This window comes from Diadema antillarum, unplaced genomic scaffold (assembly GCF_040938485.1).
Source record: "Diadema antillarum isolate AM-2024a unplaced genomic scaffold, OU_Dant_1.0 scf00000071, whole genome shotgun sequence".
Classification (NCBI taxonomy): domain Eukaryota; kingdom Metazoa; phylum Echinodermata; class Echinoidea; order Diadematoida; family Diadematidae; genus Diadema; species Diadema antillarum.
The window spans coordinates 7,227,436-7,515,793 of NW_027270960.1; the positions used below are offsets into that span (position 1 = coordinate 7,227,436).

At 38.3% G+C, this 288,358-nt stretch overlaps 3 protein-coding genes across 3 annotated transcripts; 1 reads left to right on the forward strand and 2 right to left on the reverse strand.

The window, feature by feature from the left end:
* Nucleotides 1–350: 350 nt before the first annotated feature.
* Nucleotides 351–29,632, reverse strand: LOC139717012 (nose resistant to fluoxetine protein 6-like). Its single transcript, XM_071628529.1, has 16 exons — nucleotides 29,584–29,632; nucleotides 27,434–27,673; nucleotides 23,480–23,619; nucleotides 21,306–21,387; nucleotides 20,868–20,955; nucleotides 20,048–20,235; nucleotides 18,396–18,575; nucleotides 16,448–16,544; nucleotides 10,882–10,974; nucleotides 8,691–8,862; nucleotides 7,759–7,838; nucleotides 6,117–6,227; nucleotides 5,064–5,196; nucleotides 4,205–4,406; nucleotides 2,749–2,891; nucleotides 351–644 (listed from the first exon to the last, which is right to left on the reverse strand). The coding sequence occupies exons 1-16, from the start codon at nucleotides 29,630–29,632 to the stop codon at nucleotides 534–536; spliced, it is 2,109 nt and encodes a 702-aa protein (XP_071484630.1). The 3' UTR covers nucleotides 351–533.
* A 24,379-nt stretch (nucleotides 29,633–54,011) lies between these two features.
* LOC139716911 (uncharacterized) lies at nucleotides 54,012–208,437 on the reverse strand. Its single transcript, XM_071628430.1, has 3 exons — nucleotides 206,892–208,437; nucleotides 57,622–57,864; nucleotides 54,012–55,853 (listed from the first exon to the last, which is right to left on the reverse strand). Exons 1-3 carry the CDS (start codon nucleotides 207,346–207,348, stop codon nucleotides 54,313–54,315), a joined length of 2,241 nt encoding a protein of 746 aa, XP_071484531.1. The 5' UTR covers nucleotides 207,349–208,437; the 3' UTR covers nucleotides 54,012–54,312.
* Nucleotides 208,438–232,900: 24,463 nt separating this feature from the next.
* On the forward strand, nucleotides 232,901–252,378 carry LOC139717013 (aqualysin-1-like). The gene is made up of 8 exons (XM_071628530.1): nucleotides 232,901–233,008; nucleotides 233,969–234,106; nucleotides 235,506–235,647; nucleotides 237,213–237,319; nucleotides 238,157–238,298; nucleotides 240,568–240,752; nucleotides 251,155–251,326; nucleotides 252,245–252,378. Exons 1-8 carry the CDS (start codon nucleotides 232,901–232,903, stop codon nucleotides 252,376–252,378), a joined length of 1,128 nt encoding a protein of 375 aa, XP_071484631.1.
* Nucleotides 252,379–288,358: the final 35,980 nt, after the last annotated feature.

Sequence of the window (288,358 nt, forward strand, 5' to 3'; positions counted from 1 at the left end):
ACAGTATTTCAGTAGCTTGTGACAGATGGTGAGAAAAAAAAGATATGTATGCCAAAATTCCTCATGAAAAACCACCTGATCAATCACTGATAAGTAGAGAGAGAGAGAGAGAGAGAGAGAGATAAAAGGCAAAAGACTGAACAACAGAGGGCGGCAAACAAAGAGCTAAGGGAAGAAGTGAATCACGACATAAGGATAGAATAATTTCCACGTAATCTAAGAAATCTACCTGTTTAGTGTAGCCCTAAACGCAAAAATGCAGTGGCGAAGAACGGACATGACACTGCACAAAATGTAGCAAGGACCTCGTAGTCTCAGCTTATTTTCCTGAATAAATCTACAACCTTGTTACCGGGTCTGTATGTACTGATGATCAAACACATATAATATTCCAAAGATGTTTAAACCCTTGTCAAAACAGAACATATCATGTCGTCCGGGACCCAGGAGTTTTTGTCTTTGTCGTAGTCGTCGTTGTTGTTGCTGCTGTTTTGTTGTTGTTTCACGGTGCAGGGTGAAAACTGTGACGTGTGTTAGCGACTCATCAACAACTTCTGAAGACTTGACACGGGCATTTCGATGAGAGTGCACATGATCAGCGCCGCTGAGTAGGACAATGTCACAAAGCCGGCGTACAGAACGCTCTGTTTATGAAGACAGTGCAAAAGGATAACGATGAAATCGCAAATCGGCATCATAGCGAAATGGATAGCTGCATCTCTGTTCTGTACAATTTTCTTTTCTGAAGGAACGATGCTCTGATGGTGCAATCTCAGAATTTATGATTATCCAGCTTCCTTACTTCTTACTACTACTACTACTAACTTCTACATCCAGATATCAAAAGAAAAACAAAAATATGAGCTCAAATTTTCCTTCTGCTACTGAATGATGTGTCTCATAGCCTAAGAGTGCACGCTCATAATATTATCGACAAAGTCACTCAAGTCAGATTAACACATGCAGTCACTGAAAAGTTTGCAAGTGTGTAGAGTCACACAGTCACTGAAAAGTTTGCAAGTGTGTAGAGTCACACAGTCACTGAAAAGTTTGCAAGTGTGTAGAGTCACACTCACTGAAAAGTTTGCAAGTGTGCACATAATTACATATTATTCAAACTTTCAAATTCGTAAGACCTGAAGGTGGATCGATGAACATGAAAGATTCAAGATTCAATATTATCCTAATTTCCAACAAACAAACAGAGAAGTTATGTACAATGTATATGCAGAGGATATTTGTAATAATAGCAAAATGCGATTTAACAAAATACATATAAAAATGAGTAAGAGATGAAGAAAATACAATTTAAAAAACAAAAATATATATACATATGCATAATACAAGTGAACTAAGGATGGGGATGGAAATGGAGGGTCCCACTAAGAAGCAAAGCTTGTACGATATGGGACCCTCAGAAAATACACAAGACAGCGACTAATGGATTAAGCTATACAAACCGATATAAAACAAAATAAAAGGAACCAATGTCGACTGACATGAAATCAAATTTGGAAGGAAAAAAAAGGAAGGAAAAAAAAAACTACAGCACGTGCCATCGTGGACGCAAGGAAACTGGATTCCACGATGTAAGAGTAATGATAAAATACAACCTGGATTGAATATAATGCAAAAAAAAAATATATGTGACCCTGCACCTCAAAACAAACAAAAAGTCGCCAGACATGAATTTTTAGTTAAGACCATATTCTGAAAGAGCAGACTTTAAGCTTTAAAATGATATATAACTCAAATAAAATGGACTCTCCTAACCTATCTAAATATTGGAAAGAAAGCACAAACTCGGGAAAAGTGTAAACTGAGAAAAGAGGCTGTGAAGTACAGTGTCTATTCAAGTGCTTAATCTTTACCAAACCGTGCTGGCTGTGCGATGAATGGGGCAAAAAACAGGAAGTAAACCACCGGAGTAACAACAATGAAGGGATTATTAGATTAAACTGAAATTAAGCATGCCTCATTAACACATTCTGTCCATAATTAATGCCAACTTTCAAATCAGTAGCCCTATCCTTTCAAAAGTTATTAGAGTTGAAAGTGAAGATTGTGGACAAGGTCTTTCAAAAATGTAAAAGGGATTCTAAAGACACACCTAATCACACTATTCTACCAAAAATGTTCGAGATAAACTGCTAAAAAAACACACTTTCCTGCCCGTTTAATGATACCAAATTCAAGCATAATGTAGAAGAAGATCCGCTCTTTCAGAAAATATGAAAAAGTCAAGTTCGGCTAGGTTGACCCATTTCACTTATTTTCAGTCCTCACGCAAAATCAGTGTGTGCGACTTTATGTTCGTTTTGAGGTGCACGGTCACATATATATATATACGTAATTATACCCCCGGTAAGAATGCAGAAGAGATAATAGACATATTGGTATATACGGAACAATAAGAGCAACATCTGAGGAGGACTTGTGTTTAACAGATTATTTTTCTTTCATAAAACAAAATGAATACATAATTGTTTGATGTTTGAAGAAATGATGACTTGACTGAGATGATAAAACGAACCTCACTCCCATTGGAACTCCCATTCTCCATTCCTGTGATTTTGCCACTTTGCGGAAAGTATTGTTTTGTTCTGTTTTTGTTACTGTTGTGGTTGTGTTGTGCCAATCATACAGTCATACATTTGAAAATGACTGGCCCTGACAAAACAAAAGAAAAACACACAAACTTACAAACTAACAGAGAGGAAAGACAATGTTTTCTTCATTATTACTCACCTGTTGAATCACTGCAGGGTAATAAACCGAAGTGACTTCTCCCGTGTAGAGGTAGATAACTGCTGGATGCAGCAGGTAGGCACAAAACGTCAATCTTGATAGAGGCGCCCAGAACTTCCAAGACAGAAAATGGTTTATCACACCTGTATTTCATAGTTTATAACGAAAAGGAGAGGACAGCTGCTCGTTACAAAGAACCGTTTACCTTCAAATTGCTTATGTCCCTGTCAAAACATTTTTATGACAAAAAAAAAAAATTCAAAAATCAATGGTTGTGTTATCATTAGCATGATAGAAATCATTTATTACAATCATTCGCATTTTGTCAGAGGGACCCTACATTTATGTATGGAAGTATCTGCGAATACCTATATTAAAATGTTAGACCGGTAGAGCGATAGATTCAGATTGGGTCTTGTTTTTTTTCCCTTTTGTCTCTTTCCTCCATGAATTCACTTTGTTTACACGCTTTTGTATTCCTAACTCTTTTTAAGCATTTAAAGATGATGATAATACGGTCCTATTTACCCTGTGTAGCCTCACCAATATTAGCACAGTTATCATTGGTATACACCAGTATCACCAGGTCCCCATTTCTACAACATGGTCAAGAGGGACATCATGGGTACAAAAAAAAAAATCCGTTCAAAGATGAAAGCACTTGGCAGGACTTGAATTCGGGACCTAGGTCTCAGAGTCAGGAGTCTAATTCACTATACCACAGTGCCATCATTGCTATGAACTGATGAAGGATTACTATTCTGCCCTACTTTGGCAAAAGGAAGCAAGTGACATTTTCATGGATATTGACTTTCTTTATTGATTTGGCATATCTCTATTAAACTGAAAATCCAAGTAAGAAGTTACAATTTTAGCCCATTTCTGAGATATTCAGGTGGTAAAAGGAAGCAAGTGCACAAAAATTGCAGGGGGAAAATGGCAAAAGGAGGCAAGTTACAACCTCATGATATGATTGTCATTTGCTTCCCTTTGCCAAATCATTCATATTTACACACAATCTAAAATACTTTGGCAAAGGGGAGCAAGTAACATCCTTATGATATGATTGTTACTTGCTTCCTTTTGCCAAGTTTTTATGTTTGTTACAAATCTATACTTTGACATGAGGAAGTAAGTTACATAATAATGAGTTTCTACGGAAATATCAAATTCTTCGAATTGTCATAAATGCGTCACCACATGACTTGCACGAATACCGACAATATTCCTCCTCACAAATTTCCATGTTGAAGGGCCTACCCAAAAATATAATTTTCTTAATTTGTAGCATTTGTACTCGATGTCACTTGCTTCCTTTTGCCAAAGTAGGGCAGTATTATATCTTAATATTCCAGGAATATTCTCCTCCACCTACTCCTCCTCTTCCTCCTCATTCTTTTCATCAATAAATACATTATTTCACTCTCAGCATTGCCACCATGCATCTTTTACTTACCGCCATAGCCAAAGTGACAAGCAAACACAACCCAGCACAAGGCGAGGGCCCATGCCGGCCGACGGAGGACGCCAAAGGCAGTACTTTCGGCCGTGGTCAGGGAGCCGACTTCGTACCCGGGCTTGTCGAAAAGTCCGTATAGTCCGTAAGTGATGGTCATTCCCAGAGCACTGGCTACTAGCCATCCAAGTAGTACAAGCGCCTGTAAAACAACAACGATAATGCGTCCTACTTCATCAATTGTGTACGTGCATATGCATGTGGGTCAGTATCTTTTCATAATGTTTACCCTTATGAACTTAAAAAGAAGTTCCTTGTGTTTGGCCTTTCTAAGAAGCAAAGATTGGGTACAGTTTCCATCTCCTTGTATATTTTTATATTTACACTTTTGTGTAAATGCCTAGAACGAATGAAATCTTCTGCTGCACAATTGCTTTTGAGTTAAAATAATGATCTACCACTGTCTCAAATATAATTGAATAATCATAATTGAAATAGAAAATATTTCCACCCGAACACCTTGGAAACTTATAACATTCATATATCGGTCTCATCGCTGGTATTGTGGCATTGGAAATTATACTCTATGTTTATTAAGTCAATAAATCTGATCTAATTCTCATAATTTTCACTATGGGTTTAAAACAATGCATTTTTGTGTGTGTGTGTGCTACTAATACTACAGACTCCTGATAAAACATGGATGTACATAATGGGAGGGAGCGTGTGTGAGGGGGTGGATGTAGAAGGGGTGGGAGGGACCAGGTTTGTCGCCGGATCTATTTTCCCTGAACGGCACAGCCTTGGAGCTTGCGGAACAATCACAGTGATTACTTCTAGAATGCGAACATGCACTTACTGGGTGGAGAGTCACATTCCGGCTTTGTCTCCGCCGATGAAGAAAGTACCCCATCGCGAGTCCCATCATATATGCCGGTGCGCATGCGTACGGTTTCACGGTGAATGAAAACAAGCCAGGCTTATGCTCAACCCTGCAGAAGAAAAGTAGGCGGAAAACACTGATATACTTATCAACAACCAGCAGTATGAACATAATCTGCATCATTCTTGAGATTGCAACCGCATGCGTGCTAACTTAATATCCTTTTCCCGGATTTATTTATTTTTTTTTTTGAAAGCGGATGCAATAATAATATAATATGCGCCTGAATAATGGCAATGACTAACGAGACCCAGATAAAGCACGTTTATTGTAATAACGAATATAGCTAAATGAAGAAAGAAAAACATGACACGAGACACACAGGTAACATACTAGATTATCATCATTCTATTAGATTTCGATTTCGATTTCGATTTCGATGTTCGATTTCGATTTATTCAACACTTTCAGTAAAAACACAGGAAAAATACAGAAAATAGACAACACCATACTATAACAAGGAAAAGAATGATCACAATAATCATCTGTATAACATTACGAATATACAATACATTTGAAAGTATTCGGAGACAGACCGAAAGGCTAGGCTTTACGTAAAAGTCCTGTCCCCATACTATTTCATTCATAAATTATCAAAATATTGATTGAAAACATTTCTTTAAGAATCAATACAAACATACATACGCACACACACACACATACACACACATACACACACAACACACACACTGGTGAGAATTATTACACAATTTCAGCATACTGATTTGTATCTTATAATTAAATTTTCTTTTAAACACACTCAGCGATAAACTCTGTTTTATTTCAACCGGAATGGCATTCCAAACTTTGGGTCCATAAAAAGATATAGAATATAAATGGCATGGTTCTGGCTTAAGGCAGTGTAAAATCATCTTTGATTCTCATATCATATCTTCCTTTATAATTAGTTAATCAAACATTTTGGAAGTATCTTCCTAAAAATTAACGTAGAACCGGTGTATACTCAACTGATTTAAGATCTGAATAGGTGGATAATCTCTGATAGCACATATTGCGGTTGACGTGGCCAGCGTCGCAGCTAGACAGATCGACAGCACTCCGCCTCCAATCTTGGGCATTCTGGGAGGAAAATCCACAAATGTTTGTATTTTTTAATAACTATAATCAAATCTGAAAAAAAAGAATCACTCAACTCACAAAAATGATTTATCACACATAAAAATCCATATCAATATCATACAAACATACACACGCATATATATGTATACATATAAATGTATATCAATTCGTGTGCTAAACATTGGCCTACTGTATTGATTATAAGATCACACTGTTGTTTTGAGGAATTTGTTACAGTATCCTGTAATTAGTGGGGGAAAAAAGAAAATAAAACCCGTAAAGCCAGGTTTACAGCAAGTGCGAATTTTGACACAAGTAAGTGTTGCCGGTGGTATATTGTAAGCAGTTGTGTGGATCACAGTTCATAACACACCCAGCACCAATTGAAATGTCACATTTCTGCGTTTGCACGTAGCAGATGCAGTAAGCGAACCACACTTTTTTGGACGACTCTCAAGATCGCCAATAATCGTAACGTAACAATTATATCATATAATATCAAGCTAATTTCTATTATTACTCTAGCAATATTAAAGTGCTACCTATTTTCATGTAAAAACTGTCTGTCAAATGAAATCCCCACCAAGTTACTAAAACGGGTAATGAAGTCTCCATAATTATGGGTATCGTTATCACTATACTGAAGTCTCACGAGACTGCATGGTGACCGATATCGTTTTTGCGGCATTCATTTTCACTGTATATTAGTACCAGGACGGCCGTACTGTATTTAGGCGGTACGTTTGAGATGCACTGAGGTGTGGCTACGTGTATCAGCCGCTTTTGAAAAGAGTATTATTATTCATGTTCCGGTTGGAGGGCTGCAGGTCCCTCGCAACCAGTTTGTGAGTGGACGAACAGAGCGTATTATGCAACCGCTTATAGCGCACACACGTGTATACTTCAGTAAGAGGTTGTGCGAAAGAACACCATAAAGTGTGAAACTGGGTAGGTTATGACAATTCAGGTTCTTGTATGAGGGCGTGGTATAAAAGAAAAGAATGATAAGTTGCGTGATTTGTAGATCGGCATTATGCTAGTAAAACGAGTACTGGCCTATTTGCACCAGGAAAGAAGAGTCGAGGAAATAACTCATTGTCTGCCATGTCTGGGTATTTCTGGGCACGTTTAACTTGCATAAGTTGTAGGTATATCTGGCACAACTCAGACGTAGGTTTAACATGAATACTTTGAATTGCATTAATCATGATGCATTTCTCTTAAAAGGAAATGGGACGCATTGTGGGCTTGCGTAGAATTCGAGTAGGTGTGATCTTTACCGTATACAACGTATTTTTTCCCACCTATTAAATATTACGGATAGACAATTACACTTTATTCAATAGTTGGAGTTAATGTCCTTTCATATTTTGCAAACAAAACTGAACCTGAAAAACACACTCACGCACACGCATGTACATCCTTAAATGAATAAAACAGTCATGATGCAGAAAAAAGATGCGTACGCCCTATATTTAAAAAACAAAAAGGACAACGAAAAAAATATTGCATTATTATAAAAGAAACTCACCTGAACAGAAGGATAAGGATCGGGATGCCGATAAGAAAGAACTGCATATCTGCTGCGAGGTACCAGGTCCACGAAACACACTGAGCGAATACACAGAGTAATATCATAAACACTTAGTATCTATAGCCGGCCTAAATCATTCTTAAACTAGGGCCCTGTTGCATAAAAAGATGAAATCAAGCATAAATAAAAACATAAATAAATTGTAAGTAAGGCATCAGCCAATCAGAGTTGAGTATTCAGAGGCGTACGTTTGATTTCTGACATAATTATGCTGGATTCAAACTTTTATGTAGCAGGGCAAAGGTGTATCAAGACAGCTATTTCAGGATGTAATCACCAAATGTATAAAAGGTTGGAACGTGGTCAGGATGCATCTCTGGTGTGAAACATGAGTAGCAAAGAATGCAGTCGGACAAAAATCAGGTCTATACTCCATTTGTAAACGTGCACGTTTACACTTGTCTTGTTTCATTGTATCTCACAAAATTCCACAGGTAGAAAGAATAAACCATCACTACATTCAGTACAACCGAAAGTCCCTTAACCCTCCAAAGCAGTGTAAAGAATAAAAACTATTTCATAGTTTGCTAATGATTTCAAGAACATTTTTTTTTAACAGCAATGCTCTATACTTCACTTTGAAGACACCATAAACATGAACAAACGAATAGAATAGAATTTCAAAATTTATGTCCTTTGACGACGGAAAAGGGGAGCTGATGTGCATGTTAGCTCTTTTGGTTTACGTTAATGTAACTTGAAGATATCGCAATAGATGATTTTAGCAAGCACAGGCGTACGAAGAAAGTAGCCCAATCTGTGAATTGATAAAGAGTTTATGAGTGGAGTCCCAGCTAATCTAGGGGAGCAAAAAGGGGGGGGGGGGGTGCCAAGAATCTATTCGAAGACGCAGAGTTTGAGGAGCTTACGCCATTTGATATATTGGAAGGCACGAAGTTATTAATGAAAAGAAGATTAGTCCACCACCACTGGCGACAGGACTCCGTATCTTTCACTCTGGAGGGCCAGCTAGGTCCTTCCCCCATGTACGGGTACAGGAATGTATAGAGAAGTATGGTCGCAACGACGCAAGGTGTTATCCTGGGCAATAGATCAAAGTTAAACAAAACAAAACCAAGACATTTACCACTCTGCCAGAGATACAAAAACAAACAAAAAAAAATCCAAAACAAACAAACAAACAAAACAAACAAAAACAAAACAAACACAAACAAGGCTATGATGACCACAAAATTATTATCAATCTCTGAAATATTTTTTTTCAAAGATTTTTGAAAAGTATTTTTCAAAATCCTTTTTTTCAAAAATGTTTTTTGGAGTAGTACTTAAAGGGGATGGCTATAGTAACTGATGAATGGGAATCAATGGGAATGCTGGGGGATTATTGTTCCAATTCTTGTGGGATGCATTTAAGAGTATATTATATATCTACTGTTGTGTGAAAATTATTTGCTTCAGAATGGTCTCATATTCAAGTATTGTGCAGTTGTGCAGTAGCATGCCCGTCACTGACAGGCATGCTACCCTGGAACCTTTAAAATGCACATTACTTAAATATAAGACCATTCTGAAGCAAATGAGTTTCACACAAAAATAAACATATAATGTACTCTTAAATGAATTCCACAAGAATTGGAACAATTATCCCCAGCATCCCCGCCACACTTATTCGGAATCAGCACGAATCAAGCAGAACCAGCCGGAATTAAAGATTTTCCACATTCGTGCCACATTCGGGAGAAAATTTCAAATTCTAACAGTTTGGTAGGGAATGCTGTTCGTATACAAATGTACATGTACTTAGAATGGACTTTGAATCCATTTCGAATCATTTTTGCACATTCCGAATGAATTAGCTCTCGAACGCCTCTCGAATGTACTTAGAACGCTGTAGGAATATTCAGAATATTGTTGGAATGGGGTCAGAATCTTTAGAAAGCACTTCGAATGCCGCACGAGCGCGGTTCGATTGCTGCCCGAGGTCTAATAGTCGGAAAGCGTCTCGCATGCAGTATAAACTCATTTCGAATGCGGTCAGAACGTTCCAGGAATGGCTACCAAATATACTTTGAATGTTCACGAATTCAAACAGAATGCATCCCAAAAATTTGGAATACACTTAGAATGTACTTAAAATGCAACACGAATGTCCCGTGTGTGTCAAAAAAGCCGCCAGAACGATCTCCGATAACGTATAAAATGGTGATTTTCACCAGTCTCAACCCAATCATCCTTGGACCATATTGCTTTGCTACAGATTGCTGTCCTCCAGCAAGACCTACTTGAAAGAGAGTGTCTAGACTAGTTACCCCCTGGGCAATTGCCCCAGACCCTTCCCGTGACCCTAAATCTACTCCTAATCCTGAACCTAATCCCAACCCTAACCCAAACTCTAACCCTAAAGCTAACCCTAATCGTTATCTTTACTCCAACCTTTTCATTAACCAGTATTTAACTGGGGGTAATTGTATGAGCATTAATTTTGAGCATTTTAGATATTTGGGCAGAATTTGAGGTGCAACACCGTTCCGATTCGCCCTCAAATGAGATCAAATTGTTTCAAATGCTGTTAGAATGCCGTCAGAATATTTAGAATGCCGTAGGAATATCTAGAATGCGATCAGAGTCCAGTTAGAATACCCTTCGAATAAAAATCTTCATTTCTCCACTTCGGATGCTCCTCGAATGTTTTAAGCATGCCTAAAATATTCGGGCTGGCCACAAGAATGGTCCGAATGTTTGGGACGCACAGAATGTCGTCAGAATTTTTAGAATGCACTTCGAATATGAAGGAAGGTAGGAAGAATTTTCATTCCAACGGCATTCCGGTTCATTCTGCCGAGGAGGTTGGTGTGACGGGGGTATAAGATGGCTAGCTCCAAGATGATTCTCTCTTTTTTCTAATTCTTGCATTATAGCGCCAAAATGATTCAGTTGTCGACGAGCACTCAAAACAATCATTATTTTATTATAGTTTAAATGACATTTCATTTCATTTCAAGTTTACTTCAATAAATAAAGGTGTAATATCGAAACAGCTGTCCAAGGGGGGGGGGGGGGGGGATAAAAAAAAAACCACACACAGCCATTGGATCATACCTCAAGTAGCGGTGTACTATCGCTGCAAGCCAGTTAACTCGACCAGCACGTCTATTCAGATACTTGAGACCGGTGTAGGACATCAGGAGACCACTGCAGATGATAACAAAGACAAGCATACGTACATGTCCACAAAATGATGATAGTCTAACACCCGTGCAATATTAATCTGCATAATACATTTGCATCATTTCACGACTATTCGTTAGCCCGATCGGCCAATAGTTACAGCAGAAAGCCATTTCTATCATGATTTTTTTCTCGAAACATCTCTTCTTGATAATGTGAATACATAGGGAAAATCCGGTACACACGCGTATAAGGAACCTGACTCGAATAGATTTCTTACTTCACACGTATAAATCTTTGTTAAAAGCATTCCAGTCTCCATCCAATCTCTATTAAATTAGGTAGCTAGGACAAAAATGAATCTGCATTGAGTCTAGCAACGTATACTCATCTTTTTGGATATCTAAGAGGAGTTAGATAGAAGAGAAGTGTAGAAAAGAATACTAGTATCGAAGAGGAAGAAAGCCACGGTTTGGATATCATGAAGTGATAACAATCCAAAATGACACAAAATCGCAAGGAAAAGATCAAAGTGATAAAACAACATTCGTATTAGCTTAATGGCCTTTACAATGCCGTGGACCTTGATATATGAATAAAATATGTTTCTATCACAATAATTTCAAAGTATTCGAATGTATGCTAGCGCATGTTTTACAGCTATTGGTATTGATCAGAAACAACAAGTTAAATTGAATGTTCGGAACCATGACAGTTGCTCCCCCGAAATATGTTGCTCCAAGACATAACCATGACAACCTTTACCAACAGACAATACTCTATCACAACCCTAACCCTGTAAGTCCGAAGAAAAGTAAGACGGGAGAAAAGTAAGACCGGAGCAAATGTCGTGACATCTGATCGTTCAAGGAGTCATGTTCTTTATATTAGGGAGCTTAGATTTTCGTGACGGGGACGTTCAGAGGGAAAAAAACCCTATTCTGAGCATGCGCAGAATCGCGGAGCGCCAGAGTTTTCACTACTTTTACGTCCGCTCAATTCACGACGTCATAGAGGGCTATTTTGCGCACCGATCATAATTATAGTAAGAGCAGTTATGCCCTCAAAATCATGAGAATTGTGCAAAATTTGACTAAAGCATGAAACTTTCACCAATGTTAGTACATACCATAAGACTCATTTTAAGATCGGGAGGTAAGTCTGATATGACCTCTGATGACCTCCAGAGGTCAATGAACTTTAAATATCAGTATATTGATGTTTGGAGGCACATGTGAATGATAGGCCTAGATCTTGGTTACGCTGCACTAAATATGCATTTGATTTTGTACTACAAATCTTCCGATTCTACAGGGCATTGACAGGTCTCTACCTTTGACCTCTGATGACCATTAGAGGTCAATAACCTCAAAATACCATAACACAGATCTGTGATATTATTAGTTAATGATAAACATGGTTAAGATGTGCAAAACAAGTATATCTGTTTTACAATTATGAAATTGTCTTCATATTCCAAAGAGCAAAGACAGATTTTTACCTCTGACCTCTGGTGACCTTTGGAGGTTAAATGACCTTAACATATAATAATATTGATCAGTGGTGTCATTAGTGAATGATAAACATGGTTACGATGTACAAAACAAGCATATCTGCTTTACAATAAAATTGTCTTCATGTTCCAAAGAGCACGGACAGTGCTCTACCTTTGACCTCTGGTGATCTTTAGAGGATGTACAAAACAAACGTATCTGTTTTACAATTGTAGCCCACATGGCTACTAGCACATAAAATAAAGAATAGAATAGAATAGAATAGAATAGAATAGAGGGTAAAAGAAAACAGAACACTGCATTCGTTTTCCTAATCACCCTGTGACGTCAATATGCTCAGTATTTTTCCCCTTCTTGAAGTTAATGAAAACGTTTATATTTCTTCCAGCTATTTCCTTTTTTTTTTGTCAAAACCCCCTCTCCAAAGAGGGGGTTTTGAAAACAAACAAAAAATATTCTATTGGTATTCTATGGTCATAGGAATTTATAAGTTAGCTATTGACTACTTTCCCCGCTAGTGATCAGTTCCAATGGCTCTCCATCCCCAAAGTCCCGCGCCAAATTACGGGGAATGACAAGATGGCGAGTTTTTACCCTTTGATCCCCAAACATAAATGATCTTCTGAGCTGGAAGGTCGCCCTCCTGCGAGAATTTATCCCTGCAATTTTATACTTGCAATTTTTTGCTTGGTCCCGCATATATATATATATATATATATATATATATGTATATGTATATATATATATATATATATATATATATATGTATATATATGTATATATATATATATATATATATATATAAACATATATATATATATATATAAACATATATATATATATATATATATATATATATATATATATATAATGACAATTGTCATTGTCGACCCTGAGGAAAACGAATGTATTCGTCGAAAATTTGGTCTGAATAAATAGCACTGTTGGACTGAAATGCATTACCACCCTACTTTGTCATCTTTTCAGTACTGGTACCAACACGCGGAATACAAGTATCATATATAAGAGAGAAATCGTTTAAGATGAATGAATTTAATTTACGTTTGAAGACATTTCAAGACATGTAGTCTGATTTGTTTAGGGGCAAATCATTCTACTGTTTGCAGACTTGTAAACATACTTGTATCTTTAACGAAAACTGCTCGATCGAGTACGTGGACGGTAATAAGTAGGCCCCTTTAATCAAATTATGTATGAACCAAATGGTTTCTGTTGAACATGTATTGTGTTGAAAAGTTCTTGGCAAAATTCCAGGGAACTTTTGTACATGAAAATTCCGATGTTAAATGCATGTGATGAAAAATGTAAACAGTATGTGCGAATGCTTCTATGTTTCTCGCTAAACTTATTTGTTAGTGAGGAAAAGAAAAGAAAAGAGAAGTCTCGTTCTATTGATCAAGTCTACACCACAACGCCTACGGATATCTAAGCTTGAGGTGGGTTGGAATGTCTTGTTTAGAGCACCAACCGAAGTACAGATTAATTGGCACGCTATCTTTTGAAGAGAACAATAGTTTGTTTCACATTGTTAGTGGGAAAAGAAAAGAGAAGTCTCTCTTCGTGAGAGATGTTCAGATCCCGCTCTATACCACAACGCCTACGGATGACTTTGCCATATACCTGTTCTTAAGCATCAACCCAAAATATGGTACTCCTCTCCCCACCTTCCATGTTTAAGCGTATAAATTTTGTCCAGTGCAAATTAGATAATGTTGCACATAATTTCATGCAAGCTAGGCTGCATTACTAACCCAAACATTATTGACGTCACTGCCATCACTGAAGACACGTAAGCTTCATTTCTGAAGTAATCGACCGCTCACATTCCTGAGACCTTTTACTATGAACCAATGCTCTGTGGAATATACGTACATGCTTTGATTATAATGTCAAGGCGTGATTTGTACATGATTAAACTTTTAGAATTAAACAAATCAAGCCAAACATAAATATTTGCAATCCTAAACAAATTTTGATGTTCTAAAAGTTTGACCTCACATTGTCCTTAGATGTCAAAGTTGGATATACACAGGGTAATGACCAATGTTCTGTGGATAAGCAGACACTTCTATTGTAGCATAAATGCTAATAGCATAATGCATGATTGCACACCAGGTATACGGTTAACCATTGAATATACGTCAATATCAATATCCTGATATTTTGAGGTCATTGACCTGTCACAGTCCTCGGAGGTCAAAGGCAGAGACATGTAAATAATTTCCCTAGATCTGACGGATAGGAAAACGATTCAGTTGTAACACAAATGAATTTTAAGACATCGTTATCATGTTTATTATCAACCAATTGCACCAAATATCAAAACCTGATAATTTGAGGTCATTGACCTCTGAAGATCATCAGAGGTCAAAGGTAGAAACCTGTCAAGGATCGGTGGAACATTGCGGCAATTCCACTGTAAAAACAAACAAACATGGTTTTAGTATACATCATTGCCGTGTTTATCATTAATCAATGAGAAAATATCAATATTCTGATATTTTGAGGTCATTGACCTCTGGAGGTCATCAGAGGTCAGAGGTAGAAACCTGTCAGGGTTCTATGGAACATGAAGACAATTCCACTATAACCAAAAATGAGTTTCTAGTACATCATTACCATATTTAACATTCATCAATGATGCAAAATATTTATTTTTATCAAATTTTGAGGTCATTGACCTTTGGAGGTCATCAGAGGTCAATTCAGACTTACCTCCCGATCTTAAAATTAATCCTATAACATATACTAACACTGGTGAAATGCTTTAGTCAAAATTTGCACAATTTTCGGCCTATCTGCTCTACTAATATCGCGGACGCCTATTTATCTTTTATAGGTTGCGTCTCAGCGTCTCTGCTACTTTTCAACACGACTCAGGGAAGAGGAGAACGTCCAGCTCAGCGTCGCCTCAAATGTCCGCGCCACAAATCTAAAACTCCCTATGAACAATTGATGTATGTCACACAAACACACACAAAATAAATCATTTTTAATGTTAAATATTAAAAGAAGGAAGTATCAAATCAGACGCAGTCTCTTTCTTGTGCTAAAAGTCGTCAAATAAAACGAAGGGTATTGGCAATACGGGACATTATGGTAAGATGCAATCCTAATAGGTAACCCAGGATAATAAAAGGGACCTTTAGATTTCCGCGAAGCGCACTTTTAGAGGAAAAAAAAAACTCCCCTGCTCTGTGCATGCGCAAAAGCGCTTATCAAAATCGACCTTATTATAGCTTGCGTAGTCTAGTTTTCACTGCGCGTTCTGGGCTGTTTTTACGTCCGCTCAATTCATGATGCAGAGAGCTAATAATTGAAGCAAGGATCATTTAGGGGCGCCATTTTATTTTTACAGATTACGTCCCAGTGTAATCTAAAACTAAAAGGGAGTTTCACTACACGACGGGAAGACCGAGAATACGCGGAAGCAATCACCTGTGACAGTCCCTGTACTCGGATTCCCGTCCCCATAGCTATGCAGTTTCGCTTCCCTGTACAGGAAGGAGGCGTGGGGACAAGATCGCTAATTGGCTGGGCTCATCCCCTGCCCAGCATCGGGACCGAACGCGATTTTGGCCGAGTACCGTACTTGTGTTCCCCAGGACGGGATGTTTCTCGGATTTGATCATGCGCAGAAGTAAATTTTGTACACAGCACGCTCAACTCCCGGCCGCGTCGTGCTTGCGAAAACTCCCTATTTTTGAGCACGACGCAGGGAGAAAGGAGAACGTCAAACGCAATCGTCCTCTCAAACGTCTGATTCATAAATCTAAAGCTCCCTATTACGGGCAAAAGGAGCAGAATTGAAATAGAGACAGCTGACGAGAGAAAGAGAGAGAGAGAGAGAGAGAGAGAGAGAGAGAGAGCTCAGGGAGGCAGTGAAATGCTCATCATGTTTATTTTTTTTTAATAAAACTTATTTTGTGAAAGCAGAAAACTGTCGTTCATAATTATCTTACCCGATGAAAAAGAAGGAATCGAGAGCGACGTAACCATTTAATACCACTTGAAAGGTGAACCTTTTGGCTTGAACGGTGATAAACCAAACCGAATTACCTGGAAGGGAACAAAAAAAAAATGATATCAGCTTTAGAGGACTTGAGAAGAAATTGTCAGCTCAAAGATGGATTTCCTTTCCTCTCGGAACTATTATACTCATGTTTGTTGGTTTTAGTCGTTTTGGTGGTTCATTTTTAATTTTGTTTATTTACTTATTTAGTAAATTGGTTAATCGTAATCTAGTTATTTGTTTATTCAGTAATGTTTATTAAATATATATCCTTAGTATAATACATGGATATCATATAAATATATAGTATATATTCTATATATATATATATATATATATATACATATATATTTATATATATATATATATATATATATATATATAACACTATTTTATTCACTCATTTGTTTATTAATTTATTCATTAACTTATTCATTTATCTATCTATCTATTCATTTAGTTATCTTGCTTGGTGTGACTGTCTCTGGGCTTCTACCTGAAACTCATAGGTTTTACTGCCATCTTAGTCTTCCAAGGTGACACATTATTCATGGACAACTTTATAAAGTGCAACTCCGTTTGATAGATTTGATTAACCCGTTGAGGGTGGGTTTAATTTGCTATAAAACGCATTTCCCGTTAAGACCTGCCAGATTATACTTGGACTAGTCTTCTCAGCAGTTTGAGAAAGTCAAACAAAGAGTAGAAAATTCTAGAAGTAAACCCCCCCCCCAAAAAAAAAACAAAACAAAACAAACAAACAAACAAACAAACAAACCAGTGCTTACCTTCAATGTTTCCCACTTTATAACAAGGTAGTGGTAAAGGTGGTAATCACAAATACAATTTGGGGTGATGATATCATGACTAACGTCTTGTCCAGTCTACTCAAAACCTGAACATTCACTTCACTTCCTTTTCCAGATAAGAAATTATAGAAAGAACAAGTTTCATCTCTTGAACCAATGCTATTGATGTCTTGTACTAAACTAGCTACAATTACTTTTTTTCCTTGTAATTATGAAATTGTATGAGATTTTTGAACAAAGCAGTCCGGGAATCGTGCGAAATTTGACAAAAGGCTCATTACATTATACTGTCAAAAAAAGGGGGAATTAGGAGCCTTGTCATCCATATTTTAATCTATGGAATTCAAAGCAAACTTGAATGGGAAGAAATTGGAAACTGGAATAATACATCTATAAAGTTATAGTCTCTTTCGGACATAAAATACATCATGAGATCAGCGCCCTCTTAGCTGAAATCGAGGTGTTTTTCAATGTTTGCACTTTCAGCTTTGCATTACATCTCACACAGGCCTTCCGCAGATTATTAGCTTTTGTCCTTGGATTTCGAGCTTATCTGTGTTTGTTTATTTGGCGTGTGTTAAAACAGAGTAAGGACAAAAATGCGTCCTTCCAAATCCACATTCAGGTTGGATATAGTTTTTCAAGGTTCGAAGGAAACTGTTATCACTTTTTGTGTGCACACACATAATAAAGGCTGTTCGATTGGGGTGAAACCGCTTTACGTGTTAATCTCTGTAATCCGATAGTCGTAACCTTGGTCAGAGAGGTGTACAACATGACAAATACAATGCGAGGATAGAAAGCTCAGATTAGTTCAGAATCCTGACTGAAGGCAAGGCTGCACACTAACCCATTTTTCTACTGGTTCGGCCCGTCCGTCGGATCAGTATAAATGCCCACTTTTTTTTTTTCATTTTTCTTTTTACTAGCCCATTCCTGAAAAAAAAAATTATCCCTGGTCCGAAAATGATTTTTACTTGTCAGGGACAGTCGGACAAGTGCCAGTGTGCAGCGTTGCTGAAGAACCAATGCCTATACACCTGTAGTTCTTCAAAGGGACAAAAGTTGGCCAAGCTGTATGTCTCTCACCTATTGCGTCACTCTTCTGCTGAAAGCTAAACGAGTGGCCCAGGATGATCCAGAACATGCTGATGACCCGTATCCCGTGGATACATCGAATGTCGTCTTTTGACCCGGAAGTGTTCATAAGAGAAGACATCGACTTCTTAAGTGAGAAGCAAAGGAAGATCCGCTTCCAAGTCGGTAGAACTGGAATGACAATAGTAATCATTTGTAAACTCTAAATAGCACATGGCTGACTCAAAGGGAGTATCTTTTTTTTTTCAAATAATTATGTTCACAAATACTTTGCCATTCTTCCTCGTTCTCAGTTTCACAATGAATCATGTGTCTAAATGCATGCTGGGCATAATGTGAGATATCTCATAGTATCATAATTCCAAGACGGTAGTAAATTCTCATGCAATGGACGAAATTCCAATTACGTCATAAATCCATGGCTCAATTTGCCGATGGGCAAAAACTACGTAGAGCCTATACGGGCAAGCACGAACTAAGCGTCACAAATCCCATCGCTTGCGATTCATCAAGCCAGTCAGAAAAGCATGCAGGCGGGTATTCGGGTATATACATACTGTATAAGTGATACGAGTAGCGCTAGCTAGCAATTGGCTAGCACGAACTGAAGTCCTGAAAAGGCGAAGCAGTGTGTGCTAAACATTGACTTGTTAACCATTTTCTGAAAGTTTCAAATACAGTGTATACATATTTACACATAGATGGTAAAGAGATGAGTCTGCGTTAACGATAAAAAAGTCAGATTTTATAGAATACCAAGTTACAACGATTAATTCTCCCAGACGCGAGCAGCTTGACTATCGGCCACGAAAATAAAAACAAACACGGGGTATGACATGATTGTCAGCAATAACACATAATCCCGAGCTGATTAAAGATTACATACAATGTCATTGCATGATTTCAAAACTTATATCTATAGTTGTTGCACGAGAGATCAACATGACAAAACAGGTGCTTTGTTTAATATCATAACATAATTATTGCTGGATAATTGTGGAAAAAAAACTGAACCAACCACAAGTAAATAGCACTGTATGGGAGGTTACAATTGTTGCATCGCATCTGAATCATTGCAAAGATTTTCACGTATTCAGACTGAGGCTGGTGATCATACAATGCAATTTGTTTTGCAATTGTAACAACACAATCTGTCCGAGATACACAGGTATTGCTGTACCATTTCCCTATGCAGGCGTTTGACACGTTTAACAATGGGAATGATAAGGGATACATTGTACATAGATCTTCAACCTGGATATGAGAATGGAATTTGAAGTAAAATTCAAATTTGGGGATATTCCAAGGAACAATGTTTCATCATAATACCTGCAGGAAAAAAGGTCTCAAATGTCAAAGCTTTACCACAACATAACAATCAATAGCACACCTATCATGCTTATAACATTTCACAAACTGACTGCTCAACTCGACAGACAATAGCGCTATCTTTTCCTCTTTTTTCTTTTTTTTTTCTTTTTTTTTTTGATAATGGGGGGGGGGACATGAAAGTTCATACATTTGGCGAAATAATGCTGGGTTTATCTATCAAGGCGAGTAAATAATATTGGAAACCCGGCAATGAATGTGAGTGTTACGAACCAGGGCCTGAACTATTGGACAGTCCTTCAGAGATACATTACCTAATTCAAGTTTGCTTCCATCAGTTGGGACATTACAAGACTTGCTGTGTTCGTGGATGTCGTCCTTGGTCTCAGCCACCCTGCTCTGGAGGATGGGAACCTCTTCCTCTTGGATAGCTCGCCTGCTCAGGTGGAAATCGATGGCAGTAGCGCACAGAGTCAACAGGCATATGAGCGAGATGACAATCCTGACAAGGTGGACAGCAAGAAAGACACTTTTATTCGATCCAGATGGCTACTAAAACCAGTTGGTGCCAGGGTAAGAATAATGTTTTTTCTTTATCCAGGGTAGCCTCTTGGCTCCTTAGGGCTGCTTCTACTCCTCTGTAATGCTCTATTCCGTAAATCCGTAAGAGCGAGCATTTTCTTTTTCCGTTATTGCTGGAGTTGTTATTTTATTGAGCAGCAAAATCACCGGCACGTAAAATATCACACATACGTCATACATATACGTTTGTATGTAAGTAAATATGACTGTGTGTATATATTGTTTGTTTGTTCATTGTCTTATACCTTCTGTGATGCTCTGTTGTAACGTGATATATTATGTAGCCTGTTCCAAAGCGCCATGAGTATCTTTTTGTAGTAGAATGAGCGCTTTGTAAGATTTCGTTCTATTATCATTACTATCATTATTATCATCATTATTATTATTATTATTATTATTATTATTATTATTATTATTATTGTTATTATTATTATTATCATTATTATCATCATTATCCTTATGATTATGATTATGATTATTATTATCATTATTATTATGGTTATTATCATTATCATGATATACACCGGGGTGGGATAATCTAATAACCCTTACAGAGTAACGATAAACCCAGCGTCTGTTGTGGGGTCTCCAGTATATTCACAAGTGACTTGAGCTCGTATGTCAGGGAAGACTTCCCTACCTGCAAGAAAAAAAGTAAAGAAAGAGATAAAAAGCAAACAAACAAGAATTGAATCTCCTTTATCCCCTAAACCTGGCCATAAATGTAGAGAACCCGATTATAATACACAGTTGAGGGAATTAACGCTGGAAAAATAATAATCAACTAAGAGGAAACAAATCGTCTTAAGATTGAGGAAATCTCTGAACAAGTCGATTGATCTAGTGACGGATTAGATTTTTATCGCAAGTACGAGAGACTGACTTCTTAAATAAATCAAGCGCGCAAGTACATTACCGAGATCAAAATATGGGACTACGTTCTTGGTTACATTATAAACATACATAAAGCAAACAAGCTTACAGACTTACCAACATGTAGTAGTATGTCTTTGATGTCTATCTCTGAACATTCCTCCGGCACGCATACTCCCCATTTTACAGAAAGGGATAGCTACAGTAAGTTAAAGAATGGGAAAAGAGAAAGCGAATTACTACTAAATGTGCTCCTTTGTGAATGCTACCCTATATTTCAAATGACTTTACATTGATAATATCCCCAAGTGGATATAACATTCTCCCTTTCAGTATAACGACCGTTCAGTGTAAGCTCCGTACAACAATGCAAAAGTCATGTTAGGAAATGATCGGTCATTTTCTTTTTCTCCTCCGATTGGATTTCATTCAAATTCAAGGTACTGTTAAAGGGAAATTCCACAACAGTAGGGAGTCTGAAAAAATGTAATAATTTATAATAATCAAGAAATAAGAATTTCATGAATTAGAAGAGTATGATAATATTTGACAAGCACGACAGTTTATACAATGTGATAAAAACGGATAAAAATTGAGGAAGTTATGAAACTTAAAATGATAACAGTAATTGTAACAGTATTGAATGGTAAAAGCGAAAACAGACATGAAAATGAGTGAGTTGATGATGTCATCACCTCCCAATGTTCCAAAGATCATAACCATTATACAAAAAAAACAACAACACAGAACTTACGAAATTCAATTCATTTGTTCTCTTAGTGTAAAACATCATGCTAAAACGAAAATTCGATTCATTTGTTTTCTTAGTGTAAAACATCATGCTATTCCTGGCTGAATGTATTTAGAATGATAATCGATAAGATATTAGAATTTGAGACTGGAGAATACTGTGTTTGATCAAAACAAAATGGAAATTTTAAGATATCGTCCATACTCTCTAAACAAGAGATCCGGGGGTCACGCGCTCACCTGAGTATCATTAGTTCACCTTCCATGCATTCTTGCAGCCTCTTACCTGAGAACATTGGAAACTTATGGTGGGGGTAGCTTTAAGAGTGGGGGCATGGTGTCCGTTTACATAATATTCCATCACACTGGTGAAAATACCTGCCGAATACACTGTACTTTATAGAATGTTGGATTATGAAGCTTGGGGGAAAAAGACTTAAAGCCCTATCACTTTTGATAAGAACTAGAGAAAAATATTATTGAATATTCATTAATTTAGGAGGTTTGGACCCCCTGAGCCCCCAAGGAAAGCACGGTGCCCAATCAAACACTTTGAGATCTTATCCCCGTGGGAATGCTACTTGCCAAGTTTGGTGAAAATCCATGATGTTATATTCAGCAAGAAGACGAACATTTAGGCCCGCATTTGGACCCCCCCCCCCCCCATCTCATCCCGCTTCCTTGGGTCCCACGGGGGTGGGGTGGGGGAGGGCACCAACAGTATACTGACTCATTGTATCAACTTAGCTCAATAATTTATGGTTCCAGAGAAAATCTGTAAAGATCCCTTACAGGAGGGGGGGGGGGGTGAGACCCCTGGGGGCCCCCAGGTGGGGCATGGTGCCCATTTGATGGAATTGTGATTCTATCTCACTAGGGATGCTACCTGCCAAGTTTAGTAAAAATTTGTGATAGGGTTTTCAAGAAAAAGATGCTACTGAAATCCTTGCAGCTGATTGGCTAAAAATTTGTCATAGAAATGTGACAGTTGTCACAGATGACAAGTTTTAAGACCCGGGCCCCTGAAGTTTATTGGTCAGTTTGTTCGTATGACATTGCTATTGCAACTTATTACGAAAAATCGACCGAAATTGTTACACTGGTTGCATTTATTTCTATTTTTTTTTTTTTTTTTTTGGTCTTATTTCTTTTCCTGCTGCAACTTAAAGAGTGCTACTATAAAGACCGATCGGACCTGGGCCTCTGTTTCATAAAGCTGTTCGTAAAGTCACGAAAAACTTACGAGCGACGGGTGATCAGTTGTGATATGCTTTACTTATCAGAATTTCAGTAATTCAGCACAAGAAATGATCACCAGTCGCTCGGAAGTCGTTCGTAACAGCTTTAAGAAGCACCCTACTGGCAGCAAAATCCGCCGTTTAGACGGTGTCCCATGCGCGCACGCATTACGCGCATGATGTTGCGACTGGCTCGCCCAGCCGCAATATATCATGCATTCAGCATACGCGCGCGCTCATCGGACACCGCAGTCAAATGGAGTATTTTCTATACGTTCCATGAAATTAAAATGAAACCCTTACCCGGCTGCTCCCACCCTCTTGTTTGATATCGGCGAGGCAGTAGTGTAGACTGCTAGCATCTTTACACTGCCTGAAGTCACCCAGCCAGGAGAGAGAGCCCAGAAGTACACCTGCGCTGGGTTTACCCGTTGCATCGAGAACTAGAACAAAAACAAACGATATGCACACCAAACAAATAATTACAAAGGTGCTTGACATGCTAAAATAGCGTTGCTGAAATTTCTTATATTGTGTTACCGCAACCAAAATGGTTGTGGATGCAAACATACCATTATATACCTATCATAACATCTCTTTTTTTTTTCTCTCTCTCTGATTTCTTCAGTTTCTCTGATAAAATGTATGCCAACTTAGCTTTACAAAGGCATTCCACAAATAGTAATTCGTATCGAACCTTCTCTACATTGACCAGACAGAAAAGAACTGATTTTATTCTGAATGGCGTAGATCGCCAGAGACGTATAGTTACAGATACGTATAATTTTAGCATTACGTCTCTTTTGGGAGATTTTTTTAATTTTTTTTAAAGCAAACTACACCGGGTAATGCGAGTGATAGCAAAGCAGGACGATGACAAGGTTATTTGAAAAGTTTTATCGCAGAAAGCGGTAACTTCATTCTAATTGAGTTGCGATATTTACAATTAAAGGAGAAAAATACAAAAATGGGACATATTATGTTACTTGAGGTATCACTAAGGGTTTTACTAATCTCAATCTGATGATGATCGACTTATCATAAGAATGTTTAAAAATGACGCTTAGCCCATTTTGCCATGAAACTCTTCGTTCTGAGTCGCATGCAGGACTAAGTACTCTATGTTGGATGGTTTGTCGTTTTTAACGTAGGCCACAAGTATAATAGAAGAAAGCGGTCTAAAACGGACTCAGCCGGCAAGACGAACCCATCCCATATCATCCTTACTCGCCTGCACTGTATCCAAATAGTACCACTGACTGTGATCGTGCATCACAAAACCAACAAAAGCGCACGCCTTGATTTTACTTGAGGACATCAAAATCTTGAGGTTTTTCTTATTTTTAGAATGAGCCGTTCTTTTTCTACATTACCGCTATTAAAGTTTGGGATCATAAAGTGAATGGGAAAGTGTGTTTTCACCAGTTTTTCTACAACTGTGCACTTGCAAATCTCAGAATTTGGGTGAAAGGATAACGTTTAAAACCTTTAAAAAGGTTTTAAAGATGTATTTTGCTTTAAAGCGAATAAGACAGTTCACTGATGAAAAGATAGCGTTAATACTTTACAAAACCTTAATCCAGCCTCACTTCACTTACTGCAGCACTATTTGGATGAATGGTCGACAAACTCGGTTAAAACAGCTGCAGACTTTACAAAATAGATGTTTAAGATCTGTACTTGGAGTGAATAGTAGATTTCACACTGAAGCTCTCTTTGAAACCCTCAAGATTGATCAGCTGAAAGAATACTGGGTCAAACAGGCTTTGGTTAATCTGTTTAACTTACTTCATAATCTCGGCCCACCTGTTTTATCTTCATTGATCGAATTCAATAGTGATGTTGGCTATGCCCTTCGTCATGCTAACTCACAAATTGCTCTTCCAAGACCTCACACAAATTTTCTTCAACTTAGCCCATTATATCATGCATCAAAGCTTTTTAATACATTGCCCAACAATCTCAGACTTACAACAGATTTGAAATTTTTTGGTAAAGAGATCTGTAAAATTGAAAATATCGGCTCTCTTCTTTCATCATGTAGATATTGAATATTAACCTATGTCCTCTTATGTCACTACATGGTTACTACGGTTTCTTTTTCTTGGTTTTTTTTTTCCTTGTATTTTTCTTCCTTTCAATACTGTAAATGTGTTCAATCTTGTTTATGTTTTGTTTAATTGTATTTCATTGTTTTTATCTATTGTTTTAATGTATATCACGGCCTCGCTGAAAAACAGCTATTAGCTGAATGCGGGCACACTCTGTATGTGTTTTTAACCGTGAATAAATAAAATAAACAAACAAACAAAAACGCTACTGCTTTGAAAGTGGGCATTAATCGTGGAAAAAATGTATTAATTAATAGAGCATGCTCTATTTCAGCTTAATCTGATGTTGTTCCGGTGGCTTACAGCCTGGATTTTGTCCCATTCATCACACAGCTGCACGATTTGGTACAGATGAAGTGCTCGAATAGACTTTATACTTCAGAGCCTCTTTTCTCAGCTCACACTTTTCCAGAGCGTGTGATTTCTTTCCAATATTTAGATAGGTTTTAGGAGAGTCCATTTGAATTTAGTCATACATCATTTTAAAGCTTAGAATCTGCCCCTAACTGAAAATCCATCTTTGGCGACTTTTTGTTGGTTTTGTGATGCAAGGTCACAACTAGTCTTTCAATGAAAGGGCAACAGCTATATTTTTATCCCTTCTGGCGACTAAATAAAACGCCATTTTCTACAGTGGCAATTACAAAATGAAGGATATTTCGTGTTAGAATACGCTTACTACATACTATCGGTATAGACCATGGGTAGACCATGGACCTACTACACTCAATAATGGACTGTGAACGAATGTCTTCTTATTTTTCCATCCTATCATCACCGTCGCCAGCTGATCAGATGTTTGGACAATGACGAATGTGTAAGAGTGTTTTTTTTCACTGACAAAAGAACTGTTTTCCAAATCCCTGTTTTATTTGGCTGAGGTGCGTTTTCAGACTAGCCTGCCCTTGTATGAACAGCAAAGATGGGGAGCAGCAAACCTCAAAATATGACAAAGTTTGTATCTCAATATATAAATGCACAATCATGCCGTCTACCGTTACTGTCCATGTTTACTCTGAAATGAAACGATGTGCGAAAATTGGGGCAAAATAGATCATAAATAACAATCAACCTATCAAAATATTTGCTTCATAGTGTTAGGGAGATACACGCATGTCGCATATCAAAATATCTGAGTGATGATTTCCCAGTATACATTACAACTACACCCCCACTCCTCCTCCCCCTCACCACTCACAATCTGATGGTCATCTGTACCGCATGCGCGTTCCCGATTTTTCGGGAAAGGGGCATAGTATCGGGGCTCAACTCGTGGGAAAAATCTACCAAATTCCTTAGAATAGGGGGTCTTTCATTATTTCCACCGAAATATTCATAATCAGGGGGTAGTTTACAAATATTTCCCAATATCGTTCAGACATGTCTATCTGTAGAAATCCAAGCCTGGACCCTGAGTGAAGGAAAAGTGCTGCAGGAAGTACATCTTCTCGGGTACATTCAGCATGAGAACGTCTCTAAATAATGTATTCCTGTCCATGCAGGTTCTGAAATTGTAGACACTATTTACCTCAGCACTCTTCCTTCATCTATAGGGAGTAATTTTCCCTTCCAAAAGCATGAGATAGGGGCAATTCTGCTGGCCTCCCTTCCAAAACCCTAAAATAGGGAGGTAATTTTTGATGGCTCCCCTTCTAAAAGCCTGTGATATGGGGTCAAAATCTTAACCCATTTTCCTCGGTCGGTAAAGGGGGTACTTCTAGAAACCAGCTTGAAGATTGTGGTTATACATCAGCTAAAGTGCACGCAACGATCACACCACTGTCTGTTTCCCACCTCCCTGCTTAAACTGAGAATGATCACGGTTCATGACGTAAGGAGAGAGAAAGAAAGAAAGAAAGCAAGAAAGAAGAAACAAAGAAGACAAAGAAAGAAAGACTTACAGACAGAGAAGAGATAATATTGACATTCAAAAAGGATCTATTGTATGTTTGGTCTGCAAATAATGTACTCTCATTCGTTGTGAACATTTAGGAAGCTGTAGTGTTAACGAATGAGTATTGTTTGCCGTAGGGGGAACACTCACCCTGAGCTTTCAAGGGAACAAGGAGATATGACTAATAGAAAATGAATGCATTGTAACCACACAGATACAATAATTTGCTTGCTACGGAATCTGCGTTCTTACTCGTATTTCTCTTCGCTCCCCCCTCGGCGAAGGCGCGTTCGAGCTCTTGTGTGCACGGGGTTGAATAATTGCTCAGCGCCGCTCTAAGTATGTCGCCCCCTTGCACCCCTTTCACCCCTTTCACCCCGCTGCTTTCGAGGAAGAAATCCCACTGACGGGAAACCAGCAAGAACGAATTGTCACTGATGATCTGAGAAGACGTCCCCACCAACACAGTGCACAGGAGGAACACGATGGCTCCTGCAATAGTGAATAAACAGGAGGCAAATGAGACCATGCATCATAAAAACAACAAGTCGCACACCCCGATTTCACGTGAGGACTCAAAATAGGTGCAATAGACCAGCCTATAACTTATTATAATTATAGTCAATCTCTAATTTTGTACATTTTCTGCAAGAGAAATACCTAATCTTCTATATAATTCAAAGATCAGGGTGTAAACAAATTCATTAATTCATTCAATCATCTTTATTGGTCTATGCCAGATATAGAAATTTTATTTCCATTGACGTTACACTATACCAAAATAATAATGACAATACAAACACATCTTGCATCACAATTACATAATTATCTCAATGAAAGGTACAGCGGACGCAAACAACACCCTACACAAATCTATTACACAGTTATACAATATCAAACAAAATCAAAATCAGAAATGGAAAATTGCAAAACGTGTTTTTATAACACTTTTATGTAGACTAATGTGATTACGTACGGTTCAGATGTCCCTTTTCATTTCTTACGAACCCTTTACGCACTCTTCAGTTTCATCTTTAATAACCTTTTAAAGGATGACGCTGTACTACTTTGGAAGTTCGCTTTATAGTCATGAACAGAATGTGCTGATGGAGTGTGCAAAATTTTTAGCTAAATCTGATAATCTCATCCCGTCATTATGATTGCTATGCTAGTTTGAAATCTTTTCCCATTCATTACACAGCACACAGCTTGGTGAAATTAAGCACTCGGATAGACCTTAAACTTGAAAACCTCTTTGTCATTTTATACTTTTTTGGAGTGTGAAAGCTCTGTTTCCAATTAAATTTTCCATTATAGGTTTGGAAGGTTCACTTGTACTGAGTTATACATTATTTGAAAGCTGAGAGGGTATTATGCCCGCTCATCAGGATTTGCCCTGAACTAAAAATGCCATGTCTGACGTGTTTTTTTTTTGTTTGTTTGTTTGTTTGTTTGTTTTTTTTTTTGTTTTTTTGTTTGGGGGGGGGGTGCACGATCACAGGTAGCCAAAGTCACTGACACAAATGAAGACAAAATGGAGAAAAGGAGTAGGAATAACGACACGTGCAGACAAAAAAACAAACAAACAAACAACCACAGTAGAATTGAAATATACATAGACGAGAAAACAAAACTATGTATATAATAGGTAAGAGTACAGTATCATAATAACTCTAATCCCATCATATACAATGCCAGCAACAACTGATCAGTTTTATCTTGTGTTAAAGATAATACTTATATGATAATATCGGATCTGATAAGATCGGATCTGATAAGATCGGATATCATTCCATAACTTCACATATGTAACACTCGCAGGATAAGAACACACATCAACAAGTTTATTTAACGTGCAGTCCACCCTATTGTCTCCATTGATTTTCTTTTTCTGGTCTGGAGATGAACCATGCTACATAGTTACTCAACTTACTGAGGATTTTATGACTTGCCCATCCCATAGGCCCTATTATGCATGTGAAGGGTAAGGAGCTGAAACCAGGAAGGTTTCAACCTCCGTGGTGAAACGGAAAGCAAGTTCTCTGCGTGGTGTCTGCTCTGTGGAGCGAACCCAGACTTTACAGGGCAATCCACTCTCCCCGCCGTGCTGATGTGAGGGTCTAGGGGCCGGTGATCGATAGTATTAAATCAGGTGCACAGTCAGTATAGGCTACATTCACAAAGGTATGTTACACACAGTTTATAGTATTCAGTTTCTATAATCTCTTTGCTGTACTTTCAGATCACGCTTTAAGAGGACCCAAGCTCTCTAAAAAAGACATCGTTTCAACTGACAAAATGCCTAATACACCGCATGCTACTCACACAGCACCAGGCCTCTACCCTAACAATCCCCCACGAGCATAATATCCCGCACTTCGAAATGAATCAGTGTAACCTACCTCCAACGGAGCGTCGGTACCCCAGTCCTCTACACGGCGGCATCACCATGGCTCACTGCTGTCTGCCAGTACGTGCGGGCGGGATGTCCACGTACAACATTGCTTTTCACGTCTGAGCGTCTAGCTCTTCCATTCTCATGGTGGTAGTTAGTCTGGCTTCCAGACCCTCTGCCCATACTATTTCGCTATTCATGATAGTGACGCCCTCAACGTCAAAAACTAGTATAGTTTAAGTTGATTTTGTCGCGCAGTTTGCCTTCGGCAGAGGCGGCGACTTCGTCGCGGGGCGGCGACTTCGTTGGCAGTTGGCAAAGGGTCTGGAAACCAGACTAGGTGGTAGTATACAATAGTTACGGAAGAGTGCCTTCGTGTGCGAGTCTAGCCGTGAGATTCGACGAGTGAATAACTCGAGGTCAATAGGGACAGGAGTCTTTTCGTGGTTTAGGGTCGAATAAAATCAAACAATAGCAACAACAGAAACAACGGCATTACGTGTAAACTGCGTGTGTATATTATCACTGATGTATATCTCATGCAGACGATACACGTTTTGGGAAGTACAACGAACATGTACCTTGAGCTATGGCTTGTCCAATCACATAACTCCTTGGTTATCCACTGGGAAGGTGAGAGAACTACTCTCACCTCCCTGGTTTGTCTGATCACTGCAGAATCGTCCAATTACGAGTGACAACACCTTCCTTCAAGAACGACATATCTGCAAAGCCATTATCATGTGTTTTCCTGTTGCATTATCATGATGTTTTTGAACGATATTATACAAGTGTATTCTATAAAGGGTCTCGATAGGGAAACATCCCCTGTTAGGTACCTCGGCGTTCCTTTCATAGTTGTAAAAAGGTGAACACTGACATCAATAATCCATTACTGGTGTCGAAATACGTGCGTTACATAAAATCCGAAATCCATTCGGGTTGTCTATTTGAAAGCTTGAGTGATGTTTGGATTACACTCGTGTAGTAGTGTTCTTAGATGTAGATATGATAATCACAAGTTTTCAAATTTATTGGTAGGTCTATAAAACTAGTATTCTATTCATGAGATTTTGTTGTTGGTTGTTTTTTTTTTCATTTTTGATTGTCGTCTTTGGTGTTTATGACTTGCACCATAAACTTACAGTAAAAATCTTTTTTCTTGTTGTTGTCAGACATTTGGAAACGTGTGACTTCATCTTTTCCCATGTGATCATCTTTCATTGTGTATTTTTGTATTGTATCGAAAACCCATGTGAGTGGTCACATTTTTACTTCGTATCTCGTTATAGAGACAATGACGCACACCTACATTCGTGAGTGCAATCTGTAAAAGTTGATTATTAGAGTGAAAACGATTATTCCTTATGATTATTTTAAACACTTGAGTTTTACAATGCTACTACAATCAAGCGTTTGCGTGCATTTCACAGACGTCAGTCAGATCAACAAATTAGTTCAGTAAAACAGAATTACATGATTATACATATAAATATATATACATATACATATAGTATATAGTATATATATATATATATATATATATATATATATATATATGTATATACATGATATATATTATAACCTACATACAGTGGCGGATACAGGCGGGGGAGCAGCGGGCGCCCCCCCCCCCCTTTTTTTTTTTTTTTTTTTGCTAAACCAAATGACATAAAAAGAAAAAAATGGAGGCCGGGGGACGCGTGCGCCTCTCACCCCACCCCCCCCCCCCCACCCCCTCCCCCTTTGTGGAATTCCTGGATTCGCCTCTTTCAAGTTATCATAGCACAGCGATTTTTAGGTTCAAGAGCGCTACTCCAAACATATTCAGTGAATAAAGCACTCTGAGGAAATATTACCACCATTTCAAAGTGTGAAGTCAACCATGCGAACGCGGTATTTTACGTGACATCTTATTATTCATAATGGGAAGTCAACCATGGTGGTCGATAGCCTCGCCGTATTCTTGCTCATAATAATTACCCTTGCTAATACTTCCTCTGTGACTTGCTATGGAACTCCATGGTGACACGACATTCGCCTCTGCGACAACTGCGCTGGTTTTATTTTCGTTGGGGTTCGGGTTGTGAAAGGATTTTATGTTTAGTTTGATGTGGTCATATCAAAGGATCAGGGATAGGGTTATGTTTGAGGGTAGAATTCATTTTTGGCTTAGCGTGCACATATTTTGTGGGAGCAATTATTGTCGCAGGAACAAATGTCATGAAACCAACTCCTGATTATGCTATGAAACGCCCTCTTCAGTTACTTCCTTCTTGAATATGGTATACATGCATGGAACGGTTCCTTCGAAAACATAGATATATATATGACTACCATCAAAGGGTGTTAGCATAATATCCCTACACATTCAGGATTTACCGTGTTCGTATGATACGGTAGGTCTAGATCGCAAACATGCAACAGAATAGTACTATACCTATATCGCAATACGTCAACGCATGTAGGAGCGTTGGTGGTAAATCATAAATAAAGTTCAATGGTGTATGGAGGAAGTTACTGCGCTGCCAGGAAGTTAGTTGTCCAAGGGCAAAATATTTCTGTGCCCCGTTGCTTAAAAGTTACTATTGTGGTAACTTCCCCATCCAATGGTAACTACCATGGTAACAATACTCAATAGCCAATCAAAATCGAGAATTCCATGGTAGTTACCATTGGATGGCAAAATTACCACAATAGTAACTTTTATGCAACGGGGCCCTGGACTTTAACGAATGAGTTGCAATAATCTCTTGCTCTTTGTATTTCCAAGTTTGATCTTTGCACTGATATTAACACTGCAAAATCAAGCAGGGATATTGGTAGATATTTCGTGAAAATCAACTTAAATATTCCGGATGTGGAAATTTACAGTCTCACGTGTTTGTTTTTTTCTCTGAAAACATTGATATAAGCAGAAACTACAGTATGTGTATATGAAATGACGTGATGGTACTAGCTGAAATGACCTCGGGGAGTTTCCGGTTGGCTTATCTTCTAATCTACACTAAAGTTCTCTTTAAGTTTTTGAAATGAAATCGAAAATTGAAATGCAATTTGTTCTTTGCATCAGAATTTTTGCTGTGTTGCGATAACCTTGCAACGATGATGAAAGTGTCAGTTTCGACCTTTAAAGGGTTGACGTTGCTGAATTATCCACGGAACATCATGAATTTCATTGTATTTTTTGTGCACAAAGCAATGAAAGTCCTCGTGATGACAGCACTACTAGCACGGAAACAGTGCAGAAGCATGATACTGGTTATACAATCCACCGTAGTATACTGTAGAAAAATGCCTGATGACCCGGTTATGATACATTGTATAGAAAAGTGCCTGATAACGCGCAGCTATTTCGATCTTCGGCTTCTATTCTAATCATTCAACTTCAATGATGCGAAAACTCCCTGCTATTGTGAAGAGAGGGGCCACCAACAGAATATCCAAATAATTATGCCTACCCAATGCGTGATAAGCAAAAGGACCCCACACTATAACCGTGATCAAGAATGAGCCATGCAGTGTATCACCTGTTGTATGGAGTACAAAAAAAAAAAAAATATGTTTCGCTTGCATCAGTCAGTAAGACCGACGGTCACCAACCCCCTGACTGCAGGGTGTAAGTAAAGCCGTAGATGTACCAAGCTCGCCTAGTAACTCCTTGTATGCTCGAATCTCATACCCACGACCAGTATAGGCCCACAGACATCAAAATACCTTAATTCCGGTCCTGCGTCCGTCACAATGATCCGAATAGGTATATCATTCAGGATTCCTTAATTTTACTTCTTTCCGTACCCACTGAGCTCCAGCGCTCAAAAAGTCTATCCTGCCTCGTAATGTTATTAATAGTGAAATCAGTTGAAATAGGTACAACGTGTATAACAACACCCTATTAATGTAGGCAACTTGTCTTGTAACAGATGCACCAGCTCACATACAGAATCACAGGCTACATACAATACCGTTTCACGGTTCTTTTCCTCCAGTGAAATTTAACCCGGACATGAGTTGTTTTTTTTTTTTCTCACATACGACTGTAGCATTGGGGGCCTTGCTACCATAATGTCTGAACCGTGATTCTTTAAGACTTGTTTATTATTTTGAATTTGTGCATTAGTCAAGGTAAATGCAAATCATAAGGTAAGTGATGCGTGTTTCAGCTGAAGTTTGATACTTGTTGAGGACATTATGTAAGGCATGAAATTTATTACAGTATATATCCATATTTTTTTTTTGGGGGGGGGGTAGGGGTGATGTAAGGAGTGGATCAGTGATTGCAGAAAACGCAAAAGAAAATAAAAAAAACAACAATTATAATGACAAGCCGCAAAAGATGTTTTGATTTAGCACTCGTATAATTTTGTGAACTGTTGCACATCAGCAGAATTCAATACACGGAATAATGACTATCCAAAAGAGACCGTTGGCTGAGCCATGGAGCTTTACTTTTCTAGTCGAGCGCCCTCAGTGGTTACTGCACGGAAAGCACATATTCATGCCTTATTCTCAGCAGTGCTGAGAGACGCACATCATGATCTGTCGTGGACGCAGAATTTTATCGCTCCATTGCAACAAAACAAAACAACAACAGCAACAACAACATGCAAATCATTTTGTAATTAAAGCGTCAATGAGATCAATAATCGGATTTTGCACTGTCTCATCTTATAACATCGTCTGTTGAGAATGAGAAGGGCGTTAACTTGTCTTGAACACTATGGGTTTAGCGACAACTTAACACCCTTATCATTCTCAACCGACGACATAATCCTATCAACATTCCACGACGAAATAACAACAGCAGTGTATCAGGTTTAGGGTGAAAGTTATGTTATAATACCCGAGTCATATCATTTTTCAACATTAATGACGGTGAATGGCTACAACCACGCTTGACATTTTTGTAAATGTTTTTAATCTCGGAAATAATAGTATTCGTGAGGTACAATTGTACAGGTGTACTTTAAGAGAGATTGATGTGATCGCAGAGTTAATGACATGGTGAATCATACAAAGAAAATAAAAGAGAAACTTTTGACACGAAAAAGGAAACAACACAAGTGATATTGGGTTCCATGAGTCGGCCTAATTATGAAACATGTTGTTTTCTATAGCTCGATCAAAGTTTAATCCTTTAGAAATAATGACGTCGTGAAGAACTCTTATTTAATATAGTTTAACTCCTTCCGAATCCTAATGTTACAATAATCATTCGTTAATCTTTATCCATTCTTTGTTTGCTTTTCCAGCCTTCATTGTTTGTATTCAGACAAACTAGACTGCGGAAATATTAGTGCTTTGTCAATGTAATTGCAATTTTTAGTCTAGATGTGTCTCCGTTGAGTGTCCTTTCCCTTTTTTCAGACAATTTCTGTGACTCGTCGTTCAAGATGATAGTTTCTTGACGTGAAAGCGGCCGCCGCAGCTGCAGCCGCCGAACCTCTCCGCATGGTCAGTGGCGAGCCGATGAGTTCCTGCTGGGCGTACACAGATGCGCTCCTTGTCTGTCGTGGCGAGGATTTCGGCGACGTCGAAGCATGTCTGCTGCTTGTCGCCGGAATTTGGAACGAAAACCTCCTGGAACTATCGGCCGGTGATGGCGGCGCTGTGTGATGCCTTTTTGTTGAGTTTGCTGCTCCCTTCATGCTCGTTGTCTGGCGGCTGTAGGCGTATAGGTTAGGTTGCGTTGAGCCACGCCTTAAAACAGGAGGATGCTTTCGACTCAAACTCACTCTGTACTCGGCTATTGACTCGAGAGCGAACTGCCTGGTATCCGTATCGTAACTACTGCTCCAGCGGAGAGATTCCGCGTCTATCATACCAGCCGAACCACGTCGTTTCGAATGGGGCACCTGTCCATGGTTTAAATGAGCGTAAGTTCCATCCATGTGGTGAACAAACGAGCGCGGACTCAAATCCTGGCTTTCGCTACTCTCCGTGCCAGCATAGTCCGTTTCAACATCGGTTTCACTGCTCATGTACGAACTATCGTCATGGTCGTCTTCGCGCATCGTGGCAAGCTTAGATCTTCGACCATGGACTGTGCCGGCGGCAGACGGACTGACGCGAAAGTCTCTGTCGAAGTGAATAGACGCGCGAGTTGGGCTGACGCGCTTTGCGTTGAAAACGGCGCGCTCTGGAGAGGGCGATCCAAACTGATAGCTCTGCCGACGCTGTAGGTACATGTGTCGGAATGTTTCATCCGGAGGCGGACTATCATATTCGTCATATTCACCAAAAATCATGTCATCATCAGACAGCGGCTCCAGCATGGGTATGTCGGTACACATTGCTTCCATATCGATGTTCTGGCTAAACTCTGTCGGTAATCTGATCATCTGATTGCAGTTGGACTGAAGATTGTGAGACTCGCGGCTTCTCTCGCCGTTGTTCTGGCTCCGACAGCTAACCACCAAGAGCCCCATCGCTCGTCGGATGCCTTTAATCTCCTTCTTGACGAGTCGGTGTGCATCCTTGATGTTTTCCTGGAGCAAAATACGAAATAAGATGTGACCTCTTTAAAATTTGGTTTTAGATATAAGCATCGTTAACTCTTTACGCGGCATGTTGCAAAGCACCTGTGTGCTACAATATTCTGAGACGGCAACGTATACATACTTTTGGAAAACAACCTCTTTTTTTTTAATCTGAGCATCTTTTTATGGATTTTTGTTACGCTTGACATGACAGTAATAGGCAAAGTTGTGGAGAAAATGCCAAGCTATGCTTTGATGAAAGGTTTGTTGTTGTTGTTTTTTTTTGACAAATCTATGATTATTTCTATTTAATTGAATTACCAGTAGTTACATTATTGTCCAGGCATGACTTTTGCACACAAAACAGTGACAGAAACTGAAAATTTACTCAAAAATCATAATCATATAGGTAACACCGCTTGGTATTCAATAACCACATAATGTAAGCTACATGTGAAAAGAATGGAATCGCAAGTGACGCTTTCATTGTACTGTGGCATTTAGCGATATATACATTGGATTGGGCGGGTTTGTGCGTTTTAGCGAAATATGCGAACTTGGCACGCCGTTGACTGAGTCGACCGTGGGAACATTGCACATGAAAAGGCATAATGAAACACTCTAAAATAAATCATGGAAAATTCCCCCGATAAAAGAAGAAGTCTTCGTTAATGAGAGCAATGAAATCTGAGTGACTCCTCGGAAAGAATTCAAGCGAAGTAGCAGAGAAATGCTGTGACTTTACATCTAATGAACTATGTAATTCAAAGCAATTCACCTGGCTGTAATCACCCTGCGTTGTACTACAAACTGATAATGTTGCATCCACTTCAGTTCATTTTTTTTTTCACTTGTTTCTAGAAAAATTATCATAAAATAATGTTCATGGCTCTATTCACAACCAGGTGAAATTTCATACCCTTAAAGACAGAAGACCAGTGATAGAATCTTATTTAAGTATACAAACTTTTTAAACAATCAGTGAAGAGGAATGAATTATAAGATTGGTTTATAGAATAACAATAGTATACTAGAAGTGGCGTTATTTTACAGCTAACTCTGCAGTACGCACTGTGCCAGAGCGTTACCGAAGTAGAAAAATAAACCCTCCCCATACCTAAATGACATTACCAGGATGAGGATACAACGGCCAGGAATCCTATGCTTGCTTCTGGAAGACCATGTATACCAATGTTTTACACAGACAACAGACAAAAAAAAAAGGATCTGCAGTACTACTTTATGCACATAATTATTTTATTTCTTCGCCAGGGTCTGAAAAGGAGGTTATGCGCGAGTAAGAATCGATATCTAATTAGGTGGTGTATGTCATGATAGCCTGATGTTTCAATTGTATTCCGTGCGCTTTTCATGCCTACATTACAAGGTGAAGCAATCATAGTATTATATCTAAGGAACCTTGTCTACTGGTATATACATTGTAGGAGCAATCACGTTGTCTTGGGTCCAAGATTTGGACTGACGAATTTGTGACTCTAAGATAATGATTATTGCTATAAGATCTTCATTATCATTGCCACCATAGTTTAAAAAGTCGTGACAACATGCCAGCAGTAAAGGATTGGACGTGAATTTCAACAGAGGTTTTCAAGTCCAGAATACATCTTTTCATAGTATGAGTGCTGTGCATTCTTAAACGGTTCCTCTGCATGCATGTTCTACATAAAGCTGGCATTTAGCCCATTGCTTCCGGGATTACTTGATTTCCCACTGCTTCGAAACAGGGGCACCCGTTTCTCGTAGACAACGGGTTAAGTTTAATCATCAGACTTTTATTGCTGTCATACGGCATATCATTTCAACCAAATTATCTCTCATTTAACAATAATATCACGTGCATGCCAAGTTCGTACTGGTAAGAAAAAAAAAGAGATCATGGTTTCTCTTACAACTTTTCTTCAAAACGATTTGTCGACATTTAATGAAGAACCCTAATTCTGTGTAAATATGAACAGGTTACAGGTATCCCTATACTTGGTAGAAAATTTGGCACAATGAAAAGGTTGCGGAGCATAAAGAGGACTAAGTTAATGAAATAAAGAAATAGATAAAGCTATTGCATGCGGAAATCACGTATATGTATTCATCATTCAATGTTATTGAATCAACTGAGCAGAAGCATGTCAAGCGCAAGTCGTGTTCTGTTTTGAGCTGAGTCGATGGAAACTTTCCATAATATGGCCTACGTATTATGCATCTATGTTTCTTTACATGTGATTGAGAAGCACCGGCAAGCACTATTTTCAGGTTCAAACTATTGACAGGTAAGGAAAATGACATACTCTGTGCAATTGTTACCGTGATCTTGAAGCACAGTGTGCCGCACGATGATATTGTGCGTTACAATAAAAAAAAAGAAAAGAAAAGTAAAACCTGACACTCCAGTCACTGGGGATATGAAAACGAAAAAAAAGAAGAAGAAAATTATTAAATTAGCATGAATTTGATTATAGGAATCTTCTTTGTTTTGTTCTGCTTTGTCTTGTCGCTTCAAGGATCATGTTTTGTTTAGTCTTTTTTTTTCATTCATAACAACACTAGCTCTTCTGAATAGATACATCACACATGTTTCATTCTTCAAAGTGTATTGATTTCAGCCATCGTGACCAACGTGTGAGGAAAATGGATCGATACAGGCTCTTTATTCAGCATCCATTGATTCTATGGTATGACCTCACATTCTATATACGAAAGGGCGGAGAAGACAGCATTTGAATGAAGACACTCCATAAGATGCTTGGCTGCGCAAATTCGGATTTTTATCATCGGCCAGATATAGACAAACATATGACATTTTGCTGGTTATTCATAATTATGTATCACTTTCGAAAACTATCATGAAATTAATGACAATGGAAAACAGCAAGACCAGAAACGCTTTTTCTTCCTTGTAAGAAAGTGTTTCTTGCTGGTTTCAATCAATCAATCAATCAATAAGTACATGAATGATCAAAAGTTGAAAAAAAATGATGGCAAAGATCGTAGCGTGTATACACTTAACAAGAACGTGATATTTTGAATGGTGGACGTAAGACTAGCAAAAAGAAGAAAGAATATGAAAATATACATACAAGAAAAACTAAAAAAGAAGAAAGGCTATCAAATGCCCAGAACCAACTGCGAATCAACAATTTATACATGTTTTTATTTCGTTAATTACCTGTAATTTCATCGTACAGGCAGCTATTGCATACTCAAGATCATTTTTAATTTTCTTACGTGATATGTTTTGTGGAAAGATGAAACAAATTTGTTTCTGTTATATCTAGTTAATAAGTAGCAGGTGCGCAATGACGAGCTGTGTCGAAAAAATAACAACAACACCCAAACACAACAATGAATAGGTAACGATTCATTGGTTTGATCTCTGTGAACTACTTATCTGTGAGCTACGGTATGACCGTTCTCTAGACATTAATGATACTATAAGATCGGCTAGATCGCGATGTGGTATCGGAAATTGATATTTGATTACAATGAAATATCAGAAGGAAAGTGATGAAAGCACACTTTGAGTCTTTTTCTCTCAGTCATGTTCTCCTTCTTCTACCTCTGTTTCTCAAACATCTTCTCTTGAGCTCTTTACTGGGTACTATTAGATAATCTTGTCTTTCGTAATCCTGTTTGCCAAATTCTTAACTGATAATTGCTGTCAATTCGAAATTCTCCACCAAGATATTGAAAAGTTACAAAGGAGTACGCCAAGGCGGAGCAATGATGAAATTTAACGTTTAACTTCCAGTTCTCCCGACAATGCACTCGTTGTGCATCAGTATTCGTTCTTTTTTGGCAGAAAGACTGAATCGATTTTTGAAGTCGTAAAAATCCTGTTATCCACCTGAACAGACAGAATAAGAAATCGAAGGCGCGTCATGAAATAATGGTACTTTACCAGTTGGATTGAGAGATATGATCGATAGATACCCATCCACCAAACCTGAGTCGATGGGGCTGGAGTGGGGAGAACATCATGCCATCGATTAGGATAATTACTCGGCGACAATATCGCAGCAGGGAGGAAAGATCTGGCAAAGAAAACTCGCTTGTTCGCGGAGGAGTCGCTCCATTACGTCGAGCGCGATATGATGGAGATTAATGTGTCCTCGATAGACTAACCAACCATGGAGATTGAAGGCGTCTCAACACGGTAGAGTATCGACCTAACGATATAACTCAGTCACTTTATGCCGTTGCATAGTAACATCGGCTACATCATATCTTCTCATAACCCCAACAGGATACAGACAGCTGATATTGCCTGCGTCATAAATGATAACTCATTCACCTGTTCACTGTCGTACTTTTAATCGGTGGCATTCGTAAGAGAACATGTTTATCGTAAAGCGACGAGTAATAGTAATAGTAATGCGTTACATTTGTAATGCGCTTAATACAGTGTTCTTCAGCGCAAAAAAAAAAAAAAAACCGAAAAGACGAAAGGAAAATGAAAAAAAAACCCGAGAGATAACAGACAAGTTAAAACACATGTAAGAATAACACGACATAAATCAAGTGTGTACCAGTGAATTAAAACAGAAGAAGCAAGGAATGTGATTGCAAGTGACGTTTCTTAATAAAAGAGCAGATATTTTCATAATACGATATTTCTTCCGGCGATGCTTATTCATGTACTTGTATTAGGTTTAATTTACAGTACATGAATCCGCTGTATGAAAGCAAACACACACTAAAGAAAGGTAAAATGCTCTGCTCTCCTCCATTGGATATAAAATAATTTGGATGTGCGTAACGCCGTCTGATTCAGCGTATTTATTAAGGTATAAAAATGTTTTAATATTTGATCATTTGACATAAAAGTTAAAAAAAAAGAAATAATAAACTATATCAATGTTGTCATCCAGAGTAAGCTTGCATAGCGTTCGAATCCAGTGATCAGTTTAATTTGTTGCTTGTGATTATATCAGATATACATGTAGAACACGCCTAGATTTCAATAGCAGTTGGCATGACTGGGCTTTAATTGAATCAAACTTAAGTTGTGAACAGTTAGTCGTTGCACTGATAAATCAAGTGACTGCAACTCACAATAAGTGTGAACATACACTGTACATAAGAACCACTCCGCATGATTGCTTTTGATATCTTTTCAAGGGTTGTTCGCCACGAAGAGGTTTGTATATTCTTCACACCACAGACAGAATTAGGCCCTATATAGACTCTCCTGACATTCTCAGAGCAATCTAGATTGCAGTGATACAACGTTTTAACTCTCTGTGATTCAATGAAATACATTGTACTTAATCAACTAGACATAAAGAACACTATAAGCCTAAACGAGTTTGTTTGTTTTTACGAATTAAGAAGTGAGTGATCATAGAAAAGGCCGTCTTGCCCTCGTGCAGCTGTTTATTTCAGTCTTTGCCCAAATAAACCACCAGCTATTCCTCCTTCCTAAAATAGGCCCTACTTTTCTAAAACATCAGTTTCCAGTGGATATCGACACGTCCTTTAAATTGTGCATGTCATTCAAGAAGAGCTATAGGTTTGTTGAGAAATGCCAAAATATATTGTGGACACTGAAAATCTTTAGGCTTTTTATGATGTATAATGGATGTCATTAGAAACTGACGTTATATTCTTCATGTCGTTTCAAAGAGCAGCGTTTTAAAAGAGGATGTTTGTAACATCCTGTGCAAATTGAAGCATGCAAAATGGCGTATTTATTATGAAAGTGATGTCAGAGAAACTCACTGACATTATTCCTTGTGGCATTGAAAATGGAAACGTCTCGGAATAAAAGGCTACGTTTTTGTGGAAACTGAATATGTAGATATCTTATACTGCGTTGATCGTTTTCCCGTACCTATAATTAGTTGCTCAATCTGACAAAGAATTGATCACTCAAATTTTGACTGGTGTCCCTGTTCTCAGCCCGTAATCATTCAAAAGGGCCTTCAAAGGATTAGTTCTTACAGTCCTTCCTTACCAGTTCTGAGCGAAGTTGGCCAGCTTCTCGGAAGATACTTTCGCGCCTCTCGTCCAGCCTCATCTTAGCCGCTGCAGACGCCGAGCGAACGGCGGAGACCATTATCTGTGGACAATGCATGAGGGTGGGTTGGGGGGGGGGGGGGGTGTCGAAAGCAAAAGAAGGGGCAAGTGTTTTGATAAGTGGACAAAAGGAGTTAATCGTCGACTATGTGAACGGAAAGCTTTTGTTCATCCTTATTAGAAAGTTTAATGGTGGTATTGTGAAGGAAGGTAAACGCTCATGTGCGAAACTGCACGCACGCACTGACATGCACAACAGCCCATCACCTTGAGAAAGCAAACAGGTCCGAATGCTGTTTACACGCATAGAATGTGTCAGGGATAGAGAAGGGGTACAGTGTCAAACGAATATAGGAGACGATGGACATGTAAGAATGGCGCTGTAAACATCGTGTAGTATAACTAGTATGCTGATATCTATACTCTTGTTCAAAGCAATAGTACAGCTGTAGTTTGACGAACAAAACAAATATCAACAATTACAAGAAAATAAAAGAAAACAATAGACTGCTGTGTCATTATTCATCTGATACAAAAATGATGAAAGATAGTGATGGAGATAAAGGGGTTTGATGAAGAGAACACTTTTTTATGTCATGGACCATGGTAAAGGGATATGATAAAGCAGCTACTGTATACACCCAATTACAAACGTTACACATGCAGAATATAATCAATAGGTCTTTAGGGATAAAGGTGTGGTGAATTTTTAGATAGGTAAATTAATTACATTATGTTTAATAATAATGATAATGAAATAATGATAATAATAATGATAATGATAATAATAATAATAATAATAATAATAATATTAATAATTGCATTTATATGGCGCTTTATACTGTTTACCCAATCAATATCAACAATAGCGGATTTACAGATTGTGCATGTACGATGTCCTTATTTCGATTGAATGAATCCGTCGTGTTTATTGATACAAAATATAAGATATTATTATACTTGAAATGGCTAATGTTGACTTCATTTCAATGCCTTGATAATGATACAAAATAAACAGGTTTATGATACAAAATAAACTTCATTTGATATCACATTGGGTTACGTCTGTGATAACTTTAAGTACAAAATGTAAGTAGTCAAGTCAAGTTTACCTGCGAGGACGGAGTACTCTGAGGAGGTGTAAGAATAATATCCTTGTCTTTCTGGTGACTCAGCAGCAGAACTCTCCAAAGTTCCAAAGGCGTCCATACATCTCAGCCTCATCAGCTCGTAGCGCATTGCGCTCCTGTTCCGACCAACTTTATAGAGCGTACTCCTCAAAGATTCAACACTCACTAGCCACTCTCGTCGACTATACAGAATGTAATTTGGTCTGTAATGAATGGGCGGAAATTCCCTCAATGACCTTTATTGAAAAAAAAACAACAGCAACTTAAAGTGAAGAAAGCACAAACTCTGGAGACGCAATCGTTCGTTCGATTCGAACTCCCGAGATATTATGAATTCTTTCCGCTGTCACCGTGGGTGATGATAGCTGGACATTGCACCTCGAAGTGATGGTCAAGACAAGCAGCTGTCCAGCCATTGGTTCAAGGGGTGTCATCCGCTGGTCGATTCGGTGCTTTGGGGCATTCTTCGTCGCACGCCGGAAAGAGGTGAAAAGTGGCGGAGAGTTGAAAGCCTGGCTTTCACTTTAGTATCGATTCCTGGTACCCTTTGTCTCTTCACTACATCCCGTATACCGGGGCATAATGCTCACTGTTCGAGACAACCTCAAGAAAGGGGTTCGTGACATGCTTGATTACATTTTGGTGCAGTGAGATTTATGTAGATCCTCGTCTTAACATCATTATCATTGCCGAAAAGAGTGGTTAGTGAGCATTTCGTTTTTGTCCGTATAACTCTACACCGGAAATGAACGTAACTTTCTCTCTGAATAAAATCTGAAAGTACGTAGCCTAGCGACAGATATGATGCAAGGCCAAAAACGAAATTCTCCAAAATAGATAAGAATTATACTAATGCAACATAATTATGATGTCATGATTATTTCAGTGGGGCAGGCATGTATGTAATGCCGAATATCAGGCCTAAGTGTAATTCAAAAATAAAATGGGCATGCTATTTGCAGGATTAATTTCATAATTGATTCGTCATTGTTGCGTTGATTTTTTTTTTTTTTTGCATTTTCGCCAGTGAGGCCATCAGAATAAAATATTATTTATAATATATTACAATCATAATCAGGCTATTGACGATGAAGGTCGTGGTCATTGTTGTTGTCGTCTCGTTCGGATCACCTTATCATACGGCCATGATTACGTAGGCGACGTCGAAATGTAGCCAGACGGCAAGATGACTCTAAGCGTGAAATGAAATGTGATTATCCCGTGGATTTATTTACAAAACGAACTCCTCATGCTTGTGCGTTACAGTTTGACATAGTGAAAGCTACCACAAACAAGAAAAAGAGTATGATGACAAACCAGGGAATAGAAAGGAAATGTTGGGGAGGAAGGTCACACCAAAGCAGTGGTTATTAGAACGTCATCTGCGATACATTACATATCTCAGTATAGTTTTGAATATACTGTACGAAATTATCTATATAATTACAAAACGTCATCATTGTCATCTCATCACATCATTAGCATTCCTAAGAGTTTTGATACTTGTAGAAGTTAAAGTCTTTGGAAAGTAAAGCAAACATCATTTCACACACACACACACACACACACACACACACACACACACACACTAGCACACAAATATGCCCAGTCTACTGCGATACTACTTTGTTTAGTTGACGTTGGGTTTGTTGTCAAAATAAAATCGTCAACAATGCCCAGTTGTACGTAAGTGACGATGATGAAAGGAGCGACCATTTCTTTATTCGTACTGGATGGCGAATTCGTAGGATATTCGTAGTTCATGCAGGCTGGACATGAGAATAACGTGTGAATGGAATGTATTGGCTTAGCTTACATTTCATGGCTCATCGAGGACAATTAGTGGAGTTTAGCCGCTAGCTCATGGTCTGGAGACAACTCATTCATGCGGTTTGGTTCGGGCGTCTGGAAATCGATGGACAGTGAAGTGCCTTCATTAGGAGGCGGACAACTTCTCTTTCTCTCTCTCTCTCTCTTTTCTCTCTTCTCTCTCCCTCTCTTCCCCTCCCTTCCCCATCTCTGTCTATTTTCTCTCTATCAATATATTCATATTTCTCTATTCTTCTTTTCCTTCTCTCTTTATATATCTCTCCTTTTCTCCCAGCTCATTCGTTCCTTCTTTGTCTTCTATTTCTTGTCATAATTATGCCAAAATGACGTATAACTCTTGTGTAAGTTTGTATAATATTATCGAAGTGTGAAATGGATGTACTTCAAATGATGCAGAAAGCAAGTTACAGATAACAATGTAGTCTCCTAGAAATCAATGCATGACATAACTTATTATTGTCCTGTGAGTACTGGCAAGGAAAACTTTCGTGGAAATACTGCAGGGGAAGAGGGTGAAGAAAATTGGAAATGTCTGAGTTGGTAGGCGTTGAAAAGAAGTATTCTATTGCTTGAATTTAGTTCTGAGTATACGTTCAGAATGTTCAATCTTCTGAACAGAATTAAACTGAGATATGAAGTTGTAGAACGTTCAAGTGAGGGAGAGTTTCAGCGCGTCTTTCACAATTTGCAAATCAAAAGCACAACACACAGCGATGCATTGACAGAATCTAAAGTGCGATTCCAATCTTCGTTGGCTTAAAAAAACAACAACAAGGAAGTAAAGTGAAACAAAGAAAGTGGAAAACGTTCCATTAAAATTACACATCGAAATAAGAAAATTATGGGACTTAACCCATTGAAGACTAGTCCCTGGTATACTTGGGCAGGTGTCTACGGAAAATGTGTGATATGGTAAAATCAGCTCGATCGACCCCATTGCCTTAAAAATAGTAATATTATAGGTACTTACAAAATGTTGCTGTCAAGATCGAATTGTCACTATGCAATACATATTACAGCATACCCAATGGTTTTTACCGGAAGATATTACACACTATTTAACTTTGAGAACCGCAACAACAGATGATGATGATGATGAAGTCTTGTATAGCGCCGGTATCCGCCAAGTCAGGTGCTCATGGCGCTTGCTCCAAAATAAATACATAATTCAGCTTAAATTTCATGGGTGCACCGCTTGTGATATGACAGTTAAAATAAAAAGAAATAGTTCCAGGAAGTAATTGCCTCCAAATGTGTAAACATACATTCTTACACATTCTTTACACATTCATTAGATGCAAATGATCATTTTGCAGTCAACAATGTGTTCGTATCATTTTTGATAGAGTAATCATGATTCAGTGTTGAAGACGAGATGCAAACCAACACAGCGATATTGTCAATCCTTTGTGTATTTCGAGTGTCAATTGGTACAGAAAACCCTATTACACATTGTCGAAGGGAGTCATCCCACTAGACCGACACCCACGAGTCATACAGCCCACGAGTTCGACATTGAAAACAGGTCTATGAGTCATACAGCTCACGAGTCATACAGCCCATGAGTTCAACACTGGGCGAATAAAGCCTATGACTTCGACACAGGTAAAAACAGCCCACGAGGCCAACAGATACAACACAGGGCTTAATGTGTCGGCCTAGTGGGCCTTGTTAGCTTAGTGTCGAACTAACGGGCTGTACGACTCGTGAGATGTATAACTCATGGGCTGTTTGACTTGTGAGCTGTATGACTCGTGGGTATCGGTCTCGTGACGTGCACCCGTTGAAAGTCCCTAATGGCACAGAAAGAGTTCACGTCTTCTGTGATGTAACACCGATAAAGAGAGGTTACCAAGAACATGGAGGACAGCAGCTCTTGCAGGATTCTATGACTAGGTCCCAACCATGTTTTGGTCAACCAAGAAGCTGTTATACGTTGACGTAACATTGACGTATACATTGACATTTTATACTGTTATACATATCCAAGCACTGGCTGTACCACTTGTTCTATGTTGTCGGAGGTCAGTCGCCGAATACGTGTTTCGTATATTAGGCACGACTTGGTCTGCAGGGGGAGCGAAATGACCGCGCTCGCTTGCGTAGAGAACCTCCATTGTGACCTGACCTCAAAAACTCAACGCTTTCATCATTATTATCTTTCTGGTGAACAGAATAGTGGCCTAGTATTCATCTGCTCTTGGATAACCGTAGCCGATCTACGCAAGAGCTTGTTTGTTTGGATTTTCCTTTTATTCAGACATAGAAAAGAATATGTGAATTTTCACACTCAAACTGAATGGGGATAATTCCAACGAGGATAAACGTTGCCAATTCCCGGACAGTCTATTCATGCCTTTGTAGAAAGGATTAAGGCCAGATCGCGGGGTCAACAATAACTGTAAGGTCCTCACCACTGGCGGTGCCAAAACGATTTGCGAGCTACAGTATAAAATGCATGGAGTGGGAGTGACAATTCATATTATATGAAGCAATCATGATGAATAAAAAAATGGCTAACGTAATAAGAACCATTTACTACGTCATGTCATATTGAACAGTTCTGCCGCATGGAATAATGTCCAATTTCGCAAGTACACAACATATTTGTGATGCATCTTTCTATGGCAGATCAGAATTAATTAAACAACAAAAAAAAAACCCATATATACATGTGAAGAGTTTGTTCGCAAAAACCGATAAGTCCATTTTTGAAGATTTTGAAGTACGGTCTCTGTCATAAAGTGCAAAATAATACCTTTTAAATGATATGTTGGTCACTACGTATAAAGGTATATTTTGAAGTAATGGTCAAAAGAAGCAAACATTTTCTTATTATTCTCTTTATTTTTCTTGACCTTTAATCGCAAATATCTCCATTTGGCAAATATGGACTTATTGGTTTTTGCGAACAAACTCTTCATGTACTTCTATAGCTTGTGTAATGAAGATGGGGTAATGTCTTGAAAACATTGCAAGAGTACAACTGCACGTACATTTGTTTCTTTTTTTCAGCTGTGTAGACATCGTGAAGTGCTTAGAAACGAGTTTCAAATAAATCCCCGGATGTGAGGTGAAGTGCTGGTCAAGACTGTGTTCAAGTTATTATTATTATCATTATTATTATTTCGTTTTATTTATACAGGTTGGCCCCAGAGTAATCGAATACTTTTTTCCAGGGGGCTCTGTAAACACATACAAGCAAGGTAACAATTACAACAAATGACATTTACATAACTAAATAGGTCCTACATGAAAAAGAAAAAAGAAAAATAAAATAAAATAAAATAAAAATAAAAACAAAACCTGTCACCACGACAACTCATACCATCCTACAACTACAAAAAGTGGGTCTGCACTCCCACATACCACAGTAATTACATGTGTGTAATTTCAGGTCAAACGCTCAAATAAAAGAGAAAACTACAGAGCAATCAAATGAGAACTTCACAGGGAATTGCTTTGACGAAAATGCTGGTTTGGATGAAATTAGTGGAAACATTTTGTTTTGTTTTATGATTTTCTTTAATTGAATTTCATTCGATTTTAGGCCCATATTTACAATGAACATTGTACACACACACACAAACACACACACACACACACACCACATATGTATATCTATATATGTATATATATATATATATATATATATATATATATATATATTTATATATAATAATGATAATAGTAGTATACACACAATGATGAAGTTATGTCATATTGCTGTTTCTGTTTGTGCTTACTAGTGCTTTACTATGATTTTGTTCAAGTCTGGTTGTAGTTGGTTGCTTTTCGTTATGGTGAATTCCAGGAGCACGGAAGAAGACCGTCAAAAGGTCGAAAGCTTGGCATTAAATACAGTAAATTAGTAATGATGTAAAAAACATGTACTGTCTCCATGAGGTGGCATCCAAATATGTGTCATCTTTTTTTGAGAAGAATATCATTTGTCCCATTGCCAAAAATAATATCACATATGTTTGGTAATCACCTCATCCTCCACCCATAATAGGTTATGTGGTTTCTACTAATGTCATTGCTCGAAAAAAAGGTAAAACTTTAGTGTTCCACAACTTTCTGACCTTTCCCGACATCTAATACGTTTTCTTTTAGATTAATTTTATTCTGTTTATCAAAACGGACCATGATGTGGAATTATAATTAATGGAACTCCAGTCAGTGTTCAAGTTGAATTTCATAAATAGATTGAGACTAAACAAGCACAATAGAGATACACGTAGATGCTTTAAAAATCGGACAGAAAATAAAAACATTATGACCATTTACATTAGATTGTCACACTGACATGTATCATGAAATTGAAAAAAATATATATATATAAATTTCCTGCTTTATAAATGCCCCATGATTGTACTTTCCAAAGTTCATTTTTGAAAAGAAGAAACTTATCCTTCGGAATCATTGAATTAACAATTATAATCATGTACAGTAGCTCTAATGGCAGGTGACACGACATCTACTCCTGCGACAAATGCTCCGGTCTCATTTTCTCCACTGACTTAAGGGTAGGGTTGTGATAAGGTTTTAGATTCAGTTTAATGCGAGGATTAGGATTAAGGCTAGGGATGTGTTTGTGGGTAGAATTTATAATTGGCTTAACATGTATAATATCATTGGAGAAACTGTCGAGGGAGCAAATGTCATGGAACCGTAAAGGCATAGAGAAAGTTACAGTTTCTTTCCTTTAGAAAAAAAAAGGAAATTTGAATCGATTTTTCATTCAGAAACGTAAAAAAAGATGGTGAGACGGTAACATTCTCACCTTATTTATAATTCGAGTCATGCAGTTTTGGCCGACATCAGCATTTCATGAAAACGTGTAAAAATTTAAGATTGCATAATATTTTCATCCTTTGGCAAAGTTTCACTAAAACTTGTATGTTCTGTGAACTTGAATTTACTCAAGTAAAGTAAATACGAAAATGGAATACTGTATATTATGACCTTAGTCATTCGGTCGGTATAACCTTCGGAGCAGATATTAAAGACGCGGTAGAGTGGGGATTCATGGGTTGCCCAATTAATTCGCTGCCCACCGGGGTATTTTGAAAAACCAAGAATAGCACAAGTCAACGATAACCCTCATCAGTAATGATCGGCTCCAGTCGATATTCTTCGGCTGTGTGTGTACTTACATAGAGATCAGTGGTAAAGCTATACACAATTCGTTACGGAGATTCTCGAATATTATCCGAACGGAGTCAGCCTTCCCACTCCATAAGTCCCCACGCTACCCGGTCTTTAATTTCCGGATAACACGCAAAAAAAAAAAAAAAAAAAAAAAAAAAAAAAACAGACAACACACATACAGTAGTTATATGTACAGAATGTACTAGCGAGTCATGGAATGTGTTTGCAGTAACAGTTTCTTATGAAATGTCATTTAATAAGTCACCATCACACATTCATATTCAATAAATGATACATCCACAAACAACAATTCGCGATAGTAAGAAATCATTTTAAATTCAAACTCCAACTTTTGGTGAAGCTGATTCTATTGCGATCATTATTTCTTCTGCATATCAACCGAATGAGATATAAAAACGAAACAAAGTCCTTGTACAATAGAATGATTTCTGCCTCTCAGTTGAGAGGAAATTTCCCTTGGCGGTTTCTTCCTTCGATGAATAAGAAGGGAATTGTTAGGGAAAATCAGTGGGGAAACATGTTTAGACGGATAGGATTTTTTTTTTTTTTAGCTCGGAAACAAACGAGGAGACCGATACAGAAAGACAAGGAAATTAGCGCGTTGTCAGGGAGAAAACATAGAGACAAAGACAAGTGAGAGAGATATAGAGAGACAGAAATATAAAATGGGTAGTGGTATACACATCGGGAAGTATCGCAGGTAGAGAATGCCGAGATATAACATCTCCAAGGAAAAATAACGAAAAGTTAGCTATGACTACAAAACTTTCAAAAGTTCATCGAAAGCAATCTACATGTATATAATTATGTTCGGTTTCGCATTAATCCTTTTCTTTACAATGTCTACACGAAGAAACTGCATAGCTTGGGATATAACATGATATTGGTTTATGCATATCAGTTTTCTTATATAATATATCAACTTTATCCTTTTGGAGTGTACATTTGCCATATACAACAATATCAAAATATAAAACATTAAAATAGCATATTATTCAGACTTCCAAAATAATACCTTAACTCTCTGTAGAACATGTTAATTCTCGCATATTTGAAAGATGAAATGAAATACCATTTTTACAGCTGAAAACCAGAGCGATGTTGACTCCGAGTAAAGCTTGCGGAGTTGACGTCCTTCTGGTTTTCGTGTGACAAAAATGCCATGTTCATAATCCAGATTTCGAGATCATTTGCAATAGAACTTGAAGACAGGACAGAACATCTTGTAAAACATTCTTGGAGTATTCGTGTAGTATTACCAAAAAAAAAGAAAAGAAAAAAGAATGACGTACGGGGAAAAGTTTGATACTGTGACTCTTAAGCCAGGTCTAAGTTCAATTTTTATCAATAAAAGATAATAGCAACAATTATGATATGATAATTATGACCAGTTGTCGATTCAAACATTATGACTTAAAGGTCATTCTTTCGAGTCTGTCCTTTGAGTTCTTTCGAACGTCCAATTACTGGAAATATTCCCCACAGTAATATAATAGTGTTTGACACCCTTCGGAGGGGACTTTGACAGTATTGTTCGAGTCGTCGGCCCGTCATGAGAGCTGGTGCTAGAGTGATGCCATTCATCAGTAATATTCGGCTGAAGTTATCTTGTTAATCAACAGCAACGAAAAGGAGAGCGCCAATATTGATCCCATTCGCATCCGTATTCGGCTGCAGTAATCTTGTTAATCAATAACGACGAAAGGAAGGGAAGCATCATTGATGCCATTATCCGTACTATTCGGCTGTTCTGGTTATAATAATATTAGTAATAAAATGAAAAGAAGAGCGTCAACATCGGTGATTGCGGATAAGGTGACATTGTCCAGTGAACAGCATTGACTCGAAGCCATTCATTTTCATGACAGGGCGTTCTGAATCCAATAATAAAGCTAAGTAACCATTAAATGTGATCATTATCCTGGATGTTTCAAGCTATAGCATTTGCTCTTGAATGCTTTGCTGATATAGTGTTTTATATTGAATTTAGAAGTCGTGTAGAATCATACGCACATGGAAGAAAAAAAAACAACAACCAAAATTCACTACTCATAATGTTGCTTATCGTTTTAGATACATCGTACCACAATTCGATTGTTCGAAGGCCGAATCTATGGATACTCAGTAGTACGTACCAATACAGACCCAATACAGACAAATGTGTCTAGCCTTTGTTGCTTTGCCAAAAGTGTTGACTCTTCGATGTGTTGTATTTTGTACATATAGCCTATGAGAAATGAATATAATGTATTTATGGAAAGCTCAAAAGAGTCAGATGTGATGTCAAGACATTATTATCATTACATATCAGTCTGGTAGAATAAGACGTATTTCTCTGTAATGGATACTAAGATAATTCATATATGCACGTATTCCATATCGGCTTTCTTCTTGTAAGCTGTAAGTGAATTATTGTTAATCTATTCAATACATTTACTTTGTACGCAAAGATTCACTGGAAAAGATTAAAGGAGATGAGAGTGAAAATTCTGGATTCAAATTTAAACAAAGTAGTGCCCTCGTCCTAAGAAACTTCAACCTTTACCATGTTTACGGACAAAATAATGACTGTCAATCGTCTGTTTCTCATTTGTGCGAATTCAAATCATTCACAGGGCACGCTAACAACACGTGCAAAAAAAAAAAAAAGAGCAAGCTCTTTTGAGTACATGAGTCGGATACGATACTGGTGGTAAGACAGGCACGATCTTATGTACGTGACAGGGAATGGAGAGTGGAATTCTATCATTTTGACTGTGTGCGCAGAAGTAAGCTTAGTACACCAGCTTTTGACGTGCTTAGATATTACAATTATCAGGCTTTACGCCGTTTTCATCAATGATGCTCCGAAGCAAAGCCTACCAGTTCCGTAAAATCCGTAAATCTACAATCCGGTAGAGCCAGAATATTTATTTTTTGTCACGTATCATAGCAAACGATACTGTCGAGAGCAATATCATAAATTATGTGATTGATCGCATTAGCATTACTATTGACTTCGTATCCGACTGTGAACACCGTAATGTAAATTTGTCCCTGGACATGACACATAATATTCCATCATCAGTGGATATAATTATGGAAAAGCAGCCTCTCGGCACATTGTAGAGTTATGCGTAACAATCGTAGCTACCCAGGACTGAAATAGTTACTGCTAAAGTCGTTGCATGCTTCGAGTGCCGATTGGGACAGAAAACTCAATAGCTTTGTATACACTGTCAAACGTTCCTGGCATAGAAATGGTTAATGAGCTGTATCAGCATTCAAGAGAGCGGTTTTGCTGCATTGTTTCATTGCGCCTTCAGAGTACACATATCTATAGAAGGAATATTTTGAATCACCGACTCCTGTTATTTTTATTGCACTAGCAATTACGGCGGATTTACCTGTTAAAGTTACGAATAATGACACCCTTTTTAAGTCAACATACCTTCCAACGTCATGTAAACAAAAGGTCTTGATACACCAGTATGATTTTAGGCAGTGTTTTGCACAATGTCCGGTTCAAGCACATAATCTTCTACCAATGAGGCAATCTGAGGAAGGAGAACGATGAAACTGATTTTTTTTTTTTTGTTCAAAAGATTGTCAAATAACAATAATCTTTCCCATTAAGACGATCTACTTCAGGTAAAAGTAGTTGTTTAAACATACAGCACGGCGTACCTTATCGATACTTAAAGCGAAAACCTCGGTGCTGTTTCAGACTCATGTTTTCACGCTCTTGTGCAAATTAAAGATAGACGTTTATGAGCTAGAATGTCCTATGATATTGTTATTAAGGGGGATAACTGAAAAAAAGGGGGACAACTGATAAAAGAAAACTTTTGCCTCATTCAATTGCTACAGTTGGTGTGATTCTTATGACATAAAATCATCGTTCAATAGAAATGAGCCACACGTCATGTACGTCTTTTTCTACAACTGATCTATTGAGGGGAGCGATTAAAGTGATTAGCTGTAACAGTGTGTAACGTATAGCTAAAGTGAACAAATTCAGTTATATCACGTGAAAAAAAAATGCAGCGTCCATGTTTAACTAGCTCTATTTAAGGCTAATTCTATTACGATGTACAGGGAATCCTAAACAAATTAATCGTCCTTTATAATGCCTATTTTTCGGCCAAAGTTTTTAACTGTCACCACGAATTTCTTCATAATGAGCGCAATACACATTGATGTCACTGCCATACCAATCATGGTATATATGCAGCAAGCGATGAGACTAATTAATGAGTTATCGGGTACTAAATCACCGAAGCCAATCGTCGTTAGCGTGATAAAACAAAAGTAGAAAGCGTCAAAGATGTTCCAGTTTGCTTCGATCAGATCGAACAAAATGGCGCCCGAGGTGATGTAGCCAAAGAGTAGGAGGAGAACGGGCCACATGGGAATTTCGGACACTTCGATATCGCCGCGCGCACGGCCTTCGCTCGCGTCCGACTCGCTCCCCTCGTAGATTGTCCCCAGTTCGTCATCGCCCGTCTCGCTCCTGCGCGCTTTCTTCTTCCGCCGCTTGCCCTTGCTTTTACGTAAGCGGTCACGTGATAGTTCCGATTCTGGCGGAGGAGGCGGCGGGCGAGGGTCGAAACCCTTCATGGCAATGTCATTGAGTAGCTTTGTATTTTCGCCGCACGACAGCTCAGGAAGCGCGAATGCGAGGTCCTCCCTACTGCTCCCAAGCATCTTGTCGTACGTGGCTAGGCGTATTGCGAGAGTAGAGTCTATCAACTTTAATTTTCTGTGATGATGTAGCGACTTTAATGTTGGAGGCCTCATCAACACCTTCTTACGCCCTCGAAATCTTCTGCGAGGGAAAGTATTGCTATATTTGTGATTGAGTCCCAGAGAGGTTCGGTCTATGGTTCCACCTCCATGTTCGCCGCGTCGCTTCGCTCGTAATTCCACGTTGGTACGTGGATAGGTGGAGGCCCCTGACGGGCTGTGGCGGGACGCCGAGGAGCCTTGCCTTGATATACTCTTCGGCTCGGACGACGAGCGGCTGGAGTCGCCTTCGCTTCCGTCCCCGTCTTTCCGCTCTCCAACCTCGTCGCCCTTATCGAACTGGCGGAATTCTATGCAAGACTGCTGCCTAGGGAAAGACGACGACGACTTGTTTTGTCGAGTGCCACCCAGCTCTATGTTCGAGCCCGCTCGGCTGGCAGAGGCGAAGGGCTGCGGCCCCGCCGAGTCATAACTCTCGCTCTTTGGTAGTGACGGAGATCGGTGGCTTGCTTCCGACGACGTCGCAAGCGACACGACGCTTCTAACATCATCGGCCGATCCCTCGCCTATCTCTTCGCTGATCGGCCTGGGCAGGTTGACGAGCGACTGCTGTTGGGACGAGCTGCTTATGCTGAGCCGCGAGCCCTGTGCGTCTCCGGCATCCTCGCGATCCTCCAACAACCGTTCGGCCATCTCGTTGGATTCGTCGTATGGGGGCGGTAGACGACTATCCGCTGCAGACACGAGCTCCATATTGAGTGACAGTGGCCTCGTATTGGTCACTTTAGTTTGGTTGTCCATATTCACAACTGTTTGACGAGGCTTTTGGGTCCCCTTCTTTGAACTCTTTTTGCTTCCTTTGCGAGCTTTTTTCTTGTTTTGTGTGCCCTTCGTGGACCTGGTACTTCCTGTAAGGTCAAGACAACACAGAAATGATAACGTCAGTGGGCTTAACTTTAAATTACAAGTATAATCAACTTAGAAAGTGAATAGACGGTATGCATGCTAAGCAGAAACATTTGATGTAAGTGGTAGATATCATAATGCGCATAGTATCTTCTAAGAACTGAACACTTCATACAAATACGAATGACTGCAACATCTTCAATTTCAAACACATATTGCTCTTAAAATTGACAATTTGACGTCAGTGGTTGTTGTTGGTTTTGTTCCATTCTACAGAGGTAGCAGTTGTATTGATTTGATTTTTTTCCCCTGCATCTCTCTGCAAGCGCAATTACATAACATAGATGCACCGAGAGAGAGATGGAGAGAAAGAGCGAGAGAGAGAGAGAGAGAGAGAGAGAGAAAGATAGAGAAAGAGAGAGAGAGAGAGAGTGAGAAAGATAAGCATGATATTAATCCTGTGTATTTGATTTGATTTATCCAATTTAAAGCAAAAGAAGACACACAATCACACACATGCATACAAAGTAACAGTCCCTCTTGATTGTAAAGGCAAAGATCAAGAATTTTATTTGTAGAACACTTAGGCCGACCATTTTTATAATCTGTTACGATTTATATTATTAAATTACGGATTAAACTTCGGAGGATCTATCTTCCTGCTTGCATAGACACTTTACAATTCATTTCTCGCTCCACCCCATCCCCCCCCCCCCTTCGGCGCATTATTGTCACTGAACATTACGTAGGCCCTACTTTCAGATTGTATCCAGTAAGTTTGTGTTTTTGCCTGCTGTAAAAATGATGATCTGTCTTTCTTTTTGCAATATCTATTTTACTAATATGTATTGAATAATTATGTACTTAATTATTGTATTTAACTATCCAATTATTACACTTTTATCTATTCAATATGTATTTTTTATCAACAGTATTGCCTCACATTTCAATGTATGTCAATGTCATGTTTTTACGTGAGAAGAGGAAAAAAGAATCTGAACATGTAAACAAAACGTGCGAGTTAGTGACAATATTTTGATATAGAAAGAATGATAATTGTTAAGAGGGGTGAAGGTTCAGATTCGAGTTTCTTCAGTTTGTCTCCCTCTACAAATTAAGTTCGTCAAGATCGCAACTGCAGATCTGTAAATCAACAAACATGTCGGAAAAAAGGAACCAGTGGGACTCGAACTTGTCATCTACTGCTTTCCGGGCAGCGACACATTACTACCACCAGGCTGTCCCTGGTTGCCGGCAGTGACACGATGAACATGTCACTGCCGGCAACCAGGGACAGCCTGGTGGTAGTGTCGCTGCCCGGAAAACAGTAGATGACAGGTTCGACTCCCACTGGTTCCTTTTTTCCGACATGTTTGTGAATTTACAGATCAGCAGTTGCGATCTTAACAAACTTAATTTGTAGAGGGAGACAAAGTGAAGAAACTCGAATCTGAATATTTTGATTGTTTCAAGATTGTTTATCTCTTCCTGTTTCTTCATCTTACTGTATCTTTGCCCTCTCATCTTTGAATGTGCCTTGAGTATTTCATTTCTTGAATTTGGCGTAATCTAGATGGCAACTATCATTCTCGTCATCACTATTATCATAATTATGTATGTTAATCGCTGGGGATTGATGATCGTGGTCATGTTCTCAATACCTTCGAATAGCTCATAACATCCAACATATCTGATATGTTTTGTCACATAAGAATGACAGCGAAAAAAAAAGAAAAGAAAAAGAAAAACATCATGTGTACCCCATCTTACCTTTTCGCTGTAAAGCATTCTTAGCTTGCTTCTTCTTTTTCTTCTTCTTGCTTTTCCCGCGCTTTCCGCACCGCACCCTCTTGCACAGGCGGCTGGTGTACATTCTGTAGAGAAGTCGGGCGGATGTCGCCATCACGCGGCCAACATTTGTCAGGACGAGCAACATCAGGGGAATTCCAACGAGGGCGTACAGCATACAGAAGAGCTGTCCGTACCACGTGAGTGGAGCGATGTGACCGTAACCTGCATAATGACCATGAAGGAACATTGTGCTGCCATTAGTCGACTAGAATGATGAGAACTACAATTCAATGTGTTTCACACTTCAAATACTTAAACGGAGGAAAAAAAAACCCAACGCCCGACCCCAACTAACCAATCTCCCGCCGCAACCGCTGCAACCGTGCCTGCCTGCACCTCATCGGACTCATCAGTCACTTACGAGCCTGCAGCAGACGTGGACTTCCTTTAAAGGAGACCTCCGGATGATTGTCAGACTTTTACATTTGAACAACTATAAATCAGTTATACTGAGTACAGACTTTCAGAATTTATAGTGATTGGGACGAGGAATAAGAATATTTTCAAAATTTATATCAAATTGCATCGAACAAGGATGATGACATGGCAGCCTCTTCATGAGAACACATGAGTGGGGGCTCAAGGAAGCAGAACAAAAGGCATGCATACATTCTACACAGGTGAACTTGTTAAGCAAGTGGTATTGTAATGGAATTGCACTGCTACATTTCTGAAATATGTGAGGCTCCTATGTCATCAACACTGTTCAGTGTAATTTGTTTAAGATTTTTCAGAGTATTGTTTCTCTGCTCAAGGACCACAATAAAATCCACAAATCTAGACATGGAGCTGTCGATTTATGTACTACATGATGTGAAATTATGAAAATCATCTGGAATGCCCCTTAAAATCTTCGTCCGCGAAGCAAAGCCATACATACATGCACATAATGTAGTTTAATGGAGTCGAATCTGCAGAGTCGGCACGCTGTGTTGTGGAATTGACGAGATTATTTGTAATTATATTTACAGTTTACGCTTGACTTGGATCAAAGGAATTTCCTTATCATTCTGAAAGCTTGTAAGCCTACCTCGCCCTACTTAATGACACTGATAGAATACAGTTAAGATCAAAAGCGGGTTTTTTTGTTGTTTTTTGTTTTTTACAGAAAAAGATTCACAGAAGGTACGATAAAGGTTTAGGAATTTCAAATTGCCCGATCCACCTGAAAGGACAATCCGTAGATATGAATACAATTTGAAACTCTCGTATGCTTATTGTCGTGTCACTTTCGATTATGGCGTTCACGAAATGGATACGTTTTAACACACATTCGCGATGTTTAACTGTTTTCTATGGTAGAATTGTAGAACACAGGAGTACGTGAGTTAAGTGATACAATCATGTGTTCGGAATAAAATAATGAACATTAATTTTTTGGTAGTCATTAAATGTGGACAAGTCATTTGGCACGATTACAGTTTGCTCGTCATGTGTATACATACTCATCTATGCACCTACGCTATCAGGACCTGTAAAGAACAACGTCAATGATAGTGTACACATTGATGACGCGCGCCAGGCTATGTTTCTATGCTTTTCAAATTCTAACGCAAGCACACATTGTCTATGTCATTACTATTTCTTCCATGTGTTTTGTTTGTTGTTATTTTTCATGGGGAGTGGAAGGGGAGGGGATCCACTTTGACATTCCACTTATTTCAAGTGATTAAAAAATCTTCCGTGCCTCATGGTAATAAGTATAGCCCTTATCTTTATTCATCTTATTCATGCTATTTTGATTGTTTGCTGTATAGTCTGACAATCAATATGTTAATGAGTGCACGGGTATTTTCTGAAAATATTAGTACACACAAAGCAATAATGGAAGTATATTGTAGATTCCAGGAATGCCCTCACCACATCAAAAGCCAAATACCGCCCCCATTAGTCTCGGTCCACTTGACTTCAACAATATCACTTCTTTGCAATTAAGAGAGAGAGAGAGAGAGAGAGAGAGAGAGAGAGAGAGAGAGAGAGAGCGAGAGAGAGAGAGAGAGAGAGAGAGACTTACCAAGTATCAGATATTTTCCATTTAACTGCCATAAATCATCGTAATGTTTTTTTTTTTTTCATTACAATAAGGGGAGCTAACAAGATAACAACATGAACAAGAATATTGCTTTTTTCTTATAGCAGACGATTTTTACAGATTACTGAAAATGCTCGATTCAGATGATGCGGACATGCAAAAAGACTGGCAATGAGCATACCATAATTACTAGTATTGACTTTGCATCCATTTTACCTTAAAATTCATTTCATGACTCAATTTCTGGCACGGAACGCAAGCTGAAATAGAAACAAATGCGTCTATTAAAAACTACATGTATGATATGTCTCTAAATTCGTATCAATTAAGTTAGTACATCTCAAAGAGATAGTTGCATTTACGAACAGTCTGACAAAATGTAGTGTGCGAGCTGCAAATCAAACTGAGAATATCGGCTAACATTTTAAAGAATAAACGCTGATGGCTCGGTCACTCATTAGGTCTTTTGGCTTTGCTTCATTTTTCACCACAACATAATGCAAATGACTATTCGTTTTCGGTAATTTTTAGGGAAGGTTTACATAATACTTCTTCGAGTTGATTGATACATATAAGCGAGTTTGAGTAACTTCTGTTATTTCAAATTACGAGCAGTTGCACCGGAACAAAGCTTCTTTGAGAACAAAAGAAAATTGTGACATGGCATTTATATATATATCAATTCAAGTTGTAGAATTGATGTTTTTGTCTATTCTGCTCAGACAGGACACAAGACAAAAGAGAATAAAGGGACCACGGCTTGTGGTTTTGTGTTCCTTCTTTCTTCATATCAATCTACTCTCCTAGCTGCTCATACTGACTCATAACGATGCGACTCTTTTGAGCGAGCGTGAAACTGTAACACTTCCCAGTGTTATATCGCCGTAGGGTGCCATCGCACAATCCCGGGAAAACAGAAAATCAATTTCTTTATCAAAAGAGTCGTTCGAGCGCATTCCACGAAGGATATACCACATGATAAACTCCTGGCTTCGCTTAATTTTTTTTCCTTCTTTTTCTTCCCCTACAGCGATAACAAGATCACTCTCAGTTAAATCGATCAGAAAGATTTCAAGGTCAAATATTGCTCGAGCGCCAAAACGAAATCCGCCTATTTGGACGCTACAGGCGATGACTTTGAAGAATTGCGTGATTACCCCATCGAGGCAATAACAGAGCTCGTCCGTGTTTCAGACGGCGCATAACAAATACACCGGCTAAAGATGTCAGGCAGCATTTCTTTGTGCGTCTTCACGCATACACACAGACACACAGACAAACAAACGCACACACACACACACACACACACACACACACATACACACAAACATTAACGTACATTTTACAGTGATTATTCAGTGTAGAATGTGTGTGTGTTCATAACTGATCGTGAAGTGCATATAGTTTTATGATTCACGTGACCACAATGAACAACAAAGAAACAGGAGGGAGGATGTCACGCTCTGAAAGTATGTCTATCCACTACTGCAGTGGTTGGAAAATTATTCACATCGACCTTATGCATAATTATGGAGAAATATTTTTTGTGATTTGAAATGATAGTTTTAATAATAATCATCAACATATGAAGGGTTTTATCGCAAAAGGAGCTAACTCCATTCTTGTTAAGTTGAAATATTTGTGATTAAAGCTGCTAAAAAAAAACAAAGAAAAAATGATAAGAAATATGAGATAAGTCTAATCATAACTTGTAGAATATTCCTTCTTGCAGTTTTTTTGCAAGTGAGGTATCACCGGAAAAGGTTTTATTTTTGCTCTATTAGACGATGGACATACCTTAAAATGTTTTAAAGATTGCGCTTAGCGCACTTTGCAATGAAACTCTTCAAATTGCAATCAACCCCTCTCTCATGAAAAACCGGTAATAATCATCACGATCACAATAAACACTAAAGATGCGTATAATCATGACACATGGAGGTTTGGTAAGTTCCACTTCAGTCATTTCATGTTGCAATGAAATATCTAATATTCTTGCAGTTATGCTTATACACTGGCAGCCAAATAATATGAACAAGGCGTTTCATCTTCATTTCAACAAGTTTTCCTCGTCAGAGACCAAAGCTGGCGATACAAGGACGAACTGGCTAATGGAGCCGACAGCACCCGGCTCGTGCAGGTACTAATGCTCGCCGTGCTAGTGCTTCCTTTTTTTAATATGTTTTGTACTATGATTACAATACGCATCACTCGACAGCGCAGCGTGAAATACGTATCCAGGGATGTACGGGAGAAGCTGTGGTGTTTTGATGGATATTTTAGAGTTTGTGATTCACAACTCATGTGTGATGCGCAGTAATTTATGTAGCAGTTTTCAGCCCTCCAGAGAAAAAAAACACAACACGTCATACCATAAAGCTAGTTCATACCTACGATCGCCGAGGCTAACGATCACACGGATGTAAACTTGAATAACTTACTTTATAAATAAACTACAGGAGCACTTTACGCCAAGCAGCCGTGATTAAAATATCGTCATTTCATGGGCAGTATCTTCTACACAAACATAGAGGTAAAGGGACATCTACGAAATACATTTGGTGAAAATTGAAACCATCCTTTCTTGAATTATTGTTATTATTGTTTTACGTTCTTCATAACCCCTGCGACGTTTTGACCGTTGACCTCGTGACTCCCCAAATTAAATCGTTTCTTTTAAACTTTATCATAAACACACCCTGCAAGTTTGGTGAAAATTTGATAATCCGTTCTCAAATTATTGGGAAATTAACCTTTATTTTATGTCATTTATGACCCCTATGACCTCTGATGTTTAACCTCCTGACCTGACCCAAAATTAAGTAGTTTCTTTCTTATTTCATTATGAATACACCCTGCAAGTTTTGATAATGATAAGTGTTCATCCATTCTCGGGTTATTTTGTGCACAGACAGACAGACAGACATACGGAACTGAAAAACAGCATCCGCCGGCCGTAGGCTTCACCTCTCTGGCGGAGGTATATATAGTCACGCGTTATGACCCATCACTTTATTTTCATTTTCATTTCTTTTTATCTCCATGTCCAAATGATACAAAATTATTGCAAAGTAGCATTAACAATTTGTACAAACTTCGGACGTTTGGTATAGATACAGGGAGCGCTCCCGTTACAACTAGCACACGGTTGTAAAGAAGTTTTCTTTACATCGAAGTAAAAATTCAGGTTCCAAAATTATTATTATCACTGAGGTTTGAGTTGTAAAATTTCCTTCGCTTAGAACAAAATTTTGATGTAACGAAGGAAAACTGCCGGACTTCCATTGTAATGGGAGTCACCTATGACACGTGTATGTGTGTTGTATGGGCGTGTATTTTAGTTCGTGTGTGATTAAGTTTGTGAAGTTTATGAAGTTTATTGACTCAACGATCCTAAAGGGGTATATGGGAGTATAAGACCAATTTGCAAATTATTGTATGCAAAATAAAATAATTTCAAACAAAATATTGAACATCATCATAAATTATATATGTGTAATACAATAAAGACATCAGCTAAAAAATTTGCATGAAAATATACTATGAATAATCATAGAGATATGAATCTATCTCTACAGGACTAATGCAAGCACTGTCTGATGTGGAAAATCATGCATAGGATACAAAGGATATAATTAAACAATTAAATTAATTGAAAAGAATTTATATAGTGTACAGTAACTAATGAAAAATGACATTATTTCTTTACAAAAACCTCTAGACATTCGACAATGTTTCTCTCTTTAATAGTGAAATTAACCAGTTGATCGTATTCATATAATGTGTTAGAGTATGTTAGGGTATTTCCAAAAATACTTCCTGAGATTTTGTAAGTTTCGTGTTTAAGAAAGGGCATTCAAACAAATAATGGAATTCATCACCAATATCACTTTTAGAACAATGAGTACATGATTGAGGCAACGAAAATGTGATAGAGATTGTGATTAAAAGATGAATCATGTACTTTCCAAACATAATTTCTGCTTTAGTATCCTATAAACAGTACATTGTCTAACTCAACAGCACTGTGCCACTCCTACTGACTCAAATCTTACATTTTTATATCTAATATATATATTTTTTAAATGTCGATAAAGTCAGATGACTGTCTTGACTTTTAAAGCTATGGAGAATATTCTTGATGAATGTGCGCGTGCGTGTGTCGCTGTTATGTGTTTATGCCAATTGAATTGTCTAAGACACGGACGATAAAGCAAAGGCACACACGCACACACAAACAAACACACGCACAATGGGATAAGTATACGACAAAGTGGAAGAATCCATAATACAGAGAATACTAATGGGAAAAGGAGCGAAGGCATTTCACGACCAGAATGATAGAAACGCTAACTTTTTTGTTCTTTTTGTTCTCTATGTTTTTTCCTTTTCTCTCTGGTCAGGAAATGGTCTCGCACATTGCCAGAGCTTATACCCTTTAGCAGATAAATGAAATAATGTGCTCGCTCTCGGTAACTCGTCCTGCTCCCAAATCCACCCCGCGGCTTTAAATTTCAAACACGCTCCACAGTCCCGACTATTTGGATTCGCCGCTCGCAGCGCGAGAGGAAAGGCATAAGATCTAACGGTTTGCAAGTTTGGTAATTGAACATGAAAACAGGCCTTAAAATAATAACACGTGTGGGACTAACAAGGAGCGCAGTGCGTCAGAAATCGGCTGAAAGTGTTTGGGAGTAACCCGATCCACTAATGCATTTCACGCATTCCACTTCGTTTAGGGCTCTGAAAGGAAACACCGGTGGCGTGGTGAAATGGTGAAGGGCAGGTCATACCAGTGTTCGCCTCCTTTCCCATATATACAAGATGTCGACTGGGCATTATTTGTCTGTATCCTATTTACGTGATACACTGTGATTGATAATCAGGACCCCCCCCCCCCCCCCCAAAAAAAAAAAAATAAATAAATAAAAATAAATAAATAAATAAATAAATAAAATAAAATAGAATAAAATAAAATTAAATTAAATTAAATTTTAAAAAAAATCGTCCCTTTGACGCAGACAGCCTTGACTGAATCTCCCTACCTAACATATCATGACTGTCACAGAGTGTAAAGAAGAGCTGTAACTGTCGCATTTTACTTTGAAGAAGTTTTCTGAAACACTTAAATATGCCGTGTGCAATGTGAGAAAGTGTAAGGAGCGTGAAATGTCGTGTTTGATTACCAGGTTTGTATTTCACTTCAAGGGGACTATTATAGGAAGCATGTTTTCCAAAGACTTGTCCAAAAGATTGATATTTCAAGTATTGAAATAAGAAAAAAAAATAGGGAGAGCTGCATTTTGTATTGTACTTTTCTAAATGTTCACAGTGAAAGGAAACCTCCCATTGCAAATTAAGGATCATGAGTGACAACAGTGACAACCTTTTATTATTTAATCCTTCACATCTTCTATTGTATTTTGCATTTTCTTAGGACATTATGCAGCTGTCATTTGTATGACGCACCTCTTGACCCCCGGGATAGGTGCGTCAAAGTACCAATGTGCGTCATACCTTTTAGGTACCATGACGTACCCTCCGTCACAAAAAGTGACACACCTTCATGAGACATTGACGCATTAACCATGAAAAATGGTGACGCACCTCTTCGTGAAAATGACTGACCCTTGACGCACATGTTATTCGCGGTACGTACCAGACTGGAAAAGTGTGCGCTCACGCAATTCGCCGCCTGCGAACTGTGTGCACCGAACGGAAATTCGCGCGCGTGAATCCCTGTCGCCTACGGACCCTCGGATGTTTACATGGATCGCCGTGGTATCCCCATGTGTGGGCGGCTGGGGAGCGTGAGTATAGTAGCTTAGCTGCACACACTGTAGCCAGCTGCCACTACACTACAGTCCCCTATTTCGTTTTGAGTAGGGGTAGAAGCGTTCCGTTGTGCAATGTCTGCTTGTATTTCTCTTCTTCTCCATCCACTTGTCCCTTTCCTCTCAAGTACGAAATGATTTTTAGAGTGTTGTGTGTGTTTTTTGTAACGTTATAGCATCATTTTTCTGCAAGGAAGAGGTGAGTTTCTGTTCGTGTATTGCGATGTGCACTGCAGTATGTGCAGATGAAAAGCGTTCGAACTTTCTTTCCCGAGGCCGAGTATCGTGGAAATTCGATGTAGCAAATCATAGGCCTATTTCTAGGCCTATCAAAAGAGATCTCATATAACAGAATACTTATAACAAACTATTTTCCGGTCAAAATGAATTGATTTCCTTTGTTTTGTATCGACTATCGTTTATTGACTTGATCCTAAGGATCTCGTCGCAATACCGAGTTTCCAATGTCTATACAGCTGTATTTATTTTCGCGTAGCTTTCGGTGCTGCCAACTTTTGCTAGGGCCTAATTAAATTTACTACACTAAAATTACCGTTCTCCACTGTCGTTTCTCACACCTTGTTTGGTACGATTTCTTCCATTTTATATCACTTTATCCGTTCCCTTTGTACTTTGAAGTATTTTACGTAATTCTTTCAAGTGTCTCGCACTGCTATTTTCGTAACGGCGATTTTTCCGCTTGCTGCAATCACTTTTTCGAACCGAAGCGACGAAGTTTGATACCAGCCGCTTCAGTGTGCTGTGAGTTGTCTTTCTAAATACATGTACCGGTATTTGTGTTGTTAGGAGGTGTTGATACTTTGTATTTGTTATTTATTTTCCTAGGTGTTTGTCTCGAGGGACTACATTGTATGCGTGTTTCTTAATGTTGATAGGAAAAGGCTAAAATTGTGTGAGTGATGTCTGATGGTGATGATGATAACTATGCTGGTGGAAAAAGACGGCTTACTGTGAATGCTGAGCGTACGGTGTGCCGTTTGTTTTATTTCACTTTCCCTCTTATTCTTCTTTCCCCCTTACTCTTCTTTTCCCTCCCAAGAATGATAAAAAAAAAAGAAATTACATACACCTCACAACAAAAAAGAACCACGTGCTACCAACCTTCGTAAAGTTAAATCTAAATGTTCAACATCAGCAAAGAATAAGGGGAAAGCACGAATGACAATAAATCAGAGCGAAGAGATTGTGTTACATGCAGTCTCTTCGTCTCGAAGAAACTTGACACCCCACCTCTCTCCCCTTGTGGAAATTTCCACAAAAGCAGGTGCCACACCCAGGTGCGTGCCAGACGAAAGAATGCGCGCACTGGAATAAACGGCGTGTAAATATCCTGGAAATATCGATCGAAGAACCAGCTCATTAGTAGAATTAAAGGAATCATTGCAAAGATATCGTGATTCTATAGCCTTTCTTTTGGCGCATAGTAGGAAACATCAAACAGTCGAATATAGTGTACTTGATCGAATATCTTATGTTCCCTGAACACTAAAAACAAAAAGGATCGATTAATCAGTCATTTAAAAATGCAATCACAGAAATAAAAAGGTCTCGTATGCCCAGAGAAATTCACTACGAGTAGGTTCAATGAGATGCAGTCATCACCTGGTTAGACAGCAAAATCATGACAATTAATTTCAGTTCACGCTCATCATAACTGCTTATTACTTATCAAAGTTTTGGCTATCAACATTCGTTCGTACGTGTTTTTTGTTTGTTTGTTTTGTATGTTTTTCCTCAAGTGAAAGACGTAATGATTTCTTCGTATCGAACGTAGACTGTATGTTTACCGTTTATCCAAACAGTAGGCGCCTAGGCGTACTTTCTGAATATATTCAGAAATTTCTATCAACATTTTAAATATATTACAAGACTCCCAAATACCAGTTGAAAAAAAATAAGAAATCGAATTTTTGAGATATGAACAACAACAAATAATACAGGTGTAACTAGATCTGTCGTCTTTGGGACACGATACATACATGGTATAAGTATGAACTTGATAGGCATAGCACTTTCTGAGCTAACCTCTGCACAACTTTTGGGGAGAAATAAAGAAAGAAAAAGAAGAAGAAGAAGAAGAAGAAGAAAGAAAGAAAGAAAGAAAGAAAGAAAGAATCCGTACAGATACAGAAGGTGATTCGAGAGGATACTCGGATCACCTAAAAATGCATAGGAAAAGACCACTTCAACTTCGAATGACTTCGAATTTCTCAAAACCGTTCCCTAGCTAGTTCATGGACATCCCATAGAAACGCGTGTTTTGATATATAGGCCTACACGTTGCTATGGCATGTCCTCGAACTCAATATCTAGTTTCGCGAAACTACGGCCTGGCATGGCCACAGTAATTTTTTTTTTTTTTTCCGTAACCTCCCGCCTCCCCTTCCCCGATTCGAAAACAGCTTGATTGAAGCCCCTGCCTATATTTAAACACGAACCTTATTAAACCGTAAGTTAGGTACATGGTTTATATGGCTAGTGTTTGAATAGAATTTACTATTTTAAGTTAATATAATAGACTGTCAGTATTGCAACTGATTGACAAATTGCCCAACATCGACGTAAATATTTTGTTCATAAATATGAATAAGACTCTCAGTAGTTCCATAATCGTTTGTGTGTCGATCGGCAGGTTAGGGTTACGGAAAAAATAATCGCGGCCTGGCCTCTGCTCTGCCATGCCTCGTCTTCTGTATACACGTGTATGTACGCCTGTACTGTATACATGTACAACACATCACGGTCCACATCACGCACGTGGTTTTGCAGCAGATATCACGGTCGACGGTCGGTCGATGCTACACTACAACAGTGAATGCGATTGAAGGATAGCGAGCTTCGCGATGCCGCGGGCTGTATGTGATGATTTTAATCACAATTCGTGTTTGGTAGTGTGGTTTTTTGAGCAAATTTGTGCTCAAACCTTCTGAAAAGACCTTTAGTCTGACATCAGATAGAAAAAGAAGACATACGAGAATGAAGTGAGTATCAGTATGTTATAATAAAACTGAATGAAAATTGTGTCATTTTCGCGTTTTCAGGAGCCGCTGAATTCGGCCGGCTCGCGATCGCGAGTTTGTTTTATTCTGTTACGGAGGGATACCATGCAAGAAGCCTCGCAAAATTACATGACGGTCCCATTAACGAACCTTTTGACACACTCTGGTTAAATGACCGACTATGACGCACATATTGGGTCAGTATTGTGACGGACATTTTGCTCCCATGACGGTACCACGCGTCATCAAATTGGTGGTACTTGACGCGACCATGACGCACCTTTCCCGGGGGTCAAGAGGTGCGTCATACAAATGACAGCTGCATTACGCACACATAGACACATCCAAACGATTCTATTTCTTATCCTATTTTGGAAGATGAAACATTTTTTATAGAATGTATGAGGTTATCGTCAGATGCAGAATTGTGAGCTAAAATCATTCTTATACATTAATCTACGAATGTGTTTAATTCTAACTCTACATTTGGTTTAATGAATATGATGTATCATCAGGAGCACTTGGATTTATACACGTATGACTATCATTGTGTAACCACACGTACGAACCATCCCAACCGCATTTTGATATTATACCGCCCTCTTTATGTCGTCATGACACAGGTACTCCCATGACATTCATAGCAATGTGTCAGCACCCATAAATGTCACGGCCAAAACACCGAGTGTGCCGAGTGTACACACGATGACCCGGATGATGGCTCGCCGCCCCTTTCATCCTGGACCAAGGTAAAATGTTCAAAAATAAATAATACGAAAGTCAATCAAGTCAAAGGAAGGAGAGAGTTTGACGTAGACAACACACTGTGTGAGGTATGTATTCGTACGGTACATTCCGCGCAGAGGAACCTGCTCCCCTATATCCCTCTCTCCCTCCCTTCCCTCCCCTCGCTATCTATCTATCTATCTATCTATCTATCTATCTATCTATCTATCTATCTATCTATCTATCTATCTATCTACCTACCTACCTATCTATTTATCTATCTACATATCTTTCATTTTATATGTCCCTCGCCATCTCTTCCTCTTTCATCTTCCCTTGCTCAAAGTATACTTCCATGTATGTTTCTAGGTATGTAGGTCCTATTTATCTATCTGTCTGTCTGTGTATGTGTGTATGTATGTATGTATGTATGTATGTATGTATCTATCTATCTATCTATCTATCTATCTATATATCTACCTATTATTGGTCTATCTATCTTTCCATATTAATGTATAAAGAAGTATACACGCGTGGGCGTATCAACGTATACAATAAATTAAGTAAGTATTCATTACTTTTTCATTCTATCTATGCGGATAAGTGCTTCAATAAGCTAAGTGGATCTACCAAACATGTTGACTGCAGTTTCATTGTTTTGCTTATTTTCTTTTTACTCTCAGTTGTAGCTTCCCTTTTAAGCTTCCCGGAGAGTATGAATAATGCAATGCTTTCAGCATAGTCCTGACGCATCACCCATATAGCCATAGTAATAGGCAATAAAACATTAGCTTAATGTGACGGCAAGTGGGCTCAAAATAATAAGTAAAAGATAGAAGCGTATTATCTGATCAATATGGCTGCAACAATTGTAATTTATTTAGTAAACTAGGACCCTGGGGTATACAGAAACTTCATGGAAGATCTGCAAGAAAATCTTTATCTTTTATGCCCTGCTTTTGTAGTTGTCATCGGCTGTAGTACATGGCATTAAGGGTGACTGTCCGTCAGCGCTGGCAACTGTGTAATGTGTCGCCGGTATTTGGCACCACCCGGCAGTACGTGCGTATCGAGGAATCCGAGGTCTTGTGGTGTCTACTGTCATGTCCACATCTTGACTAGATCAACGAAGCCCAAAGTCACGTGACGTGTGACGTCATTGCCTCTGTCGGCAGTTCACATCCAAAGCATGTTTTGTTTTGTTTTAGTTTTTGTTTTTTTTTTATCGCGCGCCCCCTTGTGCGATTGTATTATGGAGGATGGCCCTATTTTCCCTGCAAATCTACGGGCTCGTCAGCTATTTTACCCCATGGGTGTTAAAGGGCAAATGAAATGGCATAATATTTCGTGCATATTCCTGAGGTTGTAAATGGTTATTTCCCTTGTCATAGGAACTTCAAATTCCATGGCTACTGACGAAAGCGTATCAGTCTGACTATAGGGCTCCTGATCACAATGATCACAAAGAAAACACCGGACATTTTGTGACAATTCATTGTTTGTCGTGTGGATGCACGCCCATGCGGGATTGGAGACAAGTATTGCCAGAGGATAAGAATGAAATTTGGGTTCTTGCTCGTCATCTTATGAGCGTGGTATTAAGGGAACCTGGTAGGAGCGCCTCCTCCTCCTCCCACCTCCTCCTTGGCCTCGGATCTTGTTTATCGGTCGCCCAAAGGTCATCGCGGATGATAAATCTGAATTATCGCTGCCTTCCCTCTTTTTTTCTCGCCACACTGTGCTGAAAGAACGAAGGAGGCCCAGGATTATGTCGTCGTGATAAGCCGCAGATGTGCGATTAAACAGCTGTAAATTACGGCATGGCAAACAAGCAAGCTAAAGTGGGCATTACCGCCACCATGTTGTTATTCCGCTCAGCGCCGGAATAGGAGAGAAAGGAGGTGCCGCTGATGTGTACATTTTGATTAGACATCGATTAAGACAGAAAGCGAGGCGATATGTTAGGGCTGAGTGATACAGCTCACCACACATTCTAGGTACATTTGCCAGCGGCAGTATACCGAAAGACCCACACCCATTCACCTGACTATTCTGCACCATAAACCATTATTGTGTTGTCCACAGGTGGGTTGAAACATTTGAAAGAGCGATAGGCTATGAAAGTCAATCATAACAAAATTATAAGCACTTCCGTCATACTAATCGCGACAAACGACATAATGAATCTTTATCTTTATAGAAATTGCCCTTTCATAAGAAAGCTAAAAATTGAATTTGCCTAAAAATTGTGCCACATCGCTCTTAAATGGCAAAAAGAATGGTTATGCCATAGTCGAGAGTAACAAGGTATCGGGGCGCAAGGTGTCACGTCAGCTCATATTATGACATCTGAAAGCCTCATGCCTGTAGAAGAGGATATGGGATGTAGTACAGAACATTTCAAGCAATTGTTGGTCTCGTTCTTGACAGAACTGATCCTAGTACCAAACTATCGTAGGTCTAGCCCTTCGCGACTAATACTGTGTCGTGTTATACGTACTTTGATATTCGAGGCGTCATGCGTGAGTATCTTATAGCTAATTTGCCTTCCCCTGATGGTTTTTCGCTTATTTCGTCTCGATTTGTGATCATTATGAGAAAACAGAGGAAAACGTAGCACCAGAGAATGATATAGTAGCTACATTGTACATCCAACAGTGAGAAATGCAACAAGTAGTACATTATATCAAAGACGGACAACAGTAAACTGTTCGTATGTTTATGGCATATAACTATTAGATCTTAGTGTTCCTAAGTGGAAATCCTGAATGTAATTACCTTGCAGAACAGTTTATCGTACCAGGTCAAGAACCTGAAGTAGATGGGGGGGGGGGGGGGGAACGACACACGCATACATACATGTGTGTGTGTGTCTGTGTGTGTGAGTGAATGCGTGCATTGCATGGTTTAGAGTAGCATCACTAGCCGTCATAAGTCACCTACGCACGGAATGCTATATAACACAACGTGTTGATGTAAAGAAGGAATTTTATCAGTATATGTGGCTCCCATCACTCCCGATTTATCATCTACATTGTATTCTATCTCATCGTCTCTGTCCCATTTGACATAACTGTCTTATCTAGGTCTTCGGCATACAAATCTCTCTACTCAGTTGATGGTGTTTATCATGTGTAGTTTCATATAATATGATCGGTTGTAGCTGTTTCATAACAGCATACTGCGTATGTTTAAGTCCGCCAAAGTTCTATAACCCCCCGTCTGTTCTGACTCTAGTAGAAGGCGTGGAAGTTCCTTCTGTCCACTGATTCGTCGTTGTTTTCATTTTGTTATTTTCGCTGCTGACTTTATTGTTTGAGAACAAATATATGAAAAAGCACACAGGGTAGCACTTAATCATCATTTTACATCCGTAAGGTAACAGACCTTCGGGAAGGTTAAAATTACGTTAAAAAGTGCTCACATGTCACATGCTATAACAGCTACCCATTTATAGAGCATCATAGATCATGTTGAGAAATCATGTAGTCGTCACGTTTGATAATCGTCAGACAATGTCAGATCGCTATGGCTTCGTATTTTGTTGTCAGAAGCTGCCGTAAGTAGCAGATACTCTGTAATAGCACTACCTTGTGCTCCAAAGCATGCAACTGTCAACAATGTCTCTTCAATGCCGAACCTTAGAACCGTTCACAATTTCCATAATTCCTATCATTTCCTACCGATAATATTATTTCAAGCACATTTCGTTGCGTCAACACCGGCTTTAGCGACTTCATCTGCCCTTCCTTGTCGGTAAAACACAGACATCGAAAAAGAAAAGAAAAGAAAAGAGGCGGTTATCTGTATGTGGTAGAACAGTCATACATCCACATCGACAATCCGTCCATCATTTGTCAATATGATCAGCGCAATGTGCGATAACATTGATGAATACAGGGACGAAACTGGGACGAGAGACCCATCATTTTACTTTTACTGCCCCCCCCCCCTTCCGGCTCTTTTTCCGATTTCACTACACATAGCAAAGGAAATGAGCCCATCCCAGATTATGCTGACAGTCAACTTTGGTCAATAATACCCTGTCACAATGTACTGCATTAAACGGAACCTAATCAAGGAGAATTGAGGGCGCCACCAAGCGAGAAAGAAAGTGGCATCACACCGGTGAACCTGGTACACCGTTATGTGAAATGATATATAATGTACTATTAAAGTAATACACAGAAATGGATCTAGGAGATTCGGCAGCACGAACTCAGTGCTTTCAGAGGGACCACTACTGCATCACGGCGATTGCAATTCACTTCCGGCGAAAGGTGAATTACTCACGAACCATCCCATATTTGCACCATTTTGTGATTCTGCTCATAGTTTGTCTGTATTCAGAATATTGGGCAACAATCACTCCGCAATGCTTCATACTTCAGTGAGACACATGCGACACTTTCATTCAACACGTGCACTCCTGTCGCGTCATAATTATGATATATCTGTCGCCTCAGAGTATCGTCACAAGTTATGGCGACGACTGCGAGAGTTACGATGTTCATGACGTCATTATGTCAGTGCGGGATGCTCTCTGCAAGCGCGAAAATATATCATAATGATTTAAAACTCGTCGTACTTCACAGTTCGTTCGCATCGCATCTAAGTTGTCTTCAAGGATTCTTTGCAGAATATTAATGACGAGTGGAGGGTGTTAACTAACATGGAGCTTTATTTTTAAACTTTATTCAAACATGATATTATACATGGAGGGTATAATTGTGCACATTGATATCCGCCTTGGCTTATCAAGTTTCCCAGAAAATATTGAATAAAAAGCGTAATACAATGCATCAAACAAAATAAAAAGCCTTACAAGGAGCACTATATAATATTATAAAATGCTAATCTGCTCATTGAGTGAAGCTTCAAGAAAATAAAAAGGAGGACATAATACACTACCAGTAATACATCATATTGTAAAACCTGGGATGCACATGACATCTTGCCATCTTCGTTCTTCCCTCGTCGATCTTTGCTTTGAGACCGTCAAGCAACTACCTCCCGCTTTTAGGTACGGGGTCGCTGTCTACGTTCACTCAATGACACGATGATTTATTGCTGGATCGAAAGAAATAATCCTGATGATGAATAACAACCGATGCAGTCGGGACACTAACAAATGACGTCACGGGACGTCATTTTAAACAACCACGCGTATGTCACGACAAGGGCAGACAGAGGAGTAAATATGGGAATGTGGAGAGACAGCGAGACAGCGAGACGGGGCGGTGGGACTGAGACGCCATTACGCCTTGAGTTGCCATGATGGGAAGGCAAAATGCAGCTTTTGATGCGTGGGCAAGCAGGTGTTCCCGATCAGCGGATGAGGACGGAGAGTGGTCACTGCATTCCAGGGCCAGGTTAACCTACAAAGTCGGGCAGCAAATCATAACATTCTGTCGGGACTAGATACGCGTTCGTTATGGCTCAGATTTTGACGAATTGTTGACCGCATCGGCTCGCGCGGACGCCATTCCATGGATACTAAGGACAAATTTTGAGAGGAAAAAAAAATGTTCTCACACATGTGGTAGTTTGACATATGATTCAAAAGTTTGACAGTGTGAGTTTTCTTACGAGCTCTTTGGAGATATCAACATTTTCTCAGCGATTTGGTTGCTTACATAAATAGCTTTCAACATCTTGTTAATCAGATTTTTCGTTATGATTACAAACTGATTACTCTCTTCCATCCCGACTTAACGATTTGAGAAACAATCACTTCGTGTCCTGGGCACCGTTCCATGAAAGTTGTCAGCCCTGACAAAATGTTAGTCTCTGACAATTACCATACTTTAACGGTCAGTGACCAGTTCTTTTCAGCCAATTAAAACCAAGGGTTTTGTTGAAATTGTCAGAGACTAACATCTTGTCAGGGCTGACACAACTCTCATGAAATGGGTGACCTGGGGACCATTTCATGAAACCTTTTGTCGGTGATTTACACCGACAACTGTTAAAAGCTACTGAAATCCTTGCGTCTGATTGGCTGATAGCAAATTTGTCGGTGAAAACCTCCGACGAACTCGTTGATGAAACGCCCCCCTGGTGGTAAGTGCAAACTAAATCAGTTTCCAAAATTAAAGTAATGACGAAACGATGCCAAGTGCTCGCTTCTTACGCGCCTTTGTGTTACAGATCGTCCGACTAACTATAAAACTTGTCGTGTGGTGGCTACAAAGTGACAAGTGCTGAAACAAAAAAAAAAAATCTAAACATAACAAAAGAAAAAATCCAAAAAATTCAAAATCATCACGCGCGAAGGTGGCCACCCAGGGAAGTTCTGTGATAACTCCTTTGCCTGACTACCTGCGAATGTCCAATTATTTCGGTGCGAGTATAGACACAATTCACCACCCTTCTCGTCTGTAATTGCGGAGGTAGCAATGGCCTTGTCGCTGAGTAGCCTTCGTGCATGCCTGCCCCCGGGGCGTCGCGCGCCTTGGAAAGTCAGTCATCGCTGGCAACATGATTGCTTATCGACCGAGATAGACTCGTGAGGAAGGATATATTCCGTACAATCCTCTGCGAAGAGACATACAGAGAATCTTTAAACCGAGCTTGTTTTGCGAGGCATTTCTAACTTGTGATGTGTGTAATAACTGGCGTTAACAAACCACACATTTCTGAAAATTCACTGTTGAAAAAATACTAGTGACGTAGTTATCCAATGCAGCGATAGTACAGCAGGAGATTACGTGCTCTTCGTTCATGTCGTCAATAGTCATTCCTTTATCCGTTCATATTTTCTCTAAAGGAAGGTAGCCCCGTTTGATGCGCAATGCTGGTCTGCTTCACAAGGAACCTTATGCAGGAGAAATTATGTTCACCAATAGAATGCGATGCCAAAAATACAGGTTAAATGTGTGTGTGTGTGTGTGTGGGTGTGGGTGTGTGTGTGTGTGTATGTATGTGTGTGTATGAATACTTTGATGACAAAATGGGCTAAGAGTCATTTCTAAACATTTTGAAGTAAGTCCAGCGTCAGATCAAGCAACATAAAATCTTTTCAGTGATCGTTTTAAAGTTATGATTAAAAAAAGATACATTTTTAGTATTTTCTTTGTTTTTAGGAGCTATATAATCTATATATGATCTATACATATCATGTATATTTAAATACGTATTACGTATATATACATGTAATGTTTATGATGTATAGTACCATCAAGCAACCTTAAAAATCCGTACATCAAACAAAAGGAACAAATAGGAGTCTAACGATGAACAAATTGATTGTCTATGCTGTGCGTGGGAGTATGAAACCAGACACGTGTAGATTAATATTGCTGGAGTAGTTTTTGTCTTAAAAGGTTAAATTGTCCTCTTTATTCCGGCTAAATCAAAGAAAGGTAATAGTGGGGGTAGTCCAGGTCCTAATCAAGTGCACACTACAATGTTAAAAGCGTTTCATATGAGGCAGAGTGAGAGACTTCGAAGGTACACTAATTTACGATTAATGACAGCCGTAGATATGAAACTATTCGTACTATTGCCCAATTACATTTTGCACTTGTCATTTTCCTGATTCACAGATTGGCATAATGTTACCGACGCTGGTGAGGTGATCACTCGCTTGCTTCCGCCGGAGCATGCACGCCACATAGGTTTCCACAATGAGTTTGCCATTCTCACGTAGCATGTACAAAAAGCATGCATATCTGGTTTAGATGTGTACCTGTCACAGACAACGCATGCAGCTGGCATTGGTTTTACATTGAGTTGGTAATTCCCACAAAGCTACATTTCTTTTTCTCCCCGTACAAAATAAAAAAGTATGTCTGGCTTATCAATTTGAATGTGAACGATTGTGGATGGGGGGGGGGGATCCTGGTGGCACAACAACATGTCATACATTCTGACAACGAAACAAATCACCACCGTCAATAATATCAAACTTCAAATAACGCAAACTTTATTCTTCCCTCGCCTCAACTGGCATGGTCCTAGTCTCGATCCATCTTCTTCTTTATACTTTTTCTTTTGCAACGTAGGCCGAATAGGCCACACCCACTGTATACAAATGCATATGCATGACAGTACCAATAAAGGACAACAGATAAGCTCCCCCTTTAGAATTTCAAATTCAGAATCACCCAGCGCTTGCAAGAGATTTAGAGTTGTTGTTTTTTTATTTATTTTCCATTTCCAACCAGAAAACACATAGCTGCTAATCTTTACACCAAAGAAGTGTATATATAAATCAAATTACAATAATCAATAATCGAATTATATAAGTAGGCCTATGAAATGGATAGGGAAGGGGAAAAGCAAACATTTTGCCATGTATTACACCACAATTTGTAGGAGCCAAGTTTTTTATTTCGTGTTATTGCTTTTTGTGTAAATGGTACGAAGTTCCTATGAACTTAACCTAGATCCCACTTATCGCTTTATAATCCTTTGCATTCACCCTATTTTATCCTTTTTTCGTCCTTGAAAGATTATTATTGAGAGCATTAAATTAAGAGACACCTAGCGACATTTTACACATTTTGTATTTCTATTTCACAAAAGCTCATCTCAGGTATTCTCTGATGTATTCCTTGATCATCAACAGAGAGAAGGGTAACAGCTTTGGCACATGATGATATCAAATATGGGTATCTGAGTGTAGTTTGTTTGCTTTAAATACTGGGTAGGTTTGCAAGTTAATCATATCTATACTCGTTGAGGGCGGAGGCAGTTTTCTTCAGACACGCTGATGTGACGTAATCTAATTATGCAAGAAATATCCCAAAGATCATTAATCTTCGCGTTGTCGAAAGGAAATGACTGATATAGAAGCATTGTCAAATAGGGTAGTCCTTTCTTCGATACAGGAAAATATGAGTTCGATGCCCGTCCGGTTAGTCAATTTTCGGTCGGCGGGTTAAACTCACCGTGTCCCTCTTCACCCGCGTGAGCATCACACAGACAGTAATTAGCCTAATTGGAAGGTGTGGTTTATGCTGATGTCGTTGCTTTTAATGGCAGGCTATTCTTGGATTTAAAAAATGGTTAGTTATTAGGATATTGACAAGAATATCACCATTATTATCATCTTAAGATTAGCATCATTTCAATTGTGATGATGAATGTGAATAGTAGTTTTCATTATCATCATCATTGTCAATATTATTCCTGTTATGATAGATTATTACATGTGTTATTTTTGTTCTTGTTGTCACCATCGTATAACCATTATCGATATGTTTAATGCTTTTAATCCAGAGCTTTAACTTGAAACTATTTCCACTTTTCACACATAAGCAAGTATTTTCAACCTACCAACGCTGTGAATGCATGCGGTTGAGTTCAGTTTAGGCGAGTATTACTTCGTAAATGCAATTTTGTATGGATACGACATCGATATGATATGGACATTCCTTTCTGTATTATACGTAGGGCCTAGACCGACCATGGATGACAGAAACAGAAAGATTCCCCCACCTCGTTATGATCCTTTTATCACGTGACCTGGAGCATTTGTGGGAAAAAAAAACAACAAAGCATGATGGGACGCCTATATCGTCATTCGGCAATTTTCTTGATTGCTTCATAGCTTATCTTTAATACTTAATCACACCCACTATGCGTTCCGTTTAGCCAAAACGAAACCCAATGCACATCGTGTGAGGCGAGCCGGTGGAGCAGAAATGTCGTGCAAACTGCGACCGTTTCCGTGTCACGAGTCGCCAGACCCGAGGCATTCCAATCGTTCCATTTCGGCGAGATTCTGCAGCGTTTCCAGACAGAACATTTCCGCTTTTCATTTTCGTTTTTTTTTTCTTATCCTTTTGTAATGTGCCGAGACATTATGAGCCGAGCAAATTAGACGCATCAATGGAGCGTGTTTGCGTCTGCGACATATCGGCTCTCGTTTTCACATGGCCAGCAGATTGCCTAAAATAATCATGAAAATGGGAAATGCATGTGTTACATTACGATATTGGAATATTACACCAAACGATAGACACACCGAGTTCTTTTACCTTAAAAAGTATCACATTAGTTGTCAGTCACACTGTGTGAAAAGCTATTGTCGCGACTGAGCTCGTAGGTAATTGACATTGAACAACAATTAACAACACCGAACGTCAACGTGTACCCCCCCCCCACACACACATTATTAAATCCACACACATGCACACACACGCATACACACACTCATACATGCACACACAAAAAACCCACAAACAACACACGTTTACATGACCGCACATAAACGCGGGATCGTATTTCTCAAACTGCACCAAAGGAAATAAAAAGTTTCACAAGAGTTCCATATCTACCACTGTTTCTGTCCAAATAATAATGGATATCATCAGCCACTGGGGATGTATTGGCGCAATACTAGTATTCCCCGTGATCAAATCGACGATTGTCTGGTCTCATGATAAGGAAAACTAGTGATGATGCTACGATTAAAACCTGCCAAAAGCAAATCATTCAACCAGGTAATTTGCCTCTGGCTCAGCTAGCGTAGCGCTGGGCAACGCCAAATATGGTTCTTATTAACCAGCTGAATATGTGCAAACGACAGCGTCTAATCGTAATGTCACGTTTGTTCTTTTCTATGCAGTGACTTCCTTTTTATTCGGCAGCTATTTTACAGATCGATTGATTGGGTTTTGGAAATTTTCGAAACGTTTAAAAAGGGGGTTTTGACGATGATGTCTATCAAAATTTTATAGGGATAAGCAAACAATAACTATGAAACCTGTATGTTTAGCGTGAAATGCAATTGTCACAGTGCAGTTTGTACTGAGCTGATACTTATACGTGGCGTTTAATCTTTAGTCTCTCCTTACACAAGTGCCCGGGACCAACCATCATGTTCATCAACAAGCAGCGACACAATTCATAAACTTCTCTCTGACAGCGATCATGGGCCTAATATACATGGACTGTTCACTGCAGTCTTTCTTTGATGTAATGATCGTCGCCGACACCTGATTATGAGCATCTTAATGAGTACATTCAGGTGTCTGGACAATAATGATTGTGTGATCATGTATCGTCACCAACATAAGAATCTTTTCCCTCATATCAGTCTTGTTTCGCTGAAGTGCCTTTTTTCAGACGGAAATGTCTTTGAATAAATATAGATGATGAGGAGCAGCAACCCTGAGATCATTACAAATTTTGTGTCAAAAGATGGGTAATTGCTGATTCGCACATTTTCGCACACGCATAAGATCTTGCCTAATGGCAAGATATATCTGTTCTCTACCACTACCGTCCCTTTTTGCTCTGGAATAAGCTGGAGAAAAGTGACATATTGAGATCACAAATGACAATCATTCTGCCAAAATGTTAGTTTTCTTTTAAAACTGCCTGCTTCTCCCAAGCGAAATTGTTTGAGGTATGATTTCCTAACATACACCACAACTGCACATTCACTTTACTTGATTTTTGTGAGTTATATTCTCTTGCGCGTATAGTTTCAGATTTCTCGAATCTCCGTCTTGTTCTTCTCCCGGCTTGCTGGCGGTGACGATCATGGCATCAAAGCAGTGATGCATGCTAACAATGTCTTTGTGACGCTTTTGAGATGGACGGGTGCATGAATAGTAATCAACGATACGATGAATGTCGATGTGTATTAGGTCCATGTAGCGATACATCTATTTTCATACTGCCCGCATCTTCATTTCCTACATGGCGCCCTCTGTTAATTTTGCGTCAATCCGTAACTCTGAATGTATTCTTAACCGTTCCCTGCGTTATTCGAACATCTCCACAGACTTTGAATATGGATTGTAATTTCCCTATAGCATGTGTAAGCAGTTGGTTTATGGCTCGGTCACAAATACCATTAAGAACTGCTATGAACGCCGTACGAACGATTTTTAGACAATTTCGTAAGATCTCCTTAAGAAGGCCGTACGAAACCAGCGTTCGTAGACCGTTCTTAGACCTTCCGTATAAAAGTTCGTAGCCTGGTCGATGGTCTTGTCCAAGATTTTTTCTTTTTACTTCGTACGGAACCCTCTCTTCGTAAGGCGGCCGTACGAACTCCAGAATTCATACGAACAGTGGCATTCGTACGAACGCATCGTTCGTACGAACCATTGTGACCGTAGCTTTAGACAGCAGTTTACTTCCAAGAGGATTTTCGTGTAGGACACTATACAACGAAACATAGTCAGGGATGTGACCTCCCTGATTAGGTACAGGAAGCCAAAAACTGGATGAGTTGTTGGTTTTTTTTTTAACTTTTTTTTCTATCGGTATCTTCTTAATTCCATTACGAAAAAAAGGAAGAGGAACGAGGGGACATCAATAGTAAGACATGTTTCAACGCAATATGCCAGGAAAGAACGCCCCGGGCGTTTGTTATGAGTCCACGTTGGTGATTTTCTTTCATAGAGTTAATTCATTAAGTCTCGCGTTAGCTTGGCACGTCTATCAGTACTCCCTCATCTGGCCCACCTGAGTGACCCATCGGAGTAGTGAGGAAAGAGAAAGGGGGGAGGGGGGCGGGGAGTACCACTAGTTTCACACCCACAGACGAAACTGTTTGTAAACGTGATTAAGCGCACATTTTAAGCTAATTGAGTAGTTATTTTGAGGTCTGAAAGCAAGCTTGAATCACGTTCCTAAAAGCATGTTTGCCCAATACATGTAGTAGTTTGGAGGTGTTGTCTATTCTGAATACAGTCTGAAACTCTTGACCTCTGCAACACAATTGAGGCGATGGATCTTAACTTGACCTTGGCGTGTGCTTTTTATATACGACGTATTCTTGAATTAAATCTAAATTTAATTTCCCACGATCATTGCAAAACATTAAAGAAACAACAGGAAAAAATAGTTACAAGAAACAAAGATTAAAAAAAAATCAATATATAACATGATAAGTGGATGGATCACCCCAAAAGTGCAAAAAAAAAAAAGTTATTAGATGGTGATCCTGGAACAATTTCAGAGAAAATCATAGTAAGGTAGGATAAAAACAGACATAAAAATTAAGTGGTATGATTCTTATTGGTTACACTATTAGTAATAATTGCGACCCCATTACTCCTTTAAAGGCTCTCAAAGTTTGACACTGTTTAATATAAGTAGACAAACTGTGCCACAAAAGCGGTCCCTTGAATGAAAAATATAAACTTGAGACTTATGAAAAATCAGACATGACCGTCATCAGCTTTTCTAGCATTGTAGCTATGTACAATGTATTTGCCTATTGCACTTACAAATCGAATGATACAGGTAACATATTATGGTGAAAAGAGTACATAAGATACTCAACTGATAATTACGTATAAAGACGAATTGGTGTAATCTTCAGTTCTAACAACAACGTTTTTGTATAATATGGACATTTTTGCATTCTAGCGCATCAAGTAATTGGTTGTTTCACTGGCAGGCCTTGGAGTCTGTGCCTCAAACGTTGTGATTGCTCTGTGTGGAATGACGCCTGCGACAGTCTGACAGAATACTTATTTTAGTGTATGAACATTTCGTACTCTGGGTTCATTCAGAAAAACATAAAGAAACCCGTTGTATCAAATGAGTTCTATCATTAATCTGAACCCCCTCGGATTCTAATTTTTCTCCCCCACTATATCCCACTAATAGTCCCTTTCAGTGTGGGGGACTTTTCTTACCCGATGACAAATAGCAGCTAGTTACTGAAGAATGGCTGTGAATGCGTATTATATTCTTCCAGCGCTGAATTCCCTTATTTCAAAAATTGCTCTTCCACATTAACTAAACTGATGTGGGAGCAACGGTGAGGTAATGGTAGAGAGTATGTGTATTCAAGTTCATTGTGTGGAATGTGCAATGAGCTTTGTATTAATGGAGCGTGAAACATGATTTCCTGCAGGGATATTTTCTCATTCCTGGCTCCGTAATTCAGACTTGAGGGTGGGGTGGGTGGTGGTAGTGGTGGTGGGGGGAGGGGAGGGGGGATGTGTGTCGTCTCTTGAACCCTCGTACGTACTGTGGAGCGTACCTAGTTCGTACCAGGGCAGTACAAATTCCAAATTCGCAGTATCCTGAGTTTTGAATTTCTGCTCATAACTGATTGCCTAAATATTGGGTTCTTCTCTACGGAAGCCGCATAAGCTCGGATTTTTTAAAGCAAAGATTCCAAATATGATTTTACCTTTTATATTTCAAACTCGATGTGATTTTTTTTTTCTTCCAGGTGAGAGGCGATGAATGGATTCTTAGTTCCTAAGCTTTCATCGCATTTTCGCCGCGAAGAAACCAAATACGATATTCTTCATTGTTTCATGTGCATGATAGAAGTAGATTTTTACCCTCACTCAGATCATCGACTTTTATTGTTGAATTTGGGGAGAAGAAAAAAAAATACGCATGCGCAATATAAAAATTGATACGTTTGGCAGCGAAAAGTCGTAAATAAGAGGACTAAGGAAGACTTTTGCTGTTTGTTTTTGTTTCTGTTTTTTTGGTCTCGTGCCGTTTTTGTCTATAGGCCCTATTTCCTTTTTGTTGTTTTTGTTTTTTCTTTGGAAAACAGGAAAAGAAAAAGAAACGAAAACCCAAGAAATCATCAATGACGTTACCGGCATTTTTCCCCCATACTTTCTTGTGATTGCGTTTTTTTTTAATGACACGCGTATTACGTTCAACTGTCATTTCTTCTAAGATATCGGGTCCATATTTTGTCGATAATTCTGTATAATTGCATCAACCGCACAAACGCACGCACAGCATGTAGAGAATGGCTACATGCGTTATTATCACACATGAAGTGGCTGCGACTTTGTGCATGTAGGAGACAGCGTTATTTCACTCTACGCTACATCGATTGCATCTGACGATGTGTCATGAGGGAACGTCAACCTGGCACAAAATTGAACAAAATGTTGTCCTGCTATGAAATGGCAGGAAGTTTTTTGAAAATCTGAATTAGTTGTGATAACGTTTATGGGTGGTGTAGTTGTCACATAGCAAAAATATGGTCCTTGGTCTGCTGTACCCCTTGAGCTGCCCATTGGGCCAACCGAGAAGTTGAAAAGGCCCATGTTGTTCAAAGCCTTACCTATATCTCAAATTTACATGCAAGAAGGGCTTAAAGTCCCCAACATGCCCAATGTCACTCCTCTCCAGCGACAATGATACCCTCAAACTGAGTGGACACATTCACAAACATCGAACTCATGAGGGCGCGAGCAGGAATCCAAACTTAATGCGCTGTTGGACATTTTGATTCGAGTGTTTGCATTGTAATTACCCATCCTCTGCGTCTGACAGCGGCTAATGAAGTAGGAAGACGGTGTATGCACGTTGTTTGACTTCGATCTTGAACTGGCACGATGTAACTGATCATTTTGGAGAGTCTCCTTCGATTAACACGACCCTCTTCAGCACTTCTTGCCCGCCAAGATGCCAAACATCGAGGCAAGAATCTCGCCAAACACTGTTCGCGCCGGCTGATCAGATTTGATCACGTGTAAGAGTATGTTCGTCTCCCGACACTCGCGCTTAAAGGGCTATGTAGAATTCATTTACACATTCGGAAATGTCTATAAAATTAATAGTCTATTTTACACATCGAACAGAGACAATATCTCAATACTGGTAACATTAAATAGAAATAAAAGAAAACGAGCAGGTGAGGTATATCTGAAAGGAGTACTATAGATAAATCCGAAAGGAAAATGTTTGAAAATAAATAGGCTCTATGAATATATTCCAGTAAGTCATACTAGTCCTGTTATGATGTACTAGTCAGTATTCGGAGCTGCAGCTTTCTACGAGGTGGGTGAACACTGCTTTCACATGTTCACATAGGCGGAATTTCATTTGATGTGAATTACATGACAAGAAAGGTTCCTAATGGATGCATGTTTGTCTTCATATGTTTTGGCGTTACTTGACCGTAGCACAGGCTGGAAATTGTAAAACAAATGTAAAAATGAATAAAGCGCAAGTACAGTTTAACTCCTTGACAGACACACATGATCAAACACACAGACTGACGGACATACATACATCCAGACATCCAGACAGACATGCCCCCATACACACACACACGAGAGCATAATCAACGATTAGATATTCCAGTGCATGGGCGTCTTTAACTCCGGCCCCTGAACAACGTGTGGCGTCGAGTTTACACGGATGTCGTGTTCGTCCCAATGCCTCATCAAGTCGCCTAATGACGTAAGTAAATAATTCATCACAACTGATTGTCGACGTATCCCAGCTCAGCTAGATGGGCAGTGTGAAAAAAATCATAAGGGAAAGAAAGAGAGAGTGAGAAGAAGAGGGGGATCTGTAAAGAGAGGGGTAAAGACAATTCGAAAGAAAAAGAAATAGTGATTGAGTAAAAGGGTATAGATCGGAAGACAAAGAAGATGCGAGAGAGAGCCTGGAGAGAGCAGAGGAGAAGCTATATCATGTATGAATCTAACTGTTCCCAGCGGGAAAGTAATTGTCAGAACTGAGTTCAGAATGTAACAATTTAATAGTCTACCGGAAAGTTTTCACTTTCAGACCTTAAATGAAGGAAAGAAGAATAGAAACTAGAAAGAGGAAAATTTTTGTGGTTGTCATAGAGAAAGGACGACAGTCTGATAACTGTGGACAAAAGAAACTGGTAAGAGACTGGTACAACTAACCAAAAGAACAGACCGTGGAGCTACACCATTGACAGACTAACAGACAAAATAATAGAAGGCATGTCAACTCGCCGGTCAGACGCTCCTATTAACATAATCCTTTTATTACTATGATTATTTGATTCGGCCGGGCTTTCAGTCACCCTACCCCTTATCAAACCAATCAGTACTAGGCAGTTCGTGTACTAAAATATTCCCTGGTAAAATCGCCGCGTTGCTGCTAATTTATGACATAATCAACTCCCTACGTTTCCTTTTTTTTTTCTGTCGAGTTGTTACCTTTTATTCACTTTTACTCATAAAGAGCTAATTTCCCTTTACTGATTAAAAGATGGCCATCAAGTAAATGAACACAATTACAAAACAGGTAAACACGTAGAAACGTAACGAAAAAAAAAAATAGACAAAAGAACAAAACCATGATAACCCCCCCCCCCCGTAAGTACTCAGAAAAAAAAAAAATCTTTACCGCCCGCTGTGTGCGTTACTCAATTAACCCACTTATGGTGCGAAAGAAAAACAGGCATGTCAAACGATAGCGCTCTCATCTAGATAATTGAACCCTGACACGAATTGTGGCGGCACTTGTTTTTTTGCCCGTTCATCCATGCAAATCACGCCCTCTGTGAAAATCCCGAAGAGTGTGGCGGTAACGGTCATTTAATAAAACGGTATCGAAAAGCGGGTAAGCTGTTATTATAATACATCTGATGGTCTGGTCTTTTTTTTTTTTTTTCGTTAGTGTGTAACTAGAAATAATAGCTGGACAGAAAGACAGATGGTTGAAGACATAGCATTTTGATACCGTTTGGATGATTTGGAAATTGTTTATGCGTTGATTATTCTGTCATAAAATCATCTATGCATGTATATAGATATAAATTACATTCAAATGTGCAAGCGTCTTTTTTATACTTGCTGGAAAGTGCAGAAAAGGAGCTGATTAATTTCGTGTAAGTCGGGCTTTTTTAATCAGTTTTAATCGAATACAGGGAAGCCAGAATTTTCTCTATTTAAGTGGCCTTCAGAGGTAGCGATGGTGCGACTTCTCCATGAGTGATACGAAGTGACGACTTTGGATGCATCGCGGAGGTTGTGGAGAGGGATATCCAATGAAACGAAGTGTTGATGAATCCCAGACGGGTATTCCGGCAGCCCAGCCCCTTTCAATGACTCTCATTGAGTTCTTGACCTCCATATAAAGCCGACACACCCACCTAATAGCGACGATAATACCATTGTTACGGGTAGTTTTTGAATTAAGTTGCTGCATTTTAATCTCTCTGTTTGTGACAATCATCACGCGAATTGCAATTATTATGCGTGAGGTATACATAAGCAGATTACTGGAAAGATATAACGCAGTAACTTGATGTTTGGGTAAATTGCAGTTATATTTCTGGATATAGGAAAACATTGTACAAATTGGGCAACTAAGAGAAAAAGAGGGGTTGTAGAACACAATGGGATATGATTGAGACGTAGCATTAATGAAGACTATCAAATACGCCGTTGGCAAATGAAATGAGACAAGACAGTAAGAAAATTACAGAGGACAAGAAGAGAGAAAATAGATAGGCCTATGTAAAGAAAATTATCAAAATAAAGAGTAATGTAAGTTCATCATCCAACACAAGAGTGAGGGAGAAAATTAAAGGGAAGAAAATAGCAGAAAACATAAACGATGAAGTAAAAAAAAAAAACGGATTGGGATCTATACATCGTCTTCTGGAAGAGACAAATAAAGCGACTAGAGTACATACTTTTGTTTCAACTGATTTATGAAGAAGGAATGTACGACACAGATATTTGAAAGGTGTGGCAAAATCACATGAAAAATGAGACAAACAGGTAATCAAATGAAGAAAATGGAGATGGGAAAAGCAAAACCAAGATGACGGGAATTAAGAAATGCACAAATCTACATGGACATTAAAAGTCTTGAAATTTTGAGAGGAAGATTTTAAAAACCCGGAATGCTCGTTATCTGAGTCATTCCGAATTAAGCAAAGTGAGGTGAATAACTTTTTCCGTTTCTTGCCGGTGCAGTGGTAATGAATCGGAACGAAATGTCGGGCGTATTATCATTCCCTGCAGACGATGCAACGCTGATAGCGGTCTATATTTAGAACATAATCTTACCAGGATTAAGGACATAGAGTAATGAGAGTGGCTTTAAGATACCGGCCGGTGGCTTTCTATTTGGTTTACAGACGAGTGTAATAACCTCGCCAATGAGTACGGTATGTAACGGTAAGAGTTCTACCATGAAATTATTATGAGTTTGGTTTGTTTATAATTATAGTCAGTTCAAAATTGAGACTCCTAAAAGTAGGGAGGTAGCCCCCCCCCCCCCCCGAAAAGAACAAAAGAGGGATAATCCCCAAGCGATTTCTGGAGTCTCGTTTCAATTATTTTGCCTAGCGTGCCTAGTGTCTAAAGTAGAAAAATTCCATTGCTAGTGAATAGAAAGGAAAAAAAATAATGCGACAAATTATTGACGGGTTGATAGAGCTTTGTTCTTTTAATGACACGGTGTTGTGTTCGAACCCTAGCTGTAATGACACTTGTGTCCGTTATCATGACGATTTATTCTAAACGGGTTTGGAAATGGGTAACTGATACGAGGCTAAAGATTAATGTATAGGTGGCTTTAGAATCTGTGTAAAGTGGCAAAAAACTGGTAATCTTGCTACGCATGCATGACCGCTCGTTGCGAGCTAGCTAGGAGGCCTCCAGGAGTTGGTGTATCGTAGATGCGGGTTCAAATCCAATGATACGTAGTAAACTGACTTCGACAGTTAGAGCGCTTTGAAAATCACTAGGTAGTAGAAATGTGCTGCATAAAAACAACGAATTACCTGCGTTTTGGGGGCGGATCCCTCTCTTTTTGTAATTTTTATCCTAGCCTTAAACTTCATCATCTTTAAAATTCCAATCCTCCTTGTTCATGTTGTTTCCTCTTTTACGTCGTCGTCGTCGTTGCAGTAGGCCTATAGGTGTAGCGGCAAAACACTGATGTTATGATATAATAAAAGACACTGGATTTTCTTACATTTTTGTGTAGTAGTTGTAATCATAGTGGAAGTCAGTATGGATTCATGCCAAGAATGGTAACCCACCAGTACCAGCAGCATTGAACTTAGAAGACAAACGACGAAAATTACCGCAATAACATAATTCATAAACCGTAATACCACATAAAATCACACATTCATACAGAAGCAGCACTACAGCGGCAGTCTGAATTCATTTCTCATGTGGAGAGGAGGTACGAAGTCGAGACTGAAGAAAAAAAACTGGACCGAGAGACTACCACTGAGAAGAAGCGAACTTTCCATATAGGAGGCCCTTGTTCTGCTGGAACAAGAAAATTGTGGAAAAATAAAAGGCAGATTATGTTTCTGATAACACACACGGAAACAAACAAACATTTGCACGCATGCACGCACACGAATGCAAACAAATCGATTGAACATATCCGTCTTCAGCATTTGCTTTGGCACCCTATAACTCAAGTCGCCTCCCAAGGAGCTTTGAGAGAAAGAAAGGCAAAACGACAAAACTGGAGCAAGACACAAAAGCAGGTTCGTCGTCGCAGCAGCTGCAGCTGCACTCGACTAACAATCGGCAGAGTGGCGGTGGACACCAGGTCTAAACCGCCACGCTTCTTGCAGACAGTTCGTCAGGAGCGGGAAAAGGACATTTCCCCGTCGCAGACGATCGATCGATCGCGAAGCACTAGCGGGAAAAGTTAGAGCTTGCACTGGCTACATTTCCTCGCTGTACAGTCTACAAATACCTAGACCGTCTTCTCTAAGGTCGCCACAACCATACTGTAATGTGCCAGTTAAACGTATATTTTGTGGGCTTGAGTTCCGGCATGAATTGCTGTATTTTTATGTTGTATTCGTTTATCGATATCTTTTTATGATAATGATAATGATACTGATTGCAACAATCACACCAATTTTAGTATCGTTGAAGCTTACATAATTATGTCATTACCATCTCCGGTACATTAAGAATATGCGTCATCAAATCCTAGTTTATAGATGAATTTCTTATTAATGGTAGTAAAAATGTTTGCGCAGGTCAAATGCGACAGATAATGTTGTTGGGAAACAGCCTTCCCGGCCAGACATTCGAATCAATCATTATATCTGATGATTTTGAGGAAATATCATTATAGAATTACGGTGCTCGAAAGCGAAATGAGCAACAATGTTCAAAGACAACACAAGTCTTGGCACTGTTAGGTCTTAATTGGGCTTAATCATGCTTACATCAAAATTAAAGATTATAATCTGCTCAAAATCTGAAGATACAGACATGATAACCACATTCATCATCTTAAATACACTTAGTCCCAATGAAAAGGAAGGAATTAGGGAGCAAACAGTTCATTCCCGTTCTGGCAAAACTATTGCCGACATATTATCACTGACGCCTAGAAAGAGACTATTCCTTGACCGAGAAAAAATTCGATCATTTGTCTTTAACGGTCTTCGCAGACATTCGAATCAATGTGGACGCATGTTTCATATCCATCATTAGCTAATAAAGACCCATTGAGGGAAACATAGCTGCAGAGTTGAGGGAGAAAAAAAAGTAAGGCCTTCAGACAACGTAAATCAATCTATAAATACTTTTACAAGAATTCATTTTCCATAACCCAACCTTATCTCTCTCTCTCCCCTCCCCCCCCCCCCCCCCTCTCTCTCTCTCTCGTTTTTTTTTTCTTCTCATCTATCTCTTCAAGGAAGCAATGGTGTCATCGCTTGTTGGAATATTCCATAATTAATTTTGTAACCATGTAACCACGAGACAGATGCGGGAACACTATGTTGGTGGATGAGCACAGATGAAAGAGGTTTTATGGGTACATGTATAATAATGTAAATATATATGTTGAGATTTCATGTATTGCATTTTATACGACTCAAATAAACTCATTCCTTATTGGCCAAAAATGGATTACGAGTTTGTTTCTTCATATATATGTATATATATATATATAATCTATACTTATATTCATATCACTTTTATCTTAATCAAAATAATGACCAGGACAACAAATCTGAGTTGATAAAAAAAAAGAACTGAGACAAAATACTGCCTTTGAAGGCAAAAGCACAAATGAAATAGCAAGGGAAGAAGTACAGATGCTTTTATTGTAGGCATTACTTTATTATTAATCATTTTCTATCCAAACTGAGTGTGTCTGTGTATTGTGTATGCTATATACATAATGCATACTTGAGAGAGATTGTGAAAGGACGCTTTGAAAGGATGCTTGTTTCCCCCTATGGCCTACTTTGAAGCAATTCAGTAAAATACCTATAATGTTGGTAGATAACAAGGAAAAAGTCTGCGAGAATATGAAGCTACTACAAGAAACTATACTTTCCTTGCAAAACAAATAAAAAAGACAAAAACTAGGCAAGAAGGGAGAAGGCATAATACCAAGTGTTGTTGAACGTAATTTAGTTTTTCGTATGCGTATGAATGAACTCTTTTTTGCATGCTCATGTGTAACAATTTAAAGGGATCGTATAGTTTTGGTTGAGACCTAATTTCAGGTTTCTAACATTCTTTGGTGAGATAATGAGAAACCTCTAATGAAATATGAAAGAGCATGTAATTCTATGAGGAATTCAACGTTTATTCGATGAAAATTAGTTTTGAAAAGGCTGAGATATCCAAAAAAGAGCAATTCTAATAAAGTGTTGGACCCACACTTTATTATGATCGCTTTGTTTTACTTTGTTTTTGGATGTTTTAGTCATTCCAAACCCGATTTTCATCAAATAAACTTTGAATTCCTCTTAAAATGGTGTGCTCTGTACTATATCATAAGTGTTTTCTTGGTATCTCGCAAAAAATTAAAAGCTCAATTTTCATCTCCAACAATACTGTACCATCCCTTTAATCAATGAGAAAATATATAAACACCAGGACATGGATATTTCATTTTAAGAGAAGACAATGAGAGGAGGAAGAAGTACCGGAATTTTAAGATTGAGGATGTTAGGCGATCGACGAATAGAGGACTGTCCGAGGGGGAAAGTCCTCGACTACATGCATGGAGGGGGGAGTCAATAAAGACTCCCCGCCTATGGTGCTGCAAATCACACTGTGGACAAGTGGCGCGAAAAAAAAAAATACCGGCAGTGATCGTCTGGCCCATGTCTTTGTCTACGTGTCCCCCATGGATATCGTCATATCGCGGCCTTCCATGGCGCCCAGGGCTGGAAGGCTGAAGTGATACTTCTCGATAGCGCTTTAAAGGCATGTATTAACAAGAGAGAGAGAAAGAGACAGTGACAAAATGAGTGGGAGAGACCGGGGGGGGGGGGGGTGAGGAAGGGATGAGGGGGAGAGAGAGGGAGAGGGAAATAGGTGGAGAGGTAATTGACATGTTATCCCGTGTCACGTGGCCAATTGAGCTTCCATGGCTTGTAACATATTTCATTATGGTATTCATTACATTATAGGATAACAGATTGATACTACAGTGATATAGCGAGAGGGGAAGAGAAGAAAGGCAAAGAGAGAGAGAGAGGGAATATAAAGGTTATCTCTGTGTGAGTGTATATTGGCTGCTACAGCATCTGCCTCTTGAATATCAGCATAAATGTCATGGCATTGATTAAACAAATTCTCGATTCATACACTGGCATCCTATCTGCCGCAGTGTAAGAATCAACACTAAGCTGAATATCAATCAAAGAGCAAGACACATTATTCGTCAGACTGACACACAGACAGACAGACATAGAGAAATACAAACAGAGACAGAGGCAGTGATGATCGTAGAAATCCATATCTACCTTAGATTAACATATTATCAAATGGGACAAAGATATCATAGATTTTCGTTTCATAAACCAAACCTCACTCAAAAACTCGCGTCATAATTCAATGTGCTTTCTGCTAAAGTAATTTAAAGAGCCCACGAGGAGGACCTGACATGATTTCTTTGCCGATATCAGCTAGAGATTGAAGAAAGTATTGATAATTTAAGGGGCCCGCGAAAACGTGGACGACATATTGTATTTGTGACCCTGCATCTCAAAACAAACAAAAAGTCGCCAGACATGAATTTTTAGTTAAGACCATATTCTGAAAGAGCAGACTTTAAGCTTTAAAATGATGTATAACTCAAATCAAATGGACTCTCCTAACCTATCTAAATATTGGAAAGAAAGCACAAACTCAGGAAAAGTGTGAACTGAGAAAAGAGGCTCTGAAGTACAGTGTCTATTCAAGCGCTTAATCTTTACCAAACCGTGCTAGCTGTGCGATGAATGGGACAAAAAAACAGGAAGTAAACCACCAGAATAATAACAATGAAGGGATTATCAAATTAATCTGAAATTAAACATGCCTCATTAACACATTCTGTCCATAATTAATGCCAAATTTCAAAGCAGTAGCACTATCCTTTCAAAAGTTATTAGAGTTGAAAGTGAAGAGTGTGGACAAGGTTTTTCAGAAATGAAAAAGGGATTCTAAAGACACACCTAATCACACTATTTTACCAAAAATGTACGAGATAAACTGCTAAAAAATACACTTTCCTGCCCGTTTTATGATACCAAATTTTAGTATAATGTAAAAGAAGACCCGCTCTTTCAGAATATATGAAAAAGTCAAGTTCGGCTAGGTTGACCCATTTCACTTATTTTCAGTCCTCACGCAAAATCAATGTGTGCGACTTTATGTTCGTTTTGAGGTGCACGGTCACATTTCATATTCCGAGGCTTATACATGTCTTATAGCGTAAATGTCCATTTTGCCGGTCTGTCAGTCAGTCTGTCTGTTAGTCACTCAGTCTGTCTGTCTGTCTGTCTGTCTGTCTGTCTGTCTGTCTGTCTGTCTGGCTAGCTTCCCTTTTCTTTTTCTTTTTCCATCTATCTCTCTTTCCTTTTCCATCTTACTCATGCACACGCTTGGGAATGCAATATACAAGACACTTTCAGGGTTACGCACTTCGTGACAAGTGCGTATGATCAGAAATTAGACATTAATATGGCTTTAGGTCTTGCCCATTTCGTGCCAGTCATGTTCAAGTAACGGATCCAGGGGGAAAATATGAAATTGCTTTTCATCTAATCAGCCTTGACATGCGACTTTCTGGCTTTCCAACCGAGAGATAGGACGAGCTCCCTGCTGTGAGTGACCATGGCACAGTTTCTCACCTAAACACAAAGAAAAAGAAATAATAATGTACGATCATTCGATGCAGGTACTTTATTGAAAGCACGAGTAAGTCCACGAACTCGTACTTGTATTGTCATTTCAACATGTACGGTCTTTGTGGCAGTGGTGTACTGTTAGGCAACTCTGGATATAAAAAGAAATCGTGCATTTTCTCTTTTTTTGCGAAACGCTGTCTACGGCTTTGATTACAAAGACAGAAAAGTTTGCATACAGAATTACAGAATGATCCATTGGTTACAAAAACAAAAACAAAACAAATAATCTGTACGAACTGAGCCCAGGAGAAAGTCTTTTAAGAGACACTCTTTGAAGAACAGGTGTACAATCAAAAGAAAATACTAGACACACTATAAAATCATCCCAACCCGTGCTCATTTCTTCGGTAACCAGTGGCAACCAAAGAAACGATTGCCTATTAGTAGCAATAAAAGGGGAAAATGTTGTAAACGATCTTTAATATTCTTCAATCTGTTATCTGTAATTCGTACTACTAGTAAAAATCATCTCTTATTCCCCCCCCCCCCACCCTTCACTTACAAGCAAGTGCTTCTTCAGTGTCATAATTCTGCCTGGGATTCTTTCGCTATCACTACTGAGTACTGCTCAAGCATTATTAGCTATACACCTTTGTCCAAGTGGGGGGGGGGGTGTACATTTTGCTGCTTTGTCTCAGGATCAAGTAATGTGTCCTTATGTTATACTTTAAAACCAGGAAGTACATGTATCTTCTTTACTGTTTATTCGTTATCTAAATTTCCATCTTTATACTCCTTGACCTCTCTCGACTCGCATGCACCTGACGTATAACTGTGCCAAGAACAAGAGCCAGACCAAAAAAAAAAAAAAAAATCTACATGAAACAACATGTAAGCAACTGCGATAAGCGTATCTCTTCGACAGTACTGACAATATTAGAAATAAAATCGTACGACAGGAAATCAGAGTGTAATACACCCCCCCCCCAAAGAATAAACAAATTGTAAACACAAAATAATATATCCAGTAGTTATTTCTATTTGTTTCACTTACCTCAATAAAGCACTCGAAAATATACAGCTATTCGCATTTCTATTTTTAGTCGATTTTTTTTTGAATAGCTGCATCATGTCGTAACACATTCTATTCATTCGTTTCAAGAGGCTTATAGACAGTTCTTAAGGGACGGCGGTTTAAAAAAAAGAATTGATATTCTTTTCAAGAGAATATACCTACTTTTAACATAATCTTAATGAATCTGAGCTCCGCCTGCTTTGCCGTAGCGTCTTGCTTTAAATTTGAATGTCAGGTCGTGTAATTTCCGCCGCCTTACGCCAAACGCAGCAGGGTAGAACCAATAACCACATGAATTTACGAGCGAATGTTCGGAATGAAATATGGGACGTCAGGCTGAACGAAAATGTTGCCAGGAAGATATTTCACAAACTTTTTGACGTCACGTGCGAGATGAGAAGGGAAGCGCGAGGCACGTACACGAAACACAAAAGTACGCTTTGTTTCTTACAGGGAAAACGCAATGAACAATTCAGGAAAAATTATTAGCTTTCAATGCACATCGTAACTAATGCAGAGTATTGTGTGCAACTGCATTTTCCTTTTCCAACTGCTGAGCAATAATTCATTCCTAAAAATTCAATTGATTAAATATGGATACTAACTGCTCTTTCAATTGTACAAACTAATGTTCATCCACGCTCTAGTATTCACAAACTCATGCATTTATTTAAACTATTAATTGAATTGATTAATGTAAGCATAACATTTCATCAATTCATGACAATTGAGTACTTTTGATTTCGTTTTGTGTTATTTCACCTGTTAAAGTGTCATCTATTCAATCAACTCCCAGTACTGTACAAAACCTGAATATTTCATAAGGTGATAAAGGGTTAAAAATGTTAGTTGATTAGATGAACAAACCATTTTAGACCAAAATGAGCTCATGCTTTCCCTCTAATACTACTATGTCTGGTAGATTCGTGTTCATACCCTGAAAGAGTCGTAACGTATTAGCAGATGGTTATCATTGTAATAATGCAACGGCGTTGTTAAGCAGCAAAGGAACTACGAAAGTAGTATAAGCCTCTTGAGGTATAGGTCTTTTAGGCCGGTATGTAACAATGACAACGACCAACACACTGAAGTCTGTATACATGGCAGAGTGCTGTTTCAGTGTTCGTTCAAGTCTGAACTCAGTGACACGAATGCCTCTCTGACCGGAGTCGTAAGGTACGTAGCTTGACTCCTCGGAATGCCGCGACATCGGCACCAGCGAAATGCATTTTGATATCTTGGATATGCTGACAGAGCGTTGGCTCCATGGGCATGACAATCATCTCTGTGGTTCTCTCATCTTAAAACTGTTTCGCTGCTTCATACGTTTGTGCTACTTTGAATCAGCGCGGCTTCAGGCGAGTCACCCTCTGCCCCGTATCAGCCGAGTTCCCTATCATGCTTGGTACGTATCAGGGTCTCGTGTTTACCCAAAGTGTGATGACGTCAATATTTTCTCCCCGCCTTTTTATCCGGACCGGACCTGTGGCTGTTACCGGCAACACCTGGTACAACAAACACGAGGCGGCATGCTTATCGGCAGGGCTTGATTGCAGACAAGAGTCCCTGGTCCACGAATGCAAGCAGCGAAAATCGTAAGCGATAACTTCGCTGCCCTGTACATACCAGAGGGCAAATGTGCTATATGTGTTAAGGAGGTGCTTCGATACTGCCCGAGAAGGGAGTGCTTCGATATTGAAACAATTTCAAATGTGTGATTACCCTCTTGGTTCGTGACCAACCCTTCTAATTTCCATCATTCCTCCAAGAGAACCGCAATAATGGACTAAAATTGTTTCTACTTTTTTTGCGCTACTGAGGGCGTGCTCCGCGACACACAGAGTTCAGCGAAGAGGCAATTAGAATGTTAGGATAATGCAATCAATCAGATAAAAAAAAAAAAAAAACCTTGCTTAAGTGGTAAGTTCACTTATAATATATCTGTGGTGTTAACTTGAATTATGTATTTCATCCGAGCTTAAGAGAAAAGCAATGTCAAATTTCCAGACTATTTGTCCGGACATCAAATTTCTACTATTTTATTTTCTGTTGCCGGATATTGACAGTTGCTCATTCACTTCCACAAATCCATAATGTATCGAGAAGTAATTACCCGTTGCACGGCCGCGGCCTTGGACAGAGCGACTGGGGCTTTTGAGAAAAATTGCTTTTAATACCAGCTGCGCGACGTTTGGATTAATTCATCGGATTGTATCCATGAATTTTTTGTTGTTGTCTTATTTGTGGTGGTTTTGTTCTTTCTCATCTCATGGAGAACAAATGTCAATTTGCTTTCACTGGTACAGGGATGAATGACAGGAAAGAATTAACAAAACCTACAATGACATTTCCACATCATTTTTTATTGGTACGATGGCTGACGCACAATGTGAATGTGATTCATGGCAAAGACTATTCAAACAACATCATCAATCAAAGGCTATGTGTATTGGTACCGAGTGCTATTGTCCGTATTCATTACGTATCACTGCACTGGATTTGTGTTACTGCTTCATAAAATGCGTTATTTTTAGGTAAAAGCAGACTTGCTGGGGGGTTAGCATGTTTTAATTGCCCTTAGATGAAACAACAGCAATAACTCTCGAAATAATCATGTATACACAGGTCTACAAAAAAAAAAACAACAACCGAAAAACATATTCACACAGGCACGCACGCACACACGCACATACATTTACACACAGAAATGATACACATACATACATGACATAAACCCATGTAAAAGTAGACAGTGAGATTTTTTTAAAAAAACACTTCTTACTTATGATGATTACATATCTAGAAACCTACACATCATAGAATCCATGCAGTTGCACAGACACGTAAGCGAACATATCCACCTAATTATATTTTACTTTTTCCTCAACATCTCTTTCATAGCTACTCGTCGCTTCCTCTAGCCCCCCCCCCCCTCCTCTTTTCAGCCAGTCTTTCCCAATTCCTTCCTGAGATTGTAACGTTTCAGTGAAATTCTAGGCTCCGTTGCTACTTTTCAATATCTCTTAATTTGTGTTTACTTTAATTTTGAGCAAGTATTTCGTCCCTACAACTTCTGTAGTCATTCGAAAATGTTACCGTATGAGAAAACAGTTTTTTTTTTGTTCGAGAAGATACAGGGCACTATTATCAATAGGTACATCGCAGAATATATGGGATTTTGAGACGGCGACAGGGCCTGCACATCGAGATGAACGGCTACCGGCATTGTTCGGAAATGCTGTGGATCAATCGAAGAAGAGCAATAAATATTATCTTTCCTCGTGATCCACTGTCGCCAGGAACACTCCCAAACTTGGAATGGCTCTCGCTCCAAATCGATGCGGAACGTCGGTCAATGATTAAGCAATAATTAATCGCGACTATGTTTAACATCTGGCCAAATCACAAGGACATGCAATTTTAGAAATTGAGGAACGCAGGAAGAAGAAAGTGAAAGGAACGAGACACAAAAATAGCTTCAACAGAGAATTAAGCAAAATATACCTTTATATATATATATATATATATATATATATATATATATATATTGAAGGGGTCGGTGCAATATAATGCTAGCCCACACTTTTGTCAAAATTGAGTTACATGCATTTTCATAATCCTTATCCTTCACTCTAACCTCCGTGAAAATATCATATTTGAATTCAACCAATAAGATGGTAAAAATGCATGCATTCATGTTTTATTAATGTACAATGTATGGACTTTCCAAACATTCAACAGCGATTATCTCAAAATGACTATTGTGTGGGTTAGCACTATATTGCACCGACCCCTTCTTAATATACATATGTATATAGTGCGAGAAGATGAAGCGTACTTTCGTATTACATATATACATATATAATTATAAATACACTTATAGAGAGAAAGGGGAGGGAAAGAGAGAGAAAGAGAGACATACCAGGTTACCTATTGATATTTACTAGTTTGATTTGTAAAACAGAAACAAGCAAAAATATACGCCAAAAACAAAAATTGACCTCGCGACGTAACTGTGACCATTATATTACCATCGCTTTTCTTACGGTGATAATAGTATCATCAACGATAACCACTATTGCTAAAGACATTATAAAAAGTCTAACTGCAATAATCATTACGAATGTATTTTTTTTTCATCGTAATTGTTGGTATCTTATCATTCCTTTTATCAGGGAATTTGACATTTTCAATCAACCACAAAACGTGTACTGCTTCCAACGCGTTCAAAGGCTGGCATCTTGCACATTTCGGTGAGGTCATTCAACGGGCGTTCGTCTGACAATACTTGCGAGATTATTCTAAATCTCTATCCCTCGAAACATATCCCTCTTGTGTAGGTTAAAATAATATTGAATCACACACAAAATTATACACAGCTACACTCACTCATCCACACACAACCACACACACATACATAAACGCATACATGCAACCAAATCATATCCAGCTGTTCTCCCCTTCAAGTGAGGTTTCCCGCTTCATCATCATGCAAAGTAATTCGCAACGAGGCACCGCCGACCCTTCCACTAATGACGTCACTTCTCGCTCGGCAACGATGCTCGACTCTGATTGGACAGACTTACCCTCTGCAGATTGACGTCATCATGCAGATACCACCTTTCCCCCACCGACCCAATCATATGGGAAAGTAAGAGAGAACGATGCTTGCCCTATTTAAGTGGATTAAATATGGGGACGACTAGTAACCAGGGGGAAAAAAGTTACAAAAACTCGATACACCTTTTGCCTCCGAGGCACCCCATCTTTAGAGTTCTTCAGTAATAACCCATCTGAGTGACTCGTTCAATAAATAGTTTGCGTTGTCTTTTCTAAAAGAAACAAAACAGACTGTCATACAAGTAGGTAATTTTTAGAAGTGCCGAGGTAAATAACACAAGACCAGCTGATCTTCATCATTGAATCAACTTTGTAATCATGTGGCAATGTCACTTCCATGCCTAGTATGGATACAATGGGTGTTACTATGGATATTTTTGTGTTCATATTTTCACAGTATTTGATTTAATGCGGATGGGAAGAACATATCAAGCGTACTTTATACGCTGACTAGCTAAGATACATCTTCGCAAGTATAGCTGTGATTAAACAACATCTTTTCTTTAAACAGTTTGTAAAAACCATGCAACATCTTCAAACGTTTTTAAAAACGACTGTAACAGAAACTTATTTCGAATATTAACTATAGAAAACGATTACTTCGTCTCCTTAGAGAGTCTAAGATCCCTATAACCTTGACACAGAAGCCATTAGGTGTCGGCAGGCAAAACGTCGAGGTACGTAAACATGGGAATGAGTAAATGAAGCAAAGAGCTTTGAAAAATAAGTCTCTTATAAGTTGCGGGCCTTATTCAAGATTTAAGGAAATTGACCCTTAGGACAGATTCTTTTGCGGTCAAATCAAGCGAAGGAATATCCTAGTGGTTGAAAAAAAAAAAAGTCAAAGTTATACATCTTAATGTTGTCCCTCAGCATCCGATATTCTTCCTGGATTTCTGACTGATGAAGACAATTACTAACATTTCATGCAAATGATGCTCCAAAGTGTGCCAGCTCGCAGCGGTTGTTTATAATAAAAAGTGTAGTTTTGCACCATTCCTGGAAAGTTTGCAGAGTCTTATCATTGTGTAAACCGTCGCAAGTTTTCTACATATTTTGTTTTTCTCTCAAAGTAAGGTCTGGTAGGCAGCTGCGTCTTGATTATTGCAGAAGGAAAATCAGCGAGGGTAGTAGGCATCCACGGGGAACGTCTCGTCAAAATTGGGAGAACGTGCTCGCCCTGTGTCGCGAGCAGTCACGGCAATGTTTGGCCCTATCAATATCACTTACGTGGCCGCTCCAAACATTTTTCATGTCATTCGCTGCATCGTCTAAGCCAGGGTCCCCATCAAGAGTAGACACACTGCACGTTAAATGCCTCCTCAAGAAAGATGCTCGGCGCTTTACTTGAAAAGAAGTTGACCCTGAGGGAAGCTCGGGGGAGTGAGCCTGCTATTCGTTAAAAAGCGTATATGGCGTATCTGGTTTCATTCTTCACGTCTTTAATGTCCCCGAAGGAACACTCAATACGCCTATATTATGAATGTACGACATTCTTTTATTTCCGATCAACATTTCATTCAGAACGTGAATGTTCATATCATATTGCAATATGTGAAGTGAAAGCATTATGTCACAAGAATCTATATAAAACGACAAGTCGCAGCATCTTCAATGCCTTTTATTCGTTGTCAGAGATAAACGTTCCCTTAATTTTGTTAAAAGGGTATGGGATATCTGGTTTCATAACTTGTTCTTTGCTATCCCTCAATGCATGACCTGTGGTTGTTGTTGTTGCTATTTTTCCCTTCTCATTCTGATTCTGTCTAGCATTCTATTGAAGACTTAAATGCTCATACCAATCAGTACATGATTAAAAGTGTATTTTGACAAGTGGACTAAGATATTAAGACATAATTGCAACAGCTCTAATTATTTTAGTCTGAGTACTTCTGATGTCCCGTGATGTGAGATTCACCACGTATTCGTATTGTGCGTGAAGGGGTATGAAGCTCAAACTCACATTTATGATTACGTTCCATTGAAGGAGGTATGATTTACTATATCGTTTGAAAAATGGTAGAAGTTTGTAAACTTCATAAGGTCATGACAAAGTATACATGTTGGTATTGTGTCAAAAAACGCAAATACTTTAAAAAAAAAAAAAACCTCCCAAACGAATTCGATGTTCGATGAGGTTACCCTCAAGACTTAATGGGATATCCTTTAGTGTCGATTTTGATTTATCCTGTCCTATCCTCTGTATCATATCGATTGTTTTCTTCTACCCCAAAGTAAATAATTTCGTCATATCTCTGAAGCAATTTGTCACTTAGTGACATATATTTCTTTATCTCTTTGCCCACAATGCTAGTAAAGTTGACATGAACATCGTTATTTTTAAAGTATTAAACTTAAATTCGAAAATCTGAACACAATGATTGCCACCTTGATGGGACCTTTATTTCAATTCCTTCAAAAACGCATGTCTATCAAAGATCCGCCAACTTCGTGCTATTTGCTCTACCTGAACTGGAAAGGTATGCATCGAATTGTCTACATTGAAAAAGATAGCTTTCCCAACACACACCTAGATGGGGTAGGTTGCCATGACAACAGGTTATTGACGTCACCGTCTGTGTCAGGTGACCGCTTGAAATAACAATTGTTTGCTCATATAGGGGGAAGCTCTGTTTCAGCCAAGTCAGTTCCTGTTTCAAGATGAATTTAGACCTTGGGCAAGAAACCTGCAGAAATAAGAATCAGCATTCAATATATTTCATATTTTTTGTTACTACCGTAGTCGGAAGATTCCTTCATCTTTCTAGCCATCTAAAAGATCAAAACAGTTGGACAATACGATTCTGGCAACCAATGTCTTCATTTGTTATGTTCAGACAGATGATTTGAGTAAGTCAATATCTACGGTAGATCACTAAAGGCGTATGCACGTTTGGGACACCAGCCTGCGTGCATACATGCAGGAAGTTGACAACAGTATACAGTAGGTAATTAGGATAAGCTTTTTATATATAAAAAGGTAAATGAATACCTTCATCGTATGTTTGTATGTACGAAAATGCCACCATTGTAGTTTAATTGTCATGAGTATGGTTTTATCGTAGTAGTAGTAGTAGTAGTAGTAGTACTAGTACTACTACTACTACTACTACTGCTACTACTCCTATTACTACTACTACTATCACTATCTTTTCAAACAAAGACGAGCAAGCAAAGAAATGCAGAATAGATAGAAAAGTTACAGGTCGGTCTGACGACCCCAATCTAAAATACAAAACTGTTGCCCGGAAGCAGACTCCAAACATCATTATATACTAATTTGCAGTATACATGTGTATTTCATAATCGTTTGTAAAAGAAATCTCCTCATACAGTTTTTTTTTTTCATAGCTTTACATTTGTTTGGTTTACTCAGGTTTATATTGGTCTAATTGCAAGGAACGTATCTTCATCTATTCATCATGTCATATAAGGCTATCGTCCCTCTCTTCACATCCTTGGATCCGTGAATCCTGTATTTGAAGGTTACGTCCTTGACACATTTTCCTTGTACTTTCTTTTAGCTGATCCCCTCAGCGTTTTGCGTTTTAGCGGGATAAAATAATATGACTTAAAAGCATGTACATGAGATGACTGCTCTTAACACTCTCACACACACATACACATACCAAACAAACAATGACGGATAGATAGATAGATAGATAGATAGATAGATAGATGGACACATAGATAGGTAGGTAGGTGTAAAGATACATAATTTCACGAACATTCAACTTCGCAATTTATGTTCATTAATTTACTTTACCAGTAAACTAATTTAAACTTTTCAACAGAATACCAGATAGAAGCACTGCATGTGACTACTGATGTATTGTTAGTACAATAACCTCCTCTGTCGATCCATACCTCACTAGAATATTTTAATTGTCTTTTTCATTATCCATTCATTGATATCTAAATGTCAGCCCATTTCTACATATCTGTCAGTCACGGGGTCTTAAAGAGAAGATTTCGTAGCATGGAAGCGCTCCGTTGAGGACCTACGTGATGCAGCGCGATGAAGCAGGAACAAAATGTGGGAGAAAAGAAGGGAGCTGAAACCGACCAAATAAGCCCCGTAACCCTCCTCACTTTTATTGCAGCCTTTTCTCTCTATCTGTCTCTCTCTCTCTCTTCATTCGTTCTTTCTTTCCCCTCCTCTCCCATCTCCCTGTATTGTGTCTCTATTCCGCAGTCTTTTTTTCTTGCTCTCTTATCAAACTACTGGTCAGCAGAAGAATTAATCACATTTTGCCCCCCCTTTCATAGGCGCTTTTACTGATTACAGAAATCGCATTAGGTGTGCCCGGTGGCATAGATCGTGGGAGTATTTCAAATAGAGAGGAGTCGAGAGGTCCGATACAGCTAATAACTAGGTGGATTGGCGGAGAGGTGGAAGAAGTGGAGAAAATACAGTGGAGGTCTTTCCAAACAAGCAAGAAGAATGCGCATCTTTATTCTTTTTTTTTTTTTTTTTGATAGGAAGATGGGATTCCTAGGGTCTGCGGAACAGACTAAGGACCGATACGGCTGATGATAGTTCCAGTTGTAGCATGATCTGTCTAGTTACCTCCCCATATTTGTACGCACACAGCCATTGCCAATGAGAGCATTAAAGGTCTACTGCTTGGTCACTTTACAAGACGTGACTTGATTTATACTATATTATGCACCAATACAAAAAGGGCCTGAAGATTCATCATGGGTTAGCAGCAAATAAGAAACTGTCCGCAATTATCGTCATATACAGTGGTTGTTGTTACCATAACACGCCTTGAATGCTCAAAGTTGAACATTTATCTTTTGGCTTCTACCTGAATATCTCCAATCATCGTAGCTCTATGACACACGTCTGAGAGCTCTCAATGCAGAATGTTCGAAACATCGTTTTGACTGGTAATAGCACGTCCTTCTTTTCAGTACTTCAGTACATTGAAGGAAACAATTACTTCATCATCCCAGGTTGTATGATTCTTGGGGGGGGGGGGAATCATTTCGTACATGGGTATCTCTATATATATCAGTAGACTTATCAGTAATATTTGTTCGGTCACGAAAACCTTCCTCCTTCAAAACTAAGACACGAAAACCCTAACTTTTGAGACATGTCTCTCTGTATGATCTTGACAGTACAATGCTCCGACAGTACGCTGACTTGAGAGAGAGCGAGAGAAAGAGAAAAAAGACGACCTAGAGAATCGTTGCAAAGACACTGGATGATAACTCTTCATACTTGTTACAAATTGTCGAAAAAAGCTACTTGGAACTTCGAATTGCTTGAAGAAGAAAAAAAGTGATATAAAACACTGCATGTAGCCTGGAAGAGTGAATTATTTTTCGGAGTTGCTTGGATCAAAGTGCTCAATTCTTTTACTGCTGCAATTCATTTTGCCCAGAAATGTTTCTAATAAAACTTGGCAAGATCGCGCATGAACACATAGCATCTTCAGCATCTTCTCTCTCCCTCAGTTGTGTAGCAAGACCAATCAACCGATTGTACACCGGGGGTTGGGTGGGACAGGGTGTCAAGCAGGAGCTAAACAATGATTACAGGTCGTCAAACGTACACAACATTATTTTGATAATTTCATGACGCAACTACCATCGGTTACATCAGCCTTTGACCAATCTCATCCGTGTAAGAAGCTCAAATATGTCGTCTACAAGGTACAATCACGTACATATGGATAAAAAAAAAAGTTAAGAGTGCTTCTGAAAACTCATTTTTACGCTTTCATCTTTTCGCATTTTTCCACCAATGCTGTGAGATTGTCGGACAAAATCAAACCTCTGGTTAAGCTGACAAGCAAATCTAAATGATTAATCAAACCCTGAAATGTTGGCAAAGTATCCAACTATCCCTATACTCAATGTTTTTCTATAGCACGGGAGGAATGCTTTCACCTTTCATCCCTTCACAATGTAAACAGGTTGTGACATCGCAGATTTATTATGCTTATATTTCTCTTACACTAAAAGTATTCTGATTTGCATCAACGTCCTTCTTCATTTTACCTAAACGCATATCATATTGTTTTGTGCCGGTTGCTTTGTTTGTTGATGCGTGTTGCTATTATAGTCATTTTTTTTTGTGCGTCAAAATTTGGCATGGCACGACATCTCCAGAGTTTTCTTAACTGAGAGAGATGCGTATGTCTCAGTCTCCGGACGAGCACGAAACGACCGGACCTTTAACCGCCCCAACTCGCCAACATGAATTCTAATCTGGCCTGACGTATTATCTTTGCCCCAGTCTGCTAAGTAAATTGAAAGCCCGTGTAGTAGGCGTCACATACAACTTCATTCCACGCCAGCCGAGCCTTACATCCCATGCGTCAAAGAGCTCGTTCAACGTGGACACAAAAATAGGGACGGAGAAAAGGAGAGAGAGGGAGAGAGGGTGGAAAACAGGAAGAAAAAATAGAGAGAGCAGAAGGGAGAGAGAGGGAGAGGAGAGAGAGACCTAGGAGTGAGAGGCCATGTTCTGTCGATAATTCACATCCCTCCGTCCTAGGTTCTCTCTTAATGCAAATGCCACGTGGTTGGTTGGTTTGTGACGCCAATTCAGATTCATTCGTCACATCGCACAAACACCTGGTGTAGCAAGACTAAATTGGCGTGATGACTTCATGGCAAACGGCTCTGGCGTGATGGCGATGAACCACAACAAACCCAAACCCGTAGCAGGATGATGGAGAGTAACGATTATAGAAAAAAGGGAGAAAAAGAAACATGGGGGTTGTACCTTCCTCGTGAAAGCATCATCCTTGTATTGTCTGATGTTGTTCCGACAGCCTGGTACAGCCATCAATTAAGTTCGTTCTCGTTGACCAGTAACTTGATCTAAAGTCAGGATGCCCTTACGAATTGCAATCGTCTCCTTCTTGACAGGAGAAAATGGACACGCGCCTCCACGTTGGCCACTGCTGCTGATATCATAGCGAAAGACATTATGACGTCATACTGTTGAACGAATACAACCGATCACACCAAGGCCTCTTTTATACACTGTGGACTTCACGCCCCTATAGCATCTACACCATGTGAGGGTGGCATTGCCACCGACTTAAGATATAGCGAACTGAAACCCCTACCCAGCAGATTTTTGACATTCATCCTACTCTTGCGGAATCTGATGTTTTACACGAATGTTGCAGTGATATTACTTGCCATAATAATTATGATAATGTAACAACTAAATATGTATGTCAGGAAATTGAATATAGTGCTGTTGTTTACTTCATTTCTTTCTTTTTTTTTTGGTAGCCCTCGCAGTCTGAAGAATGTCTGTAATGTCGTTGTAAAGTATTAGTGGCAATTAGGGGATTTTCTAAAGACGGTGACCAGAACCCTACCAAAACTTTTTTCTTGTGGTTTGCAACTGGAAAATTATAATTTCAAGTGGTATAATTCAAATCCTAACAAACGAAAGAAGTCTAGACATTTCTCATTCAAGTCAGTTAGACTTCAAAACTCCCATACTATCATGATGATGCTATCTTTTGAATTAGTATGGTTAAATTTCAACCACTCTCCAAGAAAAGAGAGCGATGACGATTGATAATTGGTAATTACATGTCATTGATGAGTGAAGTCGTTCTTACAAATAAGCTTAGTATTCGTATTTTATCGATGTTTTGCTCGAGTTTACAGTTCACATCTATTTGGCATTAAGAAGAAAAGTACAAGTGTATCTCTTTGTCCAAGTATGATAATTTTTATGATATCTTTCAGATAAAAATCGTCCTTTGTTTTGTGTAGCGTATGTCTTGATATGATTCTCTTTAAACACTTCCGCGGCTTTGTCCATTCTATCCATTTATACTGTTATACTGTTATATATGATTTGTGTTTTAAACGATTTATTGGTAACAAAAGAACCTTGGCAAACTTAGTCACATTGGTATTGATGTGTAATTGCTGATGAATTCCTTTAGCTCAGATCAGTTCAGTTTCATTTTCAGTTTGATTCTAGTTCTGTATGTTTCAAGGAAACCTTACATGAAAATGACAACACGTGTATCTGACAATAGCAGAAAAAAAAAATTATCCCATTCATAGTACGTATGATGATCGCCAACAATCTTTTGAAGTTTGGACATACTGACTATGAGATCAAATTAATCGCCGATACACTCGTTGCCGGGTAGGCCTAAAGGAAAAGAAAAACTGCAGGATCCTGCCATCTGAAACAAATGCTTGAATGTGATGGCAGCCTTGAAGAGAAAATAAGAAACAGAATAATACATATGTGACCCTGCATCACGCAAAAAAAAGGTCGCCAGATATTAATTTTAGTTAAGGACAGATTCTGAAAGGGCAGACTCTAAGCTTTAAAATGATTTTTAACTCAATTCAAATGGACTCCCCTAACCTCCGTAAATACTGGAAAGAAAGCGCACACTCTGGAAAAGTGTGAACTGAGAAAAGGGGCTCTGAAGTACAGGGTCTATTCAAGCGCTTAATCTTTCACCATGCCGCCCTAGCTGTGCGATAAAAGGGACAAAACACAGAATATCAACCACGGGAGCAAACACAATAAAGGAATTATCAGATTAAGCTGAAATTGAGCATGTTCTATTAACACATTCTGCCCACGATTGATGCCAACTTACAAAGCAGTAGCATTATCCTTTCAAAAGTTATTAGACTTGAAAGTGAACAGTGTAGCAAAGATTTCAAGAAATAAAAATGGGCCTCTAATACATACCTCATCATTCTACTCTCCACCAAAAAGAGGTTGTAGAAAAACTGCTGGAAACACACTTTTTCATTCATCTTATGATCCCAAACTACAGATTAATGCAGAAAAAAGATAGCTCTTTCAGAAAATATGAAAATCTCAAGATTGACCTAGTTGATCCATTTCACTTGTTTTGAGTCTTCACGTAAAATCAAGGGGTGCGACTTTTTGTTTGTTTTGTGGTGCACGGTCACATTATACAAAAAAAAAGGGCAACTGGCCTTTGGATTGGCTTGTGCCAGCTTTGTGGCGTCCACAAAGAGAGGCAATGTTAAAAAGAATGAGCAAAATTTTAATTTCGACGGCTTGAGTGAACGATGGAAGTCATCACTCTATTGATATATTCTCAGTGACTCTTCCCATATAGTCTTCTGCGTTATATCGATCCACGGTACTTCTAATTAGCTGGAATGAACATCATGAGGAAGTGTACAGTCACTGTGCTACAGGGTATAGAAAGTAGTATCATCTGATGCTGCACATGGGTGAAATCATTCTCGTGTTTGTCTGATTTTTTCTTTTGTTGCTACTTATGGCGTTATTGATACTTTACATTCAACTTTTTCAGAGACTGGATAACCTCCTAATCATAAGTTTAAGCATCTATTTCTTTTCAATTTCCTATTTTATTTCTTCCTACCATTGCATTAAAATGAACCTATTTCTCCATAATAAAGAATCCTTTAATAAAGAATCCTTAATAAAGAATCCTTCAAACGATGATTCGGACCATTATTATACAAATGATGCACAGGATAGAGTGCGTTAGTGTAGGCGTATAGTGCACTCGAGGGTATTTACAATTGTGAAACATGCACTACATTGCAAATACCCGAGAGTGAGCTACGCCTCCACTAACGCCACGAAATAATCCTGTGCATCATTTGTTTTATAAAATGGGTCGAAAATTCGAAAACTAACAGCATTTTTCAGCGTTTTTCACGTACCTTTGTGGGTCAAGACGTCTGAAGATGTTCGTCCCAAACATTTACGCACGTCGCACTCGGAAATCCCACACATACAGTATAAGTATAATGGGGGGTTGGGTTTCCGGACACTTAAGTTCCCGCATGAAAACTTACTTATTTTACATAGAATATGCACCCTTTACCTTAAAGACTTGATATAGACTCCTCATATAGGCCTACTAGACAACATACTCTGAAAACGGCGTGAGAATTAACCTGCTAAATCGTTGGATTTGCCCTTCAAAGTGACTCCATGTACGCGTCCGGTCCCACAACGCTTAGTCTACTGTACTGTACAAAGTGTACGTATAGTAGAGTACTATACGTACGCAAAACATGTTATGCACAAGGGAAGAAAGGCCGGCCGGCCGGCAGCCCGAACTAGAAGTTGTTTACAGGATTGACAGCGCGTATGCATGCAATTCATCAAAGGAGCCGCCGCGCGCACAGACGATCGGCAATAGGATTTAACACGCAGTGCAATGGGACTAGAATAAAAGAAGCACATGTGACTCATTTCAGCGCTTCCTATTGGCTACATTCTTGAACCCATTTTATAACAATATTTAACTATCTCTTTCTTGTGATGTTTCAACGCTTCCTGAAAATTTTATCTCATTCGTTCACAACTTTTCGACCTATTTTGCAAACAAACAAACAAACAGACAGACAGACAAACAGACAAACTAAACACCGGCAAAAACATAGCCTTATTGGTAACAGTTGGCGAAGGTAATGAACATACTCGTATTTCCGCTGGACCATATTATCCAGCAGTGGCCATCTTGTCCATGTCATAACCTTTTCAACGTTCTCCCACTCAGTCAAGTGTGGCGACTGCCAGTAGAGAATTACTGGTTCAAAGGGGAATCAACATCGTGTTAAGACCAAAAAAACAAAACAAAACCAAACACACACAGCTAACAAACTGTTCCTAAAGAGTAAAAGATAAAATAAGAAAGAGAAGAAGCTCTCATTGTGGGGGAAAAAACATTTTTTGCATAGTTCTTTTTCTATAGCACTCATTGACGCAAACACAGATCTGCGTTTATATTTTTATGTTTATGTTTATCTTTCTAAAAGATAGGACGATCCCAAAGCGAATGAGTTTTTGAAACCTCCTTTCTAGAGATTAAAAGAAACACTCCTAGCCAGATTTAATTTCTATTCCTGACTAGTATTCTACTTTGTTATTCTTTCTAATCCCTCGTGGTATGTGAGCCCGTGTGCCATGCAGACACTCCAGCAAAACATCATGTAAGAGAGAGGATTACGTAGATGAGGAAAAAGTTTATGGGAGAATGAAGGAGAAAAATGAGAGAGAAAGGGGGGGGGGGGGAGAATAAAAATGTCACTGCCTTAAGTCACAGGCGAGAGAAGTGCGGAATGATGAGCCGTTTGGGGAAACTGAACACGGGAGAGAAAATATTTTCCCAATCAATAAGTTTTCGCAAAAAGGAGGTGAAAATAATGTCATGTGCGCATGTCCCCGTTCATGGTCATTACAGCGAAAATGGAAGAAGGGCTTATATCACACTTTACGTCTTAAGAAAAGGGAGAGAGATTTACGCAAGTAATAAGCTGGGTAAATCTTCCTGTGAATAGTTCAATGCACTCGTGGCACCTCATATTTTCGCTCAAGTATTCAAGGACTGTCAAGCTGTTCTCGGCTCAGTAATGTGTTTTTTTTTCCCTTTCAATCATTTATGTATAGTCGTTTAAAGTGCCATCTGTCTAGACATACATGTATTATGATGATGATATGACGCAATGTCGCTTCACAGTCGTGGGTACACCGATAAATTCGAATTCATTGACACTTTGTAAACCAAAGACGCAGTGACGAGCTATTGAGTGTTCCTGTTCTCACAGGATTAATGTCATAATGGATCCAGTCTCCACGCATTGGGTGTTGCTATTCGGATAGTCACTTATAAGCATTCTGTTAACCTGTGTCGGATAAGTGTAGAACGAATTTACATGTCAGTAAACATGACTACTGTCACACACACTGTAGCTTCCACGTAAATTGTGTAATGTAACATATGTAGGTTTGTACGTCCCTTCAGCGTGGGTACTACAGCTTGAATACCAACATTTCTAAGAATGCCAAACTTGAAAACTATAATCGTTAGAAAGTGTAATTCGGCGCTTCTGACACAAACTATGATTCATTTTCTTGAAGGTCATAAACCATTTCAGATGAATGATGATACTAGTCGCGACTAGAGACGATAAAAAAGAGAGAAAAAACTAGACGAAAGTGACAAGATGAAAGACTTGCTCATTTCAGATGTCTGGGGAAAATATAAGCAATCGTGCCGCTCTGCAAATACACTTCTCGCGACATGTGTCAACAGACGATGGCCATTATAGATAGATTTAAGAGCATTTGAGGTCAGTCGGACTATATTTAGGACACCACACCATAGATGGAGAGAGAATCGGTGAATCTGGCTATGTAGTATATTTTTAGCGACATAAAGACCTGGCAGCAACTGTCACTATATTTCCTGGCTGTTTCATTCATGAATCGTGAATAAGGTGCCCCCCCCCCCCTCTATCGTCTGGCGTTGCAGGTGAAAAACAGTGAATGGATGCGAATTTTATGTCTCCATGAATCATCTACTTTCAGAATTCGTTGCATTTGTTTACATTAAGGAGATCAAACCCCCTCGCTAGAACCGGCGCGTGAGTCTCTCTCGAAGCTGGTAACATTAAATGCCGGCAGCATATAGAATGTAGCCATAATACATTCAACTTCCTGTTCAAAAAAAAAGTTTAATCAACAAAAAAAGCAGGTATGCACACTCTCATCTTTGTATCTGTGTGTGTGTGTGTGTGTGTTTGTATGTTTGTGTGTATGTGCGCGCGCGTGGTGTATGTGTGTATTAGTGCAGTCATAACACTGTAGGGAGTGGGAGCATAAAGGCAAAATGAGAGTAGAATGTTTGAGTGATTTCCGTATGGCAGACTTATCAGACACGCATTGGTACGCAATCTCCCCCACCCTACACACACGCAAACATACAAAAAAAAAACAAAAAACGCTCAATCACAAGGATATTATATCCATCTGCACGTATATATATAAATGATGACATGTATATAAACATGTATGTATATTATATATATATGTTTATATAAATATATGCTTATATGTATATAATACATGTTTATATGTATATATGCGTATATATATATGTTTATATGTATATATATATATGTATATATATGTTTATATGTATATATATATATATATATGTATATATATATATATATATATATATATATATTTATATTTATATATATACACTTCTGGTGAGAGGGAAACTTTTCGAAGGACGCCAAGGATTCCAGGTGAACCTTTTTTTGCCTTTTTCAATTAGGATTGCAATGTAAGCATTTAGCACTCAAAAGTGAAAGTTCCTATGATACATTAGGAAAAAAATGACAAAATATGGACCAGCATCTAACATCTGACCTTCTGGTTGTCCTTGATAGTCTCACATTAATCAAGTGTTTCATAAGATATCATGAAAGTAGAAGTGTCGTGTCAAACTTTTTCCACAAAACAATTCTTTCCGCTTAATGTAATCTCTTTTTCCCGTCGTTTCTGTATCCAGTTCCCGTCTTTTAATTGAGTAATACAGTTAAAATGATAATCTTTTAATGTACTCCCAGTTACTAGCATTAATTGCGCGGTATCAAGGATTGATTAGATTCATGGCCAGTAACATCCATTGCGAACTTGTGGATTTCATATTTCTATATTGCACCTTTTTTTGTACTTTGATTATACTTTACCCCCTTGTACCGGCTTAGTTGATATTACATCAGAAGCTGGTAAACAATGATGTAAAGCAAATCGAATCCAGTTAGGCAAAGAATGCGTACGTGTGGGCGTCAGGTGCAAGTGAGAGCCGTTTCCTTGCTACAGTTTGAGCGAGGCTTGGAATTGAACTGACATGCCTTGTACGCAGTAACAGTGGTACGCATTTACAGAAGGATTACGGTTTCCTCGTGAAGGAAGGTCACGTGATATACAGAACACTGGTTTCCGGCCTAAGCGCTGTTCGTTTTGTTTGCGGCGCCTGATCCTTCTGCACAGATCCCCCCAAAACGCCAATCACCGTTGTCCGCGCCGCCCGGGCTTAGCGCGTCATTCTCAAAACAACACCCGCTGCCCGCGAGCGGGATAAAAATACGCGCGGGGATCCGGTTGAGTTCTGTTTGCTGGGATTATTTGGGGATAAAGGGATGTAAAGCGGTCAGGATAGAAGTGGGATCCGGTGAGCAATATTCCCTCGCTTCTGTCCTGTGAAGGCACGGAGAAGGGGAATTGACAGAAACCCTCGTTATTTGTCACGGGATTCAAAGCGCTGCACTATAAGGCACATATACTCGAATGAAACTGACCATGACACCATACCAATGCTTATACAGACTGTAGTATCCGAAGGTGGACCAGCACGCTTAGCTATACCAAAAAAAAAGTATAAGAGCCCATTCCAGTACTATGGGTATCTCGGATTGCTTGCGATGGCTGACTTCAGAAAATGGAGAGGGTTACCATGCCAATGTCTGAAAGGCATAGTCTTATAGAATGGTGCCTCACTTTTAAACAATGTCGTGCATTGATGACTGAGCTGCCAAATGATATTTTAAGTGTGTGAAGTAACACTCATGTATACAAAGGTTTTGGGAATTCTATCTTATATATCCTTTATTTTCTTCCAGTTTTATCCCTGGTGGTTATACATTAATGGATTGATCTGATCCTAAAAGCATGTCAGATTGTTTGTTTGTTTGTTTTTTAATATCTCATCATTTTTATTTAACAGACGATTTCTTAGTGAATGGGGTAGCGTACGTGCAGGTACTATCAAATATGAATTGCTACATGTGGAATGTAGTATTTCAAGATTAACGTTAACATTAAGGAAATGGAGCAGATCCTCCTAGATATTGTCATAACGGTAATCATTAAGAGATGCCGATGGATATGGTTATAATTGGAATTCCAGGTTTGTATCATTGTATTCCAAGGATTGGTCCCATTTAGAATTGTGTTAGACGTCGTGCTCTGATAGTAATCACAAATATATTAGCATATCCCTGTTGGCAGTGAAGCAAACTTTGCACGTTAATGCATTTTCCACGATAATCTCATTGAAAATTTCCATGTCAAGCAAATTGCCACGTAATTATGGAATCGTGGAAATCGCTCACGCACAATCAAACGCACGAACGATAAACCTACATTTTCAGCTCGTAAAATCATTACCATCAAAACTCAGCACTTGAGGATTTATTACAATTAGATCAACAGAAGACAGATCACAGATGCAGATTCATGGTATATTACGGATACCGATCGAGAGATAAGCGGACCTAAGTTATAATGAAAAGCGAATGAGCCTTGATAGGAGGCTAAGCTAAATGTCCCTCCGAGATCGCCGAGTGCCAGTGACGGTGGTCATTAGGGGAGTAAGTGATTCGTTGCGGCCGCGTCACACGAGAGGAACGAAAAATGTATGGTCCGTAATGACAGCTGTCAAACGTTCGCTTGTCACATGCGCTAGGCGATCCTGTCCGGCAGTGCTATGATTAAACCCGAGCCATGATATCGATACATTCCCAAAGCTTGAGAGAAAAAAAAAGGCAAGCGAAAAATACATTCGTCCTGGGTGTAAAGATCAAAAGTCTGGTTGCGTTAATACGTCAATAGTTTATGAAGAAAATGTAAGATAGTATATTAATATTTTCAGATATGTATACATTTTTTGTCACTAAAAAGCTATTCAGCTATTCCTTTTTGTCAAGTCAATCTCAATAACTGGAAGACAACTGCATGCATTAATTCTTGTTACATCAGACAATCATGTAGTGAGTTTCGTCGGCTGTCATACAGGAATAGCTGTTCGGCAATGAAGGTACAGTAGTGAATTGATCGATATACCTCCTTTGTGATGCCTTCAAATTTATACCTCATCTGTATATTTTCAGCAACCTTCAGATAAAAAACTTCTGTTGAAAACTGTTTACCCATGTTACACGTTAAACGAGAAACTGCGGGTGAGAAACGGATGAGAAAAGGATTACTATAGATTTGGAGGTTTGTGTACAGTGCATAATATGAAAACATTTAAATACATTCAATTGCATTGGTGGTGAGACAAAAGGAACTAATAGCTTTGTTTCTTACAGACACACATCTTAAACACACACAAACACATACATACATGACAATGTGTCTTGCTCACTTGACCTAATTGGAAAGTTAATGTGATACTGTTATGGTGGTAGTAACAGCGATGAGTTGTACAAAGTAAGTCGCACGCGTGAATGCGATTATGAACATAAGATGATGTTGAAACATCAAGGATTCGATCTCAGAATATAACAATGATTTTATGACTGTGTGTGCATTCGAACTGTCCTTGAAGCCAACACGACACACACAGATAAAACGAATAAAAATATATTTTGATATTGAGTAGCTGACAAGGGAAAAATAGCATCGCCCATTTTGATCCACCAGAGATTGCGAGCGAATTCATCTTGTACAACACATGACTGCCATAACTATCTTTGGTCCCCTATGTATAGCAACAACCAGCGTATCATGGAAGAAGAGATCACAGAACGTGCAAAATTTACAATAAACTAGATTTTCCATATGAGGACGTCTTAATGACGTATCCTCAGTTCATTATTATGAAATCTGCAATCATTGTAAACTACCTTCACATCAATATAAATGTTTGTTAAAATGATAACCAATATAATGATCAAACCATAACATTTTACAGTTTAATACTCAATACAACACAAGCAATTAGCGCAGTGTTTTTCCTCTTTGTTGCATTTATATTGAAGTGTGCATCCAACGGACTGATAGGTATGCAGATTTTGTGATAAACTTCGTTCCTTCAGCTTAAAAAGCGTATCAAAACGATTATCTAAACCCACACACAAAAAACAACAACATGATTTTCATGTTCCAATTGAATATTCTCAAAATTTTGTCACGTAGCTGATTAAATGATATTCTTAAAATTCTGTAAACTGATGAGTTTTCCTGTTCCGCGCCTTTACTTAATTCTTCATTATCATTCATAATCATTCCTTCGAAGAACATTAACCATTTATAATCCAGTTCATAATTAGTTCAAGTCCACATTCTGGTACAAATTAGTAATGACCTTTATTTTTTCTCAGTTGGTAAGGCACTTCACTCATTTTCGATGCGCCATAATGCATAAGCTTGTCTGAAATAACAGTTTATGGCATTCATGTCTGAACAAAGAATGGACTTGTGTATAAATGAACTAGTGAACGGTTCGTCAATTGACATTTCGGTAGGCAGAAATTGCATTGTTTTGTGTTTAATGCATTAACAACCTTTTTCTATCAATATTGCCAAATACCATGCTTGCTGTCAGGTGGATGTGCTCGCAAGCATCATTTGTATGAGAATTACATGAATAATCATTACGTCACTGATTCTTATCTCAGTGAAATAAAAAAACAAATGCCTGATTGTACAAAAGGACCCTTTTTCTGCTTATGCGCAAAAATTTCATGTGAACTGCATGGTTTATTGGTCATTATATCGCTTGTTATTGCTACGGTGTTGCATGCAGAAATCAACCTGTGTCTGATTGCATCAGTGCAATGGTGGTGTTCGCTACCTTTAAAGCGAGCGTCCCGAACCTAGAATTCCACGGGTGAATGACGGGATGGTTGCGGTGGTGTGACGCGCCTTTCTGCCTTTACCTGCGAAATTGCACGTGCCCACGAGCGTTTGGGTAAAAAAACTTCACTGAAGTTTGTGGAGAAAATTAGGAGTGACGTCTACAGTAGCTTGCGCACTCCGCTCTTGGGATGTTTGCTCGGCATAGAAAGAGACCGGGAGTCAATCATGGCCATTTTTTGTCCTTTCACTTTGTTTTTCTGTTATTAGGTGATCCGAGTATCCTCTCGTTTCATTTATATTTTTCTGCCACTGGTAGGCATGACATGACATTCATACCATGTTGACACGCATTGATGTATATTGAAGCTTTGGGGGTTAACATGTAAATCAGATAAGAATGAAACAGAGAACAAGAAGAGAGAAACCAAGAAATCCTAGTACCTATTTTGCAAGCTGCTAATGACACCATAATATAATCTATTGGATGGCAAGGGTTTCCTTACGTCCTATACTAATTGTTGTGACTGCATTCGTCAGCAATATTAATAGTGTTGTTGCCTAAAATTGATATTCAGTTCAAGAAGAAGGACATTTTGAATGGGAACAGCGAAGTTAAAAGAGAATAGTTTACAGGTTTGGCAAAATAAGTCTAGTATTGATAATGATATAATTTATTCTCAATAATGTGTGAGTTACCTTGCCTGGTCTCCTATGCACGTGCTACAACAGTTACTTTGGGCGCATGACCATGACTTTGTTTTTGGAAAAATGTCTTATACTTTTTTCAAAACGCTAGATGTCACTGAAAAGCCAATTATATCAATTATAACTACAGACACATGTGATTAGAGCTTGACGTCCTAGTGCAGTACCCACGAACGAGAAAACCAAAGCCTTCCAATCCTAGAATTTGTCAGCAAATTACAGCGGACAATTTTACTCTAAAGATAAATATCGAGGGTGTAAGCATACCTCTAACAAAGACCAAGGCTGTTCCTGATAATCAGAACGCTCGCCTGAGACGTGCTTTACATAGCGACAGCTCACTCAAGAGATATAAACAGTATCACGCAAACACCGAAAAACATTGGTAGTACATAATACTATGCATAGAGCAGCGCAGTATGTGGTCCGGGGATGGCTAAAGATTTGACAAATTGGAATCCCTTATTAAAGAGGTGCAAAGAAATTATGTGTACTTTTTTACCAAATCAGGTTTGTTTTTAATTTAACATTTGGAACAGTGATGAAAAAAATGTTTTAATCATCGCGATTGATGCACATGTATATAGTTCAGTTGTATCATGAAATACCGTACCGTATAAAAAAAAAAATCGCAATAAAGCCACAGATACAGGGAGATACAATATTATCATTATTTTTCTCCATAAACCGTCAGGGTAATGGTCCATTCTACTGTTCACATTAGGATTTTTGTAAATTTAACAATACTTGATATTGATCATATTGTTTAACATTTTTATGTTGGTTATTTTTTATTCCTAACTCAGATTGTTGAATTATTTTGAAGTACTGCAGCTGCTCGTCTTTATAATCTGCAAATGTTAGCAAGGGAATTGAGCTGCCCATAGCAAATACATCGCCATTTTGGATATGACACTAGCTCTCCATTACGCCTAAATTTTGTTTTCCTTGTCCCACTTTTCTTTCGAAATTCTTGTAGAATACCTTTCTCTTTTGTCAGCCTACGGTGACTTCTCCTTCATAGACGGTTTGGCAATGTTTCACAGTGACTGGAGCGTGACAGAAGAGGTAGATGAAGGCGATGAGATTGATTTTTTTTCCCACCTGACCTTGAGGGTCTTTACGTTGTCCTTGATAGTGTATCAATCACACTCCAGAGATGAGATGAAGTCTTAGTAACGCTGGACCTTTTAAAGGCGCACTACACGGAATTTCCCGCCAAACAGAGGACGCCGGGGAGATTGCTGAATATGCCCTACTGGAAAAACATAGTGTCCCACAGTGTGTTCATAGTGTGGTCGCATAATCGACTATGTTAAAACGCTCGACTATGTTAAAAGTGTGGAGATGATTTCACACTGTGGTTTCTTTTTCACAGAGTGTTCACATGGTAATGATCTGTGTCACACTGTAAATTGATGATTCACAATGCGTTCACACAGTTAAAACGTTCGAATTCAACAGTGTGAAGAGATTTCACACTGTGTTCACAATGTGTTCACATTGGATTCACATTGTGTTTGCACTGTGTTTCTCACACCAGAAGGGTGAAGTGTTTCATTCAGCTTGAAGCACAATCGGTACAGTCTGTCTACACACATGGATGACAGCAACATCAACAAAAGCAAACAACGCACTACTGGAATAGCTCCTAGCTCAATTCAGACCTGAATATGATAGATATTGAACACATACAACTCACACATGGAAAAAAAAATCGTCAAATCAGACACGGAACACTCAAAATTGTAACGAACACTTCATTATATACAGCTTGGGGCAAACTAACACTCCTTAGTAATATGCACACGATTTATTAAAGAGTTGGTATAGTTCTGGCTGAAATGCAACAGGGCTTCAGGTTTCTAACTTTTCGTGAGTGAATGAGAAACCTCGAAGAAATATGAAAGAGCATACAGTTCTAAGAGAAATTCAAAGTTTGCTAGTATTTGATGAAAATTGGTTTTGAAATGACTGAGATATTATCCAAAAGCAAACAGGTCCTAATAAAAGGTGGGACCCATCTTTTATTAGGACCACATTATTTTCTTTTATATTATTATATATCAGCCATTTCAAAATCAATTTTCATCAGTTAAACTTTGAATTCCTCTTAAAATTGTATGATTTTAAATATTTCATATGGGAGTTTCTAATCATCTCTCAAATGTTGAAATCTGAATCCCCCATCGCAACCAAAACTCAACCCTTTAAGTTGATATGTATTTGGAAATTGATGTATAGATTTCGATGTATAGATTTGAGTATAGAATACCTAATCCCCTCCTTACCAAGCTTACATGACGGTGAAGGAGAGGGGGAGAGAGGGAGGGAGGGGAGGTAGAGAGGATAGAAAAGAAAGAGGGAGAGAGTATATAGAAAATAGAAGGAGAATAGGAAGATGGAAGAAGGAAAGAGAGAGCGAAAAAAAATGACAGTGCGCCATCTATTTTGCTAAATTCTATACGACGTTATTTAATTTTACCCCGCTTGCACTTTCTTGACATTACGACACAGTGGACTGATGGGCGAGATTTAGATGGAGAGAGAAGAGAGAGAGAGAGAGAGAGAGAGAGAGAGAGAGAGAGAGATATAGGGTGGAGAGAGAAATGATACACAGTGACAATATTTTAAGATTAATTTCCCATGACACTGCGGCGCGAAAACTTATAACGCCGATCGCCCACTCTTGTCAGCGGAGCCGACGGGACATGAAAGGACTGACACTCCGAAAGGTTGGATCACATGCTTTTCTTTGCACTTGATAGATCTCTTCACTAACTATCGTGACAGATTTATACCAAGAAAGTCAATTATGTCAGTTGCTGATACCAATTAAATCTTATGACGGGATGAAGGAAGAAAAGGTATCTTAAATAGATCGGGAGAAGTGAAGGAAAATCGACTTGAAAATTAATGTAGAATATCATAGAATTTATTTCAATTTCTATTTCAATTTCACTTTTTTTTATTCATTTTCTTCCACAGAACCTATAAGAAAATTAAGAATGATCTTTAGTAAAAACTGGTTGACGGTAGGATAAAAACCAGACTTAATTACCATTGAAAGCATGTATACACAGTTTGAAACCAACATGTTATAAATTCTACATTCTGATGAAATAATGATATAGGGACCCACTGAAGAATTGTGCTTGTATACTGTGGCGACGCATGCAATCGGTGAAAAAAAAGACTTCCCTGACAATTATTGCAAAAGTAAAATGTGAAGTAGTATGGTAACACGGAAACATGCAAGTTGTGATCAGCCTAGGGAAAGGCGCATTCGAATGTCTGCTGTTAATCATATTAGTACTTAAGTAATAATCGAAAGATGATGTCACTGGCAGGATCCTATTCTAGATTTTTTTTTAGCGTATCCAAGTAATCTGAAGAAAAAGAGTAGAAGAGCTATCATAAAATATATGACACGTATTTATACATTCATTTGGCCCCATAGGTGATGTTGAGGTTATCATGAATTATAAAATGGGTCCAAGAACGTAGCCAATAGGAAGCGCTGAAATGAGTCACGTGGGCTTTGATTACTTTAGTACCATTGCACTGCAGTACCAGTGCGCACTCAATCAGTTGTTACAAGTGCGTCGCGCGCTACTATACGCGCTGTCAATCCTGTAAACAACTTCTAGTTCGGGCTGCCGGCCGGCCTTTCTTGTGTGCATAACATACTGTACGTATAGCATAACATACTGTACGTATACAGTACTCTTATACGTACAGTACTTACATGTGCGGGATTTCCGCGTGCGACGTGCTTGACTCGACTCTCTCGAGCGAGTGCTACATGTAGCTGACTGGTATTGACCCACAAAGGTACGTGAAAAATGCTGTTAGTTTTCGACCCATTTTATAAAACAAATGATGCACAGGATTATTTCGTGGCGTTAGTGAGATGCAGCTCACTCTCGGGTATTTACAATGTAGTGCAACATGCACTCGGCTTCGCCTCGTGCATGTTTCACAATTGTAAATACCTTCGAGTGCGCTACGCACTCTATCCTGTGCATCATTTGTATATCAACGCAGGTGTACATGCGTTTGCATTACATAGTTCTTTTGATGTCATATTTATTATTACTTGATTAGACGCGGAACAGCGGGAACGCAGTCTATCTATATACGATTTGAATAATTTCCATTCAAAAGAGTAAAGATTATGGAAAAAAACAGACCATGATAGAGGGGTATGGTTGCAAAACATACAAAAGAGAGCAAACGCTGATGTTGCACCGCGAGTAATGAGTGATTAACATGGAAATAGGCAATTATACAAATTGCTTTTACGGAAATTTCCCTGACATAATTTCAGAAAAAAATATGTCAATGACTGTAACAAATGGTGATTGCAAGTAGTATACATTTATCTTTCCTTGATGACAATGTGGACTAACATCACGAGACTAGAGTTCATCAGAGATTGACCCAATTCGCAACCGACGCAACCCATCTCCAAGTCAACGTCCGATACACTCAGTGCAGACCCACGATGATAGTGCGTCGGCAGAGCGATATGATAATGACCGCTAGATGTCCCGGCGAGTTTGTTGCGTCCAACCAAACCCAATGAAGGCGAGGGCTGGCGCGGAGTCAATTATACTAATTGCTTCAAATCCCCGATGGTTGTCTTTCCCCGACAACCTGCACTCCACCCAAACCCCATGGAAGGCAGCCGTGAATCCTAAAGTTCAACGATAGTAATTTTATACCCTCACTCTATCCCCCTTTCCCTTCCATCTTTTATTCAGCGTATAACTGCTTGGGAAGGGTTGCCTGTGCTACAGGCAAAATAATTTGAAAAGAAAGTAAAAGAAGAAGAAATGCCATAATTGGTCAATCATGGGTTTTGAATATTTCAGCGTTTTATGACGTCGTGCAGACAAGAGGTGTAGGAATTGAAATCTCATGCACAAAGGAAGAAGAGGGTAATTTATCTAGGGAGGATGATGCAACTCTTTTTGCCCAAAGCCGCACATAATTGGCCTGATATATCTTCCAGGTGCTGATAAGTGCCTCCACTCATACCTATTTTTTCACAGGTGGGACTAACACTTTTTAGGTGATTGAACATGCGAGAAAGCAATGACATTGTGTGCCACCCTTTGATTGGGTATTATCTTTAACGCAACGTACAGATGGCACCAAACCCCTCATGAGAATGCAAGGGGTTACGCTTCATCATGATACAATTTTAAAATAAAAGAGGCAAGGCCCTCTTTCCCAACCAGAACAGTGGACACTAACAGCATAACTCTTTAAAGAGGAAATCCACCCAAAAAACAAAGAAACTTTAAAAGAAAGAGAAAAATGCCCCAATAATCGGATAGGAAATAAGGCAGATATGATATTTTGAAATTTAACATTCTTTCTAAAAAAAAAAAATCTTGACCAGTTCATATGAATATTCAATTCAGCAAGTTGGCGAGCTGCTCTTACAATTTCTTATTTTTTTATAATACAGAAATGACAACAATCTCATATTTCAGCTGTATAGATATAAAACTTGTCTTAAAACCACTCAAAATGAATAAGAAAAAATGCTAACTCTGATATCTTGGGATGGGAACATGCTTTTACTTGCATTAGTTGAAAATAACAATTTTCTGAATTTCATATGTAGCATAAACATGGAAAATTGTGAGGGAATTGCATCATCAACTCGCTTATTTGAATATTCATAAGGACTGGTTTTTAGATTTTTGTAATTTGTTGTGTCGTTCTGTAGGGAAATTTTTTTCTCTATCTTTTGATGTCCATCCATTTCGGGGTAGATTTCTTCTTTAAAGAATCATAGCCGTTATATCGACTCTCATTTTCAAATCCCTTTCTGATGACAATCGCTTTGCACTTTTAGGCAAGGCTGCAATTTTATAAGCATCAGGCAGACTAAAACTACAATAAGAAAAAATAGCAAATCAATGCACTTTGTATTATAAATGGTTAACTTAAGTGAAATTTTACCCAATGGTTATACCAAGCTTTAGAAGCTTATTGAATTTTCACGTGTTTTAACGAAGCAGTGGTGCCTGTTGGAACTACATTATGCAAATACGATGCTGTCTTCAATGCACATGTACTTCCACTATGTCTTTGTTTTTGTACATGGCAAAGATGCTTTAATGAAAAGCAATAACCTTCACATCTCCCTTATTGTTGCCTTGTAACGTCTGAGCAAAATGAGATTATAGGTACTTTACCTCAGGATGCAGTTGTTGGATTATCGTTAAAAACTTGAATTTTGAATTGCCCAAACCAAAGTCGAAGAATAAGCGTGACCCCGATGAAACCATTACCCTTTTATCAGCAGTGATCTACAGTACTTATAAGTTGCTTAAGAATGGTTATGATGAGTCAAGATTATCCACTGATTCGTCTACGCGTCTGGAACTCTAAAGTTCCCGCATTACTTTCTTATTTCATGCTTGATTCCAATGAGATTTGCAATTCTGCCATTCTGTTTGGATTTGACTTCAACTCTATTTATATTAAGTCAAACTGAACTCAACGTTAAATAGTGAGGAAAACGTTAATGGAGCTGACGGCCGGAAAAGAAAAGAGGCCAGCGCAGCGTACCGAATGGTATCAGAAATGAGGAACGTAGATGGATATTATGTTGGTGATACAGAGAGAGAATGGGTTGGGGGGGGGGGGAGGGTGGGGACGAGGGAGGCATACTTTCATTGACGCTACAGTGAAGAACGTACAGAGGGAGATTTGGGGTTTGACGGAGAGTGGATATGAGAAAGAGAGGGAGAGAGAGAAGGGGGGGGGGGGGGGTGGAGTGACACAAGTTTGGCCTAGTTCAAGTTACATAAGTCTCTCATAGTTGAAATACCGAAACCCGGACCGAAGGGAATTGGATAATTACCGAAAATGCGAAGGTGTATCGCCTGCCGTAATAAGAACCCGATAAAGCGAGGGGGTATTTTTAGGTTTCACTGAACGAGACACGGCTATACACACCAAGACCGCGGCTTTGCCGGTTGCAGAAGATTGCTTCGCATAAGAAAGCCATGTATCATGATCCATTTTCGGCAGCACATTGCGAATCAGCCGTCCAGTAAAAGCACCCCCCCCCCCCCCTGCACAAAAAAAAAAAACAGTCACATTGAAATAATATGACCAAACCATTGCATTTTATAGGCACCAAAAATATGTTCCATTACTGCAACGGTTAATATTCATACATGTTGTATCTTCGATATCAATAGATTGTTTCTTTGAGATTGAGATTGTGATCTTTACCAAGAAAATGTTCAATCCGATTTTGTTGGGTGCGACATGAGCAGCAAAATGGTGTGAGATGACCGATGTCACATACTGTACCTTTAACACTTCACAACACTATGTATCCACCAGTCCTTGTCAAATTGGTGGTAGGTTACACTAATGAAACATCTTTATCAATATTGTTCAGGGAGAAACCCTGCATCAGTTTGACTGCTGCATACAAGTTCCTTGTGCTTGCGCTCTATCGTTTCCGAGCAATAATGAAAAAAAAAGAAGAGAAGAACCGGATATTGTAACAATGTGTCTACCTACTTCTTTCATTCATTTAACTTTATGATATACATTCGAATACCCTCGTCATTACACAATACCCATAATGATATCTTTCATGATTTTCGACAATGCGCATGAGAAGAAGCCTGGTGTATCATGGGTGCACAGGTCTTGTAAATACTTAGACACCACACGCCCGTTGACAATGTTCATTGTCTCTCTAATTGGGCTAATGGGGTCCGTATCTAACTCCAGGGGCACAATCTCCATATCACGCTTAATATTGTGTCCACGCTGACGAGGTCCTATTGTTTATACACCGGTGGTTTTACTCAAATGTTTAGAACACTCTAACTCCAGACTATAAACTTACATTGAAATGGCTGCTGGTGCTCAAGTTGACTTTGATAACCATGGATATTGAATTTACCAGAAGAAATATGCGAAATTCTGAATTGCACTCAAGAGCGCTGATGCAAATAAGGGATCAGTTGGAGTGACTATAGCAGTTGTTGAGAGTGTGACCAAATTGAGATTTTTGCGGTATTTGCTACATCCTCATCGAATACGTTTGAAATGACATCATCGGTTCATCCAATTTGCGCACGAGTGCAGCATATATGCTTTTGCTATTATAATATCTATTTGTGACCGTGCACCTCAAAACGAACATAAAGTCGCACACACTGATTTTGCGTGAGGACCGAAAATAAGTGAAATGGGTCAACCTAGCCGAACTTGACTTTTTTTATATTTTCTGAAAGAGCGGGTCTTCTTTTACATTATGCTAACATTTGGTATCATAAAACGGGCAGGAAAGTGTGTTTTTAGCAGTTTATCTCGAACATTTTGGTAGAATAGTGTGATTAGGTGTGTCTTTAGAATCCCTTTTTCATTTCTGAAAAACCTTGTCCACACTCTCTTCACTTCACTTCACCTCACTTCACTTTCAACTCTAATAACTTTTGAAAGGATAGGGCTACTGATTTGAAAGTTGGCATTGATTATGGACAGAATGTGTTAATGAGGCAAGCTTAATTTCAGTTTAATCTAATAATCCCTTCATTGTTGTTACTCTGGTGGTTTTCTTCCTGTTTTTTGTCCCATTCATCGCACAGCCAACACGGTTTGGTAAAGATTAAGCGCTTGATTAGACACTGTACTTCAGAGCCTCTTTTCTCAGTTCACACTTTTCCCGAGTTTGTGCTTTCTTTCCAATATTTAGATAGGTTAGGAGAGTCCATTTGATTTGAGTTATACATCATTTTAAAGCTTAAAGTCTGCTCTTTCAGAATATGGTCTTAACTAAAAATTCATGTCTGGCGACTTTTTGTTTGTTTTGAGGTGCAGGGTCACATTTGTATAGTATTTCTTCATTTTCAGAGAGTTTATTAACACTGTGTGCTTGGAGTGCTGATTGACACAGTAGGTGGGCCCTGTAATAGCTTTTCACACACCGTCCAAGTCCCTGGCACAGAAATGGTTAAACATGGAGTGATGCCTTGAACTCTGTCCTAAACAGAGTAATAGTCCAGTCTCTGCCTCACTTATACGATACTAAAAAAAAAAAAAAAAAAAAAAAAGCTTCATCGCAAGACTGTGTATCATTGTACATCATTTCCCCCTGCACTCATCAAATCTTCTTGATTATCATGAAGTATGGCGTGTAACCTTCTTCGAGAGCGGAGTTAGAGAGTTTTGCGTATTTAGAGCGTTTGATTTAGATTAGATTATACTAGATTAAATTAGAGATTAAATCGAAACACACATATACACACATCTCCCACTCACTTTGATATTTTGAATACTTTGAATTTGATATGCATACAAATTGGTGAGCAGGTTTTAAAAAGACTACAGGCAGAAAAAAACCCACAAAAGTTCGACTTTCAATGACGTGGGGACAACAGTTTGGTCGAAGACAAAATCTGTCATGACAAAATGATGCTGAAGCTCACTTCCCTTGCGCAAACTTTATCAAATTTTACTTGGCAGCCAAACATCAAGGGCAGTTTTAATGACCGACCCGTAATGCAATTCTTATACCATTCATCGCTCGACGGACGGATGATGTTCAAATATTGATGGAATGCGGTTAATGATATGGCGAGCATCCACATACAAAGAAGGACTCTGGTAACCTTGGTCTTCCTTGACGACGCATTATGACTTTTAGGATGTAAATTCTGCAGAATGAAACGCCATTACCAACTATCTACAAGGAGTCAAGTAAATTTTGGAGGACACGGACATGACGGAGCGGGAAATACATGCACTCACGGCGTGCTCCGCCTTCAACGTCATACCGGCTTGCTCGTGATTCTTTGACCAAGGATTTAAACTGCACAGTGTATCATCAAATTCTTAATATTATATTACATTATTATTTTCATCATGCACACAGCCATGTCTAATGGTGCATTTCCTTCATCGGTAAGAAACTTTCATATTGAAAGAATGACCAACTTAGTTATGTTTTACAATGCCTTCATGTGACATGAAAGCACTGTGCGTCATATACCAATTGTGTACAGCTAGAATGTTACACCAGCTTTTTATTATTGTCAATCTGCACTCATGCTGTCGACCATCTAGAATCAGCCGACCCATTACACAGTATGTAGTGAGATCTTCATACATCTATAAAGCATGCACTCAAAGTGTGTACGTACGCGTTTGTATGTATGTTTGTTTGCATGTGTATATATGTCCATTGAAATAAATTAGAGAGATGGCCAGCCTTCATTGTCGCAGCGAATAAAATGACCTTTTGCACATTTATTACCGCCGGCACTCCGGCATGAAATACTGACTATCATACGACCATTGATGGTCGACGCCGTGAAGTATCTTGTAAATCATCTCTGTATTTGCGCCTTTGTTTATCAGCAATATCGGATTATGACCTCTTGTGCATGTGTGTGTGTGTGTGTGTGTGTGTGTGTGTGCTGAGAAGAGAGTATCTAGGGTCCTTGTATATATAAACGGCTTACGTCAAACGCATGGCCGCCGAAACGCGACACCGGCGAACATTGTCGAATCATTCAATTACCACTGAACCAAGCTTTCAACTCATGTTACCCGCCAGCGATCTACAGACGATCCTTTTGGAGATCCAATTTTCATCGTCCCGCTTTCGCTCCAACGAGTCATGAAGTGATGGTCCTCTACGTGTATTAAAGGACAGGAAAAAAAAAGGTGAAAGCCGTGTTCAGTACATTATCTATAGAGAACGGAAATGAGCGGCTCAATATCATCGTCTTAGTTAAACTTAAAGAGCGCCATTCATTATCGTGTTTATGGACAATGCAGGCATTAGACATGGTGTACTATATGATGAAAACACTCTCACTTGTATATACCGAAGACTGAAACAAAGCATGTAAGCAGATTTTCAGTTTGGCTCGCTCTTGCCTTGTTTAGCTTGTTGATGAGAATACAATAGAATGACAAATTGTATTGCTATTGTCATTTCTGGTTTGTTTATTTCTACCTCCAGCAGACTTACATATTTTTCTCTCTCTTTGTGCACCCACGCTACCCCCCCCCCCCCTCCCTCTTACTTTTCTCCTAGTCATAATAGCTGTCATTTTAAAATGTTCTATATTCTAAAAGATATTTAGGGAGAAGGAGCTAGGATGGTAGAGCGGAATGTTCCTTCGAGTCCAGCGTAAAGCTACCGATCATTATTTATACACAGTTTCTAAATGGGTATACGCAGAGAGAGGCAAGGTTTAGCATTAATTCAGACTCTCTCTTTTTAGTCTTTCGTTCATGTTACAATGTAGCCCGCAAAATTTACAAAATATGATGTCTAAAGGTGGGCAAGGAACTGCTCACATTCTACATTATGTGTAGTTGTGGTTGTAGCATGGAGATAAACTTCTTAATGGACGAAATACATTTAAAAAAATTACATATACTTACTTGCACGCACACAGGGCACGTACCTTTCTGAATAAAATTGTTAAAAAACAAACGAAACTGTACTGTGATATTTTGAATCACTTACAAACTCATACGCAATGATAATTTGACATGATTTTTTGTTTGTTAAGACTAAACAATATCTCTTCAGCTGAAATATCATCATACTAGCACACATGAGGAGGGCATAACGATCTGGCTTCCGTTAACAATATTCTCCGACTAGAAATAGGGGGACTAGAAATAGGGGCTGAAAAAAATCAGCAAAACGACATGATATCAACTAACGTTATGTGATATTAAGTTTGCGTTACCAAACATTTTTTTTTTTATAGTAGTATCCTCTCCTTCGTCTGAGGTCTTCATTTTCTCACCCCTCTTCGCTGTTCGCTGTCGAAGTCAGTACCGCAATGCAAGACAAGTATCCATGTCGTCATCTTACACCCGCTCGCGAGATTACGGGCAGAAAATATCGCCCATTAACCTGTCTAACAGACGCCACTTTTAGGCCAAACCGAGTGACGTCACCTTTTCTGGCGCGTAAATTATCTTCCGACCGAAGATCGCGCCCCTGCGTGGATTGTATACAGGTTGCAAGGCAAGTAAGGTGTCGAGGGTAATAAGGCATCTTAGAAGGTGATGCGAAGATTGGACAAGGTTTATAAGGTAGTAGGAAAGTGGGGTACCGTATAGCTAGCTACCTTGTAGTCACATGGATTATTTCATCGAAAAAAAAGTCTAAAGGTGACGTGTACGACGTCATCAAGATGCAGACACTAGATGAAGGATAGAAGCACATCCTACCACTACGCAACACCTTTGTGCTTTAGTATACCTTTAAGACCTGGAGATAGCAGGATACATCTATTAAATTAAGGTCATTTCATTATATTATTTGGATGAATTTCAAGGACCCACTCCTTTAAAAATTTAGCTACCGATGTTGAAAAGATCCACCACCGCCCGCCACATATACACACACCTTTTCGTACAATCCTATTAGTAGCTGTAATTGGGCATCCACGGGGTGCTAGCTATACAGGCGCCACATCTTGCGACTCTGCAATCGGGAACGGGAAAATTCACTCTCTGGTTTATTTTATTTCTCGGAGGTATACTCATGTTTGTACACACCTGCGTATAGCAGCTGGGACTCTGTAGTCTTGATACGACTGTTTGTGTGCTGTTTGTGTGAGTCTGTGTGTGTGTTTATCGACGACATCAAAGCATGTATCTTGCTATCTTCAGATCTGATTTAGGAGCGCAGGCTTAATGTGCTGCAAGTTTATGTCTTCCCGAATATCTAGGAGCTTCTGGACAAATGGACAAGTTGAGTTCTCCTTTCTTTTGGCTTTCTTCACTCCAATATCTTCCTTCATGGGGATATATCTTTTCTCATTAGGTCTGTGTGGTAAAAAGGAATTGACATGTTGACTGGAAATGACAACGATGCATCTGTCAGAAGTCCGCCTCAGCTGAAGAATATGCCACCAACACTCCCAAGACTTTTTTTTCTCATTTATGATAATCATTAGGCATAGGAGCTTTGTTTGAATACTACCATTCGATTGGTGTCTCAGCTCCTTAGTGTTACAAACCGCTAAAAACATTCCATCGACGTGTGCTTTCACTTCTCCTAATGTGCAAACGTACTAATGCCTCGTCGCACGGCACACAAACTTTCCCCTTGTTTGACCTTCCGCTTGCAGCGAAAAGGCAGCAAGGTCGCTGTCAGAAACACTTCACTGGTGCCTGGCTGCTGGTGCGCCCCTTCGGTTCGGAATTTCTCCGCATCGCCACCCGCTTATTAAATCCTGCTGATTTTCACGTGAAACTCTGTTACGGTAACAGCTACAGCCGAGCTGGTCCGACTTTCGCCCGCTGGAAGCTGCGCGGGCGTTGCATCTTGCGCACTGCCCGCCACTCTGAAAAAAAAACGAACATCAATGGGTTCCTTTAAATTCATAGAGCAAGTCTTATCGTAATTGCCACTAAGGATTTATTTCGAAATAATTTCCGACGGCGATCACCTTTTAATTTGTGTAGATGCATGCAGTCACTGGCATATTGAAGATATCAATGCATATAGCCTTTGATTTGTCTTTCTGCTTTGTACTACTTAGGTTCCAGTTTTACTCGTACCCTCGGCCTTCATGCGTTGAGTAAAGTTAACCTCAAAGACGATGTATGCTGTAACCATCGCGTACTGACCCTGAAAATACACTGCACTGCTCATAATAAAATACGCGTGGAAAATGTTCCAACCTAACAGCATTAGATAATACAAACACGAGGGTTGTATGGAAAATGATTAATGATGATGATGTTCATGTCAGGCTTAGCTGGTGACTTCACTCGAACATTGGACGGCGAAGTAGAAAGTAAATTTGTCCAGGCGTGGAAATGCAAACGGGATTGCCTTTAGGGGGAATCCCAAGCGAACGAGCATTGTGTGTGTGACATGGTGTCTGGTGTACTTTGTTAACTGGGGAAAGGGCATCACCAGTCATTTTACCTTGCTAGGTATTATCATTATTGCCTTTATTGTCACTGTCACATGGCTTTTTGTAGATGTTGTCATTAATCACCAATTGCATTAAAGGAGAATAAAATCCAACTATGAATTAAAACTTCATTAACGCGGCAATATCCATACAAAGACATCGATGAAATTTAAGGAAAATCAGACAGTTGGTTCAAAAGCTATGAATTTTTATAGTTTTGGTGCCGCCATTGCGGGATGAGAAGACTACCAGGCAAAGATATAGAGAAAACGCAAAGAGAATTCAACATACTTTCTCTTTTTTAGCATAACTAAATACATTTGACTTACCTTTTTCAAAAAGCAGGGAGAATGATAAATACTTATACTTATCATATAGATACTTATCATATTATGTCAGCAAGAAGTCGATAAATATATACCTTATAGTGACAATTACATTTTGAGACATTCTTTCTAACTTTCTTAAAATCGGTGTCCTGGATTGACGCCATGAAATCCTAGTCTTGTCATCCAACGCTGGCTGCGCCGAAACATAAACACAAAAAATCCTGTACTTTTGAACGGGCTGCCGAATATTTTGCAACGTTACTATGTGTTGTACTAATATTGCTGCATAATCCAATTTCATTTGGGTTATATTCCCCTCTAGGGGGGACAAAGTATGATATGTTTTAACGCATTGAGGCATCAAATTAACTCGAACGTTAAAAGGCAACCTCTAGAGGTTTTCCAGGTGTGACGGCGTTTTGAGCGTATTAATTTGGTATGTGTTTTAGACTATCATATCAAAATATATTTTTACTTTAAGTAGTGGTCCTTGTAGTCTTCAGTAGATATTAAAGTAGCGGGAAATGCATAGACAGCAGCTGCAGAAGGGGTAATTGGTAATGATGTTGGCAGTGTTGCACACTTAAGCAGTCCTATTTTGGCACAAAGAATCCACACCCAAACGCACAAATGGCAATAAAATCTGTTACCATTACGCCACAACTTTGTTCTATAAGTGTCCAACGACAATTTCATCATTGTATGAAAGCTAAAAAAGAAAAACTATGCGGTCCGAACACTTTAAAAGACATTACAAAAAAATACTTGTACGAATTTTTTACATCAAGTATTAAATGACGGCAGTAATACCTTAAGTTATGTCTTCCACTTCACAGAAAGGGGCAGTCTCGTTAATAAGGGTTAACTTACCCTGTTTTTATAACCAGGTCTGTTAGCAGAGCATAACCTGAACCGTAGTGAATAGGGTCATGTTTCAGGTCATTGTCACCCTGGCTAGCTATGAAGCATCAGACACTGCTAATTTCGAGGGTGGACACCACCACACACCACCACCACCACCACTACCATCACTCTCTTCCAGTATGATTACCATTATGACATCTAGGCGCTACGGGCTGATCATCCATCTATCATCGTTGTCAGTCAATTATCTCTGCATCGCTCTGGCTCGTCTTTAGCCTCTTGCCCCAATTAATATCTCGTGACATTTCATGGAACCATGTGTTCCTAATGTGTATCATTACTCTCCACGTATCGTTTTCACATCTTTTCCGACACGCCCATTTCACATCGCCATCCCTGAGACCCTTATATGAACCATTCATTCATTCATTCATTCATTCATTCATTCATTCATTCATTTTTCTATTTCCAGCTGAAGCATAAGAATATTTTACAGAAGTTGAATACACAAATTAAATCACAATATATTATACAAGAAATGTATAACATTGCAAAATATTAAACGTATGTGGAAATGCTGAAAATGAAAAGGAATCCCCCCCCCCCCCCCAAAAAAAAGCAATGCTTTTAGGGTGCATCCCCCACACGTAATACAACAAATCATACTGGTATACTATGGTGCATGAAAATCGAAATTTCGAAACAAACTAAGACATGGTAACCTAACTAGCCAGAAACAAACACCCTAAGCAAATCCCTACACTATGTCGCTGCCATGCAGTACAGAAGGAAAGAGAGAGAGAGAGAGAGAGAGAGAGAGAGAGAGAGAGAAATTGATTGAGTGGTGTGTAGATATAAAAGGTAGAGGACTATAAAAGATAATTAATGGGCCTAATGTATTAAGTCTCGACAACAACGATTTTTTTTTTTTTGTCTTTTGTGACCAGACAATGAAATTAGATGGCCCGGTAGGATGATGAAGGGCATCAAATACCACGTACTGTGACATGAAGTAAGAAAGAAAAGCATAACAAATAAAATAATCTACCATTTACCAAATATTATCCATAGCGGTATACCTAAATATGTGACATGGTAGACAGAATTGGCCGTGAGGAAAAATAGTTTGGTCGCATTTGGCCGTGAAGACTAGCTAGTTGAAATGAGTGCAGCTATCTAGCACTGAGCCGCGAGTTATTCTTCCCTATTCTGGAGTAGAAAAGCACATCTAAAAATATACCCACTAACAAATTTCTTGGTGGCGTGATCGGGCCACAAAACGTATTCTTAACCGGGCAACCGGTTTTGTTGAGCCTTCAATTATCTTATAAACTGTACATAAAGATTATTATAACAGAGCAAATATACATTTAATTACGTGTCTTTCCCGCACGTTTTATTTTGCCAGTTACGCTTTGTGCCGTTCTCGGCGTTAATCGCGAATGTACTATCGCTCGTTATTCACTCACTTAAAGCAATAATAACCATCTTACGTCCAGTAAAGAGGATGTTGACACACTTCACACTTATACACTTATATTATGAGTGTGACCATTCTGGGTTTTTCTTTTCAAATGAAGATACATATAATCCCGCTTGTTGAAAACCAGTTTATCGTTCGTCTGTCTTATTCTTCCCTATTTTCCGTTTTCTTGCTACCAGCGTTTACTATGCTGGTACCCATTTTGTACACATGATAGTCTTTATCCTTTGTGAATGTAGTTCTTAACAATGATTTGTAAATATTGTATGTTTTTGTTTGTTTGTTTGTTTGTTTGTTTGTTTGTTTTGTATTGCTCGTTTTTACTTTTAAGTTCTATGTGCACTGTATACAGGGCTTCCTTGAAAAGTACCTCTGCTGATTATCGACAGAACTGAACGGAATATCCCTGTTAAAAGATGCGAATAAATAAATAGATGTATTAGATAAGTGGTAAAGGTCTGGAGTGGAGAAAGTGGAACAATATACTAAGATCAATCATGATTAGATTCAAGTTGAACATCATTAAGTCGCTCGATAGCGTGTATAGATAGCGTGTATAGATAATGGTTGTTATCTTGTCGAATGAAGGATAGCAGAGAAAACAAGGAAAAGTAGAAATTACGCGGTGCGTAATATATGTCCCCGCCGGAAGTAGCATTTTGTAGCAAAATGTGCAATATAGGTAAAAAATCAAGGTCAAAGGTCAAAGAAGTCAAAGGTCAAAATTCTGTGTAAAAGTTTTGAAGCCCTCACCTAGTGCCATCACATAAAGCAAACGGAATCGAAATCGGGTTAGAAATGGCGAAGGAGTAGCATTTTATAGCCAATGTACAATACAGGTCAAAAATCAAGGTCAAAGGTCAAAGAAGTCAAAGGTCAAAATTCTGTGTAAAGTTTTGAAGCCCTCACCTAGTGCCATCACATAAAGCAAACGGAATCGAAATCGGGTTAGAAATGGCGAAGGAGTAGCATTTTGTAGCCAATGTACAATACAGGTCAAAAATCAAGGTCAAAGGTCAAAGAAGGCAAAGGTCAAAATTCTGTGTAGAAGTTTTGAAGCCCTCACCTAGTGCCATCACATAAAGCAAACGGAATCGAAATCGGGTTAGAAATGGCGAAGGAGTAGCATTTTGTAGCAAAATGTACAATACAGGTCAAAAATCAAGGTCAAAGGTCAAAGAAGGCAAAGGTCAAAATTCTGTGTAGAAGTTTTGAAGCCCTCACCTAGTGCCATCACATAAAGCAAACGGAATCGAAATCGGGTTAGAAATGGCGAAGGAGTAGCATTTTGTAGCAAAATGTACAATATAGGTCAAAAATTAAGGTCAAAGGTCAAAGAAGGCAAAGGTCAAAATTCTGTGTAGAAGTTTTGAAGCCCTCACCTAGTGCCATCACATAAAGCAAACGGAATCGAAATCGGGTTAGAAATGGCGAAGGAGTAGCATTTTGTAGCAAAATGTACAATATAGGTCAAAAATCAAGGTCAAAGGTCAAAGAAGTCAAAGGTCAAAATTCTGTGTAGAAGTTTTGAAGCCCTCACCTAGTGCCATCATATAAAGCAAACGGAATCGAAATCGGGTTAGAAATGGCAAAGGAGTAGCATTTTGTAGCAAAATGTACAATATAGGTCAAAGGTCAAGGTCAAAGGTCACGACTGAAATTCTGTGTAGAAGTTTCAAAGCTCCCATGTAGTGCTATCATATAAAGCAAACAGAATCAAAATTGGCTCATAAATGACAGAGAAGTAGCAAATTGAAGATTTTGATCACACACGGACGCACACACGGACACACGGACGGACGGACGGACGGACGGACACACGGACGGACGGACGGACGGACACACGGACACACACACGTACGGAGCCCGTTTCATAGTCCCCTGCTCGAACTCGTTCGGCGGGGACAAAAAAATGTTATTGACGAGGAGTAGATGAAGAAACCTGCACAATAACTGATACCTGTGACTGCCGACTTGCAACAGAGCGAGGGGGGGGGGGGGGATGGATATCCGGGCGAAGAGACACTTTTAGATTTTGATGCGTCTGCTAGCAACACCTCACAGATTACTTCGACAGCGTCGATGAAATATTAGAATCTCCCTGATTATTTTGCAGAGTTGTGTTGACTATTTTTGTTCCTATTGTGACACATTGCTTTTCCTGCACCAATGTGTAGTCCGACATGTCTGTGCTTTCAACAATGCATGTGGCTCGATGTTGTATGCGATGGTTTTTGTAGACGGGGGAGAGCTCACAATTTACGATGTATAGCTGGAGTCGATGCCGAAGAAATACAAAGTAAATCATGTTTTTAATCAAGGCTGGCCCCATAGCGTGTTGGCATGTCGGCCCTACGTGATCTCAAACCATGAACGACCGAACAAAACAGACGTATAGAACAAACGCACACCAGACGAACGCGTTTCGTCTTACATCGCCACTCACTGCACGACATACCCCCAGACAGAATATCCAATATACGTGCCAATGCCGGCCTCCATTACAACTGATTAGAATGTTGTTGCCAATGGCAATGTAAGCAGAATTGAAAAACGTACGAGAAGAAGTAGCGCAAGATCCGTTTTTGTCTTCGACTTATTCTACTCTTTAAAAAAAATAGTATTCACTAATTTTGGAGTAACCTCAGGAATCACTCGAAGATTTTGCAGTGATCTCTGAGGTCACTCCAAAATTAGTGAAAATGAACATTTTCACTCAAAATTCACTCCAATTTCACTCTAAACTCACTCTTTTCTGTTATTGACTCCTTCAAGAGTAAACATTTTCACTCGATCTTTTTTAGAGAGTACCGTTTCTTAGACCAAAGCAATTACATTTAGTCTTCTATTGCAAAATAGTTGATGTAATTATACATTTCCAGAAACCATCATTACTTGTAACAAATAAAGCAATGTAACACTCTTTTGGATGATTATAACTGCTGAAATAGCTACATTTCATAATAACTCGCTTCAAAGTCATATTGATATATTACAAACTTCAGTAAAACTCTTGATCCCCCAGGTTAATAAGCAACGCTGGAAATCACACAGATTGTACACAATCATATTGTATATCGCAAAAAAAAAAAGAAAAAAGGTTGGGGTACAAAACGGGCATGAAAGATCCGAATAATGAAAATAAATTTTTGTACCTCCACGCTAGCTTGCAACGAAAAAAAAAGAAAGAATAAAGGTGTTGTGGGCCAACAAAACAAACCAAAACATCTATTACAGTTCGCACTATTTTTCGGGTACAATTTGTCTGCTTTTTCATGATCATACTCGTCCTCATTTTGGAAATCTGGATGAGAAAAATCAAAAAGCGTGCTTCTCCGGAAGACTGTATTCATAGATATCAAATCCACTGTTTTATGATATTAAATCTTAAAAAAAAAATATGTCTAACCTTTTCAATGTGAGCTGACGGAGCGAAATTTGCTTTACGTATTCACGCCAAGTGACCATGGTGATGAGTCCAAATGTCACGCCATCTTTTTACAGGAAACAAAAAAAAAAAAAACAGACAGCATTATGAATCTATGACTTTGCTTCGCTGTCACTGGACAAAATGGCGTAGATTACTGACGAGGACTTTCTCTAGTGACTTCTCTTTCTTGCAGAACGGTAAATTCAATTGCTGTTGGTGTTTTTTCTCTTTTAAAAAAAGTGGAGCTTGAAATTGCATTTTGACGAGAGATATGTCGCATTCTTTTGCTGTCACCGGTACAGGCATGAGGAAGTGGTGTAAGAATTGCAGAATTGCGCACCAGCGTGCAATTATTGGAGAAAAAAAAACTGTAAAAGGTTAGATATACATATACATATACTCTACAAAATGAAATATGGTCATAAAATATGTTGATATGTGTGCGTCCGGTATTTCGAATAATTCATCGAATGCTTCTTTTTCCCCCTTGCTTGTTAATCAAACATAGAATAAGGCATAAACAATGAAAGGAAAACACACACATACACACACACACACATATATAAATATGTATATATATATATATATATATATATATATATACATGTACAGACCTATATGTATATGTGTGTGTGTATATTATGTAAATATACTGTGTGTATGTGTGTGTGTGCGAGTGCGTGCTTGAGCATGTGTGTGTGTGCTCAAATGATTGTAAAAAGCGATTACCAGTGTGTAATTTAAAATACTTTTGAAAAAGCATGATTTTTTAAAGTATCAAATTCGATTCTCCATTTTTGGAAATAGGGATCTAATTTATCTGTCTTCTTTTTTTTTCGTTAAATTAAACTTGTCTCCACATATACTCTAGATTCTTCTTATTAAAACGGTCCAACGTTTCAACGTGAAGCAAAAAATATTGAGTATTTCAAAGACAATACTAAAAAATTCAACAGAAAAAAAAATCTGAGAAACAAAAATCATCTGATAAGAAAGATATCTTAAGTCCTTTATCACATATATAAGAGAATACCTTTCATATCGTATTCTGTCAAATTGATAAGTAAAAGCAAGTTAAGGTGATATAGGACAGCTCTGGAAAATACATCTTTGTATACTAATAGGCTTCTGTTCAGTTCATCGTATGGGATTTAAAGGTGATGTGCTCTGTGCTCTTTAACAAAAGAAACAACCAAAAACAAATGTTGTAACATGTGTAATTTACTGTAATCGAATTGATACAAAACAGGCAATAGACAATTACAATGTGATGATAATATCATCACATTGTAATATTATAAGGAAAGTGTTGATCTCATTCAGCACCAGGGCTCTGTTTCGTAGATTATTCGATATCATTTATTATTTACGATGAACTATGCAGTTACCGCGCCAGAAATGATCAGAGATAATTCGATTTTGAACAATTATTACCATTATTACCAGAAATAGCAATCACTTAAGCCCGGTGACACTTGTTAATTTTGATTCAGAATATAGTGATCAATTTGCGGACGCCTCACAAACAACAGCGAAGAGAAGTAGCCTATTCTTGTTACAGGAGTTTCGAGAAGGGGAAACCATAAAATGTGTTACTATTTTATGCAACGAAAGAAAAGGAAGAGGTAAAGAAAAAAACGAAGAAAAATTGTCCCTTCATTAAATCTATGTGATGACAGTTTGGCAGAAGAGGAAATCACATATCCATGACAGAATGATGATATAATATTGTTTTGAAGAAGATTTAGATGTTGCGTTTGTATTTGTGTGTTTGTGTGTGTGTGTTGTGTGTGTGTGTGTGTATGTGCATGCGCTTGTCCGCAGACCTTGAACTGCCAGCTCGCAAGTTTGAAGAAACAGTGCGCACATAATTTGCTAAAAATGAAACGGAAGCAAAATTTGTCAGTATAATTCTACCAGTACATCTAAACGCTTATGCAATTACATACACTTGTGCCCTGCAAAGCTTTCAGCGCTATGTTCATATCTAAGCTAGATGGTTTGTTTGTCTGCCTGTCTGTTTGTTTGTTTGTTTGAGCGTCTATCTTCCTTTTCTTCCAATCACGATAGCTATTTCTTTTCGCGCGCGCGTGCACGCGGCAGCATCGGATTTCAAGTGAACGAAGCTTGTGATGTTACTATTCAATTAGCAGTAAACATGCTTATGCAATTGATAGAGGCTCATCCAATTTAGAAATCAGGCACTGTTGGCAAGACCTCAACGGAGGCAAGTGGCCTGTTGAGATATTGAATTAAGTTAAAAGTCCTGTAATATGGCCGGGGATAACTCAAAGGTCTGCTTGCTGTATGGCAATCGTCGGCGAAAGTTCTCACTCGGTGCAGTTGAAGAAATCTCGTGGCTTCTTGTATGATGTTTTAGGAGTCAATCTAACATATACATAACGACCAAAAATTCTAAAATACCTTATGTTATTTGACTTCGAAAAAAACAATATTAATTCTATACAGTTTGCAATTTCTATAAATGTAACCTCCAAAAAAATGGTGTCCTGATTCCATCTCTCATTTTAAAATACATAATATGATTTGCTGAGTGCAAATGATTTGTCTTCTTGTAGCATACATAGTGAATAATTCGTGCAGGTGAATGTTTAATTACTTTACTTGATATTCTAATGTGTGTCATAAAATCCTAAATAGGAAATCAGTTTCATAACAGCATATATCAACTGACAAACACTCTACAAATACATATATATATATATATATATATATATATATATCAATAATTCCTCCCACCTTTTTTACTGTTCTCCTTTGTGTAACTGAAGATCAAAAAAATGTAGGCCTACATGCATTTGAGTTAATATTAGAAGGAGGCCCTTCTTCTATTATCTCGCGATTATCTTCGACGGAAAATATATGAGGGTATTATGCTACGGACATTCGACATAACAATGAAATGACGGGAGAAATTTTCATCCGGAACTCTTCGACCAGAACGCTTTCGTCGAGTTCATTATACGAACCGGAACAGGAAAAATTACGCCGAAAGAGAGAAAAAGAGAAAGAGAGAGACAGAGACAGACAGACAGACAGACAGAAAGGATATGACTTGAAATCAATCGTCAGGTAAGATCATGGCAAAAATAAAGTGCAGAACGCTTTCTACACCACTAGGGTTCCACAGACATAGAGATATACGCCTTCCCTTATTTCTTTCAATTTACCACCAAGACATCATGAAGACATAACACAAGGGGAAACTATTTGCAGTAAATGTAGGTGTCCACATAGGAAAATTTGATGAAGATAAGTAGCTTAGATAAAAACACAGACACACACACAAACATATTCCAGGTCTTTGTCACATGTTTCCGGGCAGATAATGATGAATTATATAAGCTGAAACGCAAACACAGACCATCCTCATCCAAATAAATAAACACACACAGGGGCAGACACAAATACAAAAACACACTAACAAAACACGTGCTATGTGCATTTACAATGCACACAGAGAATATAACAGACATGACTACTAGGTGACAGGTGCGATGTCATGATAGAATGAGATCACCAACACCTCCTACGCCATTCGATAAATGACTCTTATAACTCCCTCGTCGCGTCACCTTTTAATGGCCAATCCTCGGCGTGACACTGCCGTCTCATGAAGCTAATGTGCGTTGTTGGAGGGCTGCATTCATGTTGTCTGCTATCATTACCTGAGCCCCATGAGCACCCCGCCACCTGGTCGTCACGTGTTTGATGTCAAAGCGACGGACGTGTCAGCCGCTGTCTTTATACCGAATCGCTAGGGGCAGACCAGGTTGGCATGTGAAATCGATGCTTGCGATCAATCAAGAAATCAAGCTGTTAATTCATTCATACTTCGATGCACGCGCACATATCATTTTATCAAGGAGCTTCCAACAGTTTTCATTCTATTAAAAGGTTAAACTGCCTTAATCCCTCCCTGTTAGAGAGTAAGTAAGAAAATGGAGGTGACAAGAAGAAAAAAATCAGGAAATGAAATGACAGGATGAAAGACGAAGTACTGTGGACAGGGAAACAAAAACGAAAAATGGCACGTTCACAACACAGCATGATAAATGGGCCTTAAGAGAACAACAAATAATCTATTTCTACGGAGTGCTGCCTTCTGCTTCACCTGAAACCTTGTTTGTTGGTTTAACTTCTATTAAACATGATCAGTTCTTCACGAATACTAAGTTCTTACCTAAAGTCAACGGATTCGGATTGAGTAGTGTATATAGATTTTATGTGCAGCCACACAGGCGGGGTACTCGGTGCATACATCATGCGCAACACAGGCGTTATCGCATAGTATATTGTCATAACTAAACATGGAATCATAATATAAACTTTTGCATTGTATTTGGGTTCTAACATGATTACAAATACAAAGAGGCAACTTTGTGTACACAATGGAACATAGAAGGAGAATAGAACAAGATGAATCGTGCGAGGCCGCCAAAGCCATCCAAAGAAGTAGAAGATCAACGTCCGACAAAAGGTCTGTAGGTTAGGAAAATATTGGGCCAGTATTTTGACCCCCGTCTAGACCGCCTGTACTCGCGTGACGCCACATCCCTACTATACGTCTGGATGTCGTTACGTTTCATCAGAGTTCGGGGAGGGGGTTGGTATGGGGAGGGTAATCCTCTGCTGGCGTGGTTAAAAAGGGTGGGGGCTGATACAGTATTCCAACGTCTACGAGGCTCGGAGGGTTGGAGCGTGCGAAGGGGGTAGATGCATACCTATGAGGTCTTTCGGATTTGCCTTGTTTTATCGAGCAAGGCTACAGTTGATTCCTTGCCACCGAGTAGGAGCCGGTAGCGCAAACAGGACGGTAAGGGTTAAATGAAGTAGGGGGTGAGACTAGAAAATAAATATCTTGTTTCGTAAGAGAAAGCTAGGGTGTTGTCCAAAAGAGCCTCAACACCAGAGTAGTTGAAATTTTACAAAATAAGGGGAGTGCCAGCCTGACGGTAAAGTAGATTTTTCTGAGAAAGAGAGAATCGAAAGTTTCACCAGAACCAGAAGACATATCTACTGTAAGTTTACTTCGTAGCACAGTTTCGTAATTCCACTTTCCTTGCTCTGAAATATTGATTTTGTGGTTTTTTCTTTTTCATTGCTGTTTTCTTTCTTTTTCCTTTCACAGCGAAGCATTACTCGTATCTAAACCGGAGCAGTGGAATTAAGAACAGTTTCAGCATACTTTGTGTAAGCTCGCATCTCCAGAGAGTGTCACATAAATACCGGACTATGGAATAAATTCCGTAGGGAAACCGTGACGTTGCTGAGGTGAATCTTTCCATTGCTGCTGGTATTCCCTCTTATACCAGGCTTCCAACAGCACTTATTTGTTGCAAGAACTTTTGATTCCCTATCATAATTATGACCTATACAATGTCTCAAGAGCAATATCTGTGCCACTAGAATTTTGAATACACTCCAAACAGAATTAACATAAAATTCAATTTCAACAAACATTTAAAAGGAATTGAAACGACAGGTTGAATTAAGGCAGGACTATCAAAATCTTGAAAAAACCTAGTCTCAGCAATCAACGAGTATAAATATTGATTATCCTTCTTGTACATTTTGGTGTTACATAAAGTTCCTTCTCCATCTGTTGTCATGTTAATAAGTCTGAAAACATACTTTTATCTGTCTGAATGTAAAAGGTCATTCATCGGAAAGAAATCAATGAAATAAATACCCTACCTACATTATTCCAAACAGCAAGAGTATTTCCGATGTCTCATCCTAATTACTTGCTTAACCATGTATGATCTTATGTTACCATGTCAGCATTTGGGTGGGTAAGATATTAGCTTACACAATCTTCAGGAAGTTTCCTGTGTTTGATATTTTAACATTAAATCTGGCTGTCTCGTCGTGAACCTGATGTTATTCCATCCAGGCAGCAAGGGTTGTATGGTACAGTCACACGGTCTCGACTGGCGCTGTTTCTTCTCCGGCTGCAGCCCCTGCCTGAACCCTCCACTGGCTGCAGTATAGCCGCATTCCTCGTGAGTCACCAACGGGTAGCCATTTGCCTCTAATACCTGTCAAATAATATTCCAACATACTGAAACCTACCCCCCCCCCCCCCCATCCACCCTTTACTCTTTTTATCCGCCATCTTTTTTATGATCTCCCATGCTACAGAGATCCTCTGCTGCTCCATGTAACGTCTTGGCCTGTAAAACCGACGTTATGGTTTGAAATAACACGAACACAGTGTATGCAAGGAGAAGGATCATACATTAATTGTTTCATAGATACCAACGCTGACTACACTTTGCCTGGCTACCAAAATGTATCTACTTTTTGCTTTAAAATCTCGAGAGGCCAATTAGGCGAATCACGCTCACCACAGATCTCTTTCAATCGCAATCATGTCCCGAATAATTCAGCGCGGATCTCGGAAAATGTGGCACGCTGTTGACAGAATGCGGCAGCGTATTTGATAAACATTCATTCAGAATTCTTCGTCTCCTTTGTGCCTTCCCACGCCATCTCTGTTTATTCCAAAAGAGTCGTCATTAATACTCGCACATCGTGCAGCTTTACGACCATTTCGAGGATTACTCACATTGCTAGACGCGTACTGTGAACTCCCTTTTCAAAACGGTAGCATTTCCCATGTTCCACACTTTTGATTCAAGTGCTCTATAAATAACGCGTTTCATGCTACCACCACTCCACTCTCTTTCTCCTTTTATTCATGCAAATTTGGGCAGCGTAGATATTCCACCCTCCTTGCAGCTCCGATCTCCAGCGAATGGCATCACAGAACATGAATTCGTTTTTCAAGTACATGTGAAATGGTTCATTAGAGGAGCATGCAAACGCAGACGATAGGGGATGTTAGGTGACTGGATGGGCCTCCGTGGGTTTGGTGTTGTTTTGTAGTTGTTGTTGTTGGGTTGTTGTTGTTGTTTTTTTTGGGGGGGGTATTTTCATAACTAGAAATGATAATGCAATTTCGAAATATTTGTCCTAAAATGTTTTAAACAAGCATTTCAATCACAGAATGACAACTCAGCTTGTAATTGAATACCGGTATAGAAGTCATTCTGTGGGCAGAGTTAGACTAATGGTTAGAATATTCACCACACCCACTAATCAGTTCCTCTAACATTGTCTAAATATTTGGTTTACTTGGAATCATATAATCACTGAAGATATGTATCCTGTATTTCCTTACCTTAAAGAGCACGACTGGTCATGTGAATAGGCCTATACACGTGTGCAACATGCACGTACGCGTTGCGCATGCGTATAGATCACGTAAGTGCATAATGACCACATTTAGTGACTCCATCCGCATTTCTCAAATACTTATTAAAAGTCTCCATTTCTGCTTGTCTCAGTTTTCTTTATAGGTGTCTCAGCACATGTCGTTCTATCCTACATTATTATCGTTAAGCTGTCTTAAAAGAGAAGTCTGGATGATTGTCAGACTTTTACATTTGAACAACTCCAAATAGCTTTAATATACTGGATACAGAATTTCCGAATTTATAGTCATTCCGATGAGGAATAAGAACATTTTCAAAAATTTATAACAAATCACAATGAACGAGGACGATGACATGGCACCTTCACCATAAGAATGCATGAGTTGGGACGCAAGGAAGCAGAACAAAAGAAGAAAGCATGCAGAAATACTACACAGTGCAATGGAATTACGTTTCTATGTTTCTTAAATATGTATGCCTCTATGTCGTCATCATCCTTGTTCAGTGTCAACTTCTTTAAGATTTTTCAAAGTATCGGTTTCTCATCTCGAGGACCACAATGGATTCCACAAATCTATACATGGAGCTGTCGATTCATGTAATTCATGATGTGAAATCATGAAAAATCGTCTGGACTCCTCCTTTAAACAAGAGTCATGTTAGCATTAAAACAGAAACTTGGCAACACTATCATATTTGCAAGACATATAGTAATCATTGCCATTCTGAAATTCTGTCGAAGTAAAATCGGTCAATAATTGAATCAGTCTTCACTCGAGGCTTTTGTGACGGAATAGCCAAGTCTAGATCAAGTAAGGTTAGCCTCACAGTCACGAAGACAGGGGACATGACACTTACGTGGAATACCTTCATGCTGGCCTGACCAGCAGGGCAGAGACGAAAGATGGTGTGTCTTGAAGTAAGACTACACGTAGAACTGGAGTATGACAGATATGACTGCTTCTGACGAGCGGGGCGGTTAGCGGTAATGGAAATAATATTGATGCGCACCCGAGCTCGATAAATCATTACACTATCCCTTCGCTACAAGACATTGCAACGATGTAGTCTACAGCTATTCAGACTGGAGTACCGGTCTTCGTCGAAAGAGTGCCCTCAATTTGATATGGAGATTATCTTAATTCAGCCTCTATCATATGATGCTCGCGAGCACTGTCAAAGTTTTTATGTTGAAAACTCAAGAACGAATACGTAAACCGCCCTTCCATCCATTACAGAATATGCATGGGAATGAGCGTAGCATCCAGATATCCGGTATGTCCGTTAGAATCCTTCCTTTTTAGCTTTCTCCAACGATGAAATATGTATCAGGCATCACTATGCGGAATGTATTTGCTTTAGGCGGCGCACAACTGCCACAGAGGATGTAGTTCGAGTGGAAGACATTGGATAAGATGTTGGAGAGGGGGAGAAATGGAGGAAAGAAAATGTAACAGATCAAGCAAGAAGCAGATTGAAAAGAGACAGGCAGAGGGAAGGCGAATCCTACAGCTTTTAAAGTCCTGTACACAACAAGAAATTTCATTGCGGACCCTCGGGCGTACATTCGGTACTATACATGCGCGTCAGGAAAAACAAAAGAAGAGAAGGGAAAGACAACAACTACTCAAACTTTGTTGCAGGATGGAAAAAGAGAGTAGCTACATGAAGGTTACTCTTCAACTTAACCAGCGAGGGAGGACAGGGTTTCATTGGCATGGGAGGTGACGCTGAGATGAGTGAGTGACCTCTTCCTGCGAGATTATCCGCTATTTACCTTTCTCTTATATTTCATTTCTCCCTTTCATTCCATTTCTCACCCTAGGGAATATATTTTAAAGGGTATTGGCAGCAGGTTTTTTTTCCTCTCTCTCTCTCTGTTCATACTGGAAAAATTCTCCAGCCTGCAGAGCGACGTAGATCTGAAACGCAGTGTTATTAGTAACAAGATTAACGCAACGCCTATAACTCGAAAATAATCGATAGTGAGAAACTTATACCACCCGTCAACTTTAGTATCTTACAATATCATGTCACTGTCTATTGAAAATAGAAAGATTATTACCCAAGGAATGTGAAATATCGATAGTCATACCTGGTCAAGATGAACATCGGTAGTAAAGCATCTGTTCCAAGAATGCAACTCACAAGGCAACGGGATTCAAACTTCAGACTCGGGATGTCCAAATGTAAGGTTCTGAGACTTAACGTATATTTCAGAGTGCATTGAATAACGTGTGGGACCGATAAATGAAGCGTAATAGCAAATAACCTCGCACCTCTCTTAGATGAATATCAAATGAATCTCTAGCGTAAGCTTAAAGTGGAGAGTTTGGTGTCAAACGGGGAAAAACGCCTGTGCTAAACATTTTGAAATAAGTCTGGCATATTTTTAAGGCAAAATAAAACCTTTCCAGTGGTACTTCACATGTTACATAACACAGAATATTTTTGAAGTTCACTATGTTAAAAACATTCCAAATTGTCTTGTTATTTTTCTAAGTACCTTAGGACCAAAACGAAAAAAAAAGAGAAAGAAAATATCTCAAATTCACCGGAATGGAGTTAAATCGCTTTGATATAAGATTTTTCATAATATGGAGAATATAACTCTTGAATACCCCAGTAACTCTGGAATATATGATATTGAGTGCTCCGAATAACGTGCAGGAATGATTTCAAAATGAGATGTCTTCAATAGTTTTATACAGGACGCTCGCGTTGCATTTCTCTGTCATAAAATTAATATCCAATGACTCTTTAGCTAATAAATAAACTTATTTTGAAGAGTTTGAATAGGTTAAATGCCATTTTAAACACTTTATAGTAAGTCTGTCATTAAGCAAATGACAGACAGTGTTTCTTCATGTTACATACATGTAATTACAAGGAATATTTTGTTTTATTTCTTTTCATTTCTTTTCATTTTCAAGAAAAAAAACACGGCAAAGATTGTCAATGTACCAAACATAACATGGAGAAAAAAACGATATACATGCTCTACCTATATTGAAATATAGTATTCACACTAAAATAAAATATAGCATAACAAATACATGATATAACATAAAAGACACAACATCGAAATACAATATAACACAATAATATTTTTATTATTTCCTTTGTTTTTAGCAGCATTACTGGGAAATATCTCAACTTAACAAGAATGGAGTTATGTCTTTTTGCGATTAAACTTCCTATCATAACATATTTTGATTACGGAAGTTACTACAGTGCACCTTAAAACAGTATCTCGTTTAAGCGCACTCGTAGAAGGGTAGGAATAAAGTGCACCACCGCGACGGAGTTGCCACCTTTTTTTTTCCGATATGCCAACAGTGATTTTACCAACTGAGCAAATACAGACCAACGTACTTATGCAGTCTCTCAGCAAAATGTCAAGCGGGATGGAGAAAAATACTTGTCTGTCGCAGGGAGAGAGGAAAATGGGGTGGGGGGGGGGGGGTGGCCATAGCTCGATCAGGCAGTACAGGATAGATTTCCATGCAGCATTATTCTATCTTACCTATTCGTGGCTATTTCGCATAAAAATCGACAATTTGGCACAAAATTGCATTTGAGTCTACTTCACACGGCGACGAATGACTTGGAGAAGGACAAAATAGTAATATAACAGTTCTTTTTTATTGTCGCTATCAGGATAATACCAACTATGACACATATTAATGTGATGATTATTATAACTTTTATGATGATATTATTAGCACCAGTATAATTGTCATCATCATATTATTATTTCATTGTCATTATTGTTTTCATAATCATTCTATTAATGTTCATGTGGTTTCCGGGCAAAAGTTTCAGCAGGGAAATGAAGGGGAAACATACAAAATAAACATATCATGGTGCATTAGGTACCCCGACGTGAACAAGGTTCCTTTTACGGCGAGTGTCTTCATTATTATCCTTCCAAAATGGATTTTTGTTCTAAACACTAATTGAATGTTGTACATTGAATGAATAAATCATCATGTGCTAACTTACTTTAAGACGACCATCCTAGTTAAGTATAACTACGATAGCATATTCCTGCATGTTTTCCTTTTCATATAGATAGATATGGATTGCTTTCTTATTGTATTGTATCTTATTGTATCCTATTCAACAAATTCGGAACGATTTATTATGTCTTACAACAAACAACAATAACTTTTTTATTATGTTTATACAAATGTAATGTGCAAGTCATTTCATTGTTGTTTACACGTCCGTAATATTTTTCAATAAAATTGTTTTAAGGAAACCCCGGTCAAATCATTAAAAGATAAAAGTTAGAAGACACACTGACTTAAAAAAAAAAAATGACATCCTCAATCTACTAGACTTCCGAGTACATCAAAACCAAAGGAGCAATATTACTTCATAAAGCCAAACAAAGAACAAAATGAGAAAATAAAAGAGGCTAGTTAACCTTAACTAACTCACTACCGTTTTCCATCGTTCCTGAGCAGATTAATGGACCCGTTTCATATATGATATATAACATTAAAGGATCATTTACACACATCCAAACACATCAATTCAAACAGCCCTTTACTGATTTGTGTGTGTGTGTATGTGTGTGTGTGTGTATGCGTGTGTGTGTGTGTGTGTGTGTGTGTGTGTGTGTGTGTGTGTTTGCGTGTGTGCGTGCGCACGAGTTCATAGTGCGCTTGCTTGTTGAATGCTGGTATACCGGCCTGTTCAGTCTCGCAGACAGTACATTTTTTATGAAATTAATGGCCGAAAGCATCACAGCCGCCAAATACATGCCCAAATTGACATAAATAATGTAACTACGCTCTGCCCTTATTCTATATAACCATAAAATGGGACCGTATATATCGTACAGAGTCTAGCTTTAAAGTAACGCAAATCTGAAGACGTGTAGACATTGTCTCTTTGTATTAAATGTGCAGAATGCCAGTCCACACAATGTACCGACAAAATGGTATTTTAACAAAATTGAGTGAAATCTCAACCTTCCGATTCATTTGGACAAATTTCATTTTCGCACACTTTAAAAGAGTTCATGTTTTGGCACCTATGTTTGCTTCTCTGTTGGTATAGTCTCTTCACATAAATTCTGCTTATTCTTTGAAAGAATCTCTGTGTTTGTCTTAGATGGTAATACATTGAAAGATTCAGCAACATCATGGAAATTTCTCGTATAGTATCGTGCCTTCTTTTCCTCTTATTTTTGCTCTTCTGTCTGTTTACATAGTGAGGTCCTTCTAGGTACAAGTAATGTAATTCCGATCAACATAAATTTCATGTACAGAGCTTCTCTTGTCATTTTGAGTTTTAAGCTCCATCCTTCTTTCTCTCTCTCCCTCTCTCTCTCTCTCTCTCTCTCTCTCTCTCTTTCCTTCTCTTTCTCTCCTTCTCTCTCTCTCCCTCTTTATCTCTTGGCTCCCCTAAGGTGACATTCCGGTGCATTGTTTTGTTTTGTTTCTGTCTTGCTCCGTTTTCGGTGTCGGCGTGTGTATATACCTGGAGCTGGAGGCAGGTGAGATAATTGTAATGGCTGTTCCAGACGATGTCACGAGGTCCGCATCGCCAGACTTGCCGGTCTAATTAAGTTATCCCGGGCCGGCCTAATGGTAGAGCGCGTTGGCTATCGCTTCGCTGGATTTTAAAGATACTGTCTAACTCGAGAACACATTCTAAGAGTTTGCTCACTATTAATACAAAGCTAGGTCACGATGTTTAAATGGATGCGGAAATATACTGAAGCAAACAAGGGTTGTTGGAAATTATGCTGTCACTTTTAAGCTGCTTGCGATCAATGGTACAGTGCTTGTATGAAAATAGTTTTTAGGTCTTCACTCGTGAGTGAAATTTACTATAGGAAATTCAGTTATCAGACTTTTCACATTCTAAAGCATTCCACTCTTCGCCATTATCAGGATTTAATGGTTTAATATACACGCACTATTAAGGGCACTGAGGGCATTATTTTCTTAATTTGTGTTGTTCTAGGGTTATTGTTTTTTTTTTAAATTATAGCCATGCCTTTATTTTTTTCCATGGTTTCTATACACACACTTTGTGTTCCTACATCTGCTCAGAGAGTTGTCATGTATATACAATGTATTCTATGTCAAATTTGCTTGATGCGGCTGCTTACTTCTTAAGTAATATACCTAATGCAAGTAGGTCCTATGTCACTATCCACAATGCATTCCACTCTAAAATTAAGCCAATTTCCATGTTTATTCAGTATTACATGGCAATTTTAGGATAAATTTTAGGACTTTCAACTTGATTACAGATAGATGAAGAGAAAACGTTTGAAATGTGATGGAGATAAAATGAAATGAAATGAAATAAAAATGAAAAGTATTGATCGACATTAACGTCAAGGATAGTGGTCACATTATATATCTATATATATATATATATATGGTATATACATGTATATATCTTTATATTGATGTATTCATATATTTGAACATATATATTTCTTGCAATTGTATAATTATATATCTATATAATGTTATATTCATATTCCACAGGAAAACGTAGACCAAGGCCTCATCTCATGTGAAAATTCTGGAGAGCACTTATCAAAAGGGACAGCAGAGACAACCAGTACTTGGCCTGGGGTATTCCTTTTGTCTTGGCAGATAAATATAATATTTATTGCAAGCATTATTTATGCAAGCATTATTTATTGCAAGCTTCAATGTTTCGCCTTCGAAATAATTCCTGGCAAAGCGAATGGATAATCAAAAATGAAGAAAAAAATGAAAAACTCCGTACATTCTTCACTTTACAGAAGTAAGTAATATACACAGAAGAGGGTACGATTTTTTTTTCATATTTGATGAATAATTTTAGGCACGTGAACTCCCGGTATACCTCTCAGTGTAGGCAGAAATGATTAAGGTCATTGACACATAATCTCAGTAGTCCTATAGATAAAGGTAGTTCTTCCTGTGTTTTGAACTTCGTATACAGCTCATATTCGCTCTCAGGATGAATGTTTTGAATTCGTCAGTTTTGCACGGTTGATTGTTATGACTGGTGGCCATATGCCCGTCTTCAGTTTCCTCCAATTTTGCCAGGAATAGACCCACAAAACGCTCGATGCGATATATACGTCGTCCATAGCATCATCATCATCATCATCATCAAAATTTAATGAAATGAAATCCGAGGAGGGGGACGGAAAAAGGATTTAGATAATGTCGATGTATGGAAGGTATAATTAATCATTCAAGAACCTCCATCAATTTCATGCGATGCATGGTATATTGTGGTTTTGAGTTTGTTTCTTTTTTTTATTCGTGTCGTTGTTCTGTAACAAATTTATGGTGTTAGATTTCAAAGTTATTATATCTTTGTCGTTGTCACTGTTGAATTTTGTTGCACAAGATGTCCATAACTGTATGAGAAGGAGCTGTGCCCAGAGACGATTAAACCATTGATACTTCTCCCGATTCTCTCTAGCCCCCCCCCCCCCCTCTCTCTCTGCTAACAGTGATTTGATGATGATCGCCGATGAGAGTATATCTATGCGTAGAGACCTGAAAAATTTAACATTGTTTGGTATAGAATATTTGACTGTAAAATAAAGAAACAGAGAGCACTAACAACACAACGTGTCGACGAAGTTTAATTCCTATGAAAGTGCAGTGCATAACGAACGTTGCATGATATATCAATTAAGCATGCCGTGAAGTCTTGTAGAGTTTGTTGATGCTACGATAAGATAAGGAGTTGATCTAATTTCGAGGAAATCGCTCTTATCCCGAAGATTTCAATCGCATCGCACTTTACCTTTCCCTGGATTTCATATTGATTCTTTTCGCCGAAGGCATGCGAGAGAACGAGTTGATTATCACTTTCGGTATCTTTGTACCGTAACCATGGTGAGATAAATTTACGTCTAAAGGAGGACGTAAACATGGAAATCTACTTAGATAGAATGATGTTCGTCAAAAGTTTAATTTATCGTAAAGAAATGATAGCGGCGGCTTACTGAAGGTAGGATATCACCCAGTGAAGCCTACTCTTCTCGCATTTATTGGAAGTAATTTCGCATTTGGCATTGATATTTTTTGGGGTTTCTGTTTTAGTTGTAAGACTATAAAATTATCCACATCCCAGTTTAGGGCGATTCATTGTACATTCGAAATTGCATTTTTCCTAGTCTGTGCTGAAGTCTGTGTTATCGTTTTCTCCGCTTTTAAGAATTATTTAGTGAGTTATAAATGAGTTATCAATGAACAGTGCTGTGCCGTAACATTGTTCTCATTTTAAGTTTGTATCTTCTCTATATTTTACAAGTACTGTATTATATATATATATATATATATATATATATATATATATGTATATACATATTATTATTATTATTATTATTATTATCATTATTATTATTATTATCATTAGGCACATTATTTCTGTTATTGAATGCTCTAGCTGTAAATTTAATCTTGTTCATAATAATAATAGTTATTCACGTTAAACAATGTACAAGCTCTGCATTTCAGTAGATCACTCTATTTCGAAGTATTCATTGTTTCTATCATTATATATCCATTCGTTCACACATTTTGAATTACATTTATGAAATTGTATTTCATATTTATTTCTTTTTAACAATATAATTCATCAAACGTACACTTAGAATTTGTATCTTTTTTTTCGAAGAGGAATAAAGTAAATTGGATTGACTTGAATTGAACAGAAAAGGCGGAATGAAGCAACAAATGACTAATTAGTCTTGATATTCATGATAAAGTTTGCGATGTCAAAGGGCTACAAGACACGGCTGTGATGGGTTAAATTACATGTATTGATGGGTTAAAGACAGAAACTGTCCCTATTGCTGAAACAGCTGTATGATGATGTTCAGCATACCAACGTTGTCTTCTTCTTCTTCTTCTTCTTCTTCTTTTTAAGAATGTTTTGATTGTTTTGAATAAATTTCACTTTGCTAATAACCAGGTTACTTTGAATAATGATCTATTCTACACTACAATCTATGGAAAATATTTACTGTGATAAACATTTTTAAAGCATTCGATCGGAGCTTATATTTCTATATTAGAGACCCCGGCGGCATGTAAGACCATACAGCTCAGATTTAACTTTTCGAAATGGAAACATTATTAAATTTGTATGGGCCACGTTCGCAGTAAGTCTACGGCGTGTCAAGTTCGCATATTCTGCTCTAATACACAAACCCGCCAAAACTGATCAATAAATCGCCAAATGCCACATTACAATGAAAGCTTCACTCGCGATCCAATTTATCTCACATACTAGTAATATGTGAGATAAATGGGATCGCGAATGAAGATATATTATATCTGGCATTGTGTGGTGATTGAATATCAAGCACAGTTCCCTATTGGCTTTTCGAGGAAATTCTAAAAGTTTCTGTCATTGTTTTGTGTGCAAAAGTCATGCCTGGACAATAATGAAGTTACTAGTTATTTGAATGAAAAATAGTCATAGATATGTTATAAAATTGGAATTTTCTCTACAACTTTGCACATTACATGTCAATCAAAGCGAAAATCTATAAATAAAATACGATGATATGAAAAACAATGCTTTCACAAAGCATGCCTGCGTTGCAATCTCAGAATAATGTGGCACACTAGGGGTTACACAGTGGCGTTTAAGGGGTTAAAGTGTGCCTTTAATATAACGAATCGCCACCATGGACATAAATGCCTTGCTCATAATCCCTGCAGGCTGGGAAACGTGTCGCTATTAATGTTAGGGGCGATGGCTGAGGGGAATGGTGCGGGGTGGGCGGGGGGGGGGGGGGGGGGGGTCCCGAGCTAAATGCTGAGACCAGGTGAGTTATCTGACGAGACAGGTATTATGTTTTCATACCTTTTTCCTCGTCACTCGTCACATTTTGCCAAGGACGACATCGCGTCTCACGTAGACCAAAGTCGGGCTCGTGACGTGACGGTTAATTCGACAGGACGGTACTTCCAGCCCATCCCGACTGTTACGCGGCTTAAACGGGATAAATACCTCCTGTGTTTTTTGGTTCCGTTAAAGGTTAAGAACGCAAAAGTTCAGCATTAAACGACTAGACACTGGTGTTTGTAGTGGCTATGAAAAAGTGGAAGTTCCACGGCTTAAATCTATAAATAGACTTAGATAGATATATGAACCATTTCTTTGTGATATAATAAAATCAAACATCTCACAACCTCATTAAATCTCATGAACGTGAGGAAATTGTATACACTTCTGTTCTCTTTCTCTCTCTACTAAGCAACCAACTTATCTAGCAACGTAGCTTGTGAGTGCACTTTGGCATATTGGATAACACCGTTGACTTTCAACCGCTGGTAGTGAGTTCCACTCCTGTCATGTACTAATGACTTAGTTGAACAATATGGCACAATATGGTTGTACTAATAATCACGGATCATATTCATCATTATCCTAGTCGTTACTGCTATTTCAATATTGGTGGCACTATCTATTTTCCATTATCTTGGCCAATACATCTTTATCTTACTATGATATAGCAAATGTGTTGATTGGTTAATAGGCGAGGTATATATCAAGTAGAGTGGTGTTAACGGATGAATACAAATGCTCCATATAATGTTCCTAAATGGACGCTGCTCCTTCTTTTACATCTTGACATTTTATCTCCTTTATCTCGTGTCAATTATGAGATCGCTTAGTGCTAAGCCACACATCCATTAACTTCGGAACACCCCTTGATGCGTTGTAAATCAGGGTTCCATGCACCCATATTTAAGCTCGTTCTCCTTACACGGGCCAAATTGTATCTACGTCCAAATTGTATGTGAGTATGGGGTTACAGTGATTGCACTCACCATGGCAACAATCTAGATGTAATCACAGCTCACCCTACTTCTGCCCAGCTGTAACCATGTTGACTGTAATTACTCTAAATTACAATTGATATAAAGTGTTTTTGATACAAAGTGGGGCCCGACATATTAGTAGAAAGTATTAAAGTGTGGCAAAAAAGCTGCTTCTAATACCGTAAGACATCAGTATAACCAGGCGCCGAACCCCAGACAGCCCATTACCGGAATGGCTTTCAAACACTTCGAACACTCCACCCCACATGGATACATGTAATGCAATAGACCAACTCAAACATTCTGACAGCACTGGCAACTGACAAAACACGAGGTCCAAATATACAGCTCATGGAATACTTGACGGATACGTATATAGCGTGCTGTACCAGTCGAGTCCTATAGCCGAACACGTGACGACGAATTCTATGTAATTCTATGTTGAGCAGTGTTTCAGAAGGGATGGGATGAAACAGAGGTGAAGTCGCTTAAGAAGCACTGAAGGAAGAGCTGGTACTGAGGGGGAAGTATTTATAGCAGTGTGAGTCACGCAAACACCCTCCTTTCCTCCAGCAGACGGATTCTAGAGGAAAACACTCGGCATGTTTCGACAGTTGTTCCGTCTTATTTCTATTTTTATTTCGCCGATATGTCAAATACAGACGATGGCAGCTGTGGTAACTGGCGTGGACATGAGCGAAAAACAAGGCGAGACACGAGCCATGTTGATTTGGCACAACTTTCATCTTCAGTCTTCACAGACATTTTGTAAGGGAATGAAACATTGCTTAAGGTCTTTTATATCAGTCAGATTGTCAGCTTCATTTCTAGTGTTTGCGTAACGACTTTTTCTTTTTGAACATATTTCACATTGTCCTTAAGATAGTTTGTTTTGATTTTTTTTTCAATTATCGCAGGTGACATTCATCAACAACATAACACGTATTTCCTAAACCTCCCACACTGCAAAAATACTCGCATAGGAACAATGTATTGTGTGTGTGTGTGTGTGTGTGTTTTTTTATATCTGAAAATGGCTTTACGTCTGAAATGGAAGAAACGCGTTTCTCAACAGGGTGATATGGAAAAGTGTATTAACTTTAGTTAGGTGTGACTCAAATTGTACGATGGAACAAAGACTAGTTACACGTCAATCATCACAGCAGGCAGCCGCCAGCGTTATCTGATGTGTTACCTTTGACCTTTCCCGGCCGGTTAATACACCCCGTCGGCTTGCCATGACAGTAACCAGCGACAAGAGGTACTGACCGCCGCAGAGCCCGGCCTGCTTGCATCGGCGCGCTGGGTGACGAAACCAGCAGCGTGGGCCCGAGGGGCGCCACGCACAGCCTTAAATCGCTGAACTCAAAATGCCAATACGGCCATTCGCCCACTGGCGACATATGCCTATAGTTCGAGAATGACCCAAGCTAACGCTACTCGTAAGATTTTTGAACAACTTTAACACGTCGGCACCAGAAAAGAGTTCTCCAAATTTAACGGGGTTCTTCCTCGGGTATAAACACTGTCCTTTGGTCTGATAGCACAAAGTTGTTGTTTTCTGGTGGCAATTCAAAATGGAGGAAAAGACATCTTGTCAAAATACAACTGACAAAGTACATTTGAAAAAAATGAGAGACATCTTCATTGAAATTCTGTATGTGAAGTGCATTAAAGACTATTGTAGTTTAATTGTCTGGACAGATTTGACTAGAAAAAAAAACAGCGGAAAGAGGTTTGCAGTCGGCCTAAAATGAAATTCATGCTGTTTAAACCACTCGTAAGAGTAAAGCTGGAAAACATGACATGTGACGTTCGTGCCGGTGGTGATGCAGTAGTCGTCGCATGAATGGTATGCAGATATTACTGTAGTACTTTATGATCAAACGTCCATTTTGGTCCGGCATGCCTCACCCTGAACTCCATAAACCTCTCATCGATGTTCAAAGCGATAATGATGCCGTGCGCCCATATTAAGGCTCGGCCTCGCATGCTGAACCCCCAGTTATTTAGCCATACTTCCATCCGTTGTTAATTATTTTTCGAACATGAAGGCCCGGGTCTCCTGAAGGAAAATGATAAAGTTATAATAATAGTTGCCCGTGCTTTATTGGACACCCGAGCCTTGGGGTGAATTCCATGGGTCCGCGGCACAGAACAGGTGCACTCCGCTTCGTGCAGACCGCTTTCACATTCAAACCATGTTTTCCTCATGGAATGCTTGCTTTTCAAATATTCAGTATGTTTCCAAAGACTGCAATTTAATGAGCAATCCGATGCTGACAACCTTTCAAAAGGTAATGACTAAAACGGCACGTGTTTATCCTCAATGAAACTAGCACATGCATCACTGTCGAACACACTTGCTCATAAGTAATCGGTTTGCCATTTGCTCTATATTAACGTGTTGTATTTTCTTGAGTATCTATCATACCCCTTACCATACTGGCGTACATTTGGAATACTGGCTGTTGTGTATAGAAAAAGATAATAATTTCGCCGTGTCTAGTACTAAACGCACGCATTGGTGTAAAAAATACAATTCTCTTGATGTATTTTGAGGGAAATACGACGAAAATCAAACAAATCTTACAGTTCTTTTTAAACAAGCATAAAAATGCAGATGGAATCACGCAGCAACATAAAAGCACATTAATTTGTCCTTGACAAGTTATGCGCTGAAAATATTCCCGATATGAACAGACCCATTCTTTCTCTCTCTCTGTTGGACGTGGCATGCCCGCCAGTATAGGCCCACACAGACGAAACGAAATTGTAGCACTGTCTTCTGTGTGATGATTGTTTGCCTCAGTTGAAAGCATGATGCACGTTACCACATTCTACGCCCTGGACGCCCATGTCAGCGCGGCGGTCTGCCGCAGACTCCTGCAGGATATGACATTATTGCAGTGATATGTCATGAGCTATTATAAGCAGTCATGGATCTAGCACCAATCATTTCACATCAAAAGCAGATCGTATTGCGAGCCTCCGCTGCCCGGATCCTCATAGGTACAGTGCACAACAATGTGCTAATGGGACGGTTTTGCGTTTGATGGCGTTAGTCTGTCTCGTTGCAATTGTATAACATCCATTTTCTTCGCAGACTGCAAACATTAGATGGAGATGGAACGATGTTTCGAAAGGAAATTTTAGGGTCATGCTGTGAAACAGAGAGATGAGTAAACAGATCTTGACTCTAAAAGGGTATTACCATGTCTGCCGGTGGGGAAACGCGTTTCTTTGTTGTTGTTGTTGTTGCTGTTGTTGTTGTTGTTGGGTTGGGTTTTTTTTCAATTGTGTCGGTCTTTGACAGTTGCATCGATACAAAATGGCGTTCATTGTAAAATTTAACACTTTGATCGGAGTTTATTGGGATAATTCTATAAATGCATAAAGTAAAAAAAAAATAAAAATCAGCACATACGGAGGATTGCTTGCAATCGAAACACCTCTTGCCAGATACTAGGCAATATGCTAGGACAATCTAACAGGATTAAATCGGTTTAGTAATAGGATTTTGACCATGTTTTGCCTAATGGTAGTCAGATAACATTTCAGTCATTTCCAATGATCAATCAAATAAAGCATCCAATTTAAGCATGCGTTGGACTGGTGCATCACTTCGAAAGAAACCCCCCAGCATGGTGTCTCTCAATAAATAAACAGGAGTTTCTTGATTCAATCTTTACTTAAGCTTTCATAGTTTGGAAAATCCTGCGCAAATGGAATCAACTGTAATAAAACATAATCATCAATCTTTCCTAAAGATTTTATGATTGAATTGAACAGAAATGATAAAAATCAACAATCATATTCTATTTGTTTCATAGTATATATAATATATATATATAATCATTTATGTATATATATATATATATATATATACAATATGTTGTATTTATGTATATAGGTGCGGTAGACGCATAGTTGAATCATTAGATGATATTGTAATATTTGCAAACCAAGACTTTGAAAGAGTGAAAACTACATGATGCAATTTAAATTCCTCGTCTCGACATCCCAGCGCTTTACCTTCGGTACGGCAGTCTTTGTTCGTTTAGACGTAATTTGAGCGACAATGCACAGTAGTTTGTCGTTGAAAGTTAAAAAAAAAAAAGAAAGTGGAAAAATTAACTGCTAGGAGTCTAGGATGAAATATTGACAGCTAAATATAATTATGATTACAATAGATTAAGCATCTCTGGATTGAGTTTTAGAAATATCCGTTAATCGACGTTATGGCATCAATTGATCTATGCATGAGATCAAGTACAATAAAACAGACATAATTTTGTGAAGTTTTTCTTATGTCAGTACCTGTCTGACATGGTTGATTCCCGATTTTCCGTTTGCACGTGAGACGCACAGCATAAGATTGAAAAAATGAAAAATAAAACCCGAAGTGCACTGGACCCTATTTTGTCTCTTTTGTTCACACAGTGCTCAATATGCTCCGGGGCGGGTTTCCTGCCCTGAACATTGCTGAAGATCCCCCATCTCAGTATTAAAGGGGTAATAGAAGAGGCCCCGAGGGGCAAGACCAGAAATGGACTAGGGACAAATGGAGGGGAATTTCCTGGCCTCTAATTTGCCCAAATCCATCAAATCTGTAAGAAGTGCCCATTAGACACCAGTGCTGAGCGATTTATTTCCGCAGCGTACGCACTCCGCGCTTGACTGGGAAAATTTCATGTTTGTTTTCACGCGAGGAGCATTCGGCGGGTCTGCGTCCGGTTGGATTTATTCAGACCTTATCAAAACATTTTTGAGCTGCCAATCGGCAAATTTCAATAAGACTCCTTCCTGTCAGGCAAGGATGTTGTAAAATACTTAACTCTATCCCACCCTACCTTCCTTAAAAGAAAAAAGAGAATGGAAAAGGTATCTGAAAAGCTGCAAACGCAATCACCTCATGGTCATTTTCTTGCGATGGTTTAGCAACGTAGCGGCTGCGCCTCGTTGTATAAGTCATTTCATTGGAAAAGAAAAGGAAATTCAGTTCAGACTTACGTTCAGTTGTGTGAGGCTTTGTCCCATTGTTTGATTCACACTCGTGTGTGTAACTATAGTATCCCTATATCATGAAACTTTCAAAATCTGATACTTCTAAGATTTCATGATTCCGGTTTCACTGATACTTGCGTATTCGAATTTATCTTCACCAAAGTGTTCACTGAGTTTCTTAGTCACATTGAGTAAGGGCCATTTTAATTTACGTCTGTCGGCTAGTCTATTAGCGGCAAGGAGTTCGTCGGCCTTTTTGCACAGAGGCCAAAAATTATCACCTCGTAAGTTTAAAAGAAGTATCTACGAAGATTCCGCAATATATCCACCGCCGGCGGGTACGAAAATAACCATCCAAACTGGCGAGGTTGTTTATACGAGACTGGTCTCTTGCATGCAAGGACGAAAGTGCGGTGTTAACGCTACCCCTGGTACGTCATGACTTTGGACGCTTTGTGATTCGTGTGTGATTAGATCAGTACGAACAAATGCAAAGTTGATTCATCCATATCACTTAATTCTAGGGAAATTAGGGAAAAAAAATGATCCTCACTGATTTGTGAGTCACAGCCACAATCTGCTCTGTTTTAGATGACAGTATTTTGAAAGCATTTATAAATTTGATAACTCTTTCTTAGCCAAAGATGAATTCTGGAAAATTGAACGCCAAAAGAAAGTACTAGAGTTTGGAAACAACAAAACTTTCATTTTTGTGCCAGTTATCAATCATTTTTGACGATTTTAGTTTGGCCTTCAAGGAACACTCCTTCGAGACAGAGTATATGTTCTAAGAAAGTCTACCTAAAGAAATTAAAGAAAGTGAACGCATGGCACATTAATTATTGTCTATAAGCTAAATTTCTTAAATATGATATTCGTAGTGTATGTGTGTGTGTGTGTGTGTGTGTTTGTGTGTGTATCATGAAATAAAACTGCTTTATATCTTCCATATCTAGTACAATTGTATAATACGATATTCTCTGCCTTCTTTCTTTCTTTCTTTCTTTCTTTCTTTCTTTCTTTCTTTCTTTCTTTCACGAACCCTGAGATATAGACAGGAGTAAGTGTTGAATGTGAATGTCACCAATACCGCCATCACTCGAGCACTATAACACAGGACCTGGGGCTATGCTACGGCGTGCAACGCCAACGACAGGATTGAGGGGGCTCTATAAATATCTCATGTGCACGCTCGACATGCTTGCACTTTTCAAATCATCCCCGCCATGTGAGACAGAAATAAATAGATGTGAAAAAAGAGAGAGAAAAAAACAAGAATGGAGAAAACAGAGCGTATCAGACGGATTCAGCAGACTCCTGGTTCTGCATGGATGCTGGTTGGATTTGACCCTCACCAAACTAATCCTTCACATCTTTGTTTTGGGAGGGCGTTGCATATCATATCGATAGAAGCATAAAATGATGCTCGTCTGATGAGGTCGCCCTGTTATGCATTGCCCAATCCCAACACCAGTGGCTAAGTTGTCATGTTTCATTGCGGTCCGGGTACCATGAGAAGAAATCGTGTGTTACCGTTTAAATGAATTTTATGTGAAAACATTTCGATTTTTGTCTCAATGCTCTCTCTCTCTCTCCCTCTCTCTCTTGCATAACTTGAGTTTCGTATGCGACTGTATAATTCAAAATTTACCTCACTGCTTTCAGCTGTTAGGTTGAGTCGCTTAGCACTTACTAGGTCCAAATGCACACACACAGACACATACACACGCACACACACATACACACACACACACACACACACACACACACACACACACACACACACACACACACACACCGTCACACACGCACACGGAATATACTGGTAACGAAAATTAAATAAAAAATGCTGCACAACACTTTTAACATTGATTAGCTCCATCTTAATCAATTTCGACTAATAAACATATACATTTGTTTATGTATTTGTACAAAAAAAATGTATGCATGCAAGTTACGATATTATATTGGGTCTAGGGCAATTACCCCGAAGGCAATTACCCCAGACCCTTCCCCTGACCGTAACACTAATCCTAAATCCTGAACCTAAACCTACCCCTTACTCAAACTCTAACCTTAAACCTAACTCTAAACCTAATCTTTACTCTAACCTTATCAATAACTAGTATTTAGCCGGGGGGGGGGGGGGGGGGTAATTGTCGTGGTACGATTATATCAATGTGAGGCATGTATATTGAATTTGTGCATATATGTCTGTGTGTATGTCTGCATTAATGTCTTTTCGGAAGTTAATAACACAAGAAAAAGTAATTACAACACACAGACAAATATCACATTCATATTCGATAAACATCTCAGGGAAATGTCTCCCAAGTCCATGTAACATTATTCTATAACAGATCCTAAGGAGCCCACGTCAGCCATCATTTTGTTTTCCAATCCCTTGCCGACCATTAGCCTTTTGGACGTACTATGATAAATCGCAGCAGAGAGCCCCCATGGGTCAATGCGCATCGCGTTTATTATTTTTCAGCCAAAGTGGGGGTAAATCAAGGTGACGTAATCGAGATGAGTTTCTACACGGCGGGACTCCCGCCAAAGTCGAGGCAAGGACCCGTAAAGAACCGGCGCAGCCACCGATTAATTGTCTAGCCGGCAAGAAGTGCGATACGCACGCACATACACTCAGCATGGAGTGCTAAATGTCTGCAAAACGAAATCAACTACGCGTGCACAAACATAGTGCCAAACGAGCAGCCCTGTATTAAGTTCATTCCTGTACAGTACTCCAGGCATTTTAACATTCATAATTGCTAATCAATCGACTTCCAGTACTATAAGAATATAAAAGATGCAATATTTTGTATGAGAAAATCAAAACAAAAACAAGCAGAAACCCCCGGAATGTTAAAAAAAAGGGAACTGGCAGCATCAAATTATTTACTGATTCCCAAGTAGAGATGTGTTGTGTCAAGTGCTCACGATTCGCTTCACGAAACGACCATAGAGATAAGAATAGAGGATACATTCATGTGAGAGCTGGAAATACCTTGAAAAAAATGTGTCTTGCTTATCTTTATTATTAATATTTCCATTCATTCTCCACATTGAAAAAATAACGTCAGTAGTTACGTCAATAATTTCATTTGTTCGTTTTCAATGATAATTATATTCGGTTTGATTATTTGTGCTTGCTCGTTGTTTGTTTGTTTTTTTTTTACTTGCTTTTGTTTCATTTTGTGAGTTTGAACGTGGTAGCTATACCGGTAGAAATTGATTTGACGTCTTATTTGCACTATATGTATAAAGGGTCGTTTAAGTAGAATATGTATACAGAAAATACTGCATGCTAGAATCCATACACACGTAGTTTGTATGTCAGCATGGTAAGATCAATGCGTATTATCCGTTATATCATCCTTTCCCTGCAGTATACTTCGTAGAACAGAAAGAAAGAAAATGGTGAGATGAAATAACATGCAAAAGAGTACGAAAGTAGAAATTACAAGGAGTCTGTTACCTCATTAAATGAAATTAAGCACATCGATATTTTTTTCTACATAATTATGTCCCAAATGTATCATTCAACGTGAAATATGATTACATTTCCAAGCAGTCTACCACCGCAGACGTCGCAGATGTTTTAGATATCAGTGCGAAAGAGAAACAATATGACAAGCCAAATTATCATTTTAATGATAAATCCTTTATCCCATAAATGCGTCAAGCAAGCAGTTCTTCTCCTCGTAAGGATGAACACAATATCAACGTGACTTAAATCGAGAAATCGGATTAAATCCATGTCGTAGGATGAACGAATTGAGGTTTTTAAATCTGAAGATGGAAAGGTTGGGGTCAAGACACTATTCTGCATCACGCACACGTTGACCAACCATAAGAGAGAGCGGGAGAGGGCTCTGTTACACATAGATTACCGTTGGCTTATAGTAAGTTTGAAATATAAAAAAAACAACAACACAATGATAACGTAAATAACTAATAACAAACAAGAAAATTATAATAGCAGCAGTAATGATAATTCGGAAAAGATTACCCCTTTGCTCACGATCTCCCCAAACCGATTTGAACGAGATTAGCCCTTTGTTCACGATCTCCCCAAACCGATTAGAAGGATTCTTCCTCCGGCACATGTGTGAGCACTTCGTTGATGAATGTATATGTTTATTACTCTGAACATAAACGTACAACTCCAATTTTTGGACACATCGATCAATCATAACGCATTTGGTGAGATAATTACCGTCAGTCGGCTTACTAGAGACTCGTGGTAATTGCTTATTCTAGTGCTTCGATCGTGTTGATAAGAAGGAGACTGGCGTCGATATGGATGTAAAGCTATAGGGGGATTCACAGAAACCACAGTCCGAAATATTGACCGCGATCCAAAGAAAAAATAATAATAACTTCAAGTTAAAGGGTCATTGTTGCTTTGGACACTTTACCACTCATTTCATAAACCAATAGCACCAACTTTATGGACGTGGACATAATGAACTTTAAACTTTTTTTTTTACTTGCTGATATAAGTTCTCTTACGTTAAAAACTTTGCCTATTGTCCTTTCTAAACGTGCGGATATCTATCATTCCCTTAGGTATGACGGTGAAGAAAATTTCTCTTGCTTTATTCCTCCATCAATCTTATTGGAGCTTTGTCAGTTCTTGGAGTCAGATGAGTCCGTAGTTTATCCACTGTAACGCAGAGAACAAGGCACGGATAAAATCCTGACGGATGGTACTAATGAGTTACTTAACTTCTACGAATCCCATTCAACAAAATGTGACACAGTCATTCAGAAATCGTTTGAAAAAAAGAATGACCTCCATCTTTGTTTTGTTTCACATTACATTACATGCATCTTGTACTTCATAATAAGGAATTCGTAGTAAAACTGGTTGAATTGTTTGTTGTTACCGTGAAGTGGTTTTGAGATTTCACAAAGTTCCATTATAACATGTGATGATTGACGACAGTTTGATGGCACATTGTACAGATCGTTACTCTTATGTCTTGATTTTTTAATTGCATTCCGTTATAATTAAGTGATGATCCCCATTTTAGGTTCGAAACTAATACAATCGTTTTAATATCTGCATAGGGTAGAATTGATAGCTTAGAAGTCCACCGTCTAGCAGTCTAGTCGAGCCATTAACTATATTCTTTTTTGTGTAAGAAATAACGAGATGTATCTAGTCTCCACAAGTTATACTGTAAGGGGGAGGGGGAGGGAGAGGCCAGCGGTACTAACAAAGACTTCATCGTCGCCGTTGATGCCACGTCGAGAAGAACTCATATTCTTGTATGTTTACCGCGGAATGGCCCTCCAAGGCTTTCCAATACCCTGTGATTATGTTGATGTCACGTGACTTGTCAATATTACACGCAACTGCCGTCTTGCTATGCCTCTTGGATGCACACGAACATAACATCGACTGGGCGCGCAACCCGAATCCACGGTGGCTCATTCCTGACAAGTTTGGAGAAGGGTCGGTAATATGTCATTCCTCACTGCATTGAAACCCACTCCCAACTTCAGTCTATGCAGAGTCAAATGTACATCGTGGGTTATCGGGATACAAAGGGTTAAACAAGACTCCCCGGTTGTATGCTTCGAGGCGCTAACGCCGAATAATGCGTCTGATAGGCGCAGAGCTTTAAGGAGAACGCTGTCCGCGGTGTTTATTTCTATTTCTCCAGCTTTTCGACGTGTTTACGAGCCCGATAAATCACCCCTCGTAATACAACGAAGTGCCCAATATTTAATGGCCGTTGATGCCTACTCTGCGGGAGAGTTTGCGGGCTGTTTTCACTACACCCAACAGTGGCCATTATGAAAAATATGCTGAAAATTGGAAAGCCGGCATAATGAAACGTGTTGGAGCATCGTGGTGCGAACTTTCCCGCCTTTAAACCCATCTGAGGGTCGCAAGAATCCTGTACACTGTACCACACCCATCACTGACTGGCACATTCCCCAATGTTCCAGTCATTCCACCACCAGAGAAGGGGCTGATGCCAAATTACCATTCTAAAATAGCACCCTCCACCCGCCCCGCCACCACCCCCCCCCCCCAAAAAAAGACAATTAAAATTTGAAATGTGATTGCTGCTCCAAGTTCAATTATTAAAACTTTCATAATCCTGATACATTCACGTATGGGGCCTATACGTGAATGTATGAAAGATGCAAAACGCAAACAAGACACACACACGCACACACACACACACACACACACACACACGCACACACACACACACGCACACACACCTCACAGATACACATTCTGCTCGACTGCCTGTATTTTGTGTCAATTTCGTTTCAATTGCTGATGTATTATCAACATGCATTCTATCAAATTGTCATTAATCAAGACCTGCCTCTGGTGCTGGTTTCCACTTTATTTGATGTTCTCGCTCAAGGCCAGCGATATTACGGGATTAATTCCAGGGGAAGTGGATATTAGTGCTTTGCAAAAGAAAAAAAAAGAACAGAAATGGGCTTTATATAGTTAGCTTGTCGAATGTTGATTCCACTTTGGCAGTGTAAAATGTATCCGTAAATCCACTCTTGATATTGGCTATGCGATATGATCCCATTTACCTAGGGCAGCCATGTCAGTGTTTGACACTGTACTCGTAAAAGGAACCTTACATTTTTTTTTTCTACCATATATGGGTTCTCATTTGAAAAAATGAAAATAAAAAAAAAAAAGTTCACGGACATGTTGGGTGATGCATGATGGCAAAAGATATCGATGTCTGTTTCAGGCTGGCTTTGAACCTGCGAACCCTGCTGACGAGTCAACAGCTCACTACACCGGACCCCAGTACTCCCATGGTTCACATGAATCCTCTCATCCTAAAGCTATAAAATTTTGGGTTTGATTTGGTTTAATTTGTGTTTATTTCAATACAAAGTTAATAGAAATCAACCCTTGCATAACTTGAGGAACACGCACCGTAAGCCATATTCACCGGAGAACTTTAGAGCTATGCCAATTCTATACTGTCATATAGTTGTTGCATTCCTAGAAATATAAAAATCGTGCCTACTGGTAAAGTTATACTTCATCTAGTACTATGGAAGTTTCGATTGAATAGAATTTTGACGTAAAGAAAAAAAAACCGAAACGTTCCTCTTTTTCTGTGAGGGCGAAAGGAAAATAAGAAAGTTTGGGGCAGGAGAGAGACAAGAAGATCAAGAAAGAGGCACGAAGAAGGAGTGAGAAAGGGGACTGATGTAAAGAAATAAGAGTTTCGAGACATTATCATTGGTTCAAAAATCGCAGTTTTCATGGAATATTCTTCATTATGTATGAGGAGCCACGCCCTCGTGAAATCTAATTTCCACTTGTTTCATATCAGCAGTAGATCTCTGCCTCATCTGCTTCTGAAAAGAAGAAATCTAAAAATCAGATCGTACAAAATTCTCTAAAATGACAACTGAAACTTTTGTTTCAAATGAAATTTTTTCTTCAAAGACTTAGAAATTATCTAAACAGTTTTAATTTTCATTTCTTTTCGCACTGGGATTGGTCTTCCCAAGATGAACTGGTAATTTGTGATTTTGATACACCATGTTTTAATTCAACTGTATATTTTTTTTTCTGCGCCGGTCCATTGCAAATTCACTTGCCGAAAGATGTTACCATCATGATTAATTAAAACTTTTTATAATAGATCTAACTTTAGATATAATTCATTAACACGAACTTTCAAATTTAGAATAAATTAGTTTGTCAGGGTGTTTTCTTTGACCAGTAACCTCTCCTTTGTGTAGTATTCTTTAAAAATCAAAGACAGTCAGCATCACAGAATAACTCATCTTGCATCATCTCATACATCAACCGTGCCATTTCCACGTGAATGTATGTTATGTTCGCTAAGATAGAAGGTATGCACTACTTCTTTTAAATTCTTCTATGATAGGCATCTACTATCCAACTATGCAATGTGTTGCTTCAGAGGGCTTGGCTATTCTTCTACTGGCATTTCCCCCATTTGCTTGCAATTTCCAGGGGGGGGGGGTGTTTTATAGCTGTTCGTATAAAGTTACGAACAACTTACAAGCGAGTGGTGATCAGTTCTGATGTGCTATACTTATCAGAATTTCCATAATTCAGCACAAGAACTGATCACCAGTCACTCGTAAGTCGTTCGTAACAGCTTATGAAACACCCCCAGCAGTGCCCAGGAGGCCTATTCATATCATACTTCCATAAAGATTACAGTTGGGGGAAAAGAGTCAAGTTTCCTCCAAATTGGTTTCCCTCGTTTGGCACCGAGACATTGAGTGAGTGTAGTCACGTGGATAGGAAAAGTGGAGGAGCACACACACACACACACACACACACACACAAGTTTCCTCCAAATTGGTTTCCCTCGTTTGGCACCGAGACATTGAGTGAGTGTAGTCACGTGGATAGGAAAAGTGGAGGAGCACACACACACACACACACACACACACACACACACACAAAGTGCAGACACGAGGGAGAGAAGAAGAAGACGACAAAGTTATGGCAGAAGTGAAATGATAAGGATCATTGTTGGTTCATCTTTGAGTCATAACGGAATTGGCTATGATGTCGACAGTATTTCACCGCCGAGACAGCTGGGTCTACGAGCAATTGAATTGACCTCCCAGTTCGAAACCAGTGTGCGACAAGGAAAGCAATCATACAGTCGAGCAGTGACTGTGTCATGGGTTAAGCACAAAAGCAGGTCACCGCCAACCTATGGAGACACGGACTTTATAGCCTTGCGGGAAAGCCTAACCCGTGATGTGTCAAACAGGCCCCAAAGCAGGTGAGATATGACGGCATACAGCGATATTTGCCCGTCCGAAAGTTCAATGAAGACAAAACGCTTCGCCTAATTGGAAGTTACACAGTTTTGTCCCACTACGCGCTTGATGTGATCTTTGGCGTGGTGGCCTCCCCGGCGCTTGGCGCACCAGCAACGCGGCCTTGTGCGTTGAACAGCAGCGCGCGGTGATCAAAGCTAATCGTCTTTTACCAGGGTAGCCAAGGTTAGTCATTAATCTTTCTATTTCACCAGCAATTAAACCGTCTAGCCCTCCCTGCCCGTCTCATTTCAGCATTTTCCACCCCACTTCCTTTTTTTGTGACAAAATTGAGACAAGAATCGACAAGCCTCTGGGGTGTTTTTATGTGTTCCTGCAATTTCTGGCAAAGCACTGTCAGTGGCAACTATGAATCTCTCTTACTAGGCATCAATCTAGGCATCGGTTTCCATGATTCGTAACATATGTACGTATAGATATATATATATATATATATATATATATATATATATATACTCCTGGGTGGAACCTTAAGGAGACGTTCGTGAAATACATACCTTACGGAGACAATATGGTAAACTGTGAAAAAAGTGATTTTGTCATAGTTTCTATTTTTGAATTTTACCTTAAAACATTGAAAATGAAGATATCTTTTTAATCTGAAATAAAAATTGGAGCTTAGAAAATTCATTTCAGATATATATTCTGTAAGTGATATTTTTGTCTCCTTTGGGTTTTCTAACCCATAAGTCCACCTTAGGGAGACACTATGAATAAAAAGTACCTTTGGGAGACGTGTCTCCTTAATGTGCCAATATCAAATTTCATAAATATGCATCGTACATTAGGGAGACAGAATAGAGTACACACGTATCCATATATTAACAGTAAAACATATATTCTTATTTTTCTCATTTTTCTTTCTTATTCCCGATCATTTCTGTTGCTATTGTTCACGAGGAAATATTCAATTCTTATTTTTTTTATAATTAAGTACTCGTAACTTAAAGTTTCATACCCTTCCCATAAGCTACCTTTAAAGCTCATTGAGGGGAGGGGGCATTGTGCCCTCACCAGATTTTCATTTGCCTTTCCTTTGCCCTCTATCCAATTCCAACAAGACTTAGTGACTTATTCGAACATCTTATTGCAAACATTTTTATATATAATTTAATTACATATTTGATATTGCTGGTTGCATGGCAATCATAAACTGATAACCATGTCAGTCAGATTCTTTTTCTTTTTTCTGTTCCACTTTCAATTAACAATATTACAACGTATGAAATGGGCGTTTCTGGGCTGAAATTTGCTGAAGAAGCAACATGTGAAGTAATTATGGTCCTAATTTTTTTTTCTTATTATGTCCATTGTTTGTATGTGACAAAAGCCCTTCTATTTTGGATCGTTTTGATTCCTTCACCCAAGTTATACCTGTAATATCATTACATAATCGTATAATCTATTTTCAGACTCGAAATTCCAATATTATACAAATGTGAAATGTGATAACTATATATGTACGAACACCTATACCAGGTCACAGGTCTCATAATGTATTTTTTATGTTGTTATAAATAGAGCCAAATATGGGTGATCTTAAGAGATTTCAACCATAGCAAATGATAAGATTCTTCTTATTCATTTGTGGCAAATACTTATGGAAAATGATTGCTCTTTAATCAGACATACCTACTGGGGATGAAAATATTTCACAGAAAAATCATGTTTTAAGCATAATAATATTATTTCTACATGTATGTATGTCTTTATTGTTTCTCGTAAATAGCGCCCTCCATGGGTGACCTTGAGAAATTTCACATGTAGGGTCATGCATCCAACATGTTCAAGTTTAAGTTCAAGTTCAAATTTATTTTCATATTTCCATTTTCTCAATGATGAGATTACAAAATTATTGACAACAAAACAAGAATACAAAATATAAAAAATTCATGTCTTTTGATTGTAGAAGAAAAAGAAAAAAAAATGCATACTTGACACAAGTGTACATGGTCATATCGTGTGAAAATGTCACTTGTAAGAATGATGGGGCCTACAAAAGCTTTAAAGCTTGTAAAACTGTAGGTTCCCGAGTTCATAGGCATATAATTTTACACGGAGAACGGATATGTTTGTCTTGACCAACTAAAATTACACCAGTACAAAAAAAAAAAGAAAAAAAAATCGATAAGTAATAGACTACTGTAATGAACCACATAGATATCGCACAAACCATACTGTATACAAATCTCGAAGTGTTTGAAAAACAAAAATGCTATATTATTTAAAGATGAATCGGTACCATAAAATAACTTGAATAACTTGGTGCTGCGGACAAGGACAAAATACTGGGAGCATAAAAAAGTTGTTAAAAGCTTGGTAGTGTGTATCCACTGAGTAATAACTGTTTTAATTTGCGTTTGAAGGTGAATAAAGATAAGGAAGAAGTGATATCTAGAGGGAGATCATTTCAATATCTGGGTCCAGTAAATATAATTGTTTTCTTTGCAAAAATAGTGCGAATACGGGTGTCACTCTGGCGAGTGGGATAACTGTGGATAGAGCGATTCCTTTTGAACATGTGGATAAAAACAGATGGTAATTCATTAGCTGTTAGTTTACACATGAAAATTCCGAGAAATGCTCTACCAATGCGCCAAAATATGACAGTGATACATTAAATAATAAAAAAAGTAAGGGGGCACAATGTGCCCCCCCCCCCCCTTGGACTGGGAAGGGTCAAAATAGCTTTGGGTTAATGGGGCTGAATCCTAACAAATCCTACAATCTGTCAGATCTTGCCGCAGACAATAGCGTGATGGGTGTCAATCGGTAAAAAAACAAACAAACAAACAAACAAACGAAAAAAAAAAAACCTTCGGCATTTGTATTTGTAGTATTTCTTTGCCTATTGCTGCTGAACATAGCTCCATTCTCCTTGACGGCATGTTCTTTTTTCCTTCATTCTTTCTCTCTCTCTCTCTATCTCTCTCTGTCAATTCTGTTACTGATTATAACACATGTTAGCACCCTCCACGGGCCTTTGTAATTATATTTATGCAAATATCACGCAATACCTTTGCTCTACATTTGGTGAGCGCGGTTTTTTTTAAATCATGAACACGAAGAATTAATGTTGAAAGTTATTATTTCAATCATTTCAAGAGGGAGTTAACATGCTCATGTATGACTGCACAGATGTCTCTCTCGTCGGTACATGGGTAACTTTTCACTAGTTTCACTGAAAGTGGTACACTCACACATTCTCATTAGGTAGGGATAGTAAAGTATCGGTTGAGATGAGGCGTCAGGTGTCCTACATTTGATGTATGATAATGAGAATTAAACCTCTTATGAAGTACTGCAGCGGATATGATTCCAAACGGAATTCAAAGTTTATTAATATGTTGATGAAAATAGTTTTTGAAATGGCTGAGATGTCCTAAAAACCGATCCTAATGATTGATGGGACCCATCTTTTATTAGGATCGCTTTGTTTTACTTTGTATTCAGATATTTCAGAAATTTCAAAAATAATTTTCATCAAATAAATTTTGAATTGCTCTTAAAATTGTATACTCTTTCACATAATCACAAACTGCTTCCTAGGTATCTTCTCAGCCAATACTGTACCATCCCTTCATGAACACACTGGACTCTTTGATGTTCTTCCGCAGTAATGGATCCAGTAACTTGAAGTGGCGAAAGAGGCGACCGCACCCTTTTCCAGCCAATTTATTATCCATGCGGTGTGCCTGTTATCAAGCAAAGCCCATGACCACTCAGTTAGATCACTCCCTTTTTGAATATCCTGATTCTGCCACTCATTCACAATTTCAGCAAAGAAAGTCAAAAACTCCACGAGCATCAAATCATGATACAATTGTACTCTGTCAATAATATACCACAGGAAAAAAGAAGTAAGATAGAACAACCAACTGATTTAATGCCAAAAACACCATCTTCTTTGACTCTGCACAGTGCAGTTACAATCAATTTGCACTTAGCAATAAATAAACTTTCAAGATAATCACGTGGGAACATAAGTAATAGGAAAAAAAATGCCTCATCTATTTCATTCGTAAACGTACATAGTCCAAACTACACCATGAGATAAAGGATCAACCTTGTTTGTTTCTATGATTTACTAACGTGTTTGTTTGTTATTAATTGAAACATGAAAATTTTAAAGTTTATTAAAAGAAATTCACAATGGCTGCTGACAAACCATTTTTCTGTAACAGATCCATTGCTTTTTGACATGTCAGACATATATCGCTATCAACTGTAAATAAACATTTGCAAAGTATTCATGACTGCAACAAAGAACAGCACACTTGTTTCGTTTCCGTGGTAACTGATATTATCACAATGTACACAATAACTTGTACTTGAATGTATTCCTGTCACAATGAAAGTACGGTTTCTGATTCGGATGGTACAAGACAAGAATCTACTAAAATACATACACTATTCAAAATGGTTGGCGCTTTGTAACTTTATTCCATTAATTCATAATATTTGTCATGCACTTTATTTGATAGTGACATACAGTCATAATATCTTTACATACGCAATTCAACACTAATTATTAACATCAGATATATGATACATGCAAAGATATTATATGTAAACTAATCAAAATCGATGCAATTCAGTGGTGTTGAACTTAATAAATGCCCCATATATCGTACTCAATATTTATGATATTTTTCTCAACGTTGATTTCGTTTTGATTTCGTTTGTTTCGTAACAATTTCGTAACATTTCATACGTAGATCGGTGCTTTGTTATTGCCTTGGAGACATCAACTCTGAATAAATATGCTGGGCAACTATTTAAGTAACCTTTACAAAATATTCCAGATTGCCATAAAATTGATGAGATGATAACGTAACCGATACATTGTATTTGACATTTTCTTGTTATTATGGAAGTGTTGCTTCCTGTTTTGACGGTGCAAGACGTGTAACTACGTAAAATATGATACCACATTATTTGAAATAGCCGCCACTATGCTACTATCACTATACGTATACATATATATACGCTCACATGATCAGGATGATTTTTTGATGGTATCCTGTCATAACAAGGGTGAAATTCAGCGAGTTTTTACATATTATATACACATGTATGAATAGCATCAATTACTTTAATTATCATGACAGCACATATACAAGAAAATGCAAACTACTTATAGTCAAGGCAGTTTGGTATAACTGCATTAATTATGTCGTACATACTTTATATTTAGCGCATTGAAATTGCCCATGTCTTTTTTCTTTCAAAAAAAAAATATTCCAAAACGTAGTTGGTCCAGGCCGCACCCACTGGCCGAGGGATCAACCCGCTTGTTGTTTTGATACATGCATTTTTATTGATTTTCATTGATATGGATTACGTTGATAGTAAATCTGATGAGAACCAGAGACGAAATTTTCAAGTAATTTCAAATACTCCAATTTATCAAAATAGCTGCCTTCAAACAATTTTCTCTAACAAATGTATTTCCGTTTATTAGTAGATGTTGCAGGAAATCCGTTTGTTTTATTATCGATATGGATGTCCAAACTCAGAACTGCTGTCGGGCGCGCGCGATAACACTTCCAAAGTTACTTTGGTGTGATGTTTGCAAAATGTTTTCTTAAGAACAATCTACATGTCTCACACTGAGTATATACATATCTTTATATAGGAAACACTTCCAAACTTACTCTGGTGTCGTGCTTGCACACTCTCTCCTTAAGAACAAAATATATGTCTCAAACACTGAAAATTTTGTCTCTCTAAAGACTGTGTATTTTCTATAGGAAACACTTCCAAAGTTACTTTGATGTGATGTTTGCATAATGTTTTCTTAAGAACAATCTATATGTCTCACACTGAGTATATTGTCTCCTTAAAAACACTTATATATATTTCTATACAGGAAACACTTCCAAAGATACTTCGATGTCATGTTTGCACACTGTCTCCTTATATAAGAACAAAATATATGTCTCAAACACTGAATATTTTGTCTCCTTAAAGACTCTGTGTATTTGTAGGGAACACTTCCAAAGTTACTTTGTTGTGATGTTTGTATGATGTTTTCTTGAGAACAATCTATATTTCTCACACTGAGTATATTGTCTCCCTGAATACATATATATCTCTATACAGGAAACACTTCCAAACTTACTCTGGTGTCGCACGCTGTCTCCTTACAAACAAAATATATGTCTCAAATATTGATTATTTTGTCTCCCTAAAGACTCTGTGCATTTTCTTATATAGGGAACACTTCCAAAGTCACTTTGTTGTGATATTAGTATAATGTTTTCTTGAGAACAATTTATATATCCCACACTTAGTATAAATTATTGTCTCCCTAAATACACTTAGATATCTCTATACAAGAAACACTTCCAAACTTACTCTGGTGTCATGTTGGCATGCTGTCTCCATAAGAACAAAATATATGTCTCAAATACAGAATATTAATTTTGTCTCCCTAAAGACTGTGTATTTGTTATGTATGGAACACTTCCAAAGTTACTTTGATATGATGTTTTGATGTTTATATGCCCCACACTGAGTATATTGTCTCCCTAAATATCTCTATACAGGAAACACTTCCAAACTTACTCTGGTGTCATGTTTGCACGCTGTCTCCTTAAGAACAAAATATATGTCTCAAACACTGAAAAATTTGTCTCCCCAAAGACTGTGTATTTTCTATATAGGAAACACTTCCAAAGTCACTTTGATGTGATGTTTGCATAATGTTTTCTCAAGAACAATCTATATGTCTCACACTGAGTATATTGTCTCCTTAAAAACACTTATATATATTTCTATACAGGAAACACTTCCAAAGATACTTCGATATCATGTTTGCACACTGTCTCCTTAAGAACAAAATATATGTCTCAAACACTGAATATTTTGTCTCCTTAAAGACTCTGTGTATTTGTTATGTAGGGAACACTTCCAAAGTTACTTTGTTGTGATGTTTGTATGATGTTTTCTTGAGAACAATCTATATTTCTCACACTGAGTATATTGTCTCCCTAAATACACTTAGATATCTCTATACAGGAAACACTTCCAAACTTACTCTGGTGTCGCACGCTGTCTCCTTACAAACAAAATATATGTCTCAAATATTGATTATTTTGTCTCCCTAAAGACTCTGTGCATTTTCTTATATAGGGAACACTTCCAAAGTCACTTTGTTGTGATGTTGGCACGCTGTCTCCTTAAGGACAAAATGTATGTCTCAACACTGAATATTTTGTCTCCCTAAAGACTCTGTGTATTTTTTTATATAGGGGAACACTTCCAAAGATACTTTAGTGGGATGTTTGCATAATACTTTTTCTTAAAAACAATCTATATGTCTTACACTGAGTATATTGTCTCCCTAAATACACTTATATATCTCTAAACAGGAAACACTTCCAAACTTACTCTGGTCTTGCACGCTGTCTCCTTACAAACAAAATATATGTCTCAAGTACTGAATATTTTGACTCCCTAAAGACTGTGCATTTTCTTACATAGGGAACACTTCCAAAGTCACTTTGTTGTGATATTAGTATAATGTTTTCTTGAGAACAATTTATATATCCCACACTGAGTATATTGTCTCCCTAAATACACTTAGATATCTCTATACAAGAAACACTTCCAAACTTACTCTGGTGTCATGTTGGCATGCTGTCTCCATAAGAACAAAATATATGTCTCAAATACAGAATATTAATTTTGTCTCCCTAAAGACTGTGTATTTGTTATGTAGGGAACACTTCCAAAGTTACTTTGATATGATGTTTTGATGTTTATATGCCCCACACTGAGTATATTGTCTCCCTAAATATCTCTATACAGGAAACACTTCCAAACTTACTCTGGTGTCATGTTTGCACGCTGTCTCCTTAAGAACAAAATATATGTCTCAAACACTGAAAATTTTGTCTCCCCAAAGACTGTGTATTTTCTATATAGGAAACACTTCCAAAGTCACTTTGATGTGATGTTTGCATAATGTTTTCTCAAGAACAATCTATATGTCTCACACTGAGTATATTGTCTCCTTAAAACACTTATATATATTTCTATACAGGAAACACTTCCAAAGATACTTCGATATCATGTTTGCACACTGTCTCCTTAAGAACAAAATATATGTCTCAAACACTGAATATTTTGTCTCCTTAAAGACTCTGTGTATTTGTTATGTAGGGAACACTTCCAAAGTTACGTTGTTGTGATGTTTGTATGATGTTTTCTTGAGAACAATCTATATTTCTCACACTGAGTATATTGTCTCCCTAAATACACTTAGATATCTCTATACAGGAAACACTTCCAAACTTACTCTGGTGTCGCACGCTGTCTCCTTACAAACAAAATATATGTCTCAAATATTGATTATTTTGTCTCCCTAAAGACTCTGTGCATTTTCTTATATAGGGAACACTTCCAAAGTCACTTTGTTGTGATGTTGGCACGCTGTCTCCTTAAGGACAAAATGTATGTCTCAACACTGAATATTTTGTCTCCCTAAAGACTCTGTGTATTTTTTTATATAGGGGAAGACTTCCAAAGATACTTTGGTGGGATGTTTGCATAATACTTTTTCTTAAAAACAATCTATATGTCTTACACTGAGTATATTGTCTCCCTAAATACACTTATATATCTCTAAACAGGAAACACTTCCAAACTTACTCTGGTCTTGCACGCTGTCTCCTTACAAACAAAATATATGTCTCAAGTACTGAATATTTTGACTCCCTAAAGACTGTGCATTTTCTTATATAGGGAACACTTCCAAAGTCGCTTTGTTGTGATATTAGTATAATGTTTTCTTGAGAACAATTTATATATCCCACACTGAGTATATTGTCTCCCTAAATACACTTAGATATCTCTATACATGAAACACTTCCAAACTTACTCTGGTGTCATGTTGGCACGCTGTCTCCATAAGAACAAAATATATGTCTCAAATACAGAATATTAATTTTGTCTCCCTAAAGACTGTGTATTTGTTATGTATGGAACACTTCCAAAGTTACTTTGATATGTGACTCTGCACCTCAAAACAAACAAAAAGTCGCCAGACATGAATGTTTAGTTAAGACCATATTCTAAAAGAGCAGACTTTAAGTTTTAAAATGATGTATAACTCAAATCAAATGGACTCTCCTAACCTATCTAAATATTGGAAAGAAAGCACAAACTCAGAAAAAGTGTGAACTGAGAAAGGAGGCTCTGAAGTACAATGTCTATTCAAGCGCTTAATCTTTACCAAACCGTGCTGGCTGTGCGATGAATGGGACAAAAAACAGGAAGTAAGCCACCAGAGTAACAACAATGAAGGGATTATCAGATTAAACTGAAATTTTACATGCCTCATTAACACATTCTGTCCATAATCAATGCCAACTTTCAAAGCAGTAGCACTATCCTTTCAAAAGTTATTAGAGTTGAAAGTGAAGAGTGTGGACAAGGTTTTTCAGAAATGAAAAAGGGATTCTAAAGACACACCTAATCACACTATTCTACCAAAAATGTTCGAGATAAACTGCTAAAAAAACACACTTTCCTGCCCGTTTTATGATACCAAATTTTAGCATAATGTAAAAGAAGACCCGCTCTTTCAAAAATATGAAAAAGTCAAGTTCGGCTAGGTTGACCTATTTCACTTATTTTCAGTCCTCACGCGAAATCAGTGTGTGCGACTTTATGTTCGTTTTGAGGTGCACTGTCACATATGATGTTTTGATGTTTATATGCCCCACACTGAGTATATTGTCTCCCTAAATATCTCTATACAGGAAACACTTCCAAACTTACTCTGGTGTCATGTTTGCACGCTGTCTCCTTAAGAACAAAATATATGTCTCAAACACTGAAAATTTTGTCTCCCTAAAGACTGTGTATTTTCTATATAGGAAACACTTCCAAAGTCACTTTGATGTGATGTTTGCATAATGTTTTCTCAAGAACAATCTATATGTCTCACACTGAGTATATTGTCTCCTTAAAACACTTATATATATTTCTATACAGGAAACACTTCCAAAGATACTTCGATGTCATGTTTGCACACTGTCTCCTTAAGAACAAAATATATGTCTCAAACACTGAATATTTTGTCTCCTTAAAGACTCTGTGTATTTGTTATGTATGGAACACTTCCAAAGTTACTTTGATATGATGTTTTGATGTTTATATGCCCCACACTGAGTAAATTGTCTCCCTAAATATCTCTATACAGGAAACACTTCCAAACTTACTCTGGTGTCATGTTTGCACGCTGTCTCCTTAAGAACAAAATATATGTCTCAAATACTGAATAGTTTATCTCCCTATAAAGACTCTGCATATTTTCTCCACACAAAACACATCCTACATCAATATTGTGTTGCCTAAACCGTATCAATAATACTGATATGTTCAACACACTTAACTGCTCAATCAGCTCATTCAATACTTTCTCTTTCACAAAGCACATCTTGGCGTGGTGAATTTTAACAGGATTGTAAATAGTGTGTTTAGAAAAAAATCACATGCACACAGAGTCTCTTATTTTATTTTCCCCTCACCTTTCCTTGTTCCGTTCTTATTCGCTGTTCTTCTTCTTACCTCTTGGACCTTTGTCTCTTCATTTGTTGATGCTGGCTCCAAGTTGTGTTTCCAGTTTTGTCCTGGCAACAGCTCATCTCCGTCAACATGTAGCACACTGTCCTCATCAACAACCTTTTCATTCTTCTATGTCAATAGAATTTTAATACATGCGCGATTTCAGCATATTCATGAGCATTCAAAACTCTTGTTTGAATGTCAAATGGAATAAAAGCTGATCTGTGACATAAGTCAAATCAGCAGCAATAATCACGAAATATGGATCCCTTGTACCTTCTTCGTTTAGGATGATGTGTACATCCCAAACAGTAAACACCACGTCCAGTAAAATTGACACTGTATATTTTAAAGGCAAAAAACATTTCAGTCCGAATTACAATTCGAGCATAATATTTGCCGTCTTGCAATTCTTTCACACGGGATATCTTCCGAGGTCTCATCCACTGTCCACTATAGCTACCACGTGACTGGTCATGATGAAAAATCCCCTTCACGCATGATAAACTTCTCTCTCCTTTGGACCTTGAGCACCCTTCCCCACACTCTCCGCAAGTTTCAATTACCTCGACATACGTTTCAAGCAATAAAAACGTAACATGATAGTTCATGTACAGGGTGGTGATCATTTTGCATTCTCAGAGATACCGAAACCAGCGACAATTCGGCTTGTCGTAGAACCAGTAGCGTTCGCAATGTGTGGAATGTGGGGCGGACAATGACAATCACACGTCTGCCTCACATTCCACACACTGTGAACGCTACTGGTTCTATGACAAGCCGAATTGTCGCTGATTTCGGTATCGCTGAGAGTGCAAAATGGTCACATTTTGAAAATTGCAAGGGTTGACAAAAATGACCCTAAAATCATAACGCATCAACCAAAATTAAAGAACTTACAGTCATTCTATTGGACAAAGAATGGCCTTTCCAATAGAAGGCAAAATAATGATATATTTGCAACAATACTGCTGAAATTAAAGATCTTAGGTGTTCCGCTCTTTTTGGACCACCCTGTATAAGTGAATCTAATAAAAAATAGTAATATTTCATGAGTACAACGGTAAAAATTTGACTTCAATTGGATTGAAAATATGGAAGTTGTGAAATTTGCAGTTTCGATAATTTCTCAAAAACAGTTCTTGTACAGTGTGTATGAATACGCAAATGAGTGAGCTATCCATGTCATACCCTGACAATTTTCCATTGATAACGTCCAAAAAAAGAAAAAAAGAAAAATTAATGTTTCTTTCATTGAAATCTAAAACATGATGGTATTCTTGGTTGAATAACCTCAGGATAGTGATAAGCTAGATATATGAGAATTGAAGCCTAGGGCAAAATTGCAATTGAATGGAAAATTGGAAATTTCAAAATTTTATGTACAAACTTTATGGTAAGATGTGAGGGAATGACATGCTCACATTGTCATTTGCATATTCATAATTTCTGTTCAAGAACTGTTTAAGCCCAAAAACATTGTAACGTCAAAATGTCATAACTTCCTTATTTTTCATCCGACTTCGATAAAAATTGTACCGTTGAACTCGTAATATTTTACTCTTTTTTATCAACCTAATATACATTTGAACTGGATTTCCCCTTGGAGCATCAAAGTAGCTTAGGCCTTATGGGGTAAACAGTGAACCCTTTGCGGATGTAGTATTCAATGTACTAATTGAATTGTGTAACACATGATTAAAGTGATCGTATAGTTTTGGTTGAGAATTAACTTCAGGTTTGTAACCTTTCTTGACGAGATATGAGACGCACCTTACGAAATATGAAAGATGCATTCAAGGTTGATTCAATGAATATTAGTTTTGAAAATTGCTAACTATATCCAAGACAGAGTGATCCTAATAGAATGTGGGACACACCTTTCATTACAATCGTTTTGATTTACCCTGTTTTTGGATGTCTCAGCCGTTGCAAAACTCATTTTCATTAGAAAAAAAAAACACACTTTGAATTCCTCTGAGAATGGTATCCTTTGCTGTATTTTATTTCTTGGTATCTCGCAAAAAGTCAAAAGCCCAATCCTCATCTTCAATCATATACCATCCCTACAAGACAATATTGCTCTGTAACACGCCCACAAAAACTTTTATCATAATTATTAAAAACTTTTGGTCATCTCCGGAACTGCGTTTCTGCGCGAGCGCTATGTACATTTAACGGGTCAAACCCGGCGCATATTTATTTTTCCCACAAATTTTTTAATCTGCCGAGATTCTGAAAGTTTACCTTTCAGGGATTATTCATGTGTATGTATCATTAAAGAATTGTTTTATAGTAGAGAAGCACATTGTTCAAAAAAGTACATCATGAGTCGATTTGTTGTGGCAAACACTCCGAATTAGGCCAATTTGACTATTATGTTGGCTCTTGCAATACTATTCTTTCACCTTTCACACGGGATATCTCGGAGACGAAAGGTTGAACGAACTTGGGGTGTGCACTTTCAGAGAGCAGAGATTCTGCCCAACTGTGTGATATAAGAATCACTTCCACTGGCTGAGCACTTTTGCAATTAAGTTGCTGCCAAAGGGAACGCGTACAACCTCCAGAACTATAACGTGAAGAGACTATACTACCCTAGGAAATTTGAGTCGTTAACCTTCATGGTTTGCCACTACTGATGTCAACACTGTGAATTATTGAGAACTCTTCTTCACGGTTTTGTTTCTCGTCAACTATCATACATTTTTTTAAGTTAAAAAGGGTTGTATAGTTTTGGTTGGAAACTACAACTTCAGAGTTTTTTATACTCATTTTGGGGCGGGGTGAGGTGAGATAATGAGAAATCTGTTATGGAATATGAAAGCGCAATGCAATTCGAAGAGGATATCAATGCATATTTAATGAAAATGGTTTTGAAATGGCTGAGGTAAACAATCGTAAAGAAAGGTGGGACCCACCTTTTATTAGGATCGCTTTTAAAAATTGATTCTCTATAAAAAAAAAAAAAAACAAACAAACAACACTTTGGATTCCTCTTCGAATGGTATACAATCCGTATACTTTCGTGAGTGCTTTCTCGGTATTCTCGCAAAAAACAAAACAAAACAAAACAAAACAAAACAAAAAGCACAGCGATTTTCATCTCCACCAATAATATACCATCTTCTAATATTCCCATACTTTTGTATGTGAGACATTGTTTGGATTCGTAGCAGCCCTATGAACAAGATAACTGTTATGTTCGGGAGCAGAAACAACCACAAATTATATTCTACTTTCCGTCTTCTTTTTGGATCACATTTCCTTTGTGAGGTGGTAATAATGTAAATGGCTGCAACGGTCGCTTGCCACCTGCTGTCTGCAGTCGCGCACATGTATGCACGTGCTTTACACAGGTAATCAAGTGTTGAAATAATGTTGTAAAGCAATGATAAGGTCCTATACTACATCACAACTGTAGATCTAACTCGATTTCTGTCGTTCACAGTATACACACAAGACACCACCGGGGAAATTCAGTAAACATGGAGTAAAGCGGAGTAAAATTTTGCCTCCGACAAAGATTCTGCTAGGACCGAAGGCTCAGGCCCCTTCTGAATCCATCTCATTAAATATACATCATGATAGCTGAAAATGTAGTTAAGAGAAATAAGGACAAGGACAGGAACAGAGACAAAGGCTCTAATATACTTTTATATGATGTTAGTATTATTATATCGTAATATACATCCTCAGAATAGCTATATTCTGCAAAAAATGGTATAGATTTATGATATCAAATAAAAAGACTAAAAATCTATACACTGTACCATTTTGGCAGAATATAGCTATTCTGAGGATTTATACTAGCATATGCAAAAATTTAGTCACATCATATAAAAGCATATAATATAAGTCTTTGTCTCTGTTCCTGTCCTTGTCCTCATTTCTTTTAAGTGCATCTTCTGCTACATTGTATCATGATATATTCAATTAGATGAATTCAGAAGGGGCTTGAGCTTTCGATCCTAGCAGAATCGGGTCTAGGGCAATTTACCCCCTGGGCAATTACCCGCACCCTTCCCCTGGCCCTTAAACTCCTAATCCTAACCCTAACCCTAATCTTTACTCTTAGCTTACCACTAACCAGTATTTAGCTGGGGGTAATTGCCCTCTGGGGGTAATTTCCCGGATACGGATATCATGTACGGGTCAGGAACACACAGAGAAATCGGAGAGTGTAAATCTCTCGGTCAACATACTGCTGTCGTCAATTTTCTTTAAGACGCATGGGGATCGATGGAACCCTCTGATTACCTTGCGCATTCAGCCTGGGTTTGACAAACTTGTAAAAAAATTCAGAATCGTGGAATGGTTTGCCCTTGTTATTATGTTTTACAAAGTTTACTGGTGTTTTTCATTTGAAAAAAAAAAATCTTTGTTCTATTACATTTAGCATAATGTATGATTTGCAAAATAACTAATGTAAGCATCGCTAGTTCAATACGTCCATCGTATTCATTGTGTACTGGATGTATGTGCTTTCCATGTATGGTAGGTCTCATTTACTTCAGTACATGTACTTCATGACTTTATCTTTTCTCTACTCTTTCTTTCTCGAATTCATTTGATGAAATCACATGATCTCAATCTAACATTAATGTACATTTCAAAAGCAGAGCTGGAACAAAAAAAAAAAGATAGCAGCACAGGAAAATATGCTTTCTTGTTACATGTCTTTCTTTAAATAAACTGTGTGTTGATTTGTTTCTGTTGAAAATAAATTTATGGTAATGGTTTATCTAAAATTTGTTTGTAAAATTTCAGCTATGGGTATGGTTGAATTGCAGAACTTTTTAAAGTATCATAAAAATATCATAACATACATCACAATATGAAGAGTTTGTTTGCAAAAACCGATAAGTCCATATTTGCCAAATGGAGATATTTGCGATTAAAGGTCGAGAAAAATAAAGAGAATAATAAGAAAATTTTTGCTTCCTTTGACCATAACTTCAAAAATGTACCTTTATATGTAGTGACCAATTTATCATTTAAAAGGTATTGTTTTGTACTTTATGACAGAGACCGTACTTCAAAATCTTCAAAATAATGGACTTATCGGATTTTGCGAATAAACTCTTCATATGTATGATTATGTATCTAATTCATCTTCATGTACATGGATTATTATTAAATTCATGTACATGGTCATGATCATAACAAAGAAATGGATGTGGGGCTGTAAATTGATTCCATCCCCATTCTACAGCCCTTATCTAACAAAATCTAACAATGTTACATAACTGGTACACGAAACGCATGTCGTGGAGCTGATTTCTAAATATAAAGGACTTTATAATCCTTTCACTCCTTGCTACATAAATTTCATCCATCAACTTCGTGTTTGAAAGACATGCATATACACACACGCAGACACAAACCAGTGACACAAACCAGTGACATCATTACTGAAACCAAAATAATGAATCAAATAATATTTCTATATTCAGTTCTTGTTAACCTTTCCACAAGAGCATATAACATAAACTTTTATATAATGCCTGAAGACATCCTTGTCATTTGATTGGTTTTTGACATTGATCATTTCACTATGACGTCATACACATGTAAAACGCTTGCATTTGCAGTGTGTGTATATGACAGCGATCTAGCGTAAAGCACTCAGTGCGCACTCTCACGTTCTCAGATTTTCTCTTGTTTCTTAATTAGTACAATGTACATGTAAAACATTAAATGAAAAGGATTAGGTGTTATATAAAGCAAATAATAAATGTTTCCATTCGTACAATGGACAGATATTTTATCGTGTTTTGTCCATTGCACTCATAAATATTCATTATTTGTATGATATACAAGAATGCAAATGACGGTCATTTGTAGCCTGACATGGAGACCATAACATGTACATTGACAAGAGGCTTCATTTTCACACACTTTAATGAGGACTGTTTATCACAGCAAAATGTCGCACTGTCATTTATCATACATGTAAATACTATAGGACAGAGTATTGAGTAGACCTTGGTCAAAGGAGTATAGAACTACATATTTCTCTACAGACAGCTTATATGCATACAAAATACATGCAAACAGGTGTATACGGCATATTCACAGCTTGAGTTCCAACAATATACATTGTACTTCAAATACAGCTATATACAAGGACAAGCTAAGGATGATAACATGTGAAATAAATATCTGCTCTAATTAAAGTTTTTTCAATGAAATAAAAAAAATCAACTGCATAGGCTTACTAATGTCATAAAGTAGGATCGAGATTTGTCAAAAGATACATGTACAGGATACTCTTTTTCCATGTTATAATACGGTTATTCTCACAATCCTGCCCAGGCACATTTAAACACAAAGCAATGTCAAATGTGGTATGTATATCTATTAAGAAGAAAAAAATGTGCTGAGGATGACACCATACCTTACATATTTAACAAATCTCCCTTACAAAAAATAAATCATTCCTACAGTAGAGGTTCACCATCTATTTACAGTCAATTTGTGCATGAGAGTCTGTATCACAACTAGTGATAATACATGAAGTTCTGCACACATTATCGAAGTGCTCATAAACTCTGTATGTATGTAATATTTCACAGGATGATTTTGGCTGCTAGGCCATGGTGGAGGTTACCCATGAAAACTTCTTGTTTCCCCTACTTAAGGTGACATAAGGGGGTCAAAACATCAACATTGTCACTTGAGACAATAGTACAGGCAGGAGGCTGTAAATGTGACAGTTTCAGCTTTTACACATCTGTCATGAATGTACTGTACCTTCAAAGCTTGAAAACCATATACAGTATTATTTAACATTTTAAGAAATCTAAATGAATGACATGGTTTCTTGACGTATTAGCCATGATGATAGAAAATGGGTTTATGAAACACCATCCTTCAAACAGAACTGATTAAAAAAAAATGCATTATTTTTGTTTTCTTTCATGTCCCTCTTGTATACTGATATGAAATTGATGAACTCTTCATAAACTCCAACATGCAATAATCCAAAGAAAATCTATTCATCAACTATGGCTTTTAGTAGACATATGGTATTCCACACGTAAGGGTAAAAAATAGACAATACCTTTGTTCATGTGAAACTCTGTAACAGATACAGGTTTTGTTTTGTTTTGTTTTGTTTTGTTTTTTGATAAAAGAAAATGTTCCATAATGCATTTACCATGCCCTTGCAGTGATCACTACAGTCAATTAAAATTTGATCTCTTCTAAATATACAGTATCACCATCAGCATCAGATGATGGACTTAACTGAACATCTTCACTACAAACACAAAGCCAGGATAGTAGGATACTGTAGTCACCTAAACACATGTACATCACTACCTTACCCATGTTTCTGAGCATAAAGTTCTAAATGAACCATTTGGCACACATCAATATTGTGTTCATAAAATGGATCAGTTGTAAAGACAAGGCAAGTGCCATAATGCGTCTCGCCCATTTGCGTACAAGAAATTGTGCGTGAATGCACTAGAACAGATAAAAAAAGAGATATAACAGATGAAAAGAGATCTAAAAGGGTACAAATTTATGGCAAAAAAGAAATGTGCCATAAAAGCTTAACATTGGGCCCTAAAAGTTTGGTGACCCCTGCCTGTGACCTTTGACCTTGTGGTGACTATCCACTCCCCAGGAGACATCAACCATCCAAGTTTGGTCACAAATGGACTTATGGATCAAAAAATATGACCCATAATAGAAACGCACCATGAAAACTAAACATTGGGCTCTAAAAGTTTGTTGACCCATGCTTGTGACCTTCGACTTTACCATGTGAGCTCCAACGGCACCATAACATGAATGTATTCCAAGTGCATCCATCACCCAAGTTTGATTGTCATTGTAGCAACATGTGCTGAGTTACATGTGATAAGAGAGTCTTGCAAGTAAACTTTAATGTATGACCTAAAATGACCTTTGACCTTATCATGTGACATGTTATGGCACCATAACATGAAGGTACCCCAAGTACATCCATCATCCAAGTTTGATTGCCATTGTAGCAACATGTGTCAAGTTACGTGTGATAAGAGAGTCTTGCAAGTAAACTTTAATGTATGACCTCAAATGACCTTTGACCTTATCCCGTGACCTCCAACAGCACCATAACATGAAGGTACCCCCTGTTCATCTATGACCAAAATTAGGTTGTAATCTAAGCAACTTACAGTATGTGAAGTTATTTGTCAAAAGAGAGTCTTGCAGGTAAATTTTAACATAGAAAAGAGGTCAATAGCACAATCAGGGTATGCAATTGTGTAACAGGGCAAAAATGAAAAAACTTGGTGAAAATGCTTTTTTTGTTGTTTGTTGTAGCCGAGTGTTCAAATTTTCATTTCATGTAAAGAAAGAGTCAAAATTTTGCATTAAACTGCACATAAATCAGCATTTAAATTAGGGGTGTCGAATTACATTGAAATGACTAATGTATTGGAGAAATTCATTTAAAAAAAGGAGAATGTTTTTTCATCTGATATTGCTGTTAGATATTCCTGATAAATATCCCTTTCATTCACCACCAGCACATAGCCATGACATACCACAAAATATGAATGAATTTCATATTTTCACTTCTCGAAATGGATGATCAATTTTGTAGGCATTATTTTGAATTCAAGTAAAACCACTTTTACATATTTTATCATATTTCACTTTTGCCAAAGAGTGAAGAAGCGAAACTTTCAGGAATAGGTAACAGACATATAGTGGCCATTATTACAAATTTTTATGAAATTAGGGCTGGTACTTTGGAAGATATTATACTTTTCATCAAAAAATTATCTGTACAGTTTGACCTTGAATGTTCGCACAGTGTTTGGATCAATTCTCATATTTGTAAACACAGATAGAAGAATGAATGTGAGATTTATGATGACTTGAGTTGATATCCAAGCTGTGACACTCAAACAATGACATATCAAGCCAAAATACTATGTTTTTGCTTATGATATCTTTAGAAATTGAACAAGCATTGAAATATGAACACTGAACACTTATCATATGACCTTCATGCAGTATAACATGGGCGTGTATCGCACTTATTTATGCTCAGCAATTTGTAAAAATATAAAAAAATAAGTTCCTATTGCTCAAATTTGCTAAATTTTTCACACAATAGATTTCTACTTTAATATGAACAATTCATGGTTAAAAAAACAAGGATATTCAATAAGGGGAAAAGATTCTTTAAAGTAGTCAAATTAGGATATACCTCACTGAAAATACTGAAAAACGGCTGCACTTATCTTACTCAGCATTCGAAAATGGCTCAAAACTCAAAACTGGCTGAACATTTATTGGCAAACGGCGCACCATATTGTAGTGTGTCTTCAGTACTTTCAGGAAAAGCAGAAAAATAAGCTGTTTCTCCATGTATAGCTGTACAGCATGGGTTAAAAGGTCACAATGTCACAAAAATAAGCCAGCATTACACTCCTACCAGGATGGGACTTCAGACCTTATAACTTTCTCCAGCTGAAAGAACCACTGTGTTTTTATTGCATGCAAGCAATGCCAGGAAAAAATCCATTAATTTGATACCAAACACATAGGGGTAGACTTAAAATATGGACCTCAAATCTCGATTTTACGTAAGTTGTAAAACGCTTTTTTGACGCATTACGTGGGTTTTGGGGGACTTTTTGGTAATTAATCTTTAATAATTAACAGTAAATGAGAAGAAATTAGCTATTGTCTTACCACATGTGATTACTGATGTCTTAGCATGCTGCATGTGAATTTTTAAGTCAGTTGGTGCATTCTTTTTAGAACAGAAGTTACAATTTTTTAAAGTGAGAAAGTCATGATTGCATACCCTGATTGTGCTTATCACCAAGAGAGTCTTGCACATACATGTACTCTTTAATATATGACCTCTTATGACCTTTGACATCATCACATGACCTCCGACAACACCATAACATGAAGATACCCCTATTACTTCTATCACCCAAGTGTGGCTGCCATTACTGTAACAATTGCCAAGTTATGCATCATAAGAGAGTCTTGCAGGTAAACTTTAACATTTGTGACGGACAACCGACGGACGGACGGACAACGGACGGACGCCATTTGGATTCCTTAGTCTCGCCTTTACCTCTGGTGGGTGAGACAAAAGCCAAGTTTTCTTTTTCTGAACAGCTGTATGAATGGGTTAAATTACTTTCCAAACTGATGAAAAATTTCCTCTTCGCATACATGTCTTCTTTTTTCTTTTCTTTTTTTGTGTGTGTGCGTTCTCATTGTAGGTCTGGATTGCTGTCTCTTATCCATGCATACAGCATGCAGTTACTTCAGCATAAAATATTCTGATACGGTTAAAAGCAAGAAGTAACCACTTCTCTACAAAGCTTGCACATTTGAAGAAACACCATGCTTATAGGGGAAGGATAGTAACTGATCAGTGGGAATCAGTGGGAATGCTGGGGGATGATTGTTCCAATCCTTGTGGTATTCATTTAAGAGTACATTATATATCTATTGTTGTGTGGAAACTATTTACACTGTACTTCAGAATGGTCCTGTATTCAAGTAATAAGCAGTTCAGTGTTTCCAGGATAGCATGCCTGTACAGTGTTGGGGCAATCATTAAAGGGATAGTACAGTTTTGGTTGAGATGAGAAATAGGCTTTCGAATTTTTGCAAGATACCAAGAAAACACTTGATATAGCACAGAGCATACCATTTTAAGAGGAATTCAAAGTTTATTTCATCTTATTTGATGAAAATCGGGTTTGGAATAACTGAAACATCCAAAAACAAAGTAAAACAAAGCGATCGTTACAAAGTGTGGGTCCCACACTTTATTAGAATCGTTCTTTTTTGGATATCTCAGCCATTTCAAAACCCATTTTTATCAAATAAACGTTGAATTCCTCATAAAATTGCATGCTCTTTCATATTTCAGATGAGATTTCTCATTATCTCACCTAAAAATGTTAGAAACCTGAAATTAGGTCTCAACCAGAACTGTACGATCCCTTTAACAGGCCGTTAACGATCGTCCCTACACTGTATAGGCATGCTAACCTGGAAACATTTAACTGCACATTACTCGAATGAATCCCATAAGGATTGGAACAATCATCCTCCAGCACTCCCACTGATTCCCACTGATCAGTTACTAGCCATCCCCTTTAATAATAACAAGTTTGTTTTTAAGGTTAGCTCATCATTGCCATTTTTTGTCTTCCAAGAATCCCTGCAAAAATCTTTTGTCCAGTTCTTCAAAAGTTTGTTTCTTTTTACATGTGAAATGTCATCTGGCATGACAATAACAAGCCCTTCAAGTATACTATGACTTTTGTCCGAAAAGTGTCATTAATTTGACAAACAAAGTGAATCTTTAACATCAAGTACACTTAAAACTGGGCATGAGACTTGCTTATCATCGGAGGTACCTTCACAGACAAAACAATTTGAAAACTTTGTGATTATTTTGTACAAACACATATCATGATGGCTCTTCATGCATATAGCACAAAGCTGGTATCCACAAACACTGCAAGGAAAGGGCTGAATTAAAGGTCTCTAATGTGCATTGACATATTTTATATATATATAAAATATACTTCTATGGACAATACTTTTGCAAGCCTGTTTAATAATTGTTAAGGTTCAGATTGTACAGTAGAGAGTTAGATGTATTTCACTGATGATTTCTTATAACACAGCTTACATGGGCCATTGTATTGTTCTTTCTCTGGTTAGCATTTTCCTTACCCAGTAGCACTGTGACAACTGAGTGATTTCTAATCGCTTCTGGCTCAGATTCTGAGATGGCAAGTTAAGGCAGAGATGTTCCTTCCCAAATGACAATCTGGAGGATGCTCTCTTGGTACAGGAGGATGGGGACCAATTGGGTTAGGTGGAGATATCTGGTTGAATGATGTTCTGCTCAATGGGTTAATTTCTGTGCTGGAGGAGCAAGAGGTCAGCTCTGTTGAGAAGGTGGGACTGATGTGCTCCTAAAAGAGAGAGGACAACAGAAAAATTAAAAAACAAGGAAATTCGATGTATCCACTAGTATCTATTTGCATATACAGTGGAAACTCGATATAACGAGATGGTCGGGACCGAGTCATTTTCCTCGTTATAGCCGATATCTCGTTATATCAGTAGGCATAAAAGAAGGCATAACATAAAGACATTAATTTGCACATGTGGGACTACCCATCATATTTCAATCAATACTGATAACTTGATATTGTGTGTGAGGGAATTACTCACCTTTATGGGTAAGAAGATGTTTTTCGCTAAGGAAATCCAAACAAGAATGTGTTTCTTATTAATTGTAGATGTTTGAATTCGTAATTTTATATAGCTTGCGATTGTATCAAGATCGTCTGTGGATTGGTATGTGGTTATCCTATATGGGTGTGTGTTGTGTGGAAAGCTTGAATATGGTCTTGTGTGTGTATGTGACACATTCTGTATGTACATTATGACTGCGTGTGTGTGAAGATGGGGAATTCCCTACGTAGAAGGCCAATCACAGCATCAGATTGCCTCACACCTGCTAAACGTCATGATGATGTCATCAGTGGCGTATCTAGGGGGGGGGGGGGAAGGGGGGCACGTGCCCCGGGCGCCACTCCTTGGGGGCGCAAAAAAAAAAAAACGAAGAAGAAGAAAAAAAAGAAAAAAAAAAAGAAAAGAAGAAGAAGAAGAAGAAACTCACCGGAAAGGGGGGGGGGGGAGAAGAATGGTGGGGGGGGGGGGGGGGCAGAAAACCAAATCAAAAAAAGATAAAAACAAAACATAACGATGACTCGGACAAAATGACAGTGTTTATTGTGTTCACACAAGAATTCCATGTTATGTAAGCTGAAATACAATTTTCGGCTCGCTCGCTGCGCTCGCTCTCTAAATTTTATATAGAAGAAGAAGGTAAGAACAAAATGTGATGATGAAGCGGACAAAATGACAATGTCTATTATGTTCACACATGTCATTTTATATTTAGCAGACAAAATGTTTCACTGAGCAGCGGCTGCAATTTCTTTCGTTCTGAAGCGATCGCCAATTGGATCAAAAGAAGGCGCCAACGGTTCCGAACATACGGGGGGGGGGGGGGCGCCAAAAAAATCAAACAAGATAAGAACAAAACGTAATGATGACGTGGAAATATACACATTTCGGCTCACTCGCTCGTACTAATTTAGAGTATTTCTTCAAGCCCTCAGTTTGTTGGTAAAAATCGTTATCTATAAGGCCGTCACTATATCTTGATTAGAATTGTAAGATTTGATAAGCAAAAAATGACAAGAGTTCCATGTTTTGTAAGCTGAAATACAAAAATTTTCGGCTCGCTCGCTGCGCTCGCTCGCCAAAATTTATCAAAACAAAAAGGAGATCAGAACAAAACGTGATGATGATGACGCGGAAATATACAAATTTCGGCTCACTCGCTCGTACTAATTTAGAGTATTTCTTCAATTCCTTAGTTTGTTGGTAAAAATCGTTATCTATAAGGCCGTCACTATACATTGTATCTTGATTAGAATTGTAAGATTTGATAAGCAAAAAATGACAAGAGTTCCATGTTTTGTGAGCTGAAATACAAAAATTTTCGGCTCACTCGCTGCGCTCTCTCGCCAAAATTTATCAAAACAAAAAGGAGATAAGAACAAAACGTGATGATGATGACGCGGAAATATACAAATTTCGGCTCACTCGCTCGTACTAATTTAGAGTATTTCTTCAATTCCTTAGTTTGTTGGTAAAAATCGTTATCTATAAGGCCGTCACTATACATTGTTTCTTGATTAGAATTGTAAGATTTGATAAGCAAAAAATGACAAGAGTTCCATGTTTTGTAAGCTGAAATACAAAAATTTTCGGCTCACTCGCTGCGCTTGCTCGCCAAAATTTATCAAAACAAAAAGGAGATAAGAACAAAACGTGATGATGACGCGGAAATATACAAATTTCGGCTCACTCGCTCGTACTAATTCAGAGTATTTTTTCAAGTCTTCAGTTTGTTAGTAAAAATCGTTATCTATAAGGCCGTCACTATACATTGTATTTTGATTAGAATTGTAAGATTTGATAAGCAAAACATGACAATTAAGAGTTCCATGATTTGTAAGCTGAAATACAAAAATTTTCGGCTCGCTCGCTGCGCTCGCTCGCCAAAATTTATCAAAATTAAAAAGGAGATAAGAACAAAACGTGATGATGACGCGGAAATAAACAAATTTCGGCTCACTCGCGCGTACATGGGGGGGCATTTCATGAAGCAATTTGTCAGATATTTCGTCTGACAAACTGTTAAAAGCTACTGAAATCCTTGCTTCTGATTGGCTGAAAGCAAATTTTGTCCGACAAGTTGTCGGACAAAATGCTTCATGAAATGCCCCCCCCCCTGCTGATTCAGAATATTTTTAAAGTACTCAGTTTCTTGGTATAGATAAATCGTTATCTATAAGGCCGTCACTATCTTGATTAGAATTGTAAGATTTGATAAGCAAAAAATGACAAGAATTCCATGTTTTGTCAGCTGAAATACACAAATTTTCGGCTCGCTCGCTGCGCTCGCTCGCCAAAATTTATCAAAATTCATTACATTTAAATCACCCTCAAAAAGACCCCTTTTGAGGGCTTGAAAAACATATAATGTGGACTTTGCTTAAAGTCTCTACCGGGATGGGGTTGGGGTTGAACACTAGTCTTTTTCAGAAATTAGGGGCGCAATTTTCGAGCTTGCCCCGGGCGCCGTTTTCCCTAGATACGCCACTGTGTATACAATAATGTAACATTTTCTGCATGTATCAGTGTGCGCGCACACACACACTTACACGTACAGTATGCAGTGCTAGCTGGAGTGCACTGAAGAAAATGATTATGTGTGTACAAGACAGTTTTTGGCGCATCAAGCTTTACGATCTCGGAAGATGATAGCACAGGCGAAGTAAAGCTTTACCGAAGGCATTTTGCTTTACCTCGCTATAGCAGGTTTGATTGACTATGTTTTTCTTTGTTTGGAAGTCACAAAATTTATCTCGTTTTAGCAGTTATTTCGTTATAGCCGATCTCGCTATAAGAGTAGCATTTTACATAGACTTGTGTGGAAGGAAATTTGGGACCGGGAAAATTTCCTCGTTATAACCGATATCTCGTTATAGCAGTGTTCGTTATACCGAGTTTCCCCTGTAATAGCATAGGCTATTTGACACTTTAGACGATTCATATTACTTTGATGCTATTGTGCAAAGTTTTCCACAATTAACCCCATGTATGTTCTTGAAAAAAAATGAATGAAAGAAGAAAAACCAAGAAAAGGTATACAATTCAACAAAGGGTAGGTTTTGCCTTTTACAGATTTTTCTAGTGAAAATTTCCCATGAGACTCATATATTCTGGCAAAAATGTACACATCAATGCAATACACTGTCTTTGACACAGTACTAGTCTCATAACCCGTTGAGGATGGACTGATTTTGCTACAACATGCATTTCCCATAGACACCTTCCCAAGTATACTTGCGACTCATCCTCAACTGGTTAAGAACCCACCTCTTTCTGACTTTATTGTACTCACCATTCAAAAACTAAACAACAAAAGATTGCTTAGAAGTTGTCATAAACTAACAAACATCAGACTCTAGTGAGTCTACACTGTAGGCCTACAGGAAACATTATAAAATTCTGATGTACAACCAATGTGGACTCTTCGGTACTTCAGCACAGAACCTACCCTAGCCGCCTTTACGTGTACAAGCTCAAAGAGACACATATACATTGCAGGATTGAGAAACATGTATAAATCTGGAATCTATGCTTTACTTCTTGATTTACAATGTATATACAGGTACGGTAGGGTATTACTGGACAGCAAGGTAATTCCGGACGTGCACATTTCCACGTACTAATGACATCCAATACATTGTATGCGCGGGATTCCTAGACTAGCCTCACAGATCGTGGTATCAACCAAAATCATGAAAATGTGCCACAAAAATGTAAAAAAAAAAAAAAAAAAAAACTACTTTAGATAAAGATGTCAATTAATCTCAAGATTCTTTTGCATATGAACTATATGAATACTGTACATTCAGATTTGATATTTCACAGTAAAACATGAAATTTGACCCTCATTGGCTGATTTTTTCCTTTGTCCTCCACTCAGTAGGAATGTGCAAGGTAAATTGTGGGTATGAATTAGGATTCTGGAGCAAGGACACAATGTGAGATGTTGATTATTCCATTACGAAAATCAAGACAACTTTTTTGGAGAGGGGTATGTTTGAAGTCTATTTTCCAAAAAATCAGATTGAACTATTTTTTCGTAATTGGCTTTGTGAATAACTGGTGCTATTTTTTGGCCAAAATATCATCTGAGTACAGAATTCAGAACCACAGGGGAAAAAAAAAATGTCCAGTGACAGTACCGTATCCACTCTCAAACACAAATCTACAAGTATAAGAGCTGATGTAATAACATACTGATACTATAGAGTGTGTGGCACGAATGTATCCGTTATAGAAATATTTGTAAGTTTTGATGAACTTTCTTCACAAAATACATGATGGACACACATGCAGTGCATGGCGCCGCATGGGTCTGAAAAGGTAGCCTAGTAATCGACTGGAATTTACGGTGATCCCCGAAAAATATTGAATTCAAAATCTAACGGTCAATAAAAATGTACTCAAAATTTTACCTTCCACTTTCATTACTTTATCGGAGTTTCTAAAATGATACTCTCTTCAACATACCACTGTATTTATAGAACTCTTCATTTAAGGCATGCAAATGGGATTCCCTACCTTTAAGTTTCTATCGCTAAAAATAGATACAGGATAATTTTAGGGTGTCAATGTCTTGGACACCCGATCATCATACCCCCTGGAGCACGCGTACGTGTACTCGTATTCAAGAGAGCATCCAAGTCTTGGCACTCTTTAATTGCCCTTGGTGGTCGGATGAGAGCTCTCATACGCGTACTGATCAAGAGTGTAACCGTACATCAGAACCAACCCATGGGACTAAACTGATACGTGATGATGAAAGGACGTTACAATTTCCCGCATCATAAAACAAAAAAATTCCAGCAACTTGGTGAAAACTATGTGATTTCTGTCGCATTGAAAACCATTGCGACTCTATTTCTTTTTCCAGCTCACGATTGCTCCTTTTTTTCACTAGATTCTAACGTTAGACTAGTAGTAACAACGGAGTAATAACGTTAACACTGTCATAGCCATAGGGGACTACTCTGGAAATAGTCTAGGCCCCACCACTGCGTGTGTCCGTACTTGTTTATACGACGGCTCGCCTGTTTAATAGATGCATCTAATGTACATGAATGTTTTTTAAAAAAAGAGTGGTTTTCAGTGATCACTTACCCCACAATTCTTCCATGATCAGTACAATTTGCAAAGTCTCGCGATTCCATGTTGTTCTTTTCTGATCTTCTTCTGGGTGCAAGTGTTTTGGTACTGTCGCGACATTATCATGCAAAGGCGCGCGCGCGCGGGGAGGCGTACGTAGCGCGCGAGCGGCCGAAAAGCCGATCGAATGTGAACGGTGCGTAAGGATCAAAAAGTGCAATTTCGAGGGGCTGTTTTTCAATTAAGTGCATGTTTAATGAACAACTCTGAAGTATATTTGATGATACCAGTACCAGAATGTATAGAAAAGATATATTTGTTGCTGACACCTTTGTAATGAAGATATACAGTTTCCTCTTTCCACAAATAGCCAAAAACTGAAAGTCTCCTTTATGTCGCTTTATAACCCCTACAGATATACACGATGAAAACAACTAACCTATCCTGTCTTCCACCTTTAAATTATGATACATGACCGAGTGGTAATGCAGAATAAGGTTGGTTCCCTCTAAACGAAAAAAGAGTGCAAAAGACGCCAATATCCTTTCAGTAAGATGGTACAAGTTGTGCAATCATTAAGGAGACAGCAAATTGTCTCCTTTGAGAAACTGTCTCCTTAATATACACATTATAACCCCCATTTGTCTCCCTAATGTGGGCTACAGGCAAATATATATATAAACATGTTGCGAATTCACGTATTGGCTTCAATATAACGAAGCATCAAGAAATAAACTAGTAATGCATTATTTTGCCAATAAAGAAGGAGTTTATTGTACTCCAATTTTCGGTGGCCTCCACCTTCTTCAGGAGTCTCGACGGGGAATGACGGTACCAAAAAACAAAACAAACTGAACAACAAATTGAACCCGTCGAGACTCCTGAAAAAGGTGGAGGCCACCGAAAATTTGAGTACAATAAACTCATTCTTTATTTGCAAAATAATGCATTACTAGTTTATTTCTTGATTCTTCGTCATATATCTATATATATATATATATATATATATATATATATTTTATATACATATGTACAGTGATGAAATGAAAAAAAAAGATGAATTAAGATACATAGCGAATTTATCTGAGCTTAGCTATGCCATCGAACTTGTTGCAATTTTTTTACTGTACTTTAGATTGAATGCAGCACTTAGTGATATTAAAAAAAATTCTTCAGATATCCATAAAATGAATAAAGACGTAACTAAATGTTCAATCAACTATATCCATATGATCTAATAAATAAATAAATATGTATATATGTAAACATATGCATTGAATATCTGCATATAAATTATAATAGTTTTATTACAGCTCAGAATTATATAAGCCATGCAGCGTCTTTAATTTGTCCGTCATGTGGAGCCATTCAGTGAAATAAGCACACATACCATAGGAAGGTCAGAGAGCAGTTTGTAACATGATAACAGGGAGAACGTGAAGGCAAATTCTATTGCCCGCTGATTCAACGCAGATGAGAGCAATTTTGTGAAAAGAGAGGCATCGTTTCGTGCATTCCATTCAATAACGATGCGTCTTCATGAAGAAATGAAAAGAGAAGGTACTTTATAAAGATACTTCTCTGACGTCATAAGACAGGCACGTGACATGATGGAGACTCGGACTAAAGACAAAGTCGACACTGGAAGGCATCACAAAAAAGAAAAAGACTCACAGGTATTATACAGGATAAACAGCCAATGCAAAGAAATACAGACGCGCAGAAAGTTGTTGTTGTTGTTGTGTTGTGTTCTGTTGTGTTGTGCCGTGTTGCGTTGCGTTGCGCTGTGTTGTGTTGTGTTGTGTTGTGTTGTGTTGTGTTGTGTTGTGCTGTGTTGTGTTGCGTTGTGTTGTGTTGTGTTGTATTTTGTTGTGGTGTGTTGTGTTGTGTTGTGTTGTGTTGTGTTGTGTTGTGTTGTGTTGTGTTGTGTTGTGTTGTGTTGCGTTGCGTTGCGTCGCGTTGCGTTGCGTTGCGTTGCGTTGCGTTGCGTTGTGTTGTGTGGTGTTGTGTTGTGTTGTGTTGTGTTGTGTTGTGTTGTGTTGTGGTTGTTTAATGTTTGGGGCTTTTAGTTTGCGGGGGTCGTCCTGATGAAAACCTGAATAGTTGCTACTATACCCTCATTACCCACTGGTCAGCACATAATACTAGAACATTTGTTACAATGATCCCATCTTCTTGTTGACTATATGTACACGTATCCTTTCTCTGTACAAACTATATTTCTTCAATGAAGAAGAAAGAGACGGATAGAAAAGAGAGAAACGTCAAATCCGTATAGTTTCTTATTTCGATTTATGCCATGTGGTGTGTTACAATGAACGCAAGAAAGAAGAGTAATGGTGATTTGTTGTAAATAAATGGTCCAGTACGTGTTAAGTATCGCTTTAATGTTTGCTCATGAGACCCATAAGTATCATCGGAGTCATCCCACTAGACCAACACCGACGAGTGTACAGCCCACGAGTTCGACTTTGAAAAAAGGGTCCATGAGTCATACAGCCCATGAGTTCGACACTAGGTAAAAACAGCCCACGAGTTCGACAGATAGAACACGGGGCTTAATGTGTCGGTCTCGTGGGCCTTGTTAGCTTAGTGTCGAACTAATGGGCTGTATGACTCGTGAGCTGTATAACTCATGGGCTGTATGAATTGTGAGCTGTGTGACTCGTGGGCTGTATGACTCGTGGGTGTCGGTCTCGTGACGTGCACCCGTATCATCAGCGCCGAGATTTAGATGTCAACAAAGTGACAAGGCAAATTCGGTGAAATAAGGTGGCGTAGGCGAGGTGAACTCTACCACACCCTTTGTCGCAGGAGGAGCTTAGGCGTGAAAACGGCTTCAAACCAGCCAACACAGCCCTGCATTGCATTAAGCTATCAAGTCTCAGAGAAATGTCGTTGCCTTACTACACAAATAGAGAGGAGTCAATTTCTAGTGCAAGAACACCAACCAACTAACCGACCAAACAAATAAACAAACAAAAAACACTTTGAATAGTTCCGAAGTAATTGTCTCCAAACTGCATTCTCTTCGTACGAGGGAAAATACAATCAAAACGAAAGATTCCGCAGAAAGCTCTTGTGAATTTACATTAAATGCAAAATGTTTAAAAATATCTACCATTTCAAACAAAGAGAAAAGAATAACTGCATCATCCAACCAAAGCAACGGATTTAAAAAAAATTGATGAAATTCCATATCTTTACTCCGCCCTCACGTGATAGAAATCATTTAATGTCACTATATGCAGCAATCTGCATTGTTGGGGGGGGGGGGGTGTCAAGTATGTTCTCACAAAATGTTTGATTTTTTTTTTTCGCCTCGAAATGGGTACAGTAGTGAGCCACTTTATTTAAGAAAAAGGGACAAAAAAGTGCAGATTTACAACTACCAAAACACACTCGATTCACTTTTCCCGAGAGATTTTGATCTCCCCAAAACCCATCTAGTTGCTCGTTGCCAATAGGTTATCTTGTAAGTGGAATTCGTGCGTGTGGGGGAACCTACACTTTGGCACGTTTTCTGTGTACATGATTCTCAAGGGAGAGTACATTGAAGAACTTGTATCGATACATTTGGCAATTGCGGGGGTTGGCGCAGGGATTTTATCGAATAGATTAGAACATGTAAGAAGTCATGTCTCGCGAAAGAATTGTGCAATTCTATCGCTATATTAACCGATGGGTCCCTTTTTAAACTGAAACATTTTTGTTTTATTCATTAAGTGCACACATGTGCACTTAATGAATAAAAACATGTTTCATGGGGACTGTGCCCTTTTAAGTACCTTGTTCAACTGGAGACAAAATTTGAAATCTACACGCAGTCTCTACGGAAGTGAAACTCTCGATCGCCACCTGTGTAAATTTCAAGGAAGTGTAAATTTCACTGAGTTAACTCTTGAAGAACTTCAAACTGATAGTGGAGTTCGCACAACCTCGTCCTTATGTACACGACAGTTTTGTTCTTTTCTCGGACCCTAATTATCAGAAAACTATTGAGAGACGTAGGCACTCATGAAATATACAAGTTCATCAGCTGATGATGTCAGACACCTGTGCAAACAAAATTCCTTTAGGCAAATACATACCTCATGTATCATTTGTCTTTTCAAGTGCCTATGTGGTAATGCGAATAAATGAATAACGAAAGAGAGGCACAAGTAGTCATTGATTGAATGTATCACTTACATGTAATTCTAACGATTGAATTGTACGGTCGGAACATATCTCCAGGAAGCGAAATACAGAGTCCAATACATTTTGGCAATTACAGCCGAGAAATGATGACAATTCGTAGCTAGTCAATAAAAAAAAAACCATGAATGCTTGTTACGTATATGGAGTATGAATTCATTGAAGAAAGATAGTCTTATCCATAAATTCAGACTGGAACACACAATAAACACGAACGGAATGTCAACACGATACCAGTATCATTCAGCTAACAATGTACTTAACTCCGCAAATCAGTCATTGAGACAACTGTAGAGATAACATTACGACTTGTTTCCTGTGTGATGTCTTACTTTTAGTCGAAACAGGTGTATGCGAGATAAAAAAAACATGCTATCGCTCCTCACTGTTCTCCCGCTGGTAAAGATAATGGCTTTTGATGCTTTTACAAGAGGGTGGAGTTCTGGTGGTCGTTCTCCTTTAAAGCATGCAACTGCTCTGCTCGGGTGTAAAAAGTAGATTCAACCCCAAGACAGTGTCCTATTTCACAATCTTATGTGACAGTAACTTTCACCCTACGAGTTTTCTTGTTTGCTGATTGAAAAATTAAAGAAAATATGTATGGTCTTGTCTTTTATGGAGTGTGTATGTTATCTTCCTATAGCTGTTGTATAGAGGGCTTGAAAACCACAACATTAACTCTTTTTCTCTCCATTATCATAATTGATATTCGCAGATTACAGGTATTTCTCACATGATACTAAATAAATAAATGAATACACACATACAAATCTACATGAAATAAATACATACATACATACATACATGTACATACATACACACATACATGCAGAAATACATACATACATAAAATAAATAAAAAATAGATGAATAAATAAATAAACATTTGATTAAACATTATTATTGAAACTAGACAAGGACACAATATTTCATTACCAGAAAGAATGTGATCGTTTAGAACGCAAGCGACTCGTCTGGAACAAGTATCACATGAACTCATGTACAATTATGAATTCTGACTGTCCAACCACTCCCTCTACACAATTCCACCAACACTCTGGAAAATATGGAACAGAGCGCATTTAGATTGAATGTGTAGCGAGGGAAGGCGGTGGATATTGGTTGGTAGAGAGGGGTAAAAGCAGGAGGAGGAGGAGGAGGAGGAGAACGGTGAAGAGATATTAGGAGGCGAGACTTGATGAAGAGTTGAGAGATTACTGCTGGACTCTAGAGTAATCGATTCTAGCCCAGAAAGGTCAAGTCACATATATCGACTTGTGGAGAAAGGATCTGGTATGACACCAACTCTTGTGTTTACTGGACCGAGGACTCCAAGATAGGTCTTCTACTCATATCTATACCGCAGTTTAATATCTGTGCCGTCTTTTCTGTGACACTGTCACAAAATCAATCTCTATTATGTTCATCAAAATGCACTACCTAGTACCTATACACACTTCACACACACACACACACACACACACACACACACATTATATATATATATCTATTTTATATATCTATCTATATATATATATATATATATTCATATTCATATATATACACACACATATATATATATATATATATTATACACACACTGTGTATATTGCATATACATATGTTTAGATATGATATACATTTACATGCACTGCGCGTGCGTGCGTAAGTATTATACACATTAGATCAAAGACAAAAATATGGAAGCCATTTAGGCCTATACGTTTGAATTCCCACTGCTCTTTCGCTTTTCCAATCTGTTTACCTCACTCATCGCTTCTTCTTCCTCTTTTTTTTTCTGCTGGAACAAAATTCAAGCTGACAATTCCCAAGATCAGTACGTTAAATGGCTGATAGGTCGCTTTCCATGCCTGAATGACCACTGACCACTTAAGCGGCGGGAGGGCGGCGTATTTACTTTCGTCCGCACACCAAGACCCTATTAAAGTGAGGCACGGGAATAATATTTCGTGCGAGATGAAAATTGCTTACCGCAAGAGAGAGATTGAAATGTTAGAAGATAGTTAGCCAAATTCAGGGGGAAAAATGGTCCGGAGTGATAAGGAAATTCCTCATGGTATCGGTATTGCGAATATCAATTTTCTTTACTGAATTCTTGGAATACATTCTTTAAAGATTACTCCTTTTTTATCATACTTACATTTACATCTGCATTTAATACCTTATGTACATAGACCTACACACACATATATATATATATATATATATATATATATATATATATATATGAATATGTGTGTGTGTGTATGTGTGTATGTGTGTTTGCATGTGTTTGCAGCAGCTGACATTGGCACGTCTTATGGTTTGTCTTTCCGAAGTTTTGGGGTGTGATGAATTTATCGCGTGCTCACACAAAAACGATTATTAAAAAAAAAACCTAATAACAAAATTAAGAATGATAATAATGACAAACTAATAACCCGACCATGGCATTGTGGAGGACGTCGATTTGTTTACGTTGTTCTTTCACTTTTATCGATCTCTCTTTTTACCCCCTCTCTCCTTTTTCTCTCTAGCCCTCCTCTTCTTTTCCCCCTATTCTTTCTATTCCGGTCTCTCTTTTTTTATGAGTGTTTTGTTAAACGAACAAAAAATGAAAGCTTATAAGACAGAAACTATGAAATCCGTGAATATATCATTCGGAGAGGGAGAAGTGTTTGTTTTAGTTTGTTTGAATCTTTCCTTGTTCTTTTAAGTAATATGTATGCATAGCAGCCTCATGATAACGAATGATACTGTAACGCCGGTGGTTCAATGCTGCAATGGCGTTACAGTAGGTGAGGGAAACATTTTTTATTTAAACGATCCAGAGCTGTCACACCATACCTCGCAATAAACCAGAATTGGGTTCGATCCCAACGTAAGACAATCTTATCTCATTGGTTATGATGTTATCACAGAAGTGACCAAACGTAGAAAGTATCCATCACGCCACATACTAGTATTATGTACACATGATGAATGTGTCGTGTAAGTGTTAAAATTGATTGCGGTACTGTGACGGCAGGCGGATTAGACAAACCGAGAATTCAGATTGATTACTCTTCTGTTTGCTTGAAGCTGTGGTGCGGCTGACTTGATCGATGGATACGCTGATAACATGACCGATTAATGAGAGGAATCCAAAAGATGTCATCATAATTAGCTGTCATTTCTCTTGCTGCTGTCGTGGTTATTGTTAAGTTTTTGCCGCCATTTAGCTTTCAATTTTCCCTGTTATGAGAGCGGCTGTCGAAAGTTCGTCCAGCTGATAACCAGTCGACTAGACAGTGCTGAAATAGGATTCGGGTTTGTCATTTCAACGTTTATTGGCTACATTCATGTGTCTGTTAACAAGGCCTCTGCAATAATGTTAGGAGCAGCGACGCTGAAAGAGATACCAGCTTTGATTGGATGGTAAGCCCCAATGTTGCGCCTCGGAGATATGGGAGGCTCAGTGCTCCATCCCTTGATACGCGGAATATTGCTGAAATCATCAATTGTCTGAGTGTCTGCAGACGACGGTAAGTGACGACACATTGAACTCCAAGCGGCTTAAGCATCCTCAGACGTGTCTAGAATAACAACTACTTTGACGCATACTGGGAAAAAAAGAGCTAACTCTATCAACGAAAATGCATCGGCCGCAGCTACATTTCTAGATGAAGACATCAAGATTTATTAGATTGCATTGTACGGCTGAACTTTCAGTGACCCAGTATTGTTTTTCTGCCATCACCCTTGACAACTATTTCTTCAGAGTGTGCAGATTTGTCTGTTTAACTTCAAGAAATAAAAGGAAATAAGTGATAAGTACTATTACTATTTTTCAGTGTAAAGCACAGCACTGAATAAACCTTGCCGTTGTCGAGATAAAGTCTCGTGACTTTATTTGAACTTTTAAAAACATCTCTCTAACACTTCAAAACGTGGCCAAGATCCAAAAAAAAAAAATGTTTGTCTATGGCGCATGAAAATAACACAGCACAAATTTTCTTAAAAACAAGTTTAACTTATTATGATCTTTCATTGTTCAATCCAAGCACTTTCGATACAAAACAAGCTCAAACTCGAAGCTGATTTAAAAAGCGAGGAAAAGAGGCTGGACTAGAGTTAAAATGTCTTCTTCCATATGTCGTTTTCCTCTTACCCTTACCCTCTTTTCATTTCTCTCCTTATCCTTGTTATCTTTCTGATGCTCTTTCATTCTGTATTTCTTTTCCCTTTTTGATCGCCTCGTTTTTGTTTTCTTTTTTCTTGAAGTTTCATTGAAAAAGTATCAATTATGGCCATTCATGATTTTGATTTGTAGATTCTTGTACCATGTCGATCAATGACAAAGACCTGTCCGTTGCATTTCTAAGTCCCTCCTTCTTTTCTGTCATCGCCAAGTCAAGTTACGTGCTTTCATCTATCATTTTTTCATCATAAACACACCTTAACTTATGAAGCAATTTCGCAATGTCTTCCGCTTGATGTGTTTGTGGTGGGTTTTTTTTTCATCGAAGTGGAAGTGCAATGCTGAGTTTCCCAAATCAACAGTAAGAGCAACAACTCACACGCAGAGCCTTATATACTGCGACTTGAAGCAAACTCCCACTTTAACAAAGGAATACATGAACCTTTGACTTATCTATCCCTTCCTATATTGTACTACACCAATTAATTTTGATATTGATTTATTCAACAGACGACTGTCGAATGGTTGCAGTTGGGAATGTAACGAGGAATTATGGAAACCTTGATCATGGAATGACACACACCGACCTATGATCAGCTGATAATAAAAATGATAGCGCGCACTGCAAAGAACAACAAGAAATATTGACAAGAGAAAATAATACAAATAATCATAGCCATAAAGTGGGAAGACTTACCAATGGTGCTCAAAACAGTGAGAGAAAACAGCATAGCTCCGAAAAAGGACCACTTCTCTGTGTCGTCAAGGTATTCCAAGAAGACAATGGAGTGTACAGCGTAGTGGCGTTGCTTTTCCTTCATTCGGTCGATGGCCAGGTCTGTCCAGTTTTTGGCGGGAAATCTCTCCGCCTCCGAGTACAACTCCAAAAATGTCTGCTTCATCTCTTCGTGAATATCTTCCCTTAGCTTCATCTCCTTGGGTCCCTCGATGGAGCGGAAGACCAGAGCTCCGAGGAACAGGTAACCGCAGAGCATGGCGGTCAAGCCGATGTAAGAGAAGAGAAATTGGACGAAGACGCGGAAATAGTGGCAGCACTGCTCACCGGCACTTGGCCGCTCAACGATGTCGACCCGGCCTTCCTCGATGTCGAGCAAAGTGGGACTGTTGCCGGACGCTTGTAGGCGACGTTCCATCTCCCTGGAGGTCCGTGATCCGTGTCCGACGAAACGACCAGAACGCAGCTAACAGCTTTGCTCAATCAAAAAAAATAAAAGACGAACTTTTGGCTAATGTTGGTGTGTGTGCGGTCGAGCACCCGGAGAACTCGGACCAGGTTAGCTGTTTTTCGCTTACCTGCATCGCTGTATCCTATACCAATATCTTGAGGCAAAACATATCTCTTCAAATGCAAAAATAACCTCCTACATATACATCACTCATGTCAGAGACTCGGTGCATCTTAAAGTGAAACATAAAAATAATCAAAACAAAATAAATCCAGCCGCACTGGGCAACACTGCAGATGTCTCAAAAGCTCAACGCGACAAATAATTTCCGATGTCAACAAGAACAAGGGCCTATCCGTGATATAGAATCCCAGAATTTGTCGTTAATTTCCGATTATCTCCTTGGGAAAGTGGGCAGGAAGTCCTTCCAAATAGGTTCGCACTTGGCAGCCCCTGGACGCCATTACTAACTTATTCACTTGCCTCTCTCATCTCCACTGCGTCAGAAAGAAACCAGCAGCGCTCTAAAATCCTGTGAAATTATGACGTATTGATAGCTCCAACATAATACAAAAGTAATGCAATTAGAAAAACACACTATGAGCATACAGGTTTATAGATACATTTACGGTGCACATATTTTGAGGTTGTAATTGCAGCTGCACTTTTTTTTCTCTCGCTCTCGGCAGCAATTTCCCTTCGGCCAGTGCATTTCAATCATCGTCGGTCTCGTTTTAAGATGCTGCGCGCCGTAGCTGGGCGATGGTAAGATCACTGAAGATGGTATCGAGCGAGGTGTTACAACGTCCACGGCCCACTCCGGGGTAGCAATCCGAACGGCAGACGATTGGCCGCCCCTCTGTTTTAATTCGTTATGCCACTTTCAAAACCCTACCATCTATCTCTCTCGCGCCATCTTTTTGCCCCGCTTCTTTGCTCTCGTAAGAGTTACCGACCTCCACTGGTAGTTCGGACTCTTACTGGTGGTAGTTTCGTGGTGACCGGAGGAGCGCTACCAATCGTTTCAACCGAGCGCACGCACTGAGCTCGGCGAGCGAGCAAGCAGAGCGCTCAATTAGTGAGTGAGTGATCTTAGTGGGATAGGCAAAGTGAGAGCAGACCGTCAGAGAGAGGGGGGGGGGGGGGGGGGAGTCGAAAGGAGAGGGGGGAGAGAGGGAGTGAGAGAGGGATGGAGACCATAGCAAGCTCAGTCTTTTTGTCTCACTTGCCTCACTATAGGTAAAACCGTTCCTGCTTGTTCTTGCTTTTTCCTCTCCTTTGAGCGGGTGTGCGAGCGTGCAAAAAGAGCCATTAGATCACTAATTGGGTTGGACCGTGATGGTCGCGGTGGCGGCTGTGCCAGTAGAAGCAAGGCTATTTAGTCCGTAGAAAAGCACGGCACGCAGAAGAATCATAACATTTGCATGACGAAAAGATATACGTTGCCATCGAAGCGCTTGACACTTGATAGCCATTTCGCCCTCGATTCATTGCAGTTTGCTATAAATAAACCCACGTCCAAAAGTTAACGTTCCATAACTATGACCAGTCTGACAGCAATCCATATCTTACTGACTACACGGATGGGCGATATTTTGTCTAATTATTTCACCTGATTTTCATACAGATATGGGTAATTTTGATTAAGACAAGCGTTGGCGATATCCAGCAGAGAAATAGATAATGACAGACGCTAATCACTTCAGTATTTGTTGTTGTCACTAGAAACACTCCAGAAAGAGATTCAATAGAAATCTGCTCCGCAAGGTTCCATAGACATAGACAAACTCGAAAGGACTGAAGTGCTGCTTCCTACCAAACGTTGGTGGCAGTGTTAAGGAAGCAGGAATGGGGATTTTGCGCAATACAGCTACTGGTTGTACTTTCATAACATTATGAACACTATAGAGGGCCGTCTATTTCCATTTCACCGTGTAGATCTGCCATAGGCGCCATCACACACACACACACACACACACACACACACACACACAAAGTCAAAATCTCGAGTAGACGACAAGGCATTTGCGTCTTCAAAACTATGGGAGCTCCAGCATTTGTCAAGAAATTTTTCGTGTAAAAATGTGCATTACAGCACTTACGACAGCCAGGGGAAGACAACTTCTTAAACAAAAAGCAAACAAACAAACAAACAAATAGTAAAATACCTGTACAAAGACACTGCTAGGAATTAGAGGCGATATTTTCAATTTTGAAAGTGAATGCAGTGTTCCGCATGAAGGGTACAACTCGGGAGGTACCCTTCAGGTGAAAGATAGTCCCACGCGTGCACTGTAGTACAAGTTCTGTAATTCATCTGGATTTTACGCCGAAAGCAACTTTTAGCTTTGCTGTGGTGTTATTAGTTATTTGAGTACAGCTGAAAGGTAGTATATATAGTGTAAGGTTCATATAATTTTAAAGTAGATTTATAATTTTATTCATGATTTCTACTAATATACCTACACTACAATCTATGATATATTTGGGGAATAAAAAATGTTCGTTCATATCAAGTTAAATCAGCACTTGCATTACGCTCAAAATGCACGCGTGGGACTATCTGGCACCCAAAGTATGCGACCCGTTGTCTTTCTTTTGCTGCCATAAGTCCTGGGTCTGAGTGAAAACTGTCTTACAAGACAAAAATGGACATTTTGTACGAAAAATATCAACGAAATTCAGAAGTTCCCATAGGTTAAACACGGATATGCCTTGTCTTGCTAGGGATTTAGACCCTGCGTCTTACGGCCGTCAGCCATCCATAACAGTCCGGCACATAGCCACAACGCGCGCTTCTGTATTGCAGGTCATCAGTCTATGGTTGTTATTATGCACGTCTCCGATGTACTTTTTTACCTATATAATTATAAGCACCATGTTGAACGCTGTTAAGGGTTTATTTTTAAGAAGGAGGGAGTGCTCACAAGATGTTAAGTCTCGATCGCAAGTTCTTCACCTTTATTAGGGTAACGGGGAGAGTGATGTAAGAGACCAATAGACCATTAGGCCATAAAGAGGCCATTTTTTTGTATTTGTGGGATGTTTATCCTTTGGTGATGAAGGTCGATAATATTGTACTATTACTTCTATGTATGCATTATCTATATGGATACAAATTTTATGTATATACATGTATATTTATTACATATATCCAAATACATGTAGGGCCTACTCCTTTATTGTTTCTGAGTCAAACGTATTGATTACAATGTTGTAATGATTTTGTGTTATTATTATGTATTCAAATGTCTTATGGTAAATGCTTGCATTTTTTTCTTGGAAATGAAATAAGTGAAATCAAATCAAACATAATTATTTCGTACAATATCAGAAAATAACAGCTCGTATATGTGCACCAAATATTGTAGCAAACATAAAACATGATACACAGGCACGTAAGTATGTATATAATTTATTATGATATGCAGTCATTCTCTTGTTAACTTTATGATTTTGTCCCTTGACCTCTGCGAAAATTCTGCGGCGTTCGTCCGAGTACCAGACCAGGCCTGTATTTTTACTCCCCCGGGGCTCGAGGCGCCTTTACCGAAAGCCCCAGCCGGGCGCTGACACATGCTGATTGCATTATTTTTCATTTAAGTATGCTACCCCCTCCCCCTACACACACACACACACACACACACACACACACACACACACACACACACACACATGTACAATCTGCATACAAACACACACACTTCTCTCTCGCTCTCTCTCTACAAGATAATGTAATCTGCAGGGAAAATCTCTGCTTAACCCAGCTTCCTCCATGTTTCTTCGCCAGAATAATCCGTCGACTGGTCATCAAATCAGCATCTCTCAGTTAGAGACATTTTGTAGGCCTATATTACATACATGTATTGTGTAACGATTATCTTGTTTCGTAAGAAACATGGGGAGCTGATTATGACAGAATTGAATATTATGAATTTAGATAGCCCTTTCTTCAATAGATTTTGTTTTCCTTTTTTATTTTCTGATTGTTTCGCCTGACGTGAGGATATCAAAATTTTCATACAGAGAGTCCTTGACGGATCTGGAGATGCCCTCATCTTCTAGAGCAATTCACAAATTTTACAAGCTATGCTTTTCTTGTGAATTACTCTTTTACATGTAGAGTTACAAAATAAGATTGTATTGCTTGCTTGTTTATTTATCTAACCCAAAGTTGATATCAGTATAATAATGTGTTCATGTTTTGTTGAAACTTTTGAGATTAAAAGTTCCTTAAAATGTTATGTACTCATATAAGCGTTATGTGTATTGCTTTGTATTACTTTATTATGGAAATAAAATCATTTCAATTTAATTAGATTGAATAGTCATGGCGCGTGATGATTTCAAGTAAAATCCTGGGCCTACAACTTTGTGGCACCAAAGTATGTTTTATAGGTGTATTAACCCTGAATTTCTTTTCCCGTTCGGTACATGTACTGTTCTTCCCTTGTTCTCTTTGCATGAGAAATTTACCACGTTCGTATAGTTTTATCAGTATTTGCATTATTGTGTATAATATGGTTTGCGAAAAATGTTTTACAGTGATTGACATCTCATATTCATATCTTATATAGAATATCTTTACTGGTTATTTTGCTGTTGTTTTGTTTACAGAGTACAGAGCCTGTCCTCAGTTAACGCTTGTTTTCCCCTGTAGGAATGGAATGCAGTCTAAGGTTTCAAAATTTAGCTCAAAACCAGGGAGGTTTGTGGTAGCTCCATGCTCAAATCATGACTTCAGTGTCTACATGATCGGCATATACGCACATAATATGCCAATGCATTGCGCACATCTTGTATGCGTGTGTCCCATTGAATTTTGTAAGTTCTTCGTATTTAAAGCAGATGATATTTAATTTCTGGGTGCTACGGATGAGTGTCAGGGCACGTGCAGAAATCATATCGGAAGCCCGAGTAATTTCATTTCACTCCGCGCAATTTCTTTCCATGCGGTGACCGTAGCAATATGCTACCCGCGTCAAGTCTGTTGAAGCTATATAGAAGAGCACGATCCGTTCCCTGTTGGCGCTGGCCACCCCAAACACCTGCTCTACTACCATTCGTTCCACGCCTGTAGTCGACAAGAGAGGGGAAGGGACTTTTCTCTTTTTTGCATCGTTATGTATTATTTGGTATGAAGTCGAGATTGCTAACGATAAAATGTTGTCCAAGTTTCCTAGATATATGCATTATGACATTTCTGAGATTGCAGACCTTAGTAGTACATCGTAAAAGTAAAGCGATTTTTACTTATAGCAAACCACCGGACTATAAAGTTCCCAAAGTTTTTTTTCTTTTAACAATATCAATGTTTTCCTAATCTTGCAAAGATTTTAGATGATTTTGCCATCTGTTCGTCTTTATCAATCAATTATGATAAGACAAAAGTGATGCGAATTGGTCCATCTGTGTTTACTACTGCACCTGAGACGGACGTGCAACAATTTAGGAATGTAGAATTTGTATCTGCTCTCACTGTTTTAGGAATAAAAATTTCGTATTCTTTTCACGACCGTAAGGCACAATTACAAAGAATTTTGCTGAATATTTAATCATAACTGCCCAGGTGGAGATTTAGAGATTTATCCCTTTACGGGAAAATTTAGATTGTTCAGACTTATACTTTATCTCAGTTGCTATATATCGCAAGTATAGTTTCAGTGCCACATTCTTTTATACATGACGTAAATAAAGTTATTTATGAATTTATTTGGAGAGGCCCAGATAGAATAAGGCGCGATGTTTTAGTAAAAGATTATGAGGAGGGAGGTTTGAAAATGTAAATGTGTTGTTTAAAGTCAATGATGCAAGCTCAAAAAATAAAATGGGTGCAGAGGTTATTTGGGTCATGTTTAAAAGGGTGGAAATCCATTTGTTTGAATTTGTTAGCATCTGTAGGAGGGGAATTTTTGTTCTTCTGCAACTTTGATGTTTCATAGTTAAAGATTAATGTTTCACGATGGTTTTTTGAGGTATTAGAAACGTGGTCCCTCCTTCAGTACAGAGAATTAAGCATACCCAATCAAATAATTTGGAACATTTTGTTTCATGGAAAAGTCTATGTTTAATACACATAGTAGAGAAAGGTTTTTTGAAGGTAACTGATAAATTTTATGTTAGATGAATACAACCGACCTCTGCGTTGGAAGGATTGTAAGGGTAAAGGTTTGCAGTTTACTCAGTATTTCACTCTTCTTGATTGCTTCAAGAAGATGCCAAGTGAATAGAAGCTTGTTTTTCTTCATCAAGATTATCACCCCTTTATTACACCCCTGAGTATGTTTCCTTTAATTTGGATTAAGGGTAGATGGTTGGAATTACATTACGTAACAACAAAGCATTTATATTATAATATATATCTGCATTTTAATAACCCTCGAAAATCTAGTGTTTTTGATCGTTTTGATGTTATGTATGACATTGGATTTGAAGATGTTCAATCTTTTTTTTTCAAATTACCTGCCAGTTTGACAATTGATACAAAATTAAGAATAACGCAATATAGGATACCGAATAATTTGATCCCCGTTAATTCGTGGCTTGTTCGAATAGGGAGAAAAGATGACTCAAGATGTTCCTTTTGTAAAGGTGAACCGGACACAATAGAACATTTGGTGTTTTTTTTTTTGTTTTTTTTTATTGCCGGAAGGTGTCAGTATTCTTGGAATCATTGTTTAAAGAGGAAAAAAAGAAAATTGATTCCTTGCAATTGTTTTCATATCAAAAGGCGTTATATGGTGTTATACATCCAAGGAACGATTTTGTTTTTTCGTACAATTTCATAATAATAGGCAAACAATTCATTTTAAGCTGTAAGTGTCAAAGTTTATGTCCTCAAAGGTAACATTTTGTGAATATGTAAAAAGATATACTTTGATTGAAGAAGAAATAGCTTAAAGCAAAAATAAATTTGATTTGCATTGGGCAAAAATGGAGGAAAATAGAACAAATTATATTTTCATAGAAAGTCAAATGCCCTTCCCCCTTTCTTTTTCCTTTCCCTTGCTCAGATGGTCCTTTCTTCCTCACCGCGGTTTATACTCCTTTTTCCAATTCCCCCCCCCCCCTCTCTCTCTCTCTTGTCATGGCGTTCATTGCAGTTTATGTTTATGAAACAATTGTTCTGTCCTGCATTATCATCCCAAAGATTGTAGCGTCGAATACCACCCCCCCCCCCCCCCCAGCCAGGGCGGGGTGTGGTTATTGTAGAGAGGAAGTTACGGAGAGTGCATAAATGAGCTAGGTGAATACTAGTAGTACCTTTGTTTTGTTTTTTCTTGTTTTTTTTTTTAGATTGTAGTGTGTGTTCTTGCGCCTTTGGTTTGTTTTGTCCTGTATTTGGTAATATTTAGTGTTTCCATTGAAGGCTATTTTTTTCTTTTTTTCTTTTCTTTCTTTTCCCTCGTTTTCTGTGTATACGATTCTAGAGTAATATTGGTGTTAACGTGTGTTAGAGAGGTAATTTTACTATCATTGAATGCTATCAAATGTTTGTTTTGTGATGTCAAAAATGTATATGTCATATGATTTATGAAAAAGCACAATGTTTTTGATCTGATCAATAAAATCCAGAAATACAAAAAAAAAATAAAAATAAAGTTCCCATGCATCTTTCCCCAGCCGCAAGTTCTGATGTTTCATCCCCTATACACAAATCATAAAAGCGACTTCAATCAAGACACGTCGTGGGCGTGTTTTTATGTGGGCTAAAAATTTAGTGAGGGATGTGTGATTGTGCAAATCTGCATTTTCGCCGTGGTATGTGCATGCTCATTACATGCACGTAATGTGGTTATCCAAACAGACAAGTAGAGATACCTTAAGCCCCAACCCCCAAATATAATTATTTTGGTGTTCTTGATACTTGATCGCACAAGATTGAATCATCGAACAGCAAATCTGCAAAGCACCTACAATGTGATGATCTACTTCTTTGATGAGAATATAGAATCTAACACGGTGGTTTGGAAAATTATAAATTATCAATCATTGAATTGATGTTTTGTTGGTAATTGTGGTTGTGTACAGGCATAGTTCTATTTCATACCGCTGCAGGTGTAGAGCATAACACAAAATGTATGTTTGAAGTATACATCTCTAATTTCCTAGTAGTTTCCTTCTTCGATCTGTGTTTGCCGGAATGCAAACATTAGATATCGCTCAAAAATGTTGAGTTTCCTTGAAATCAGTTATTGGGGCTATTTTTGTGTTGGCAGTACCTACACAATGGATTTGTATGATTCCTGCACGCGGTAAAACATGTAAAGTTAGATTCGTATGTAAAGTGAAAACATAGGGATGCCAAATTGTAGACTGCTCCATCATTCACCACCATACAGCCCCCCCCCCCCCCACTATCCTAAGTCCTATCACGGCAACAACAACAACAAAAGGTGGCTCTTATGCACAAAAGTCGGTGAAGTCACGCGCCTTTTGAATACACAAGTTAGTGTGTGTCGGCAAACCGGAGGAGGGGGGAGGCGTAAACAAGGAATCGTGCCGCTCGAAAGTGTAACCATCAGGAATAGGCCCTACTATTTGCTAACTGACATGATTGTCTACCTTTCCAGCTAACAGGCACTCAAAGTATCACCACCCAAAGTGGAAGATTTTGTATCGTCTCTTCTCGAAGGTATGTGCGGAAAGTCTTCTTCCCTAGAATGTGACGAAGAAGAAGAAACTGGCGAAAACGATGTACTTTCATCAAAAGAATCGCTGCAGTATCCCATCACCATCCGGGGATTCGCGTCGAGTTCTCACCTGATGACGTCAGTGCAGTAATTCGATCCAGGTGACAGCATCCGGCCTCGTGACACATTTTATCTTCTTGCAAGTTTCGGCGGGAAGAATTTTTCTCCTAATCAATTCAGACATCCATCTCTGCCTTCCTGTTTTTCATCTATTTTGTATTGCTGCTGTTCTTCTTTCTCTTGAATAACCCAAACTGTGTCATTATCATCGGCAACCAGCATGTACAGGCCTGGGTGACAAGGTATTGTAAAGTAGTTTTTCGGACAGGGTACTTGCAATAGGTTTCATCAGGTTTAGATCAAGGGCCTGCTGTTGACAGTTTAGGGCACGTGATTGAGTATAGATATGCTGCTGCTTCTGTATACAGATCAATATTCTTCCGTCTAGAGGCGAGTGAAGATTTTTCACTGTTCCTTTTTTTTCGCAAAAAAAAAAATACAAGTATAATTGACCTGCAGTGTTTTGCTGTATTTTTTTCGCCAGTATACACCATATCTAAAACATATTTGAGTGTTTAGACATCTAGTGTAAAGCCATAGACTTATGATAGAAATCACTATATGATAAATCATAACTCTTCATAAAACAGGAAAAAGGTATTGTAAAGTAGTGATTCTGACAGGGTGCAATAGGCCTTGGGCTCATCAGGGTTTGATCAAGGGCCTGCTGATGACAGTTTTGGCAGGTGATTGAGTATAGAAATGCTGCTGAACAACGACTACTGTACAGATCAATATTCTTCCATCTAGAGGCAAATGAAGACTTTTCACTATTCCTTTTTTTTTCGCAAAAAAATACATGTATATTGAACTGCAGTGTTTTGCTCTTTTTTTCCCAGTATACACCATATTTAATTCGCATTTAAGTGTTTAGACATCCACTTTAAAGGGGAAAGAGAAACATAAAAAGAAGAAAGGAAGAAACAAAAAGATCTGTAGTAAAAGCATTATAAGTAGAGGTAGAAAAAAAGAAAAAAAAAGAAGAAAAGTGAATGGAGAATTAAACATGAAGGTGAGATCTAAGCGAAGTCACAAACCTGTTTGGAAGGACAAATTCATGGACTTTTGCAGAACTAGACAAAATACAATACTTTACTGAATATTCAGAGAGAATAATGATGAAATCGCTTTAAGTATACCTATCATGTCAATACCGGCATCCAACGCACCTTTATGCTAACCCTGCAAAGTGTGGAAGCGCAAGTACGTTTGTTGATGCTACACGCAGGCATGTACATAGACATCAAGGCATGCACGCAGAGGCAGAAGGAGGAGCACAAAACCACATAATGAACACAATAGTCACTTACTTGAAGGATCGATGGAGAAAAAAAAATGAATTTAGACGCGTGAAATTTAACCATCCGTGAGAAGATAAACCCATTTAAAAAGCTCCTCTGGTTCCCGAAATACTAAAGGGCCATGGGATAGTATCTTCGGGGATTAAGGAATGACGTCATGGTCCTTTTTGTGTGTGTTATTTTGTAGAATTGTACCAGCACACTGACCAGTGCAAGATATTTTGATCCTGGAAAAATGTTCTCACACCAACTTCGTGCTGGAACATCCCTAAGGACCACGGAGTATTCTCAGGCAGCAATATGTGCTAACCGGGTTTCTGCATAATCGTATGGGACCTCATATCCTCAAAGTCCGAAGATAGTAGTCAATTATTTTCGTGATGCTTCCATTGCGTCAAAATCTTAGCCTTTCCGTGGGGAACGTCAAAGAGATGCTTGAAGTCGGGGACGCAATGGCGTCAAAGAAAATGGAGACGAAAACGAAGCTCGAATTATGCAAACAATTTTTGCCTTGGATCGTTGGATGTCTTCTTTCAATTATTAACCAGACAGCCGCAGAATGTAGAGAATGATTCTATTATTTACACCTTTTTGATCTCTAAACAAAATGATACAATGATATACTGACCCTCACACTGATCTTTAATACACGTAGTCATTCCTTACTGACTTGGCATCAGACCTCAGTCAAAATAAACCTCATTTTCCACCTTTAAACACAGGGATATCAAGATATTTCGATCGATGGCTTGTTGCTGATATAGTCTAAACGTATGTTCAGTATTGTGAATTGGGAAATAACCACGTTACACATTTTTTTTTTTCCAACCCTAGATATCGTCGCACACACTTCGTTGAGTTTGTTCGAAAGCTAATTTGCCAGGGACGGACGCGCGTGCTCCTGGTATGTTGGTCGTATGTCCAAGGGTGTTGACTCAAGTTGTCCGCGTGTGCGCCGACGAATTCCCTGCCCAAGATAGCCCGATGGCGATAATGCGTTACCTCTTTGGCGGCAGGTCCCTTATGGATTGCGCGGGGAGTTATCTGCCGATATCAATTGAGAGGTATTCCAAGCTCGCGGAAAGCGATACCTGGTTGCCAGGAGGCATTCTTATGGTTTTCCTACCTCATTTCTCCCCCTCTCGTTTCCCCTCTTCCTATATCCCTCATTGATTCTGCCTTCTCATTCTTTCACATGCACACATAAATCCTCTTCAGTGTACATTACACACAAACGCATAATGTTCTCTCCCTCCCTCCTACCCTTTATAGTTCCTGTATAGAGAATGAGATGCTTTGCGAGAAGAAAGCGGATATGTCTGCCCAGATTAACGTTGTACCAGGATGACTGCGGCTCGTCCCCCTGTGGTAAACATCTCTTAGCTGTGACTCCTTTAAGTTGGTTCTTCCCAGGAGACGAGTGAGAGTTACTGAGCTTCTCATTTCATTTGGCACGTACGAGGTATCATTTACCATTGATCCATTCACTACAATGTTCATCACTTTACCGTGGGTGTTTAATGTCGTCTAATCATGCTCTCTTGTGACTTAAGTTATCCCCTTCATAATGATCCTTTAGGGCTAACGCCGTGTCAGTGTGTTTATTGAAATTTATTTATAAAAGTATCCTCTTGGATTTTGTATTAGGTGACGGGTTGTTATCAGTGTCTCCATCTCTTACGTTTTATTTCTATCGTATGAATTCCTAACGGTGTTTCATTTAGCAGAGTGCGGACTCTACGATGTGCAACATAAGCGAATCTTGTCCACTCGGATATCAAAACAACCAAACGAGGAGTGTTAATGCCGATAGGTGGCGCTACATCGTTTCTCACTGGTGAGATAGCGAGATCACTGATTATTTCAAGGCTCCAATGTGGCATTGACAAAATCTTTCTCAAGGCGTTATATTACCCTTTCCTGTGTTGTGTATTTTGACATCGTTTCCACCTTTTTTTAATGTGTGTATAGAATATTTTTTCTTCAAGCATATAGCTATGATGTTTGTCAGCTGAATGTTTAGAAACTCACCACCTGGGAATGTTGTCTGTTTGTGGATTTGTTTTTCGGTGTTGATGATATCGACGACAAGCTGACAAGACTTACGGGATTATGACTATAGACTTGTTTGGTTTGGGTACAATTTCTTATGTGATTATTTCTACCATAACTGGGCCTTCAGTATATCTAACAATAGTTAGTTTTTGCACTTGCACCTGACTCATTGCTAACCCATTGAAACATTTTTCTTCAAATTTTAGACACCCCCCCCCCGCTCCTTTAAACTTATGGCCGACACAAGTGACTCTGTTTTCAAATTGAATTTCAATACGTCTATATAGCCAACCACTCGTGGTGGTGAAGAACAGACCGAGGAGCTGCAACACACCTGCAGTGGTGTAGGTGTTCAGGTGCACCCACACATTATGTGATAGTAAATTCCAGAGGTAAAAACAGTAGGTAACATCTGTACGTGCTAAGGCGCGGCATTTCGAGACATCTGAACCTACTCTCTACAACAACAGTGTTTCTTTAAACTTGTAATGATCACAAGCGTCGACAGAGCTTCAAACTATTGGATTACGAATAATATTTGCAGATTGATATTGAAACGTGTCATGGCCTTCAGGAAGTACATTTATTGTATCTCTTACATCACCGTACGTAAATACCTGTCCAAAGAGATATTAAAACTCCAAAAGGCCTTTCTGTTTGAAGAAAAAAAATAATAGAAAATTGTCAATCTAAGGAATGCTGAACCAGGCCAATGGCACCAGCAAATATTTCTTACGGCTGGACTCGAAACAATCATTGCGTCAACATGAGGACAAGAAATCTGCCGCAGATAATGCCAATGAATTGAATTGACATTTTGCCCCCATCTGCTCTACACTCAATCCACTGCCCACTGGACATGTGAACTTTAATTGTTTATCTTCCTGATGCCTCTTGCCTGCCCATCATTGACCGCCGTCGGGTTTACGTCCAACTTCGTCGTTGTTTGAATGTGTTGAAAGAATCTCACTCCATAGAATCTATTGCCCCTGATTAATGAGTTCGTTCATGAGATGTTAGAACCTTATGCAGTTTTTTTTTTTTTTTTTTTTTTTTGCTTTTGTCTTAGAACCGAGTGTTGTCAATCCTGATGCCTGGAAAGATTCGTCAGTCCATCCTATCCCAAGAGCACCTCTTTTACTGGATATGACCAGATGCGATCTGTCTCTTTCAGAACCATGCAGTCTAGCTCGCCTCTTCGAAGGGTTTCTCGCTGAAGGATGATAATGGTAACGGGGGACAGGAAGGCACTTCGTAGATCTCAGCAAATTGGGGAATATAAACGGTTCTTAGATCGAATAGTCTTTATAGAATGCTTTGCCACATTCATAGAGGCTTGACCAGCTGTCGCTCGACAAGGTCAACACTATCGGATGCAATTAGGAAAAGCGTGGTGCTCACAGAACTATTCTGCCAACCATTTGCAGTTTTCTTTCGCATAGAACGCAGTCTGTTTTATTCAAGGGCGGGTGTCGTCTGATGTCCATGAACTCTCTTGTGGTGGCCTCAAAGGATGAAACTTAAACTTATTGTATTCATATTCATTTAACAAACAACGACGTTGTCGGAGTGTATGACCACTGGAAGTATAATGTCGATCAATATTGTCAATTGTGAAAGTTTACATCACTGCGCAGCCGTCATAAATGAAGTTAACTCTCAATTCGCTGAGTCACCGGTGCGATCGACAAAATATTAAATCCAACGTCTACAAAGAGTCGTGTTGCGTAATGTACATGTATGACACCAACAAAGTATGTATACGTGTACATGGATGTGCATGTACGGTAGAATGATAATGCAGATACCAATAACTCAAATCAAATCAAATCAAATCAAATACTCCCCTTCGCCCACCCCCATCCCGTTCATTTGACAATGAGTGGTATAACATTTTGTAGTACAGTGTACATGTATATGCGGAGTACCAGTTTAGGAGGTCTGGTCTGACCCTTAGCTATTCTGCCGAATTGCAGAAGAGAGTACTTTATGTTTAATATCCTGCTTGTTCCATGCTCGCTATGACAACATTTTTGATCAACTCAAAGATGCATCTCTTGCAGACCGTTGAAATCCTCATAGCCCGAATTCACGAAGGTGGTACAATCTTGTCCATGGTTTAAAGACCGCAGTTTCAAGTTCTTATGGGGCGCCAAGTGTCGCATATGGCCTATTTCGTTGCGAAATCAATCATTTCGTCGAAGAAATGATCATTTCTTCGACGAAATGACTGATTTCGTAACGAAATAGGCCATGTAACACTTGGCGCCTCAAAAAAAAAGTACGGTCTTTGTCTTTTGAACCATGGACAAGATTGTACCATCTTCGTGAATTTGGGCCAATGTGTGCTTGTGCGTGCGTGTGTGTGTGTGTGTGTGTGTGTGTGTGTGTGTGTGTGTGTATGTGTGTGTGTGTGTGTGTGTGTGTGTTTATTTTTTTTTCATTTCCGACAAAAGCATAGTATACAATATGACACTTGCATTATACAAAAATTGGAATACCATGTGACTTTTGCATAACCAAGCGAAATTAATGCATATCATATTTTCTTTTACAATAAAACAGTACATACACGATGTAATTTGAGGAAAAGCACACGCAAACTGTCACTGAATCATATTAAGGAAAAGTTGTCAGAAATAAAGGGAACTGCTAAAAAGACTTGCTTGTAGAATGCTGTCACGTCGTGAGTTATAAGTAGTAGTAATAGTTAAACTTTGTGTTTTGCGATAATCACTGTTTGGATCTGCAAAATATCACCATCTCTAGCCATAGTCGAGCCATGTTGAAACTGGTTGGAGTCTGAAAGAAAAAAGGAAACAAAAAAAGTTGACCATGGTTTACCCACTGACTTCTAAAAGATACCGGTAGATACATGATAGAGATCAGTGGCTGTACCACGTTGAGGAAGTACAAACAGTGCCCTCTCTCGTTCGTCTCCCGAACTCGGACTACTGAAAAATATTGTGTTGCAATGAATGATTATGCCACTCTCTTTTCCACGCTCCCTCTTTGTTTTTGTCCGTCTCTCTCCCCACCACCCCCCCCCCCCTTCTCTCTTTCTCTATCTCTCTCTCTCTCCCTCCCTCCTTCTCTTTTGCGCTGCTACCCTTGCCTATCGTATCCACAGTCACATCTCTCTGCAAATTCGTATTTGTATTTCTCCTCTTCTTGCGTGTGTGTGTGGGGGGGGGGGGGGGGCGCTGTGGCATAGTGGATAAGACTCCCAACTGCCAATCCGAGGGCCCGAGTTCAATACCCGCCCAGGTGTCTCTCTCGACCCAGGTGTATCAATGGTACCTGGCAAAGCTAGGGTAAAAATGATATTAGGGTCCTCTGTAGAGCAGTGGCAACACTGAGAGGCTACCTTGGATTAAAGGCGACAATGTATTCTCCAACCCCCTCTAAATTTGTCTTCCAATGTTTTTTTTTTCTCTTTTTATGTCAATGCTAAACATAATCTAGTATTTTTGCACTTCATACTATTACACTTTCATACTATATGACGTCTTGCATTTGGGGCCTGTCTCTTTCGCAAGCTGTTAGTATCACGGATCGTCAGCACCTTGAATTTAATTGTATGCCAAAGAGATACTTGTACATGCAAACTGGATATATGCAATGTCATTGACTTCCTTGACTGTTTGTCGTTGTCTTGTTTGCTCATTCAATAGAGAAATTTAGATCGCATTACATTTTTCCTCGGTGTCAAGGGCGCCCACTTCCTGTTGGAATCTCTCTGTCATACGCAATCGCATTTTACCCTTCACATTTTCTGCCTGTTGAGATATAATATATAATATATATATATATATATATATATATATATATACATATATATATACATATATATATATATATATATATATATATATATATATATATATATATATAAAGCAATAATAATGTCACAACAGAGGAATGCAGGGAATGCATTAATTGCCAATCTTGATTTTAATGAATAATCCGAATTTTCGAGGATCCTTCCTCTTCATCAGGGATAACAATGCGAATTTTCACAATGATATTAAGATATATATATATATAATATATATATATATATATATATATATATATATATATATATATGGGGGAGCTTTCTTCCTTCGTCCTGTTTCTATGAGCACCCAATTCTTATGTGAAGCTGCTATGTCATCATCCTTGTTTACTGTGATTTGTAATGGATTTTGAAAACATGCTCATTCCATATCCCAGTGGTTATTGACTCGGTAGTTATTTACAGAGTATAAGATATAACATATAATATGATATATATATATATATATATATATATATATATATATATATATATATATTTATTTATTTATATATATATACATATATATATATGTACATATATATATATATATATATATAGTATATAACTTTATAGACGTTAAAATTTAAAAGCCTTTTATTCAATGTACTATTGTTAAACTTTGTTGATGAATCCCTTTCACCAAAACGTGGCAACAAGAATGAAATATAATTTATATATGAATATATTGTTTAAAAAAAGCTTTCCTGATGATTCTTTTCGTAGTGAAATCAATGACGAATGATTAACAAATGAACTGAGGACATATCTTTCGCACATGCGCAAATCATAATCACATCAGTGCCACGAACTTGCACATTCACGTGGCATGACAGCACTTGCATTCAAATAACATTTCTCTCGCGTGTGAATTTCACCGACTGGTGACTATAGTCTTATCGGTACCAAGTCGTACATCATAGATATTTTGGAATGTTGATGCCCGGGATTGATGCCCGACTGTATCTTATCATTGTTGACTGAAGTGTTGATATGGCGTGTAGTGTTTTACGAGCAGAGTCAGATCATAATGAATTTTTTGACGTCGCTAACAAAATACAAAGTGCATGCTATTCAAAGAGAAAACGGATCTTAAAAGACAGTGGCACCGTCATGTTGAAGTTATGTATTTCTTTTTCTAATTACTAAGGACTCTTTGACAAAGTCAGAGTTTTCTAAGGGGCATTTTTTATTTGTTTGTTTGTTTGTTTGTTTGCTTGTTTGTTGTTGTTGTTGTTGTTTTTTGCATTCGTATTGACTTTTCATCCTTCATATTCTGTGTAGTTTTGTAGCCGCTGTGAAAGAGTCAATGAGTTTTTTCACTTTCAAAATGAGGTTCCGAGTTCGGATACTACCTTGTGTCATGTCCTTGGATGAGATGTTTTCACCCATACATGTTGCTCTCTCTTAACATGGGTACCTGGAAATGTGGGAATACTGATGATAGCAGGGCCGTCCAAAGAGGGACGGTATCACAGAAAAAGGCTACCCTGGGTAAACATGACCATGCCCTTGTGTACGTAGAAATTCCAAAGTGCATTTATGTGCTTTTAGTCGGTTTATAACAATGGCCAAGGATGGGTAGGTCATCTACTGAAGAGTGAAAATGAATGATTGCATTGCAAAATGAAAGGCATATAACAAACACACACACACACACACACACACACACACAACAAACAAACAAACAAATCGCTTCACCACTGATTATTCTGTCACCAAGTTTTGTTTACCAGATATTAAAATAATCTTGTTCACGATTAATGCATATCTCATTTGACTCGCATACTCTACGGCATTTCATAACAAATTGGCAGATTGTGTGATGCAGCCCTCATATTCAGGCTTTCTTTCTAATCAATGTAAATTACATGCATTCTTAAAGCTTTTGTTGAAAATTGTTGATGATTTACCTTAAAGGGATCGTATAGTTTTAAGAGAGGCCTAACTTCAGGTTTCTAACATTTCTGGGTGAGATAATGAGAAAAATCTTATGAAATATGAAAGAACATGTAATTCCAAGAGAAATTTAACGTTTATTTGCTGAAAATTGGTTTTGAAATGGCCGAGATACGCAAAATATAGCAATCCTTATGAACCCACGTCTTATTATGATCGCTTTATTTTACTTTGTTTTTGGATGTCTTGGCCATTCCAAAACCGATTTTCATCAAATAAACTTTGGATTCGTCTTTGTATGATATGCTCTGTACTATTTCACAAGTGGTTTCTTGGTATCTCATAAAAAGTAAAAAGCCTAATCCTCGCCTCCACCAACTGTACTATCCCTTTAATATTGTCCGTTCCAGAGAGAATAAAACAAACAACATATGAAGAGCTTGCTTCCAAAAGGTGCTAAATCCATCATTTTCAATGGATTTAGCGCCTTTTGGAAGCAAGCTCTTCATATAGTAACGTCGAAATAGCTTGGTTGAGGATTCTTCCTGTTTTGCCGCAAAACCGAAAAAAAAAAATGTTTTTGTTATAAACCTCCCCATGTTGCAGTTGAATACACACACAAGGCACACTATCACATATCATTTACATGATAGACAAAGACACATAAACACAAACACACTCACACAAATCGCAGAACTTAACTATTGATCAATTTGAAAGGATAGCTGACCAGGAGTCAATTCCATGAAAGTCTTTTGAGAGACTTTTCGCTCCTAAAGATACACTTATGAGAGACTTCATGATCTGGATTTAACTTCTCTTTGACAATCTTTCATAGCTACTACCAGGCGCGCCGGAAGCAGTTTTGGATGGGGGGGGGGGGGGGGGGGCAAACATTGAAGGGGGCTCAAGATTAGACCATGCATATGTTACACAATATACACATACACACACACACACACACGCACACACATCTATTATATATATTTTTTTTTTTGGGGGGGGGCAAAAATGCGTTTTGCCCCCCCCCCCCCCCCCCACTTCCGGCGCCTATGGCTACTACATAAATGAGCGACTTTGACCCTTCTGACATTTACTTTTAAGATGACTTCATGAAACGGACACGGGTTTAAAAGCCAGTCACAGTTAAAGGTCCTGACTACCTTTGGGAGCAGTGATTTTAAAAATGTTAAAGATATCAATTTTGATGCATATGTGTAGGTCAGTTGTATCACAAAACATCCTACAATGCATAATTTTTGCCACAAAGTCTAAAATATAAGGAGATATCACTATTTTTCTCATTAAACCATAACGGTTGAGTCTGGAAACATTTTTATAGACGGTTTAGTCTGGAAACATTTTTATTACCACTATTGTTCATATTTTGTGTATTCAACAATACTTAACATTCCCCTCCTCCTCGTAGAAATGGACAATCATTTAATGCTCGTAAATTCACCACTGAAAATGTAGCTAGGTTAAATGAAAATTTGCAGAATGAAGATTGGGAAGATGTTTTAACCTGTGACGATACCGAAAGAGCATATCAGTTATTCTGGGCTAAATTTGACATATATTTCAACATTAGTATACCTAAGACCAAGGCAGGGGGAAAACGTAATAAACCTATAAAACCTTGGATAACAAGAGGAATTTTGAATTCTATAAATAAAAGAAATATTTTGTACAAAATAAGTCTCTATCAAGCTAGCCCTGAAAATGTTTCTAATTACAAGACATATCGAAATAGATTTACAAGCATTGTCAAACAGTCCAAACAAATTTATTTTTCTAAAAAGATAGATAATGCTCAAGGTAAAAGTTCAACTATATGGAAAGTAATCAATGAAATTCTCAATAAGAGTATATCATCATCTGATTCTCAAGTATTTTATAAAGATGGCAATACTGTAAGTAATCCCGTAGATATAAGTTATATGTTTAATGAATATTTTGTGCACATTGGTCCACAACAGGGCTCTAAAATCGATAAGAGTAATTGTGATTTCGTAGATTTTCTGCCACAACCAATAGATTCATCCTTATTTTTAAACCCAACTGATTTTATTGAAATATTAAGAATTATTTGTGCTTTTACAAATAGTTATTCTGTCAGTCATGATGAAATCAGCACCAATTTACTTAAGCAGATTATAGGTAGTATTTTGTCTCCCTTAGTCCATAATTATCTTTAATCTATCTCTTTCTTCTGGTATTTTTCCAAGTTCCTTCAAAATTACTAAAGTAATACCGATTTATAAAAAAGATGATCCCACGTGTGTAACTAATTACCGTCCCATTTCTATTCTCTCTAGTTTCTCCAAAATACTCGAGAGAATTGTGTATAATAGGTTGTATGGATTTTTGTGTCAGAATGATTTCTTCAATCCTGATCAATTCGGTTTCCGAACCAATCATTCTACTGATCACGAGCTAATGCAGTTATTTGATAGAGTATCGAGTGCCTTGGCAGATCGCAAACATGTAATTGGTATATTTATGGATCTGAGCAAGGCATTCGATACTCTTGACCACAAAATATTATTATATAAGCTACGACATTACGGGGTTCGGGGTACTGCACTTACATGGTTTGAAAACTATTTGTTATGTAGAAAACAATTTGTTTCCTTTGATTCAGTATCCTCCAATACATTACCTGTAACATGTGGAGTTCCCCAGGGTTCGATCTTAGGGCCGTTATTGTTTTTAATTTACATTAATGATATTTCAAACGCATCATCTATGTTACAGTATATATTATTTGCCGATAATACAAACGTGTTTTACTCACATGCTGACCTAAACCACCTAGTTGCTACTTTGAACAATGAATTACCGAAATTATCTACATGGTTTAAAAGTAATATACTGGCACTTAATTTAAGCAAAACTAATTTCATTCATTTTAAATGTAAAAAAGCTGATCTACCAGAATATGAATTGTATATTGATGGTATATCTCTTGAAAGGAAAATATTTAATAAATTTCTTGGTGTGTATATAAATGAAAACCTAAAATGGGATGATCATGTAAAACACATCATTTTGCCTATATCCCGAAACGTTGGCCTGTTAACTAAGCTTCAGTATTTTTTACCAACTCGTGTATTGTTTAACCTGTATAATGCCTTAATCTTACCATATATATCGTATTGCAACATTATCTGGGCAACCCACAAATGTAACACAGACCGTATACTTCTCCTACAGAAAAAAACAATACGAGTGTGCAGTCGAGCACGCTCTCGAGATCACACCGACCCATTGTTTTTCCAGCTTAAATCCCTTAAGGTAAATGATATAAATTTTCTCCAAAAAGCTGTATTTATGTTTTGTCTCAAGTCAAACCTCTTGCCTCCAATATTTAACATAATATTTCGGTCAAATTCAGAGATTCACTCTTATCCAACCAGACAATCCACAAATTTACATTTATTTAACCCCAAAACCGCACTCGCGCATCATTCTATCAGACACTCCGGCCCTGACACTTGGAATTCCCTTCCCATTGAAATTAAAAACATGACCACTATGTATTCATTTAAGAAGGCTGTAAAACTTCACCTCCTTAAGCAGTATTCCCCAGGATAACATTCTGATTCCTTTATTGTATTATAATCAAATGTATATGAATATGTACGTGATACATAATGCATTTATCTATCCATATTATGAATATGAGTATGTATATGTATGTATAGGATACATCATGTATATATTATGAGCATGCATGTGTACGATGTGCCTTACCATTACTGCGCACATAAAACAAGCACGATATATTTTATTAAATGTCAGATAACAATACGTTTAAGATATTTTGTATTCACACATTATCATTTTCATAGTGCATATTCGGTCATTACTCCGGCAAAGGCAACTGAACGTGTTAACTTTAATATCATTATCATAAAAATTATTGTATTTATCATCATTACTAGTATTGCAAAGTAGTTGGAGTGGTACCCATACACTCTGTAACTTTCCCTATTCCCCCTACCCTTCCCTATTTCTCTCTTTCTCTATTCCCTATTCTATTCAGAGTAGGTAAGCATATAGTCTCCATTCCGTCAAGCCTCGGCTTATTTTGGAGACCCTTCTGTTTAAGTTCCATAAGCATGTATGTTTGTATTTGTCTTGTATAATTGTACTAAAAACTATGTGTCGATATACTGTTTGTCATAAATGACATGTACATGATCCTATCTGATGTAACGGAATTAAGCAGAAATAAATCAAATCAAATCAAATCAAATCAAAATCAAACATCGATTATATTGGTTCAAATTTTTGCATTGGTTGATTTTATTCCTAACTCTCATTTTAGGACTATTTTTAAGCACTAATGCTGGGTTTTTGTTTCATCTGCAATGGTAAATTACGCATGTATGTCTCGTTTGGCCCATATCACATACTTTTAAATAAACCTTGAAAGGTTTTGTGATAAAGCATTCCTGTTTAGGTCATATTTGAAATGAATTTATTTAAAATGAAATGCATAAAGAGGTTTTGGTAAACATTGTTGATGTATCACTTTCTTCTAGACTTTCCAACCAGCGTGAAACACATAACTTAGAACCTTGCCTGAAAATTTGTTTCCGTTTTGAAATCAATGGAAAATCCACAAAAAATTAGGATGACATTTCTTTCGCACATGCGCATATCGGAATCACATTCATGCCACGAGATTTCTCATTCACGTGGCATGACAGCACTCGCCATCGTACATTTCTCTTGCTTGTGAATTTCACCAACTGATGACTAAAAACTTATCGGTACCTAGACGTTCATCATAGATATTTTGGGATGTTGATGTCTAACGAGAACTGTTATATTAACCATATTGGTTAGCTGTGTTGATTGAAGTCGTGATAATGCATTTTACGAGCAGACATCTTATCAACGTGTTGTCGTCGCTGGCAAAATGCTGTTCAAATATAAGTCGGAACTGAAATGATAATTGACGGTAGCGAAGTCATGATTAAGTAATGTGCTAGTTTTCTGATGACGAAGATTTTTTGAAGAGTCAGAGCGATACTTTTCCAAGGACAGTCCCATCAGAATACTCGTTTACATCAACTTAATTTCATTCTCGGATTGAGGAACCCACAGGCATAACGAATTTTGTGTGTTAGGTTACGTCGTCATTCCCACACATACACACGACCACCACAAACAGACAAACACATACGCGCGCGCACGCACACACACACACACACACAAACACACACAAACACACACCATACTAATCAAAACTGCCTGCAGCAGAAATCAGTTGGTAATGATGTTCTATATAAAGACCACAACATGTGTATTCGAAATAGGACAATTCCATCGTTCTTTCGATTCCACTGCGCTCAGTTTTGTAGAATCCTGTTTTATTCATTTGTTTTTTTTAAATGACATTGTACTGGGGAAATTGTGCCAAGTTTCCGTTAGATAGACGTTTTATTTACAATCTATATTACAGGTAATAGGCAATGTTCTAGTCACATAAGTTCATTATTCAAAGCATGACAATTTGATTTATTTTTATATTCATATAAATACATTTTTCCTTGCTTCTTTATGTAATTGTGTATAGAAATATGTTGTTCAGAATTCTATACCCATTGTATATTATATATATAAATATAAATATATATATATATATATATGTATATATATATATATATATATATATATATATATATATATATATATATAAATCGTACAGGTATCTTTTGTTCTTCTTTATAATGTAACACATAGCGCTCCTATGTGTTGCCCTTCAGACATTTTAATTATAACAATATTGGCACAGTTTGGCCTGCTTTCCTTTAGTGACAAAAGTTTCAGATGTAAAATGATTGTTCTAAAACAAAGACATGTTTACTGGGATTTATGAATATTCATTTCATATAAAAAACACAATTTTGAAACACTTCCTATGTAGTTCTTTTGCATTTTGGTAAATAACGCCCTCAATGGATGACCTTGAAAAAAAATCATGTTTGGTCATGTAATGCATGAGGTGCTCTACACATGTGTCAAATAAGATGGTGGTACATTGAAGGGACCAGTTTTATTGGTAAGTCAAAATTGATAAACGCGTTGAAAATCTTCTAAAATACCCGCAAGATTCAAAAGTAACTACATAAATTTGTTTCTACATGAAGACGAACCATACGAATTCTTCGCTGCATTTTATGTTCATAATTATTAAAGTATACCTCACCACGATTGTAATTTTTCATAAGTCTTCAATAGACCTACAGACCTATAGTATCTCCTCTATAGTCATCAGGTATTTGTGACTAAATGTTATTATTTTTAGATGTTCTCTGATCTCAGGATTACCTTTAGAAAGACCAACGGTCTATGCTAATTGGCCAAATACTGACAGAGTTGTTCCTACATGATGTGTTATGCCTTTTTTCTTAATTCAAAATGTCTAAGCGGGTGTTTTTTCGCAGTGTTTCTATGTTTTTATGTACGGTTCTGCACGGCTAACATGTTCGTTCTGAACATGTGGAAATGAAATAAAATGAAATAGAATAAGTTCACTTCAGGTTATCCTATCCTATTCCACTCCTAGCATTCAAGATCAGCATCAGTACGCTGCATTTAGTCGATGAACATTAAGTGTCTTCAACTTTTACATAAACGCTTACCTTTTAGAATTACTAGTGTGAAAACTTCTGTAGACGTAAAGCAACCTTTCCGAAACGTTGTCACAAGATGATGAATCATTAATCAGCATTTTTGGAGCACAGGTCCTTATTCACAATTAATCTGAAAAAAAAAAGTAATAATCAATAGACGGATAAGACAAAGGGCCTACCAGGGTATTGCTTTATCTAACAGCAGTTGACTTATTAATTTATTATTTTTGCTTGTCTCCTCGCGCATTTGAATTGGGTCAAACAGGTGGTGATTTTCACACTTGCTTCAAGCGTGGTTAACCTGAAGTATAAATTAAATGGACGAGATAGATAATTATCATCTGCAGTGCTCAGATTGAAGCTCTACCTTTTACTGGGACCAGTGTTGCAAGAAAGGTAAGATTGGTTTTCATGGTCTGTCAAAAACATGGACGATATTTGGTGTCTCTCTCCAAACTTAATTCAATCATAATTTTATGGTGAAGACTTGCCTATAATGTTGATACTTGAAGTTAAATATGGCATGTAGCTATAGTAAATTTGATTCAATTTTGTTTTACTTCGAACGTTCATCCCGAAATGTAGTTGTGTTCTTGGTTACTGTATAATCCGATATTGACTTTCACACTTAATCTTGCGCATTCTACTGCTTTAATTCTAATTGACTTCAGGAGTAGACATCTTAAAGACAGATGTGTGTTAAAGTGTCGTTTTCAGCCAGGCTTCTTGAAAATTTTTCCAAATGTTTGGGTACCTCAAGGACATATTGAAAAACAAGTATTAAACATGAATAAATTCATACTCTGCTCGTACAAACTATACCCACACTTTTACACTCACATTGTTGTGAACGCGTTTGTTCCCTAACAATAGATGAAATCGAAATGAGAAAGACATAAATTTCAAGTGTTAGAATTAAACAAAATCCTATTGAAGCGATGTTGAGGTGCTATGTGAATCTTATGACGGAAGTAGAGTAACGAATATTAGTTTAAGTACGAGATGTTCAATTTATTTTTCTGCATGAACAGTAGTTTTTCAGAGATGAGGTACCTATTTCTTCTCGCCTTTGTGGCCGCTGCCACCGCCCTGGCTCCATTCCATGTCCCGACCAAGAACCGAATCCAAGGGCGCTACATCGTGGTGTTGGAGGTGATTTTGTGATAAAGCTTCGCGTTTCTTCCTCTTTGAAACCTCTTATTCTTTTGCAAGTGTGTAACTTTGCTTTAGTTACCTGAATCTCATTCTATACCCATGCCTGTACATGTTGCTGTCTGATATTTTACTTGAAAAAGAAGCTGTCAATTGCGATCTTACTTTCAATAGGCCTGTATCTATTAGTTTATGTCATAGGAAAGAAAATGTGTATGTTATCAATGCGCCCAAGATCTTGACCCACTACAGATTTGCTTTTCAAAATCGTTCTTCCACAAGAATCACGATTGTTCTTCATATCCTTACAGTACTAGATAGCCATACATGTTATCATATTCCCAATTGCTGGTGGCAGTTGATTACTTTCGTTTGTGTCTGTGACCCCCCCCCCCCCCCCCCCCCCATTGTCTTAAAAGAAGTCACGTTTCTTAATTCCATTATGCCTATAGGAATTGTACCTGTCTTCCAGATCGTAATGTATTACGTGACAGTATACACTTTGTTCATTTAGAAATTCATTTTGAAAATTGGTAGTGCAAAAAATCAGAATATTGGGTCCTTTGAGTTTACAGGTTCACTTGGCTAAGACCTTTCAAATTACGGTTTAATATTTCGTTTGTAACTTTGGGGCTCGAATGCAAAATTTAAGTTGTGTATGTTTTCACGAAATCAATACGCACAAACAAAAGTATATACCGATTTACATAATTATTTTTTCTCTTGAAGCACGATAGTTTTAAGCATTCATCGAGATACTGTTGATATGTAAGCATTGTTAGTGCCCTGAAAGGGTAAATTGGAAGTTCTCTTTTTTATTTTTTGTAAACATACTCAAATATTTACCATCCTTGTTTTGATATGTATATTTATTTTGTTACCATTGATTTGTCTCAAAATTCAGAGAGTGTGTAACTAACAATGACCAAGAAAAAATTACTCTATTCATATAATATGCAGGACGGTGTTGAACTAGACTCCTTCATCAGCCGTTTTGAGCGAGATGTGTCAGTGGAAACCGCCATCAAGAGAAAATTCACAAAGGCGTTAAACGGATTCGTGATCCAAGCTGATGTTGCCGGTGTCGCCCTTAATCTTGTAAGTAAAAAAAAAAGCAGACAATGTCTTGATTTGGTAATTTTCGTCTACTTTATAGCCCCACCCCTTTTGCAATGAATTATTTAAACGCTTGCTTAATAGATGTAACTGAGAACTTGTCAAACCAGCAGGAAGTAGAAATAAATTGAAATTATGTCATGTTCTTGAAGTGCAATTGCATTCTAAGGTTAGAATAGCTATACTGAAAGATATTCATTTAACCCCTTTTGAATAAATTTAGTTACTATATAGGCCTACCTCAGGCAAATTTGGGTTTCAGCTCTAGTTGACAGAGTAAGCAGGAAGGAACTGAATTATTCAAATTCATGAAAATCTTCCGTCGAGGTGTTTTTATTGTAACTGATTGACAATTTGCCCTACATCGAACATGTCGACGTAAAAAAAAAAAACAAACAGAAAAAACACCTCGACGGAAGAATTTCATGAATTTGAATAATTGCGCAGTGCCCGCTACTTGCCGTCGGGAGGAAGCTCGGTGGTTTAGTGAAGATGAAGCCTGTCCGGTGATCAGGGGGTCGTAGGTTCGAATCCTGCTTGAGTACGTACGCCCATTACTTTTGTCATGGCTACTACTAAAATACTGATCAATTCAGCGCTTATTTACGTCGATGTAGGGCAATTTGTCAATCAGCTACATGGAACAAAATTTATTTCAAAATCGTACATAACAATAAGAAAGTAATGAAATTTATGAATATGATGAAGTTGGTTTTGCCCGCAGAGAAAGGAAAAGCTATTGGTGAATACAACGATGATGCCATCACTTCACAATTCTTCGATGTACCCGATATATAGGACTTGTTTTTGGTGCCCTTGCGTACCAAGAGGCGCTGGGCTACTTATTTTACGAGTTACAAGCTTTTTAGAGTTAATCGCTATGCGTGCGTTGTACGATGCACTTCTTCGTAATGTTCAGGGTTGTTTGTCCGTCCATATGCCTAGTAACAATAAACCTTACAAAGCTTTATACTTTGACTTGAATTGAACGGAAGGAAATGTGCTCGTTACGTCTGGGATGTGCGTTCAACATTGATATTCAGTATAATTCTGATTTTGTATCTGCATGATGCATTTTCGTATTGTTTGATTCACTCTTTATACTTGCACATGTTGTATATGTTTGGTTTGTGAAAGTCATGTACATAATAATTATGTTCCATGTAATTTCATGATCACTGATGATGTGTAATCCATGCAAAGCCCCTTCGAAAACCAGTTTTGTCGAACTGAAAAGACCACCCCTGCAGGATGATATAAAGAAAGTAAACAAATAAAGACAAAGAAAACGAACAAACAAAAGAAATAATAAGTCTCGACTTACGCCTGCAAACTTCTACTTCAATATCATCTTCATCTTTCGTCTTTTGTCTGCATGAAGCTGCGATCTCTTGAAGGGGTGAAATATGTTGAAGAAGACGAGGTCGTCTATGCCTATGGCAGGAACAGATCTCCAGGATCATGGGGAATTGATCGTATTGATGAGAAGAACTCTGAATTGAATGACGACATGAATCTCAATGGTGCAGTATAAAAACACTTTTAAGAAAGCTGTTGATGCGTGTGTGCTGTACATAATTTCCTTCTTGTAAATATTGCCGACCTGGCGTACAAACTGTCCATCTGCCCCTGGGTGGAAAGAAAAAAAAAAGTATGGAACGGTTTGCTGAGCTGTTATCCTCATCCTCTGTGATACATTGTGTGAACAAGAAAACAAACCTTTTCTGAAGGCAGTAAAATCCCTTCTTTCCTTCGGCCTTTTTTTTCTATACAATCTCTTCACAAGTCACTCTTCCCGTATTTAGGACCTACATACAGGTTCCTAACAAATCAGTATTTATTGTGCTTTTGTGTTACATCATTGTAAAACCAATGGACGCAAAATTACTTTTCAGACACGGTATATATATATATATATATATATATATATATATATATATATGTATATATATATAGCTTCTGACCACACGAGCAAAGAGAATTAAGGGTTTGGGACGAACACCGATCTAGGGCTTTCAATAGCTCAGTCGGTAGAGCACCGGTCTAGTAATCCGGAGTTCTCGAGTTCGAATCCCGATGAAAACCCATTTTCTTTGCTCAAAGTTTTCGCTATTTATTATTACAATTGTTTCTGGTCAGTTTTTCCTTCCTTGTTTCAAAATATAATTATTACAAAAAGCTGCATCGCTTCGGTGATCCCTCACATTTATTCCAAAGTTGATTTACATCATTTGGGTTTATGTCAGGTTAATGTGTGTGTGAGTGTGTGGCACACATACACACACTATAGCTTCTGACCACACGAGCAAAGAGAATTAAGGGTTTGGGACGAACACCGATCTAGGGCTTTCAATAGCTCAGTCGGTAGAGCACCGGTCTAGTAATCCGGAGGTCTCGGGTTCGAATCCCGATGAAAACCCATTTTCTTTGCTCAAAGTTTTCGCTATATATATATATGTATGTATATATATATATATATATATATATATATATATACAGTGTATATATATATATATATATATATATATATATATCAAATATCTCAAATCCCTCCACTGGCTCCCCATAGATTAACGTATCACTTTTAAAATCCCTCTCATTGTTTACAAGATATGTAATAATCTAGCCCCATCTTATCTCAAAGACTTGATATCCCTCCGCTCCTCCACTTCAACCCGTTCTCTCCATTCTTCCTCCACTCTGCTACTATCACATGATCCCCGCACCAGTACCTGTTATGGTGATAGGGCTTTTTCTGTTATTTCTCCATCTCTTTAGAACAAACTCCCTCTTTAATTCCGAAATGCTGATTGTCTTGATAAGTTTAAATCATTGCTGAAAACACTTACTTATCTATTTAATCAATCCTCATTTTTGTTGTTGTTTTTATTATATGTACATAATGCTGTATTTTAATTCAATATTTTTCCGTATCAATGCGCTTGGAAACATCAGTATAAGCGCTATATAAGTTTTACTTATTATTATCATTATCATTTTTTAAAATCATTATTATCATTATCATTTTTAAAGTTATTATTATCATCATTACTATTTTTATTATGATTATTATCATTATCGTCATCAGGATATGGAAGTGGACAATACATCTACGTCATCGACACTGGTATAAACCCGGAACACCAAGACTTTGGCGAACGTGCGTCTGTCGCAGCTGATATGATTGGTGGAGATGTAAGATTATTACTTCCGCCAAGGGAGGAGGTTATGTTTGCATTACTGTCAGTTTGTTTGTCTGTGTGCAAAATAACTCTAAAAGTTGTGAACGAATTTGGTTGAAACTTACAGGAAAGGTTGAGACTGACACAAGGAAGATAAGAGCTTAAATAGTGTAGTGATCCGGAAATTTTATGGATTTTATGAAGGATTTTCGATATTTTGTCAGGTAGGGTCAATGAACTTTGGAGTTCAAGCTGCGCATTTTTGCACTTTTCTAGTTTCTGCGAGGGCGAGGCGCCCCGCACAGCTAAGGGTTGATGACGTAACAAAAGGCTTCTACACTTCAGTATTGGGAATTCGGGCGATTTTCAGCATGCATACGTATCTCTACGGAAGAACAAGGTCATTGGTGGAAATTAGCTGCTTGGCTTAGGTCTGCACTCTGAGACTGCTTCTCTAGTTATCTAGATATTTTAGTGATTTTAATTAGACAAAAAAAAAAAAAAAATCCTGAAAAATGCTGTTTAGCTCGTGTTACTTTCCTGTATCCGGTGATGCTACACACAAACATACAAGCGAATGCATGCAGTGATAATCTATTATTGTGTTCGTTGCTACCCCTAAATCATTCATATTAACTGATTAGGTTGATAATCTACACGCATTTTTTATTGAACAGATAACCACAGTAATAAAAATAAAACGAAATAAACATTCATTGTTAATAGAGGTGTAGATGTAAAATTGCGTTGCATCCGTATGTGAACATAGGAAGATGACTGAATTAAATACTTTGAATTTGACTTTGTTCTATGTACCGAAGTAAGTCTTGTCTTTCTGGACTAACCTAAGGGAATCGACTGCCAGGGCCACGGGACACACTGTGCCGGGACTGTTGCCAGTTCAACCTACGGAGTCGCAAACGAGGCAAACGTCCTGGGAATACGCACGTTGGATTGCAGTGGGTCCGGATACAAGAGCGATTCCATTGCAGGTAAAAAGAAAAAGAAAAGCAATAACAAAAACAAAAAGCCGGACTGAAAATGCTTTAAGCTAGACACAAATCTATTACAAATGCGGTCATTATTTTGGGTTGTGTACCGTATGCAATGAAAATGACATTCGTAATTCACATAGTTGATTTTATCTGATACTCATTGAGATCACGAAATAGTATAAACATACAAAATAGGCAATACGATCTTTCTTTAATATGTCACGAGATATTCCATTTTCCAGCTGACTGTGATGTTCCACTGGCGAGGATCATTGATTGGCCAATAATCCTTCTGAACTTGTTTGCATGCCTCCGCCACGAAGTGGTGCCGGAAGGATTATGTTTTCGGGTTGTCCGTCCGTCCGTAATGAATTTTGTGGACAGCGTAACTGAAAAACCTTTTGAGGTATCCTAATGAAACTTGGCATGTATGTGTATTAGGGGGTAAAGTTGTGCCTATCAACTTTTGGGTGCATATGCTCAAGGTCAAAGGTCAAAAGGTAAAGGTCAAATACGCAAAATTTCACTATTTCCCCCATATCTATGCAATGCCTGAAGATATTTACTTGAAATTTAGTGTATACATGTATTACCCAATTAAAAGTCTCTGGTGAAAGTTTGGGATCATGAGGTCAAAGGTCAAAGGTCAAAAGATCAAGTAAAAATTATTAAAACTTCACTTTTTTCTCCATAACTTGGAAATTGTTCAAGGTATCTTCATGGAACATAGTAAAATAAAAATTATACATGTACTGACTGGCAATGATTATCTAGAGAAAGGTCAAGGGTCAAAGGTCAAGGGCAACACTTCAAAATGTTACTATTTCCGTCATTTATGCAGTGCCAGCAGGATTTTTTTTTTTTACACTTGGTGTATGCATGTATAACCTAATAGAGATTCTCTGGAAAATTTCTTCTTTTTTTTTTGCCTCAACGGTCAAAAGGTCAAAGATCAAGGGAAAGTGCTGAACAAACTTTTTCCTCCCTATCTGGGAAGTGGCTCAAGTTATCTTGAAACTTTCTACATACTTATGCATGTTCTGCCTGACAGTGATAATCCTATGAATTTAGGGTCAAAGGCCAGATGAAAGTGGTAACAATGTACTTTTCAATACAGGAATTGCACTTTTTCTCCATACCTTGAAAATTATTCAATGCATAAACTTATGAATGGGTGAAAGTCAAGTTAAAGTCCTTAAATCCCCACATACATGCTCTACTATTCATCCAATTAAACCTAGGTCAAGGAAGGTGAACATTCAACACATTTGTGACAAACTTGCCATTTTGATATTTTGCCAATTTTGTGAAAATGTAATCACGCATTGTCCACATGTACAACAGACCTATTAGGAGAATCATGCATTATGGCGGAGGCATACCAGTCGCCCTAGCGACATTTCTAGTCTATTACTAATATAGTTCATGGTTATACAGTGTATTCTTAACAAAACCAGGGATTGTCCATTTTTAAAAAGAGTTGGAGTTGAAGTTGGAGAGAGAGAGATGTGGCTTTGTCACTTACCGTTATGTACGAATGTTAATCTGTGTGTTTTTACAAAGATGGAGAAAATAAAGACCTTACAGTGTATAAGGCTGGTATGACCTGATTGATACGTATCAGTATAACCCAATCGGTAGCTGCATTATGAGTCTTAATGCCAGTCAATATTGTTCCGGAAGTCGAAAGTTGGAACTGTCACCATCCTGTGCCACCCTGATGAATCAGTGAGATCCCTCGGCTTGAGATGATTGTATGGCAACAAGTTCTGCCGTTTCTCACACGGGAAGGCAGTAAACTCGAATTGTCGACGAAAATGTAAATAGAGCCATGTATTCAATAGTCCGGCTTGGGGGGGGGGGGGAGGAGACTATTTTGCAGTATCAACTTGATATTAGCACTGTGAGCCTCTAATTTAGGACAAAATCATTCACCCCAGCTGGTGCAAGAAACCATGATACGGAGAGTTGCATGTTCGTAGTCTATGCAGATATATTTTCCGGGGGATTAGGTGGAGGAGGGACACGAAAAACAGGGAGACCGAGCATGGGTGGGATTTTTCTTTCTTTCTTTCATTCTTTCTTTCTTTCTTTTCTCTCTTTTCTTCAATCTACCCAGGAATCAACGTATGCCCATCATTGTGTCTTTTCCTTATCCCATCTCACCTATACACAGCTTCTATTTACTTTTTTACTCTGAGCTGAGGCAGAATTTGTTTGTCATTGCTATCAGCATGATCATTCACTTTTTCTTGTAATTTGACAGCCCTGGAATGGATAATAGAAAAGGGTAAAAAGCCATCAGTAGCGTCCATGTCTCTTGGTGGAAGCTACTCAAGTAGTCAGAACGCAGCTGTGGCGGAAGCGCGAAGAGCTGGAATTGTCGTCGTGGTAGCTGCTGGGAACGACGATGCAAATGCATGCAATTACTCACCTGCTTCTGCAACAGAGGTACTTTTTTCCCCTTGTAATTCAGTATTGGTATAATGAAACCTGTAAAAATACAAGGACCCATATAATCTATAGATTTTTTTTTTGTCTAGAATCTGAGGATTATCCATATGGTAAAAGTACTATCATTACAGATATCTTGATTAATGATCATTAATGTTACGGTCTATTACGTGCCGCCGTGTTTCGTTGCGTTTACCACTTTTTTATCACGGTATACAAAATTCCTCATTAGCACCGGGACTGCCGTGGCAATTTTTTGACAGTTTAAAAATCTGACACGGTATCCACGGCAAACACAGCCTGCCACGTTAGACAATCCTGTCTCCCCGCGTGGTTTTACGTCCATCCACGGTTTTTCCACGGTGGCCAGAAACATGGCTGCCGTGGTTGCCGGAAACATAATGTAAATGCTGCTTCAGAGTCCTCGGCTGCATTTTTTTTTTTTTTTTTTTTACCGTTATTCCACTATCACGATCTGGACCACGATCTGGACCCCGATCTATCTCGATCCAGCAGATAGGGCGAGAGAGGTAAAAGCGTACGGGGATCAGGAGCGTCGTAACAGCAGCGTTTGGAGGACGGGGATGGAGCGGACATTTTTTCTTTCTCAGATTGGGAAGAAATTTTGAACCTGTTCAAAATTTCTTCAGGATCTCCCCGATCAAAAGTGACCTATTTTGAATCGTAAGGCCAGTGGAGATATCGTAGTGATAGTGTAAATACCGCGAGATATGAGCGTAACATAGTCTTTCTGGCACAAAAACGGGAAGTAAACTGTTAGACAGCCGACATGATCCCGCTGCCTCGCCGCTCTTCTCTAATCAAAGCACGACCTTCCCGCTTCAACGACGCTCTCACTACGTTCTCTCCTCCCATATAGAATCAAGGTCTGTTCCTACAACGCTCTCAGTACGCTTTATTCCCGCTTTAGTTACCCTGTTTCGGCTTTAGCTACGCTGTTCCTGCGCTTTTCCAGATTCAATTACGCACGTCTTCCGCTCTCGCCGCTCTAAAAGCCGATACGCTGGAAAATTCGGAGCCAAAACTTCTGCCAAGAGAAGATCAAAGAGATCGAGACCTAAAATTGTTGAGGAAGAGGAGGACGTTGTCCCTGCACCTGTCGAGAGAGAATATGAAAAAGGAGCTCAAATTTTCGACGAAGAAAAAAAAAAGATGAAGACAAAGAAGAAAAGAAAGCAGCGAAGCAGCTACCTGAAAGATGAAGAAAGAGAGACTGCACGCTGGTGATGCAAGCAGAGGAGGAAAAAGAGGATCTTGTAGAGTTTTGAAGAATATGAAATCATCTACGACAGCAAGAAGACGGACTATGAAAGCAAGGACACCAAGAAAAAGCCTTGGAAAGATCAGCGCGTCTTTGAATATTAATGAATTGCTGCAGAAGAGCCGTGAGTTTAGGAGGCTTTCCGAGGTCCACAGTATATATCTTTGGTTCTACATGCTGAAGTTGACTGACTGAGGATCGGGGTACATCGGGGCACGCACTTCAGGTATCTGGACGAGGGAACAGAGATCGGCTCATGTTCAACCCGATCCTTTCCGATCTCAGAAAATTGTCGAATTGTGGCGATACCGGCATTGTAGAACAATGAGATGAGGCTTTAGAGATTGGTGATAAAACTGCACGGGATATCCCGAATACCTGGTATAATAATATTCGAATCGTGCCAGCCATATTATTCCCATGATGCCGGGTCTTGATATAATGTTGTAGCATAAGGTTCGGTCCCAAATGCCTTTACGAACTGCTACGAACGCCGTACGAACGATTTTCAGACGATTTCCTAAGATCTTCTTAGGAAGCCCGTACGAAACCAGGGTTCGTAGACTGTTAGTAGACCGTTCGTGAGTTCCTAGCCTGGTCAATGGTCTTGTCCAAGATTTTTTTTTTTAACTTCGTACGAAACCCTCTCGTCGCAAGGTGGATGTACGAATGTCGTGCGAACATCGTAAGAACTACACAAGATTTTGCAGGTTCGAGAGACAATTCTAGAAGCCTTAAATTCTAACGATGATTGTAAGAACGCCTTAAGTCGTTCATAGAGGGCTCTTACGTCTTTCGTAAGAATGCCTTACGAACGGAGATTCGTACGGCGTTCTTACGAACAACTCTTCGAGTTTGTAAGGCGTTCGTCAAGCCCTGGTCACAACTCGCCGTGCGTCCTTTTCGTCCGTACAAACGTGGGGAGGAAGTGACTAGCGCAGGGAGGAAGTACGTCAACGCACGACACTCGCACGGTTGTGCAGGGTGTAAGTGCGTGGCCCGCACGCCACGCCTGGCCATGAGGGGTTACGTGCATCGTACGTTGTGCACGTGGTCAGTGAGTTGCACGTGCTTACAACTTACAATCTGTGTGCGATTGCCACGTTCTCTTGCGGAGGCTGTAATTACACGTGCTGCTCACGTACGGTATCCCTACTCTGTTGCATATTGTAAGTGCGTGCAAGTGCGATGATTTTGTTTTCCCTTCAGATGCTAGGGGTAGGCCTAATTATAGGACCATCTTCCGAGGTTCTTCAGATGTATAATCATACGTCTTCTCCATACGTGTAAATGGTAGTTTAACCTTCTGTGTGTCATATTCATTTCATGTCTCTAGGTTTTCATATTTTGTGGAAAGAAAATGAGATTGAAATAAATGAACTGAATGAAATATGTGAAATGTGTGCATATTTGACTCACTGAGAGAGAAATAGGCTATAATTATCAGGTATAGGTCATATGCTACATCACGTATAAAATGGCATTATATTACCTGATGTAGGCTAATAGGCAACTGTCAATATCAGGTATACAATGACATTGTATAGGCCTAACATTATTTTGGTTGAAATATCCTAGCACATTGGCACTGGAGGTGAGATGCATAATTATGTTGCGACACGGATTGTCGCCCCTACACGGATTGTCGCCTCCTGCTCGGGGCGACAATCCGTGACGGGCGTTGGCGGCACGGATTGTCGCCCCCGTCACGGATTGTCGTCGATATTACCCAGCAAAATGTGCTTCGAGGGGGGGGGGGGGGGGGGGGGCGACAATCCGTTCTGGACATAGTCATTGAAATACTAACGCATAACTTACATGGCTACATCCATGCAAACATACCACGTAAAAAGTCATGGTGAGGTTTCAAGGAAGTGTGTATGTGCGCGTGCACATGATAATTTAATGTCCGTTTGTGCGTGTGTGTGTGTGTGTGTGTGTGTGTGTGTGATGAAGCGCTGCGCGTGTTGTGGGAATTGTGTCGCTTGAATGTTTCGTTCCTATTATCTCCTGCGTGCTAATGCAACAGTCACACAGTGCTTTACGATGGGTTACGTACGCCGCGGATAGATGCGGATGAGTGGACGCAGGTGGACGCAGCGTGGACGCAGGCATCCGCAGGGACGTATGTAGACGTAACTGTCCGTAACTCGTCTGTAAAGAAACGTAAAAATGAAGGCGGCAAAACCTGCGAAATTTTGAAATGTTCAAATTTCGCAGAGGGACTCCACGGACGCGGACTTACGTAAGGTAACCGTAACCAAACGTAACTACCCGTAACTGAACGTAACTCTCCATAGCTTGAACGCAGACCATCCGCAAAACATTTTACCTACCTTCCGTTTACGTTCGTTTACGTCCACCGTAAGTTTTTCGAAATCAACCGCAAGTTAACGTATCACAACACTTTCGTCCGCTTACGGATATTTGCGGAGAGTTACGGATGCTGTACACGATTACGTCTTTCGACGTTTTTCTGTTTTTCACTCGCATGGGGGCACAGAGACGCGTGGGAAGCCACACAACTCGTGTTGCCAAGCTGCAACGCATTTACCTGAAGGAATGCTACAACACACTCGGAGCGGTGGAGAGGCAGAAACCGCAAAGTCAAGTTTACTAAATTTCTCCCACATAATTTTATTGTCATTTTAGATGGCTACCCATATACGCATGACATCGCTTGACCATTGGTGCTGAACATTTTTTTCCTTGTACTATTTGAATGTATATTTTTCGAAACTCGGAAAGCAATTTGGGGGTTGGGGATGAGGTGACAGCATTTTTTTTTTTTTTCGTTTTTCTGGCCGGGAAGGTGTGGGACAGAGATAAACGATACAAAATGAGAAAGAATTTAGTATTTCCCCTATAGTCTTACCCACTTTACGCTCCATGGATATTACATTTTTTTTGTATTGTATTTGGGTGTGGGAGGGGTGTCCGAAAGTACTAATGGTTTTTTTTTCTGGAAATGTAGTAGGCTTTGGTTTATTATAACAATCTCCTTAAACATAACCTAGAAAGTCATGAATATCGCTGCACAATGACAGCGTAACCACAGTTTGTCTATTCCATGACTGTAAGTAATATTTTCTCACTCTGTTTAACTTATCGATCTAGATAGTATTCTATTTGTGGTATAATTATGTTATGTAGTCTTTATATTTATGATGTTTATCCATATTTGAGCTGCACAAATACAATTCAAACTTCAAGTTCAAAATTTCATATATCTTTCATTACTGTAAAGCAAATTAAAGAAATGCGAAAACTTTTCACAACTTGTACGTAAATTCAATTTCAGTTTTCCCCAGCGTACAATGTAAGACAGTCCAATATGTGATAAATTTGCTGTCATCATACATTGACTTGGCAGGGATCGTCATATTGTCCATAATTATTTATAACAATCTGTAACTATCCGAAAATATCCGCAACTCTCCGTAAATAGTCGCAACTCTCCGCAAGTGTTCCGAACTATTCGGAAGTTTATGCAAGTTGAAAGAACAAAATTACGTGCCAATTCGTAAGAATATCCGCAAGTGGACGCAAGTATCCGCATCTGGTCGTATCTCTCCGTATCGCCCGCATATTTTTTCCCGTATGTTTTGTAAAAATGCTCTGGTGACAGCAAGAGATCCCCGGGTGTCCGCAGAAAGAAAAAATGACTTATTTGGACGTAACGCCGGACGCAGGGCATTATGTGACTGGGGCCTTACGTAGACACACGAACGCTCACACACAACACACTTACGTAGGGCCTACGTAGCCCACGAACACCAAACCCCTATTAGATACTCATGCAGGCACAAAACTGCGCCCACAAACACGCACCATCACATACCCTTTGATATGTATACGCCACTATATACCATATACACACGTAAGCATACAGGCACACGTATACACACAGACAAACAAACCACTACCACTATACAACCACCACACATGCACAGTTTCTACATATTGTGGTATACTCTAAACACACTAACACACACACACACGCACACACAACAATACGGAAACCCATACACAAGTCACTTATTGTACGCACCTACAAATCATACACATCACATAATCATGCAGCTCACTACAAATGCACACACACACACACACACACACACACATACGCATAACTTACCAGTCATACCCATCCCACCAAAGCTTAAAGCCCCAGTCACATAATGCTTTGCGTCCGACGTTACGTCCAAAAAAGTCATTTTTTTCTGCGGACTCCCGCGGATCCTTTGCCGTCACCAGAAAATTTGTTCAAAACATACGGGGAAAAATGCGGGCGATACGGACAAATACGACCAGATGCGAGTACTTGCGTCCACTTGCGGATATTCATGCGAATTGGGACATAATAGTTCTGAACACTTGCGGAGAGTTGCGGATATTTTCGGATAGTTACGGATGGTTACAGATTATGGACAGTATGGTTTTCTTTGACGATCCCTGCTAAGTCAGTGTATTATGACAACAAGGTTATCACATATTGGACTGTCTTACATTGTACACTGGCGAAAACTGATATTGAATTACGTACAAGTTCGTAATCCTTTAATTTGCTTTACAGTGATAAAATATATATGACATTTTGAACTTTAGGTTTAAATTGCATTTGTGCAACTCAAATATGAATAAACTTCATACATGTAAAGAATACATAACCTAATTATACCACAATAATAATACAATATAGATCGATAAGTTAAACATTAGAGTAAGAAAATTATTACTTACAGTCATGGAATAGACATGTGGTTACGCTGTTGTTGTGCAGCGATATTCATGACTTTTAGGGTTATGTTAAAAGCAATGTTTATTACATTTCTAGAAAAAAAAAGACATTCAGACTTTCAAACACTTTAAAAACTTATATCAGGACCTTTACCTTTCATCATTCACATTAATAACTTTTGCATATCATTGGACATATATTGCTTTCTTTTATACTCCTTGCCGATGATTCAAATATTTTTTCTCCCACCAAAATCCATTTACCTTTGACCATACTGTCAATTCTGAATTTAAAAAAATGACTCAATGGATAAGAGCCAATAAATTATCACTAAATCTTCAGAAAACAAAGTATATGTTATTAAGTAAGTCTAAAGAAGTTTTAGGCACAGATATTATTTTTGATGACGTTCATTTAGAACGTGTATCTCACATAAGTTTCTCGGTATTACAGTGGACGATAAACTTTCGCGGAAGCCTCATATTATTAATATTAGTAAAATAATTTCGCGTAATATTGGTATCATTAAACTCATATCCCGTTGTCTTCTTTGTTGACGTTGTATTTTTCATTAATATTACCTTATCTTAATTATGGAATTTTAGCATGGGGAAGTGCCCATCAAACGTTATTAGATAAACTATTGTTATTACAAAAAAGGCACTTCGTAATATTTTTGGCGTTTCACCGCGTTCCCATGCAGATCCATTATTCGTGAAAAATAAGATTTTAAAGATTAAAAATTTGTTTTTCTTTCAGCTGGGTCAGTTTATGTTTAATTATAACACAAATGCACTTTCCAGTATTTTTGATTAAATGTTTCCAAGAAATCATTTTTTTTATATAATTATCCCACCAGGCGATCTAATGAGTTTCATTTACCCCTATTGAGAACCTTATTGGCGCAAAATACATTTATTTACACTGGCCCTATAGATTCTGGAATTCATTAAGCTGTGATATAAAAAACTCTTTATCTTTGAATTCGTTTAAGCGTAAGTTGAAGCTTTTTTTGTTGAATTCATACTAAGATAATATACTTTTCATTATTTAGCTGGTCTCTACAACCTAAGGATTCATCGTCAATCATTTAATTCGTCATTCACACCCAAGTACAATATATATATATATATATATATATATATATATATATATATATATACAAAATGTAATACTCATCGTAAAGTGGGTAAGACAATAGAGAAATACTAAATTCGTTCTCATTTTATAATAATTATCGCTGTCCCACACTTTTCCCGGCCAGAAAAATGAATGTAGGTTTAAATGCTGTCACCCCATTCCCTACCCAAAATATTGCCTTTTCGAAAAATATATATTGAGTGCAAGAAAAAAATTTCAGTACCAAGGGTCAACCAATGTCATGAGTATATTGGTGCTACCTATAAAATGACCATTTGTGAGAGAAATTTCATAATTTGACTACGTGGTTCTGCCTCTCCACTGCTCCGACTGTGTTGTTGCATTCCTTCAGGTAAATGCACTGCAGCTTGGCAACACGAGATGTGTGGCTTCCCACGAGTCTCTGTGTTCCCATGCGAGTGGAAAATGGAAAACTTCGAAGGACGTAATCGTCCGCAGCATCTGTAACTGTCCGCAAATATCCGTAAGCGGACGAAAGTGTTGAGATACGTTAACTTGCGGTTACTTTCGGATACTTAAGGTGGACGTAAACGAACGCAAACGGACGGGAGGTAAAATATTTTGCGGATAGTCTGCGTCCAGGCTACGGATACTTACGTTCAGTTACGGATAATTACGTTTGGTTACGGTTACTTGCGTAAGTCTGCATCCGTAGAATCCCTCTGCGAAATTTTGAACATTTCAAAATTTCGCAGGCTTGGCGCCCTCATATTGCGTTTCTTAACGGATGAGTTAGGGACAGTTACGTCTACATACGTCCCTGCGGATGCCTGCATCCACGCTGCGTCCTCCTGCGTTCACTCATCCGTATTTATCCGCGGCGGACGTAACCCATCGTAAAGCACTGTGTGACTGGGGCATAACACCGGAGGAACCACCCCGAGCCCGGGGCGACAATCCTTGACGGGGCGACAATCCGTGTCGCAACAAATTTTTTGCCATCACGGATTGTCGCCTTCGAGGTCAAAAACTGGGAACTGCACAAGCGTCACGGATTGTCGCCAGACGACAATCCGTGACGGGGGCGACAATCCGTGTCGCCAACTCCGTCACGGATTGTCGCCCCGAGCCGGGGGCGACAATCCGTGTAGGGGCGACAATCCGTGTCGCAACACATAATGATTTGCTGTTATGAAGTCTACCATCTTTATACCCAGTTTCAGAGGTGGTGGCATTTCAGCCATGGAGGCATTTTTTAGCTAGATTTATCAGCATAGATTTATCAGCATATTACTAGAATAATGAATGTAGGCCTATGGTTTTGCAGTTTTATCTGAGGCTGAAGGTGTCACGTTGGCAATTAAGGCCCTATATAAGGTAATACTGTCACAGAAATTTCTTCCTTGCTTAATTTCAAAATATACACATTCTCAATTTCAGAGAATGGTACTGACTTTATCACTGTTCTGCATACACAATGATGGTCAATGCCTTTTAACCACGCTTGTGCAGCTCTTAAATGTAACAATTTTTCAAAACTCCAAAAACCTGGTCACTTCATGTACTGACCACTTAGAGCTCAAGATTTCTATATGCTTTGCTTCTTCAAGCAGTTTTTGACGGTGTCTTATATGCCCTTTCTAATGATATAACAATCATTTTTTCTGTGTATGCGATTTTTTCGATCCCATAATCCTTACAGGGCATTTCTGACCGGTAGGTGAAATAGAACAGTATGAATATATAATTGCCAACATCAAGACATCTTGGAGACGAAATGATGATACTCTTCCGTCGGCTCGGCTCGTGTACATTGCAGAAATCACTGCGCACAACTTGCGTTTTAAGTGCGGAGCAGGTGTTTATTCGGCAAGTTCAGTACGGTCTGCGTGCTCTATTGAACAGTTGAACTCAGGGAAGTGTCGAATAAGCACGGGCTGCGCACTTATTACGTGCTCAAAACGTACGTGCTACGTGCGCGATCCGTCGAGCAAGTGACGGTGGGAAAATTTTAAAAGGCGCACGGAGTTAGTACGTTGTACGCACGTTCGCTGTAGAGGGCACGTAAGTTGCCCGCACTTAGGGCGAATCCGTAGCCCGAACGCAGCGAAAGTTCCTCGTGTCCTAAAATTGCTACGGCGTGTCTGCGTGCTCCAAAATCCGTACTGAGGCGGTACTTACTACGTACGGATCCCCAAATTTTGCCCACGTTTTTTGCAAGTAGACAGCACGCACTTGCAAGTACGGCGAGTTGTGACCACGGCTTCAGGGACTCGTAAGGCGTATGTACTCAATAATGATTATTTTGTGCAACTGTTGAGTTTTAGGGATATAAACCCGAACGTGCGAAGTTCAAATCCTCACTTTGTTCTAGGTGTTCGACCAGAAATCATTTCTGTTCAATATGGGACCAAAAGGGAAGGCAATCAAAGGGAAAAGAGGGAAGGGGAAGAAAAGAAAAGAGGGAGATGAGGAGGAAGGAGTGAGAGGGGGAGATTTGGAGCAACAACCTCCTCCTCCTCTACTTGTAGATGCAGCTGCAATTGTAGTCTCCTTGGCACTACTGCCATCTTGAAGTATAAAACTTTCAACTGTTACAGAATTTTCGACAGGACACGGCAGCGTCTTCTTAACAACCCGACAAAATATACAAAATATCGTAAATCTTCTTACGAATGACTTGAGAGTGCCGTGAGTTGCACGTAAGACCATCTTACGACAAAAAGAAATCGTAAGATGGCCGTAAGTCTGACGAAATAATAACTCAAGGCATTTTTACAAAAAACGTACGAATTCTAGGGCCATAAATCATTTCATTGCTCTAAAAAGTCTTAAGTTGCTCTTGCGAAAGGGCGTATAAGAATCTGTGCCCCATGTACGAATCTCTACGAACTCTATAATTCGTACGAACAGTGACATTCGTATGAACGCATCGTTCGTACGAACCTTTGTGACCGCAGCTTTACACTGATGGCTTCTCGGTTTGCTTGTTTGTTTGTTTGTTTGTTTATTTGTTTGTTTTTTGTTTGTTTGTTCTTGTTCGTTTATTTGTTTGTGTTTTATGTGGGAGGACTACTTTTGATTAATTGTAAGACAATTATACAGCTTTTATTTCTGTACCTTTCATCCATGGAAAGTCTTTCAGAAAAAGGGAGTGTGATCTTTTCATCAAGATACTAATAATATATCCACTTTTAGGGTGGATTTAGGGTGGTGATTACTAGATTGTTATGTCCTAAGAATGTTTACAATTCTAGTCTCCATTTTTTTCTCAGGCCATTACCGTCGGAGCCACCGATAAAACCGACACTCGTTCATATTTCTCAAACTACGGAAACTGCGTCGATTTGTTTGCCCCTGGTTCCAGCATCGTCAGCCTTAGGCACAGCAATAACTCCGGAACCAGAACGATGAGCGGGACGAGCATGGCCTGTCCACATGTCTCTGGTACGTGACAGCTTCTTACAATAGTTTTGGTCCCATCAAAGATCAATGCAAGGATAGGCATCTGCAATGACTGACTTGTATTCTTTTTTATATGGTGCACTCTTAAAAGGAAAAGGTTAAATCAACATTAAGGGGGAGGAATGACAACGCTTTTAAAATGTTGTATTCAGCCTTTTATCCAGCTGAATCCAACAGTTAGATGTGCTAGATACAGCAATAAAAGGGGTGAATACAATACTTTTAAAACGCTGTCAGTCCTTGCCAAGTTTAAAACGCTGATTTTACCCTTTTTCTTTTTAAAAGAGTGTGGGGTAGCATTTGTTGATCAACGGTTTAACCGATTTAACTGACTGGGTATTTCATAATTCGATGTATCGTAAGGTTGTCATTTCAATCCATCTATTACTCAGTTGATTTGCAATTCTTGTTAAGTTTTACTTCTGGCCACCATGACTTCGATTGTAGAGATGAATTGCAGAGGTTATGTTTATTGTGCTAGTGAAATATTGAAACGACAGCCGGATAATATTGCAGCACCTCAATCCTGGAACAGTCTCCCTACAAATATCTAATCAGCAGTTAACATAGATCAATTTAAAAAACTGTTGAAAACTTATTTGTTCCAAAAGTAAGACCTCTTTATGGCTCTTAATTCCACTGATAGTGATCTGAAAAGTGTAAAGTCATTATCTATTTGTTTTGCTTTGTATTTTCTTTGTTTGTTTTGTTTGGTGAATATTGTTGATTTCTTGTATTTTGTTACAATTGTTGAAGCGCTTTCTGTCTGTTTAGAAAAAAAGCGCTATATAAATGTTGGTTATTATTATTATTATTATTATCATTACTATTATTATTATCATTATTGGTCGAGTTGATGGGTTTGATCAGTTTCAAAGGTTACTCTGTCTCTCCACTCAGGTATCGCTGCTGTTATGTTGGGGATGGGACTTAGTGCGGAGCAGGTTTACTCCCAGATTGTAGACAACGCAACCCCCGGTCTTGTCGGGGACTGCAAGGTCACTAGCCCAAACAAGTTGGCGTACTGTGACTAGACAGCATCCGGTGTGAAGGTGGACATTATAACGACATTGTGGAACCCCTGCATGATAACGAGAATAATGCAACGACCTATTAAAATCAAATATATCACTGATCTTAAAGATTTGCGCAACATATTGTTGAAACATGCAATGACTATAACAGTTCGCAGATCAATGAAATCTTGAGAAAAGGAAAAACTTACAATACGATCAGCCTTTCAAAATTCTGCTGCAGAATGGAAAAAAAAAAGAAATAACTGTAAAAGCTTACCGTACGAGTACAGGACTCGTATAGCAATTTCTCTGATCTGCTATTGGAAAATTTGATTTCAGAGTGTGCAAATGCCTCCCTCACAATGGAAAATATGTGATCTTTGCTCTGTATACGTTGTAAAGCAATGAGCTACAAACGCACAGTTACTGCCGAGATGAGGAGGAATATTATCAAAGCACGCACCCCTGATCAAAGATCATCATAACAGAAGTTACACGTTGTGAGAGGGCAAAGATCGGAAGCTTGTCTTGCGAGATGTTTGAAAATGCTACTGAGAAAGGGCCCGGGAAGACTGGCGGTAGAATAATAGGAAATGATAGGAATAATAGTAAAGAAATGAGGATGAATTGCAAAAAAAAAAAAGGGGGAGGGGAAGAGAAGTCGAAATGGAGTAAGAGTTGGACAACCCTTCAATTCCTTTGTCATTATCTTCGTTTTTTGTTGATTCGCTCTGTGCTTTTGCTGGACCAATATCAACAGTTATTAAAAAAAAAATAATGCATGGCAACTTACGTGCTAATTGAGCTTTCTCATTTCTTGTGGAGATAAGTGTTTTCATTTTTATCTTAATTTCGATTTGTGTGAGGAATTACAGTGGGAAACATTGATCTGACACAGTGCACGAAGAACATTATTACAACATGTGAGTGGTCTTGTTTGTTCTTGCTGTTGATGCAAGCTACATGATATACCAGACTCCTTCATGGCGAGCTAATAAACAAAAATACGCAGCCAGGAATAAACACATAATTATAAAAAACAATTTTACAGAATTTTTCTCTATAAGACACATTTTCTTTATTCTTCTTTCACTTCGATGATAATTAGTAAAATATGAAACATAAGCCCAGGGCAGGTTCAGGGTATTGTGCATAGAATCTTATTGTAATTGTGTTTGATCAACAATATGTACTGTATAGTGCTTCATAACCGGTTCGGGGCGGAAGTGTCTATGCAAAGTCAGATTTTGAATGTATGCAGCATTTTGCAAGTTTCTGCAACCAAGCTGGTTTGTATAATATATGTGTGAGCGAAATGATTGTGTTGAAGATGAGTAGATTTTTCTAAAACTGATATGGTTGTTATTACAGTTTAAATTGCAACCATGATAGTGTGCTACTTTTCATTTTCCTATCATATTAACACAAACACACATACACACACACACACACACACACACACGCATATATATATATATATATATATATATATATATATATATTGGCGAGATAGTAAGATTAAAAACAAAACTAGAAGAAAGTTTATGCTTTATTCACAAACGGTTTATTTGTGCACATCGTTGGTGAATACAACATGAACATTGTTCCAGTTTTGTTTTATACAAAAATTATATATATATATATATATATATATATATATATATATATATATATATATTATATATTATATATTTGTTTAAGAACATTAATGTCAACGAATGACAGAGGGCCGGTATATCAACGCGGCTTCCCGCACTTTATTTTCACCTTCTCGGCATAATAAGCTGCGTATGTTCGTCTTGCAATTTAGCATAATAAATCGAAATCCTAACAAAGATAAGGTGTTCTTGCGTATCCTCGAAAACCAACACACACAAATACACACACCTTTACATTTGTACACAGAAACTAATACCAGTCATGCTCTATAATGGCTTGTGCAATACCCAAAAGCCTGTATTTTTCGAACCCACTATATACCTACCACATGCATTGTCCAGTCACACATTCAACCAACAACCACAGAAGTCTACACCGCGATTCTGGCTCCTTGGAATTATTATAGGCTTACGTACAATAGTATCTCCTCCATTATACTTACCATTCCCAACACTTTAAAATTACACCTGTATTACACTCTTAGGTTAATTATTAGTACAAAACTCTTTTCGCATGCTCATGAGTCAGTGTTGGCAAGATTTAATGAATAAATCATAAATACATTGATAGCCGTATTTATGGTCTATCTAAATAATATGTACATTCATGCGTTATTAAAATGATACAAAAATGTATGTTCAGATTCCGATTCACTATGAATTTGTTTATTATTCATTTATTCCTTTAGCAAATTGACATGTAATTTCTGAATATCTGATGATCTTCTGTATTCGAAAGCATTTGAAAAGTTAATTGCAACTAATCATTGAGGGAAATTTGTGTCGTGTGTGTGTGTGTGTGTGTGTGTGTGTGTGTGTGTGTGTGTGTGTGAGTTCTCATTTTCACGCAAAGCGGAGAATGTCACTAACCTAATACGGAATGACATTTATTGTTATTATCGTTACTATCAGTTTCATTATTATCACGATGATTAACGTCCTATGATAAATTTGATATTGCTTTATTTCCATCAGCAGCTTCACCAATATCATCATCATATTTACCATAGATGACATCAACATCTTTAGAGATTTATATCTATTCCGTCTGATGCCCCATCTTACTTTACAAAAGGATATTGCCGGAAGACACGACATCGCTCGTGGTCCGTAAAAAAAAAAACCATCAAATATGCCATAGTTGAAGGTTGGCTACGCGGGCTTGTTGAGATTAGGGATTTTCCAACACGCAGGGGAATTTTCTGCGGGCGGACAAGAATGTTTACGAGTTTCGCACTTGTGTCTTACCTGCTAGACGCGTGTTATAATCTTCTACTTGCTTGTATTCCGTGCGGCCTGCGTGAGAGCTTTGAAATCGATCCGTTTTCTGTTACGAAAACGAATACACACAGAATACCCGCAAGTAGAGCTTAAGTAGAACGCGTCCAGTAAGTAAGACACATGCAAAACTCGCCCAAATCCTTTTCCGCCCTCAGAAATTGTCAGGTATCCTGGAAAATCCCCACACGCAGCAAGCCCGCGTAGCTTGTCCGAAAAGGTGGGACAGGTCCTAAACATGGTTGCGGGAAAAACTGATTTGCGCGTGCACCTCCGGGTGACTACGGGTGAGATTTTATGTGCTAGGTACTGTCATGTGTGGGTCATCTGCGGGGATCTCCGGGTAGTAAAAATTGATCTTCGCAATTTGCATCCAAGGCTTGCCCGAAAAAGTGTGGCATGGCCTTAACGAATTTCTCATATACCAGTGCGGGTAAACAACTAGATGACAATCGACCAAGTGGCGGGTGTGACGCCGGCCAACGCGTTGGGCTGCGCTGAAACATGTAGCGTGGTTTCAAAAGTACCTCGTATGCGATTAATTACTTTTTGTGATAGTTTTCGAAACAAGGCTTCAAGTTTCAATAAGTGATGGTCAACGGAAGATTTATAAACTGTAATACTCCCACGAATTTTTTGAGCTTCCTGCTTCCTTTAGTTGTGCTGGCTTGACACATCCATTTTATTTCATGTATTTAATTTCCAACAAAAAAGCAATTACAGTGTAACAGATACATATACATGGTTATAAAATTACCAGTGCAATATTTCACATAAAGGGACAGTACTCTACAACATCAAGGAAATACAACTACAAAAGGCCTGTCACAGCTGCGCCAAGACAACGTTATTGGAAATGGATCGGACTGCTGAAAAGCAGTACCTCACAGTTTCAGTCCCCTCGTGAACACTTAACTGATTGCCAAACGAAGATTAATTAGTTTGGTCAGGCTTGATTTTAGTTCTATATCTGTACTTTTTCTCCAAATATTATGATAAATTAAAGGACAAGCTCACCTTCATATACATGTGGATTGAGTGAATGCAACAATATTAGTAGAACACATTAGTGAAAATTTGGGGGGAAATCGGACAGTCTGTTCAAAAGTTATGAATTTTTTAAGTATCTGCACAGTCACTGCTGGATGAGAAGACTACTTCAGTGTGTGATGTCACATGCGTACAACTACATAAGGAAAATTAAAAGAAAATTTCACAAAACTGTACTTTTTGAATAAAGTACACATTTCGTTGACTTGTTACTGACGTATGTTAAGGGTAATATTATTTCCCCTGCCTTCTGAAAGAGAGAAGATGAGTATTCTTTTGTTATGCGAGAAAAGTGAAAATATGTTGATTTTTCTTTATTCTTTCTTTATATCGTTGTACACATGTGACATCACAAACTATAGTAGTCTTCTCATCTAGCCGTGACTGAGCAGAAACTTAAAGAATTCATAACTTCAGAGTGTGCAAATGCCTCCCTCATAATGGAAAATATGTGATCTTTGCTCTGTGGACGTTGTAAAGCAATGAGCTACAAACGCACAGTTACTGCCGAGATGAGGAGGAATATTATCAAAGCACGCACTCCTGATCAAAGATCATCATAACAGAAGTTAAACGTTGTGAGAGGACAATGATCGGAAGCTTGTCTAGCGAGATGTTTGAAAATGCTACTGAGAAAGGGCCCGGGAAGACTGACGGAAGAATAATAGGAAATGATAGGAATAATAGTAAAGAAATGGGGATGAATTGCAAAAAAAAGAAGGGGGGGGGGAAGAGAAGTCGAAATGGAGTAAGTGTTGGACAACCCTTCAATTCCTTTGTCATTATCTTCGTGTTTTGTTGATTCGCTCTGTGCTTTTGCTGGAGCAACGACAACAGTGATTAAAAAGAAATAACGCATGGCAACTTACGTGCTAATTGAGCTTTCTCTTTTCTTGCAGAGATAAGTGTTTTCATTTTTTTTTTCTTAATTTCGATTTGTGTGGGGAATTACAGTGGGAAACATTGATCTGACACAGTGTGAGTGAGAGAACATGTGAGTGGTCTTGTTTGTTCTTGCTGTTGATGCAAGCTACATGATATACCAGACTCCTTCTTGGCGAGCTAATAAACAGAAATACGCAGCCAGGAATAAACACATAATCATAAAAACAATTTTACAGAATTTTTTCTCTATAAGACTAATTTTCTGTATTTTTCTTTCACTTCGATGATAATTAGTAAAAGATAAAACATAAGCCCAGGACAGGTTCAGGGTATTTTGCATAGAATTTTATTGTAATTATGTTTGATCAACAATATGAACTGTAAAGTGCTTCATAACCGGTTCGAGGCAGAAGTGTCTATACAAAGTCAGATTTCGAATGTATGCAGCATTTTGCAAGTTTCTGCAACCAAGGTTGTTTGTATATGTGTGTGCAAAATGATTGTGTTGAAGATGAGTACATTTTTCTAAAACTGATATGGTTGTTATTACAGTTTAAATTGAAACCATGATAGTGTGCTACTTTTCATGTTCCTTTCATATTAACACAAACACATATACACACACGCACACACACATATATATATATATATATACATATATATATATATATATATATATATATATATGTGTGTGTGTGTGTGTGTGTGTGTGTGTGTGTGTGTGTGTATTAAATAGGTTGTCCACGTGTTGGCGAGATAATAAGATTAAAAACACAACTAGAGGAAAGTTTATGCTTTATTCACAAACGGTTTATTTCTGCACATCGTTGGTGAATACAGCATGAACTTTGTTTCAGTTTTGTTATATATATATATATACAATTTGCTATATTATATATTTGTATATGAACATTAATGTCAACGAATGAAAGAGGGCCGGTATATCCACAAAAGCGGCTTCCCCGCATTTTATTTTCACCTTCTCGGCATAATTATCTGCGTATGTTCGTATTGCAATTAAGCATAATAAATCGAAATCCTAACATAGATAAGGTGTTCTTGCGTATCCTCGAAAACCAACACACACAAATACACACACCTTTACATTTGTACACAGAAACCAATACCAGTCATGCTCTATAATGGCTTGTGCAATACCCAACAGCCTGTATTTTTCGAACCCACTACACTACCTACCACACATATTATCCAGTCACACATATAACCAACAACCACAGAAGTCTACACCGCGATTCGGGCTCCTACATGTAATTGCATTGGAGGTATCATAGGCTTACGTAGTATCTTCTCCATTGCACTTACCATTCCCAACACTTTCAAATCAAACCTGTAATACAATCACAGTGTACAACTCTTTTCGCATGCTCATGAGCCAGTGTTTGCAAGATTAAATAAATAAATCCATAACCGTTCACCCTTATATCTACCTGACCTGATCTCATCGAAACCCAGACCGGCTACACACATGGACCTAAGATCAGCATCTGCAACCCAGCTTAAACTTGGCCCTAACCCACAACCGTTATGGTCACCGTGATTTCTCCGTTTGTGCCCCCCCCCCCCTTCTTTGGAACACTCTCCCTACTCATATTCAGACCTCTACCTTGACATCTTCAAAAAGAAACTTAAAACCCATCTATTTTTAGAGCGGAATCAATAATCATGTAGGGCCCCCATATGCATTTTTAGTAAATTATTCTTATTCCAAGCTGATTTTTATGTTTGTTTGTTTGTAAAGCGCTTCGAAACATGTTGTATTAAGTGCTAAATAAGTATTTCATATCATCATTATTATTATTAAGTCATAAATACATTGATTGCCGTATTTATGGTTTATTTTGTAATTCTTGTATTTTAAGTACATTTATGCGTGATTGAAATTATATAATTACGTATTATTGATGTATGTTCAGATTCCGATTCAATATGACTTTGTTTATTGTTTATTCATTCCTTTAATAAATTGACATGTAATTTCTGAATATCTGATGATCTTCTGTATTCGAAAGCATTTGAAAAGTTAATTGCAGTTAATCATTGAGGGAAATTTATGTTGCGTGTGTGTGTGTGTGTGTGAGTTCTCGTTTACTCATAGCGGAGAATGTCACTAACCCCATAGGGATGACATTTATTGTTAACATCGTTATTGTCAGTTCCATTATCACGATGATTATCGTCCTATGATAAATTTGATATTGTTTTATTACCATCAGAAGCTTCACCATTATTATCGACGTGTTCATCATTACCATAGGTAACATCAGCATTGTTAAAAAGATATATCTATTCCGTCTGATGTCCCATATTACTTTACAAAAGGATATTGCCTGAAGAACGACATCGCTCGTGGTCCGTAAAGAAAGAAAAAATATCAGATGTGTGATATTTGAAGGCTAGCTTTGTTTTGATTGGAGTGGCAAACCAGTGCATCGCGTTGTATCTAACGAACTTCACGTGGATACAATTGCCGGTAAACAGCTACGTGTAGATGACAACCTACCAAGTGGCGGGTGTGACGCCGGCCATCGAATAGGGCTGCGTTGAATCACGTAGCGTGGTTTCAGAAGTACCTTGTATGCGATTAATTACTTTTTGTGATAGTTTTCGAAACACGTCTTCAAGTTTCAAAAACTGATGGTCGAAGGAAGATTTATAAACTATAATATATTCCCACGAATTTATGAGCTTCCTGCTTCCTTTAATTGTGCTGCCTTGATACATACATTTTATTTCATGTACTTACTTTCCCACTAAAAAGCAATTACAGTGTAACAGATACATGTACATGGTTATAAAGATATCAATGCAATATTTCACATAAAAGGACAGTACTCTACAACTACACGGAAATACAACTTTATAATAGGGCTGTAACAGCTGCGCCAAGACAAAGTTATTGGAGATGGAGGGGACTGCTGAAAAGCAGTACCTGACAGTTTCAGTCCCCTCATGAACACTTAACTAATTGCTGAACGAAAAGTAATTTATTTGGTCGGGCTTGCTTTTGGTTCTATATCTGTACTTTTTTCTCCAAAAATTATGACAAATTAATGCAAGGTAAGCACATCATGACACGCTGCAAACCAGTGGGTGTGCGTGTGTACATATGACTTGTCAATTTCGTGTGGAGACCGTCCTTTATAACATAACATATTGAGATATACTGTATGTAGCGACATTACATCGGATACTATAATTATAACTTAACAAGGAAGAAAACAATACGGGATATCAATAAGCACAGTTTGACCAGAACGGGGTGCCAGTACGTACATGTACATTAATTTTGCACTACTTTAATAGCCCCGTGACATTAATTCCTGCTACAATTACTCATATAAAATGTCTGGACGTTTTTACAGCCAAACATAAATTCTACCCAGAAACATTGCCCTAACCCTAATTCTAATGCGTATGCTCACATCCCACTAAACCTAAAACCCTCTCACAACCGTAACCCAAACCTATCACTGTCCTTTGAGAGACTAAGACTGGTGCAATTGTCGCAGCAACAAATGCCGTGTCATGCACTTGACCACTATATTTGATACATTTACAACATTATTCTTTATAGTATAGTAGACAGTTTAACCGTACATGTATTCCTATAAAAAGGGATACATGGCCGGCTGAACCGGGGGGGGGGGGGGGGGGGGGGGGGCAGGTTATGTTTTTGCGCTGAAGACCCTTTTTTTTTTTTCTTGTTAGCTCATGAAACCCGGAAGTGGGCCCTCCCACGTTTGAAAGCGTTCCACCGGCCCTGGAAAGGCAAGAAAGGCGACATATACATGCACTGCAGGAACATAATATTACAGAACACCATGTCAAATTCCTTGGTGAAATCAGAGACTCTGAAAGATTCAATTCGAACCTTGCTCCAAAAAAGTGGGAAAGGGGCAACAATCTTACTAAGTTGGCTGGAGGAGTAATGTTCCACGTATTTTGAAACCGCGCACACTGGGCCGGGGTGAAGTGGGTAACCACGGTATCTATGAACTCTCCAAGAATTTGATGTTCTGTATAACACTTAAACGTACATGGGATCTGAGTGACTTACTTTAAATCTTTAAACCTAATCATTTCCTACATTTGTATACCTGTCCAGTTTTGATATTTCCTGAAACATGTGCTTCCTCACAAGATTATGAAGGATGATGCAAGTGTCTTTACGTTCTGCAATAAGAGAATCCAGAGTCATGACACCGCAATACCAAACCTACCTACGCACATACGCACACGCACACACACGGACATAGTACATGCGACCGCACTATGTGTGTGTGGGTAGGCGTGTGTGTGAGTTGTAACATAATGTGTTTAGTGCTTCAATCATAACTTGTTGAGACAACGTTGTTTTTTCCTCGTGCTTTGTCTACCTTCGCATACAGAGGTGCTTTGCAGGTATCAGTATCATTATCCGCTTCTACTTGATAATAAAAGACCTCTTCAGAGGACATTACTTTTGAAGAACCTACTTTCAATGAGGGGAGCCCAGTATGTTTTCTTTTAGAGGAGACAGTGGGCTGCGGTGACCGAACAGGATTGTCTTTTTGTGGTCTGCCGTCGTCGGAGTTATGATTGACGTGTTCGTCCTCGCTCTCCTTGGAGATGTCAGTTTCTCCCGCCTGTGCAAATCCGCCAGAGTTGCATGACGTGGCATATTGGCTGGCCAGTGTCCTGTTCATGTCAGACTTATCAGCATGTCTGCCTCGCTGGGGATGTGGTTTGGGAATGTTCCCATCCTGTGTGCGAGTGCAAACACCGTCAGACCTAATGCCAAAGTTAAGCGAATTGTAGCACCGCTCATCAAACAGGTTGGCTCTTCCGGTGGGTTTGGCGGCACCGCCTGTCAGTCGTGCGGTCATTGTCGTGGTAGTCACGGTCCTCATAGCATTCGTCTTGAGCTTTTGAGGTTTCCTGTGAGCTATGATATTCTTGACGTGGAGGAAGAGAAATTCTCTCTACTCCAGCACCGTGACAGGACGTCATGTCTACCTCCGTGATGTTTTGAGAGATGTGATATGGGTTTTCCTGATGAGCTGAAAGGGTCCAAGGTCTGTTGCCTAGATGGCCAGGGAAAGGACGACTCCCTGTGCCAGAGTCAGCAGTGGCAGGGTTCAATGAGACACCACGACCGGTCTCTCTCGGATGCTGCAACTGCCCGTCATTCGTGTGGCCATTAGACTGATCTGAAGCTTCTAACCGCCTATGCCGTCTGATGTAAACAAAGAGGAGATGAAAGTTGACATTGACTAATTAGAATAACTATTACACTTGATAGATTTCAAAGAAAAAAGCCGATTTAGTCATATAATATTTTTCTAGGAAAATCAATATATAAATAGATAACATTGTTTGCATTTAGAAAGGAAATAACAAATTTCTCATTTGTGCCCATTGAAATTTGCATGTCTTTGAATGACAATGTTAGCTGAAAGATTATTTTGCATGAATGCCTTTCTCGCTCACACACAACTATACAGAAACAATACTGCTTCCGTGTACATCGACACACGTTACACACGATATTTGTGAGTATACAATCTAATCAAGTGCCATAAAATTATTACTGTTATTGGATGCCTCTCCGAAACCCATCGTCTTCTCAACCAAATAATACGAACAAATGTTTCTTGTTATTGTTTCCTTTTTTATTTTTATGCTTGGTAGTTTTCGACTCACCGTTTTTGTAGTTGTTTGCAGAAGGCAATGGATACTATTGAGAGTGCGCTAATTACACAAAGAAGAGCTCCCAGGGTGTAAGGAACGCTTGTCTCATGACCATTAGGATCTGAAAGAGATATACGGCACACATCAATCTCTTTCGTAAATGAAACTCGAAGCAATTGGCTTGATTAAATATAATGATTAAAGGACAGATTTGTCATTCTCTGGATGTTTCGAGACAGGGTTATCAAGTTTGCTGATATAGAGCTGATTGATTAGTTGCGTCAGTTGAATATTTCAAAAGATTTTTTTTTTTCTCATACAACGCTTGTCTCGTGACCATAATGACCTGAGAGAGAAATACGACACATATCACTTTCGGGAACGAATCACGAAACAATTGGCTTGAAACAATGATTAAAGGACAGCTTTATCATACTCTGAATGTTACGGGACAAGGGTACCAAATTTCTTTGCTGATCAAAAGCTGATTGATATATTGCGTCAGTTTCATCATGTTCATGATTTCGAAAGATATGTCTTTTCCATGCAACCTTCGCAGATGGCCATTATGACCTGGAAGATTGATATGCCACACATCAATTAAATTCGAGAATAAATTACAAGGCAATCGACTTAACACAATTATAACAAGGACAATTGGCTTGAAACAATAAAACATGGACAGTTTTATCATTCTCATGCTCTTTAAAAAGAAGAGTATCAATTTTCTTTGCTCATGAACAGCAGACTGACAAATTGCTTTAGTTTCAGTATTTCGAAAGATATGTCTTTTCTATGGAACCTTTGTCTGATGACCACTATGACCTGAAAGATAAATACGCCACACATCAATTGAATGAATCATGAGAGAATTGGTTTGAATAAAAGTTATCAAAGAACTGCGTTATCATTCTCTGGCTGTTTGGAAACAGGATATCAAATATGTTTGCTGATCAAAACCTCATTAACAAATTGCGTAAGACTGATGATTTTGAAAGATATGTCTTTTCTTCAATCTATGCAGTTTCTATGCCTACATACATCCTTATTTTGTACTCTCATATTCAACATTCTGAGGCTGGTTTATTTGCAACGTCAAAATGGCACAGTTTCATTCCTTATTTGCCCCTGTATTTACGTCTTGCTATACATATGTATATATGGAGCCGATAGAAGGGAATTTCATACCCCGATGACATTCCAACATTGCGAAGTGAATCCTATGGTGGCCATTTTTTTAATCACTCAAGGCGAAGTATTTCACTGTAACTTTTTTGTTCTTGAGATAAAGAGGCAAATTTCATATTTGTAAATTCTGGAGAATGTCTGACGAATTTTGAAAGGTCGTTGACGAAAACATTTCACATATCAACAAGGAGAAATCCCAAGAACGTATCTCAGAACTAATTTATTTGAAACAATGATTAGTAATGATGCATTTTCTTTTATATGCAATGGGCCTTACGATATTCAAACTGTCAAATAATAGAAATGCCACCTAATCTTCATTTTCTAAGTTAAACCAGTGTTCGTTCCTCTATTTCAGTCGTACACAAGAGTCGAAATTGTTTTTTAAACAAGTTGAAAAGACCTGCATAACATGAGATGCCTTTCTACAACATACCGACTCTCAAGCAGGACGGGACTGAAGCATTCCAAACCGGGAAGTAAGTTGACCAACCAGGTAGTCCCACACACTGTAGTGTCGCGCTGCCATTGATGACGTATTCTTCGTCACAGGTGAGAGTTAATCAGGACCCAAAGTCCGTTATACTGGAGTCCCAATAGCCATGATACACGTGACCAGGATTATCACAAGACCCAAGTGAATCTGCAAAACAAACACAAAAAAGTGGGTATTTCGGTTGTGAAGTCTTAGCAGGAGTTGTTTTCTTTTTCATGGAATCATACTTACTGTCATCATGTAAGAGTTAGACATTTTTATGTAAGGGTTTCAGAAAATTTTACGATCGGGGAAAAAACACCAACAAGGAATCTGCCCTGAATATAGGTCTTTTGTCTAATTAATTTGCATACCACCAATTTTCGCAAAATGCCATTATTGATAATCATCGATTGTAATAGTCTCTAACCCAGTCACCAATCATGTTTTTAAAACAAAAACTCATTGTAATTGCAGTTAACCGTTATATTGCTTGTATAAAAACTAGTTCTGGCTCAACCTTTTCCTTTCCTTTCTTGCTTTTTGAAAAAGATCTGAAACATCCACAAAATTGAAGTAGGCCTAATTATCAAAATCTTTAAAAAAAGATTATTCGTAATGCAATAAGTTTATCAAATTGGCGAAGCTAAATTTCAGGTTGATTTTCTCCTGATAACATTTTATCTAGATTTAGAGGGCTCCTTAAAAAAACTATTATGTATGTTACAATAAATGTCAATGCCATTTTTGAGCAAACGACTGTACGCAGAAGAGTAACGTATTTTCCACATGTATATATTATTTGCTTTTCTTCTGGGGTTATTTGTTTTACTTTCAAATTAAGCAAAGATCAACTCGCGGCGTATGAGAAATATTGGTATTTCTATAGCCAAGTTGAGTTTAAGTTAACATAACAGGGGAACATCGGTGTGGGTTTCCTCATGATAACTGGTATATCTACACATTATAGTTGACACTTTACATGTATAGGGGGAAAAAGTGGGAGCGTATCCTCCATACTAAGACTTTCATGCCGAGAAACTACAACAAGAATATTTTTTTGAGATCAATTAAATTTACATTTCATCATTGCTCAGAAGGAGATTGATATTTGATATTATATACCTCATTTCTAGAATCCTCTCATGTGATTGGTTAAAAGGGGAATCATGAAAATAACTGTGCCCTATTTTTGAGTTACTGTGACCGGGGCCCGGGCACAGTTTAGTAAATAGGTTTTAGAGACAGTCGCGACCCCGTACACGTAGATCGCTCATATGTACGCACCAATGATACGACCGCCGCGCATTCAATCAGCGTGCTGTAAAAGAGACTAGCGGACTGGTTTGGAGACGTACACAATCGCAACCCCGTAGTACACTTAACGTACACTGTACACATCACTGTACGCACCAATGATACGACCGCCGCGCTGTCGATCAGCATTGATTGCGAGTGCTGTAAAAGAGACTAGAATCTATATTTTCGGTATCTATATTTCGGAATCTATATATTCGGTATATAAAACAAATAATGACTGCTTGATATTCGGGGTACAGTTAAAATTATGTAGGCCCTCGGTGATGTGAAAACCGTAACCATGCCCTCAGCTTCGCTTCGGGCATAGTTACGGTTTTCACATCACCTTGGGCCCATAATTTTAACTGTGCCCCTCATAGCAGTCATTATTTGTATACTGTCCCCTCCAAATTATGTATCAAAGTATGTGAATGTGATGAAAGTCGAAACTCTTTGGCTTTCGTACAGTATACATTTTTTTAGTTCGTTTGTTTTTGTTTGTTTAAATGTTTTTCATGAACTTTAATCCTGGACAGGGCTAATTTTCCAAGACTGTTTATTTCTGGTTTACTTCTTTGACATCATATATATTCCTATGTAATAGGATTGCATAGAAACAATGGCACTCTGGCACATGTGCAAAAAAAAACAAAAAAAAAAAACAGGAAGATAAACAACCGACAACTGTTGTAATTCACGTCTTGGCTCACCTCGGCATTTCAGTCTGACGATATGTTTCAACGGACACGTAGTCGTTGCAGGTGAACAATCCATTACACGTTGAAACGTATTACCTGAAAAGATATTTTGCGTACCATTCATTACAGCCTTAAACAAATGGATCCTGATTCGTCATAATTCTATGAAATTACGAAGGTTTTCGACTTGAGAAGGTGAGTTCTTGCACAGACCTGCTCAGAGTAACCCATTTTCAGCCTTGCCAAACCGGGTAGATTTACCGCTTTTTTAACGAAACATTTTTGGATAGAAACAAGAAGAGTTAAGACAAACACTGTGCCTTGATCTCCCTCACTGACTTTATGCTATTTATTTGGTTTCAAAAGCCCTGTTTGAATAGGACAAATTTATCGAGTTTTTCTCATTGAATTCTGGCGGCAGTGACAAGTGAAGTTAGCATTGTATCTTCATGGGCATGATATCTTAAATTGTCCTACACATAAGAAATCTTGATTATGACGACATCATTCCGAGGCACACGACAAGATACATGTTGTGACGGCATGCTGTTAAAAAAAGGAAAAAAATGTAGCTGCTCTTACTGGGCCTTTATTCCCATCACAGTATACATTTCAGTTCCATTATTTTATACATGCACATTAGTGTCACAGTAGATATTCTTAAAATGGACATCCACACTACGGCAGTCACCTCGTGGACATGATAGCATTTGATAACTGTTCCTCTTTGCCGTACTGGACAAAGTCTGAGTCGAATACTCTTCTGCCGCAGGGAAGCCAAGCTCACGGCAGACCAGGTCAGCAGATTCGTTGGTAAATCCATCATAGCAGACATATCTGTCTGGTGTGAGGACCACTAAGCCTTCCAGTGAAGAGGGTCCATCAACCAGCTTCACAGGCGGCATTTCTCGAAAACAAATTGACAATGTTTCACTCGTAAATTATGTTATCTGATGATTGACAATTGAATTAAATTAATTCTTTATTATTATGTATACTGCATTTATGGGAATAGATGAATAATACTGTTGTTGAGTCGAGGGAGAAACTAAAACGTAAAATTGGAAAGCAGATTAATCAAAATAATGGAATCACACTTCTCGGTGTGACATAAAGAAAACACACACACACACACACACATATACACAAAATGTTGAATTTTTAACTGTAATGTGTACTTTGGGTCAACAGAGGCAAAGTATGATTTTTAGGCATTATCTGAGTGTAAACCCTTTTCCAATTTCTATTTTTATTTCCTTTTTGAAGTTTTGACTCCAACTCCTCTTTGTGATTACAGTATTTTTATGTGATTTTCCCAATACTAAAACCACGCATTATGTTAAACTTCAAGATAGGCTTGAAGTTTTGCATTCAATTTTTTTTTCTTCCACCGAACCAAATATAAGAAAACTACAACTAAAAGGTTTTCAGTACACTTGGCTGGGTGCCAGATAAAAATTAGAGGTAAAAGAATCAAAGGCATGTATAGCTAGCTAAAAATGAAACCGGTTACATAAGTTCAATGTAAAAAAAAAAAAAAAAAAAACATTGTTTGTATACTGTGTACAACTAATGCAATCAACGCACAAAAAAATAAACTTCCTTAATTATTTACAAAACTTGTATATGCCGCAATTCAAACAGGACAGACACCACATAAAAAACAAGACAAAAAAAAAACTACAAACAGAGTGAAATGCATTTTGGACAATGACAGTGCATAACTACAACGAAATACCTACAAAGGAATGGGAACTGGGATGAACAAGAAAGTCGCTCGAAATAGCTTGTAATTCAATGCAGCTGTAAACTTGTACTGATAAGATGAATAATTCATTTCATTTTCTGGATATGATATTACATGAAACCGTTATGGATCAGTTAGAAACACTCCTTTGGTAGAAGACAAAAAGAAAAACTTTTAAATTACACATAGAGGGATACAGTATAATTCTCTATTTCGCAATCCACAAAATTCAAAATTAACGACCTAACTGCATTTATGCATCTTGAGGAAATGAAGTCCTTAACAGAGGAAAATGAAATCACTGCACCGCCTTCGAGGACATTAGAAATTGATTCTTTTCTTGGAAACATCGATAAAAGATAGATGGGAGTGTGTTATTATTGTAGCTTAATATGTATTGTCCCAAACTGAGCAAATACAAACATTTAATTTTCAGAATCCTTTGTTTAGAGAATGTATAGTGTATCTGAAAGAAATTGTATATACTCCCTATAGGAAAAGAGGGAGACGTGCTCTGACTTTAGGAGCTGCAGCAGCCCTCTTCACCCAGTCCCTCGTGTGAGAATGGCGATACTTGGACTAACGACACCTGATATATTTGTTATAGTCCAAATTCTCATACTTAATCTCATTTCTCTCCTTTTCACAACAAAATGTATTTCATTACTCGCTCGGCTCTGTCGAAACTAAAAAAAAAAGAGGAAGAAGAAAGAACAAAAAGAAAGAACCTGGAAAGTTCGTTACCAAACAAAACGTTAAGCTATATTTACCCTTGATACAGAAGCGTCTCACGCACTGCCATCGTTCAATCTTTTTTCATACTTATCATGTGTACATTTCTGAGAATTTATTACATAATTACAGATATATCGAGGAGCGTGTCGATCTTTATACTGCAAATCCTGATTCTTCCCAATTTTGGCTGGAATCGTAAAAGACACGAAATATGTTCTATGCTTATCCTCACAAGCGGGTTAGGTTTTGTAGATTAATTTGAACCCGGAAATGTGGTTGTAAATTTAACATGAAAGGCTTGGGTGTGTATGTCCATAGGTTGAGAATACGATCAAACCAGAAACCAGTTGAGCCCGATTCTAACACCCCTCTCAATTTTTGTACCTTTCGTTAAAGTAATGTAATTATGGCAGAAGCTATAAAATGTCATTTAATCCACGTGCACAATTTCCTGACACTGTCGTTTGACAGAAACAAAACAGGCTGAGTAACCAGTCACCCTCAGGTAACTAGCAAAACTGCTATATGTACCTACACAGATATTTTCCAGTTGATAAGTGGTAAAGGAAAAGGAAATGATACAGAAGTCATTGCATTTAACAATGATTATGTGCAACAAAGATCATTTATGACGGCCACATGTATACGAAACCTCTGACATTTTTACCTCTAACTTTTTTTTCCTCTGACATTTTTAACTCAAACGTTTTTACCTCTGACATAAAAACTTCTGATATCTTTTACATGATCGAACCACTTGTTTATGGATCCTGAAGGTCCTTTGTCCATGTCACATTAGTAATATGATATAAGTCTTGGATCTATTTTAAAATTGACTATTATATCATTTTGCTTTGGAATTCACACATCAAATGTGTGCTACTAGATATCTTCAAAAGATTTCCCGATATCATTGGGAAATTATGTTCAAATCATCGTTGTCGAAGACGCCCATCAAGCACTCTGTAATTCTTAACTTTCACAAATAAGTCATAATTCATTAAAAAGGGCTAATTTGCCGTCAGCATATAGGCATGTTATCATGTTGTTTAAGGTATGATCTCAGTTATCATTTTTTTTTTTGGTCTATATTTCCATTTCTTTTCTGAAGTTTTGAATCTGGCAGTGTTTCATTATAGGTTTTTAAATAACTTAAGTATTTGATGTTTGCCTCGTGTGTACGTGGTCCTATTTTTGTTATCATTATCTAAAGATAATCATTTCTTATAATGTGTCCTTAAAAAAACGCACTCGGAGGACTTAGATGTGTATTGCAAACAGTCGGATGTAGCAGTGATTCCTTAAAGTAATTGTGGCTCGAATTCGGTATATCGACCTAATTAAAAAATCTATTTACAGCAGTTAGCATATTGTTAGTGAATGATAATCATTTCAATGTGAAGTGAGGCAATGCAAAACGAAAAATTTACAGCATGCATTGAAAAAGACCAGAAAATTATCGACGAAATATTTATTTCTTAAGAGAGAGAGAAAAAAAAACCTTACAATGCTCGATGATAGTCCTGTCTTTTTACCAGGGATTAAAAGTTATTATCAAATTTCAAGTTTAATTAGAAAGTTCTTCTTGTTTGTTAATTAGAAAGTTCTTAATTTTTGTTTCTTTTTTCTCTCGCTGTCGTAATTTATGTATGATGCATGGAAGACATTATCTTAAAGTTTAATAGTAATTAGGCTGCAACCATGCAGGCCTATCCATCAGGACTGATGAACAAAAGGGTTACTTAACTAAGTCGAAATTACATTATCGTAAACTGCGGTGACTTCCCTTGAAGTTTAATTGATTATGCAAAATCAAACGCGAAATATTTAGTACTTTTCCTCCAGCTTCTCAGCACTATTCTAAATATTGCAAGCATTTGCACAAGACTCGACAGTCTTTTCCTTTTCCTGAATCTGAGCATCACTCTTGGATTTATGAATTACATGAATTTATATGCATCGCATTTGTGTACACATTCCTTAACTTCCTTGAGAGGAAAAAAAAGATATCAGTGTTCGGTCGAAAAACTTCCTGTTTCATAATAGATTAACAAAGCTGTATACTTACGAAGAAAATCAGCAATCATCATCGTGTACATCATGACCACTTACCTTCGTTACACTCCACCCTCATCATGAAGTTCACTGGGTAGATATATATGCCAAAGCCAAAGCTGAATCTGATGGGTCAGTGATATAACCGGGAAACTCTGGTCATAATTCAAAGTTATTGTAAGAAACGATTTGTTGGCTATTTTATCGAACATATGCAATCCCATCTCTTTGTTGTTGATAGATTTTATTTCAGTGAGAATTCGCCGTCCATGAGGTGCCTGTATATCCCAAGTATCATGGTTGGCAACGCAGCTGGCGTTGCACGATACCTCGAGTTCTAGGGGCCTCCCCGAGCAGCTGAGAGTAATATCTACGGAATAAAATGATTAGGAAGAGTTATTTTTCAATCAAGTTCTCAAACATGTGAGCATGCTGATAGTATGATGAGATAGTGAGATAGTCCGAATTGTCGAGGTCGTGCTCATTCAGTTCAGCAACGCAATTTTCCAAGTAAAGAAAATTATTAGTCTATGTTGCATTATTCGTACAGTGTATTTAGCCATCATTTTGAAGTCTTCATATTCAGAAATTAATATTTACTTACCGGCTCTAATCGACAACATTTAAACAGGCATGTTATTGATACATCTCAATTGATCAGTTCAGCTGATTTGGATGCCAGCCCTTGTCGATGCCTAGATGAAAATCTCGATGAGGCTTTTAATGATTTTGGATGGATACTCCCGTTTTGTGAATATGCACTCATTCAAAGAGCATGAAATATTGAGAACAATCAAAAACTCACTTGTTGTATTGCCTTCGGACAGTATTAAAATAGGGGGAAAGAGGATGAAACCAGCAAAGAACCAAAGTATGAGATCCATTGTTTCTCATATCGATCGCGATATTATCAGTACTCCACATTCGATAATTATACGCGAGTATTAAAGGCTCAGATTCCGCTAGATATCGGTACTCATCACTGACAACTGGAATAAACGTTAAATAAAGGTGTTCTCCAAATCTGTAGTACGTTGTGCTTAAGGTTCAAAAAGGGCTCCTTCGTTCACTTACGTAGCTGTTGAGGCTACACTAATTGACATCGTGATTTTGGTGAAGGAATAATAGTGGTCGTGGAAGGGCTGAACAACTCTGCCACTCCCTCTCTCTCTCTCTCTCTCTCTCTCTCCCTCTCCCTCTCTGGTGATGTGTTTGTGCGTGTCTCTGTATGTATTGTGTTTTTGTGTGGATGTATGTGTGTGTTTGTTTGTGTGTGTGACTGTGTGTGTGTGTGTGTGTGTAGATGATTTATAACGTTTGCAAATTTCATTGTGTGATCTCTCTCACGAAATGTTCAAGTCGCCTGAAAGGAAGCGAAACAGAGGGACGTAACGTAACCCATGCGGATATCAGGAATAAATCATTTGATTTGTATGAACAAGAAGTCCAGTTGTCCATGTAGTTTTCATCAAAATGTTTAATTACCTCTGCTGTAGTTTCTGACCAACAACTTAATTCATTTATAGTATCCTAGTAATGCAAGTGATCCGCAAGTGATTAATATCATCACCTCTTTATTCTTGTGGCTCTAATCATTTTGATTCACATTTTAATAGTACTAGTAATATAAATATTATGAAAGATAGCACACTGCTCAGAGCCGCTTAGCGTGAAGGAACTATAAAAAACCGCTTTATTTGGGTCTTCAAAAAGGAGTGGGGGAAATTGGAAAGAGAAATTGGAGTGGTTCAGAAGCTATCTTATGAGCAGGAAGCAATATATGTCTTTTTAAGTGGATGTTACTCACAAATGGTAGATGTCAAATGTGAGGTCACACAGGGAAGTTTATTAGGTCTGCTTTTGTTTCATATTTATATAAATAATCTTTATAGATCGTCAGATTTTCTTTCTTTCATTCTATTTGCGGATGACTCATATTTGTTTGTTCGCACAAAAGTCCTCTTACCCTTGTAAACACAATAAACTTTGAATAAGAAAATGTCGCTCATTGAATAAAAGCAAATACATTAACTCTCAATCTTCAAAAATTAAAATATGTGACCGTGCACCTCAAAACGAACATAAAGTCGCGCACACTGATTTTGCGTGAGGACTGAAAATAAGTGAAATGGGTCAAACTAGCGGCCGAACTTGACTTTTTCATATTTTCAGAAAGAACGGGTCTTCTTTTACATTATGCTAAAATTTGTTATCATAAAACGGGCAGGAAAAAGTGTTTTTTAGCAGTTTATCTCGAACATTTTGGTAGATTAGTGTGATTAGCTGTATCTTTAGAATCCCTTTTTCATTTCTGAAAAAACCTTGTCCACACTCTTCACTTTCAACTCTAATAACTTTTAAAAAGATAGTGCGTAAAGCTTTGGAAGTGGACAGAATGTGTTAATGAGGTATGCTTAATTTCAATTTAATTTGATAATCCCTTCATTGCTGTTACTCTGGTGGTTTACTCCCTGTTTTTTGTCCCATTCATCGCACAGCCAGCACGGTTTGGTAAAGATTAAACGCTTGAATAGACACTGCACTTCAGAGCCTCTTTTCTCAGTTCACACTTTTCCTGAGTTTGTGCTTACTTTCCAATATTTAGATAGGTTAGGAGAGTCCATTTGATTTGAGTTATACATCATTTTAAAGCTTAAAGTCTGCTCTTTCAGAATATGGTCTTAACTAAAAAATTTTGTCTGGCGACTTTTTGTTTGTTTTGAGGTGTAGGGTCACATATATGCTTTTTGAGCAACTCTACAGAGACACCATACCGGTGGATATTTGTTTGTGATGGGATTCCACTGGAAAATGTGTTCCATATTATTTTTTTTTTCGGAATACCAGTAGATGATAAGCTTTAATGGAAATTTCATGTTGATGGTGATGTAAAACTATTTCATGAGATATTGGTATAATTAACAAGATTAAATTTTGTCTTACTTTGTCGTCCCTGTTTACATTATAATCATCCTTCATATCGCTTTACCTAAATTATGGTATTCTTGCGTGGTGAAATACATTGCAAACACTCTTTGATGAATTACTTCTATTACAAAAGATGTCACTCCGTATCATATATCATACTGCATTCAAAATTGAAAATTAAAGATTTGAATTTGTTTAATTTAGGACACTTTATGTATAGTTATAATAAAACAATCTTCCAAACATACTTGAAACAATATTTCTACGAAATAGATCCGATCGCAATTATCCAACAAGGGGATCGACTGAATTCCATTTGCCGTTTTCTAGAACTCTTCTGGCTCAGAACACTATCATCTACGATGGGCTAAAACATTGGATCTCACTTCCTAACGATATAGCAACAGCAAGATCTTTGAATCAATCAAAATTATTTTCATTGCAATTTTTTTATATACAACCGAGTTAGTCCTGTTTCATGATCTCAATCATGTCATCATTTTCATAAGCATTAGTCAATTACATATAAATCTTTTTTTAATTAGAGAAAGATAATCTGTCAAACAAAAGTCCGACTCAGATTTTACTGTTATTGAACCTTATATCATTGCTTCTATTCTCTCCTTTTTATATGTCCGCCCTTTTGCCTTCTTACCGGTATTTGCACCCAATTCTTCGCAATATCAATCCAGGTTGCGTCTTATCATTGCTCTTACATCATGGAATCCAGTTTGCTTGTGTCCACGATGGCACGTGTTGCAGTTTCTTTTTTTTATTTTCTTTCCTTTTGTTTTCTTTTCATCCCTAATCTCACTTTATGTCAGTTGACATTGGTTTCTTTCATTTCGTTTCATATAGGTCTATCTGTTCGTAGTTTCATAAGTCATTATTCATTCTCTTATGTATTTCTGAGGACAAGCGCGCCGGAACACTTGTGTGTGTGTGTGTGGGTTTTTGTGTGTGTGTGTGGGGGGGGGGGGGCAAAAGCTCAACGTTCTGAAATCCTCGGCGAGGAAGCGAAGCGACCGAGCGGGGGGGGGGGGTACCACGGCAGGGACTCTTTGTAGAAACATATACAAAAGGGGCCTTTATAGAGCATTCAAAAACAAATGTCTATGAAATTTAACACAGTGAAAAAAAATAGTGCGAAGGACAGTGATTATAACAGACGGGGGTAGATTAATGTGACCGTGTGAGATTCTCGGTGAGGGAGCGAAGCGACCGAACGGAAAGGGGGGGGGGGTAGGGTGTGGGAGGGGGGATACCTTGCCACGGTAGGGACTTTTTTGTAAAAACAGAGATCGAAGTCGCATTCATAGAGCATTTAAAAGCAAATTTCAAGGAAATCTAACACATTGGGGGAAAAAGTGCGAAGGACTGTGATTACAACATACGGGATTACATGTATGTGACGGTGTGAGATCCTCGGCGAGGAAGCGAAGCTAACGAGCGGGATGCGGGTGTTAGAGGGTGGATACCCTATCCCAAGGTTGGGACTTTTTGTAAAAAAAAAAAAAAAAAAAAAAGAGAGAGAGAGAGAGAGTTGAAAGTCGCATTTATAGAGCATTTAAAAGCAAGTTTCTAGGGAATTTAACACAGTAAAAAAAAAAAACAGTGGGAAGGACAGTGACTATAACATACGGGGGTGCATTATGTGACGGTGTGAGATCCTCGGTGAGGGAGCGAAGCGACCCAGCGGGGGAGGGGGGGGGGTGTTGGAGGGGGATACCCCTTGCCACGGTAGGGACTTTTGTAAAAACAGAGTACGAAGTCGCGTTTATAGATCATTTAAAAGGAAATTTCAAGGAAATCAAATACAGTGGGGAAAAAAGTGCGAAGGACTGTGATTATAACATACGGGATGACATGTATGTGACGGTGTGAGATCTTCGCGAGGAAGCGAAGCGACCGAACGGGGTGCGGGTGTTAGAGGGTTGATACCCCCATCTCACGGTAGGGACGTTTTGTAAAAGCAGACTGCAAAGTTGCGTCAATAGAGCATTAAAAAACGAATTTCGAGGAAATTAAACACAGTGAACAAAATTAATTCGAATGACTATGTTTATAACGTACGGGGATACATTTATATGACCATGTGTACCCTTGAATAACCCCAAAACACATCCGTTAGACATGCTGGCCTAGATATTTGGAATAAACTTCCACTTGAGTTACGTAACATCAAGTTTATTTATTCATTTAAAAAAGCAGTGAAGAATATATCTGACACTGTACCTCAAAACAAACAAAAAGTCGCCAGACATAAATTCTTAGTTAAGAACATATTCTGAAAGAGCAGACTTTAAGCTTTAAAATGATGTATAACTCAAATCAAATGGACTCTCCTAACCTATCTAAATATTGGAAAGAAAGCGCAAACTCAGGAAAAGTGTGAACTGAGAAAAGAGGCTCTGAAGTACAGTGTGTATTCAAGCGCTTAATCTTTACCAAACCCTGCTGGCTGTGCGATGAATGGGACAAAAAAAACGGGGAGTAAACCACCAGAGTGACAACAATGAAGGGATTATCAGATTAAATTGAAATTAAGCATGCCTCATTAACACATTCTGTCCATAATCAATGCTAACTTTCAAAGCAGTAGCACTATCCATTCAAAAGTTATTAGAGTTGAAAGTGAAGAGTGTGGACAAGGTTTTTCAGAAATGAAAAAGGGATTCTAAAGACACACTATTCTACCAAAAATGTTCGAGATAAACTGCTAAAAAAACACTTTTTCCTGCCCGTTTTATGATACCAAATTTTAGCATAATGTAAAAGAAGACCCGCTCTTTCTGAAAATATGAAAAAGTCAAGTTCGGCTAGGTTGACCCATTTCACTTATTTTCAGTCCTCACGCAAAATCAGTGTGCGCGACTTTATGTTCGTTTTGAGGTGCACGGTCACATATTGATTTCACAGTACCAGTGATACTTTCTGTAGAAAAACTTAACAACTCATTCTTTGTTCATTGTTGTATCTATTATGTTTATTTCCTTCTGAGTCTTTGCACGTGCGGATGCACCTGTAGTATACTGTGCTCCTCTGATCCACTGGGATTCATTCCTTCTCTGTTGTTTATTATTCATGTTATGTCGAGCAAATCATGGATCACTATAACGTCATGCCCTGAAAGGGCTCGTAGAAATTTATGCTGCGTAAATGATTGCTTTTTGCCTTCTTCTCCTTCTCTCTCTTTCTCATTCAATGTAACTTTTACATGACAAAAGCAACACTTATTATGTGAATACATCACTGTAACTTGTAAGTATAAATATGTGCATGTATGTGTGTGTCTAGGTATATAGGTATGTCGAGTTGATCTGGCGAGACTAGTATCGGGAGGTTTTATCATCTCCTCCCCTTCCATTCTTCTCTCTCTATCTCGCTCTCTCTCTCACTCTCCCTCTCTCTCCAACCCTTATTCCACGAGCATCATGTTGGACCCTGTTGTGTTTCTTCATAGTGATGTTATTTGTTATTGGTTGCCAAACAGTCAAGCTTTGTGCTTATTCTTGGCAATCGGTCTGTATGCAAATTATTAAGATAATACTCATGTAATTATATTACAGATGCATTGTATAATTGACGAAAAAGATGATATTGTTGAAAGAATACTACCATTATTTTGTACTTTGTTAATGAAAATACAGAAAGTTGAAGTATTTGAAAAGAAAATGGCGTACAGAGAATAAATCAAATCAAATCAAATCAAATCAAATGTGAGATACTCGGCGAGGGAGCGAAGAGAACGAACGGGGTAGGGTGTGTGTATGTGGGAGGGGTATCACTGCAGGAACTTTTTACGTAAAGACAGAGCATAAAAGTAGGTAATTAAGAAAAGTTAACTAAGAAAAATCACTGCGAAGAACAATGATCATAACTTATCACTGTATATTAGGGTGGGGTGGGTGGGGGAGGGTGTGGGAGGGGGAAGGACTGTGATTATATCAGTCGGGATTACAATTATGTGACGGTGTGAGATCCTCAGAGAGGGAGCAAAGCGACCGAGCCGGGGTGGGCGTGGGGGGGGGGTGGAGGGTGATGGAGGGGGATACCCCCTGCCCAAGGAAGGACTATGATTTTAATATACGGAAGGACTATGGTTTAAACATACGGGGGTACATTTATGTGATAGTGTAAGATCCTTGGCGAGGGAGCGAAGCGACCGAGCAGGGGGGGGGGTGTGTAAGAGGGGGATGCCCCTCCTATGGTAGGGACTTTTTGTAAAAACAGAGTACAAAAAGAAGCGTTTATAGATCTTTTAAAATCAAATTTTTCATTAAAAGCGAATTAAACATGGCGATTTTTTTTTTTAATGTGAAGGGCCACGATTATAACATACAGGGGTACCTTATGTGACAGTGTAATATCCTCGGCGAGGGAACGAAGCGACCGAGCGGGGGAGGGTGTGTGTATGTGAGAGGGGGTATTACTGCAGGGCCTTTTGGTGGGTCCATGGGTTTATTATTTGTGTGTGTGTGTGTGTAAAAACAGATTATTAAAGTTGCGTTTACAAAACAATTTGATTCAAATTTCTGGGTAATTTAACTTTGAAAAAATCACTGCGAAGGACTTTATATGATGATAACTTATCACTGCATATCAAGGAGAAGGTATTAAAGTACCAAATAAAAACATATAAGAGCCTGCCATGAAGTATGTTTTCTTTTAAATGGAAGACGTATAGAACGATATACAATATCAGAATATGCTTTCACTCCATAAAGCTTATGATCCAATGAATATGTTTTCCAAAAAAATACAAAAATGTTCAACTCTATCTGTTGTACAAAGTATTAAATCTCTCTTTCCCTCTCAATCTCTCTCTCTCTCTCTACAGATACAAAATAGAGTTGTTTAAATCAAGCACTAAAGCATACAGACATGGATACTTGTATTTTTACTCTTTATAACATAAAATTGATTTTCCGCATTTTTCACACTATTGGTAGACATGCGTTGATTCAGTTTCTGCATATATAATATCCACGAAGTGTGTAATAACGTTGTACCGTGTAGCCCTCAAAAGTCTAATTTAAATAACTTTTTTGTAATCTGTAAATGTAATGTCAATCCAACCGCATTCGTTGTGTATTCGTTGCTTAACTATGCAGTGGTATAGATTCCACATCAATAATAAATTCACAAATAAAAAACTTGATAGTTTTGGAAAAGTGCTACATATAAAGAATAATCCGTAAGTGCTTTAAATGTAATTACATAAAGTCTTAGTTTAACTTGACATTTTGGTAATATCTAACATATATTATTCTTGTACACATTAATGACACCATTGTCTAGTGAAGATGAATAAGAGTTTCTTAGGATCTAACCGTTCGTTTAGATTTTCAGAAAACGCAACATGAATTTCAAGATCACCCATCTGGAGAGGAGAATACACCTCGCCATTGTCACAGCTTTATCTGTATTATCACTTGTTACCAAGGATGTCAGAACCAAAGAGAAAGTACTAAATTTCTTGAAATGCATTAATGAAAATATGAAGTGTAAAGCTCATGTGCAATACATCTCTGATAAAGAGTCTCTTAACGTTGGTTTTCTCTATAAGCCCAATTATTATGTTACTTTTGTTTTTGTTTTTGTTCTTCTTTTTATTTGTGTATGTGTGTGTTCTTGTTTTTTTGTTTTTGTTTTTGTTTTTGTTTTGGTTTTGTTTTGGTTTTTTTTTTTTTTTTTTTTTTGGGGGGGGGGGGGGCTACAAAAAAGAATCTTTGAGAGTATAGTACTTGTACGAAAGAACATTTCCGTATATGCACCAGCTCAGACAATCCACATCCTTTATTTGCAGAATTGAAAACAATGAAAGTGAATTACATTGTTTTTGTGTTTTGCAAAACTTACTCTAAGTTACATAATGGTTAGTTGTAATCTTCCTTTTTCTCGTCATTTCGGTTAAACAAGGGCACACACTTTCATTCCGCAAGACAATCTGATAAATTTAATTTACATAATCCTAAAACGGTGATGGCTCTGAAATCAATCAGACACACCGCAACCGATGTTTGCAACTCTCTTCCTTCTGAAAATCGAAGTTTAAAGTATATGAACTCTTTTAAAAAGAGCTGTAGAAACAATGCTGCTCACTGGGTATCAGTCATTTCATTGTAATGTACTATTATGAAATTCCTTCGTGGAAATATCGCCGCACTTAATCTATCACGTAATCATGTAACGGACCATGAGCGCCAAGTTTCGCATGGCCTATTTCATTACGACATCGGTTATTTTCATAGAAATGATCACTTCGTTACGAAATTATCATTTCATCGACGAAATGACTGATTTCGTAAAGAAATAGGCCATGCAACACTTGGCGCTCTATACAAATTGTTCAATGTTTAAACCCCGGCTTCAATTGTACCAACCTCGTGAATTCGGACCCTTGTTTGGTTTGGTTTGGTTTTTGTTTTTCTTCTGCATATCTTTCTCCAAATGCAATTACAAATGAATACAGATACAGAGTATGCAAATAAAAAGAGAGTTTAACACATAAATTAAAACAAGAAATGTCATTTCCATAACAGCATCAGTCTGTAATGACTTATGAATCAAAACAATATATTAAGGCATACTGTATTTTTATGAACACAGGATAAAGCAATACATAAGTAGAGCTTGACGGGGATGAGGTCCTATCTTTATAATGTAATACGAATATAGTACAACACCAATTATAAAGCTACTCATAAACCTCTTAATCTTAATATACAAAAAAAAAATTGCTAAAGAAAGAGGAAAACAACAACGGAAAAGAAAAAAGCACGCAGCACCATTGACTACTGGTATAATAGACACAATGAATTCTATTGGACCTTTAAACCTTATCATTTGTATACTTGTTCAACTTTCATATTTCGAGAAACATCTGCTTCCCAACAAGATTATGATGGACAACGCGAGTGCCGTTATGTACTGCAAGTAGAGAATCCAGATACATGAAACTGCAATACCTATTATACCTACCTACGTACATACACACACGCACATACGCGGACATAGCACGTGCGACGACACACACATTCATATGAGTGTGTGGGTGTGTGCGTGTGCGTGTGTGTGTTTGTGACATTATGTTTTTAGTGCTTCAATCATAACTTGCTTTTTCCTCGTGTTTTATCTACCTTCGCATACAGAGGTGCTTTGCAGGTATCAGTATCATTATCAGGTTCTACTTGATAATAAAAGACCTCTTCAGAGGACATTACTTTTGAAGAACCTACTTTCAATGAGGGGAGCCCAGTATGTTTTCTTTTAGAGGAGACAGTAGGCTGCGATGACCGAACAGGATTGTCTTTTTGTGGTCTGCCGTCGTCGGAGTCATGATTGACGTGTTCGTCCTCACTCTCCTTGGAGATGTCAGTTTCTTCCGCCTGTGCAAATCCGCCAGAGTTGCATGACTTGGCATATTGGCTGGCCAGTGTCCTTTTCAGGTCAGATTTATCAGCATGTCTGCCTCGCTGGGGATGTGGTTTGGGAATGTTCCAATCCTGTGTGCGAGTGCAAACACCGTCAGGCCCAACGCCAAAGTCCAGCGAATTGTAGCAACGCTCATCAAACAGGTGGGCTCTTCCGCATGGATTGGCGGCACCGCTTGTCATCCTGTCAGTCGTGCGGTCATTGCCGTGGTAGTCATGGTCCTGATAACATTCGTCTTGAGCTGTAGATGTTTCCTGTAAACTATGATATTCTTGACGTGGATGAAGAGAAATTCCCTCTACTCCAGCACCATGACAGGACGTCATGTCTACCTCCGTGATGTCTTGGGAGATGTGATATGGGTTCTCCTGATGAGCTGAAAGGGTTCCAGGTCTGTTGCCCGGATGGCCAGGGAAAGGACGACTCCCTGTGCCAGAGTCAGCAGTGGCAGGGTTCAATGAGACATCACGACCGGTCTCTCTCGGATGCTGCAACTGCCCGCCATTCGTGTGGCCATTAGACTGATCTGAAACTTCTAACCGCCTATGCCGTCTGATGTAAAAAAAGAGGAGATGAAAGTTGACATTGACTAATTAGAATAACTATTACACTTGATAGATTTCAAAGAAAAAAGCCGAGTTAGTCATATAATAATTTTTCTAGCAAAATCAATATATACATAGATAACGTTGTTTGTATTTAGAAAGGAATAACAAATTTCTCCTTTGTGCCCATTGAAATTTGCATTTCTTTGAATGACAATAAAATTATTAGCTGAAAGATTATTTTGCATGAATGCCTTTCTCGCTCATACACAACTATACAGAAACAATATTGCTTCCGTGTACATCGAAACACGTTACACACGATATTTATGAGTATACAATCTAATTAAGTGCCATAAAATCATTACTGTTATTGGATGCCTCTCCGAAACCCATCGTCCTTTCAACCAAATATTACGAACAAATGTTTCTTGTTATTGTTTCCTTCTTTATTTTTATGCTTGGTAGTTTTCGACTCACCGTTTTTGTAGTTGTTTGCAGAAGGCAATGGATACTATTGAGAGTGCGCTAATTACAAAAAGAAGCGCTCCCAGGATGTATGCAACGTTAGTCTTAGGACCATTATGACCTGAAAGAGATGTACGTCACACATCAATCTTTTTCGTAAATGAAACTCTAGCAATGGGCTTGATTAAAGACAATGATTAAAGGACAACTGTGTCATTCTCTGGATGTTTCGAGACAAGGTTATCAAGTTTGCTGATATAAAGCTGATTGATTAGTTGCGTCGGTTTACTATTTCAAAAGAATTTCTTTCTCATGCAACGTTTGTCTCATGACCATTATGACTTGAGAGAGAAATACGCCACACATCAATCACTTTCGGGAATGAATCGCGAAACCATTGGCTTGAAACAATGATTAAAGGACAGCTTTATCATTCCCTAGATGTTTCGAGACAAGGGTATCAAGTTTCTTTCCTTCAAAAGCTGATTGATATATTGCGTCAGTTTCATCATGTTCATGATTTTGAAAGATATGTCTTTTCCATGCAACCTTCGCTGGTGACCATTATGACCCGAAAGAGAAATTCGCCACACATCAATTAATTTCGAGAATGAATCACAAGACAATTGGCTTGAAACAATATCTATCGAAGGACAGTTTTATCATTTTCTGGCTGTTTTGAAAAACAAGTGTATCGATCTTCTGTGCTGATCAAAAGCTCATAGATAAATTGAATCAGTTTGATGATTTCGAAAGAAATGTCTTCTTTCGATCAATGCAGAATATACATACTTCCTTATTTTGTACTTTGGGAACATGGAAGGATTCGACCTCCCAACAATACAAAGTAATTTTTTTTTTTCAGTCGAGAAATTTCCCTCGAACGAAAATCTCACTGCAATTACCTTCAGATGTAAGGAAGACATAATGTTAGTACATACACATGCCTGGTCCAAACGGAGCAATGGTAATGAATGTCTGCCTTTTCTTGTAAAGGGCCTATATAATGTGGGGTCATCCCAGAAGACCGACACCCACGAGTCATACAGCCCACGAGTTCGACATTGAAAACAGGTCCATCAGTCATACAGCTCACGAGTCATACAGCCCATGAGTTCGACACTAGGCAAATAAAGCCCATGAGACCGACACTAAGTGAAAACAGCCCACGAGTTCGACAGATACAACACGGAGCGTAATGTGTCGGTCTCGTGGGCCTTGTTGGCTTAGTGTCGAACTGATGGGCTGTGTGACTCTTGGGCTGTATGACTCGTGGGTGTCGGTCTCGTGACGTGCACCCATATATGTACCTGCACAGGGCCATAACTTGCCACATGGTAGAACATGTTGATATCTAATCTTCATTCCTCTATCATTAATCTTCTCTCAACAGCTGTTGTAACACTATATTCTTAAGTTATTTAAAAACCATAGCAAGCGGTAGATGCCTTTCTACCACATACCGACTCTCAAGCAGGACGGGACTGAAGCATTCCAAACCGGAAAGTAAGTTGACCAACCAGGTAGTCCCACACACTGCAGTGTCGCGCTGCCATTGATAACATAACCTTCTACACAGGTGAGAATTAACCTGGACCCAAAGTTGGTTTCACTCGAGTCCCAATGACCATGATACACATGATCAGGATTATCACAAGACCCAAGTACACCTGTAAAACAAACAAAGATTGGGTATTTCGCTTATTAGTTGAAAGTGCTCATGTTAAGTCTGTTCAGGAGTTGTTTGCTTTTTCATAGAATCACACTAACTGTCATCATGTAAGAGTCACACATATTTATGTCAGGGTTTCAAGAAATTTGACTATAGAGGAAATAACACTAAAAAGGAATCTGCCCTGAATATAGGTCGTTTGTGTGAGGGATTTGCATACGACTGACTGCCGTAAAAGGGTTGACAATTACCGATTGTAACAGTCTCTAACCCAGTCACCAATCATATTTTCTAAACAAAAACTCATTGTAATTGCAGTTAACCGTTACATTATATATTGCTCGTCTAAAAACTAGGTCTTTGAAATGAGGGGATTTATTATGTATGAATATGACGTCTCAATAGATATAATCAAGTCTCTCGATGCACTCTCTATTCCTGAACATTAGCCTCATTATGTACATTAGTTCTACTCAAACTTCTAACAACTGGCTCAGCCTTTTCCTTTGTTTCTTTCTTTTGGTAAAGAACTGAAATACCACGAAATCGAAGTAACTATAAGAATCTAAAAAAAGAAATTGCAATGCAATAAGTGTATCAAATTGAAACAGCGAAATTGCAGTATTTCATTTTCTCCTACTAACATTAAAGGGCTCCTTTATCAATCTTTATGTATGTCACAATAGATGATATCATTTCTGAGCAACGACTGCACGGAAAAGAGCAACGTATTTTCCACATGTAAATATTTGTTTGTCTTCCGGGTTATTTGTTTTACTTTCAAATTAAGCAAAGTACAACTGGTGGCGTATGCTAAATATTGATTTTTTTTTTTATAGCCAAGTTGAGTCTTAGTAAAATCGATGTGGGTTTTTCAATGATAACCGGTATATCTATTTGACACCACGTGTAGAGGGGGGGGGGGGGGGAGTGGGAGCGTATATTCGGTACTGAAACTTTCATGCCTAGAAACTGCAAAACAAACATTTTTTTTTTTATAGATCAGTCAAATTATATGTTTGATCATTGCTCAGAAGGAGTTTGACATTCGATGTATGTTATATATATTATGTCTAGAACATGGGCGTATATCCCGGGGGATGGGGGGATGAATCCCCCCCCCCCCCCTCCCCCCCCCCAAAAAAAAAAAAAAAAAAAATGGAGGAGGGGCGATGACCTGTACAATCATCCCCCCCCCCCCCCGAAATTTGAGGGGGAAAAATTGGAGGAAGCGTAAATGTGATCGTATCAATTTTGGCATATTACATGACGTTCGTACGCCCGTCTCCAGACAGGTAAGAGAGCTGAACAGTATTATATCTTGTAGGATAATGTATACATAATTTTCTCAAGCGCTCGCTCACTTCGCTCGCTCGCGAAGACAGTAATACCGACATAAGGTATGGCCCAGACGTTGACAACGTGAAATAGTATAGGGCTAGAAAAATACATATAGAAAAAATACAATACCTACAGGAAGATAATACCGGTACGTTATTACATACACTCTTAGAAAAAAAGGTTCTTTTGAGCACCATTAAATGATTCTCATCACTGTCACAATAGCGACACCCTTTTTGGTGCTCGTGAGAACCTTTTTTAAATGGTGCTTGTCGGCACCTTTTGCAAAAGGTGCCCATTAGAACCTTTTTCCCGATGAAATGGTGCTCGTGGGTACCATTTGAAAGGTGCCCATGGGCACCTTTTTGACTAAAGATGGGCACCTTTTTGACTCTTTTCAAAAGGTGCTCATGAGAACCATTTCATTGGAAAAGGTTCTAATGGGCACCAATGTTAAAAGGTGCTGACAGGCACCATTTAAAAAGGTTCTCACAGGCTCCAAAAAAGGTGTCGCTATTGTGACAGTGCTGAGAACCATTTAATGGTGCTCAAAAGAACCTTTTTTTTTTTTCTTAGAATGTAGTATGTGAATTGATGTCTGTGTATTTTCTGTGTGTTTCACACGCAGTGCTGGTAAGTTGCTTCACTGGCACCATTCTTAAAGGTACATTTGTACATATCTGCATTGAAAATGTGCATCACAAACTCATTTGAAATGAAATGAATTGAACTGAATTTCATCTCATCAGTCAAACATTCGTACAAAACCTACATATTAGCAATACATAAGCATGTCATACATTATCGTTGACACTGGGGAAAAAAAAGCAAGGATAACACACCCATGCACACACAGTTTCACAAGCATGAATACAAACGTGTACATGAAGAGTTTGTTCGCAAAAACCGATAAGTCCATATTTGCCAAATGGAGATATTTGCGATCAAAGGTCAAGAAAAATAAAGAGAATAATAAGAAAATTTTTGCTTCTTTTGACCATAACTTCAAAAATGTACCTTTATATGCAGTGACCAATATATCATTTAAATGGTACATGTATTATTTTGTACTTTATGACAGAGACCGTTCTTCAAAATCTTCAAAAATGGACTTATCGGATTTGGCAAACAAACTTTCACATGTACAAGAAATTCACCAATATTTTTTCATGAAATATCACTCAATAACTGAAAACCATAGAAATTTGCTCTTTCACAAATTCACAGAAATAGTGTATTTATTCACCTTAATTTTTACAATCTAAAGGTGAGGTTTGTATACTCATGTTATAATCTGTCAAATATTCTTAACAAAATATTTTCATTTGTTCACTAATTTTTTTTTTCCCACAATATGTGTCATTTGTGTACCAAGCAGTTCTTGAAACACCATCACACATCTCTGTACAGATGATATGAAATAGCAAGAGGTGCATCAGGCTTTTGAAATACATAACAAAATTTCTAATTCTCTGTGAAATAATTCCTGCATGGATGAGATACAGTAATTGTGTCAGTCTTAAGATAGGCAGAAGTCAAGTACGTTACTTAAGTAGTATGAGGAACTTTTTCCACATATTTGCGAGTTTGTTTGGTGTTGTTGTTGTTGGGTTTTTTTTTTTGTTTCTTTTAAAGCATATTTGTCCTAAAAGCAACTACAAAGGGCAGGAGAACAATTTCATTAAACAGGACCTTTGGTATTGTCACAGAAAACATACATTATATTGCTGGTATGATACGTGGGAGAGGATAAGCTTTACACTTCTCGACTTCACTTCACATTTATAACGTCGAGTACTTTAATTAACTTATCTTTGTTTGTATACGAGTGCCTTTTTTTTGTTCTGCAATTTGAAAGCACCATAGATACATCTATACGACTGCAAATACAAGAAGAGTATCAATTCGGGTTAATCATGACCTCTGACAATTTACAGCATGTCCTACGAAAAAAAAAAAAACACACACACAGACACACACACAAAAGAACACATTGTTTTATAATGTGAAGGACAATAAGAATCCCAAGGGGAAAAGAGCTAGGATACCACACCCACATAGTTTCACAAGCATGAATGAACAAATTCCTCAACCATGATCTAAAATATATAACATTGGGAATCAATAGAAATTTACACTTTTTTAAAAGCAGAGCCATAAATTCATTAGAGTAAACTATATACAATGCAGGCCGAAAGCTGAGGTTTGAATTTGCTGTCCTATAACCTGCCTATGACAATAATATGTTGTTAGCAATTTGGCAATCAGTCTTTTAAACACCACCACCACGTACATGTACATGTACATTTTGTATTCCTGCAAAAACAATATAAACTGGTGACAAGAGGTGCATCAGTGCTTTGAAATAAATTACATAATATTCAATTCTCTACACAATACGTTATTCCTGCGTGGATATAAATGCAATAAGTTTTACCAGTCTAGGTACAAACTTTAAAAGTGTGCAGAAATCGACCACACAGTGACTGGAGAAGTATAAAGAGCATTTTCCATTTGTGCTTTTAAAGTTTAAAGCTATGAATGACTCCACTTTTCAGATTGGCATCCGGTCTGATTTCATTACGTCTACCCCCTCCCCTCCCCCCCCCCCCCCAAATACAGTTGATTCAAAGTTGTTAAATGCGAATTATAGTGAAACATTATCACTGGTACATTGTAAGTTGCAAATACGGTATTGGGATCATAACAAAATATATATGTGACCCTCCATCACATAAACCAACAAAAAGTCGCCAGACATGAATTTTGGTTGACGGCAGATTCTGAAAGAGCAGCTATAAAATACACTATAGAAGTCAATGCAAACGGACTTTCCTACCCTATCTAC

What these genes read in the sequence shown, in the direction of transcription:
- LOC139717012 (XM_071628529.1), bottom strand. Translation starts at nt 29,632, where the DNA reads ATGGTGATGCCGCCGTGTAGAGGACTGGGGTACCGACGCTCCGTTGGA. An exon ending in GCAGAAGAGTGACGCAATAG is followed by an intron (nt 16,545 to 18,395) that starts GTGAGAGACATA and finishes GTTCCCTTCCAG; the next exon opens with GTAATTCGGTTTGGTTTATC. An exon ending in ATCCTTATCCTTCTGTTCAG is followed by an intron (nt 6,228 to 7,758) that starts GTGAGTTTCTTT and finishes TTTTCCTCCCAG; the next exon opens with AATGCCCAAGATTGGAGGCG.
- LOC139716911 (XM_071628430.1), bottom strand. Translation starts at nt 207,348, where the DNA reads ATGGAACGTCGCCTACAAGCGTCCGGCAACAGTCCCACTTTGCTCGAC. An exon ending in CACTGTTTTGAGCACCATTG is followed by an intron (nt 57,865 to 206,891) that starts GTAAGTCTTCCC and finishes GTCATTATGCAG; the next exon opens with GTTACGGTCACATCGCTCCA. An exon ending in GAATGCTTTACAGCGAAAAG is followed by an intron (nt 55,854 to 57,621) that starts GTAAGATGGGGT and finishes TTGACCTTACAG; the next exon opens with GAAGTACCAGGTCCACGAAG.
- LOC139717013 (XM_071628530.1), top strand. Translation starts at nt 232,901, where the DNA reads ATGAGGTACCTATTTCTTCTCGCCTTTGTGGCCGCTGCCACCGCCCTG. An exon ending in TGACGACATGAATCTCAATG is followed by an intron (nt 235,648 to 237,212) that starts GTGCAGTATAAA and finishes TATCGTCATCAG; the next exon opens with GATATGGAAGTGGACAATAC. An exon ending in CACCTGCTTCTGCAACAGAG is followed by an intron (nt 240,753 to 251,154) that starts GTACTTTTTTCC and finishes TTTTTTTCTCAG; the next exon opens with GCCATTACCGTCGGAGCCAC.